Source organism: Diceros bicornis, chromosome 25 (genome assembly GCF_020826845.1).
Source record: "Diceros bicornis minor isolate mBicDic1 chromosome 25, mDicBic1.mat.cur, whole genome shotgun sequence".
NCBI lineage: Eukaryota > Metazoa > Chordata > Mammalia > Perissodactyla > Rhinocerotidae > Diceros > Diceros bicornis.
Window position 1 is genome coordinate 28,124,617 of NC_080764.1, and position 288,358 is coordinate 28,412,974.

Below are 288,358 nucleotides of genomic sequence, written 5' to 3' on the forward strand. Positions count from 1 at the left end.
GGATGTTTTCTTTATAGGACACCTGCATGTCATGTGATAACATGGTATTCTTTTTTGAGCCACTATGATTTACCAGTCTATTAAAAGGCAACCACGCAATTAAAACCTGCACAATTAAAATAATGCAATCGTTGAGGAATTAAAAACAATGAATTGTCAAGCCAATGTGGGAGATGAGTAATCTAGCCTTTCAAGTAACGTCAAGTGGAAATCCTATTTTCTCCTTTCATCAAAAGATCATTAAAAAGAAAAGACCATCCCCCCACCCCCACACCCAAGAAAAACTACCCTCCCTGGGTGAAAGGGAGGATTCGGCACATGTGACCTGGGGATGCTCTCCCCAGTGGGCTGATGGAGGCACCATCATTCCAGCATGTGCTGGAGCACTGAGGGGTCCACCTCCACGGCTTGGAGCGCCCTCTGCAAGCTCCACAAGGTGGCCTGCTTCCCGTAGCGCTGCCTCCAGCGGACGAAGGCCTCCACCATCTGGGACTGCACGTTGTGGGGGTGGTTGGCCTTACAGCGGTAGATGTCCGTCTGCGACAGTCCCAGAGACAGCACCACGGGCTCCCACTCGGGGCCCAGCCTCTGGGCCAGCCGGTTAATCTGCCGGTCCGATGGGGAGCTGTCGAGGATGTGCAGGGGGATTCCAGTCATCTGGTCGTCTGGGGAGGAGAAAGACACGAGGGTGAAAAGAGCATGCGAACATATCGGTCGGGGACAGAAAGGAGAAATGTGGGGAGAACGACACAACACTTCCAAATGGCAGGGGCCAACTTTTCCTAGTCTCCTTGGGGGTTGCTCAGTACAAAGCCATATATAGGGGCTTAAGAAATATCACTTAGCATCTATGAAAATGTTTATTACAGAAAATTTGAAAAGAAGAAAATAAAAATAACTAGAAATCCCATCAGAGAAACCCATTGATAATAATTTGATCAATTTCCTTCCAGTCTTTTACATATAAAACATACATTTAGGATTACAGTGTACATACTGCTTTGTAACATGCTTTTTTCACTCCTATCTCTTTTTCCAGAGAGGCCAAGCAGGCGGTTCTGGGGGAATTTAAGAACGCCTGCATGGGCCCCATGTCCCTCTGGCACTGGCCTGTGGGAGCAGGGTGACACTCTCTCCTGCAGGAATGGCTAGTGCTGGAGGGAAACAGGCCAAACAGAACAGCTACTCCCTCCTGATAAACTTGAACATTACCAAGAAAAGTTGCAGTTTCTCACAGAAGCACGAGCCAAGAGGGCCGCTGAGAAAAAATAAAATGTAGAGGCCATGAGGCAGCAGGAAGAGAGGAAAGCCCAAGTTCATCTCCCAGTACAGGCCACAGGAGGAGAGTTACGGTTCCTGGCAGAGCACAGAGGAGGAAGACAAAGCATGTGCTGAGGAGGGGTGATGAGAGAACCTGACCTTGCACTTCCTAAACTGGATTCCAGTCTTCTGAAGGCCAGTCTGCTGAGGAAGTCTGACATTGAGTGAGTGACTATAGACGTGCCAAGCATATCGAATGTGAAGTGCCACTGGTCACATAGAAGGCCTTCCAGAAGAAAGAGTAAGCTCTGAACATGAGAAGAAGGAGCCCAGTGAAAGGAAAGGAAAGGAAAGTGTGCCCTGCGTAGAAGGAACTGCATGTGCAAAGGTCCTGAGGCAGGACAACACAGCCCATTCAAGGAAATGAAAAAAGTTCACTGTAGCAAAGTGTAGAGATTGAGAAGGACTCCAAACACCCAAAATTACGGTGCTGGTTATTGGTTAGGCCGGGTCTAGAATAAGGTTTTCATATCCTGGTTCAGACATCTGTACGATAGCACATTGTACTACACTTTCTGTCACCAGCATCACAGGATTTCAGTTCAATCCCACTTCACACTCAGCAGCCCACTCTTTTGATTTATGAATTTAATAAGAAGGCAAAAGCCATCTTATTAAAATAGCTGATGTTTGCCACTGCATGTGCCTTTGGCCTCTAGGCAGTTGCCAATACCTTAGGCAGGAGTTGCAAAAATATTGTCAAGGACTCTTTCTGGTGTTTGTCAAGACAGCAGGTTTTTTTTTTTTTTTGAGGAAGATTGGCCCTGAGCTAACATCTGTTGCCAATCTTCCTCTTTTTCTTTTTTCTCCCCAAAGCCCCAGTACATAGTTGTATATCCTAGTTGTAGGTCCTTCTAGTTCTTCTATGTGGGACACCGCCTCAGATGGCTTGATGAGCAGTGAGTAGGTCTGTACCCAGGATCTGAACTGGCGAACCCCGGGCCGCCGAAGTGGAACGTGCAAACTTAACTGCTACGACACTGGGCCAGCCCTAAGACTGCAATTGTTTTTAAATGACTAAGAAGCAATTAGAATAATGATGATACTTCTGACCAATATTTTATATTAACAGTAATGATTTTATGGCTTTTATAAAAATATGGACCCATTAAAAAAATTCAAACAACACAAAATAGTACAAAGAAGAAAACAAATCATTCAGTATCCCACCACTGAATTTACAGTTGGCGAACATCATTCTGGATCTCTTTTTATGCACATATACTGTTAGAAGGATAACAGTTTTTTTCTAATAAGAATTATTTAATTTTGCTTGAATATAACAGAAGAAAAAGGAGTAGAAATGAAACTAAATGGCTTTCTGATCCGCAGTTAAATACTTTAAAAAACACCAAACACATATAGACGCAAAAGATTTAACGCTAAGAAAAAAATTTATGAAAATTTAAGAGGTAAACTACATGTTTTCACACTAGTGCTCTATAATTAACACTTTATATTTCCTCCCTCTTTCTTCACACTTCTCGATTTTCGTTGCTTATATCATTTTTATTTTGTTGGGTACATAACATTTATATGCTTCTGTAACAATAATGCCCCTTTCATCCAGTTGTTTAGTCTTAAAACTACGTTATAACTATTTGAATGTTCACCAGTGCTGTTTTATTGTTACTGTTTTTTAACGGTGGTTTTTCTACTTTTGAATCTGTTATTTTGACTTTAGTCATTTGGGTCAATTTCATGATAGGGTTTTTTTCAAAAAATGCTCATGGTTCCTATAAATATATATATATATATATATTTGTGTGTTGCGTGTATGTGTGTATGTGTGTGTGTGCGTGAGGAAGATTGTCCCTGAGCTAACATCTGTGGCAATCTTCCTCTATTTTGTATGTGAGTCGCCTGCCACAGCATGGTCACCGACGAGTGGTGTAGGTCGGCACCCGTGAACTGAACCTGGGCCGCCGAAGTGGAGTGCGCCAAACTTAAGCACTAGGCCACAGGGCTGGGCCTCATAGTTACTATATTCCTTGAGCTCTTTCAGATCAAGACTGTCTGCTTACTGCCTTCACTGTTGAATAATAACTTAATATTTATAAAAACAATTTCATATTATATTATTTTAATATCATACTTTAAATTATGAATATAATTATATGTTATTTAAATAATTTTATTCCTCTTACAAGTTTATAGATCTTGCTCATATTTTCTGGTGGAGAATGTTGGGATGGAGAATTCTGATAACAACTTGATCACCCTTCAGTTTGTATAACTTGATTTTTCTGTCCAGAGTTTACAGTATTGAAGCTTTAGACCAGGATACATCTTGGGCATTCTCTGTCTGCTATTCCAGGTATGTAGCATGACCTTCTGACCAAAGATTTAGTCCTTTCTTCCTTTTAGAAAAATATTCCTGTGTTATACCTTTGCATTCTTTTTCTGCTCCACATACTAGATGGCTTTGCCTATCCTCCACGGCTATCATTTTCTCCCTTATTGGTTTAATTCTCTTCCTCCGATTATCTCATAGCTTTTCCTGATGCCATTCATTTGATTTTCAGTTATGTATATTCTGTTTTGTTTTTTTCTGGTTCAAATCTTGTATCGTGTTTTTGTTTTCAATCTCTTTTCTTGGCTCTTTAATCCATCTTTTAAAAATCCCATTCTACTTCATACCCATTAGGATGGCCACTATCAAAAACACAGAAAATAACAAGTGTTGGTGAGGATGTGGAGGAACTGAAACCCCCACGCGCTGTTGGTGGGAATGTACAATGGTACAGCTGCTATGGAAAACAGTACGGAGGTTCCTCAAAAAATTAAAAATAGAATTACCGTATGATCCAGCAATTCTACTTCTGGGTTACATACCCAAAAGAATTGAAAGCAGGGACTTGAAGAGACATTTGTACATCCATGTTCATAGCAACATTGTTCACAATAGCCAAAGTGGAGAAGCAACCCAAGTGTCTATCAAGGGATGAATGAATAAACAAAATGTGGTATATTATATATTAGAATACTATTCAGCCTTAAAAAGGAAAAAAATTCTGGCCCATGCTACAACGTGGATGAACCTTAAGGACACTACGCTAAGTGAAATAAGCCAGTCACAAAAGGACAAATACTCTATGATTCCACTCATATGAGGTACCTACAATAGTCAAACTCATTGAGACAAAAAGAAGAATGATGGTTGCCAGGGGCTGTGGGAGGGGGGAATGGGAAGTAGTTCTTTAACAGGTACAGAGTTTCAGTTTTGCAAGACAAAAAGAGTTCTGGAAGTTCGTTGCACAACAATGTGAATGTACTTAACACTACTGAACTGTACACTTAAAAATGGAAAAGATAGCAAGTTTTATGTTGTATATTTTACTACAATTAAAAATAAAAATTAAAAAGAATCTCATTGTTGTTTTACCATAACTACCTTGAGTTTTTATTTCTACTGAATTGAATTGATACCGAACTCTTCTCTAGCATGAAATACTTGTGCGCTTTTCACGGATTGGGTTTGCTCTCAGACCAGGTTGGTTGTATGTTTATTTTTTCCAAGCGTGTTCCTTTCTTTCATTCCTCTGCTGCAGCATTTTCGCCTAGCTGTCAGGACACTTGTCTTCATCCTGCTCATACTTAACAGAGTATCTCTATCCAAAACTTCTGTTTGCTCTCTTACAGTAAGTTGATGTCTCCTTGACACTCCGCTCACTTTATAGGGGACCAGTTGTCTTCTCCCTCTGAGCTCTAATTTGAGGTTGGCTGCTGCTTTCTATGCAGTGTTCTGCCACGGAGGAGAGAGGTAGGACTCACTGGGCCTGCCCTTGCTGGGGGTCCTATGTGCTGCCCTCTCTTTTGGAAGCCAATTAAAAGTCTTATACCAGATCCCGCTCTGCCGAGCCAGGGTGCACTCACCCCTACGGTTTCTTTCCCGTAACTCAGTATAGACTGGGAGATGGCCTGCTCTGGGTTGCCTTCCTGCCTCTCCTGAAGGTGTTTCCTGACATTTACCAAGCCTATCCGCTCACCTCCTCAACCAGCTTCTTTCCATACTGATGGAAAGGAGGAATCCTCACGATTTTGTCCCCTCCCCTACCTTTCCCAGTATTGCTTCTGAGGGGTCAGAGTGGGGTGTTTCCCTCGCAGTCTCCCACTTTTCAAAGAGCATGGCAGAAAGTTGTGATCAGTTTGTTTGTTTGCTGCTGGGCAATGTTTTTGTTTTTAACTGCTTTTTGGTTCAGTGCATTGGGTGTTGGGGAGGAGCATCTGTGATTCTGCTGCACTCTCCCATCATTCTGACTCCCAGCCAACTATTAATGCAACATATTCTTTGAGCCAATTATTTGGAAGTGAGGATAGTATCTGCTCTCATTCCTCCACATTTCAGGGTCACATATCCCTCGCGAATACTGCCACATAACTGGGAGATGAGCAGCAGTCTAGGGGCACAGACTGGAGCAAAGATAACTGGCACATAAGTGCCACCCAGCCAAGAGCAAATCCAGCTCTTCCAAGAAGACCTTTACACACACAGAGAGACAATAACAGCTGTTTGTGCCGTCTGACCTCTATCTGGAAAAGTATCCTCACGAGGCCCTTCCAGCTCGTGAATTCTGCTGAATACGACGTTACTTAAAAATGAGAGTCCTCAGGCTTTAGTGTCAGTTCCCAAGGACATACTACACAAAATCAGGTCAGGCTACAAATTAATCCACTGTGAGCATCTGGCCACTGTTTCTCAAAGGTTGATCCACACCACTAGTGGTGTGCAAGATGATGGCAGGTGGGACACAGGTGAGCAGTCTGTATTAGAATAGTCAGGGATCTCTTTTAACAGAATTAGAAAAGTATAAATAGAATTTCAGACCCACGATTGCAAGGATTAAGATAAGTAAATAAAAAGCAGATATAAAATGACAAAAAGTAAACAAAAAAAGTAAATTTTAAAATAAAAAGCAAATTTAAATAAAAGCATTAAATTAGTGGCACAAAGATATGGCAAAAATTGTACAAGCAGAACCCAGATGACTGAAGTTTGGGAAGGCCAGCGTTGTTCAACAAGTGCACCACTGGCATTTCAGGCAGGACAATCCACTGTGCAGGGCTGTCCCCCGTGCATGGCAGGGTCTTTTGCACCTGCAAAGGGTTCCTGGACCCAATTCCAACGTGTGTGTGGAGGCCTCCCCACACCAACAAGCAGTTCTCAGGCACCAGCAGCGTGGCAGAGAATTCAACTCAATTCTGACACTCTCTACCCAGAGATAGAAGCAGATTCCATAGGTGAAGGGCTCTGTTCCCCAAGACTGCCCTTCACTTCAGATGCCAGTCGCAACGCCAGGCTGTTACCTATGCTTCTGACTGACCGGCTACAAACTGGAGGTTCCAATGACCCCCTCCAAGCCCAGATGCAATTGCAAGTCCAGGCTGTCATCTGTACTTCTGACGGACTGGCTATAAATCAGAGGTTGCCTTGACCCCCTTCTCAGGTTCAATTAATTTGCTAGAATGGTTCACAGAACTCAAGAAAACCCACTTGCTCAGATTACTGATTTATTACAAAGGATATTACAGGATATGAATCAACAGCTGGATGAAGAGACAGACAGGGTGAGGTCCGGAACAAAGGAGCTTCTGTCCTTGTGGGGCCTGGGGCCTGGCATGGTGGCACGTGGAAGCGTTCTGGTTCCCCAATGTGGAAACTCCTCAAAAAAGGAGTGATGAAGTGTCTTTTTGTTTTTTTATGGAGGCTTCATTACATAGTCATGATTGACTGACTGACTGGCCATCAGCAACTGATTCAGCCCGAAGACCCCCGCCCCTCCCCGGATATCAGGGGCTGGGACTGAAAGTTCCCATCCTCTGCTCACACGGCTGGTGCTCCTGGCCACCAGCCCTGCTTTGGACAGAGTCCAAAAGTCACCTAACAAAACGCTCGTTTCGCCTCTACGGCCCTGAAGCATTTTTAGTAACTGAGAACAAGAGACCAAATATTATAACCAAAGATGCTCCCTCTGCTCTTATAGCCCAGGAAATTCCAAGGGTTTGGGGAGCTGTGAGCCAGGAACTGTGGAAGAAGACCAAAAATATCTGAGAAATCTATTTTGGTCATCTGAATGACCAAATATATATATTTCTTATAAATCACAATATCACACATCCTTGGCCTGTACCTACTTAGTGCTAATACTGTCCCCTACCCTTGCCTGAGCACAAATGTCCACACACCCTGGGGTGAGGCAGTGCCACCCCTGGTTAAGATACAGCACATAAGAAAGTCCATCCTAGTTTTAAAAACCCTAAACAGGGATTGAACTCCCTTTTTTTTTTTTTTTGGTGAGGAAGGTCAGCCCTGAGCTAACATCCATGCTAATCCTCCTCTTTTTGCTGAGGAAGACCGGCTCTGAGCTAACATCTATTGCCAGTCCTCCTCCTTTTTTTTTTTCCCCCCCAAAGCCCCAGTAGATAGTTGTGTGTCATAGTTGCACATCCTTCTAGTTGCTGTATGTGGGACACGGCCTCAGCATGGCCGGAGAAGCGGTGCGTCGGTGCGCGCCCGGGATCCGAACCTGGGCCGCCAGTAGCGGAGCGAGTGCATTTAACCGTTAAGCCACGGGGCCGGCCCTGAACTCCTTTTATACTGACAAAATGTTCTTCCTGTGCAGATCCTAAATCTTTCATGCAGTCCTTTAATCTCATTCTCAGTGAAGGTAAAACTCACCTGTTTCAAAGGGAACAGCACTCTCTGACAAACTCATCTACCACGATAAAGCCAAGGATCCACTTAAAGGAATGAACGCCCCCCACCCCCCACACCCCCGATCTCCCTACTTACCCTCCCACCCTCCACCCCCCTGTCTTTGTGGTCATCACATGAACAAAAGCAGCAGTGTTCCCTCCTCCTTCTCCAACTATCTCTTCCTCCCTCCCTCACACCTATTAAGAGCTGCTCTGGCCTCAAACCGAAGTCTCCTTTCCAATTCCTACTGCATTTAGAGTCAGGTCTGAAAGAGTCACACACAACTTTTCTATGTTTCTTATACGATATTGCTGTCCCCCAAGATCATTATGGGTAGAGACCATGCCTTCTACTTCTGTGCCCTCCTTCTCCAACCTTTAGCTCCTTGCTGAGCACAAAATGAAACTCAATGTACACGTTTTCAGTACCTGATCGTATTCTTAAAACAAAAACTTCCTCCAAGTCAAGTGTCCGACTCACCATCTCCACTAGCTATGTGTTTGTGACTGTTTATTTGTTCTAGAAAAAAAGTCATCCCTTCCAACAAATCTCTGTGCAGGCAGCACTCCTTGGTCTGTCTTGGCTGGGTGTGGGTTCTCCGAGTGAAGGAGTGTCCACAGGCCCAGTGTCCCATCTGGTCAACCTCCCCTTTGTACCCTGCCTCCTATGATACGTGGCCACCTTAATGGTGACCTGAGAAGAGGAACTATACGGGTTCAAAAGCACAGTTCAGAGACTGAAGGCCATGGTAGAAAGGAGAGGCATGGCACACATGTAAACAGCCACTAGAGAGTCAGATAAAGCTGTGGTCAGGGGTCTAGAATAACAGAAAGGTTTTTAACTGTAACACTCCCTTTTAAGTTCAGTTATTTTGTGATATCACTGGAGATGTAAGCACATATGCATTCTTTATAACAGTGACTCAGTTGGGTATAGGGTAGCACTTTGAAAAACCATACACATTCCTTTGGAGAGTCTGGTAATATGCCACCCTCCCCAACTCACTGCTGCAGTGAGCCACTGTCACTGTCACTGAAGTGTCATGTGCTTTAGGTTTGCTGGGCCAGAAAAAAAGCTGAGTTAAGAGACTGTCCTCTTCTGGTGCAGCCACTTTTTAGGAGTAAAAGGCTAACCCCTGCTCGAGGACATTTAAGGCCCCTGCTCAGGTCAAGTCCACTAATGTTCCATTGACCAAAGCAAAACATGTGGCCAAGCCCCAGACCAATAAGACAGAGAATTAAATCTTCTCACAGGGTAGGAGGAGTTAAAATTTGCTGAGCAATACTCTATAAACACTCACAAGTATACTAATACATTTTTAAGATCTAGATGAAGTGATACACTACTGGGAATACATAAAATGCCAACATTGGTGCAGGAAAAAATAGAAAACTTGAACAGACCAAAGTATTAAGTCGTTGAAATAACAATCAAAGCCCTCCCCTGCTAAAGAGCCCTATGCCCAGATGGTCTTACCGAGGAGCTCTATCAAATATTCTTGGAACATTTAATTTTCTATCTTATATAAGTTGTTCCAGAAAACAGAAATAGAACAAAAGCTATGTAGCTCATTTTATTAGGCTACTATACTTTTTATTCCAAACAGAACAAGGAGAACACAAGAAAAGAAAAATCATAGGCTCATTTCAGTTATGATTTTTGATATTATGTTATGATATTAACATAATGATATTAATTATGTATGATATTAACTAATTGAGAAAAAATCTATTCAAAATAATATATTGTGATCAAGTAGAATTTATCCCAAGATTATAATAATTTCATCATAAAATCTATCAACTCAACATGTCAATAGTCTAAAGAGAAAATTCATTATTATCTTAATAGATGCAAAAAAAGCATTTGATAAAATTTGACACCTATTTATGATTTTTTTAAAAGATTTCTTTAAAAATTAGAAATATGGTGAACTATTTTAACTCGGTACAGATTATAAAAGCCTTCAATAAGCACCTGATTTAAGCGAGGACTTTAAAATGTGTTCCCTTCAAGAATGGGAAAAGACAAAGATGTCCACTATCTCCACTACTGTTGAATACAGTAGTGGAGGTCCTGACCAATGCTATAAAGAAAGAAAAAGAAATTAGGAATAAGCATTTGAAGGGAAGAGATAAAACTATCACTATTTTCAGACTATATGATCTAATATACAGAAAAAGGCCAGGAGCAATAGACAATCCAATAGAACAAATGAGAGAGTTGAGCAAAATTGCCAGATACAAGATCAACTTAAAAATCAACAAAGCAGCATTTCTACATCCTAGTAATAATCAAATAAAAAATAAAATAAAAAATAAAATAAGCAATGAAAACTATAAAGGATCTAGAAATTAAAGTAGCAAAGATCACGTAAGACCTCTAATGGGGAAATTTTAAGACTTTATTAAAAGACATAAAATAAGATCTGAATAAATGGAGAGTCATTCACATGCTTGGTGGGATGACATTATTATAGAATGAAGATGACAATTCTTGTAATGACAATTAAAATTTCATAATGAGGAAAGGAGAGTCTTTCTCCAAACTGGGGGAAACTAGATAATTACATACAGAAAAATGAAACTGGACTTTTACATAACATCATAAACAGTGACAGATTCCATGTGGATAAAGGCCCAAACATCAAAGGCAAAACTACAAAGTTAATGGAAAATAATGTAGGAGTATCTTTATGACCTGTGGTGGGAAGTGACTTTTTAAATGAATTACAAAAAGATGAATTTTTTTACACCAAGATTAAAGATTTCTGCTCAGTGAAGGAGACCATGATCTAAGCTGACAGAGCAGAATGGGAAAAAATACTTGTTAATGTCTAAAACCAAAGAGGGAGTGCTATCTGGACTGTATAAAGTACTCCTGAAACCAACAGGAAAAACATAAGACCTCCATAGGAGAAAGGACAAAGGTATGACCAGGTGATTCAAATCAGAGGAAATGCAAAAGCAAGTGTATGAAGAGACGCTCAAATGCACAAATTTAAGAAATAACAATGGAAACAGCAATGATAAATCACTTTACGTGCATAGAAATCTAGATAATAGCAAATTGGGGCTGGGATGCAGTGATGTAGGGAACTTTATTCATTGCTGGAGGGAATGAAGACTGGGCAGCAATTCTACGAACAAGCTGGCAGTGTGGGTAAAATTGAATATAGTATACAATCTTGTTCCTAGGTCTACGTACCCAAGAAAAATTCTGAAAGAGACCTATAAGGGACAGGTATAAGGTTGTTTGTGTAAAGTTGCATTATTTACACTAGCAAATATACATATACCTTATAACCTCGCAAACCTGTTTTGGAGTTTATATATCCCAGAAAAATCCTCATATAGATCCATGAGGGGTCATGTACGAGGTTGTTTATATCAAGTAACACCGTGGGAAGAAAGGAGCCGGAAGGAATTGAAGAGTTCATTACCAGGGGAACAGATAAATAAACATGAAGGAGCACAGCTAGGATGGACTAAAGCAAAAATGTATGAAAAAGAAAGGAATCTATAACAATGCAGATTTAAAAAACATGTTCAAAACAACACCATTTACAAACACACACACAAATAAAAGAATATCCATCAAGACACAATGTTAGGATGGGAGGCGGGGAATGGGGCGGGGAGGGGGGGTGCTCCCAGGCTGAGAAAGCTGACCTGACCGGCCACCTCCCAGGGCCCACATATTAACCTTGGTCCCTGACTGCAATGGCTCTGCAGAGAAATCCCTTTGGCCCAGGGACTGGCTGCCTGGAAATGAAAGAAAAGCACCTCGAAGAGAAAACTAATTAGAACCCCTTGTTCTGACAGATAATCACAGAGAACAATCTGGTCCTCAGAGAGGTAAACTGTTTGGTCTTACCGAAACCAATTTCCAGGATGATGAAGTGACAGCCTGCTCCAAATAACAAGGCCATGTTGCAAAATACGAGTAAATCATACTTATTGTAATGGAAAACTTGATTTGACTATCAAGTCCATGGAAGGTCAACAACAAACTGTTAGCAATAATTGGGTCCTCACTGAATTAAAAGGTGGGAGGTCGAGTGGACACAGCTCTGGGCTAAGAACTAGCAGGCCTGGGTACTATCTAAATTTGAATCTGTCCCCAACTGCCATAAAATTTGGGATAAGTCATTTAGCGTCTCTTAGATTGTTTTCTCATTTGTAAAAGGTTAAGGACTTTCAATGCCTTATTTAGATATAACATGTTATACTATCTTTTTTTAAAAGTAATTTTATTTTCTACAGATCTCATGGTTTTGACTCCTCATTAACCAACAATTATTCATTTATCGTTGCATCACGTCTCCCTACATGTCTTCTAAGATAGAACCAAGACTTTGGGGCTTTTAGTAATGTTTTTCTGCTTGTTTCTGCTTTTGAAAGATCACTCATGGAAACTTATCCTTCTATAGCAAAAAACAGTTAATTGAATACTGGTACAGTAAATTTTTTCAAAAAAAGTATTAAAAACTTTAAAGGTTCATTTTACAACTGGCTGGGCCGCTCATTTTTCTCACGTACTTGCACAGACCTGACGCAGCACCAACAATTTGTCATTCATCCTGCTCCTTGAACACACCAGCCAGCCTGAAACCTTAGGGCCTTGCACTAGCTGGTCCCTCTCCCTGAAATCTTCTTCCGCTGACTCGATCCACCAAATGTGATGTCTCAATGGAGCCCACCCTGACCGCCCTACTCTCAATCACAACTCCCATTCCACTCTGTGATCCCCCTTATCCACTCATCACCTCCTAACACGTTATATATTTTACGGTTGTGCTATATTTGTTGTTGCTGACTGCTCCCACCCCACACACCCATCCCATGGCTGCTAGAAGGTAATCTCCTCACAGGCAGGTGAGCTTTGTTGGTTTTGCTTTGTATCCCAGGCACCAAGAATAGCGCTGAGCACAGAGTAGACACTCACTACATAAATGGATGCTGTTAGATAAATGAACGAATTAAAAGGAATGATCCATTACAATTACAACGTATTCATTTAGCTCTGCTTTCCACGGTCACAATGTTACTAAGTGCTCCTACTTTTAGTTTACTCAGCACTTAAAAACCAAAGAAATTATATTGCATAATTTGGGAGGGAATAGAAAATTTAAAAAGGGGGTGACTCCATAACAGTAAAATATTGTCAAGGTTAAGGGTGGGCGGTTCCCTACTTTCTATACTAAACTGGACCACAATGAACTTGTCCCTCCCTCTAGAAAGACAAAGTCCAAGATGGCTTCTGGGTAAGTACGGCAGGGCAAGGCCTGATCCCAGAGTCTTCATCCCTCCTAATACCTAAGGAAACGAACAAAAGGTAAGAAAAAGAAGCCAACCAAAATAGATGGCAGACCCACGCTCCAATTCCTATGTCCCTTAAGCTATATCAATTACTCAACAAAACTCATCTCTAAGAGATTCACTCTAACATCCTCAAATCTGGAGAGGATGAATTAAGTGGGTTTTCTTATCATTTTTTCTCTCTGACTTCAGTTGAGTGGTGATAGTAACTGCTGCATGGAGGCATGGGGAGATCAGATATGTGAACAAGGACTGACTGTCCCTGGAAGGAGCAGTAAGACCTTTCACGCGGTCTCAGGAGAGACTGCAAGGCACAGGTGTTACAACGTTGCCCACACATCAACAACTCAGCCAAGCTCACTCCCCTGCCCCGACTCCTCTGCCAACACGTGTCCTTAACCTAAAGAAAGTGGACAGAAGAGGAACTACCCAATCCTCAAGGGGGAACAAATTGTGAGTCAGAAGTGTGTCAAGGATAAATCACCCCAGTGTATCAGAGCACCAAAGATTGAACACAGCTGCTCAATCATGAGCAAGATGGGATGAAATGGCAATTGAGTAACAGACTATAGTAATAAATGATTTAAAAAGGGAACATTATGCAGAAAAAAAACTGACAAAAAATCCACAATCCCTAATGAATAAGAAAAAGTATTTTGTCATAGAAAAATTTAATAAGAGCATAATGGAAACATGAATATGGCAAAACAAGAGCTTAACAATGAGATAATCAAATAACAAAATGAGATTTAAAAAGAAGCTTGTCATACTAAAATGATAAATTGAGGACCAAAACAGCATCATCATGAAACTAATAAATAAACTAGAAACACCAAGGAATAGAATTATCATGACTCAAAATAAAATTATGTATATTCAGGAAAGGCTTGAGATAATCAGAGATAAAAGGCAGAACTCAAAGCAATTAGAGAAAAATGATAGATATGGAAGGGAGAAAAATACAATCCATTAAAAGGTTAACGAGCATCCCTGAGGTAGAAAACCCAGGCCAAAGTATTCAAGACCTAATACCAGAAAATATCCCTAAAATGAATAAGCAACAGAATCTCTAAGTTGAAAGAGCATACTCTGTTTCAGGAAAAATTGATATAGAATAATCCACTATGAGACATATTCTAGCTAAATAATTAAATTTCCCATACCAAAAAATAATTCTTCAAGCAGAAAAAGCAAGTTGCCTATAAGGAAGAGAAAGTCAAATTGTCAACAGTACTTTAAACGCAAAAGACAATGAAGCAATTCCTCTAAAATTCTAAGTGGAATAAAGTGTAGTTACTGAAGATTATCCCTAGCCAAGATGATTTTCAAATGTAAAAGCAATCAGTAGATATTCCTGAACATAAAAACAACTCAAGAATTCACCATTCTGGGCCCTCCTTTTAAAGTCCTGACAATCTAGTCAGCACAAATAAAATAAAGATATCAGTGGTGGCATACCGAGGGTGGGTAGGTGGAAATGGTTTGCTGCAGATGCAGATGCATAGTTTATAGAGAATTTTCAAACAGTAATAAAACCACTAAAAATCAGTCTGCTTTTCATATCACCATGTGCCAACAATTCTAAACAATGCGAATGATAAAATATCCCTCCTCTCTGGGGTGGAACGCTCCCCCAACAGACAGTCTCCCCTAAGACCCCTGACCTGCCCCCTGATATCAGTAATAGGAAAGCCACAGTAAAAAATCAGTACTGGACATTGAATTGATTTAAATATAAAACTAATTTTAAACAATGGAACAGAACATGTTATCTATCTTGATTATATGAAAACAGTAATATAACTAATCAAAATCAAGGCTAGATTATAGAATAGAATGTAAATATTATATACCTTGACTGTGTGAAAATAACAATGTAACTAACCAAAATCTAGAAGAGAAGAGGGGAAAGAGAGTGAGAGTGCCTATGATGTCATTTACCTCGGCAGGGAAGAAATCCATACTGTCTGAAATAGAGATGGCAGCAGTCAGGGGATGCTAATGTATTTATGGGAGGAAACAAGCCCTAAATCTCAGCGACTTAACAGAGCAAGAGCTCATTCCTCACACACACAGCCTCCACTGCAGGCCCACGTGTTTCTTCAGGGCAGCACCCCCACGTGCTGGTTCGGCATTCTATGCCACTTGATGTTATGCCCCTCCACATTCACTTGAGCATCCATGTTCACCAAGATGGGGAAAGAGAGGGTGAGAGACTGGAGATCTGGCAATTAAATGCATCCATCCATAAGTGACACTGGTCACTTCTGCTCACATTTTGTGGTTAAAGCAAGTCACAAGGTCACACCTAACTCGAAGGGAGTGAGGAAGTACAATTCTCCTAAATCCCAGATGGGAAAAGAATTGGGTGAACAGCAATAACGTCTACAAAGAAACATAATTAGAGGAAAAGAAAAAACAAAAACATCAAGTTCTTCATCATCTCTTTTCATAACCTCATAAGGAAAAAAGAAATAACATTTCTTGCTGTGAGAAAAGTTTTTTCAAAATTCAGTAATTTCTCAATTTTTACTTAGTTTCTTTTTCTCCAGTTAAATTCAAATAAAATAAAATGTAATGGTTTTTAAATTAAAAAATTAGCATATATCATGATTCCACTTTTATGAAAGCATTTCTCTCTCTCTATTTATCTATCTATCATCCAGCCAGCCAACCATCCATCTTCCCATCTACAAACTTGCTTAGAGAGATGTCCAACAAGATGTTCACTTAGTGTTAATGAGGCTTATTTCTGAGTGATAGAATTTGTAATCTTTTTCTTTTTACTTTTCTGCATTCCTTGGATTCTTTATAACAAGCATGTGTCATTTTTACAAACACAGTAGAGTCATTATGAGAATACTGAATACTGAATGAATGAATAAATGAGAAATAACACTTCACCTTCTATTATTAAGACTTAAAAACACCAGATGGTGAAAAAGAGATGTTTTTACATTGCTATAGGAAAGGAAGGGGGATTAAAGGAGGACAAAATGTGATATTTCAAGATCATTATACAAAGTCTGAAATTACAAAACGGGAAAATACCAATCACTTCAGACCATGTAGCCAGCTTGAAACAGTTATGTAAAGGACATACATTTTTATTTTACCAAAAATTTAAAAGACTTTTATATCTTATTCAGAATGGTTGTTGATACAGGTCAGGGCTGATAAGGTCATTCCTACGAAATATACCAAATATGCAGTTGCTTATTGAGTTTAATAGAGGTGTTGTATGGAAAAGGAGTTGGTTTTTTCCATTAAAAAATGGACATGCAATACAAAAGTACAATTAATAATCTGGAGAGGAAAAAATAGTAACTTCTAACCAGAGCGATCTCCATTAGGCACAGTGGGAACAGTGCTGAGAACTCACAACACTTTTGGGGGCCCATGAAAATGTTTCAATTTCTTTAAAAATCACAAGAAAAAATAGACTTTGGGTCAAAGAAAAAGTCTGAATGTGTAATATTAATATATTCATCTTTATACCAACACAGTCATAAATGTAATTTGTAATATATTTTTTTAATAGAGGAAGGGGCCACAAAGGCAACAGTGCCTCCAGCCCATGAAAGTCATAACGTCGCCCTGTTTCTAACATTTCTAAGTCACAAATTCATTGGCAGATGGTAAAAATTACTTGGTTTATTGAAACGTCCTTAGAAACTACCGTTTGAAATTAAAAACAGAGAATAAAGAGACAAAATTCCAGAGTGCCTCGTCGGTTACCCAGGGTGTACAGATAACTACCGTAAATTCTCAACATGAATGACAACACTGCTTGATCACAGGCTGTTAGCAAACGACATTAAAGATTCCTTTATACAGAAGTTGCATTATATGGACATAAAATTTTGAGTTTTTCCCCTTTTATAAATAGGGAAAATGAACCCCTTAATCACATTATTCCCCATAGATGACTGTTCTCCAAAAATTTCAAAACTGTTTAAGAATATTTGTAACTTTATTTTAGTCTTCAAGATCAAATACATAAATATTTAAACTGACACCCAAAAGAAAGAAAACGAGCTGGCCCAGTGGTCCCTTGACACTATCTTTGCTGCTGCTTCCTGTGCAGTAGAGAGAGAGTTCGTTTAAGAAGCTTCAGTTGCACATTATAAATTATAAAATAACAACTCTGATAGATTTAAGTTTTCCTTATCAGTCCCAAACCTGGCTAGAAGAAGGATGGGATCATCATTAATAAGCAATTACAGGCAGCTGACTTCACGCATCAAAAGTACATTCCTTTGATGGAGTTCAGCTAGGTTGAGTGGCTTGGTCATAAGACCAAACAAGGACGAAGGTCACGTAAATTTGCCAAGCAAAATCTTTCAAAGCTATGACACAACAATAACCTTAAAAATGAAACTTCCCGTCCTCTTATCAGCAACCTAGGGAGAGAGAGAGAAGGCAGACGTTTTAATTTGCCACCTTCCCAAAACTAGAAGGGACGACGAATATGGTGATTGACATAATGAAGAATCAAAATAATTTCAATAGATTGATGGAATGACACTAATAAGATTTAATTTGTTTTGGGATAAATGTGACATCCTATCTAGCTTAAAAAAATCAATCATAAAGATTCAGAATGTTTTCAGCCTGCCTTAAATGCAGTTCGGGAGAGAAGGTTCAGATGTTTTAAATGACTACAAATGCAATATGATCCTACCAAAAAAAAACAAAAACAGAACACGAGTGCAATCTTGGTTCCAAACGCGTAAGTGTGGAATCAGGAAGAAGGCAGATGACAGTCTCACAGAATTACCATTAGTCAGACAGACCACTTCCAAATCAATGACCTGACTGCACATTATATGGACAGTGATGCAGGCAAAGCCTGAACGCATGGTCTGCCCAAAGACCTCAACCTGCAAGCACATAGGAACTCAGTGTGAAAGCATCTGGGATCTACCCCGGTGAACTGGGAGCTCTAGCAAGACAGGAACCAAGTCCGTCTTGTTCACAACGAGGACTAGCACAACGTCTGGTATGTAGCAGCTCCCAGGAAATATCTTTTAAGATTTTCATTTAAGAAAACATTTGGAGCGGTTGCATTTTATGCAGGGGATGCATTCTGAAGAGTGCACATAACGTAAAACTAACCTGGCAAAGCACAGGCGCACTGCCATGCAGCGAGAGTTCAGCACAGCAGAGAACCCCCTTTGGCTCTGGAATTTTGTGAATCTTGACAAAATTTTAATTTTCTAGGATTTGCATTATTTCAAATTTTGTGCCTAAAGTGAGACTTCAGTAATAATTTCCTGTAAAATGCCATGGCACTTTGAAGTTAGAAACATTAATTCAGCAAATATTGAGACCTACTATGTTGCTGGGCATTTTTCAGTGCTAATGATACAGCAGTGGGCAAATTTAGCTATTTACGTAAATTGTATGCAGTTTGTCTAAAGTACGTCTGTAGATCTTAGGGCTTGAAAACTATCTATCTAATAAATTCATTTATTTTACCAATGAAGGAAATAAAATCAAAGGAATTAAAGTCACTTGCCCACTCACAATTAATTGGCAATGGAGCTTGGAAGACAGCGATCTATAGATGCCTATCTAGCAGGTACTCAGCACGTGCTTGTTGGCACAAGTAAGTAGCTGAAGTTAGCAGTTTGGGGGTACATTTACAAAAGAATCTCAGAAATAACAGAGTCATCATTATTAATACATATTATTTTAACCTCATTTTTAACATTCTCAAAAATGAAAATTTTTCCAGACTATGTTTTCTGTTTTTTAACCAAAACTTTCTTTAAAAAATATACATGTATTGGGGCCGGCCTGGTGGCACAGCGGTTAAGTGCGCGCACTCTGCTGTGGTGGCCCAGGGTTCACAGGTTCGGATCCCGGGTGCGCACCAACGCACTGCTTGTTAAGCCATGCTGTGGCGGCGTCCCATATAAAGTGGAGGAAGATGGGCACGGATGTTAGCCCAGGGCCAATCTGCCTCAGCAAAAAGAGGAGGATTGGCATTGGATGTTAGCTCAGCGCCAGTCTTCCTCACACACACAAAAATAAATAAATAAATACGTGTATTAAAAGCACATTCATGTATGTGTGTGCGAAACAAAAAGTTTAACAAAACAAAAAAATACTTACCTTATATGCTATCCTATTTTATTTTATTTTAATCTTGATTAGCAACCACTAAAACCACTAAATTGGTTTTATGTTCCACTAACAGGTAGCAACCAGAAGTTTGATGAACACTGTTCTAGTGTACATTCGGCTGATTAATTTCTACTCTACATTCAATAATCAGCTCACATGTCATGTCCTTGGAGAAGCCTTCCAAGACTCCTCCAAGTATAAATAACCTTGCCCTTCTTTAAAACCGGAAATGAGTGACAGTGAGGATACAGGGAAGGGGCAGATTCAGGAAAGAATGGGAGGCAGCCCTGGGATGCCTCTCTGTGTCACACCTAAGCCCCTCATTGGAGCATGACCCCCTTGAGCAATGGGCAGAGAGGGTCCTTTCCACCCCCAATGGATCGATTTCCTGGCTATGGAGCACTTCCTGGCACATCATGAGTGCTCAATAAGCAATTGTTGAAATAAATCCTTGAGGGAGCTGATGAAAGAGCTGACCCTGAAAGCAAATAAAAGAGCCCATCCATCAGAGGCTGCACACTGGTAGCCAATGGACTGAATTTGGCCCACAGATGTGTTTCATTTGGCCTGTGCTGTTTGAAAAACTACAGAGACAGCATTTGAAAATTCAGAGGTTTCACAAAATTCCAGATTTGTGGCTTTGCTTGTCAGCTCACCAGAGTCATCCTCGTGCTGGTTGTCCCCCAGCATTCACTCTCTCCCACAGTGCATGTGAGAGCCCAGCTGCTGTGCTGCCTGCCTACGCCCAGGACCGCTCAGGCCCCACAGGTGTTGGCTTTGTGACTCCTGTACCACGCAACGGGAGAAAATCCTGTAGGGTGCCATAGCCTCATGCTTGGTGACTGAGCCTCCAGCCATCCGAGGGGAAGAGAGCACACAGCAAAACGACCCTTCTCGCTCAAGAAAGCACAGACCCTCCCAAGTATCTGAGATCTTTCCTAGGGTGAAAGCCTGCCTGTGATAACTGTCTTATTCTCTTTCTGTCTCTGGGAGGACATTAAAAAAAAAAAAAAGGGTGGATTCATAGGAAATAAGGACCAGAATTAGAACATTTTATTTTTCCTTGTATCTGTTGGCCCTGAATAACACCATTTTGCACAGGTGGGTTTTCAATAAACGTGGAAGTAAGGTTGTGGAAAATTTCTTAAATGCTGTATTGGTCTCAAAATTCCAGTTGTTCAGATATAAAAGTGATGTTTGAATACCTTCCTCCCATGGACACATCCCCATGAAAGCCCAATCGAGATCACTCTCAATCAAAATCCCAGCATATTTTAAAAAAGAAATTGACAAGCTGCTTCTAAAACTTGTAAGGAGATGTAAAGGAACTAGAATAGCCAAAATAATTTTGAAAAAGAACAAAAATGGAGAAATCACACTACTTGATTTCAAGACTTATTCTAAAGCTACAGAAATGAAGACAGTGTGATGCTAGTGAAAAAAATAGAGAAATAGATCAATGGAACAGACTAAAGTACAGAAATAGGTCTACATCTCTAAGGACAACTGATTTTTGACAAAGGTGCATACGCAATTCAGTGAAGAAAGGAAAGTCTTTTCAACAAGTGATGCTGAAACAACTGACCATCCATATGCATACATAAAAAAGAGAGAACTTCAATCCATACCTCATACCATATACAAAAATTAACTCAAAATGGATCACAGACCCAAATGAAAAACCAAAAACTATATAACTTCTAGAAGAAAACAGGCAAAAAACACTTACAACCTCGGCTTAGGCAAAGATTTCTTAGAAATGACACCAAAAGCATGATCCATAAAAGAACAAGATGTTATCAAAATGCAAAACTTCTCTTTGAAAGACACTGTTAAGAGAATGAGAAGACAAACTACAGATGGGAAGAAAATATTTGCAAATCATAAATCTTATGAAGGACTTATATACAGTATATATAATGAATTCTCTAAGCTTAATAGCTGTATATTTTAAAATATACAGATGGCGAATGAATACATGAAAAGATGCCCAACATCATTAGCCATTAGAGAAATGCAAATTAAAACCACAATGAGATACCACTATACACCTATTACAATGGTAAACATTAAGAAGACTGATATACAATGTTGGCGAGGATGTGGAGGAATTGGAACTCTCATACACTGCTGGTGGGACCATAAAATGGGACAAGCACTTTGGAAAACAGTTTGGTAGTCTCTTGAAGAGTTAAATATACCCTACCAAAGAATCCAGCCATTCTACTCCTAGGTGTATACCAAAAAGAAAAGAAAGCCTACGTCCATTCAAAGACTTGTACATGAATGTTCACAGCAGTTTTAACCAACACAAGTGTCCATCAACAGATGAATGGAGAATAAACTGTGGTGTATCTGTACAATGCAATACTGTTCTGTAATAAAAAGGAATGAAGTATTGATACACACGTCAACATCAATGAACCTAAAAATAATTACACAGAGTGCAAGAAGCCAGACAAAAAAGGGTAATGTATAACTCCATTTATATAAAATTCTAGGAAATGAAACTAACATATGATGACAGAAAGCAGATCAATGTTTGCCTCAGGGTAGGGGTGACGGGAAGAAGGAATTACAAAGGGTTATGAGGAAACTTTTGGGGGTGACAGATATGTTCATTATTTTGATTGCAGTGACGCTTTCATAGGTGTATATGTGTATCAAAACTTATCAAGTTGTACACTAAGAATATATGCAGTTATACCTCTATAAAGTAGTTTGTTTTAAAAAAACAAAATGAACAAAATAAAACAACACTCAGCTGTGCTGTCTCCTTGTCCACTGACCCCATATCACTGAGCTAGGTCCTCGTTTCTAGACTTTTCCATAGCACTGCATGCTGACCCCACTGCAATCTTTATCACTGTGTATAGTTTTCATCTAATTATTAAATTGAATGCAAAACTGCCAATGTTTTACCGTTTCTGATCTAAAAAATGGCGACTTCACATGGCTCAACTGAAATGCTTGCTTGGCAACCGTACCCGACCGTGAACTCGCTGAGGTCCCAGGAGTGTCTGGCCCAATGAAGTCTGCTGAGGGAATGTGCTGCCACTTTGAAAATCCTTTTCTCTCCAGCTCCTCCCTCTCCCTTGGGTCACCCCAAGCAGCTGAGAAGAAGGCTCCGGGGCCTGCCTTCACAGCCTCATTCCTTTTATCCCTTTAACATCACTAGAACACCCTTTCCTGTAAAACATCCTTTTTGCATAATTTTAAAACTTCCCATTTGAAAATGATCTTTCAAAGCAACAGAAACACACCCCTAGGCTGCTGGAAGCAGAGCATATAGCTTTGAAAATGTAAAAAGTGTTAAACATTTAAAGCAACCATAAATCAAAGTAAAACTCTGATTCCTGACATTTCTCCGAGGAAAAATTCCAGAGGCTGCAGCACTTTACAATAATATCATGTGCTTCGGGCCTGGCCTTGGCTGCTTCTCCCTTGGAACAACAAAGAGAGCTGTGCCAGCTATTAAAGGCGGTCTTGTTATATAATGCAGTTAATCTCACATGCTCTTCCCTATGGGATTTAACCCAAGTTTCACAGTGGTCTATTTTATTTAGCATTGATAGTTTTATTCATTTCTTATTAAAGAGATCTTTCCACAGAATTGGCTGCTCTCTCAGCCTTGGCTTGAGAAGGAAGAATATCTGAATTAAAAATCTGTGCAACAGATGGACCTCAGTTACAAAGAAAATCTCTGGCTTCAGAAGTTCCTCACAGAGGCAGGTGTCAAGCCTGTTAATAAGCTCCTGGCTTTCAGATTTCCCTGAAGACAGTGGAGCCCTCCCATTTATGTACTTTGTAGGCAGAACAGAAAATAAAAGCACAGAGCTCCATAAATACTTGTCAGATTCTGGGGATGTATTTCCCTCACCTTTTGTTCATTTAAAAGGAACTGTACTTTTATTAATGGGAAAAACAATACCATCAGTCAGATTTGAGGAGGAGGGAGAGACGGGCCACGTTGTATTGCGGACATGCCCATCCTCCTGTATAGGCGGGGTCCCAGAAGGGTCTGAGAGGTAGGGAGAGAGGATTTGGACATCTTGTTTACCCCTCCTTGGTATGGTGGCTCTTTCTTTTCTTTCTTTCTTTTTTTTTTTTTTGGTGAGGAAGATTAGCCCTGAGCTAACATCTGTTGCCAATCTTGCTTTTTTTTGCTGAGGAAGATTGGCCCTGGGCTAACATTTGTGCCCATCTTCCTCTACTTTGTATGTGGGACGCCTGCCACAGCATGGCTTGATAAGCGGTGCATAGGTCTGTGCCTGGGATCCGAACCTGCGAACCCCAGGCCGCCAAAGCAGAGCACGTGAACTTGACACTATGCCACTGGGCCAGCCCGGCGGTGGCTCTTTCTTTACCAGGAAGGGGTTGAGAAGGGGCTGCACAGAAGAGGTACTCTTGGCTCCTACTGTTGTTCCTCATCCTCATCTTAGGCAGCACCTCTACTTCCCCTCCTCGCTACTGGGTGGATAACAGAGAGGAGAAGCAAGATAAGTCACATCCTTCTCCTTCTCCACTCCATCCTTCTCCACTGTATGACTAATATGACGAATGTCCTGCTCCAAGCTTATAAACAGTTTCAAACACCATCCTGTCTGGTTTCAGAGAGTCCTCATATGAGTGCGTCCCCTCCTTGTATCATTCGAAAACAAGAAGGGAAAACAAAGGAAACACTTTGACTGTTCAAGCCATCACCATGAGACAGGTTTTCGCATCATATCTTTTTATAAAGAGGGCATTAATATTAGAAGAAGCTGAATGACTTGCCCCAAATCACTCAGCCTGAGAAGTGACAGCCTGGTTTCAGACCCAGGTCTGCCTGGCCCCAGAGTCTGTGCTCCTCCGATGAGTCTGTCTCTGCTCTGCTGGCTCTGAATGATTTGTTGAATGTTGGCAAACCCTTTGAGAGAGAAAAAGGATTACTGGCCAGTAAGTTCATGCTGGTTCAAATATAGTTCCCCGACTGCGCAGATACCCAGAGACACATACCGAATGGTTGAACCTGGAGCCAGTGTGGAAAGGAACGCCTGCAGAGAAGGATTTATTCACTTACAGCCTGAGGATCCTGGAGGGAACCAATTCTAGTCAAACAGTTTTGGGATTAGGTGCACTTTAATAAATAACGCCAACAACAAAAACAACAAAACCTTATTTTCATGATTGATTTAAAATAAGCCCGTTGTCAATCCGCACCTGTAATGTCTATCTGACTGAAAAGATAATGTGAGCATTTAATTGACATAAAAAGACAGATGGACCCAAAGGGGCACCTCCTGTAACGTGCCCCACCCCTACACTCCACTTTGTGTAGTGGCAGCTTTTATCTCCTGCGGTCACACTCTGTGACTAGAAGAGCCATTCTCCCCCAGTGCAGGAGATGCAGACACCACAATCAGCATCTAACATTTTGATAAACGAATACCGTGACTTCCCAGAGTGAGCGCCTTCAGGAACACCACTCAGCAGAAGGCTAGGTTTTAGCTTCAGCTGTAATACGTCATTCTAAACATATTCATATACGTCATTCTAACTGTTAACACAACAGTTCCGTGAGTAACCTGAGCTCTGACAAATACATTCAATGTAATTTTTTTGAATTTCCTTCTCCAGCAGCAAGGTACTTCTTTAAAAAAGAAAGAAGAAAAAAGCGCAAAACAACAGAAAACCGCATGTAATATTCTTTTAGCCTATTTACTGGCAGCATTTTGTGTGTGTGTGTTCCAAAGAGCACAGAAGCAGCTTTTATGGTTAGAAAATTGAAGTGCTATCAAACCTAGGAAATTATAGGGATGAAAAACAAAACAGCTTATCTACATATGTCCCATCTGCTTTTGGTTTGGTGTTTTGCACAATCAATTACTGGAAGCACTGGAAAGTATGCCGAGACACTGAAAATGAGAGCTGGAGTGTGTCACAACAGCAACCTGGAGGTGCGTGTCACGCCGCCATAGAGCCTGCACCAAACTCAGAGGCTAGCAGGAGAGTTTCCAGGAACCATCAATGCAGGGTATTACAAACAAAAACACAACACACACCAAACTGGGGCCAGTGTTTTAGAGCATGGTGAAAAGCAAATTTCCATTCACTGGGGAAACGCCGTCTATTTCATTATTTTGTCAGTGTGGGTCAGTGTGTTCTCCACAACTCAGCATTTTTACTGCAGAGAGCAGTTACTCGGAAGCTGCTTCGACTGTGGACAATCTGCTATTGATAATTTCCCAGACTTGTGCAGGGTTTTTATGATGGGACCCCTTTATAGCATGGTCTCTTTGGACCACTCCATTCCAACAGTCCTCCTTCTTCCTCCTCTGACAATTCCCCACTCCACGCCCCACCTCCATTACCTACTTCAACCCTCCCGGCACCCTCAACAGAATCACTATCTCCACTTTGGCATGAACCACAGGCAAGGAAAAAGATCTTATTTTTAAAAAGACAAAGCTAGACAAAAATGAGAAGAGCAATGGATTCACACTTCAATTGAATAAGATCAATGCCTGAACTGAAGAGGTATCATAACGAACAAACATTCTTTGGCTGAAAGAACTTGGTGGCAGAGAATTCTTAAAAGAAAAAGAAAAAATCTTTCTATTCCTGTTGATCCAACCAATTAATGGATATACATCATTAGTGCAAGTAATTTTAGTCATGATTTTGAAAATTACTTTTGTCTAAGGGAAGAGAGTGGAGGGGGATGGTGTTAGTTATTGACCCAATACTCACTCTTTTGGTGTATTTTTTAAGGAGGGGAAAACAGATAAAAGCCCCAGGGATTCTAGAAATGAAATCAACAATGTGAGCCTATTCTTAAATGAGTACATTTCATTTGCATAAATCATTATGTTCATTAGTCTGCCATCATAAGGGGATGAAAATCCGTGAAATCATAAATCTGATTTCCATTGTTGAACAAAGACTTGGAGAGTTGAAAGAGAGAATTTGATTTCTACATCTATGTCTAGAGCAAAACATTTCTCTTGCTGATATTCTAATTACACTGGTTTAATCATAAGAGAGTGTTAATACATGCTGAAGTTCTTAGATACACTTGAATACAGATTTTTTAAAGTACTATTAGGAATTATCAGACATTTTTGGACTCCAATGGGAAACAAAAAAGAGAATAATACAATAGAGACAAAGCCTAAAAGGTGAAAGCATGTAACACCGAGCTCCCTCCCATGGCTTGCCTTTGGGAATCTGTCCTGTCACTCCTTTTTCCTCCTCATAAACAGCCTGCCTTTCTACAACTTATGAAGAAGGAGCCCAGAGTTGCCATGAGGATGAGGTCTAGAGTTGCTCATGACTCAGAGCAGCCTTGTCTCTCAGCTTCACAGCAATGATTCACTGTGGTACAAAGAGGATGCAGTATCCAAGAGGTTCTGGTAGTTGTCAAGGCTAATTTCCCTATGGCATGATGTGGCCTCCTTCTCTAAAGAATACAGGAAGACTTTTTCCATCTCACTCAAGACTCTAGGGCTGTGATTTATTCCAGTCCCTCTTGACTTGTCAAAGCCATTGTTTGCCAAGATAAATCACATATTTCCCTTTTTGCAGTGATTGATCTGTCCACAGTAATTCTCAGGGTGTGACAGTGTAGTATGGGGCACTGAGCCCAAAGATTTGCTCTCTAGTCCTTTTCCTGCCACTAACTCATTGCTGTCTACATCTTGATTTCCACATCCCTGAAAAGGTGGCAACCCAGCTGGCTCCCTTCCTCTCTGTAGTGTACCTTTCTGTAACAGCACAAGGAAGAGGCTGTGCCCTTTGAAAGCTGTCCAGATTTTATTTCCACGGTCATTTTCAATCTTCTCTATTTCTCCACTTTTCTTGTTTGGGCTAGAGTCACAAATGCAACGTACGTGATATTCATAGAACACCATCTTGGTCCTCCAGACCACATGTTCTACTTTTCGTGTGGCCACAGACATAGCAAAACAACTAAAGGGCACATTGGTAGCAATCACAGCAGGAAGAATAAGTAACCAAGTTGCACAGTGCGCTTCCTTTCAGTCTTCAACTGAGAGACAGCTATGATTCAGTAGAGAAGGCAGAAGCCATGAGATGGTTTACAATCCAGTACAAGACTTGGAGACTGAAGTGCCACTCTTCTAGCCTCAGCTTCCTCACCTGTAAAATGAAGGGGTTGAACGACCTTATAGGGCCACAAATGCAAATGTCTACCTGGGCCTGGTGGGGAACCTACAGGGGTATAAAGTATGGAGCAGTAGGGGCTACGGAGAACTGGAGTGTGCATGCTCCAGCTAAGGGGCACAGCTGCCAGCCACCTGTTGCCTTGGGAGGAAGAGGTCCAACATCTCCACATCTTCTAATCTTTGAGGAGAAGCCAAGAATCGATATTTTAGGTGAAATCTTGATTTTAAGTAGTGTCAACTAATCTAAAATTTTTAAAAACACAAACACAATTTGTCTGCAGGCTGGCTATAACCCTAAGTGTTCCGTCTATGGCCTCTGTACTAGGCGAGTGTCTCTGAGCTCTCTTTAATATTCTGTGATATACCCCAGAGCTAGTTTTTACAGCAAAATCTCCTACCTGATTAATAGCTACTACTGGAATTAATATATTAATATAATGGATATTAATATATCACTGTGGACGACAGAATGGAGCTCAGATTTGATTCAGAGCTCAAGGAAAACAGGAAGTCGTGCAAGACTGGGTGTGGGGGTGATACTGGAGAGAAGTGTGACATGATCCAATTTACGTTTTAACAAAATCAGTCTGACTGCTGTTGGAAGAATGAACTGGAAAGAAGGGCCACCGCACATGGTTGAGCAGGTGCTGAAGCACAAGGGCACCAGCCAAGGAGGAAAGTGGGGGTGACATCTGGCCCCAGTCTGCTCACAAAGGCCTGGCCCAGGGCTGCAACTCCTTATACGAATGGTGTCCTTTTCCACACCAAGGGGCTCTGTGGGCTTTCTGGTCTTGATTTGGATTAGACTATACTTCGCTTTGCTCATTATTTTTCAAGGTCCCCTGTCGGGCAACTATAATATTATAAGAAGCTAATCTATATATTGAGGTAGATTTTCCATCACTGATTCTACTTTGCTTATCTGGTGCAACCCACTATCTGCCCCCTGTCTATGCACAGCTGCAAATACTTTTATCATGCTTACCACGGATTAACCTGCTCCCTCCTCACAACAGCCCTATGACAGAGCTATCATATTATCCTCACTCTCTTAAACGAGGAAACAGGCCCAGAGAGGTAAAACAACCTGCCCAAGGTCACCCAGGTCATAAGTGCCTTAACCAGAACTTGAACTCAGGCCATCTGGCTTTTAGCCACCACACACGAAGTTCCACTGCCTCCTCAAACATCTGGGATGGTGCCCACAGCTTCTTTTAGTCCCCCCTCTTCCACACTAAATACCCTTGGTTCCTCACTTGAACTGGCTTCTAGATCCCTCATTAGCTTTACTTCCCTCACCTGAACTGGTTTCTAGACCCTCCTCCCTCCATTAGCTTTATTTTCCTGCTCTTGAACCACCAGTTTGCTGGCTTGGACCACGTGTATGAATGAGTCTTCTCTTCTAGACGAAGGGCAGGAAACAGCCCTGTGTTTATTCCTTCTGAATCCTTTACAAAGCTGCCAAGAGTGCACACACAGAGCAAGCCCTCATATGCAGACGGGGCCAGACCAAGTCGGGACAACAGGTCTGCCCACATGGATAACAGGAGTCGGCTGGGAATATACTTTTATCTGTCACAGCCCTAATTAAGGGAAAAGGCCTTATCTTGTGGCTAGAAATGTCAGCATAATGAGTTGGCTAGGTGTTCCTTCTTGCTGCAGACCTTCTCCGGTGCTGTCTCCAGGTCACGGCTTTGAAGCCGGAAAGCACCTTATTTGGCTATACCACATGATATTACTGACCCCGTGTATGGCACAGCTGCTCTGGGCCCAGGCCATCTCTCACAATGTTTCTGGTCCTGCCTTGTCTCTTTGGGGTATTTTTCTGGGGCAGGGTTACTGCCCCCTTCAAGACAGTGGGGCATGGGGCCGGCCCAGTGGCTTGGTGGTTAAGTGCGCGCGCACCGATGCTGGTGGCCCGGGTTCGGATCCCGGGCGTGCACCGAGGCACCACTTCTCCGTCCATCCTGAGGCCGAGTCCCACATACAGCAACTAGAAGGATATGCAGCTATGACATACAACTATCTACTGGGGCTTTGGGGGGAAAAATAAATAAATAAAATCTTTAAAAAAAAAAAAAAAGACAGTGGGGCAGAGCACCCCTTCACTCTCACTCTGTGGTCTTCCTTCCTGCCCTGTTCCCCAGTGGCTGGGAGGGGTCAGAGAATACCCACCATCTGCTCCCTGCAGGGGCCTGAGAACACTCCTTTCTGCTGTCACTAGGTAACTGCTGGCTCACCACCATCCCTGAACACCCTCCCCTCTGCAGATCTTTCTAACTCAACAAACCCCTGCATGCCTCTCCTCCCAACTGGCCTCTATCTTTCCCACTGCTTATTTTTGTCTCCACCTCCCACACTCTAATGTGTCAGGAAAAAATTGGTCCAGGAAAGGAGCCTAACCAGAAGATATAAATCACCTGGCCTGTGTGGCAGATACATCCTTGTTCGGGAAAGGGAGGCCTCAGACAATCTAACTGGAGAAGAAATTGGGAATACGGGTTGTCTCTGGGGAAGAGGCTAAGGAACGAGGAGGGGGGGAAGGCCTAAAAGGGAGGCTGACCTTTTTCACTAGGTGCTGTTTTGTATCATGTCCTCTTCAACTATAAATACTTCATTTTTCAACAATAACCTAACTCCTCTAGTTTTGATTCCAGGTATGCTAACCTTCTGATAAAAGTCTGACTCCTCACACAAGGTTTTGGGGAGAAAAATATGCTGACTTGCAAACATAAATATCTGTGTCCTCTTAGAAGGAATTTTTCTTTCAACACATTAATGAACAGGTATTCTGACTTATACATCAGTCTCTCATGAGACTGGTTATCACAAGTCAGTTTCTCCCATCCCCTCTCCCAGCCTGCTCTGCTGTGGGTCCGAGAGTCTCTTGGTCTGCAAAGCTGAGGAACAGACTTGGAGAGGGAGCATCCTGGCAAGGCCCTGCCCATCTGCAAGGCCCTGCCTGAGCGGCCAGACAGCCCCCTTCTGGTCTTGGGAGGCAGTTTTTCCTCCTACGAAAGACTAAGGCCACAGCGGCAACAGCAGCGGCTCCCAGCTCTAGATCCCCAGAAGACAGGCAAACTGGATCCTGAGTGGCTTAATAATGACCCGACGACGGTTGAATGTCACACATTCCCAGCTTGAGCTTCCTAAAGAAGGAATCTGAGCCATCAAATGGAAAACCACTTCAGAAGTCTGAGAGCCACAGAGAGTGGATTAGAAGCCCCCACTTGTTTTATGATGAGGTGCTCCTCACCTGAAGCACATTTGTGGTGGAGGGCTGAGGAAGGAGGAAGAAGATGTCATGGAAAAGAAGGATATATAAGAAGCGGCAGGCAGGTTACACCAAGAAAGAAAATTCTGCCAGGCAACCGTAAAGAATGGAACGCTGATAGCTACTGGGACCTGGGGCACGTTACTTAACCTCTTCTGCCTCCATTTCCCTTTGTGGAAAATATGGATAACTAAAGCATCTACCTCAAACGGTTGTTCTACTGACTCAGTACGGCAATATATGTAAGGCAGTTTGCCCAGCCAGGCTCCACATTCTCTGCCCCCACCCACCCTCTACACACCACACACACACCACACACACACACACACACACACACACACACACACACACCCCTGAACATAGCTCTCAGGCATTTTGAAAACACATTTCAAATACCTCAGGACCACTGTGGGGGAGACCTGGCCAGAAGCTGCAGTTCCTTGAAGAACCAGGTCGGAGGCTCTGATGGAGCTCCTTCCAAATTAGGAGACATAACATGGACAGGGAAAGACCTTAGAACATCATCTGGTCTAATTCCCCTTGTAAGTGCATTCCATCAGTGAGCTAAATGAGAAGACGAAGAGAAAATGAGAAGAAAAAAGGAATTACTTAAACAATAGTAAATTTGTGAAATTCTACAATAAAGTTCTATGGTACTGAGCCCTTGAATTCCTGGCACTCAACCACTTCTCCAAATCCAGACCTCTCATTCCAGATCATTGGTCCTCCCTCTGGGGCAGGCGCCCTAGCACAGTAAACTGTGTGAGTAATACTTAGCCGGAATCCTCCTGTATTTTTGTTTTTTGGTGACGAAGATTAGCCCCGAGCTAACATCCGTTGCCAATCTTCCTCTTTTTGCTTGAGAAAGATTGTCCCTGAGCCAACATCTGTGCCCATCTTCCTTTATTTTGTATGTGGGACGCCGCCACAGCATGGCTTGATGAGCAGTGCACAGGTCCGCCCCTGGGATCTGAACCCGCAAAACCCAGGCCACCGAAGTGGAGTGCGTGGACCTAACCACTATGCCACTTGGCTGGCCCCCCTCTTGTATTTTTAAAGCCTTTGACTCTGATACAGGGAGTGGGTGGGTGATGGTAAATACCACTCACTGCAACCCTGCCCCGGCCCACTGTCATTCTCACAGGGATGGGGGCATCCTTTAGGCTGAGAATCACCACATGATGAGAGAAGTTATGGAGGGTAGTGCCTGGGTAGGTGAACCGGGTAGAGGCAGAAAAAGGGCTGAAAGGCATTTTGCTAGAGCTGCACTGTCCAATAAGGTAGCCACTAGCCACGTGTGAGATGAGCCTCGTATGAACTGAAGTGTGCTATAAGGGTGAATTACACATCAGCTTTTGAAGACCCAGTGTGAAAAAAAAGTGTAAAATCCCTCATTAATAATTGTTTGCTATTCCTTTCATGTTGAAATAATAATACCTTGGATGTATTATTGGGTTAAACAAAATACATTATTCACACTAATTTTACATGTCCTTTTTACTTTTTTAAATGTCGCTACTAGGAAATTTAAAATTACAGATGTGGTTCACACTGTGGCTTGCATGATATTTCTATTAGATGACACTGCTACAGAATCAGCTGTCTGTGCTCTTTTTTGTCTCACCATTGACATCCTCACGGTCAATTCCCACCCTTCACGTGAGTGAGCAGTGATGGGGTGGGGAGCTAACTAGCTACTCCTGGGCCTTTGTTACCCTGGAAAAGAAAGTAGAGAGTAAACTAAAATCATGTTCTGTTGGTTGCCGGTATATTCCCCACCCACCCAGTGATCACAGCCAGAAACACTTCCAGCCTTAGAAAGCCAGGCCCCTCCCTCATGCCCCTGGAGCACCAGGCACAGAAAGTGAACCGGTCCTCCGAGCAATGGCGATTCTAGATGCAGCTGAGCTACTAACCAGCTACGGGATTTTCTATGTTTCATTTCTTGACATATATCTCATCTTGGCTGCCAGGCTGAAGGCTTCTTAAAGAGAGGGATCTTATTTTTGTCCATAGCACCCAGCTATGTACCCAAACCCCTAGGAGACAGTCAATAAATATTTGTTGAATGCAACACATGAAAGACTTAATGGGCTTCAGTTTACTCACCCATAAAAATGAAGACACTAGACTAAATAATCTCATAGGCTAACAGAATTTTAAAGCTAAAGGGAACCAGGATCCTCTGGCCCAGTGGTTTTCAATCCAATCAGATACAATGTATTTTTTATATCATTTTATAGTACTATATTTACTAATTTGATATAAAATAATATAACCTACCGATACACATATTTTTAAAATTAATATGCACAAATTGCAATACAAAGGAGAAATGAAAAGAAAGTAATTTCTATAAAATAATATGTCTTTCAATATATAAACATTCTGCATGAACACTGTAAAAAGCAAGGAAGGGGCTGGCCCCGTGGCGTAGTGGTTAAGCTCAGCATGCTCCGCGTCAGTGGCCTGGGTTCACGGGTTCAGATCCCAGGCACGGACCTACAACACTCATCAGCCATGCTGAGGCGGTGACCCACATACAAAATAGAGGAAGACTGGCACAGATGTTAGCCCAGGGACTACCTTCCTCACCAACAGAATCACCATGAATGTGATGAACGTGACAGCTACAACACAGACGGTATAGGTGTGTGGTTTTGGTGACTCAAACATCATTAGTGTTTGTTATTGGTGATCTGATCTTTCTGAAATGATGAATAACTCTTGGTAAAGTTCTCAACAAAACAAAGTACAATCTTTCCTCCAGTTATACATATTCCTGGAATATTCAGTGTATCTTTTCAAACATGTGAAAAATACTATACATTTGCATGTAAATAAAGTTGGATTCTTTTAATATCCAGCAGGACATATGAAAGCCACGCAGGTTATGGGACAATTCTTTGCTTTGCAGGACTGTCCAGAGTAGTATTTAGTAGCCCTGCCCCTGCCCATCAAATATCACCAACACCCACCCCTAATCATTGTGACATCTGAAAAACACCCCCACAGGTTGCTAACAGCACCCAAGGGGGTGATTCCAACCTCTGTAGAGAACCCCTGATAGGCCAAACCTTTTAATCACTGGTGCAATTTGAATAAAATTAGGGGGGCACAGATATCAGATATAGTAATGGTAAGTTCTGATTTTCTATTTTGAAGAAACAGTTGTGTATATACGCTGTCACAGAATGAATGGAACCATGAACTCAGGATTCACAATTTATGTGGCTGATTTCATGCATCCCTGTTGGTTCTGTCTCATTTCAAGTTATAAAAATGACTTGTCCTCTGAGATGCTTTGCCGTGTCCTTACTCGACAAAGGAGGCCTGGAGGCTCAGGGCGCTGGTGGCAGGCTCAGCTGGAGAACCCAGGCCTCCTGGTGCCAGTTCCACGTTTTTAGGCTTGTTTCCTCTGGCGCACTCACAAGTCTCTAGGACGTCACAGCAGAAGTTGTACCAGTTGCAACACTTCTGACTCCAGCTGCAGTGTTTACTTTCAGAGCCTTGGTCATTACTGCTTACATATGATTCTAGGATTCATGATGAGGGTAGATTAAACATTTAGATCCCTCAAACAAGTTAAATTACAATTGGACTGGAGTTCTAGTGGGTAATCCCACTTGAACCTCGTTTACTTTTGGGGGGAATGTGGCCTCTACTCATTTCATTCAAAACCTGCATAAACAGAAGGTGAAGTCAGCTCCTCTCCATCTCCCCCAACCGCCAAACTGCTTATCTCAGAATAGGCAATCCATCCAGTTCCTCAGAGGATTCGTCTTGCCTTGCTCACAGCAGAGTGTGTGTACTCAGTGGGAACAATCTGCTCATGCCAGGAAAGTAGATCCCATTTGAATGACAGTAGTTATGGGAAAACAATATGTCCACAGCCAGCACCAGAGTATGGTTTGTACTTTGTGGCTGGCATTGCCCCAGCAGAGAATCAGCAGGCAGCTGAGAAACAATGCATGCCCACCAGGCTCTGACAACCAACTCGACTACTGCCCTTGCTTTCTCCCACCTGTCTACACCCCTTAATTTGAGCATTTGGTCTGCAGGTAATATTCTCTGGCTCCAAGTCAACTTCTTTTCTGTGACACCCTCAGCAGGTGGGGTAAAGGGTGGTTCTGGCTTACCCTGGGCTCTAATCTGCTCTCAGATTCCCCAGAAACACCTTCTTTTTCAAACATATTCTTCCTCTTTCCTGAGTAGCTCTAAGCTCATCCTGCCCCCTTCTCTGGCTCAGTTCCATACCCTTCCTCAGGCCCCTGGTTCCCCAATGTCCACAGAACCCAGGCCAAGCCCATGTCATGCCAGCAAGGGCCCCTTTGTTGCTGGCACTTGGACGATTGAGGTCCCCATGGCTTTGAGATAATCTGTCATACAGATCCCAGCATATGAGCCTGAGACCTCAACCTAAAATAGTTACAGAAGTTAGATAAAAGAAACCAACTAAACTGGTCATTAAGATTTCTCCAACATCCATGGATGATGTGAATGTGAGAGAAGGTATATAGGTACAGATACATGAAGGAAAAAGAAAAGAAAACAGAAAAGAAGAGAGTAAGGGTTCCATCCCAACTTCCCCTGATTGCTTGTAATTCAATGTTTCTGAAATGAGCCAGGAAAGGCTGTCAAGCAAGAGGTAGGAGGTAGGACATAAATGTAACATTTAGTCTTTAGCGCTTTGTGAAAGCCCAAAGACTATCTAGTGCATGTTCTCAACAACCCCGGTGTTGTTGTGCTGGACTCAAGTTCTGTGGGATTTGGCCACTTTGGGCATTTTCGCATGGCTAAATTCTTAGTGTCTAGTGAAAACAGGAACGGGACTCTGACACACTCAATTTACAGTTACAGAATAGGTGTTAGTTCTTATTTAGTTACACGATCCCTTCTACTCTATTGGACGTTGGCAAAGTTTTCTGTGCACCATTTCAGTGCTTTGTGATGAAATTCTTTTATGATTTAACATAAAATTTACGTCACTTAAATTTATATTTATGGCTTATTCTTCCCACACTAATTTCAACCATACAAAAAACTTGTACAAAAGAGGAGAAACTTCATGCAGGACAAACAAGGATATTGTATTGGGGCAATTCTTGATTAAAGTTAGCATTTTACATAACAATACGGGATATGGCAAAAATCAACTCAAGATGTCTTATATTGCAATGACCTTATAACTAACCAAATCCAGGCCCAAATTTTATACCAACAGTAAATCACGGACTGAAATGAAACTCATGCCTGAGCCAGAGTTTGCTTTCTTGGATTTGGCAACAAATTATTATTAACTTTCCATAAGATAGACAGCAGGGGAGCAAATATTACATTTCTTTAAACCAATTCATGGTTTAAAGAACAGCTAATTCTCATTTGGTAACCAGTTAGATTTTTAAATAATAATATCACTTTTAATTAAAATTGATAAATCTAACCCAAACAGAAACTATACCTAAATGACATTATTGGAACTTAGAGTAAGAATAAAATAATAATATCTATCATTTATTAGAGCCTAGTATGACTAGTTAGCAGGTTACTTAGTTTACATACATTGTCTTGTTTGATCTTTTTAGAAAACTTTACTTATGTGTTTATTGAAGTCCACAGTTTACATTAGGATTCACTCTTTGTATTGTACATTGTATAGGTTTTGATAACTGCATAAAGCCATGTGTCCACCATTACACTATCATACAAAATAGTTATACTACCCTAAAAATACCCTGTGCTTCACCTATCCATCCCTCAGCCCCTCACCCTAAACCCCTGGAAATCACTGATCTTTTTTACTGTCTCCATAGTTTTGCCTTTTCCAGTATGTCATATAGTTGGAATCAAACAGTATTTAGCCTTTTCCGACTGGCTTCCCTCACTTAGCAATATGCATTTAAGCTTCTTCCCTGTCTTTTCATGATTTGATAGCTCATTTCTTTTTACTGTTGAATAATATTCCATCATGGATGTACCACAGTTTGTTTAACCATTCAATTATCAAAGGGCATCGTGGTTGCTTCCAATTTTTGGCAATTATGAATAAAGTTGCTATAAACATTTGTGTGCAAGTTTCTGTGCAGACGTAAGTTTTCAACTCATTTGGTTAAATACCTAGAAGCAGAACTTTTGGAATATGTGGTAAGAATATGTTTAGCTTTTTAAGAAACTGCCAAACTGTCTCCCAAAGTGACTGTACTATTTTGCTTTCTCATAGTTTAATCTTTTAGCAGCCCTTCAATGTATGTACTTTACACCTGTTAGTCAGATGAGAAAACTAAGATTACAAGAGGTTAAATAACTTGCCCAAAGTCACAAAGCAGAGTAAGGGCTAATGCTGGGATTCAAATTTGGGTTGGTCTGGCTTTAAAGCTGTTGATCTTTCTACTACACTACACTGCATCTTGGAGCAAACCAACACTCTGTCGGGGCAGGGTCCTTCAATGGCATATGTGTATGCAGCCAATCTCTAGTGGATGTATTAATATCCATGTCCTGATTCTAATGCCAGACATCAGGGAAATGTCCTACTGCAAAAGCCTTATAACTTTCCTCCTTCCCCTGAACCAGTGTTACTCTCCCCTCCGCTGCCACAGCTCCAGGGAGGGGCTATGAGGCCCTGTGGATAAAGCAGGGGGCAGGTGCTAGATAGAGGAAGCCATGCTTCAACACAACTCTAGCTGTAGGCAAAGACAGTTTGCTATCATTAAACTTTGCATTTGCACTCCAAAAAAGCACTTTCAGTAATGCAAATACTAACCAAAAGCCCCAGCATCAGATTTCCGAATTCAGGGCTTTTTTCAAAGAACTAGAACACCAGCAGCTGGCTGCTCTAGAATGGGAGGCTGGAGAAAAATGTCACCGGCTGCCACTTAGTTGTTTTACCAGAAACAACTTAAGAAGACTGTCATAGACTCATACGTGGAAGCTAAGAGATTTAGTCACCTAAAAATGTTTCTAGATTTTTAGTATAAGATAGGAGAGTTTTGCATTGCACTCCTGAGGTGTGATCTGCAACAGTCCATATTCTCAACCAGGGCAGAAATTCAAATGCTGCACTTGTGCTTGATCATCACAACACACAGCGTAGGTGTTGGGGAGGGGTGACAGGCAGTGATGGTTGGGGGGAGCAGGGGCCCCGGCCAGCCTAGGTTCACTCTTAGGAGTGAGTTTGAGGCCCAGCCCTGTCCCTACTCAGTATGACCTTGAGGCATGATATGGAGACGATTCCACCATCTGGAACATGGGAAATAATATTCGCCACATAATAATACACATATCAGCTATACTGTATGCTGCAAAGGGCCTAGTAAAATCCCCTATACTTATAGTATATCAGTTTTTTCTCTTTCTCTCTTCCCCTTTCAGCAATTCCAGCTACATTAGTCACATCAGCTTTCAAACAAGGCATAGAATGTCCTACTTCAAGAGGAAGCACAATTTGGTACAGCCTGGAGAGACAGCTTAAGAAACTTCAGAAGAAGAGTGATGCTTGTTCTCATGGATAATGTGATCTGGTTAATTTAGGGAGTGTGCTTTACACATCAATTTGGACGAGCCTAGAAGCACCACCCTTTGCTGACAGTAATTTCTTTAAAAAGTTTATGTAACTTTTCAGCTGTTGGTTCAGGTTTATAAGAAAATATTTCTTTGGCTGCCACCTGTAGAAGTGGCTAAATTTCTCAAGGAGGACATAAATTGAGGGGAAGGGATGAGAATATGTTGAATATGAAAACATAGAAATTTATTTCTATAAATTTCTAAATCTATAGAAATCTTATGCCCATGTCTTTATCTGCCAAGGGAGGGCCATAGATTTAATTCATATTAAATCTATATTTCTATCTAGGTAGGAAAGGGAAAGAGAAACGTGTAAACCAGCTATGCCAAGATGCCTGAACATTCTTTATTCATTCAATAATTAAAATCGTTACTGTAATTATGAGGTAGTAAAGAGGGTAAGGGCAGCAACCTGTACAAACTGGACCTTATGGTCTATAAAGTGTAATCACTTGGGCCCTATGGAGTCACAGGTCTGGCATTCAAGATTCTATGTCATTATAGAAGGACAGGAGGATTTGACTTTGTGATTATCTAGTGTGACTGCTCACCTCCCCCCAATTAATATAAAGGAAAATGGAGTACAATAGGTTTAAATGATTTTCCCAAGGTCACACATTTATGGCAAAGATCGGGCTAGAATCTAAATATCTCCATCCTCAATCCAGTATTCTTTCTAGTACATCCATGTTCCTCAAACTGAGGCAGAACCACTCCCTGGGGCACAAGCAGTGTGTAAAGCAACAGGATAAATATGGTGCATTTTCCTGGAGGGTTGATCTTATTAAATGATAAATATTTTTATATTAAAACAAACATGAATATATTATGGAATACATGTCAAAATTCACAAAAATGTTTAAGATAAAAAGAAGGTTTCACAAAGATTTTGTGCTTGAGATGAGCTACGTTTACCTTTCCAGATCCTCCTGGGAACATGGTCAGTCCGAGGTAGGGGTTCTTCAGAGAAAATCTGGAGAAGTACCAGAGTGCTCATGGTGTTCAGCTACTCAAGGGCATTGGTTCACTCAGAGGTCATCATGGACCGGAAACTTATTAACTAAAGTCACAAAGAGCTGGACTGATAAGATACAATGCAGAGCAGTCCAAAATACTGTCACTCACGAACACCTTCTAGTCTCACTGGCCTCCTTGAGAAACTGGGTAGGAACAGTGTTGCAGTAAAGGGGAGCTGGATAATTCCAAGAGATAAAATCAAACAAATCTACTACAAGGGCATGATGTTACTTCCCCAAGGAACTGAATACTTATATTGGCCAATCAGGATACCCTCTCCTTTCCCTTTACGATAAAACTTCAATAATTTATCTACATTGGCTAAATTGGCTATTTCCAATTTTTTCCTCCTCTCCCTCATGAACCTATCGCAGAAATGAATGAATGATAAAATGGCAAAATTAATTTCTAAATTTATAAATCAAATAACTTTAATTATATTAGATATATTTCTAATCCCCTTCTGAGTTTTGTGAACCAACCTAGTTCCATGATGAAATTTGGAAAATAGCCAAGTGTCATGGGTAACACTGAGCTTTTAAAACTTTGTTTCCAAATTATGGGGCTATAGTCTGCCTAGATTCTAGATACTGAAGAGATGACACCTCAACCCTAAAGACTACACACCGCATTGTATCAAATTCATAAAACATTTTAAGATAGTAAATATGTACTTCCTTATTTCATCTTCATACTTGAAAAACAACAGACTACAAAAGTTTCTGGGTCCTATACTGTTAATAAAACTGAAACCATCTAGGGAGTGTTCTATTTATACAGAACAGGAATAAACAGCTCACATATATATGTCTTAACTCCCATTTTTTACATAGCACATTTGTACTATTAAGCTAGGATGACCAACTCACACAGCCATGCTTGAAGGTCACTTAAGGCAAGAATAGGTCTGGTTTTCAGAGCACCCCCAGCCCTCTCTTTCCTTGGCTCTAGATCTGCCTATTCCATTCCAGTTTTCACCAGGTCCAGATCTTGTTCTTCTGCTCTTGGTGCTTTTGAATGATTTTGGTTTCCCCATCTTGACCCCCTGTGCCCTCTACAAGATTATGGCTTGTGTTCAATCCTGTAGCTCTTCAGGCTCCGAGCTGCTTTGGATGGATTATCTAAGACCCAACCAACTTGTACTCCAGCTTCTTCTAAGGAAGAATGCAGGTCTCAGCTCGGACCCTTATTAAGCACTCAACATATGTTAGCTGCTATTATTATTATTATCAACATTATCATCATTATCATCCATGCCCCTGGCTTCAAATATCACTCACTCATTTGCTAATGATTTTCAGATATAAATCCCCAGCCAAGATCTCTTACCTCTTACTCATGTCTGAGTTTCAGACATGTATTTAACTACGTATTTGACATTCCCAGTGGGAAGTCATTCCCAACGGGATGTCATACAGGAATCTTAAATTTAACATGACCAAATCAGACTTATTTCTCTCTCCATACTCTCCACTCCAAATCCACTTCTTAACACAAACTCCCCTGCCCATCCTTCTGCATGTCAATAAATGGTACTACCCTCCACCCATTTTCTCATGCTGACTTGATTTTTAATTTCTCATCTTTTTTTAATTGAAGTATAATTGACATACAATATTATATTAATTTCAGGTGTACAACATAGTGATTTAATATTTTTATATACTACAAAATAATCACCATGTTATGTCTAGTTACCATCTATCACCATTATAATATTATTGACTATATTCCCTATGCTGTACATTACATCCCTATGACTTTTTTATGACTGAAAGTTTATACCTCTTAGTTTCCTTCATCTATTTTGCCCATCCTTCATCCGCCTCCCCTCTGGCAACCACCAGTTTGTTCTCTGTATCTATGAGTCTGTTTCTGTTCTGTTGTTTGTTCGTTTGTTTTGGTTTTTAGCTGCCACATATCTGTCACTACCACATAGTGAAATCATATGGTATTTTTCTTTCTCTGTCTGACTTATTTTACTCAGCATAATACCCTCTAGGCTCATCCACATTGTCGCAAATGGCAAGATTTCATTCTTTTTTATGGCTCAGTAATATTCCGTTTGTGTGTGTGTGTGTGTGTGTGTGTGTGTGTGTGTGTGTGTATATATATATATATATATATGCTACATCTTCTTTATCCATTCATCTATCATTGGACATTTAGGTTGTTTCCATATCTTGGCTATCGTAAATAATGCTGTAATGAACAAAGGGGTGCATATATTTTTTCAAATTAGTATTTTTGTTTCTTCAGATATATACTCAGAAGTGGAATTACTGGATCATATGATAGTTCTACTTTTAATTTTTTGAGGAACCATCATACTGTTTTCCATAGTGGCTGTACCAATTTACATTCCCATCAACAGTGCACAAGGGTTCCCTTTTCTCCACATCTTCTCCAATACTTGTTATTTCTTATCTTTTTGATAATAGCCGTTCTGACAGGCATGAGGTGATATCTCATTGTGGTTTGATTTTCCTGATGATTAGCGATGTTGAGCATCTTTTCATGTGCCTGTTGGCCACCTGTATGTCTTCTTTGGAAAAATGTCTATTCAAGCCCTCTGCCCATTTTTAATTGGGTTGTTCATTTTATTGTTGAGTTGTATGAATTTGTTATATATTTTGGATATTAACTCTTTATCAGATAAATCATTGGCCAGTATCTTCTCCCATTCAGTAGATTGCCTTTCATTTTGTTGATGGTTTCCTTCACTGTGCAAAAGCTTTTTAGTTTGATGTAGTGCCGTTTGTTTATTTTTGCTTTTGTTGCCCTTGCCTAAGGAGACAGATCCAAAAAAATATTGCTACGACCAATGTCAAATAGTTTACTGCCTATGTTTTCTTCTAGGAGTTTTATGGTTCCAGGTCTTACATTCAAGTCTTTAATCAATTTTGAGTTTATTTTTGTACGTGGTGTAAGAAAGTGGTCCAGTTTCATTCTTTTGCATGTAGCTGTCCAGTTTTCTCCTCATTTCTAATCAATCAGAAAGACCTGCTCAATCTACTCCCAAATTGATCCAACTATATCTCACGATCTAGGCTACCACTACTCTAAATCGGATTGTAAATTCTTCAGGAGGTTGTTGTATTAAAACTTATGTTAAAGATATTAACTCTTGGTCATTTGTGTTACAAATATTTCTTTTTTACTTGTGTTTTTTACTTTGCTTATAGCTGTTTTGCTGAACGGAAGTTTTAAATATCTATATAATTAAATTTATTATTTTTTTCCTTTATGGCTTCTTGGTTTTGTGCCATGCTTATAAAGGCCTTTCCCTTACCAAAACTATAAATATATTTCTTTACATTTTCTTCTTAGTACTTTTACGGTTTCATTTTTATCTTGGATCCTTCAAGAATTTTTTAATGATATAATATTAAAGAGCTAGTCTATTCAAATTTCCTTCCTCTTCTCTAGTCAACTTTAGCAACTGATATTTTTCTGGAAATATCCATTTCATCTAGGTTTCAAATTCTTTGCATAAAGCTATACTTAAAAGGATATTAAAATGTAAAATAAATATCTCTCTCTCATTACATTTCATTTTTCATTTCTAAAATGCCTTACTTTTGTTTTTGCTCCTTTTACATGATAAAGCTTGCAAAGGTTGGCCTATTTTGTCTCTTTGAAGAACTAGCTTTTGGTTTTATTGACCAAGGTTACTGATTTTTGTACCCATTCTATTACTCTATTTTGCTTATAGCTGTTTTTAATTTTCTCCCTTCTACCATTTTAGGATTTATTTTCTTGGGCCTTTTGTTTTGGCTTCTCCTAGCCTCCTGACTTGAACGCTCAATTCACTTATGTTCCATTTGTCTTGTTTTCTAATTAAACGTATTTAAGGTTGTTAAGTGTTTCTCTCTGTGCTAACTTGAGTGGGCAAATCCTCTCCAGGTTTAATATTTTCCATTCTTATTGTTGTACTGTAATTTCAGGTTTTATTTTCTCTTTACCTTAAAATTATTTAAAATGTTGTTTTAAAACATTTTAGCTCTCCTTTGGTAATTTATAAATTTTATTTCATGTAATTCATAAATTTTTTATATTGTAATTAGACACGTGGCCTGTATGATTTCTGTTTTTGAAATTGGTTGTGGTTTTCTTTGCCACCTTGTAAAATTAAGCTTTCAGTTCTCAAAGGGGTTTACTGGCAAAGTGGAAATCTAACAATTTCTCCTTGTATTTGTATGCTTTTATATCTTTTTATATTTTGATGCAATATTATTAGATCCACAAAGTAGCTCTTAGTACTTCTTTCTATACTGTACATTTTATCACATGAAACATCACTCTTTGTTATATTTGATACTTTCACCTTGAACTCTATTTCTAATATTGTTATACTCACTACCACCTTTGTTTTGTTTGCCTGGTATATTTCTTCCAATTCTTTATTATTTTTATTAATTTTTACTTAAATTTTTTAGAGCAGTTTTAGGTTTACAACAAAACTGAGAGTAGGCACAGAGATTTCTCATATACCTCCTACCCCTACAAATGCATAGCCTCCCCTATCATCAACGTCACTCACCAAAATTGTGCATTTTTTAATCAAGGATGAATCTACATTAACACACGATAGTCACGTGAAGTTCAGTTTACCTTAGGGTTGACTCTTGGCATGTTACATGCTATGAGTTTGGACAAAACTATAATGACATATATTCATCATTATAATAACATGCAGAGTATTTTCACTGCCCTAAAAATCCTCTGTGCTCTGTTTATTTGTCTCTTCCCACTTCTTCATCCTTGGCAACCAATGGTCTTTTTATTGTCTCCATAATTTTGCCTTTTCAAGAATGTCCTATGGTTGGAATCATAGTGTGTAGCCTTTTCATATTGGCTTCTTTCACTTAGTAATACGCAACTAAGGTTCCTCTGTGTCTTTTCATGCTTGATAGCTCATTTCTTTTTAGCATTGAATAATATTCCATTGTCTGGATGTACCATAGTTTACTTATCCATTCGCCTACTGAAGAACATCTTGGTTGCTTCCAAGATTAGGCAATTATGAATAAAGCTACTATAAACATTCGTCTGCAGGTTTTTGTGTGGAGCAACACTTTATTTTTAACCTTTCTTTGTAATTTTGTTTTAGGCAGGTCTCTTGTAAACCACTGCAATTTTATTGGGGGTGGAAAGTGGGGAGACTCTCCAATCAGAGAGCCTCTATCTGGTAAAAGGGGGATTTATTCCATTCATTATCTATATGTTCCTGCTCATTCCTCAAAATTTTTTACATACCATATTTTCTTGTCATTTCTTTCTTTTCCTTCCTGATTTTTTGTGAAATAATTAAGTTTGTGTCATTTTTTTACTCCATTTCTTGAAAGTCATGTATTCTGTTTTTATTCTACTGATAAATTTTAAACACACATATTTAAATTAGAGCTTTTAATACATAATTAGAGTATATTTATATACTCCCCTGAGCAAAACAATATCTGTGAAATGCCTGCTTTTCCTCTATCTCCTTTGCCTCTCTCTACCCCATTTCTGCCACTTCCCCATTTTGAAAATTATGTACAATTTAAGCTCCAGGTGTTTTAACTGCATAAAATTCAGTACCATTTTTTAAAGTACAAATGAAAGAATAAAAAATTTTCCTTCTGCCTAGAATGCTCTCCCCCAATCTTTAATCCAAAACCTGCTCCCCTACAGTCTTCCCATCTCAACTGATGCAATTCCATCTTTCAGTTTCTCAGGTCAAAACTTTGGAATTATAGTTGTCTGTTCTCTTCCTCCCACATCCCATTCCAATCTGACAGGAGATCATGCTGTTTCTACCTTCAAAATACATTCAGAATACAATCACTTCTCACAATCTCCACTCTAACATACCTGGTCCAAACCATCTTCATCTCACACTTGGATTACTCAGCCTCCGAAAGGGCTCCCTATTCACTCTCACTCCCAGACATCTGCTCTTCAAACAGCAGCCAGAGGGATCCTGTTAAAATCTAAGTTGGCTCAAAACCCTGCAATTGTTCTCCATTTTGCTCAGAGTGAAAACAGAATCCTCCCAATGGCCTACAAGGCCTAGATGGCCTGGCCTCTGGTGATGTCTCTGATCTCCTGTCCTAACTAACACTAACCCCCTCACTTACTCTGCTATGGCGATATTCTTCCCGTTCTTCACACATGTGTCAGCCATGTTTTCAACTGAGGACCTTTGCTGTGGCTCTCCTCTTTATAGTCACCTCATTCAAGTCTTCACTTACAGGTCACCGGCTCAGTGATGCCTACCCCAACCACCCTAATTAAACTTACATCCTGTTCCCATGCTACCTCTTTTCCTTAGACTGTTCTACACCTTTTTTCTTTGCATAACACTCACTACCTTCTAACATACCGTATAATTTACTTATTTATAATACTTATTGTTTATTGTCTGTTTCCCTCCCACCTAGTTGGAATGTAAGATCCCCAGGCAAGGATCTTTGCCTGTTTTCCAATTTAAACCAAGTACCTAAACAGTGCCTGGCAGATAGCAGGCACCCAATAAATATTTTCTGATTTTGGACGTACTGATTGGTTTTTACGTGGATGACTTTAGGTCTCAACTTAGATGCCACTTCCTCTGAGAAATCATTTCTGACGTCTTAGCCAAGCTAAGTCATATCACTCAGGTGATTTTCATTATAGCTTTATCTCTATCTCACGTGTTCTCATAGATTTATTTTCTCTGTCTCTCCATCTCCCTGCCCCCAACTTCACAAATGTATAACCTTATCTGTCTTGATTACCAGAGTATCTCTGGTACCTGGTACCTAGGACAATACCTAGCACATAGTAGATACTCAATAAATGCCCTAGATCATAAGCTAGAGGGCTGTTTCTTCATCTATCAGCCTGAAGGAAATGAGGCCATGAGTAATCTGAGCCTGAGACTTTGGGAGAAGCTCCTCCATCACCTTCTGTTGGAGGTAACTGCCTGCACCCAGAAAGAGCCTCAGTGCACCCTCAAATGGACCTGACCCACAGGATCTAAACTGATCTAAACGGAGCCTCCTGATGCCTTCCCTCAGTCTGTCTCATCCGCGCCTTCCATATTCCTCCTACTAGAAGGTCCTCATCGGGTCCATGATCTCTTCCAGAAGTCTCTATTTCTGGAAAGTCTTCAATGGTCTTTCCAAAGGCATAGTTTTACGAAAAAGAGTTCCTACATCCTCAACTTCCAACTACTCTTTTCTACAACTGCCTGACAGCTTTTCGGCATTAACAATATTTTTTCTCCCACTCTACAAAAGAAAGTCATATTATTCATATATCTCAAATCTCACCATGGTGCGCTGCCCTGAATGATTCAAAACATTGGTTTGGGGAAACCTCAGGCTTTTCTATCGCTCCCTGTCCTATTACCAGGTCTGTAGAGGTGAGGCTGTTCAGTGTTGGGAAGTTCCAAACTGAGAACAAAGTAACACATTAGTGATGCAGGTTATTTTAAAAGTAACTGCAATGTTAAAACAATCTGGAACCATCAGACTTTTCAAGATATGTTAGATAAGGTCTACATATAAGTTTTTTTATCAATTTCTTTCAGATTTAATATGTTATTTAGTAAGGTTATTAAAACCTATTTTATCAAATCACACCATGACATAATTTATTCCACACATGATGACTCTTCACTTCCTTTCAACTTACAAAATGTGTAATGTTTTCTACCACCTATTTAACAAATGATGAAAACATGTAGATGTCAAGTTAAAAACATGAGAAAATACATCATTTAAAAAAATTCTTTTAGAGGGTATCTAGCAAAAAAGTTTGAAGACCACTGATCTACAGTTAATTCTCTGAAGGCAATGCTTCTGTTTGGTGAAGATAAGTTGAAAATGAATTCTCTGGAACCTGTTGTACTACATCTAGTAGAAACACCTTCAAGTTTCTGACACGTGGATAGCACCCTTCTCTGACTTCTAGCACTTAAGCAACATATTTCTTATTTTACATTTCATTTAGGATGGGAGAGAGGGTCAGATGACTATCCCCAGGTACTAGCCAGTATTTAAAAAATAATCTGGCCTGCATGGTGAAACCGTCAGCAATCCAAAAGTCTCACCTTGATCTCTTATAAACATTACACGTCATACCCTGGCATAAAGCAACTACTAAGCTTTGCATTCACAGCATTTCTCAGCAAGAGGCAAAGGGTTGGGGGGAAGACACTTCGTTAGTTTCCAAACCACCAGAGGAACAAAGAATGACAGTGTGTCAGTCCACCTCTTTCGTTTTTCAAAAAGGCCAGCTACACCTGTCTATGGTAACTGATATTTTCAGCTGCTGAAAGAAAACAGAGGAGAACCTGGAAAATTTCCTGAGGCAAGAAAATACACTGAAATACCTAATCAGCTCATTACCAGCGTGCTGCCATTGCCAATGGCTAAGGACACAGTAACTCTCACAGCGTTCCTGCCTTCATCAGGCCTGAGAAGCCACATCCTCCGTTAGGGGCTTACTGTACTTGCCCAGCCAAGCATCTCTGAGTAGTTTCTGGAGGAAATGAGTCCTATGCAGCATTATGATGACCCACGTTCTCCTCTTTCCCTCTGACAGATATATTCTAATAAAGGCACTTGCCTCACACTGTTACATGGCCAAGAAGCAGGTTGCTGCCCAGGGTACAAAGTATAGGCCGTAGGCAGTAGGCTACGATTTTCATGTCCTAATTTCACATAACAAATGAATGTGGATTTCTAACAGTCTGGCTAATATATATTTTTTCAGGGAATTTGTGTGTCGGGGGTTCCTACATTAGTTAGCTGCGTTTTGTTTTTTGTTTTTTTATACACAAACACTGCGTTCCTTTTCACTGAATGACTCAATGTACTGGGTAGGAACAAAGGACAAACCGGCTCCGAAGACTAGCTCAAAAAGAAAAAAAAGAAAATTGACTATAAAGTACAATGTAAAATCTTTTTAATATATATAAATGAATTTATTAAAATAATTCATTAAAATTTTTTAATAAAAACAAATGCATTAGACTTTATATATCCCTTCAAAGTAATTTCTATACTTTAATGATTTCCCATTTGTTACTTTAGTTATATATGTGAAGAAGAAAAGACATAAGAAATATCTTTTGGGCCACAACTGACTTCAGTGTAAGGCTGATATCTATATTATAGGATTCCGCATATGGTGAGAGAGAGAAACCTCAAATGCTGTGCCCAAAGACAACGGGACTTGATCTTCAGAACTGCATAACAGCTACAGCAAGGAAATTACTGTAGCTTTAAGAATATTTAGCTCACAAAGATAACTAAGTGGTGCCCAACTCAGAAATGACTCACTGAACTCATCACAGTCCTTAAAACAAAAGCAAGTCAAATCTATTCTGAGAAGTCTTAAAAGCGCAGCTCTTACACGTGGCTTACTCATCATCCTTAACTACCATTTATTAGTTCTCAGCATCTTTGAGTGGCAGGTATTATTAATCACCTTTAGTTCTGGGACGTTAAGAACCAGGGAGGTTAAGGCAAGGTCAAACACTGAGTCCACGGCCCAAATGAGATGAAATCTGAATCTACGACTCTTTCATTCAGCTTTTGTTCCTAGTTATGTGTTTACTCCCTCTCCTCCTCCCATTCCCCCCTCCCCTCTGCCGGGTCATGAGGTTTTATTTTCCAACTGTTTTGCTTGGTGTGAATTAGAAGGGTGACACCCTAACTGAAAGATGAAGCAGCTAGCCACATTTCAACAGTAGAGGAGGGGCGGTGATTTAGAAGGAAACAAAATCTCAACTGTGTTGCTGGCCCAAGGGCCTGACCACAGCATTCAGCGGCTCATCCTGATGAACGCACCATGATTCCAGCAGACATCCAGGACCACATTTCATTGTTCTCCTGAGACAGAGGGACTTCTTTAGCTTCCAGCTGGATCTCACATAGTCTGGATAGGTCAACACTTGCCAGACATCCAGATGAAAACTGCAAAGTTCCCCTCAGACATAGCTGGTCTACACCTAGCTATATAATTCCAACATTCAGATATTTGGAATCATACGTATGACTGACTAAATGTTCACATTTTCCCTTGAAGGTCTGACATCATTTCAACAGCTTGGATATATTTCAGCTGAGGAACATCCTCATTGACATCACTCTTGTCAAAATGCATTAATTAAGTGCCCAAGTTTCCAGAGATAAATACTAGGCATCAAGGACTTTTAAATGTGCCTACTGTACAGATATATATATATACATACACATATATATATTTAAATTTAAGTGCTTTTTGTGGGATGGTATATTAGTTTTCTACTGCTGCTAAAGCAAATGATCACAAACAATGCTTTTGAATAAGACACTTATTTATCTTACGGTTTATTATCTTACAGTTATATAGGTCAAAAGTTCAACATGGGTCTCACTGAGCTAAAACCAAGGCATCAGCAAGGCTGTGTTCCTTTTTGGGAGCTCTAGGAGGGATTCTGTTCCCTTGCCTTTCCCAGCTCCTACAGACTGCCTGCATTCCTTGGCTCATGGCCCCTTCCTCCATCTTTCAAGACAGCGACAGTGGGTCAAGTCCTCAAGTCACATCTCTCTGACCCACTGTTCTGCCTCCCTTTTCCACTCTTTTCATGTGATTAGATTGGGTCATCTAGATAATCCAGGATAATCCCTTCACTTCAAAATTAGTACCCTTGATCTTTTGCCATATAAAGTAACATATTTCCAGGTCCTGGATATTAAGGCATGTACAACTTTGGGGTAGGGGGGCGTTATTCTGCCTACCACAGATGAGTTTCTGTTTTGTCTTGTTTATTTTCCATTTCAGCTGGTAGTAATTTGAGACTTCTGCTTCTCAGAAAACCAGGAGAGACAGACCTCCTGAGTTAAGACTTGCTAACAGCTTATTGGCAAGGCACTTACAGTTCTTTTGGATGGTTTTAGATGCTTAGTGCCAAAAGGTGGATATGGAATGGCTTTAAGAGAGCAACTGTATCTGTTAAGGTAGGCTCAAATACAGTAGACATTTCTTTTCTTGCTCACAAACAGTACTGGGCACATGAACAGGTTAAAGAGGTGAATTCCTCTTCCATGCATTACAAATGGGACTGCCACGCTTTATGCACCTCCTGATGGGACACACTTGAGAGCATACAGCACCACTTACGAAGTATGCTTACCGGAAATATTTAGCCTAAATTTAATCAAGCCTCTAGATCCAACTACTAGCTTATAGGAAATATAGTGGACAGAAAAACATATGAAACACCACTACAAGAATAAAATCACCCAAATCCAGAATGTGGGAAACTGTACGAGATAAATGATCCATCCACCTTAATAACGTATCCCAAAATATATGAAATAAAAAATTAAAATTTAATGAAAAAAGAATCGGCTACTTGTTACTGCATTTTCTACTAATGAATGGTCGGAAGCTGGTGTATTCAAAGATGGGATCCACGAACCACATCTGCTCACCAAGTAAACAAACATGGCACTGGGTGCTGTGGCACAGGTTGTGTGGATGCAACTGCTTATCGACCTGCTGCAAGACCTCTGTTCCCCCAGCAAAGAGACTCTGATTTGGCCTTTTCTTGGTGTGTGATTCTGATGCACAGACTTAAACAGATTAAACCACCTGTGTATTTTTCTCAGTAATCCAGAACAACACAGTCATTATTTCATACCTTTATTTTGTTCTCATGATCTCAAGTCAAAGACACAATTTACTAAGTAACTTAAGAAGCTGAAGATTTTTTCTATAAAATGTCTTTTAATGGAAATTTCTGCTGCAAAAGAAAATAGCAACCTAGACATGTTCACCATTAAATGCTACCTTATCATTGTTCTACCTGAAGGCTGCGGGTCATGACAAGCTGGGGAGGGGAGGGGAACAACAGCGTACTTCCTATGCGGCAAGTAGAGGCCACATTTCCCCCAAAAGTAAACAAGGTTCAAGTGGGCTTACCCAGTAGGACTCCAGTCCAATTGCAATTTAACTTGTTTGAGGGATCTAAATGTCTACCCTTTAGATGTCTAAATGACACCTAAATGTCTACCCTTATCATGAATCCTAGAATCACACGTAAGCAGTAATGACCGAGGCTCTGAAAGTAAACACTGCAGCTGGAACCAGAAGAGTTGCGTTTATATTCACACGGATGTGTGTGCTGGGTTATAACGTAAAATGTTATTTCAGAAACTCTGAACACGGCTGCTTTAGGTGACTGATACTCGCTCCCACTGCAGTCACAATCACAGACACAACGTCAGAAACTGAAATTAAGAGGCAGGAGTCATGGCCGGCCTGGTGGCGTAGTAGTTAAGTTCATGCATTTTGCTTCGGTGGCCCGGGGTTCAGATCCTGGCTACAGACCTACTCACTGCTCATCAAGCCATGCTGAGGCGGCATCCCACATAGAAGAACTAGAAGAATCTACCAGTAGGATATACAACTATGTACTGGGGCTTTGGGGAGAAAAAAGAGAAAAAGAGGAAGATTGGCAACAGATGGTAGCTCAGGGCCCATCTTCCTCAAAAAAAAAAGAGGCAGGAGTCCATCAGAAGATGATCCCAAATGAGGTTATGTTAATTTTTTACTTAGTGTTTAAATAAAAATACCCGGTTCTCAGAGAACTTTTGGATCCCCTGGGTCCTCAGACCCCAGTTTGAGAAAGAATAATAAAGTCCCTCTTTTAAGATAAGGAAACCAAAACGCAGACAGATAAGAATACGTGCCCCTTCTCCATCTCTCGCCCTGTCCCTCACCTATTCTCTCGGGACTCTGTTCCTGGAGTCCCTCTCTCTTCCACAGGCTGTACGAGGGCAGGGGTCCTATGGCTAGACAGCCAGGTTACAAGACCTGGGGGGCTGGTGGCTGCTATGCCAGGTTTCCCCAGGGCCGCAGAGAGAAATTCCTCAGCACCGCTTGCCTGCTTTTCCGTCACCTGGCCTCGCCATCCGAGAGTTAACTAGGGGCACGTCCTCACAAAAGGAGTCAGCCACGTGGTTCAGCTTAGCTCTTTAGAAATAGTACAGCAATAGTAACAGCTGCGACCCGGCAGACATCACATGCTCAGGACCTGCGCTCTCGCAGTTTCTTCCAACCTTAGAGAGGAATGAGAATGGTTAAGAACCCAGCCTGTGGAGTTCAGACCCCGTCTGACTACCTACTAGACTTTGAGCAAGTCACTTGACCTCTCTGTGTCTGTTTCTTCCCCTACAAAATGGGGAGGAATGATAATACTAATTGGTATCTCATAGGGTTGTTATAAGGCTTGAATGAGTTAATATATGTAAAATGCCTGAACAGCGACTAACATAGCTGCTGTTTTACTCCAGCAATCTTATTTCTCACTATGCCTCTTCACTTATGCTTCATTCCAGGAAAAAAAAAACAAAAAATAAAAACACTTCTGCTTCTAGTATCCCTTTACTCATGTCCCCAACAACATTCACTCAGCAAATACTTGTGGGGAGCCGCAAAACACAGACAAGATACAGTTTCCACTTTCAAGAAAGGTATAATATTCTGGGAAACAAAGAAAAATACATACAACCAATTACAAAGAACGTGTCAGGTGTAAAAATGGAGAAATGTGCAAAGTGCTATAGGACCGGGGAGGAGAAAGCAACTGAGGGGTCTCAGGAGGGGTCTCAGGCGAAGCTTTAGGAGAGAGGTGAGGGCGGTGAGGCTTCGAAAGAGATTGTTTCTGGCCTTGAGTAAAACCCTACCAGTTCCCTTAATAAATTACCCAAAGTCTGAAAGATGCTACTAGGATGGAAAAACAAAATTAGCTGATTCACGGGGTGCTGGATTGTGGACTCAGCCCTGAAAGCTGCTTAGAGACAGGAACAGCCTCCTATTGGACCTTCTATTCATTCACTCAGCTCCGCCCCGACCACCTGTCTGCCAGTCATTGGAGACTTGTTTGGCTGAATGTGTTCCTTTGTCTTCGTTTTTAATATTGCTCTTGGCACACAGTTATGTACTGTTATAATGTTCTTTGGGCAAGAAAGACATTTTTAACAGAATTAAAGACACATAAGCACACTAAGCACACATAAAGTACAATATGAGCAGCAGAGCTACCTATTGCAGGGGTGTTAAAATTCTTTGGACAAAATTACACCAGGTCCTACCCAGATGTAGCCCAGATGTCAGGGGGGCTCTCACTGACCTTCAAGAAGTAGGAAAGATTGGCTCAACCACCCACCAACTCTCTAGCCTCTGGAGACCCAAAGCCCTTCTCACCATTTGGCGAGATTATGTTCTCAGGGCCTTCTTTCTTCCCAGGCTCCTAACGGCATGAGTGTCTTCTCCACACTGTGCTGCATCAACCGTGATGTGAATCTCGGTGTCTCCAAGTTCACCCCTGAAATCCACTCCATGCTCGGCACGCACCAGCAGAGCAGACTTCACAGAAAAGTCGCAGGACCACAAGGGACAGCGGCACCATGGTCCTCCCCACCGTCATCTGTACTCGGCTGGTACCCGCCCCGCCTCCACCATGCCCTCTCTTTTGTCTCGCACGTATCTCCCTCGCTCTCTCAACAACCAATAAACGCTTCCCCTTGACTCACAGAATCGCTCTGCCAACACACAGGCCTTTGGGGCCTCATATTCTTCCTCAAGCACTCATCAAGGTGTTCTTCCCAAGATTATTTCCTTCATAAAGCAAATTCTGTTGCCACATGTTCCGATAATAGCATTTCCATTTTCCCCAGCTCCTAACATCTATATTTTAGGGGAGGGGCTGATCCCAGTGGAAGCAGGAGCTGTGGCAAGCAAATGCAGCAGTGGCCAATGTAAGGGGCAGAGGGGTACCAAGACATGTCATGTGACCTCTGACCTACACTCAAGACGGGAGAGAGATCTGCAAAGGGCTGGACCTCTAAAAGAGCAGAGGCAGATAAGAACCAGAAAAATGAAAATTATTAATGTCAGAGACCCATTAACCCTAGGGCCTTAGGAAACAGTGGCTTCAAGTAAAAACTCTTAAGAAAAATTATAATCTTGACAAGGAAAGGTGTAGCCCCATAGAAATGTTTTCATTGATCTAAAAGTAAACACTGCTTAAAAGGAAGAAGTGTTATTCAAATGACTTGTACATCGTAGTTCATAAAGAATGATCTTGACAAAACAACAGACTTCTACTTATACCATGCAAAAGAATGTCAATAACAAAATTGTTAGCTGTGGCAGGAAAAAATCCCAATGGCTTAGCTTTATATAAAGTTTTTCCTTAAGATATAATTCTTTGAGAAAGAGCCCAAAAGTCCTTGGGGAAAAAAAAAAAAAAGAAAATGCATCCTCCAACCACTCTATCAAGCAGATACAGATAGGTACTATTACACCCATCAGACAAATAGATAAAATTTGGTGATTCCAACTTATCCCCAGTCTAGAAGATTCTTGAAGTATTGATCTACTCTGGGATGTGACAAAGGATTTCACTTTGGTCAGGAATTTCCTTATGCCCTCTTCAGAGAAGACTAGAATTTGTTCAAATCCCTGGGTCAGTCCTGGCTTGTCTCGGTCTAACAAATGGATAACCTTGCACTAACAAATGGATAACAAATAGATAACCGCAATTTTACAGAAGGCTGCACAATTATCACATTAAAATTAGGATTTGAGCATAGTTTTTAGTTATATAAGTCAGCCTGGGAAAGGGCCTTTCTAGCAGTTGATCTCACTAAACTAGAAATTTATGAATTATTTGCTACATGAAAAGAAAAACAGAAAGGGGAAAGGAAGAAGCAAATTGACAATTAAAAATAGGCAGAGACAGATACGAAGACACAGGTGTGTTTTAGATCAAAGAGCGAATGGAACTGCTGGATCTCGGCTACTCTCTGCTCAAACTGGGAAGGGTCCTAGCTCTGTAGACGAATGATGTGAAGTTCAATACTGCTGGAGAAAAGGAGATGCAAGCAACCGTGAAATATTATTGTCTTTCTGAGAAATTGAGAAACTGGACAAAACCCCTCTGGATGGTGCCCCAGATAGAATCTGACTACTGGAAATGACAAAGAACCCACAGCACAATATTTCTTTATCTATTTAAGAATGTTGAACAAGCTTTTACACGGTACATAAGCACAGAGTCCAAGGCAGGGGATGGAGGATGGGGGAAGACTGTATAGATCAGCCCTTGGGAGCAAAGTTCTTTGATTTTGAATCAAAAACAAAAGTTGTTTGCTTGTTCATTCATGCATTAAGTATTAACCTCCTACATGTTCCAGATATTGTTGTAGGTACCAGGGATACAGCACTACACAAGACGAACAAGGAATACGCTCTACTGGAGTTTATAGGCTAGGAGCAAGAAATAAGACACAAACACATGTGCTTTTACATAAATTCAAATAAAACAGGCTATGGGCTCCGGTGTAAACTGGGGTGATATGGGTACTTCAGATAGGATGGTCAGGGAAAATCTCTGCAGGGAGGTGACTTGAGCTGAGACCTAAATAGTGAAAGGAAGCCAGACTTACATAGGGATCTACAGTATACGAGGGCAAGAGAAGAGAACTCCAAAGACCTTGAGGTAAGACACCACTTGGTATATCTGAAAAACAGAGAAGGGACCCGTGTGACTGCAGTAGTGAGCCAAAGGAGAGTGGCAGGAGATAAGGGACAGGTGTAGGCAGGAGCCACATCATGAAGGAGTTTGGATTTTCTTCTAAGTGCACTGGGAAGCCAACGGAGGATTTCAGTAGGGGAGTGACATTCAAAAATGTTTGAAAAGACTGCTCTGGCTGCTATCTCCGGTAAAGTGCAGAAGGCAAGCATAGAAGCAGAGAGACAGGTTAGGAAGTAATATGGAAATCCAGTGAGAGACGTCAGAAATTTGGACTAGGGTGGTGGCAGAGGAAATGAGAGAAGTAGATGGATTTACGTAAATTTGGAGGCATTTCAATAGGTCAGACTGATGAACTAGATGTGGGAGATAAGAGAAAAAGAGCAATCAAGGGTGATGCTTAGGTCTGGTGCTCAAGCAGTTGGGTGTATAATGGGGTTACTTACTGAGATGGGGATAATGGGAAGGCGCAGGTCTGTTGGAGAAAGCAGGAGTGAGATTAGAGTTCTGATCTGGACACATTAAATTTGAGATGCCTCTCAGACTTCAAGTCTGGAAGTCAAGGGTAAAGATGTAGGTTAGCAAACAGAAAGTATGTAAAGCAATAGGACCCACTGAGATTACCTAGAGAAAGAGTATAGAGCAGTCCAAGGAGGCTTTCCAATAGCCAGATGTCAAGAGGAGGAGGAGGAACCACCAGTAAGGTGCAGAAAAAACAAGAAAGTGTGAGTTCACATCAGCCGAGAAAAGAAAATTCTCTCTCTTCCAAGAGAGACAAAGTGATCTATTACATGAAATGTTGCTGAAAGTCAAGTAACATGAGAAAAAAGAACTAACCACCATATATGGCAAGATGGAGGTCAGCGGTGCCCTTCACAGAGATACTTTCAGTGGACTGGTGGGAATGAAAGCCAAATGAAGTGGGTTGAACAGAGAGTGGAGAATGAGGAAGTAGAAACAAGGTATACAGAGGTTCTTTCTAGAAGCTCTGCTATGAAGAAGACCAGAGAAATGAAGTAGGTAGGATAGGAGTCAAGGAAGGTTTTTTTGTTATTGTTGTTGTTAACTTTTATTTTCTAAAAGATATAGAAGAGTAGAGAGAACAGTTTAATGAATCCCCTGGGTCACCCAGCTTTGATAATCATCAACTCCTCATCACATTTCTTTCATCTCTTCCCCCACTCATTCCCAACTCCCCTCCCACAGGAGTATTTTGAAGCAAATCACAGACATTATTTCCAGGAAAGATTGTTTGTTCATTTGTTTGTTTGTTTTTTGTGGTGAGGAAGATTAGCACTGAGCTAACATCTGATGCCAATCCTCCTCTTTTTGCTGAGGAAGACTGGCCCTGGGCCAACATCCATGCTGATCTTCCTCTACTTTGTATGTGAGACGCTGCCACAGCATGGCTTGATAAGTGGTATATAGGTCTGCATCTGGGATCTGAACCTGCAAACCGTGGGCCACTGCAGCAGAGCACGAGAACTTAACCACTAAGCCACCAGGCTGGCCCCAGGAAAGATTGTTTTTATTTTGCTTTGTTTTGTTTGAGAAATATTATTTGTTATGAAAAAGAAAAACAGAAAACCCTGTTAAACAATGCTCTTGCTGAAAAAATTCCAGCTCCACTGCTTTAACAGACTGACTTCAACAAAAGGCATAAAATTTATTTTTCTTTTGAAGCAGGGAGTCTCAAACTATGGCCTACAGTCCACTGATGGGCCATGAGGGATTTCCAAGTGAGCAACAAACTGATGGCAAAACCCAAACCCTTCTATTGGTTATAACCGATGGCGGAAGAGGAAGTCCAAGTTCACGGTCTTTTGTTTGGTGTTTTTTTTTTGTTTTGTTTTGTTTTGGTTTTGTTTTTGTGCAAGAGTAAGTAGCATAACTTAAGTAAGTTGTTTAGGATTACTAAAATGAGTACATTCCTAGAGTTTGCAGATGACACTCATTCAAAATTATGCTAAGAATTCTGACTGCCATACAGTGCCTGGCACTGTTGCAAAACACATACCCAGATGGTTGGAATTTCTGTAAATTGGAGGAAGGATGCCTAATCACCCGTGAATGTCTTGAGTTACTTGCAGTTTGCAATTCTCTATTCTTGCTTGTTGACTACAAATTAGCTTCATCGGCAACAATGTAGTTTATTGTGGGTTGTTTGGCTAAACCCACAGTACACAGTGATGCATACTTGTATCATTAACGTTAATTTGCCACTTGTTCATTCATTGGTTATCTGTGGTCCTGGGTACGAGGAGTTGAGACAGAAAAACTTAAAACCTAGAAAATTCTATATATTGTTAACTTTTTCTGTGGATTGAGGGGGACTTGATAATTTTATTTTAGGTGTGGAAACCCTCAATCCTGTTGAGACAGTGTGTAACAGTTATGAGCATAAACTGGGTCTAGCGAGTCTGGGTTCAAATCAAGGTTTTGCTACTTAGTAGCTGTGTGACCTTGGGAAGTTAAGTTACTTTTCTATTCCTGTTTCATCAACTATAAAATAAGGATAATAATAGTACTTGCCTCGTATCTTTAAATGAGTGAATATCTGTAACTGGAACAGTACCTGGCACATATTAAGTTCTATATTTTTCCATAGAAAATATTACTACTACACCTACTACAACAACAATTGCTACTACTATTACAGTTTGTGATACCAGGGTTCTAAGAGAAGACACTTTGAAAATCACTAAAGTATAACTTGAAATCAACTTAAGTGGTAGATATAATAGCATAAGTGGTGGCTAGCTTTAAACCCAAACCTATTTAACCCATAATATAACCAAACTATTCACCAACAGTACTAGCCTGAATTCTGGATCTTGGAACTCTTTGGAGCAGAAAGCAGTGAGAAGATATGAATCCTTTTGTGAATACTGGGCCAGCCGTAGAAAACGTTATAAAATAGGTGGAGGAGGGTCTTCAGCATCTTCTCACCACCCTCCAGCGAGCCTGTCCTACTTTCTAACTCCATGCTTTCTAAGCCCTCAAGTACCTTTATTTTATGCTGAGTCCTTTACTGTAATACTTATCAGGCCAATTCTCCCCTAAAGTATTCTTGTCTTCAAAAATGAATTCTTTCTCTAGGATCTTCTACCCCCAGTTATGTGTGAGGAGAAAAATGCTTTAAAAAATTTACAATTATTTGAATACATGGCTATTAACATCTTAAGAGTCTCGGAAGTATATTTATCCTTAAAAGAAAGTTCTTATCACAGTATCTAATCACTGGAAATTTAAGCAGAGTAACAAAGCTAAGAGAAAAAATTCAAGCAGTCTGGGAAACCATACAGCCTATTCTGGAAGCTAGCCTTGAGATAAAGAAATCCATTAGCACTATTTTCATGGTTTCTTTTCTCTTTCTATTTTGAAACAATGTAGTATTTTGTTTAATCTAATGTTTTTTCTACAACAGCTCCTGTGGTAGCAGAGACCCCAATGTTTGAAGGAAGAAAGTGGGGAGAAGGGGGGTGAAATTTGCCATTTGTATAACAAGAGAGTGTGTGTGTGTGTTTAACATTTTACTTCTTAGAGGAGATGCTGATACTCAATAATCACTGTTAATTGAGTGATTTCTTTCTTATCTTTTGGGGGGTTTAAATATGATTATTTTTCATAAGAAATTCACATTTAGTCAAAATTTGGGACTTAGAGAGTCAATTCCCGAGGTCAGGAGCAAACTTGAGGACTGATCATGCTTAAACCTAAAAAACCATATTGGTTTTTCAAATTTACCATAATCTTTGATTTTTCTAGCACAAGTATCCCTTGCCCAAAGAAAAGTCAGTGGATTAAATCACATATTTTATTCTCTGACTCACTACAAAAAAGATTTTAGGGGATTTCCATCAAGAACATACAAAACCATCAATATTCAAAAAAGATAGAGTCTAAGCCAGAAAAATATAAATAAAATAGAAATTCAAGACCAGAGAAAATGTAAACACAAGTATGCAGACCATGGCTGTTACAGTGAAGCTTCCAGTTTACCTCTGAGTTTCTTGGGGGCTAAAAAGAAGAAAGGAACAACACTCCTTACAGTTATGAGAAAAGCAAGCTCTTTCTGCAGCTGGGTTCCACAAGATAGTTTTCAAATGGGCTATAACTTTGTGGCCTTGAGTAACAGAGTCAACAATATTCTCAACTGGGCCAGAGCCCACACTGTTTAAGGATTCCCACAAAATTCCATTAAGTGACAAGCTCCCCTGAGGGTTGGGGGTGCAAGGACTTGTGTTCAATTTACAGAAACAACATATGCATACAATTTTCTGAAACCACATCTACTACCTAGATTATAACTTTAAAAGAACTTCTAAAGAGGTCAGACTACTTTTACGTATTGTGAGATCTCCAATTAGAAGGCCCTAAACAGAGAATTTGTGAAGGAAGGTAAAAAACCACAGAATAACTTGGACTGTGTTTGGTTTTTCTTTCTAGAATGCTAATCTCTGCAGCAAACATTTCTTTTCCAAAATTTCCCTCCTTCCAGAATAATGAAGCTATACAACTTTTAACAACTTTATTGAGCTATACTTGACATATAATAAACTGCACATTATTTTTTTTTTTTTTGGTGAGGAAGATCAGCCCTGAGCTAACATCTGAAACCAATCCTCCTCTTTTTTGCTGAGGAAGATTGGCCCTGGGCTAACATCTGTGCCCATCTTCCTCTACTTTCTATGAGACGCTGCCACAGCATGGCTTGACAAGTGGTGCGTCGGTGCGCGCCCAGGATCCGAGCCTGTGAACCCAGGGCCACTGAAGCGGAGCGCGCACACTTAACCACTGCGCCACCAGGCGGGCTCCTAAACTGCACATATTTTAATATGCAACTTGATACAATTTGATATACATATACATCCGTGAAACAATCACCACAACCAAGATAATATACATATCTGTCATCCCCCAAAATCTCTGCCTGCTCCTTTGTCATCCTTCCCTCCCACCATGCCCCACCCCCTCATCCCAGGCAACCACTGATCTGCTTTCAATTTTTAAACTATATGATTAAAAAAAGTTTTTTTTTAATCAAAAACTAAAATCTGTACTTAGTCATTCCCTGTATCTTCTAAACCAGCCAATCACCCTATGGTCTATCTCTAAAATTATCAACCATTGGAAGTCAAATACCTTGTCTTCTGGTTCCTTCACGCTTTCGCAGCACCTGCTATATCAGGGCAGCATGCACAGGCTGCTGAGGAAAGAGGGAGCAGCCCTGACAGTCTCTGACCTTGCAAAGCTTGACTACTGTATAGTTAAGATATACAAATAACCCACTGGAGGAAGAAGAGGTAAGAGCTAAGATCTGTGAAACAAAGTGCTACAGCACTCCAAGGGAAAGACAGCTCCTTCTATATCTGTGCAGCCAAGCTCATTAATAGAAGGACAATAAAGGCAACAAGGACTATATCCACAGTTCCCAAAATGCTTTCACATACCCTGTCTCCTGCATCCCCCACAACAATGCTGTGAGTAAACCACTTTATTGGTCTCCCTCAGAAGGTGCAAAAATTGAGGCTTAGATAGCTCAAGTGACCACTAAGGAGAGCAGAGCTGGGACTAGAGAGTGCATCTTCTGATTCCAGTGCCATTGCTGTTTCTCCTTCCCCAGATAGCATCCTCAAGAGGTGATGATAAAGGTGACAACAACCTCAGAGCCTCCCTCTAGAATCAAGGACATCATTCAAACAAAGGCTTAGTGACACATTTGGTAAAGAGGTGCTCTGAGATCGATCCTCGGACCTTGGGACCACACACACGGTGCCCAGGTACCTCAAGAGTGTCTACACATTCCAATGTTCCTAAGATGAACCGTATTTCAAATGCACTAGAGAGGCTTGACACTTCCTGGAACTCCAAATTATCCTTTAAGGAAAGGGTAGGATAACTGACAATACTACTATTAATTACACTCAAGTCACTTGTTGAGTAAATTTGTATTCTGTCATATCAGGCTTCCTTGAGGTGAAGCATGTTTGTATCATCACCATCATCACTGCAAGTGCTTGATAATGCCTGTCATACAGCAGGCCTCAAAAGGTATTTGTGGAATGAATAAATGAGGTCAATAGGCCATGCCACAGAACTCTTAAATTTTAATACCAAACACTCAGATGAGAAATTTATTTGTCCTCAAATCATGGTAGAACAATCATAGCGAACAATGAGGCAATCCTTTCCAGTTTTGACAGTTTTAAAGAACTCGGTATAGACATGTATTTCTTTCTGTTAAAGTCATCTGAGAGTGAACCTAATTTGTTTCATTTTCTTGGAGGAAATCTATCCCTGAGCTTGATGGAATGCCATAACATTTAAAAGGAAAAAGCAAATAACTGGGTTTACTAAGAGGTAAGTACAAGGCTCTTTAAGAGGACATACTATAACATACAGATGAACACCATCCCTTTCAAAGCAACCCTGTTGGGAAGCTACAAATATATTCCAGTGATACTGGTTTTGAACAAAAAACTTGCAGAATGGCTCTATTGCAACTGCCTTTATCTCTGCAATCGATAAAACCCGTCATATTACTTTATGGTCCTGGCTCATTTTTAACCAAAAATTACTCTAGTCAGTTTGATCACCACTTATGTGGCAGACTTAGCGGTGAGCAGTTCTCAGCCAGTCCCCTAAATCAAATCTACCTTTTAAAAATGAATACCATCAGTGTAAAAAATCTTCAGCAAAGTGCACCAAGGGCTCTAAAGGCAAATTCCAAAGAGAGATTTCAAAGATTTCCTGAGCAACCGCAACATTATTGGAAGAGGTGTGAAGCCTCTCAAGGTGAACTCATACACAATTCTGCATGAACTGTATTCTAAATCTCTAAAGAGCCAAGACAGTCTTATAGGGAACAATTCCATTATGTCTTAGTCATCTTTATGTTGTTCCCCTAGCATAGTGCCCTGCACGTAGTAGGGCATGTAGCAAATGCTTTTCTAAATAGCTTTCCCTTGGGAATAATCAAACTACGGAATTACCATCAGCCACAGCAGGGCCTTTATCCACTAGACTTTCTTTCTAAGGAGGAAATGTGGTCCCATGTTTTTTCATTGTCAAAGTCAGTTTTTGCTGCTTTAAGGCTCTACCTCAAGAGAGTAACTGACAGATCTATTTGGTTTTAGTGCCTCCTGTATCCACTGGCAAATAGAAAACTTATCCCTCCAAATGGTGTCTCTTAAAGATGAAATCTTCATTTTTAACACAACTGAAATGTAAGTTGAAGAGATTTCAGAATCTATGAAAAAGCACTGGCATCTACCATTCTTTTCTAAATTTTGAGCAACTGGCCCTTCTTGTAGAAGAGCCACCACCACAGCCAACGTAATGGAATTAACATTTAGAATGTACCTACTATGTATTAAGTACCTTGTTACACGTAATCTTTAGGAAATCCAATGAAAGAGGTACTACCATTCTTATTTCTACAGATAAAGAAACTTGAAACTTTGAGAAGTTAAATACAGACGTACAAGAATACATATTTTTTTTTGATGTTTTAATGGTTTTTAACATTGTGAAATTTTGGGTTGTACATTTTTGTTTGTCCATCACCATATATATGACTCCCTTCACCCCTTGTGCCCACCCCCCACCCCCACTGCCCCTGGTAACCACAGTACAGTTTTCTCTGTCCATGTGTTGGTTTATATTCCACATATGAGTGAGATCATACAGTGTTTGTCTTTCTTTTTCTGGCTTATTTCACTTAACATAATACGCTCCAGGCCCATCCATGTTGTTGCAAATGGGACGATTTTGTCTTTTTTTATGGCTGAGTAGTATTCCATTTTCTTAATCCAATCATCAGTTGAGGGACACTTAGGTTGCTTCCACTTCTTGGCTATGGTGAATAATGCTGCAATGAATATAGGGGTGCATAAGCCTCTTTGGATTGTTGATTTCTGGTTCGTTGGATAGATTTCCAGTAGTGGGATGGCTGGGTCATAGGGCATCTCTATTTTTAATTCTTTGAGGAATCTCCATACCGTTTTCCACAGAGGCTGCACCAGTTTGCATTCCCACGAGCTGTGTATGAGGGTTCCTGTTTCTCCACATCCTCTCCGACACTTGTTGTTTTTTGTCTTGGTGATTATAGCCAAAGAATACAAATTTATTAGAGGGGAGAGCTAAAGTTCAAACTCAGGTTTGTCAGAATCCAAAACCTTGTCCCTTACCTCTAAAATGTAGAGTGTACACCAGTAGTCTAAAGCAGAAGGCCCAATGGCCAGCTATATGTGCCCTACAACAACGATCTGATAAAAATGAAATGACTTGCCAGTGTTCAAAAATATGGGTTTTACATAAAATACAGATTTGTAACTCCCCTACACCAAACTCACTTTACTCATTTGCCTACACAAGCCAGGCAAATAACGCATTTGAGTCTGTGACCCCTGCTATTCCCTGCTGCCTCCCCAACACTTTCTTTTAAGGCAAAAAAACAAAACTAATGGTCTACCTGTCCCATCTTACCTGGATATCCCACAGGAACTTAGATCACACCATTTGATGAAGTAGAACATAATCACTGAGATCAAACATAAGCCCTGCATATAGACTCTAAGGTCAAAGAGTTACGTGACTGGGTCAAGGTCACAAGCTACAGGATTAGATCTCGAATGTTCTTATTCTTCTCTGCTCCAATACTCAGCTTCTCACTGGCAGCCAAACATACGTCTGAATTAATGAGCAGTGAAGTGGGGTATCACTATTCCTCCAAAATTTCCTTTGAAATTATTATCATGAGGTTGCATTTCTAATAAACACTACTAGTACTGCCAAGACTTCAAATCTGTTTTCTTTAATTCACCAAAGATCTCCCATGAACAAATCACTCTGCTTTTAGAGATCCACTCCTTGGCCTCTCTTTCCTATTCTGCCAGGAGCTGCTAGCAGCAGTCGCAGCTGAATACTGAAGGGTAAAAGAAGCTATGAAGGAAGCATCCTTGACTTCTAACCCACAGGTCAGAGATTAGGAAGAGGAGGGGGATGATACCAGTGGGTGACTCATACGTCACACATACCAGTGGGTGACTCACACCTACCACCCCCTGGAGGAGACACGATTTTTATTTTTCCTTCTGATGTTAGCCACAGAAAACCAGTTTGAGTTATTCTCATTTATTACGTAAATACTAAAGCATATTTCAATCATATAAGCTGGCAAAGTTTCTCCCCCTTCCTCCCAAAGGTACTAAGTTTATCAAATTTAAATTTTAAAACTTCCTCTCCTAGACCAGGAAAAGGTACCAAAGAAACAGCTTGCCAAGTGCAAATCATTTTTAGAGGTGTTTGTAGCATATGCATTATCAAATATAGTTCCTAAAAAGAAAAAAAAAGCAAAATACCATGTTGTACTCACTCCAATATTTCTGTATGTGACTGAAGCTAGAAATAGCATTTGTGAAAATATCATTCTTTTGAGGAAAGTACACCACATTAATAATGAGCTGTGCCTGCAGAGGTTTTAGTATTTCAAAATAAGCAGGCTCCGTACTTTGCTAAGAAATTGATAAGGAATAGACACCTCCCTTTATTAAGCAAGACAGATTTTTTTACTTATACCAAAATGATATTTCTTTGCCATTTGTTTTCATTTCATTTCTGGCCTCATTTCTTTCTGATCGTCTTGAACGCATATCCATTCTTATGTCCTTTAACTGTCTTGCAAGGTAGCCAGGCCAAGGGGCTTTCCCAAGTAAATCACTCAGGGACTTTGTTTTCTAATATCAAATCTGTGTATCTAATATTAAATACCAAAGATTTGCCATGTGTGCTTTATCAGTCTCTGCATCTCTTTCTGCTTGGCTCCAGACATCTGTAAAACTGTAAAATGGAGGTCTGGCACATAACAAAGGTTTTTAAGGTGCTCTGAAAATCCGCAGAGGGACATGTCACGGCAGTGTGGATTACTGGGTGTTCACATTTTTCTGCTAGTGTTCTGAGATTGCACAGTGGTTAGAGAGCAAAAGCTCTGGACTCAGAATGCCTGGGTTTAAAGCACAGCTCTGCCATTTACTAACTGTACAACCTTGGGCAAATCACTTAACCTCTCTGTGCCCAACCACTATAAAATGGGATTGCTGAGATGGTTAAACACGATTAGGTATTTAAAGGGCTTAGCACAACTCCTGGCATACAGTAAGACAATAAATATTAACAATATTTATTATTTGTCCATGTTTGATGCTCTCACTGGCATGCCCTGGGTATGAGTAAAATTTTGTCATTCAGCTTGAACATATTTAGTGCCTTGATTCTTGAAGGAAACAACAATGTCAGACCCATTAGTATAATTTTCTAAGACTCTGGTCAGACATCTCTAGGGCATAAATCCTTCTGTGGGAGCAGCCATGAAGTACCGCACTGCAGATGTTGTGGAAAATCACACTACATCTTGTAAAGCAGAGGGTGTGATTCATGCACGCCCTGCAGCAGAAATTCAGTGATGTGGCTTGCTATCATTCCCTGACTGATGGCTGCCATTTCTTTCATCTAGAGCATCACACATGACAGATGACAGTGACATGGCTGCACATGCCCACAGGCACACCTGGGTTTTATAAATGCCAAAATAATTTTGCAAGAAAGTAAAGCAAATAGTGGCTTGGGGGAAGTTCAGGATTTTATTTGTTTGTTTTGCTAGGTTTAGAAGATTTCTTTATTTGTGATAGTCTTACAAGTATTTTACAAACACATGAGAAGTGAAATCGGCCATTTTTCTCTGGCCTCCATTTCTAGTAAAAAGATGATCAAATATATGCTGTTGAAGCACAAGCATAAATAAACCTTATTTTGTGGCTTAAATTTATAGAGTTTTACTTTTTTATGAATATGAAGAGAGTTGCTACACATTTCACTCTCACCACCATTTTGCCTTTGATTAGGTCTTTGTAATTATCACAATAAGAAAGATACCTTGCATCTTTCTCATACCCCAGGAATAGACAGATGCTACTCCACTTGATTTATCCTTATTTACTTATTGTTTAACATTTATCCATAAACAAAATTAAAAATTAAAATTAAAAAACTATAAAATGAAAGGACTATTTCTGGGAAGCAGCACAAAATAATGCATAAGAGCTCAGATTTTGGGGACAGGCAAACTTGGGTTTGTGGGCAAGACACTTCATCGCACGAAGCTTCAGTTTCCTCATCTGTAAAGTGAAAATAATAATAGTATCTACATCTTATAAGGCTGGTAGCACCAAAATAGTGCCTGGTGCAAAATGTGGCTCAGTAAACAATTTTTGAAGAAATAGAAGGAATGTAAAAAGGAAGAGAGAGAGGAGAAAAAGGAGTGAGTAGTCACGACTCTCCCTGAGTTATACAAGTAGTGGCTATGGTCCAGGCCTTTCGCCAGCATTCTGCCTCTAAAATAGCACAACTGGATCTTTTTTAGAATGTAAATTTTCCACATACAACACAGTAGAGAGAAAAGTGTAGACAACCCCCATGAGCATATCACCAGGCCTCAACAATGATGACATTCTACCATTCTGATTTCATCTATTTCTCTAAATACACTTTTTTTCTTGTGATGAAATATTTTTAAAGGAAATCTCAGGCATCATATCAATTCAATAGTAAGTGCTTCTAATAAATAAGGACTTTCACAAAAATAATCATAATACCACTATCAGAATCAAATTATCAATAATTACTTAATAACATGTAATAAACAGAGTATGTTTCATTTTCTCCTGTTGTTTAAAAAAAGAAAGGTATTTTTATAGTTCATTTGTTCAAATCAAGTTCCAAACAAGATTCACACACTGCATTTGGTTTATCAGTCTCTTAAATGTTTTAACTTATAATAGTTCCCTCTCCCTACTTTTTTCCCATAACATTTATTTGCTGAAGAAATTGAGTCGTTTGTTTTGTAGAACTTCCCACATTCAGAACTTGGCTGATTCATACTCTGGTGGTGGTATTTAACATGTTCCTCTGTCTCCTATATTTCCTGTAAACTTGGAGTTAGATATAGAAGCTTGATGAGATTCTGGTTTAAATTTGTGGGAAGGGGGTATGAGCAAGAATACTTCACAGGTGGTGCTATTTCTTTTCTATCAGATCACATCAGGAGGAGTATAATGTTCCATTGTCTGGACTTCCAGTGATGTTGAGATTGATAGTAGTTTCAAGTACTGTCAGGCTGATTCTCCATTATAAAGCTCCAATTTCACCTAATGATTTTAGCATCCATTAATGATTATTGCCTAATTCCATGATTTTATTAGATGTTGCAAAATAGTGTTTTTCTATTTCTAGCAGCCTTCTGTAGTTATTAGCTGTACTTACCCTGAAGTACATACACATACATAAACATATTTGTATTTTCCCTTCTCTTATACTAAAAGCAGCATACTATATAAATACTTTTTTCTGCTTTATCACTTAACAACAGATCCTGAAGATCACTTCATGGCAAAATGTAGAGATTTTCCTCATTCTTATAACTTTCTTAAAATTTTCCTTATTCTTAGAACTATATATTATTCTTCTTTATGAATATACCATTTCATTATTCAACAGTTTCTCTATTGATGGATATTTGAGAGGTTTCCAGTCTTCAGCTGTTACAACTAATGTTGTAATAAATAAACCTGTGCCTGTATCACTTTGGATTTTTGGCACAACATTCAGATGAACTTTTCAGTCCTCTCTTAAACATGCCATCTTAAAAATGATCTTTTCAATACAATATACTTAATTAAAAAGAAGCTGACATCCAAGGTAGGATATGGTGCAGAGTGGGTTTTTTTAAACATGATTCAATACACACTTGTATCACAATCAGTCTCCTGGGGTGTGTGACAAAACAGTGAATTTCTAAGCCCAACCCCAGTACTTCGAATAGTCAAGTGTGCAAGTCCCCGATCTAGCGGGGAAAACACTGTTCTTAGAATCGGAAGGCTGATGGCCGGGGTTAGTCACGAGATCTGAGCCAACCTGATCAGCCTTGATTTCTTTAGGAATGATTCCTTGGAGGTTGGAGATAATAAATAACTTCGGTACCAACTTCACAGGATTTCTGTGAAGTTGAAATTCAACTATTTATAAGAGAACAGTTTGGAAACTAAAGTAAAATTAAAATGTTAACATCTAGCAATAGAAAGGGCAGTCTCCCCACCTTCTTTATTAACAAATATCCTACTCCCACATTCAATCTCAAAGACAAAAATAAGGGCCTTTTTTCCTTCATTGATTCATTTTTGAAGCTTCATGTAAAAGAACCTTGCCAGTTGGCATCTAAAAAACATTCTTTATAGAATACACACTTGCTCTTCAGGAATACCCACCTCTGCCTAGGACACCACGAGGCAGTCATGACAAGGATTCGGTCCAACATAGAGAGGAAAAATAGCTCAAGGCTACTAAGAGTCTGCCTTTGACTAATTTTATATAAAAGTGAAAAATGCTTGATGCTTCAGAAATCATTGCCAGTAATGAGACACAGAAAGAAAGAAAGAAAAGCCCAACCCACCATAAATGTCCTAAAGAAGAATTTGTTCTGCCATAATTTGGTGCATGGTGTACTTTCAATCTAGTTCTATAAAGCCAATAAATCCAGACAGGTTCAGAGTCTGTTTATCTTTTAAATGACAAGCAAAACCACTATAATTTTTGTCATCCTGCCAAAGTAGAAGACTATGCACTATTCAGTGGCAGTTTTTTCTTAAGGATCCAGAACAGTTCCTACCCTCTGATTGTGAAAGTCATTCCTCCAATACAGGGCTTGAATTACAAGGTATGACCAAACAATACGTAGGGGAAAATATGAAAGCTTTCAGAAGGAAAGGGGGATGGCTGAATGGGTAGGAAGAAGCATGGATGTTTTCTATGTCTACTCTGGGGAAAATATCTTTAGTCAACATTCATTGAGGATGCAAGGTAAGAAAGCTTTAGATGACCTTTCAACTGCTGGATGTGAGTAAAGCATTAAACATCCATTTTCAGGATGCATGTTAGGGGTAGGTTTTTGGTGGATAATTAAATTTAAAGAGTCTCTTCTCTGAATCAAGAATTTACTATTCACAGATGGCCGGTGCCACTAGGATAGGCGCCGGTGAAGTCAGAGCCTCTATTCTCCGTGAGCTGTGGGTTCAGAACAGGCACCAACAGCAAAGAGTACCCTTTTCTAAATGAATGTTGATCTTCTAAACACACATTCAGGTATAGAGCAAATAGTGAAGTCAAATGATTTCACATTCATTCCTCAACACCACTGTGTTTTGAAGTTGTATGTTCAAAAAAGGTACAAGCAGGGGAGTTAGATCTCTCCTTCTTGATAAGAACAGTTTCATGAAGGAAAACGGATTTTTGAAGGCTCTTAAAGCTCTGTAAGGGAGGCCAGGTGACAGATGTGGACAGGGAGGATCAGCCCAGCCCAGGGAGTAGGATGGACGCGGAAGATGAGGTCCAGGCTTGAAGGTGGACAGTGGATTTGCTGACAAGACTGGAGGAACAGGCAGAAGATGGGAGACCAGAGGGCAAGAAGCAATACATGGGAAGCAGAAGATCAGGAAAACCCGAGCAGTTCGTGGATGAGTCTTAAACTATGAGTGAGGCTCTTGGCCATTATTCAAAATAATACTTAACATCTATTGAGGGTTTTACTATGGGCTTTTTACTTTAAGGGCTTTTATGTGGATTAAATCAACAATCCTGTGATGGTGGTACTATCCTCACCTTCATTTTTCAGGTGAGGACACTGAGGCACAGAGGTAACTTATCCAAGGTCACACAGCTAGGAAGCAGCCAAAGTCAGGACTTGAACCCTGGCGTTCTGACTCCAGAGCCCATGATCTCAACCGGCCCTCACTGCGGCCTCTCTGGAAGAAAAGAGGGAGAGTCACTGCAGGATGTGTTGGAGGAGCACGGCACAGTTGGCGTGGCCGAAAGATGAATTCTTCCATAGTGTTCAGGCCCGTTCTGGGAAGAAACAGGAAAGATGAAGACTAAGTTACGATAAGTAAAGTGGGAAATGGTCTAGTTTTGACCCAAAGGTTAAGTAGGGCTGAACACTGGGGATATTATAAAAGATGAGCACAATTTCAGTATCCTTTGAAAAGCGGTACGCCAAGGATCCACCCCAATCTGTGTTTTGGGTGAGGGAACAACAGGTGAGGGTGGACAGGGATGATAGAGAGAAATAAAAGAACAAAGATGAGACACAGTCCAGGGAGGCTGCATGGTGTCATGGAAGGAACGTGAGATTTGGAACCAAAGACACTTGGGTTGAACCCCGGCACTTTCAGTTTATTTCTGTGTGACCGTGTGCAAGGCAGCTCTGTGTCTTTGTTTCCACACCAGTAAAATAAAAAAATTTTTTGAAGTGAAAGCATTAAATATGATTAAATACATAATATATGCAAAAGCACTAGCAAGTGCTTGGCATATGTGAGGTATTCCAAAAATATTGAGACTTAAAAAAAAAGAAAAGAAGGAAAACCACATGCCAGCTGCTGCTTCTTAGAACGGGGAGACTGGCAGGAAGGGCTTCAAAAACAGCAGGAAACGGAGGCGTGACTGCAGCAATATCACAAGTACCATGACATAGTGCCTGCACACCACATTTGCCACATACATGGTAGGATACCAATGTGTGTATTGGCCAGGCCTGTTTCCAGAAAAGTCTGCCAGTACATAGCAAAAATAATTTGCCTGTTCATTTATTCCTCCCTTTGTTCATTTAACAAACATTTGTTCCGGCCACAGAGCTTGGCTAGGAAGACTGTACAATTGAGGAGATGGGGGGAAGAAGACCATCATGATGTAATGGCCCCCTGGAGCTTTGTGGTCACCAGCCTAGTAGCCACATGCAGCAGCCAGGATCTAAGTACAGTACAATGACGACTAAGACACATTCCATAGTTGCCCTCAATGAGCTCACAATCTACTAGGAAAGAGACACATGAACACATTTTTACAACACAGTATGATCACTGCTATGAAGTGCTTTGGAACACGGGGGCAAAAGCAACAAAATCCTGTAAAAGATTTCATAACTGTCTGTACCATCATAATCAATGTCCCACAATTCTGAGAGTCAGGCAAGACCATATATGGTTACTCCAACATTACTCTTCATGCAATTTATTCAACAACAGTCATGATTGATCAGTCCCTTGTTCATTTTGTATTGTTAAACACCAAATGTGCCCTGAACATCATAAACCTATTCCCTGTTATATTCTTCAAGTGCTGATGTTGCCATGGAATTCACCCAAAGTCTGGCCCTGAATACCAGCTATAACTCCTGGCAATGTTTTGTTTCAAGAATAAAATACAATCCTGTTAATCCCATTACTTTAGATAATTTATTCATTATGTGGGGAAATGAGCTATTTTCAAAGAACCACCATTTGTTTTGAAAAAGTGAATACTGACTGCAGCTCTTTGTCCCGGCAAAAATCTCACAAGCATTGCTTCCAACCTACCCACAGGGCAAGATTAATTCCACTTTATTTCAAAATTCTGCAAAGTTTTAATCTCAACACAGTCATGTTATACGCAAACAGGTTCCTAACCAATATTTTATTTCTCTTCTTTGAAGATCAATAAAAAGAAAACCACTTAGAACAGGGCTATTGGAAAGGCAGGCAGTGTGATAACCAATCATTTCCCTGTCATAACCTGAAGGGTCCCTAAAAAATGCCCAACCACCCATCCCCTTGAACAACCAAGGCAGCAATTACTCTTCAGAACTTGCACATGCCTTTCTTGGATAAAAATGGCACCATAAGAAAATAGTCTTTGATTTCCAAGATTTTGACAGTACCCAAGGGCTATCCTATTTTTGACTATGTATGAAACAGAAATGTCTGTAATGATAGAATCTTAGAGTCAGAAGGTCATCTTGTCTAATATCCCATCCAATGTATGAAACACCTCTTTATATCTCTAACAGATATAATATAATCTCTGCTTGAACCTTCCAAATTATTAGAAAGCACTTAATTATATTGATGTGAAATCTATTTGTAACTTCAAATTACTGCTCCTATCTTAAGCTATCAAATACTTCACATACTATGTCTAATTCCTCCTCAAGCCTCAAAAGGTAAAGCATAAATAGGGATTAAAGCCCAAAACAAGTATGAATATGCGTAACTCCCTTAAAGGAGTCCAAGTCACCAAGCCAAGGTGAATTCTATTCTAGGATGCCGAACGAACTGACAGATATGTCTAAAGATGTGGAATATTCTGAGGAATAAAAGAGAAGGAAAATGACCCAGTCCAGATTTTGAAAAGGATAGAAGAGTTCAATTCTCTAAATCATAGATCAATGAACTTGATGTCTATCGCTGGCAGTTTGAGAACAAATTATTACACAGATCAGCATTTCCCAAATTGTGCTCTCATGAGATGACACCTATTAACTTTTTCAGCATCTTTAGAGTTCTTCAGAAAACAGCTTGAGGAATGCTGCCATAGATAATTCATAAGCACTTAGAAGGCAATAAATACCAGGAATCACCAGGGGTTTACCAAGTATAATTCAGGCTAAAAAACTTTATTTCCTTTTTCGATAGAGTTGCTATATGGATATAGAGGGGGAATGCCATAAACATGGTATTTTGATTTCAATAAAGCCTGTCTGTCTAAAGTCAATAATATATATAAAGTAGGAGGTTCACCCAAATATGAATGTACCCCACTGAGCCTAGCTTAATTCAACTTATTTATAAGCCATATGGTATCACCTCTGTCAAATGATAGGGTTACCAGTTAAATAACTAGGAAGGAAGGGAGCAGGGAAGGAAGAGTCTAATTTGGGATGCTTTGTGAACCTATGCTGCCTCCTAAGGATGCTTACTTTCATTTACAATTGTTCACTTGCAAAACACAATCTCAAACATGCCAAGGTTCAACAGCAAGCTCTTTGCTCTGGATAGTCCAAGAAGAACCCTGAAAAAAGAAATCAAGACTGTTTTTGTCTGTTTTTTATCCTTTTGATATTCCATCTTCCTTGTTTCTCCTGCAGTTACACACTGTGGCTCTTCAATAACATCCACTGGGTTTTTACTTGTTTGTTTATGTGTTTTACAACATAATTTAAGATGAAAGACACAATCCTGTTTAAAACAGTGCTGACAGGCATGGGAGTCAGGATGTCTAGACAAAAGAGCCAGACTCAGCTAGTCAGATCTGGATCTGAATCCTAGCCCATCACTTATTAGCTATGTAACTTCAAGCTTGTTGTTAAATATTCCTGAACCTCAGAGTTCCCACCTGTAAAATGGGGTTGATAATAATAACACATACCATACACAGATGCTGTAAGCACTAGAAAAAAATGTAACTAAATTCTCTTTCCTAGTACTCAGTCCTATCTAAAAACTCAACAATTGTAGTTACAACTATTATTATCATCACCAATCTTGTGTGTTTCAATTTATTCTTAACCATGTTTATGTTACACATTCCAGTTTGAAGATCACTTTCTTTGATAGAGAAGGAGAGAAGCCAAATAGTTGAGTAGGTCTGCTTTTCGTCATGTTAACATTATTCCATCTGCCCCAAGCAATGGGCTTAGCCTTTACTTGTTCTTCTTGGTTTGAACACAGCTTTAAAGAGCCCTTTTCTTTTGTCTTGAGCATTCTCTCCAGCCTCAACTCAGTCTGAACCTGAGCTTTGCAGATATTTTCTTCCTGGTTTTATGCCATTCTTCTCAATTTGTCCTTGAGAGTGTGTGTGTCTTTCAAGCTTCTGGACATGTTCTCTTAATCCAAGCCCATCTAAAACTTCCTTATGCTTTGAGTGGTTCCCTCCCTTTTTCTTCCTCATCCAAAAAAATTGTAATTTTGAGTTCAAAATTTTCTTTTCTTTTTCTTTCTTTCTCTCTTTTGTTCTCCATTCCTCTCTTTTTGTCCCATCTTTTTTCAAGTCTAGGGACATTGAAAAACACCTATCTTTTCTCTAAAATATATTTTCCTAAAGTCATCATTACCAGTTGCTTATGCCCAACTTTCCTTTCTTTTGCAGTTTATAACACAATTCTATCAGGGTTACTCCTTCCCAAAGTTTTAGTCAGTTCTACTCCAATAAACAGTTTTTCTGGTTGGTTAGAACTGAATTCAGAGTAGAATTTCCATCTCATTGCTTCCTCAATCTGTGGTTTAAACAAAGAAAACAACAGAAAGGTTTTTGCTTTCCATGGGTTGAAACATCTATCAGACATTGAGAAAGTTAAAGTCCTCATCAATGACAAGACTATCTTGGGCTTGCGGCAATTCTGACGTTTAGCTGAATCTAAGTATATGCAATACCATCAACCAGCAAAGTGAGACTCCCCCTCACTTTACACTAACCTCTCATAGTTGTTCAGGCGTAATTAAAATGTTTTGGCTCCGCTGCCAAGAGAACAAGCTGTACTTTGAAGTTGTCATGACAGTTCACAGTCACAATTTCTAAGGGGGTTGGCAAAGGATGAAAGTTTATACCCTCAACTCAGTAAGTGGTGGAAACACCTTGCTCTCACATTCTTTTTTGTTTTGCTTTATTTATTTTGTTTTTTTCTTTGTTTTTTGAATTAAAAGATAATTGAAACATAATCTCCTACATTCTTGCGTCTTCCTGTGAATTCATTGCTACTTCCAGAATCCTAACATGACAACACAAGAAGGAATTCTAATACAGGCCATAACTGATTACCTTTAAAATGTATTTAAGAGAAACAAACCAAAAAGTAAAACAAACCAAAACCAAACAAAACCCTGTGTGGCTATGTGTAGTGGTTAAGATTTAGCTAATAGCCAAAAACAAAGAGCAACTTTAATTATCTTGCAGTTTATTCTGTTAAAATTGTATTCTTCATTTATTGAATGAGAGGGAATTCCAGGCGAGAGAGTTTGCATTTCAACAATCAGCTAAACACACTGAGTTTTCCCAAAAGCCTAGATATCGACATACTCAAAGTAAAATCTCTAAGTCTGATAAGTATCACTGAGCATGGTTACTCCCTAGATAACTACAGGCCTTAGACTAAGAATAGCAATAAATATAAAAATATCCACCAGTTGTTATTCAACTGGTGCGCATGTGCCAGAATCACTCCCTTCCTTTCTCTCACGCTCTGAATCATCGACCAAATTTTCTCTCAGTGCTAAAGGTTCTTTAGCAAGTCAAAATAAAATTAGAGGAAAAGTTATTTCTTGGAAAGGTTTAAAAGTGGGTGAGATTCCCATTTACATCCTAATCAAGCACAAGGACTAATACTTTAATATCCATGAGTATATTCTTAGATGAAGTTTCTGGAGAATAAAGCATATCCAGGGTAGTGAATCGAATATAGTGACAAAGAAAAAGACTTCTGCCTGCTACACAATAATTTAGGTCAATACTGACTAACACATGTGCTGATCTGGGCTTCTAAAGCAAACTGTTGGTAAAACAGCGGTAGCCACCTAAAAACAATCAACCTTCAAAATGGAACCATGGAGACCTACCTCAGCTCTTTCTAAAGCGAAAACCTCGGACCTGAAAGTAATTAAGAAGGTTTTGGATGTTACAGTCTGATCTAATCTGTGCTGCAGAGCCACGATGATGGGGAATGAGGAAGGGTAAAGAGCGTGTTCAAAAAGCCACCATCACAAGGAAAACTGGGCTTCGGCAGAAAGGTGTGTTGCTTTTCCTTTCAGTGTTCACTGCAAGAATAACCCTCTTTCCTTTGAGCTAAATTTTATCAATCAGCACAACTCAGAGGCCACTTAAAATCATAACTCCCTTTTAAATATTCGTATCATGATATTTACTAGCAAACACATTCCAAGAGAAGAGTCACTTCCACTATGTAGAAAAAGCTTAATTGCTGAATTTAAAACTGACCACTGCTCTCACAGACGAGAGCCTCATTGTCCTTTGTGACCCTAGGTCTCCCTCCCCTTCTCCCTGACTCAGCAGCTGAGCTCAGCTTCCTCTCCCTGACCTTCCTTTTCCAAAAGCTGGAGCACAGCAGGCATTTCTAGGTCAGCAAGGGAAACTATTACTGCCTTCCAGGAGAACAGTATCTTCTGTGTATTCGAAGGACTGGACAAGGACAAGGAGTCAGTAATTCAGTGTACTAACCCCTAGTCTCACCCTGACGAGGGCACAGCATTAACTGCCTCTTGTCTCCACTCTGCCAGGGGGGAAAAACCCACAAACCACCACTGTAGCTGGCTACCATCAGCCACCTGAATACTCAGCTCAGTGTCACCCAGAGGAAGGCCTTCCCCATCCAAATTCCCTGCCACATTGCTATAACATTGTCTTCTTGCCTGTCCCACAAGCCCATGATAACGGACACATCCTCATCCTTTCCATCCCATTCCATGCATTCCGCCACCACTCATTTTTTCCAACAGCTTTATCGACATGTAAGTCACATATCATAAAATTCACCCATTCAAAGTGTGCAATTCAATGGTTTTTAGTATACGCACAGTTGTGCAACCATCACCACAATCTAATTTTAGAACATTTTCATCACCCCAAAAAGAAACTCTGAACCTATTAGCAGTCACTTCCCAAATCCTACCTCCCTCTTCACCTCCCCAGCCCTAAGCAATCACTAATATACTTGCTGTCTTTATGGATTTGCCTATTCTGAACACTTCATATAAATATGTGTGGTGTTTGTGACTGGCTTCTTTCACTTAGCATAATGCTTTCGAGGTACATCCACGTTATAGCATACATCATTACTTCATTCCTTTTATTGCTGAATAATATTCCATTGTATGGATATATCACATTTTGTTTATTCATTCAACAGCTGAGGAACATTTGGGTTGTTTTCACCTTTGGCTGTTATGAATAATGCTGCTACGTACAAAATTTTTGTGTGAACATATGTTTTCATTTCTCTTAGCCACCACTTATTTTTAGCAGGCTCTTTCCTCTTTGCCTCTTCTTCTCTGGCTCTAAGTCTAGGATCCTCCTTAAAAAGAAAAATACTTGGGAAAAAGGAATTCACATACACTGTGGATAGAATAAAAATAAGTACAGCCTTTCTGGAGGACAACTCACCAATATCTATCGAACTTTTAAATACATGTACTCTTTGACCTGGGAACTCCATTGCAAGCACCCTACAAAAAACCCCTCCACAAGTTTGCAGATAGCTACAAGGATGTTCTCTGCTGCAGAGTGTGTAATAAATAGCAAAGGATTCAGAAAATAAACTTATAGATTGTTCAATAAAGAATCACGTAGAAGCAGTACAGGACAAGTATTCTGTTGATTAAAAAAAATAAGGTAGAACTATGTAGTAGTATGGAAAGCTATCCTTTTCATATTATCTTTTAATATTAAAGAAAGCAAGCTACAGAAAAATGCATATATTAAATGAATCCATTTATACAAAAAAGGATTTATCTGTGTGTGCTTGTATGAGCATATAAAATGTCTAGAAAGATACTTTTTTTAAAATGAGGATTAAAGGTTTGGGGGAGGAGGGACAATAACATTGCATTTTACATCCTTTTGGTACAACTTGAATTGTTACTATAAGAATGCTTTTAGAATATAAAATGTATATTTTTAAAAAATACAAGTTCTCCTGACACTTTACTATGTATATGTTACAGGAGCCTGTGAGAAAATGAACCCAAAGGAGGGAAGAGACACACCAAAGAGGAGCTGGGATGCTGAAAACAAACACCTCGCTTCCTAACTGATGCTGGGCAGCCCTGATTCTAACCTCCACAGTGGAAAGTATCACAGGATTCTGACTCTTATCTGCGTTCTGAGAGAGGCAGCACAGGGCTAGGGGAGAAGAACAGATATCAGACAAGCCTGAGTTCTAAGCCAGCCTCTGCCACTGACTGTGAAATTTTCCTTTGCCCTCTCCTCCCCCAGAATCCCCTTTGCCAGGCTACAGAATAGCCCGTGCTGTTTCACCATTACTGAACAGCTATACTTGAGATGCTTTGCCAGAAAGGCAACCTTGTAACAACCTTACAAATCTAGGCTCTAAATAGTACCTCTCAGAGGCAGCTTTCTGAAAATCAAGCCCCTAATCCAAACCTGTATACGTGTTCGCACATCCTCTGCAGTGTGGGTGTGCCCCCCTCTTCATACTGATTCACGGTTTTCTGATACTTCATGCATCTTACTCCTGCCTCTACAAATTCTTCTAAGGGTCTGTATCTCAGCAAAATTTACACAGAGCCCATTGGGCCTAGAAGGATGGTGTCAAGAACTTGCTGGCTCACAATAAAATATCTGTTGACGATTACTAACCTGTATCCAAAAGCTTATTTTATGTAATTATTTACTTGTAAAAACCCAACAAAATGATAGATGAATGGTAAATGTGAGTGCTAAATGCTAATTTAACACCGGAGACTTGATCATAGTTTTGGGATTTTGTCTGTTTTCTTCCCCCATTTTTCTCAATGCCCAATATTATCTACACTGATTACACAAATACATACACAAGTGTGTATGTTTCAGAGCAGATCAAATTCCTAGTAAACTCTAACCCATTCTTTAAGATCCAGTTCAAAGACCTGCTTCCTCTACGAAGCTTTCCTTTACTCCCTCTCCCTCCACACCCCAGCAGCTGGTCACTTCCACCTTATTCCTTCCACTGCACTCTCATTTTACGTAGTAATTATTGTTTAAATGTTTGACACTTTCCTTAGGTTGTGAATGTTTCTGTCTTAATCACTGCTGTATCCATATCGCCTTGTATAATTCGTTAGACATAGACGGGGGCTAAAGAAAGGCTGCTTAAACACACGAGTGGGTGAGTGAAGATTAATCCTCACTCTCAGTACAAAATCACGAGAGGCTGTGGGGCCTCCAGCCCTAGAGTCTCTCTCCCATTACCCTAAAATACCAAATCCTTCCTTCCTTCCAAAGAAAACTGAAATCTACCTATAATGACGGGAAGAACACGTTTTAAAACTCTTCATCTTCACATGCCAAAAGGCAAGGGTGACCCTATGGCAGAAAACAAAGAATGATGTTTCAAATAATTGACATAATAAATAGCAGCATTTGGGAGAAGCAGATTCAGGTCCTCTAGTCCTACTAGTAGCTGGCAGATCTTGTATAGGTCACTAAATTCCCCAGACCTTCAGGCTCCTCATCTATAAAAAGAGAGGGTAAAACCTGACCACTTCTAAAGCCCGCATCAGCTCTAACGCTCTACAAGTCCATGGGAAGGAAAAGAGAGAATCCATTCATTTTTTTCTTTCTTTCATTTACACAACAAATATTACTGGATGCTTGTAGTGGAGGACTATGTGTTCACCAAACAAACTCATTTTGTTTTCCTCCTCAGACACACATTTCCCAGGCTCACGTGAGATTAGGTGCGTCTCGGGAACTGAGGTCTGGCCAGTGGGATATGCGTGGAAGCGATGCGCACCATCTCCAGCCTGGCCCACAAGCCTCCTGTGCAACCCACCTGCTCACGCTCTTCCATCATCTGCCCTCGAGAGACAGACGACCAGTGAAGGGTTCCAAGGCCTTAGGGAATGGCAGGGCCTCTGGATGAGAGAAGTCTGGATCACTGAATGGCTGCATGGAGCAGAGCTCTCCTTCCCCTCAGCAGGAAATAACCTAAATTAAACCACTGGGACTTGCCGGTTCTTTGTTATAGCAGAGAGCTTACTCTGACTATTAGTACTGTAAATACATTATCACCTTTAACCCTGCCAACAATCTGAGTGGTAGATATTACTATCTATATTTTACTGATGAGGAAATTGAGTCTCAGAAAGAGGAAATAATTTGCTTAAGGTCACACAGCTTCAAAGTGTCACAGGTAAGATATGAACCTATGAATCTCTAACTCCAAAGTTCATCTTCTTTATTCTTTACCACACAGTCACTAGCGAAGCCCCTCTATACCTCTCTCCTTGCTCTTGGGTACCTTTACTTGTTGCTAACAGTTCCTGCAAGTACTGCTTCTGCATAAACTTGTTACTGAGAAACAGTGCAAGGTATGGCAAGCAGTCCTACCTAGAAACCCTGGGCAAGGGAAGGTCAGAACCCGGCTTTGCTGCAGCCAAGTTTGGTCGTGGATCTTACTCAACTAGCCTGTGAACAGGAGAAGATTAAAGCTCCCGCTAAGACCAGACCATCAGAAATACCAATAACACACTCTAGCAAATAATCAGGAGATAACTATACCATTTTAATTTTCCCTTAAAGGAGTCAATCTGATATCACTAAGAGTGACATTTAAATGCTAATTGAAAAAGCAGTGTTCCCATGTCTCTATAGACAAGTATTTGCATGTTAATTAATTCTGAAGATAAGAAGACCAGCTTCCAGTATGAAGTGCCAAAGGAGATAAGAGTTCCTTTGCAGAGGAAGATGATAGGCTGTGGCAGAGACATAATTAAATTACCTGGTTTCAAGAGTTTTAAAAAGAAATAAGCTCTCCTTTGCAATGCAAATTCATATTGCCTCTTTTGTGAAGAGTGCATTTTAATGAAATGACCAAAATACAGATTTCCAACATCAATGCCCTTTTAATGCAGTGCCCTCATCACAGATCAAAACTGCTTTTACCAGAATGGTGGCTAATGAGCTCACAAAGGCTGTCAATAGTGGAGACAGAAGCCGAGTGGCCTAAAAGCCCATATTCCACAAACACACCCTGAATTGTCACAAAGAACATCAGCTTGAATTTTTTAACAGCAAATCATTTCTTTTTAAAGGAGCCATGCAAATTAGTACAAACCCACAAACCACAGGCTCAGAAAGATGTTAGGCTAAATATTTTATAAATTAGGTTACCTCAAAAAATAACAATTTTAATAAAGTATACATTCAAATTGCTGCACTTATACCATACTTATTAGCATTATAATTTGTACTGCGTAACATTTACAATTTGCAATACTTGTTTTTATATATGATCTCATCTTAGCCTTGTGAGATATATCATATAAATGTGCCTACTATACAGACGAGGAAATTAAGGCTCAGAGAGAGTAAGTGGATTAACCAAGATCATAGAGGTAAAGAGTAGTGGGGCCAGGTCTAGAACCCAGGCTTCTGGCTCTAATTTCATTGATCTTCCCACTCATATTATCTTTCTTCTGTTTTATCTAGTAGCTGATAGTCCCTGCTACCAAGCACATTATTGCTATGATGTTACTAAGCATGTGAAGGACATAAATATTTGGGGAAAAATCACAACCTGAATAGGCTAAACAGAGTTTTCTTTTTTTGCTCCTCTGCAAAGGCCTGCTCTAGTAACAAAAGTATACTGGTTAATGCATTTATTGCACAAATTTATATTTTGTAAATATATGTGACAAAGCGTTTTTATTTGTGATATATAAAGAGCACTTAGTAACTAATAAGAAAAGGATTAAAACACTGTTAGAAAATAAGCAAAAGCCATGAACAGGTTATTCACAAAAGAACTACAAGGGCCAAATGAAACCTTGTTCAATCTCACTAGTAATAAAAATGCAAATTGAAAGAACAATGAGTTATTATTTTTTCCTATCAAATAGAAAAATACTAAAAAAAACTCACCAACTCTCTAGGTTGGCAAGAGTGGAAAGTATTATAACTGTGGGTGAGAGTTTAAAATGATACAATTGGCAGGGAAAGATAAAAGTGCATGCTATATGACCCAGAAATTCTAGCTTCAGGAGTTAATTCTAAGGAGAGAGAAAGGTACTAAAAAAGGTATATATGTGAATGTTCATGGTCATACTGTTTAAAACAATGGAAAAAAAAATAGAAAGAACCTAAGCTTACAACATAAGGGTATTGATTAAATAAATTCTGATATGTTACCCACAAAATTCCATAGCCATTAAAAAGAATTATGTTAAAACCAAATAACTTAAATGTAAAACAGTGAACGAATTAAAGAAGACCCAAATGGGAAGATATTCCATGCACATGAACTGAAATGCTTAATACTGCAAAGACGTCAATTCTTCTATAGATTTGATTATCAAAGGAACTGACCTATAGATCCAAAGCAATCTTAATGAAAATCCCACGCAAGTCTGAGTGTGTCTTTGCATGCGTTTGTGGAAACTGACAAGCTGGTTCTAAGCTTTTCTTGGAAATGCAAAGGGCCAAAGAATATCATCAGGAATCAGTACAAAGAAAACTTAGTCTTTCATTTATTAAGTTACAGTAATGAAAGCATATATTAGCACAAGGGAAATACACCAACGGAAAAGAACAGAGAGTCCAGAACTGGACTTGTGCATATACAGATACTTGCTTTACGACAAAGGTGGCACTGCAGAGCCACGGAGAATGGATGGTCTTTTTGATAAACGCTGCTTGATCAATACCAATGTGGAATAAAATGAAACTTAATCCTAACTTCTCACCATGCACATAAATTAACTCCATGTGAACTGTATGTCTAACTGTGAAAGGTAAAATAATAAAGCTGATGGAAGATAACACACAACGATATCTTCATGACCTTGGGGTTGGAAGTAAGCAAAGATTTCTTAGAACTCAAAAAGCACTAATAATAAAGGGAAAAACTGGTAAAGCGGATTACATTTAAATTAGGAATTTCCATTAACTTCTATTAAGAAAGTAACAAAAGCAAGCCACAGAGTGGGAGAAGGTATTTTTAACACATATAACTAACAAAGGAACTTACATCTAGAATATATGAAGTACAAATAAATAAGAAAAAGTCTCACAATTCTATAGAAAAATGGGTAAGAGACTTAAGTACTTCAACCCCTCCCATACCACCAAAGATACGCCAATGGCCAATAAATATATGAAAAATTGTTTAACCTCATTAGTCATCAGGAAAATGCAAATTAAAATCACACCTACCAGATTGGATAAAACCAATAAAACTGACAATACTAGCACTGTCAAAGATGTGGAGCAACAGAAACTCTCATACCTTGGTAACAGAGTGTAAACTGGTGCAACCACTTTAGCAGTATCCCCTAAAGTTGAACACAAACATATCCTATGACCCACCAATTCCATGCCTAGGCATATAAACAAACAAAAAGAATTAAAACCTGCTCATGTATACCAAAAGCCATGTACAAGAACGTTCATAGCAACATTTTCATGATAGCCCCAAACTGGAAATAATTCCAATGGCTATCAACAACAGAATGAGTAAATATTTTGGCATATTCTTTGAATGAAAAAACATTCAGCAGTGACAATAAATGAACAAAAAATACAGGTTAAAAACATGGATGAATCTCACAAACAAATGTTGAGTAAAGAAGTCAAAAACAAAAAACCACATACGTGTCTTTTACATAAAGCTTAAAAACAGACCATACAGTGCTAGAAGTCAAAGTAGGAGTTATCTCTGGTGGGGAAGAAGAAGCCATTGGGGGCCTCTGGGGTACAGGAAATGTTTCTTGACCTGGGGGTGTATTACATGGACGTGTTTGCTTTGTGGTCATTCACTGATCTGTACACTTAGGATTTGTTGCTTTTCTGAACATATGTTATATTGCCAAACATTTTAACCTGTATTTATTGGCTTGGAAATATGTCCATGATGTATTAAGCAAAAAAAGTAGCTTAGTAAATTATATTTTTCTCCTTTCGAGATATAAAGAGTAGAAGCATTCTTATTAACGCATCTAGGACCAGAAGTTAATTGCTTAATGTTGAAAGCTAGTAAAAGTGAGGATTCATAAAAAATAACAACTGCTGCCTAAAACGTTTTATTTTTTACTTAATACTAAGGACTTGAGTATTTGCTTACTAGAATTCCACATCATCTTTCCTGCATAATTGACGTCCATAATCCATCTTCTCTATTTTCAGTTTTAGTTCTGTTAATATGGATCAAAAATTTAAATATACTTGTGAAGAAATACCAGGGTGGAATCCTTCATGACTTGTAACATTTCTTTTCAAATCTTTCACAGTTATTCCACCCACTCTGAATTCCAGAGCAATTGTTTTAGAGATTTGTCTTGATCGCATTTTGCTAAAGCATTCAAACTAATTTTAGTGAAGAAACAGCTCTATTTTTATACACATATTTCATTGGTTTATGTAATATTTAATTAGATTACATAATTGCAATAATAAGTTCAACTGGCATAAATAGGGCTAAGAAAAAAACACAAATGGCTTTTAGTAAGCACACAATTTTGGGTATACTAAACAGAAATTTGTTAGCAGAATGCCTTAAGACCACTTCTAATATATATGTTTAATTCTTTGCATAAGAAATATGGAACGATATACTCCAAAATGTTAATACTGGTTTATCTTGATTGGAGGGGTTTCTGGTAATGCTTAATCCAACTTGCTTGTGTGTATTTCTTCATAGGATTTGTATGCATATTTTTCAAGTCATAAGAAGCTTGTTATAAGACCACTTTATGACACACTCTTGAAGAACGGTGGCAGTAGGGGGAAGTAAATGACATGAACCCTGTCCTCCTCTAAGAGAGTATGCAATGTGATTAAGGCTTATCAATCAAACAGATCAAGATAGAAACTCCAGGTCTGTCATTATCTAGCTGTACATCCTTGGGTATGCCTCTTCTCTAAAATTCAGGTTTCTTTTCTGTAAAATGGGGATAATACTGTCCACTGCAAACAGCTGCTATGAGAATTAATGTGATAATGTAGGATCTAAAGCCTAAGCACAGTGCCTCACACAGACAAAGCCTCAATAAATGCTACCTTAAAAAGTGAAAACAGGAGCACTCATGTTTGGGTCTCTGAGTTTCAAACTTCATAAAGAAATTTCTATAGCTTCAAGTATTCTTCAAATTGCATCAAATGAGATTGCATTTACCCTCTAATTGTACCCCTTCCTTTGATATTCCATGGCTGTTGACTCTTTTCTAAGCCAAGTGTGTTATCTTTCTTCTTCCAAGAATTCACATGAATTGAACCATAATTGTTCCCTGAAATACTAGTCCTATGAAAAATGGCAATCAACTATCATGTATGTCTTAACACAATGTGCTTTTAATGTCATCTGAGAACCAACCACATTTGGTAGCGCAATGATGATATTTAATTTTTAAAAGAGTCACAAACTGAAGCCAAAGGAATTTCTCCAGCATCATGTCTCATACAGAGTAAGCCTACTTGGTAGATATCATTGTAGACTGTAATTCCAGAAACAAACAATTCATAAATTTTAAATTGCACACCATTCTGTAGCATGATGAAATCTCACACCATCCCACCCTGGACGTGAAGCATCCCTTTTGTCCAGCATATCCACACTGCACACACTACCCACCCAGTAGTCACTTAGTAGCTTTCTCAGTTATCAGATCGACTGTTGCAGTATTGCAGTGCTTGTGTTCAGGTAACCATTATTTTACTTAATAATGGCCCCAAAGTGCAAGAGTAATGATCTAGTAATTCAGATATATCCATGTAATCAGGAAGGAACTTTCAACTCCCAGCTTCTCCCTGAGGAGCGAAGGGTTTGGATGAGACATCTAGCACCCCAACTTTTAAGACTCCCCCGCAAGGAATGGGCCTCCAAAACACCTAACTCTGAAAGCCAATGGGGCTTGTGTCCATGAGAACCACAAGACTAGGCAAACAAAGCAGCAGTTCTTAATGGACACGTGAGCACTCGTCAAGGTTATCCCCCAAGGGCTCAGTGCAGAGGGAGCAGACAAAAATGCCCATCTCCCAGTCTTTCCCTGGAAGGAGTTTGACTGCATATTTTACAAGCTGCTGCCTGAGAGTCTGGCTTCAAATCCGCCTGCATCTAGGTGCTAACTATGATCCTCCCCTTTGGAACACCTACTGGTCTTGACACACACTTAACTATCAGGAGCCACTAAGAACAAAGATGGCAGCTTGGAAAATCACAAAAGTTTGACAATCAGAAGCTCAGGCTAGGCTGATTGACAAGGTTCATCTCCTACATGAGACCAGTCTGTCAAGAATGGGAGAGGTGGCTGTTTTACCTAATCATGGAAACCAATACAGAGAGTCAAGGATAATGAAGAAACAATATGTTCCAAACAAAAGGATAAAATAAATCTCCAGAAACCAATCTTAATGAAATGGAGATAAGTGATTTACCCAATAGACTTCAAAATAACACTCATAAAGATGCTCACTGAGGTCATAAGAGAAATGTATGAACAAACTGAGAATTTCAATAGAGATAGAAAATATTAAAAAGTACCAAACAGAAATCATAGAGCTGAAGAATACAATAACTGAACTGAAAAATTCAGTAGAGGGGTTCCACAGCAGACTAGATCAAGCAGAAGAAAGGATCAGCAAACTCAAAGACAGGGCAGTGGAATTCATCCAATCAGAGAGAGGACAAAAAGAAAAAAGTGAAAAAGAACAAAGATAGCTTAAGGGAGTGTTGGGACACCATCAAGCAGACCAACATTCACATTATGTGGGTCCCAGAAGAAGAGAGAGAAAAAGGGGTAGAAAGCTTAACTGAGGAAATAATGGCTGAAAATTTCCCTAATCTGGGGAAAAAACAGACATCCAGGTGTAGGAAACCCAACAAGTACCAAATAAGATGATCTAAAGAGACCCACAAAAGAAACACATAATTAAATTGTCAAAAATTAAAGACAGAGAATCTTAGAAGCAGCAAGAGAAGCACAATACAGGAGAACCCCTATAAGACTATCAGCAGAGTTTTCAGCAGAAACTTTGCAGGCCAGAAGGGAATGGAATGGTATATTCAGAGTGCTGAAAGAAAAAAAACTGCCAACCAAGAATACTCCACTCAGCAAAGTTGTCCTTCGGAATTGAAGGAGAGATAAAGAGTTTTTCAGACAAAAGCTGAAGGAGTTCATCACTACTAGATTGGCCTTACAAGAAATGTTAAAGGGAGGTCTTCAAGCTAAAATGAAAGGAGCTAATTAGTAACAGGAAAATGTATCAAAGTATAAAACTTACTGGTCAAGGTAAATATGTAGGTAAATTCAGAATACTCTAATGTTGTAATGGTGGTGGGTAAATCACTTATAACTCTAGTATAAAGTTTAAAGACAAAAGTAACTATAACTACAATAATTTGTTAATGGCTACACAATATAAAAAGACGTAAATTATGGCATCAAAGACATAAAATGTGGGAGGAGAGATAGCATAAAAATGTAGAGCTTTTGTATGCATTCGAAGTTATCAGCTTAAAATAGACTGTTATGGGGCTGGCGCCATAGCGTAGCGATTAAGTGCGCGTGCTCCGCTGCTGGCGGCCTGGGTTCGGATCCCGGGCACGCACCAACGTACCACTTGTCAGGCCATGCTGTGGCGGCATCCCACATAAAGTGGAGGAAGATCAGCATGGATGTTAGCTCAGGGCCAGTCTTCCTCAGCAAAAAGAGGAGGATTGGCATGGATGTTAGCTCAGGGCTGATCTTCCTCACAAAAAAACAAAATAATTAAAATAATAGACTGTTATAAATCTAAGATGTTTTATGTAAGCCTCTTGGTAACCACAAAGCAAAACCTATAGTAGATGCACAAATGATAAAGAGAAAGGAATCTAAGCATACCATACAGAAAATCATCAAATCACAAAGGAAGAAAGCAAGAGAGGAAGAAAGGAACTAAAATATAGCCAGAAAACAATTACCAAAATGGCAACAGTGAGTCCATACCTAACAATAATTAGGTAAATGGACTAAATTATCCAATCAAAAGATATAAAGTGGCTGAATGGACAAAAAAACAACACTCAACCAGATGCTCCCTAAAAGAGATTCACATCAGCTTTAAGGACACACGTAGAGTGAAAGTGAAGAGATAGGAAAAGATATTCCATGCAAATGGAATACAAAAGAAAGTAGGGGTAGCTATACTTATATCACACAAAATAGACTTTAAGCCAAAACTGTAACAAGGACAAAGAAGGTCAACATATAATGATAGAGGGGTCAATTCAATCAGAGGATATAACAACTGTAAATATTTATGCACCCAACATTGCAGCACCTAAATATATTAAAGCAAATATTAACATATCTGAAGGGAGAAATAGACAGCAATATAGTAATAGTAGGCGACTTCAATAACCCATTTTTAACAATGGATAGAACATTCAGACAGAAAATCAACAAGGAAACGTTGGACTTAAACTACATGCTAGACCAGATGGACCTAACAGACATATAGAGAAGATTTCACCCAACAGAGCAGAATACACATTCTTCTCAAGCACACATGGAACATTCTCTAGGATAGATCACATGTTAGGCTACAAAACAAGTCTTAACAAATTTAAGAAGATTAAAATCATATCAAGCATCTTTTCTGATGACAATGGTATGAAACTAGAAGTCAATTACAAGAAGAAAACTGGAAATTCACAAATATGTGGAGATTAAACAGCATGCTCCTGAACAACCAATGAATCAAAGAAGAAATCAAAAGAGAATTAAAAAAATAACAAAGATCAGAACAGAAATAAATGAAATAGAGACTAAAGAGACAATAGGAAAAAAATCAATGAAACTAAGAGCTGATTTTTTTTATAAAGACAAACAAAATTGACAAACCTAGATTTTTTAAAAGATAAACAAAATTGACAAGCTTACCTAAGAAAAAAAAGAGAAGACTCAAATGAAAAAAATTAGAAATTAAAGGGGAGACATTACAACTGATAACATAAAAATACTAAGGATCATAAGAAACTACTATAAACAATTATACACCAATAAATTAGATTACCTAGAAGAAAAGGATAAATTCCTAAAAACATACAACCTACCAAGCTGAACCATGGAGAAATAGAAAAACTGAACAGAACAATTACTAGTAAGGGAATTGAATCAGTAATCAAAAACCTCCCAAAAAAGAAAAGTGCAGGACCAGATGGTTTCACTGGTGGTTCTACCAAACATTTAAAGAAGAATTCACGCTAATCCTTCTCAAACTCTTCCAAAAAATGGAGGAGAGGGAACACTTCCAACCTCATTTAATGAGGCAAGCATTACCCTGATACCAAAACTAGACAAGGACACCACAAAAAAAAGAAAATTACAAACCAATATCCTTAATGTACAAACGCAAAAATACTCAGCAAAATATTAGCAAACTGAATTCAACAGTACATTAAAAGGATCATACACCATTATCAAGTGAGATTTATTCCTAGGATGCAAGAATGGTTCAATATATGCAAATCAATAAATGTGATACAGGAAAAGCATCTGACAAAACTCAACATCCTTTCATGATAAAAACTCTCAACAGGGACCGGCCCCATGGTGCAGCGGTTAAGTGCGCGCGCTCCGCTGCTGGAGGCCTGGGTTGGGATCCCGGGCGGGCACTGATGCACCACTTGTCAGCCCATGCTGTGGCAGCATCCCACATAAAGTGGAGGAAGAGGGGCACAGATGTTAGCTCAGGGCCAGTCTTCCTCAGCAAAAAAAAAAAAAAAAAAAAAAAGAGGAAGATTGGCATGGATGTTAGCTCAGGGCTGATCTTCCTCACAAAGAAACACTCTCAACAAACTGGGTATAGAAGGAATGTTACTGAACATAATAAAGCCCATTTATGACAAAGCTACAGCTAATATCATACTCAATGGTGAAAAGCTGAAAGCTTTCTCTCTAGGATCAGGAAAAAGCAAGGATGCCCACTCTCACCACCTTTATTCAGCATAGTACTAGAAGTCCTAGCCAGAGAAATTAGGAAAGAAAAAGAAATAACAGACATACAAATCAGAAAATAGAAGTAAAATTGTCTGTTTGCAGGTGACACGACATATATAGAAAACTTGAAAGCCTCAATCAAAAAAAGTTATAGCTAATACATGAATACAGTAAAGTTGCAAGATACAACTTTCAATATACAAAAATTTCAAATTTCAATGTACAAAAATCAGTTGCATTTCTGTACACTAACAACGAACTACTGGAAAGAGAAATTAAGAAAACAATCCCCTTTACAATTGCATCAAAAGAATAAAATACATAGGAATAAACTTAACCAAGGAGGTGAAAGATCTATACACTGAAAACTATAAGACTTTGATGAGAGAAATTGATGAAGACACAAACAAATGAAAAGATATTATGTCATGGATTGGAAGAATTAATATTGTTGAAATGTCCATACTACTCAAAGCGATCTACAGATTCAACGCAATCCCTATCGAAATTCCAAAGGCATTTTTCACATAAATAGAAAAAACAATCCTAAAATTTGTATGGAATCACAAAAGACCCCTATTAGCCAAAGCAATCTTGAGAAAGAACACAGCTGGAGGCATCACACTTCCTGATTTCAAACTATGTTACAAAGCTTCAGTAATCGAAACAGTATGGAATTGGCATAAAAACAGACACAGAGATCAATGGAACAGAATAGAGAGCCCAGAAATAAACCCATGCATCTATGGTCAATTAATTATTGACAAAGGAGCCAAGAATATACAACGGGGAAAGGATAGCCTCTTCAGTAAATGATGTTGGGAAAACTGGACAGCCACATGCAAAAGAATGAAACTGGACCCCTATCTTACACCATACACAAAAGTCAACTCAAAGCGGATTAGAAACTTGAACATAAGACCCAAAACTCCTAGAAGAACATAGGCAGTAAGCTCCTTGACATTGGTCTTGGCAATAAGTTTTTGGATTTGACACCAAAAGCAAAGACAACAAAAGCAAAAATAAACAAGTGGGACTACATTAAACTAAAAAGCTTCTGCACAGCAGAGGAAACCATTAACAAATGAAAAGGCAACCTTTGGAAAATATTTGCAAACCCAATAAGGAGTTAATATCCCAATATACAAGGAATTCAACAACCAAAAAAAAACCAAATAACCCAATGAAAAAATGGGCAAGGGACCTGAATAGACATTTTTCCAAAGAAGGCATGCAAATGGATAACAAGTACATGAAAAGGTACTCAGGATCACTAATCATCAGGGAAATGCAAATCAAAACCACAATAAGATATCACCTTAGACCTGTTAGGATGTCTATTATCAAAAAGACAAGAGATAAATGCTGGCAAGAAAAGGGAACCCTTGTGTACTGCTGGTAGCAATGTAAACTGGTATAGCCACTACAGAAAACAGTATGGAGGTTCCTCAAAAAATTAAAGATAGCAATACCCTATGATCCAGTAATCCTACTTCTGGATATATATTCAAAGGAAATGAAATCACTATCTTGAAGAGACATCTGCACTCCCAAGTGTATTGCAGCACTACTCACAATAGTGAAGGTATAAGAAAAATCCACATGTCTGTTGATGGATGAATGGATAAATAAAATGCAGTATATATATATATATATATATATATACACACACACACACACACACACACACACACACACACATACACACACATATACAATGGGATATTATTCAGCCTTAAAAAAGAAGGATATCTTGCCATGTGCAAAAACATAGATGAACCTAGAGGGCATTATGCTAAGTGAAATAAGCCAGACAGAGAAAGACAAATACTGCATGGCATCACTTATATATGGCATCTAAAAAAAAAAGGTCGAACTCATAGAAACCAAGAGTAGAATGGTGATTGCCAGGGGCTAGGGGGTGGAAGAAAAGGGGAGAGGTTAGTAAAAGGGTAGACTTTCAGTTATAAGATGAATAAGGTCTGAGGATCTAATGTATATATATCATGATGACTACAGTTGATAATACTGTATTACATAACTGAAATTTGCTAGGAGAGTATAACTTGTGTTCTCACCAAAAAAAAAAAAAACACAACAGAATTGAAAAATATTAACAATATTAAATTGTTCTCAGTAATCATTTTGTTGGTGGTAGTGTTAGTACCGTTACATTGAGACTATTGTGTATATGCTGTGGAATAAAGCAAATGAATTATAAAAAAATGAAAACAGGGGAAAGAGAACAAATGTATACACGATATAACAAAATAAATGCAAGGCAACACAGCACAACCTACTGGCAATATGCTGAGGAAGCACCAAGTGAGGCACGAGGGATCTATGGTAGATGAGGCTAATCAGGGAAAGCTTCTTATATAAGAAGGGGCTCCAGTTAAGGCTTAAGGAAAATGAAGAACAGAAACCAACAGTTTACATTTCACCCAGTCTCTGGAAGAAAAAGGATATGAAGAAATATAAATAAATTTGCTGAGACTATTTGCATATGGCCGGAGCTTGGAACATATAGATAAATCCAAAGAAACCAGATTCTTTGTGAATGTGAGATTTAAATTTTGGAGAGCACAGGCAATCGGCTTTCTGCCCAGCACTAGACAGAAAGGACAAGGCCCTTGTCTCTGGCTGGGTACAAGTGAGGGAGGGAGAATCATGGAAATGTGCCCAAGCCCAGTCTATATCTGTCACTTGCCACCATGAGTCCTGATGCCCAGATCTTTACATTGAGCCAGCTGTCTCCAGAGAGTCTCCAGAGGAAGTGTCATTCCTTTAATCAACAAATCTTCCTCTACAATGTTCCAGGCACTGTTCTGGGCACTAGGAAGAGAGGGATGAATAGAACAAGTTCACTGCCCTTGTGGAGCTTGTATTCCAGAAGGTTTGACTCTCTACCACCCAGCAAAGGACAGTTGACGCCATCAACACTTAAAATAGCCGTCTTCTGAGAAGGGGGACTACTCGAGAACGAGGGAGACACAAGTGTCTTCACCAGGACCAGCTGCACCTTGGAGTTAGTTTTAACCTTAACCAAACATATAATGACAACTAGAAAGAAGCATCAGGAGTTTTGCCAATTCAATAAAGGAACTGCAGGACAGCAGCCAGAAAAAAGTCCCTGAGTGGCCAGAGGCATTCAAATCAGATGATACAGCCCAATGGGCAACTCCAAAAAAAGTATATTGTTATAGGTGACAGTTGGGAGTCTTTTAGCTTTCGTTTTAATCAGAAAAAGCAATATGTTTAATTACATTGACTATTCCCTTATTAAATCCATCCCCATCACTAAAAGACTGCACATTTTTGGCTAATCATGTGTAGCAAAAGACATTGTAATGGGGTGGGGCGGGGGGAGACAGAGTATGGCACAGTCTATCTGCTAAGCTTGGCCCCAGACTCTTAAGATTCACTAAGAAAGACCTGGGGTAAAAGAGTCCCAAAAGTAACCAGAGACTTATAATAACCTGGCTAGTTTAAGCTGTCAGAAGACGAAGGATGACAAGTGGAACGGGTAGGCATCTGGAGTTTTCCATAAATAACCCTTCCGAAAATAAGGTTTCCTGTATGTATAATGCTATTCTTTCAAATGAAAGAATATCTAATTCATTTGAAAGAATGAATATGAATATGAATAATCTAAAATCTATACAAATGTTCCTCACAAGGCAGTAAACTACCTTTTTAAGGAATGTCCATTTCAATCACTTTCAAAATGTCTGTTAGTGGTTCTCAAATTATGCCTCCGAGGGTTACTGGTTGGAGTTCCTCAATCTGGACCAAGATATTCTGCTAAGATCATACACAGTTTGACTAATTCACAGAAAAGAAGTCAATAAATACAACATTCTCAATGTATTTTTCACATTTATTTTTCTTAAACCTGTGGCACGAATTAATGTTTTCTTAAAGAATGCTAGAGGAAGATAAGGACACATAGAAATTTTACTGGAAAAAAATGAGAAATGACCAATCATGCTTAGTCCAACATCTTTTTTGTTTCCATTCACATGTGTGATTGGAGCTATGCTTTTTACATTGCAAACCTCCAACGTAATCCTAGGAGAGAGCACTCAGGGGACCGTTCACTCTCTCACCCTCCCTAAAGAGGCTCCCTTTCTCCACCACACAGCTGCACTGTGGATATCAGCGTAAGGTGCAGGGGATATTCGTGTTTACTGGAAAAGTACTGCTGTAGGAATCAGATGACCTGAAGTCAACTTCTTGGATCTCAGTTTCCTCATCTCTAAAATGGAGATATAATATTTGCCCTGCCTACTTCACAGGGGGCTAAATGGATCATGCATTTTAAAGAGCAGTGTAAACTAGAAAGTGCTATGCAAATATAAGGCATTGTTATTATTACTAGGATTATTAATTAAAACCTTCATTAAAAACAAAAAAGAAAACCAGTAATTCCCTCTTGACCTCTCTCTGAATAACTGTTCAAAAAAGCCCTTTACTCCCTTAGCAGTAGGCAGATTATGCTAAAACGAGGTTTATCTTCAAGCATAACAAGCTCACAATCTAATAATTTCAAAAATATTGAGCCTTTTTTTGCTCTCTGGATTGGACCTGGACTACATCTTACATTTCCAGTTTATAATCATGCTCCAGATTTAAAATATCCATTCAGCCATATCTCAATTTCTGAACTGGAGAAATTTATTGATCCCTTATGTTCATTTCTCCATAGAGATTTCTTTCCCAAATAACTCAAAATTGGATGGATGCCTTTCATTTATATGAGGTATTTATCCTCTTGACCACATTCACAGAAGTTGAATTCCATAAAGATAATTTCCTCATACATAAAATTGCATCAAAAAAATTATTAGGAGAGATAAAATGAATTTTTACCTACTATAAAGTTTTACATTCCATAAAGTTTACATACATACTCCATTCCACTCCCTGTAGACAAAAAAAATGGTAATAGTAATTACTAAATACTATAAAGAATTCTATAATTACGAAGATAATTGTTCTGTGATACCACAGACTCCTTCCTAACAGGAAGGTGAATGTCCTGAGCCACTGAGACCCTTAAACCTTTTTCCCATGAAAAATGAAAAAGAAAGAAAAAAAAAGGGAAAAAAAACATGGAAAGAGATAAAGAAATGTGATATTTGAAACTCCGAGATGACTTTATTTTATTAAAATCCGTCAATGAAAGACTAAGAAATGCCTCCTCTGTATGCCCTTTGTCAGCTAAGAACGCCACCACCATCCAACCAGTTACACAAACCAGAAATCCCCCAAGTCAAGCCCTGTTCTCTTCTATCCCTAAACATTTCTAGAATTCTCTCGCTTCCCTCCATCCCCATTGCCAGGGTCACCACTCACTGGGTTACTGTAATAGCCTTCAAACAGGTCTCCCTGCTTCCAGTCTTGTCACTTCCAATTCATTGAGCAGCCAGAGTGATCTTTCTTAAGCCAAAAACCCAATCATATCCTATCTCCTAATTAAAATAACTCACCAGGAAAAAAGTCCTAAATCCATAATAGAGTTTACAAGACCCTTCAAAATCTGAGCCATGCAGATGGCTCCAGTGTCATGTCTCAACCCTAGCTGACCCCTCACAGTCTGCCCACCAACCATACTGAACTCCTTAAAACCCCCTGAACAGGTCATACTTTCTCTCTGCTTCCGGGCTGTAGGAAAGACAGAGCACCCTAAAGGAACAGTTTCTTTCTCTCATTTAACAAGAAGGCCACAAGTAAGCAGCAGGAGACCCTGGTAAACATCTCAGTGGTTTCAGAGCCAGTGAATCTGCTATTCATTTGGCCTCACCCTCAAGGTCCCAGATGGAAGCCACAAATGGTTGCATTCATACGCTAGGCATGAAGAAAGTAGGAAGAGAAACTAGAAAATGGGGTGGGACTAAGAAAAAGAATAACAATAGCCAAGAGTGTGTTTCCTTTGGGTTAAACATTGTTCTAAGTGCTTTATACTCATTGAATTCATTTAAAGCTTTGGGGTAGACAAGTGCTTTATACTCATTGAATTCACTTAAAGCTTTGAGGTAGACATTCTGTTCTATTCCTCATTTTGTGGGTACAACTTGCCCAAGGTGCCATGACCAGTAAGTGGAAGATCTAGGATTCAAACCCAGAGCCCATGTTCTTTAACTAGACCTACTCAGCCCCCTAAAAACAAACAAAAACGGCCCATTGCATATCTGTTAAATGGGAGCTCTCACCATCATGATACCATACTGACCCATGTGTCACCACTGAGATGCTGCAGGGAGGGCCTGAAGTCCCCTTCTGCCACAGGATCCGGGCATTGTGAGTGCAGCCTGGGGCCACAGTCATTCACATGCACACTAATAAAAACGTTGCCTGTGCAAAACAACAATATCCTCCCAATTTCATTTTTTTTGCATTTAAAAGTAGGCAACAATCTTCATTCAAAGGAGATGCTGGACAAAAAGAAAAAAGATGAAAAGTATTTCTAAACTTGAATCCAAATGCTAATTAGAACTAGAAGAAGTATATATTTGTTATTCATGAGACTCTCATCACTTCAGGTTCAAAAACTCAAAATGAGAAAGGCAGTTTACCCACATTAAGAAAAAAATACACTGCCTTGACTTACAGCCCCTGTAACTGAGCTGTGAATTTGCCCTTTTCCTGTCAGCAGCACTTTTTTTTTTTAATAGAGAGGAAGAAAGCTTCTGCTCATTTTTTTCTCTTGGGTCACCACAAGTTCACATCAATGTCTCAGAACTTAAAGCCACAAGAGAAAATAAGAATGACAGCGGTGATTCCAGAAATACAGTACCAAGAGCTTCCAATTCAGGGAGGCAGCGTGACAGCAGAGAAGTCAACTCAAACCCTGACCACACCTTCTATTTGCTGTGCAGCCCAGCACAAGATTACTCAGCCTGAGGCTCAGCTTCATCATCCGTAAAAGGAGGAAAAGGCCCACCTTGCGCAGCCGTTATGGAGACTAGAGAAATTCATGGTGAAGTTCTAGCACAGCATTACCCCCATCCTCTAAGCAGGAGGGGTCACAGTTGTTTACTTTCTCACTATCCATATTCCAACTGGTGTGAAAGCAAATATCTCTGGGCAAGCAAAGCTCATTCGTGTGTTGCTCACCACCAATAAATCAGACCTGCACAGCTGTGGCCTCCCAACAGGAAAGCGAAGTATTGGGCTTTTTTTTTTTTCCCAGTTTACATGTATTTTAGCACTTAGGAGGGATAAATTCAAAAAAATGAAAATATTTCATCAATTAAAATAAGAAAAGCTATATATGGGGGAAAGTATTACATTATGTCTGGAAGGAACTGTAAGAAACGAGTCAGCACTGCCTCTGGAAAGGGGACCGAGGGACTGGGGACAGGAGTGGAAAGCAGACCTTCACCATCTGTAATTTGGCGTATGTCAGCAGTTCAAAATAAGTAAAATTTTAATATTAACATATAACATTAAATAAAGGTCTACATATCATTCAAGGTCTGGCTCAACTTCCACCTTGACTCAACCAAACATTTGAGAGCCAAGCCCTACAGCCCAAAGGCCCTTACTGACCTCATGGCTCTTCCTGGCTGACCTCCCCTTTCTCTGAATGTCCACTGCTCTCATCTCCAAAATTTAGTCCCCAGTTACGTCTCATGTAAGTGTTAACTAGTTCAAGACAGTCAAGCATCTCTCTCCAATAGACTGCAAATCCCTTAAAGGCAAGGGACAGCCTTCTGATCCGTTATTGCCCTCAGCCTCACCCCAGAAATGGAGGCAATAAACACTTATTGATTATGCCTGCCATAACCCAGGGGAGGAGTTACGATTGATCACACCATCCGCAGGTTATCTTTATTCGGAATATATCATGATGGAACCCAGGAGAGGCAGACTAACACTTGAAAGACAATGAATCCTTTCTCGAGCTTAAAAAAAGGTTGCAAGTTATTAACCTTTTCAAATTTATTTTAAGCTCATGGGGCTTGTCCTTTCTGCTGAGTTGGAGCTTTGTGTAGGTTTTATTGCAGTAGGGTCGTGTTTCCTCTAATGCTGGGAAGAAGCAGAGCACAGAAGATGGCAGGGAGCAAAGCTTGTCCTCCAAAAGGACATCGCAACTTCCTGAATTCACAGTATTCATCTGCCGTCCTTCATATTAAAGCATGCGCAGAATTTTTCTGAAAACCAGCAAGAAATCAGTCAGGACCTTAAAGCATACTGAGCAAGAGAGAATTAAAATTGGAAAAGTTTCTTAGAATTTTCGCTCCATTCCTACTTGTCACAAAATGAAACTAGTGCATAAGACCAATTTGGTCATATAGTGAATTGTGCTGACAATGCGAGAGTCCATACTAGGCAATGCAACCTACCAGTGCTCTAAGAGAGGTATGAGCTTAAAGAGTGTAGAAGGTCACGGTGTGGCATATGAGCTGTGTCTTAGAGGAGCAGTTTGAGTTTGCCAGGGGACAATGGGAAGGGGATGACAATTCAGGCCGACTGATCCCCCTCCCCTCTCCCTGCACCCCCAAACCTGCCTTTCCTTCAGTTGTCCCTAATTCAATTAATGGCCACTCCACCAACCCAACTGTTCAGGCCCCAAAACCAGGAGTCATCCTTGCTTTCTCTCTTAGCCTCACTCTCTACTTCCTGAAAGTTGCCCCCATGGCCACCTTAGTTTAAGCCACCCATCATCTCTTGACCAGATCCCTACTACAACCTCCTAACTGGTCTTGCTGATGACACCCTTTACCTTTCTCCTCCCGTTTACCCTTCACACTACACACAGCCTCAAAGTGATCTTTTAAAGAATGACAATCTGATTATATCACTCCCTTCCAAAAGCTTCCCAGGACAATCAGAATACAGTCATGCATCGATTAATGATGGGGATACGTTCTGAGAAATGCCTCATTAGGCGATTTCTTCCTTGTGCGAACATCACAGAGTGTGCTTACACAAACCTAGATGGTATAGCGTACGGCACACCTACACTACCTGGTACTAATCTTATAGGACCACCATCATATATGCGGTCTGTGGTTGACCAAAATGTCATTATGTAGCACATGACTATAAATCCAAACCGACGTTAGAGAAACCTGGGGAGCTTTTTAAATATGTTGATGCCTGGATCCCACAAGAGAGTCCTATTTTAACTGGTCTAGGGTGCAGCCTGAACCAGCTAGAGGACTGCAATGTGCAGCCAGGGCTGAGAACCCTGCCAACCTGTCCAGTCTCAGCTCCCACCACTTCTCACCTCGTTCACTGAACCCCAACCACAGTGGCCTTCTCTCCCTTTCTCACACACCCCAAGCTCATGCCTACCTTACAGCCCTTTGCAAGCCCATCTGTTTGAATCAATCTTCCCCTTGATCATGACTTAGGTTTCAGCTCAGATGTCACTTCCGCGGGGAGGCCATCCCAACCTTGCTGAAAGCTGCCTACAACTGTGCATGAGTATCCCTAAATCATCACTAAAGAAACTGGTAGAAAACAGTGAGGCACATGGAGAGTAGGGAGCCCCTCACACTCATCCAGGATAAACTGTACCTACAACGGTGCTGGTGCTCAGTGGATGTTTGTCAAATGAATGAACAAACGAACCGACGAAGACATGAACCCTTAAATACAAGCTCCTAGTGAGGAACCACCATTATATATCCAGACTCTGGTTTGGTACATTGTGAACAGTGAGATAGTAAATGCCAGTGACTATGGGGTGGGGCGAATTATATGAAGAGTCTAACATCTCAGACATCTTATTTTCTAAAAACAGACAACGGGAACTGCTAATCTAGCTAACTTTTCTACAAAACAAAAGCAAGAACTAGGATGATTTCTCATAGCAAATAAAACATTTTCAAAAGCAAACAAAAGCAAGAACTAGGAAGATTTCTCATAGCAAGTAAAACATGCCTAAATAAAATGATTAACCTTCTATATACATTGGCCAAACTCCTAAAAATGTGGCCTGGCATTCAAGACCTTATATTATCAGGCAGAAAAATATATTTTCCTCCCCTTCCATACACTCTCCCCTCCAGTCATACTAAATAGGTTGGTCCTTTTCCAAACTTGCCTCATGCCTCTCACCCTCCATATGACAGGTCAGAGATCATCCAGAGATCATCTTGCCTCTTGCTCTAGCAAGTCCCTTCTCTCCAAATCTCTGCTTGTCAAAGTCCCAACGATTCTTAAAAGCCCAGATAAAATGTCACCATTTTCAGAACATACTCCCTAATCCTACAACTTCCTAATACTCCATTTTTTCCCCCATATTATAGAGATTTTATTGTGACTTCCATGCTTCCACTCTGGTATTCTCCATTCATCAAACAGACTGGACTTTTAGAAATAAAATCCCAGCAAGACACTCCCTTTCAACGGTTTTCCACTACACCTAGAACACAATCCCAACTCCTTATGGTTCCAGGCCCACCTCCTTCTTGGATCTCGTCTTGGACATTCTGGCCTTGCTTGCTCCAGCCATCCTGACCTTCTCCAGCTCTGCAGAGTGGCCCACTCTCCCCCTCAGGGCCGTGCCCTTACTGTTCCCTCTGATCAGGACATCATCTCTTGGCTCTCCCCAAGACTGGCTTCCTCTCATCCTTCAGATGTCTCCTGAAATAGCCCTCCTCAAGGAGCCCTCCCAGCCTACACTAGCAAGGCAGTTTCCCCCTTCACTCTCTGCCACTGCAAAGAGTAACTGTTTCCTTCACAGCCCTTTTTAACACTTGTAACTATTTACTATTTATATGCTTGTTTCCTGTCTCTCCATTAGCATATAATAAGCTCCTCCCAGGCGGTGACCATACCTGCTTGTCAACATTGTTAAATTGTCTCCTCAGTTCCTGGCACAAAGCCTGGCATATTGGGGGGGGGGGGCGGGGGGGGTGTCTAGGAATGAATGAATGAATGAACAAATGAACGCAGAAAGTCTTGTCTAATTCTTAGTCTCCACAAGTAGATGAAGTCATTTTTCTCAGACCCTCCAGGGAACTTTGTTTTCTGCCTATCTAGTAGTCTTCTCATGGAGTGCCTCGTATTGAAACCTGTGACCAGATAGCCATTAATGATTATTCTTAGAAGTCATGTTGATAAGCAGTATATTCTCAGACTCCCACTAGATTCCTTACAGATAACATCTGTGACATTTCGGTCACCATGGTACTGGGTATTTAAGTTGTTTTTCAGGAACTGAGAGTCGACCCTTTGTCCAGTTCAGGCTGGTTGAGACCACCAACCCATCAAGTGGGCCTGTGTGAATGCCTGATAAGTGACTCTTTGATGTCAGGGGGCCGAAAACTCCTGCTCAGATCATGCTAACGCCACCATTTTGTGAACATGCGTCCTATGAAGAGCCATGAAGCTTGACCATGCTTGCGCAGATCATCTCTTACCTCACTAATCCTTACCTCCAATCATCTATTCCCACACTTAAGACCCTGCCCCTCTATCCCACAGATATCCCTAATCCCCATTTTCAGAGAGGCGGATTTGAGACTTGTTCTTCCGTCTTGCTTGGCTGCCTTGTAAATAAACCCTTTCTCTGCTGCAAACTCATCATCTTGGTGATTGGCACACAGTGCAGTAAGCAAAATGAGCCTGGTTTGGTACCACCTTGTATTACAGTTATTTGTGCGTGGATCCGTCATCACCCAAGCGAGATTTGTTCTTAATCACCTTTGCTTACACCTCAGCACCATACTAAGCTCAAGAAAGAACAACAAAAGAAAGGAGGATCAGGAGAAAGGAAGGAAGAGAGAAATCAAGGGAGAGGGGGAAAAGGGAAGGAAATCATAAAAAGATAAGAAAGGAAGGAGTGAGTCTATTGGGAACATGAACATTAGAGAAAACTCCTTTATAACTGATTAATAACACACAGTTTAGTAAGGTAATGGTTTTCTCCTAACTGTAGTTTTTGGGCCAACGTTTCAGTATTTTTCCCTATCCTCTTTTCCATCTTCTTTCCATTTCAACTGAATATCCTTCCTTGCCCTTCTGCTGTTTTTACCTTGGGGACCAGATTGACAAGTGACTAGTATTCTCCACTTCTCTTGGTGCTAAGTTAGTCCATTATTTCTACAACCAGCAGACTGACCTTGAAAACCCAACAAGGGTAGCTGCCATTCCTCAGCCTCAGAAGGGAGTAACTAACAAGGCAGTCAGCTCCAGATCAAAGTTTATTTTGAAAAGAGTAGACTACCAATAATTTCCATTCCTGGAAATCAAATGAACAGTCTGCTGTTCTCACATTTTCCTTTGGCCACTTCTGTCTATCTGTGTGGAGCTGAGCTGCGTGTTTTCCTGTATTTCCTGTTGCTTGTTTCTCTGGGATCAGACTGAGGTAGGATGTCTGTGAATGTATCCGACCAAAGGGATTTTTCAGTCGGCTCATAAAAGAGAAAGTTGTTAACAAGTTCCTTCCTTGGAAAGGAAAAGAGGTGGGAGTGAAGAGAGCAGTGGAGCAAAGGAAGAATGAGATGGGGAAGGCTCTCGGGGGCAAAGCACAAGCTAAGCTGACAACAGAAATGATTTCAAAATAGCCAAATAGTATCCTCTGGTGACGAAAATGAAAGACGAAGACCTTCAGAGAGCAAAATAATGGAATTAGTTTTTCATCCAAAGAACCAGAGGAATATTTTTCTTTTATCAAGTAGCTAAGCAAAGAAAGATTGAAGAAGTTTGTAAATTTTCAGGAAAACTAGTTGAAGGTTTTATTATTATTCATTCATCTATGCATCTCTTTTTAACTGTAATAATTTTACTGTAATTGCTAACAGATTTTTTTTCTCTTCTTGTGCCGTAATCCCCATTCCCTATGCCCCCCCCAACCCCCTCTGAGGCAAATTATATCAACATTTATTATTTCTGTGTTTTTTTCCATTCTGGTTACATCATGTGCAATAAAAGTAAACATATTTATAACATGGCATGTTGTGTAACACAATACACGTCTCCATTTTGCTGGCCCTTGAAACTTAAAAAGTAATAAACACTCTACGCTCCCACAAAATTAAATGCCTTGGTATTTCAAATTCGTAGTAGAGTGTTTCTTAGCCCTTGAATTCCTGGAAACCTGTAAGGATAGCTCGGAAGAAACAAGGTACCACAAAAGCACAACAAACAAGGGCTGAAAATGATTATGAGAACTGATTTAATTTCATAAGACTTAGCTGTGAACAGTCCCAGCCTCAAGGTTACATATTTTTCTTTCTTATAATAAAAAAATATAATAAGATTGGACAGCTGAGGTTAAACTGTGTACCCCCAGGATCTTAATGAAGCCTTCGAATATAAATCAATATAAAGTGGTATCAGATTAAAATCTATCAAGTCTAAATTAATGATAAAATTTTCACGTAAATCAAACTAATAACAAATCAAACAATTTGAATAATGCCAAACATAAAACCTTCTACTGCATCTAAAACTCTGAAACACTGAGATGATCTTATTTTATTCAAAGCTGCCATGAACGATAAAGAACCACCAAAATTTTAACTGAAAGAAATGAATCAAATAAGTTATATTTCTTAGTATCCTATGAGAAAAAATTAGTTATTGATTTGGAGATTTGTGTTTATTTCCTTAAAAACTGTGGAACAATTTTTACTAAACAAGCCCCCAAATTACCTTTGTTTGATAAATTATCTAATAAGAATTGCAAGGGGGGAAAATCTCATGTTCATTGCTAAACATACATTCTGATAAATCTTCAGAATTAGATTTTAGATTCTAATTGCAAACATTTGGATCACTTGCCCACAGGGTGGGGACTGGTCTTCATTCTATATTTTGTAATGTACGTTTTGGAGCAAACCCAACCATGGTAAAAATAAGAGCAATGAAGATTAACTGATGTACTTAATTCGTTAGCAACAACAAATGGAGGGTGTTAATACAAATTACTAAACTTTAATAACAGGAGCAATGTACCATATTATCTGCTCAGGCCCAACACCTGGCCCCGTGGGCTCCACTTCCATTGCGTATGCTGAGTCAAGCCACCCTTTACTATCTGTACCATTTCCACCCTCATCCAAGCCACCGTCACCCCTCACTTGAACAACCGCCATCGCTTCTTGACTGGCCTCCCCGCTTCCTCCTTGATGCTCTACAATCCACTTTCCACTCCAAAGCCAGAGGAATCTTTCAAAACTATCTACCAGAACATGATATGTCCCTGCACATTTTTCCCTTCCCTTCTTCCTCCTTCTTACCCTTCTTTTCCTGCAGAAACAGAGAGGCTGAATGAACAACATCCTATTGCTGTTTTCTCCTTCTCAAGCTCTGATGAGAATGGGGATAAGGAAAGTGGTCCCCCAAATTAACACATTTTTAGTAGTGATATCCTACTACTTTCAAAATTTGGAACAGAAAAATTATAAGTCATAACACCTCACTTATCCAGAAGCCACACGTCTGATGAGCCCAACCTTCTAGAACATTGCTGAGAAGAACCAAAGATGGGAGAAACGGGAAAAGGGACTCATAAATATCACAAAGTCCATACATTTCAGTTCACTCATATTTTAGACAAACCTAATAGACTCGGTCATCTATTTTTCTACATATAACCAGAGAGACACATCGTTGAGCACTGGGAGCTCTTGAGGCAGACATCTAGACAGCATCAGAAAGTGAACACTAATAGCCTACCAGAGAGGAGGAGACAGCAAAACTATGAAAAAGAAGCATGAGAATTCAAAAAGTATAATATATGATCTTCAGTGTAACAGAAAAACTCCACCTAGAGTAGACCCTAACTGTATCACTGTTTTACAGCATGATATTTCTAAAATGATCCTGAAATAATAGGAAAATATTAGATGATATTCCAAATACTTTATTAAGGAGCTGGGGAAATAAATGTACAATATGTTTTAGTAAATTTTCCAACAAAATGGTTGAAATAGTTTTAAGGGATGGTGCTTAAAAGTTTACAATTCACTCATCCCTGAGATGAAAAATGCATTCCTCCATGACAACGGTAATAAAGTGAGCAAATACACTGATGCAAAGAAATTAACCTTCTGTTTTAAGTTGAATTATTTCTGTCAGTGGCATGTTCAGCCTCAAGTGGGTGCTCTAAGCTTCCCACCTGCAGGTGTGTCCGGAGGAGGGAGACATACCAGTATGGATGAAGGCAAGGAGGCTATGTGTCCTCACTGCTTGGAAGTTCCCTGGATACCTGAGAAGCTAAGAGGTTAAGGTTTTATGCCTGTATGGCATGTTCTCATCAGCTTTTTCCCAGCGGACCCATTTCCTTTTTGGATTGCTCCTCCCTCTTCTACTCCTGTACACAACAGCTACCTACTACTTGGGAAGACTTTGCCCTTAGTCATTAAAAAAAATATTTACTGATCATCTACTATATATCAGGCCCTGTTCTAGATGCTGAGGATACAGCAGTGAACAAGAAAGGCCCTGGAATTAGTAGCTTACGCAGCTCTGCCCCAGGCCTTCATTGTTGTGTAGGGTACGGGATGACACTAGGACACAGAGGAAGGACCTTCCAAACCAGGAGATAAAAGCCTGTACAGAGGAGATGCAGGACTCCTCTGACGTGTGGCCTCATAAGCCCACCACTCCTTTGTGAGGGATAAGGCAACACTCAGGAGCTGTATCCATTTTACCATCAGATACAGCCTTCATCCTAACTGGTTGGAGGATATCTTTTACCCAAGATAAGTAAGAGCCACAGCCCTTAGTTCAGTATGTGTCCAAGTGCCTCAAATGACCCACTAATCCACAGGGGTCTCGGGCTCTCACAGCCTAAACACACCCTGTTAATTTGACTGGTCTATTTCTCCTGAATACTTAACAGGGGCTGTGGTCTCAGTAGCCAGAAAAGCAAGATATCAAAATTCCTCAATGATCACTATCAAAACCTAAAATCCCTGCCTTTAATATTAACATGGCCGACACCCTTAGCAGGCCTAGGTAGAAAGGCCTTATCAGTGGACCCAAAGAGCCTCCACACTATGAGTTAGCTGGATGGTCACCATCCCAGTCCTTAATGCTAGCTGTACTTTGGAACGCTGCCCTGCTTTACCCTCCACTAGAGTTCAGTGGGAATGAGGACCCAGGAAAACAGTCCTGGCCCACACCAGGCAAGTCAGGATGCTTTCAAGCGTTCCTCAAGTACACTGCAGGCAGTCACCCGCCTGCCCCTCTACCTCAACCTTGGAGGCAGAGCTACCCCATGTTCTGTTTCCCCACCACCTTCTTCAGAGACAGGTGCCCATGGGCACTCCGTTTATAGTTGTCAGATACTCAGAAGCTGCTGCTTTGCCACCACACACTTTTAGGTAGAACTTCTGAGTTCAGTCTGTGCCAGAAGATTAATAGTAACTGTAGTTGTTATGCAAATACAAAAATATTCTGTGATCAGTGGAAACTGAGAAAAGCAACTAGATATGAGTATACTTAAAAAAAATTACTGTTAATTTGTGGGTAAAAGAATCTAAGTTTTAGGTTTGAAATGTTAAGCCTTAAAAAATTGTTTGTTTTAAAACATTAGTCCTTTTGGGATATCAGCCTGCTAAATGACCCAATGATTCTTGCCTCCTAGTATTCACAACCCTGTGTAGCCCTCCCACCCAGGGTGACCTATGTAACCAATAGGATACTACTGAAATGATGGAGAAGTGTGACTTCCAAGACTAAGTCATAAAAGACATTGTGGCTTCCACGTTGCTCTCTAGGATTGTCAGCTCTGGGGGAAGCTGGCCTCCATGCTACAAGGACACTCAAGCAGCTCATGGAGGGCCCCAAATGAGAGAGAAGGGAGACATGCCAACAACCAGCACTGTGTGAGTTGCTGCATCAGTCTCAGCCTATTCATAGTGATGCTATCTGCTACAAATGCCCCAGGCACTCACTTGGGCCCATACTACTTGTGACAAGCCCCCAAGGACATTTTCCCCACCAAAGCCACTGTTGTGGCTGGACCAGTCCTTGTGGTTCTTATTATGATTTCGGGACACACTTCAGCAAAAGCCATCAGGGAACTCGGAAGAACAAGATTTATTACTCACAAGTCCTGGAGGGTACACAGCATGCCAAGGGCCACACAGCAAGGTCTCAGGTAGAGAGAGAGGGAGGGAGGACGGACCTGGGACTCCGCCTTTATTAGAGTCTGAGGGTGGGGTACCTAGAGCCTGTAGGTTCACTCTTTATTGGCTAATTTAAAGCACAAGGGTGGGGATTAGGGTGTGGGAAGGGAGAAGCAGGGTCACTCAAGGGGTCAGCTATCTAGGTTACCCACCGCTTTCCAAAAGCGGAAATTCAGGGATGGGGCGGCCCGGTTCCTTATCTAGTTATTTTGCTAGTAGCTTTGTTATACAGCTGGCACTATGTTTATTCAAGATGGATGTCTTTGAAGTGGATGCCCGGGCAATCAAAAGCTTAATGCTAGGCACTTAGACTATGTGAGTGCACCATCTTGGAAGCAGATCCTCCAGCTCCAAGCTAGCATTCAGTTGACTCCAGTCCCAGCTGACATCCCAAGATGTCATGAGAGACCCCGAGCAGAGCTATTCAGCTAAGGCACTTTCGAATCCCTGACCAAGAGAAACTGTGTGAGATAGTAAATGCTTATTGTTTTAAGCTTCTCGATTTGGGGGTAATTTGTTATACAGCAATAGATAAATAATATAAAACTTTATACTGTTAAGTTGCTAGCAGACAAATGAATCATTAGATGTTAACTATCAATTCATGTTAACTAGGTCCAGCTGCTACACACATTTGAATAAACAATACATACAAACTGGCAGTCAACAGCCTGGACTCTACAGTCAGACTGACAAGAGTCAAGGGTATGCTCCATACAGTGTGACCCAAGACAAGTTATTCATCATCCAGGCTTGTAAAGTGGGGATAATAATAGTCCCTATCTCATAAGATTGTCGTGAGAACTGAGTTAATCCCAGCAAAAAGCAGTGTCAGGAGCACAGTCAGTGCTCAATACATGCTAGCTATTGTGATCATGAATAAATAAATGAGGCTATTCTTTATAAAAGGGAAAAATGATAGTAGAATTGATTGAGAAAACACACTCATTTGGCTGTTGACTCTATCTTTTTTTTGGCTTCTGCCACATGTAAGGAAGGAAAAAGGGGGGCAGGCAGACCAAAGAAGACAGACAAAATTTGAGTTAATAAGCCTAAACCACACCTGGCCAGGGTAAAGTAGGGTGACCACATAATTTATCATAAAAACAAGGATACTTCTGAGAGTGAAAAAGAGCCCTATTAAGAATAGTGTTGAGAAATAGGCATAAAACAGGACCGTCCCTAGCATACCAGGTATATATGCACCCTTAAGAGACTATACTATGAAAAAAAACTTGAAGTTGAGAATAAATCTCTGGAAAGGAGATTCAAATTCCAGAGCGTTCCTGAGAGAATCAGTCAAAGATAAGGATTTAGAGTCAAGTATTTAAAGCATTATACTAAGACCTTAATTGAGGTCAGTACTAGGATTCCTTTAAGCAGTGATCAAGAAGTTAACAATTTACCAAAATGTATTAAATGAATGTTTTATTTCCTTAGTTTTTCTCTTACTATGTCATCTGTTCAAATAACAGTAGTAATCTTCCTTTTCGTAACACTTATTAATGGGGCAGAAGACATAATAACACAGGTTTCAGTTAATACAGTAGTGACTTTAAGGGGACTTTCAGTGTAGACCAAGAGGCTGTACCCAAAGCATCAGCTGGTGACAGCAGGCCCTCACTGGAGGTAATGGATCTTTGAGGAAATACACACCATCCGGTGCTAAACTTTCAAATGTGATGGATGAGATTTTTATGATCTGTACTTAGTGACTTCCTATGCTATTGGTCTAGTAATTCTTTATAGTAAAAAATTTAGAATTGACTTTTTCCTATAATTATGTTCTTACTTTTTTTTAAAGCAAAAGAATCAAGATTTGTATTTGCGGAACGTCTCTCAAGCTTACTTACTTATTTTTTTTTTCCCAGCATACAAGAAAGAGTATGGTAAACACAGGCACGTTCCCAGGTCAGTTCAATGAGAGCTTTCCCTGAGACTGGCCTAAAATTCACTAAGATTGTTTATATTGAACTTGGACAGGGACAGACGCCCTCAGAAAACCTCTTAAAGTACAGGTTTTCTGTAAGTGAAATTTTTACCTCTGTATCATACTATAATTCCCCTTATTGTGATATTTATGATCTTTCCATTCAGACGTTACATGGTAGTATATAATTAGGTAATTATAGTGACATGCAGATTCATGTCTAAGGACTTTACTGAACATGAATGTCAAAATATAATTTTTAAAAGATTAAAAATATAATTCACATACAATTATATAGAGAGCACAAGTCAAAGACTTATGTAACTCATTAATGAGGAAAACAGCAAGGTGGCAAAGAAATTGATACCTATAGTGAGTTTAAAAAAAGAACACGGAACAAGATTGCTAAATTACATACAACACCAGTTAATATTCTATAGGGAAATAAAACATAACCTTTGGGGTCATCTTTTCTACCTGCCAGAAATCATTTGCATCATAACTTTCTATAAGTTAACTTCTAACTTTCACAAGTTTAAGTACTAATCAATAGCAAATAGTAGTAAAATGAAGTTACATTTTCTAGAGAATCACATGACTCAGGTCTTGTTAGACAATGTTCTACTATGACTTTGAAAGGTTATATCTTCATCATATCTTATAACCAAGTTTCAGATCATTTTTCTTAATGGGAATAAAGTCCTGATTCAGCTGTCCATAATGATAACAACTACACTTCTCTCTCCCTGAAAAATCTACTTGATTAAAAAGAAAAAACAGAAGCTAGATCTGAGGTTCAGATGCCAAACTTATATTCGGAAAGTTTCTTTCCACGTTGTAGTCACCTCCCTTTATTAGGGTCCTATGCTAGACACTGACTTGCGGTTCTGAAGTGGTCCTAGCTAGACAACAGTCTGCTCAGAGGAATAAACCTGACGTACTCATCTTCATGTTCACCATGAAAGCCCAGCAGATCTCGCTGTTTATTCATTCATGTAATAAAACTTTACTGAGTACCTACTATGTACAAGGAGCTGTTAGGTTTGCTACATTGAACCGAATTCTATAAAGGAAATCAGCACAGCCAAGAGAGGATGCCCCAAAGGTCATGGAAGAAATGGACAAAAAAAAAAAAAGTCTATCACAATTGCAAAACAGAGGGAAGAAAAGAGAAAGGATTAAAAGAAAAAGCATGTCAATGCTGGCAGCAAAGGATGGGTGTGTTGGAAAATAAACAGACAAAATACATAGTAGGAAGCAAAAAACAGGTAATAGGAGAATTGCTCAATATTACAGAGGTGACTGCTCATGCATTCTTTCACCAAAAAGCTCAATTAGTGATGACAGTTAATTGGATTTGAAGAGAAAATCTAAAAAATAAAAAGGGACAAGTGACTTCAAATTATTTACATTTGAGTTAAAAACAAGGGAAACATTGGAATATTACCAAAGGAGCCTAGCACCCTGCCAGTTTTTAATATTGCATGATATCCACTTGAGAGGCAAAGCACTCTTATGCAAACCATGTCCCTCTCCTGCTTAAAACCCTTCAGGGGCTTCTTGCCCTTTGAATGAAATCCATTCTCCTGTCCAGGGCTTACAAAGCTCAGCAAGGTCTGGCCCCAGCCTACCCTTCCCTCCAGCCCTGATCCTCTCCCCTTTGCTCATGAAATTCCAACCACAAAGCTTCAGACAGTCCCTAGGTCACACCAACCTCCTCGCTATCTTAGGTCCTTTAGACTTGCTGGTCCTCTATCTAGAATGCTCCTGGCTGGCTAACTCCTACCTATCCTTCAGGTCTCAGCTTCAATGGCACCTCCCCAGACAGACTTTCCCTGACCACCCCACCTCAAGGAGTCCTCACCCACCCACCCACCCACATCTTATTATTTTCTAACATAGTACCCTCATTTGTTTCCATGACAGCAGGGATCTTGTCTATGTCATTAACCATTACATCCCCAGAACAGTGCCCGGCATACACTAAGCACTTAATTTTATTGAAAGAATGCATATTATCAATATGAAGAGTTAGAGTACCAACAAACAGGGCCCATGGCAAAGCCCTAGAATAGTTGTGCAACTTCTAGTGGCTTCTTATAAGTTCTACTGCTATTCCTGTTAGGCCCTGGCCCAGGGAGCAATATCAGCCCTCATGGCTGCAAAGAGCTTCAGGTAAGCCCCAAAGATATCTGGCTCCAGCCTAACTCCCAGAAGAGCCTGCAGATTATTCTTTCTTCCAGAAACTTCCAAGTCCGAGATCAGGCCCTAAAGAGAGATTGGATGCCTTGGTCAGGCCGGATACAAATGCCCACACCTCGGGGCCTTCATGCCTTTGCTGACCGCTGATCCATCACAGCTGCCATACTCATCACCTGAGAAGCTCCTCCCCTTCTGCTTACAGATACACTGCATCTCCACCGGGTCCTGGCTCCCTGCTTCTCAGCCAATGTTCAGGGGGAGAAGGAAAGAATCGCTGGCAGGTATGAAAGGGGACAACAATGCTGAAGGACACTACCATTTACTGAATACCCATTCCATGTGAGCACTTTCACATAACACCACATGGACTTCAGAACCTCAAGTCTTCTCAACCACCCTAGGAAGCAGATCGGATTTTTTTTTCAATTGTACAAGCTGACCAAACCACCTAAGGTCACACAGCTAGCAGAGAGTAGCAGAGGTAAGATCTAGACCTAGATTTAACTACCTTTAAAAGCCAGATTATTTCTGGCACCATCTGATGTCTTTACGGGCAGGTTTTGGGGAAAGGGTGGGAGTAGAGGGGAGAGAAAGTGCCACTCTGACATCACTGCCATGCTCCCTGCCCTAACATTAGAAGGAAAGAAAAAGTTAAGAGAAAGGGGGGAAAAAGCAGAGAAATGAATAACAGGAGAAGGGAAAGAAAGCCCTGCTCTCCCGCCTGCCCCCATGCTTCTTACCAATCCCCTGCCCTGGCCTCCGGGCACCTTCACAAGCACCTGCCCCACCGGAGCCCTCTCCTGGGTTACAGGGGAGGCAGTTCTGCTCTGACTCCAGCCTGGTGGAAACACTTCACTCTTGCTGAAGGGCCGCAACAGAGTGATGGCTTACTGGCTTCCCTAATTGGAATTCAACACATTTTTCCATAAAACACCATTACATTGTGGTTAGGGTTTATAATACCAGTGGCTTTTTTATTTAAAAAAAAAAAAAAAGTATAATAGAGATCCACTAATCTGAAATCCAAAACACTCTGAAAACCACAAGTTTTTTCATAACTCATTTGGCAGCAAAACCTGACCTGACCTGAACTCATTTGGCCTGAATTCATTTGGCGACAAAACTCGACCTGAACTGACATGAGGCTATTTATAGTTTTTATTTATCCCACTGAGTGTGAATATCCATCAGTTTCACTTCAGAAGTATTAATGTGTTTGATTATAGGATACTGCTCCAGACCACACTGCAGCACTATGTAATAACTGGTATATGCACAATATTATCCTTCCTCAAAACAAAAAATCAAAAATCAGCAAAATCTGGCCTCAAAGTTTGTGAATACAGAATTGTAGACCTGTATTTATTCAGATTTAACCTCTCTGAACCTTGGGTTAATCACAAGTCTGAAATTAGGTCATAGACAACACCATTTTGGAAGGAAAATATATTCTTTCAATATAGTCAAGCGACTTGTTTGAAAATGAACTTTTGGGACACCACTAATTCATGGGTTGGAAACTATATAAAAGTATACAATAAAGAAAAATTCTTCATGATAAAAGGTTTCATTCTGCAAAAAAATGATCAGTTTCTGCTTCCCATTCCCACAGAATCTTCAGGTAAGTCTTCAGCTTCTGAAAAGGGCCAATCTTCTTGGACCTCTCCATGAGCTGAGGAGAGTGCTAGAATATCAGAACATGGACCAAGGGAAAGAGAGGTAATACTAGATATCCTGTTAACTGCTTCCATTCTGTCATTCCGTTCATTTATATTTCTGCCAAAAGTACGTTTTTATGACTTTTATTGCAATTCAAACTTAACCTTTGAAGCAGAAGGAAAGTATCAAATACCCCTTTCAACACTAGTTGAGTTCAAAGGAAAATCCCAATCTTCTTATAATCATATTATGAATGTGATGAATCCTGTAGCTGATTATTTTCCTCCCATTTGGTTTTAGCTGCTAGAAAAACCAGAGCCAAATTTATAGCCTAGCTCTAGCCCCTGTATAGAATTTTATACTGTACTTTCTTTGCACTAACCCTACCCACCCATACCAGCCTTGTTATTTTTCTCCTAATCTTATTTTCCTTTGGCCCAATTTCTTCTTCTACTTATTTTATGTGGTGGTGGTGGTGGTGGTGGTGGAGGTGGTGGTGGTGGTGGGATTGGGTGTCCGCGTATGTGTAAATTTCCACAAATCTTTTTGTAATAAGGTGGAGTATGGATAAATAAACAAATAAGTAATTGTATACTTAATAACGTACTGGCATGGATCCATTTACTTCCAGCTGTAAAGACTTCAGTAATAACAAAACTCTAAATCATTCTACTTGATTAACTGCATGGATATTGAGCCATAATTAAAAGCTTCTATACCAAAATGCCCACCACTGTCATTTATTACATGAAAATAATAATAAATTAGGGAAAGCAAAAGAAGCACCTTAGCTATGTTGCACGTTCCAAATATACACAGTCACTAGAGATGTGTGGTTAAGATTTGATCATCACATTACCCTGAGGGCTGCAGAGGCACGCGTTTCAGTCCATGCTAGACCCATGCTGCCTGTCCCTCCAGCCCATATCTCCAGACCATCAGTTTCTTCCCCACAGCACTACATCTGAGCTGAGATTGTGCGATCCCAGCTTCCTGCACCAGGCCCCCTACTTGTTGGAGTTACTGGAAGAAGATGGGGAACTCCTAAACAGTATTCCTAAAACTCCCCTAAGAGCCAAACACTTTCTGTTCTACTGCTGCATCTGGTGATCATCCTTTTATTTTATTTTCAGTAGTTCCAAAGCACTAGAATTTTCCCATATATAATCCATACTTCTGAATAGGTGTCTAGTTAAAATTTCTGAAGGAAAAAATTAGAATTTAAGTAACAAATGGTAATCAAGATTTGTAAAATAGTAAATTAGGATATGTAATGCAAGCCTGCCCTCCCCCTGCCCCAAGCTAGTAAGAACCTTGCAGCTCTACAAGTGAAGAGGGGGTTTACACATGCACTGCAACTAGGAAGTTGCATATTCAAGTACATTTTAAGTATGAGTAAGTGGCAGCTAGGTCAGGAGACCCGGTGTCTTATCCAAAATTGGATCTTAGTAGAATTCTATTTGAATATAGCAAAAACTCTCCAAGGCTGAAACCAGACTGCAGAGGAAAACTATTCTTTTAAAATGCAATTATTGGTAGTATATATAGTATTGGTACTATAAACTGACTTCTATCTGATGCTATTCTGTTATGATGCCAAAAACAAAACAAAACAGGAAGATTGGGAAAGATTTTGCAAGCCAGAAGTTTGAGTTTTAAAAAAAAAAAACTTGTAGGTGAATGTTTATTGTTTTATTAAACTTCCAAAAATTCTTAAAAGTAATATTTGATGTTACCTGGTCTTTTTAATTTTAATTTTACCTTGCAGGATGTTGAGAATTAAGATACTTAAAATCTCTTTAAAATGATGGATTATGACTATTACCATCACAGGAAAGCTGTACCTAGAAGGGTATGGTAAGCAGAATTCTAAAGATGTCCCCCCAGATTCCCATCCTGATCATTCTGTCAAGCACAAAACTATGTACTGCTGTGAAGGGACTTTGCCATGTAATGAAGGTGACTAATCAGCTGACTTGAGAGAGTTTAGCCTGGATTATCCAGGTGGGCCCAATGTAATCACATGAGTCCTTTAAAAGCAGAAGCAGAAAACTGAAGGGGAAGGCAGGGATATTCGAAGCACGATGTTTCTATACAGCATTGCTGGCTTTAAAGATGGAGGGAGGCCATGAGTTAAGGAAGGGGGAGCTGAGACAGACCCTGGCTAACAGCTAGCACGGAAACGGGATCTCAGTGCCACAACCACACGGAACTGAAGGACCTCCAGGTAGGAGTCCAGGCCTGCTGATACATTGTGAGGCCTTGAGCAGAGAACCTGGAAGAACTACACTGTGCCACAACTTCTGAACCACAGGAATGGTGAGGTAATAAATGGATGCTATTGTAAGCCACTAACTGTGTGGTAATTTGTTATAGCAGCAATAGAAAACTAAAACAGGGGTAAAGCACAAAAGAACCAAAAGATAACCACCTCTGAGTCTGTGAAACTCATTTATCTTTATTTAACGATTTCAGCTAAAGCACAGAACATTACATAGAAACCAAAAAACTCCCATAACAGAAAATTAGGTATCAGTGTGAAATCATCAGAGGAATTTTTTAAGTAAAAAAATAGGTTGCCAATGTAACATTTTATTGCTTAATCTCAAGTACTACCTTGAAATGGGAAATTCTGCCATTGTTTCTAAACAGTTCAAAAGAAGATTCACAAGGCATAAAGCAAGGATTTGAGCCCAAAATGTGGTTATCAATACTATGAATCTAATCCCTTATCATGGTCTTCACGTATACACCACACTCACTAAAATATATAAATAATTTTAGGCTTTTATTATTTAAGGGAGAACAAAAACCAAGGGTGACAATTATACAGAGAAAATTCAATTTAACATAATGAATAACATTCTAATAATTAGAACTCTCCAGCAACGGAATGGACTGCCTCAAAAAGCAGTCAGAAATGTTATAAAAGAGATTCTTGCAATTCCGTAGAAAAATTGGCCTAAATGACCTCTACACTCGATTCCAACTCCAAACTTCTGTGATTCCATCAACTTAGTAACAGAGTTATATTGGCTGCTACAAGAATACTGGCATTATCTGAGTACTAGATAAGTTACTATTATTCTATAGGCCACTTGAACTCTTTAAACTGTAATATTAGGTACACAGAGCAATTCTCACAGCAACATAAATTATGAGCATTCTAAGTTTCTAAACAGGAATAACAGACGCGAATGTACAAAAACGAAACTGTTTTAAAGGGCAGCCTTTTATTTTTGATTCTGCAGAATTCCTTTTCAAAAGTGAAGTCTGGATGTATCCTCTGGTTCTGAGGCGGAAGAGGAGAACGGGAGAGAGACCTGACTAACCTGAGAAGGAACCCAGAACACAACGTGTTAATGTTCTTGAGTCGCACAGGCACCTGACTCTATTAGCACAGCCTGCCCCTTCAAAACGAAATCTGCCAACCTGCTCATAACACAAGAAATTTCCCGGCAGCCTGTGATTGCTAATTGACTGAAGATGGGCAGCAGGCTATCGTAAGGAATGCCGATTTCCCCCGTTTTCTCAACACAAATGCAAGTGTTTATGCAAGATTCACATTTCACTCAGGTTCGTGTTTGGTTTGGTTTGTTTCCTTGAGATTGGCTGAGTTTCCCTGGTTTTGGTGGAGTGAGGACGAGCCATTCATTTCATATTTACCTTTCACTAGGGCCAAATTGCACAAATGCAAATAAACACGTCTTTCAAGTATACCTCTGTCACTCGGGCGCCGCCTTTGCATAATACGCAGGGAACGAAGGGAAACTGCCCCGTCACCCGCAGATCACACCCAGGGGCGCTCTTGGGGCGGCGGGGTGACTTGCCGCCTCCCAGATGAGGCTGCACAGGACCGCCGAGCGCCCCGAGCCAAGCTCTCTGCTTATCTGCTGTTCGCACAGCGCCACCGCACTCACCAGTTCCTAGAGAAGGGATTCTGAGAAAAAAGAGAGAGGCTGGTTCCCTAGAAACATTAAATTAACACAAGGGATCTGGAAACGAAACAGCAGATGCCTGAAAGCCTTCCCCTTGACTGTTTCCTGCCTTCTTGGAAAATCTTTGCATTAAAATAGATTGGATTACCCGGCACAGCCACATGCTGCTGGAGAACTTCATTTTGGGCTAACATGAAAGCAAAGTTTACCATCTTTTTAAAAGATTTTTCTTTCCGAGGTGGTTTGAATAGCGCCTTTCGGTAGTTGATATCAGCTAGGACCTGAAGCTAAGGCTTTTTGCATTACAATAGAGAACTTTCCATAACATTGACTTGCAAATCAGATAACAAAAGCATGGCATGCAGAGGAGAAAGGTGGAGCGTGGAATGAGTAATGAGAGTTCCGAATCGGAGATTCATGCCCCTGAAAACAGCCTGGAAAGAGCAGGGTCCAGCCCCCTTATTTTACAAAGGAGAAAATACTATACGTTTTATTTCTAAACCTATTTACTTTGATCACAGCTATAAAACCACAAAAGAGTAAATCTATCTAACAGCATTTCCAGAGTCAAAAACAGAAGCAGAAAGGCTTATAAGTAATATTTTATCAGCCTCCTCGTTCTAAACCCCATGCGCTAACCTCTGTCGACCCTATGTGCAAACTAATCTCACAATATAAAATTGTAAATTCAAACCAAGATTAATAACCACACACCTTGAGAACAGTGGGCCTTAAGTACAGAAGGTATTACCCTTTCATGTCATCTTTACTTTCATATTGAAACATTTTTGATAGCTGAGAATAACATCCAAGGCTTCCTATGAAATCTTAGGGTTTTACAGAGGAAATAAAGTTTTTACTGTAGTAGCACCTTCCTTGATATTTTAACTTTTTTCTTGATAACTTTTAAGACAGGACTCTATAATCCTTAGCCACTATTTTACATGTCATGCTTTCTAATAAATCAGACAGTACCTGCAGTCCTCAAAGATTCTATACTTATCCCAAACTTGGGAGTACGAGATGGGAGAGAAGTATATTACAAGATATTCTCAACAAAAATAAAATTAAGTATCTTTGCCTAAGCATGAAAACAACAAAACTCATTTTAAAGCAAGGCAGTCAGACAAAATCATTTCATCTGTAATAAGGCAAGTATACAGCTCCATGAGAATAGGAGTCCTCTAAGTATTTCTGTTTCAATAGCTCACAGGGGATACACAAAATCTATCTTGCCTCCCTGATGTATGAAAAAATAAAGAGCAATTTCATAGTAGCTTCGGTGCTTTCTAACTTAATGGTTGGACTTATGGAAAAGCAAGCATAATTTTTAAGTGTTTATAAGAAAGCAAAGAAAAATGCTGCAAAAATTATTTGGCAAGCAGGCCACAGAGAAAGCCGGAATCTTTGCAGGACTCACCAAATTACAGAGCTGTTTTAAAACCGAAAGTCAAACAGCTTTTAACAGGTATTAAGCACTTTATGCAACAAAATTATCAAATGAATATACTTTTATTGATATCACAAATACACTTATTTCTAACTACTGGGAAAAAACTATAGTTACACAAAAATAACTAAACTGCTGTGCAAGAGTAAATAACTAGCAACATAATATTATTAGTCAATGCTGGCTTTAAAAAAAAATGACCAGAGAATTTCAAAATGATTATGAACGATCGCATGTGACTCCTATATTTTCTAGGTAGGTACTCATGTTAAGAATATGGCTTTCACGGAAATATATTCCATTCTAACTTATTTTCATATGTTAATCACAGTAACAAACAAAAAACTACAAACAAAAATGAACTGACTCAGAAAGCTTCTTAAAAAAGGTTTTTTTTAACTAAAAATAAAACTTTTGGTAAACCACACATTAGGGAAAATTAACAAATTTAAAAATGCCCCTCCAAATTATTTTTTGAAAATAAGAGTCTTCGTGCCATAGAAAAAGGCAGATAGCTTATAATCCTCAGAATTTCTTTCTCGTAGCTAATGGGTATCTCATTTCTGGGATTTCTTCAAACTTAACTGAAAAGTTAAAGAAAAGAAGAAATATTTAAATGTTGATAAAGTTATTCTAATTATCCTGTTTCACTATCTAATTTCAGCTCATCAAAGTCAAATATCTAGTAAGTGCCTGGTCTGCTTCGATAGATTTGTTTTGCCTATTTTAAAAATATCGTTATTAAACAGATGAAGTACTACTAGTTAAAACTCTGAATCCAAATGTCATACACTCTGTTGTAAAAATGTGCACAGTATTAGTTAAATATACTTTTCCTTGTACATATTTTTGTATCTTTGGCCAAACTTCCCTAGTAAAGTTTTAGTTTATGATTTGTATCCTAAAATAAAAACGCTTGTATTTTATGCCATAAAAATCAGTAAACTTCTTCTAAAGTTAGATGCTTCAAAATAAATGATTCAAATGTTTTAACGAAAGCCTTCTTAAAATAAGAGAAAGTGATTGGTAATGAGAAAGAAAATTGAAGGCATATTTACAATAAATCAAAAGCAGAGTTGTAATTAGTAGCCTCCACAATAATTATTAGTGTTTATATTGGTCTTTGCATTAATTCAAAAGTATAAGCTGGGTTTTTTTCCTTAATAAATGAAAAATCATTTTCTAGTTTTTTCAATTTTAAGATCTGAATGACTATTTTAAAAAGAGAAGACAACTTCTAGGATCTTTCCCTTTTCCCATTTGAAAACGAGTTTTATTTTTATTTGTCCTTGTGAATTCTTGAAACTCAATGACATTGTCATAGCTCTGAGAACTAAGATAATAGAAACCACCAACTGTAGGAGATAGCCTTGATGCTTTCGATTATATTTTCCTAGAAAGATTTATATGATATTGATATTTAATCTTAACAGCTTTTTTTTTTAAAGAAATCCTCCAATGCCAATAAAAGTTAAATAACCTATATCTCAGTAGTTCAGGCAAATTTGGCCCATCAGCATACCCTAGAAACAGGATAATTTAATAAAACCTAAATAACACATTATATTCGATTTTAAATAATAATATAAATGTCCTGTTAAGATTAGTGGTACCAACCTCAAATCTGTATTGGAAATGAGCAGGGTACGCATTTTTTACAAGAAGAGCCTACATTAACCACTGCTCAAAGTCTCCACATTCGGGTGTAGGAGAGAAATGGAAAGAAAGTACAGCCGGCATGGTTCTTTATGGGGGCAGCTGCCCATCCAGTGGGCACTTCCTATTATGTCAAAAGTCAATTAGAATAGCTCAGTTCAAGTGTCAATAGTCAGATACCTGTGTATTTTGCTGTGAAAATAAGAGGAAAAAACAAAAAATATAAAACTCTTTATTCCCAAACTCGCAGTATCCTTTCAAAATCACACTTTACTAACATAAGGTAGTACGACGAAGAAAGAAACCACCACTAACCTAAATGATTTCCCCTTAAGACACATTTTTAAGGCCAACGAGAGAACACATTCTCTTTTTCTTTTTTCGTTTTTTAAGCCCGACTCTCTGACTTACTAATGATTTTTATTCCATTTGAATCTGGTCCCTGTTATCTTTTGTGATCTTCTGGAAAGAAATAAGATTTCCGTTGTTTACGAAGATAAAACAGGTTGACACTTTATGCACAAAAAAGAATAACCAAAGGTTACAGTGACGTCAATTTTAGTTTTTGCTGAAGGCTGGTGTTTTTTTTTTTGTGGGGGAGTCGGGGGTGGGTGGGAGTAGAGGTGGGGTGAGGCAGGTGTGAGGAATTGAGCGTGTTTTCTTAAAGAAGGAGAGGATTTTCACCTCATGTCAGTGCTATCCTGGTTCTAAGGAGAGGGCCTGCTTTGCCAGTTCTTCCCGGTAGACTTCATAACAGAGTCGGCAGGCTCTATTCTCTAGGAAGACTGAAGTTGGCAACTGCATCTCATGGAAGATTCCACAAAAGGCTAAATTAGGATGAGACTGTCAACAGGCTTCAAAAAGGCAGAGTTCCAGGCCCCATCCCTGAAGCCAAACGGGCCTCCTTCAGGTCCTTGTCCCCAAAGTCTGACACTTCTGGCCTCTCCTCTCTCCTCCAGCTTCCCACCCCATTCTTCTGCCAGCCCTTCCTTTTTCCTCTAACCCTGCAAAAAATGAGCAGCGCTGTTGTTTTGCTCCAACTGACAAAACAGCTAAGAAACAGCAGAAGAACATGACTGCCCTTTTCAAAATGGGCCACGTGATCATCCTATTTAAATCCAGCTCTTACAGTAAAAATGAATAGAGAGGGAGCTGTTTATGAAATGCTCCTGCTTGCCTTCATAATACTCTCATCCCCTCCCCTCTCGGCCTCCTAAATACCCAAATGAAATTACATAATGAGCTTTATTTTCTCACTCCGAAATTCTCCCTTAGTCCAAATTGCTAATACGGCAGGTTCCAGCTGCCTAAATTCCCTAAACAACATTCTCTGTTCCATAAAAAGCATGCAGCTGGAAGCACGGCAGTCCTGCTCCAGTCCTGACGACTATGAACTGACTACCCAGCTCCTTGGCCTGGGAAGGCCGTGGAACAGGCAGCATGGACGATTTAAAGCTATAAAATATTCCAGGTGCCATTTCACTCCTAGGCAGCCAAGAGTGGACAAAGAGAAGCCAGTCTCCATTTTTTTTCTGACTATTACATTGATTCCCTGGGACCTAACTTTGCTCCAGAAGTCCCCCCTCCAATGGAGAAAGGGTGACACTGAATTTGTACTGTTTTTTATGAATGCATTTGTTTCACTGAGAGGGAGCAGAGTTCTATACAATAGACTGCCTTAATTAGGTGACTTGAAAACTATATATACAGGAATAGCACATACAGTAAAGTCTGAAGTTTGAGTCCTTTTTTTTAATTAATTAATATGGTTTCAATGTTATAACAGTCATTGACTTTTACCTGATACATAAAGTATATGCCTCTACCTCTGGCAAAAACACGACCCAGACAATTCTCAGCAGATGTGAATGCTTTGATATTTAAGACTCCAAAGAAAGAGATTCCATAACCTATCTTGGCATCGCCAGCTTCACGACAGCCTTCATACTAAACAATCTAGCAATATCTAATTACTTGGGGTTCCCTGTACACACCATGCTAGTCCATGTCTCCCTGTCTCTCCACGTGCTGTTTCCTCTACTTAGAATACCCTTCCCAACCTTGTCCACATAGCAAACTCCAATTTATTCTTCAATAGGTGGCCTATGCCACCTTCCCTCAGCTGTCCCAGACCCAAGTCATCACTGCCTCCTTTGTCACTTTTACGTGTACCTATACTGCCCCTATCAGAGAGTACCATGTTTGTTCATATGTCTGTCTCTCCCGCTGGACTCAAATTCCTTGAGGAATTAATGGTATTTGTATCTCCAGGGCTTTGTATATTTTGCACCAAAAAGTAGGTGTTATAAAAGAGAACTAAATTGATGTGGCTGTAAAATGACTTCAAGCTTTTAACCATAATGAGCCTAGAGCAAGGCTCATATAGATCCTGATGGCTGATCCTAAGTCTGTCATGCTATAGTCTGAAACCATTTGCTCTTGCTCTACCCTCGGAGGAAAAAGAAAAACTGGTCACAATTCTCTGTTCTCTGTATCATAATTAGATCAGGGTGGGATATGGGGGACTAGAGAGTTATTGGCCTACCCAGTCACATCCTAAAAGAAACCAGTGTGGAACTCAGGGAAATCAGTGGATCTATCAAAATTTAACACACCCTCCATTCACCCATCGTAATTACTGGAATTTGGCATTGATGGAAATAGAAGAGAGAATTTACTGTGGAGAACAGAATAAAACTAGTAGAAGAAATAATTTGAGGAAGGGCTAGGGTTAGGTGATATTTGTCAGTAAAGATGGGAAAAGTATAAATGATGGAGGTCAAAACAGAAAGTTTTGAACCTAAGGACTTTAGAAATCAGTTTGGTCTCTCTTTTCTAGTAAGAGGCTGACTGTAGACAAGAATAATAGGAACATTATTCCCCAGTTCCTACACAATGTCCTGCACTGCTGTGCAACCATCCCAGCGTCATGCCTGCTTTGATATATACAAGTGCCGTGTACTGATTCCTGTCATAGCTCCATTGCCATGATTCTGCTTTGAGGTTCTCTTTTTCTATTTTAACAATTTACATACTGTAGGGGAGCAGAATTTGCTACCCCAAAATGTGACTCTTTGGCTTGATTATTTTTAAGAGCAAAAGACTCAGGAAGAAACTTTGATCTTCCCCCTAACTGCCTAAAAGAATTTAAGATGGAAGGTCTGTTCCAGGAAGGAGCTGTCGCCATAGATAACTATAGTATAATATGAACTAGGTGTGGTAGGCAGGGAGGAACCTAGCCAGGCCCATTTGATCAAAGTCCTCTCCATGTCCCATTGTCTCTGCATGGCCCAGCAAACATTTATTTACCAAACATTTGCTTGTCCATCTCCATGTGAATTGCCTTCCTCCCCTTTGAAGTCCCAAACCACATCCTCTTTCGTCTCTAGCTGAAGATGGTATTTAAGTGGCTTTGGTCATTTTGGAGAGTTACTCAGTTTTCCTGGGTTTCTCTAATGTATACCTGTTATTAAGCTTTGTTTGATCTTCTCCTACTATTCTGTCTCATGTCAATTTAATTTAGACCAGCTAGAAGCATCTAGAAGGGTAGAGGAAAATTTCTTCCTCCCCTACAGTACCACATTCCTCAAAAGTCTTTCTGGGACTAGATCAAAGGGAGAGAGGCAGAAAAGAGGAGCTAAAATCTCTTAAGGACTTATTACATGTGACTGGCGCTTGCTAAGCACTTTATATATGCCATCTATATACCACCCTCCCAACAAGCCCACTTGGGAGGCAAAATTATTCTCATTTTCAATGCAGTTTTAAACATAAGTCTCTCTGGTTCTAAATCCAGTATTCTTTCCATAGTCATACAATTTCTATTTCTAATATCAGCATTAAGAACACAAGAAGTCAGGGCTGGCCCTGTGGCTTAGCAGTTAAGAGCGCGCGCTCCGCCGCTGGCAGCCTGGGTTCGGATCCCGGGCGCGCACCGACGCACTGCTTGTCCAGTCATGCTGAGGCCGCGTCTCACATGCAGCAACTAGACAGATGTGCACCTATGACATACAACTATCTACCGGGGCTTTGGGGGAAAAATAAATAAATAAATAAATAAAAGAACACAAGAAGTCAGATTCAAAGGTAGAGGTATATCATTCACTCATTCATTCATTCAACATTTATTCAACAGCTACTAGGAGCTGGGCACTGCACTCTCTTTGAAAATACTAACACAAATAAGTTCTGGTACTTGACTTCAAATTGATCACAGTTTAGTGGGAAAAAGACATAAAAACAAATAACGGTTTATTCTTTTTTCCCTCAGGCTCTATATTGGGTTTTGTTTTTCCCCTTCGTCACTTTTTGCTGCCACTTTACTAAGTTTCCAAGTCTTAGCAGTTGCCTTCACATTCCTTATTTAAACATTAGTAAAACAGGAGAAACCTACACCATTTCATAAACCGCCTTCAATACTAGAATGGCATTCCGGAGGGAAGTGAAATTGAACAAGCCGTAAGCATTTAAATTTGTTCATGCCGCTCTCAGTTTCGTGCTGCTCACATATTTTTGGAGCATCTAACATAAGACCCAGTACTAGCTGGGGCAACAGTAGTGGGACAAGATAACCAGAGTCCCTGCCCTCATGGAGCTGATCTTCTGAACATTCCAAGAGAGGAGGATGGCAGTAAGAAAATCCATGGATGGTGGTAGGTGTGTATGAAGGAAAACCACAGGGTCCTGTGAGAAAGCAGGGACTGGACCTTGGCTGTGGGATGAGGAAGGCCTCCTCTCAGAAGCGGCACTGAAGTGAGATCTATGAGTTGAGTGAAACTTGATGAAGGTGGGGTGAAGGGGCAGAAAGGAGAACAGGGAGAAGCATTCCAAGCAGAGGGAACAGCATATGCAAAGGCCTGAAGCTAGAAAGAGCACGATGCTTCTGAGGTGAGGAAAGAAGGCCAATGTGTCTAGAAGACAAGAAATAAGATGGAGAGTGTCCAGGAGAGAGCTGGGAAGGTAGCACAGCCAGATGGTGCAGGGCATTGTAGACTACATTTTTGATTTCAAATCTCACCTAAGAGCAATGGGAACACACTGAAAGGTTAAAGCAGGTCCAGTGAACTCATTTAATGTTCTTTCAAATTCCCTGTGATTGGTGTATGAAGAAAAAAAACAGTGTGAAAAAGTATTTTGATGATGGGAAACATATTTAGAATAGAAAGCAGGGTGTCACAGAAGAAAGGGTGCTAAACCAAGAATGAAAAATAATGAGTTCTATTCGTAGCACTATTACCCTGGGTAGGTCATAAACTCAAAATATCCCCATTTCCTCGCCTATCAAATAAAAACACTGAAAACTTCAAAATTCACATACTTGTAAAAAAACAAATGAGATAATACAATTGAAAATGCTTTGAATCTCTAAAATATAAGCTCCTTGAGGCAAAGATTTTATCTGTTTTGTTCACTGCTATACCTAGCACCTAGAAGATGGATGGAAGGGAGAAAAGGAGGGAGGGAAGACAAATGGACAAATGGATCACATTAAGCACCATACTGTGCGAATACAAAGCAAGATGTACAGCATGTGCATGAAGCCCACCTAGGAGGGCAGCCTCCACAGGGGACCTCAATAGCACAACATCACAAATGCTTGCCAGCCAGCGGGGCCTTCCCTTAGTGCCGGTGCACCGGGCACCTCCAGCCGCTATTCTAGAGGACCAGCCAGTTGGCCAGCCAGCCCAGGATCAGAGGCCCGTGACAAACAGTTCTTAGGGAGAGGGGTGATTGTGAGAAATGAAACCACTGGCCCTCACACTTCTTCTTCCTGAGAGACTGGTCCCTGACAAGCACCCCAAAGCCAGGCCCTATGCACACATCCTTCTCTACTAATAGAATGCATCATGACAAATTATTCTTTGTGGTGACCAAACGTAGTATTATGACAAATGTTTATATAACTTCTTAAACTTTTCTTATATTGCATAGTCTTGGCTGTACCCAATTTCTTAAAGAATTACAACAAAAGGTAAACAACAAGGGTAAGAGGGAAAACATAAAAAGCCTTAAGATATTCTTTGATATTTATTAGCTCTATAGCAATGATAAAAGCAACCACTTGTTGAATACCTACTTTGCTCCAAAACAGAGTTTGACACTTGGCCTTATAGCTCTAATCCTCACAACATCCGACAAGGTAAGCAGCACTGACCCAACTTCATGGAGAACATTAAGGCTCAGAGCATAAGTGACTTGCCCAAGATTATGGGGCTATTAAGGGGCATAGCCAGGGTTCAATCTGGGTCTGACAATATAGTACACATTCTTTCCATCATACCACATATTATTATAAAAATATTCTAAAAGAGATGGAACTACATACGATAAGAAGAGCAACCCAAGCATTTACTATGTGTCAGATGCTATTAAGCTCTTTACAAAAATTATCTCATTTAATCCTCTCAACAATCCTGTAGGGTTGGTACTTTTCAGATGAAAAGACTGAAGCTTAGAGACACTGGGTAACTTGCCAAAGGCCAAAAACTACTACGCAGTAGAGCCTGGATTTTAACCTAGGTCTGCCTGACTCCAAAATGTACCCTCTTAACTGCTACATAAGAGTTCCACTATTCAAATACTATCAGTGCAACTTGTGCGCCTTTGCAAGAGAATGTCAAAACAGAAGAACAGGGTCAATAAACCATTTTAAAGATAATTCAAAATAACTACTGCACTAAAACACTGTCTCTAAGAGCCCATTACTAAGCATTTTCTCAGCAATTGTCACCTTGTTCTGTTGCCCCAAATGGCCTTTAGAACTATCTACAACCAGCATTTTCACTACAAGTGTTTTCATTTTTCATTTGATAAGCAATTTAAAAATCTATTTCTTAAACTACCAGTTCAATCAAATGGAACTCATGTCTCTGCATCCAAATCTTCAAAGACACCACCAAAATGTACACTAGTTATTTAGTCCACAATTCTCATCATTAAACAACATGGAGTGGTTAGGAAGACGTTCCAAGTCACTGTGCAAATTGCTCACGTGCCATACAAAATACTAGTTTTCACAGTTAAGATAATCCCAGCATGACTGTCTCCCTATCAGAAATATTTTTCTAAACCAAGAGATCCCTTGGGCAGGACTCCTCAGCTATATTTGTTAAGACCACTTTTAAAAATTCCATTTGTTATTAAGAAGGTGTTAGCCCAATAAGGGAACCTGACCTTGTTGATCTACTGATGGGGCACATATGAACAGGACTTCCTTGTATCTATTGAGAAGTTGACTCACGTCAATATCACACTGACTAGATTTGTAAACCAAATAGCTGGCAAACTATACTTTAAACACAACCGGTGAAAAAATAAGCCTAGCAATTCTTGGAAAAATATGTGGGAAATCATGTGCATGTGTGAACTCATGCCTATGTCAACTCTCCAAGAGTAAAATGTAAGTACAGGAAGTACCTAAATACTCCCTAACAAAAGCAAAGTAAATATACAGGCCTGGATGAAATCGCCAAACTTTGTGCTTAACCTTCAAGATGGGATGTTCCATCAGTATGGGAAAATTATAATACGTATTTTTAAATACTTTTTAAAAACCAGAGTATATGTGTACAGCAAAACTAAATAAATCAATAAATACTGCAGAAAAATATAAAGAAGAAAATAAATCACTTATAATTAAACCACTGTCAACACCATGTCCCAGACTTTTCTTGGCATATATGGGTATATAAACACTTGGAGTTTCTCAAACATAGGGTTGCGCCACATGTACTATTTTGCAACTCGCTTTGTGTTGTTTTATTTTTCCATCCAATAGTGAATCAGGGACAATATTCAAAAATTAACAAATAAAGCTCTACGTTTTCAATTCTCCCATAACTGATTTAACCAATCTTTCACTGATGGACAGGTATCTTTTAACCTTATGCTTTTTATTTATAAACAATACTGAATTGAACATCCTTGTACATATGAGTACTTGTCAAATTAATCCTTTCAGACAAATTCCTAGAAGTAGAAATACTATGTTAAAGGATGTGACTTTTGATACATATTACCAAATTGCCTTCTAGAAAGATCGTGCCAATTGACCCTCCCACCAGCAATAGAAGGGGGTGCAGGCTTCTCCACATCGTGACCTTCCCTGACAAAGAGTATTCTTTTTAAATCACTGCCCATTTGATAGACAAAACAAATGGTAACTTCAGGTTGCTTTCATTTGCATTTTCTTTTCATAAGTATATTGATATATAGAGGCAGTAAGTCAGTGTCTACTGAAGAGCAAGAGCTTTGGAGGCAAATGATCCCGAGTTACAAAAGCCCTGCTAAATGTGTGGCCTAGGACAAGCTGCCATAACTCCCTAAAGGACTCTCCTCATTGCAAAACGTAAATATTTGCACCTGTTTCAGTATTTCCTTAAGCATTAACTACAAAGCCCTTAGCCCAGTACCTGGCACACGATAAACACTCAGTAAATGGCAGCTGCTGGGTGTAGTAGTCATAATTGTCATCGTAGCAGTAGTAGAGTATTGGCAGCCATTTGCATTTCTTCTCTTGCAAACTGCCTTTTCATATCCATGGTCCATGTCTGTGCTGCAGAATTCATCTTTTGTTTATTAATCTGTAAGAGCTTGTTATAAATTATGGGTAATAACTCTTTGGCTGCTATATATGTTGCCAACATTTTTCCCACATTAGCATTAGTTTTTAACTTTATCTATGGTGTTCTTTGTTACAGAGAAGTTAAATTTTACATAGTTAAATCTAATCTCTCTTATTTTTCTTTCTTTTTTAATTCTTTAGTTTCTGCCGTTGGTGTAATGCTTACAAAGATCTTCACTACTATAAGATTATGAAGATGGAGTATATCTTTTATTCTATTACTTTTATAGATTCTTTAATTATTTAACAGTAAAATCTTTAATCATAGTTAATTTTGCTATAAAGTGGGGATTTATCTTTTTTTCTCTTAAGTGACTAGTATGTAGTCCCAACACATTTCATCACTGATTTGAAATGCCACCTTCATATAAAAAAGTTGATAATTTCTTACCTGAGATTCTGAAATCATAAAGTTCTGAAAACTAAGAATTCTGTGTTTGTTTTTTATAAGTTTGGTGCCAAAATTCATTTGGTGGCAAAGCCTGACCTGAGCTAATGTTGAGACTATTCTAGTCTTTATTTGTTCCATTTAGTGTCACTATTAATCTGTTTTGCTGTAGAAATAAACATGAATTTGACTATGAGATGTTGCTAAACACTGTGAATTCTGAAACATGGCTGGCCCCAAATGTTTCAAATAAGGGATTGTGCACCTGTACTGGGTTTCCATATATACTCAAGCCTGTTTTTAGACTTCCTATTGTAGCTATGCCATTCTAATTTCTCTTTAATTCTGTTAATATGATAAATTACATTGACTTTTGAATGCTAAACCCATCCTGAATTTCTGGAATAAACTCCATTTGGTAATGCTGTATTATCCTTTCTACTTTTTTGCTAGACTCAACTTGTTAATATTTTGTTAAGGATTTTTGCATCTATGTAATGAAGTCTATAATTTTTTTCTTATAATGTCTTTGTCAAGTTTTGGTATCCAGGTTATAGTGGCCTCTATTTTCTGAGTTTATATACTACCTGGTTTTTATTTAATATATTTTATAATGTTTTAATATTTGATGAGATAAAATCTCACATTTTTATTCTTCACTATTTTCAAACGATATTTTTCTGAACTTCAGAATTATTTTATCAATTCCACAGAATAATAATCCCATTGCAATTTTGTTGGAATTGCATCAAACTTTAGATTAATGTGGACAAAAGTGATATTGATATATTTACTATATTGACACTTCTCACCTACAAATATATTTTTCTCTATTTATTCTATTGTTCTTTTACGTACCTCAGTTAAGTTTAGAAGTATTCTTCATATATCTCCTGCCCAATTGCTATGTATTTTATAATCGCCTTTATTTTTTAACTCTATTCATGACTACGCTACTATGTTTCATTGGTTCTGATTACCAATTGTGAATAACTAGTATAATTTTTGGTAAAATGTTTTCCTTGGAAGGGATGGAGTACCACGTGGAAAAAAGGAGCCAAACATCACTTTTTCATTTATTTGAACATTTATTGAGCACATAATATGTACTAGCAACTGAGTATTCGGTGATAAGACACTATCCCATCCTCAAGGGCTCCCAGTCTAGAGGGAGAGATAAACAAGGAAACAGACAAGCATCATACAGCAACATAAGTTCTGTGTTAGAGGAGAGCCAAGTAGAACAGCACCAAGTCCTCCTCCAGGAGTAGTGAGTATTATCAGGAAAAACTTCCTACAGAGCTGACCCCTGACCCCTAAGGTGGGTCCCAGTTTCTCCTTTGAACATGCCTGGCAATGAGTAGGCACACCCAGGAACTGCATTAAGTCCTCCAGACCTAATGAATGCCATTACTACAGAGCTGAGGGTGCCCTGTCTTCCACATCTGAACATGGCAGCAAATCCCTTTACTTTGCTGGCTTCTCCCTCTGGCTCAGCTATCCTGGCTGCCAGTCACTGAGCTGGGGACTGGACACTGTGGGTCAAGGAGTAACACTTCCCCTATCCCCCTCTCCTCAATAACCTCAGGAAAAGTCAAGTCATCACAGCTTCAGTTACTAACGGGACTGGCTCTGGACTCCTTAAAGCCCATAAAGTGCCATCACTGACTTCTACACAGGGACGTTATGTTCTGGGAGAAAATGGTTCCACTTCATGCCTAAAACGGTAACAAAAGAAATAAAAGTAAAACTGCTGTATGTGTCCTGGACAGTGACAGGTTCTGGTACCCAAATAACTGATCAAAGCTCTGAGAGTCACTGCTTATATGAACTATTGACCCCTCCTCCTCGGTTCAGTGTTCACAGAGGAATCATCTCACAACTACAGAGCCCTCTGCAGAGTGACCACAGGAAGAAGTGGAAGGGGGCAAGAAAACAGTCACTTTTGTTGTTCCCGAAGAGACCCCAGGGACCTGTCCAGTTATTCAAAAGCACATCTGGAAAGAATTCACCTGTCTTGAACCCTGCTTGCTTAACAGCAAAACAAGTGAAAGCACCACAAAATGCTCAGTATCGTGATCTTTTCAACTGCCGAGGCTGAAAGTTTTCCCACCTGAGCATCATAAACGAGACACACTGCATTATAGGAGAATAAGAGTTGTTGCCGAAAGATGCAATCACAAAATAAAAGGACCTTTCAAAATCTGAGTCGAGTTGATGATTCTCCAGGAATGGACTATAAAGAAGAGCAAATCCAAGGTTCCTGCTTTTTCATTTTATCGTGAGACTGAGACGGCTCAATGTCCAGGATTCCCCTCTCAGTTACAACGGCCTTCCGATGTCTTCAGTGACAGCTCTGTTCCTTCCTGTTAAGTCAGGTGCTGCACTATGCCATCTTGTTTCTCAGTCTCATCTCAAACGCCACCGTTCACAAAGCTGCTACTTGTTCTTTCCTGCTATGAAAACACAACTTCTACCTGGTAAGAGTCACAGCAGACAAAGGAAAAAATAATAACTTGTGGTTCTTCATGCTGCAGTTGTCATGGCATGTATTTATCTGAACAAGATTTTTGCCTGAGACGTACGTACCCCTCCAAAGAGTCCCAGTAAAACTTGGTTCTCTAATACAAAAGCAAGACCTGAGAAAAATCAAATATGTAGTTAAATGTCAAAATACATTTATTGTCCCAAATAAATAGCACATAGTTGAGAGAGAGTCATTAAATAGCTAAACTATTTACTTGCTGCCAGTTCAAGAACATTAACCACAAAAACAATTAGAGCTGCAGACTTTGCAAACATTCAGGTTAACTCAGTAGGAGAATCATGGGTCTTGGAGTCAGCCCTGGGTTTGAATAACGCCACCATGATGTATTAGCTTTGAGACCTTGGAAAAATTCATCTCTCTGAGCTTCCTTCTCTGTAAAATGAGGAAAATACCTACCTCATAGGGAGAGGTTTTTGAGCTAGGAGAGATCAGTACATACAAAGCCTAACAAGGGGTAGGACAGAGGAAGCACTCATGCCCACCCAGTTTCCTATTCAAATTCTCTGCTCACTAAATGATAAAAATAAATGTCCCGAGCTTCTCAACCCACAATGGACCCTTACAGTTTAATAGATCAAATTCTTTCCATTCCAACACACCATTTTGCATTATAATACTCCACAAGTCAATTCTCCTCTTCAGCAAAATTTGAATTTCTTACATATTTCCAGCCTTTCATTTTCACGCTCTGAGGAATACTATCACATCACTGCTACCATCATCATTTCCCAGGGATTCACAGGGATTTGGGTGGGAGGAGTGGGGTGTGGTATGGTGCGATGGGGGCCTTGAGTCTTCAAAGGCAGTAGTGGCATCTGGTTCAATTTCTTCTTTTTTTTTAATCAATCAATAATGTTTTTTTCTTCAAAAGAGAACAGCTTGAGAACATGCAACTGCATATCTAAGGAGTATATGCAGCAGCTGATGACAATCAGAAACTGGGCTGAACATTGCCCGTAATCATGGTGGTTTAAAACTGTTTTATTCTTAGACATAAATTTGTTCCACTGATACTCATAGAGAAATACAAGTTGATAGAGAGATGAACACAAAAATAAGTTTGTTCCTTACCAGATACATATTACATCCATCTACTCAAAATTCCCTTGTAGTAAAACAAATGTCCAAATCCATGTTAAAAAGATGCAAGAGAGTAACAATTATATCCATTGTGCCTTATCAATTTGGGGGACTATGCTCTCTTTGCTAATGAAATAAGAGAGGTGGAAGGTGGCAGAATGAGAAGTCTTACCCCTACCCTACAAGAAATTTATTTAAGAATCAAAGACATGAACTTCTCTGGTCCTCAGTTTTCTCATCTCTAAAAGAAGGCATTGTTTAACAAAACTCAACGCAGGCAATAATCATCAGTAGCAGCTAAAATCACTTGGTGAAAGAAATTTTTAAAATAAAAAGAGGGGATTGGATGATGTTCTTCTTGACTCTGAGGCACTTGAATCTGATTTGGGAGTAGTGCCCTCAGTCACACCTACGACTACCTGTGGCGGACCCTGTTCTTTGGGCTAACACAACTACCATTCCCAGCCTCCTTCTCCTGTACTGTCTCATTCTGGAGGCCAGAAGAGCACTCACTTTGCAGCTTCCCTCGACAAGGAGTGGCCATGTGACAGTTTTGGCCAATGAAACGAAAGAGGAGGTGTGCTGGGGATGTCTGGGAAGACTGTTGCTTTCCCTGATAAAAGTGATGGCCTCTTCCCCCGTATCTTCCAGCCTTTTACAGATGCGCTGTGGGTAGCTGCAGCCATCCTGCTACTACAAGGAAAAGAAAAGCCAAGAGCATAGCAGAGACACTGGCCCTGATGCCTTTGAGCCAACGAACCAACGCCAGACGCAGCTGACCTCCAGACTTCTTGTTATATGATTACAATAAATCTCTACTTATTTTGCCATTGTCAGCTTGGTTTTTTTGTGTTTTTGTTTGTTTGTTTGTTTGTTCCACTTGTTGGCAAGCACACTCCTAACTGATACGGTGTTCGCCAGATTCACTAGGCTTAGAAAACCAGACATCTTTCTGTAATCAAGAATGCAAAGCTCCTCAACGAAACAATATTAATAGGAAAGTTTAAAGGAAAAAGACACAAAGAGTAAAGTAAACTTTGTTTTCTTCTCCTGCCAGCAGAATCCATTTACCTCATGTTTCTATAAAATTAGCCCTCTGCTTGTTTTCATCTCAGGATCTGAATCTCAGGATTGGAAGGGGAATTAACCTTAAACACCTGAACCTTCTCTAAACCCTAGTAAGCAGCCAACTAGCCTCTGCTTGAATTACGTATAGCGATGAGGAACTCTCTACCTATGGAAGGGACCCATACCGTCTTTGGACAACCGTTTCAGAAGGGTCTTTCTTATATTAACCTGTCATTTCTACCCATTTGTCTTCCTTCTACCTTCTGAGAAATACAGAACAATTTCTTTTATGAATGAGAGCCATCCAAACGGTTGAAGGCAGCTGTCGTATTACCTCTTCTGCACAGCGATGCTCACCAATTCCTTCAACCTTTCCTCCCGAGAGGCAACAGGCTGTAACACAGCACCATCCAATAATGCAAGCCACATATGTAATTTGAAACTTTCTAGTGGCCTAGCAGCCATATTTTTTTAAAAGTGAAATTAATTTTAATAATATATTTTATGTAACCTAATATATAAAAAATATCATTTCAAAAGATACTCAAAATAAATAATGATATTTTATAATATTTTTTTGTACTACATCTTTGAAGTCCACTATGCACTTCCCACTTCAGGATATATCAATTTGGAGTAGTCACATTTTCACTGTTCAACAGCACCACGTGGTAGAGACTACCATACTGGCTAGCACAGGTCTAATGAAAGAACATACGCTGTCTTCTGGAGATGGACAACAGGGAGTGTTTGGTTAATCAGATAAATTGGCAACATATCCTAGTGCTAAGTTTCTGACCCTAGAGTACTACACAGACCTCTTTTACAGGGGCACAAGGGGGAATTATCTCGTGGACCTCAGCCTATATTCCTGAACTTCTAGGGGTCAATGTTCCCCGATTGAGAAACTGCCTTCAAAAGCAGCTTTTTTTTTTTTTTAGCTTATCTTTAAAATAAAAACATACAAAAAAGAGTCCTAAAAAAAGATTCTATTTCGTGTAGCATTTGAGGAGCTCTAAGACCCCAGTTTGAAAACACTGTTGGAGCAGAATCAGATCTTTATTCTCTCACCAAACTAAGCAGTGACCTGAAAAAAAAAAACAATTTATTTTTTCAGGCCTCTTTTCTTTAAGGGTGCCCCACTTTCCCACTAAACAACACCTTTCTAAGCTTTCACAAACCATCCTTTTAATAATTCATTCTAGAACTCTGCCCACAAGTAGCATAAAGCTCCCTCCCAGTATATGGTTTTTGAACCCATATTCCTCACTATTGAAAATCAAGATTTCATTTACCTACCTTCATAATTCTGACATTTTTCCACTCTTCAAAATTCCATAAAAATAGAATTTAACAATAAATTATCCCCAAGTTCTTTCCATGTCCTGGAATAGAATTCTTCTGGATCAAAAATCTTAAACTCATTTTGAGCAAGTAAATAATCTCATACAATCCATTCAACTCTCTCAAGCTTTAATTCCATGTGACCAATGATTTTTCTGGACTATTCAGGATGACCATTCCTGCCTTTCATTTATTCATTTTACAAGTACTTGTTGAGGATGTACTGCATATGCCAACACAATGGGAACACAGATGAGACAGGAACAAGACCAGCAAAGGCAGTCCCTACTTGCTATTGATGGATGAAAAACAAAAGACAAGCAAATAAACAAGCAGGACAATTTCAGGTAGTAAACAGTGATATCATAATACAGCTAACACTGGAGAGCACATCATACGCCAGATACCCTTCCAAATATTAATGATAATTCATATATTTAATATAATTTATAATTAAATTATAATTTAATCCTCATAACTCTATGAAGTATGTACCGTTACTATCAACCCCGTTTTATATGTGAGAAAATTGAGAAGCAGAGGGGTTCAGTGCTAGAAAGAACGGAACAGAGAACCTGTGAGAGAGAGTGCCTGGTGCACTACTATAGTCTGGGAGGTCAGGAAAGGTCTCTCTGAGGTCATCTGGGCTGGGCCTTGAATGAAAAGCCAGCCATACAGAGATCTAGGGGCAGAGTCTTCCAGAGAGAGGGAACAGCACGTGTAAAGGTCCTAAGACATGATGAACATGGCAGGATGAACCTGGGGGGCTCCAGGAACAGAAAGAAAGAAAATGTGGCTGACAGAAAGAGGGAGGGGACAGTGGGAGGAGGTGAAGTTGGGGAGATGAGAGCAGGAGCCAGTTTATGATAAGGAGTCTAGATTTTCTTACAAGTACAATGGAAACCCAGTGGGGTATTTTAAGCTGGGGTACGACACAATCTGATTTATATTTTTAAAAGATCTCTTTGGTTGCTATGTGGGAAATGGATTGTAGGAGGCAAGAATAGAATCAGAGAAACCAGTCAGGACAGAGAAGATGGAAGCTAAACAGCAGTTGAGTAGTTCTAGCTTCCCTTTGCCACCTGTTAACATTATATTAGCCCAGAGCAAGAGGCTTGTTCCTTTTGCTTCTTGGCCTGTGTTTACCTGCCCTGCTGATGGAGTCACCCGCTCTAGGTTACACTGAGAACCAGAGAAGAGTCCAGAACCACCCTTCAGATCCTTTGGCTTCTGATTCCAACCTCCACTCAAACCAGGGGAACGTGTAAAACAATATAAACGGCAAGTAAAGCAGAGAACAAGGGCAACACAGTCAACGATAAGCTTCAGCTGCTGCTCAATGAAGCCCAAAATGTTCACAGTACTTCTCTCTATAAACAACTCACAATTCAAAATCAAACAGTTCAAATAATATTCAAGGGCCTTGGACTTTATTAATAATGTTCTACTTCTCACTAAAAAGATAATACTAATGAATATCTAAGCACACTGAGGTGGATTGTCTGCAAACATTGCCACTAATAATTCCTCCCATCCCTTTATGGACCTGCCACCTATCCCATCAAGAAATGGAGTTTATGGGGCCAGCCCGGTGGCACAAGTGGTTAAGTGCACGTGCTCCGCTGCAGCAGCCCGGGGTTTGCCGGTTCAGATCCCAGGCACACACCGATGCACTGCTTGGCAAGCCATGCTGTGGCAGTGTCCCATAGAAAGTGGAGGAAGATGGGCACAGATGTTAGCCCAGGGCCAGTGTTTCTCAGCAAAAAAAAGAGGAGGGATTGGCAGATGTTAGCACAGGGCTGATCTCCTCACAACAACAACAACAAAAAAGAAATGGAGTTTACTTTCCCTCTCTCTAAATTTGGCCTGGCCTTGTGACTCCCTCTGACCAACAGAATGTGGGAGAAGTTATGCTGTGCTAGTTCCAGATCTAGGCCTCAAGAGAAGTGGCAGCTTCCATATTCACACACTTGGAACCAAGCCACCATGCTATTCAGAGGCTGGTCTAGATACTGGAGGAAATGAGGCCTTATGGAGGAGAACAAAGGTGGTCCAGCCAATAGCCAATGTGAGACATGTGAGTGACGCTTTCTTGGACATTCCAGTCCCAGCCAAGCTCTGAAACTGAGAGCATTTGCTTTCAGTGACGCTAGCCGACACCACATGGAACAGAAGAACCACTCAGCAGATCCTAGCCAACCCAAGAAATTGTGAGAAATAGTAAATTGCTATTATTTTAAGCCACTAAGTTTTGGGGTAGTGTGTTATGCAGCAATAGGTAACAAAAATGTGTGAGTTATTAATTCTACAGGCCCTTTGTAAATCATGAATGCAATCTGAGGAAGCTAAACAGATCAAACCAAAAAAACCCATTGATGAAGATACTTTATTGTTTAGTTTCTTTGGGAATTTAGCATCGCCTCTTCTGATTTCTAGGCATATGTATTCGTTTTACACTAGAAACTGAAGTACTCTGATTTCTCATATTCAATGAAATTTAACACATTTTTAGAAAGAATCTCTTATATACTGCATGGGTATATAAAAGACAAACTAGACCCAGGCTCTGCCCTGTAAGAGTTTATATTCAAGTAAAAGAAATACATGTACACAAATACTTCCAGTTGAAGCGGAATGTGCTTATGTGATAATCAAATCATGCAAATATTAAATACAATAGAGGAAAGAGATCATTCATGTGGAATTTCAGTAGGTCGAGACAAAAAGCAGGATTCCAGATAGAAATATGAACAGGAGCAATGACAAAGAAGTAGTATAGTACAGAGCATTGTTCAGGAATGACAAGTTCTCTGACAATTGAGACCAGGCATGACCCAGCTATTCTGGTCCAAATGAATTACCCCCTGTGCAAGCCCTATTATAGTGCTTATCACATGGAGCTACAAAGAGGATGGTTTGAAGGACCCAAGGTTGTAAAATGAGGACCCTTGACATTAGAGTGTTCAAACACGATCTATGAATGTATCATGTACACTTTTGCTTCTCTTTCACTCTACCTTGCAGGCAGCCAGCAACATCATCCATTCTAAATGTCTGCTAAATCCTTCCCGTTTCAAGGTTCTACATTCACTTACTCATTTATTCATTCAACCTTCTTTTACTGGGCACCAGCTATTTGCCAGGCACTGTTCTAGGTGCTGAGGACACAATAACGAACAAGGCAGACAATGGCCCTGCCTTCATGGAGATAAACAGTGAGGAGGGGTAGGAAGTAGAAGGATGGGTGGGCAGAGAAGGCTTGAGGATGGCACATTTGACCAGAGATCTGATTGAAGTGAGAAAGCAAGCCATGGGAATGAATATGTGAGGAAAGAGCATTCCAGGCAGAGGAATGAGCAAGTGCAAAGGTCCAGAAATGCCTGCATATTCAAGGAAGGAGGCCAGTAAGTGAGGAAAAGAGAGGCAGAAAAGGAGATCAGAGAGGAAACAAGAATCCAGGTCACATAGGACCTGTAGATAATGGCCAACACTGTGGATTTTATGTTTTCAATGTGACGGGAAGCCTGTCTCCTAACACCCTTTCCCAGCACCCAACCCAGCCACAACAGCCCCTACTGATCACTTCTCCTTGTGCACACATCACCTGTACTTTTATTTGCCATTTAGTCTACATTCCATGGATTTCTGTTCATCTCTTATTCATCAGCCCTATTTTCTCAACTATGTCTCAAGGGCAAGAATTCTGTCATATTCTCCTCCCAGGCCTGGCACCTAAGTGGTACTGAATAAATCTTTTTGGAAGGTGATAATGATGATGTAATCCCTTAGAGTCCTTTCCAGCTGTAAGATCTATGATTCCTTTGAACTCTTCCAACAAACTAGTTTGTACAATGACTCAGAGGACTGACATCTTTTTAGATATTGTGAAATTACAGTCATGCCACTTTCAGGCTTTCTATCCATCCAATGACGAGGATGAATTACATCAGAGTTTTTGTTTAAATAAAGGCTGTACCACTTGGAATGGGGTCTCCTTACAGGGAACTACTTATTAGTATTTGTACTTTAAGACACTTGAGCCTCAGGAGGGGCATAAATTGCTATTAAATAAATGCTATCCTGATGTGATCCCCTCACCAGCCATTAAAGATGGCCTGAAATTCTTTGCTGCTTCTCCCAATGAAAGGTAAAGAACAATTCCCCTCCCCTTGAGACTGGGTTACTCTTAGTGACTTACTTGAGAGGTATTGTTCTGGGACTTATGGGGCTATGTCATAAGAAGCCCTTGAACCTTAAAGTTTCTATCTATATCTTTTGGGAATGCTTTCTCTGGAAACCCAGCTGCCATGCTGTGAGTACCCAAATCACATGGAGAGACCACATGTTGGTGCTCAGACCAACAGCCCCAGCTGAGCACTCTGCCAAGAGCCAGCATCAACTGCCAGCCACCCCAGCCCAGGAACCAGACATATGAGTGAAGAAGCCATCTTAGAAGCAGACCCTCCAGCTCCAAGTGCCTCAGCTGACACCATGTGGATCAGAGACAAACCACCCAGCAGAGCCCTTCTGAATTCCTAACCCACAAAATCATGAGCAAAATAAAACAGTTGTTTTAGTCTGCCAAGTTTAGGGGTAGTTTGTTATACAGGAATAGATTGTTTTTGAATTAAAAAAAAAATTATCATGCAACATCACAACTCACAAAACTGCCTCTCCTCCAATCACTTATAAAAAGGACAGACACACACAGTCCAGTGACTGCTCTGCCCAGAGATTTGATTCATAGACATGAGGAAGACAGAGAGATGACTTTGAATGAGTACCCTGAATCAATCTTACTAATAAAACTGCAGGCCAACAAAAGTCACCTGAAATTTATCCAATGCAAAAGCCATAGCATCCATTTGGATTATACAGGTTACAGAATTTTGCTCTTGGGCAAATTATACATATTTTCACTCAGTCACCCTAGAGGCAACAGAACAATTTATTACACTACTTTAAAAACATGGGTGGGACTTAGAAATGAAATGTACAATTTTATCATAAAGATAAAAATATCCAACTGCTATGCAATGACTGCATGCGATACTAGGAATTTCTGTAATTATTCACAGTCAGATGCTACCACTGAATTGCAAATAGTCCTCTCCTTTTGAATATCCTTTTGTACAAAGAAGTCCTCTTATGAAAACAAAAGCTCCCCAAAATGGGCAGACACTGTTACCCCAGTCAGTATGAAAATTACTTGTCCCATCAACAGTCATTTCAGACCCTGCAAGTGAGAGGCTTCTGGGAAAGCAGCTGCTCAGTTTGTACCCCTCCTACTCCTCCCTCTCCCCCACCACCTTCTTCAAGTCATGTTTGGCTCTCCAAAAAACATAGAACCATTTAGTGAACCCGAGGAGACGGGGAGGGGTAATACAAAAAGAACAAATTTTGGTAGTAAATGCTCTAAATCATCAATTTTTCACAAAAACTATTACCTTGAAGTATGTCTAATCATATTCCATCACTCACAGTTTTCATAATATGAATTCACACCACTGTACACCATTTTAAAAGATCAACAAAAGAAAATAACTTCTCAAGAAAACAATTTAAAAGCTAGGGTCATAACAATGTGAAGATGGCAAAATGCTTTTAAGAGAAAATATCATCTTCCAGATTTATGAGTACTTATTTGCTTGGAAATTAATTCATTAGCAATAACAACAATAAAATTATAACAAAAGGAACCAAATGTCAACATTTTCATCACTGGAAGCTATATAAGTACACGTATTTTTCAAAAGAGAACTTGAGAACTTAATTAGAGAAGAGAAAATGTATTAACCTCTGATGAGAACATTTAATGAAGGACTAACCATTTCCTTCACACAGCAACCATTCCTTAGGTAGCAGTAAATCATTAACTCAGCATAACTCATGTCTACAAACATATGTATTTATATTCCTGCACTGCATCACATTTCTAAAACTGCTTAAAGGGCACAAGTAGCTGGTAACACCATTAAAAGTAAATATAGTGACATTTGGGTTATGTGGCTCTGACAATCAATAAAATGAAAGTTAACGGGAATTTAAGAAATGAAGCAGAGGATATAAATCGTGTTCTTTTCATACAAGTGAGAACATTAGCAGCTCCATGTCTTCCAGCTCTGGGAGCCATTACTTACATGTTAAATTCAAAAGAAAAGGAATGTGTTTAGGATACTAATGGAAGCTAGTTTGGCTAAATGTCAAACCACATGATAACTAAGTTTCTTGCACCTTCTGTATGACCAGGAAAGTCAAACTTCGCTCAATGGTTTTCTCTAAGGCAAAAGCACAGTTAATGGGGGACATGAATGTATTTCAAATTTACCTCTTCAAATCACTAAGGTGGTCTGTCTGACATGTTCAGGCAGACAGGAGGCTATCACCAGGGTACGGAGGACTTACCTTTCCCATTTGAACTGGTCCTGCCTCAGAAAAAGACCTTTGAGGCTACAGAAAAGGAAACCTAGGAATTTAATTCTCATGTTCTCCTCCAAGACCCAAATACGGAAAGAATTTAATAATCTTAAATATCAAATTATTTCATTTAATCAAATAATTTTTTCAGTTTCAAGAGTGATTATCTGGTCCACTAATGCATCTACTCAATAAACAATTATTGATGCCTTCTATGCGGCAGACACTGTCGGAGGCTCCGAGGATGCGGGGTGAAACAGGCAGGTAAGGCAGCCCCACTTCTCTAGTCTAAGGAGGGTAACTCCCTGGTCAAGGAACAAACAAGTCCAATCAAGCGCAGAGGATGGTTTCAGATAGTGTGAAATGCTGTGGAGGAAATAAACCAGCATAGTATGATAGAAAGTGACTAGGGAGCTGTCTAACTTGGACTGACCGGGTAGGCCTCACTCAGAGGCCTGACACTTACATTACCAGAAAAGGCCAATTACAGAGCAAAACTGGAGCAGGGCACACCAGAGAGGGAACAGCTAGAACAAAGGCCACAAGGCAGGAAGCAACTTGGGCCACTGCAGAGACAGAGGAGGCCTGTGCGGCTGCAGCGGCGAAGAGGGAGGATGGGAAACATGACTGGAGCGGTAGGAGGAGCCTTCAGATCACAAGGGCCTCGTGGGCTCTGGTGAGGAGCTCCGATTTTATTCTCAGGGCAATGAGAAGCCATCGGAGCAGGCTTTAAGCAGAGGAATAACATAACCTGGTTTGTATTTTTAAACAATGGCTCTGGCTGCTGTGTAGAAAATGGATTGTAGAGGAGCACATGAGGAGGCTATTCCAGGAATTCTGGCAAGGGATGGAGACAAGTAGACAGATTTGGGGAATATTTCAGAAGGCTTGCTAATGGATTAGACATTGGGGAGGAGGGCTGGTGCGCCAAAAGATGAGAGCAAGGATTCCTAGGTTATGGGCTGGAACAACAGGAAATCAAGGTTTCTGTTTGGTTTAGCTCCCTCATTTCTTCTCCACTTGAAGAGCTGGAATTAGAACCTGACCTACTTCCTAATCCAGAAGTCTTTTAATTACAAGTATTAAACTCAGATTTCCAGAATAAATAATTTGCAGTTTTGCTCTTTTGCTATTCTAATTATTCACACAAAGGCTCAAAATAATTTCAAGATAAGTGTGCACTAAAAATCAAAAGCATACACGAATTCACAGATGTGATAAAATTTCATAGAACTACACACATATACACAGAGTACATGTAAAAAATATCCCAGTAAGGTCTGTATTTGAGTCAATAGTATTGTAACAACGACAGTTTCTTGGTTTTGACAAGATGCTATGGTTATATAACATATTATCTTTGAGGGGAGCTGAGTGAAGGTACATGGGAACTCGCTGTACTGTTTTTTTAACTTCTTGTCTTTATTTCAAAGTAAAAAGTTATTTAAGGGGCCAGCCCCATGGCGTAGCGGTAAAGTGCGTGCGCTCCGCTGCTGGCAGCCCGGGTTCGGATCCCAGGTGCGCACCAACGCACCGCTTGTCAGGCCATGCTGTGGCGGCGTCCCATATAAAGTAGAGGAGGATGGGCACGGATGTTAGCCCAGGGCCAGTCTTCCTCAGCAAAAAGAGGAGGATTGGCATGGATGTTAGGTCAGAGCTGATCTTCCTCACACGCACACAAAATAAATTAATTTAAAAAAAAAAGTTATTTAAAAACAAAACAAAACAATCGGCCTGAGGACATAGAACCAGTGGGAAACAGCCAATACATGAGCGTAGGTCAACCGATTTCTAATTCTTTTGACTACACCACAATTTTTATTCAAATGTTCTTTAAATTAAAAGGACCTTAAAAACAAAAACTACCACCTAATTTGCACCTGTTTTCCTTAGTGAACAAAGAGAACCTGCGTTTTTGTCCCTTTTGAAGGTAGTAAGAATCTTTGTCTGGGTTCACTTTTCCTGCCCTCAAGAACACAATCCGCACACAGTCAGCAACTTCTGAGCCACAATCTGCATTTGGCCAGCTCTGGGAGTCTATAGTAGGTGCAGCACTGTTCTAAAACAATTAAAATGTCTATGCTTTCATTTCCTGACTGGACTGAACAAAACAACGTAAATGATTTAAGCCATCTGTGAAATGAATCAGAATGGAGCTTACCAAATCTGAGTGGCCCAAAGTACAGAAAAACAGTGGCCTTAGTGATTTTATCCCATTTATCCAGGGCCCCTGCTCTCAGGGCCCTGCAAAAAACTATCACCAATGCCAAAATGAAGAGAGTTGTGGGGTTTTGGTTTGCTTGTTTGTTTCGTAGGGTGTAGAGGAAGGGTGGAGGAACAGAGACACAGATTCGGGGTGCGGGACAGCGTGAACAATAAGGTTCTAAGAAGCCTATAGGCAAGGAGACCCTGAAAAGGAGTAAAGAATAGGCTATTTCCCTCTCACCAGGGAAACTGCTGAGTTGAGCATCATGTCATGCAGAGCCACAGTCAGATCCCAGCTGAGATGTGGGATTCTCAGCTCCCCCTAAAGCCTATCACCATAGGGCCTAGTAGCAGCAGCACCAACCTGAAGACAATTCAGGATAGATTTGCTTAGTTAAGATGAGAAATTGAATGCAAGTCTCTATCCCAACTAAAATCTGGAAGATACAGGGCAGTTAATGAAGTCAGCCCTGGAAGATGGGAGTTGGAGTGATATTCTTCTCCCTCCCTAGGCCAGTCTCCTCACACTCAAAGCTCACTCCCCCACCCTATGAAGCCCAAATCCAACGCCTAGACATCAAGATCTTCCATCAACTCTCTCCTCTCTCTTACCTGTCTCTCTCTCTCTTTTTTAAACACATCAATTTTTCATTTGAGCCAAACAATCTATTTGCTGTCCTTCCCCTCACAGAACCCACCATTCAAGAAGCTACTTTGGAAAAGGTAGGCGCATAACTCAGAAAACAAAATGACACTGATGAGAATACTGAAGGCAGGAGGCGGAGCTGGATCTAGCAGGAAAAACTCGTTCCATTCTCCACGATGGGTTTCAGGTTCCAGCAAGGCATCCTGAGAAGATGTCTAGGAGGAGGTACTCAGCATCTACTCTGTCTGGACTGCCTCTTCCCCAGTAATCAATGGCTACTTTCCTCAAAAACCCAGTCGCCCTAGAAGCACTCCCCACTTAACCCCATTCCCAGTGAGATCTCTCCTTCACGCTGCATGCTCTGGTGGAACTCCATTCACTGGTGTTTCTTTGTAGGCTGCTGTTAAATGTTCAGAAATTCACATGCATGTCACCCCTCTCTTGCCCTGTGGACTACCAACTCCTTGAAGGACAAGGGCTCTACCTTCTATTTCTGATGTAATCTTTCTGTTGCCTTTTAGAGGCCACAGCACTCTGAGAGCACTCAAAACGCACTGTTAACAAATGCCTTAAGGGATTGAGAAACCTAAGACAGCTACACTTCTGAACAGACAGAAACAGCACAACGGCTACCTCAGGGAATGGGAAGAAATCCTTACCCCTGCTTAGCATTACTTGTCAGAAGGTTTAAGTTTCAATGATAAGTGATTTCCTTCAAAGGAGGGGAAAACAAAGACAAGATGGGGGAAGGGTGTAAAAAATACACAAAATACCTAATGGATGGGAACAAAACACAAATACTCATGACTGCAAACCTTGCTTAAATTTTTTTGTGGTTAGTACTCAAATGCTAACATTATCTCATCGCCCCAATACTTAAAAATCTCGAGACTAAAGCATGAGTAAGTATACAGGAGAAGCTGAAATTAAATCCTCCTGTGAATGCCCGGAGTACAAAGGAGTTTTATCTGTTTGGTTTACCTAATTCTTTCTCTCTTATGTACACTTTTAGAAGTGAAAGAAAAGGTTCAATGGCCCTGGTATGACAAATCTCTTCTGGCAAAATTTAATTCAAAAGAAACGGCAAAGATAATGACATACTTTCACAGAAAAAGTTTGCCCTGAAGAAAAGCCTCTCCCGTTTTGACTCTCACAACAATTTTAGAACTAAGCATTAGCTTTAATCCAGCACTCTGGGAAACACCAAGAAAAGAAAGGTAACCAAAGCTGATTCCTGTCATGCAAAGCTATTTTCCGGCCTTTTTCACTCTTTATATGAAAAGTGGGCAGACTTTCTCTGTAAATGGCCAGATAGTCAATATTTTTTAGGCTTTGCAGGCCATAGGTCTCTATTGCAACTACTCAACTCTGCCGGTATAGTGTGAAAGCAGCCAGAGACAACATGTCAACAAACAAGCACAGCTGGGTTCCAATAAAACTTCATTTGTAGACATGGAAATTTGAATTTCATATAATTTTCACGTCATGAAATACTACGTTTCTTTTGTTTTTGTTTCAACCTTTTAAAAATGTAAAAGCCATTCTTAGCTCACAGGCCATACAGAACAGGTAGAAGCCTGGATTTGGCCCACAAGGATTTGGCCATAGTTTGCCAACCCCCTGCTTTATACCAAAGGCAAGGTGGCAACGAAAAGTCAAAATTGGCTTACAAACTCTTAGGCTTGTTTCTAAAAGGAGAAGGCTGACGGGGAAGGAAAGCAGACAGGAACAGACGGTGAATAAAAGGGGAAGAAGAGATGCCCATGAGAAATTAGAAAACTACAGCCTGGGGGAAAGAAACCCCAGCAAAAGAGGTGAAAGCTTGGGGGGTAAGGGGTTAAAGAAAAAGACAGAGGCGGCCAAGTCCCAAGGGCATTTGTGGGAAATGAAGGGAAGTCAGCTAATGACCAGCCCAGGGGATAGGCTGTAGATTAAACTGTAGGAAAGGTGAACATCATAAAAATGCAGATTCGTGGAGAAGCCAGAATTTAAGAACCAAGGCCACTATGCGCACGAAATTATTCTCTTAGCAGGCAAGGACAGTGCGGTGTTAGAAGTCTATTGGGGTATGTGTTGGAGGGGTGATTTTCATTCTGCTTTTGTTTTGTGCAGTGTTAACGGAAATATCAGTTCAGAGGGGCCAATCCTGAAAGCCTCAAATCTTCAGTCTTAGAATTTCCCTCATCTTTAAAATGATATGGTCCTAGGCAGAGCCGGGCTTCAAGGGCCTGCTGTACCATACCCTATACCTAATCTGTACCTCCATGACAGGAATTTTCAGCAAGAAGGAAGGTAAGGAACACCCTCCCATGTGAGATTTCATTATTACAACAGTTACTAATAATACTGATAAAATGGATTAATAACCAGATAGGTTAGAAACTGCCTTGCAAAGCGACCAGAAAAACGGTTTCAAGTTTGGTAAACTGAATGACTAATGGCTGGCATTCAGCAAACATGAAATAGCAACCACTAAGAAATGCCCAAGAATTACTTCCATGGAGGTTCTAGAACTAAAGAGTTATTAACTGCTGGTTATGCAGGAGAAGCTGAAAAATAAGATAAAGTTAAAAAACGTAGCAATAATGGTGTTATGGGCTGAATCATGTCTCCCCAAAATTCACATGTTGAAGCCCTAACCCCCAATACCTCGGAATGTGACTGCATTTGGAGTCTTTAAAGAAGTAATTAAGTTCAAATGATGACATTAGGGTGGCCCTAATCCAATCTAACGGGTGTCCTTATAAGAAGAAGAGATTAGGACACAAGGAGAGGCACCAGGGATGTGCACACACAGAGAGACCACCATGTGAAGAGGCGGCAGGAGGGTGGCCATCTGCAAGCCCAGGAGGCCTCAGAAGAAACCAAACCTGCTGACACCTTGATCTTAGACTTCCGGCCTCCAAAACTACGAGAAAATAAATTTCTGTTGTTTAAGCCACCTAGTCTGTGGCATTTTATTATAGCATCCCTAGCAAAGTAATATAGTTAAGGTGCTTGGAGAGGAAGGTGAGGGGAAATAAGGCCACCACAGATTCATTCATTCAACCAACATTTATTGGTCCCTCTAGGTATCCGGCATCATGCTAGGTTCTGAGTATATAAGGATGAAAAACTAAGTTCTTCTCCTCAACGAACTCATAGTCTCCTTAAGGACAAAATTCTAACATAGTATAAATGTGCCATAACAGAAATACGCCCCTGGTGCTCTGGAAACACAGAAGAGGCGGTTCTCAGCCAGCCATGAAAGGGTTGCGCAAAGCTTCGAGAAAGACACGATGTCTCGGCTAAGTGCTTTAAAAAAAAGACCACTTTCTTCTGATTATTTGAGTAGAAGAATGTATAGAAATATATTATTTGAGCTAGAGAAAATAAATATCATTGAGGAGGAGGAGGTCTGATGTAAGAGATGAGGGGTTTTATTTTGGCCATGTTGAGTTAAGGTACAGAGGACCACAGTGCCGTTATCTATCTGAACTGGAGATGGGGTTTAGAAGGGGTGAGCATTGAGGTGGTCATCAAGGCAGGGGGCAGAGGGGCTTTGCCCAGGGAGAATGGTGCTAGTGAGAGGATAAGAAGGACTTAACAGAACTCGGGAGGAGACAAGCATTTAAGAGATGAGCAGAGTAAGAAGAAGCTGAGAAATAGCAGATGGAAAAACATGACCAAGGAAACAGGCAACATCAAGAATAAAAGAGAGAGGACCCAATGCCAGATGCTGCCATGACAGCAAGTGGTGACCTGAGAAATGTCCATGGACTTAATCAAAGGTCACTGATGACCTCTGTAAAAACAGCTGCAAGGGGCAGAAGTCAAATGACCACAGCTTGAGAAGTGAATCATTGTGTTTAGATGGGAGGACGTTCACGAAAACCCAAGGAAACAAAAGCTGCTGAGTCATCTTCTGGGATTGAAGAGAGGCGAAGAGTCAGACAACATGGAGGCAGTTGCGACAAAAATGGCTAGGGGGGTGGGGGATAGGGGGGTGAGAGCTGCTCGAACACAGAGGGGGAAGGCAAGAGGTGAGCAAGGGAAAAAAATGGCATTTATTGACTACCTACGGGGGTACCAGCTAATGTTAAAAATACTGTTTACAGGGGCCAGCCCCATGGTATAGTGGTTAAGTTCACGCGCTCCGCTTCGTCGGCCCAGGGTTCGGATCCCGGGGTGAACACGCACACTGCTAATCAAGCCATGCGATGGAGGCGTCCCATATACAAAATGGAGGAAGATGGGCACGGATGTTAGCTCAGAGCTAATCTTCCTCAGCAAAAAGAGGAGGATTGGCAATGGATGTCAGCTCAAAGCCAGTCTTCCTCACACACACAGAAAAACTACTACTTACATTTACACAGCACTTTATGTTTTGAAAGATTCATTTGTGGGGCTGGCCTGGTGGTGTAGTGGTTAAGGTCTTGTGCTCTGCTTCGGCAGCCCAGAGTTCACATGTTCAGATCTCGGGTGCAGACCTAGGCACTGCTCATCAAGCCATGCTGTGGCAGCATCCCATATAAAGTAGAGGAAGATAGGCACAGATGTTAGCCCAGGGCCAATCTTCCTCAGCAAAAAAAAGAGGAGGATTGGCAACAGATGTTAGCTCAGGGCTAATCTTCCTCACCAAAAAAAAAAAAAAAGATTCATTTGTATATCCTCTCATTTAACCTTAATAACTACTCTTGGGGATGAGTAAGAGGCAGCTCTGTTTTACACATGAAAAAATTAAAATATAAAGGGAAAAAACCAAAATAATCCACCTGAGGTCACACAGCAGATAAAGGTAGAAGCAGGACTTCATCCTGAGCCTAGACCCATACCTCCAAATGCTTACCAAGCATTTTCACAGAAGGAAATGCTGGATGGCTCTGGGCTGGGTATCAGCTCCCTCATCCGAAAAAATGGGCACAATAGTATCTACCTCACACTATTGATACACGTAAAGCACTTCAAGGGGCCAGCTCACAATAAGTGCTCAATAAATGTGAGTCACTATTAGATTAAATTCAAGGAACATAACCCCTACACCAACCATACACTCTGTGTATTCTGTCTTGGTGAATTTGAATAGTTGTCCAAACCAGATATCCAGGTGCTATCCTAGAATCTTCCTTCTCCCTCAGTCCAAGCAATGATTTCTTCTAATGCAGGGCTCCTCAACCTTATTTTCAATATTGTCTTCCTCAGAAGACTTTTTAGACATTTTTTCCCTAATTGCACCTCCTCCCATAAAATTTTATACCACGGATATTTGCATTTCTGTTTATGTACTGTGGCCCTTTGGAAGGCCACAAACCATTGTATATCGAAGACTTCATTACACCACTCCCACTCACCAGAATCAATTTTTGCCCCCTTGGGGCCATATCCCCACATTGAGAACGCATGTAATAATCCTTCCTTCTAAATCTCTCTCCAGCCCACTCCCCTTTTCTCTACCCTCAACACCAGTGCCTTCTCCTCACAATCTTTCACCTGGATTATTCCAACAGCTTCCTAACTGGGCTCCTTGCCCCCATTTCGGCCAGCTTTCCATCCATATGTCACCAGAGTGAGCTTTCCAAATACAATTCTGTTCATGTCCATCCCTTTCTCAAAGTTTGTCAGTTGTGCTCCATCATCTGTTGGAACTTTACATGGCACTCGAGGCCCCTGCTGAGCAGTCCTGGGTCTGAACCCCCAGCCTTAGCTGCCCCCACCCCACCTCACCCCACCAGGCGTGATGGCCTCCATGCCTCGGCACTTTCTGTTCCCTCTGCCCTTCCCCTTTGCCGTCCTAGTTAACTCCTACTCACCTTTCAACACTCAACATGAGGTATACACGTGCTCTTTAAAGCCCTCCCCAATTCTGTCCTACCACAGGCTAAGTGGAGCCATCACTGTCCCTTTCACATATCTGTGTCACAGCTCTTCAGTTACCTAATGATAGTAATCATAACTAACGTTCACTGAATGTGTAACATACACCAGGCTCTGCTCTAAGCACTTTACACGTATCATCTCATTTATTTGGAGCACCTTGAGGGCAGGGATTATACCTTATTAATTTCTGTACCTGTTTAACTCCTGTCCCATAGTAGACATTTAATAAATGCTTGCTGAAATAATGCAGGAAGCAAAGTTTTGGAGTTTCTCAAAGTTGCTCTTTTCTCTGACTTATACGGCCCCTCCTACAATGGTTTACGGTGTTTACCCTGGTAATAAGGAGTGAGGGGGATGGGATATGATTATTCTGCAAAGGCTTTAACAATTACTTTGAAATACACTCTATGATTTAGTGAAAAAAGTCATTAGGAATGCCTTTCCCAGTACAAGAAGGAAAAAAATCTAATCTACTATCCAGAACACTCATATATTTACAAATCTAGTCAATTTGAAGGATATAAATATACTTAAAATGCCACACGCAAAGGCTTAATCACCTATACTCGAATAGTTTGGGAAAAACAATGAAGACAAAAGATTTAGAAACATAATATTTAAAAGCATACAAACAGGAGGCTTTGAAAAAAATCAGCTTATATAATAATCTAGTGAAACACTTTGAAATACAATACTCATAGAAAGATAAACATAAAAATAAACAGCTGAGTGAAAAATATTCCTCTCAGTTCCTTAAGAGTCACTGGGGAAGGTCATTTAAGTCCAATGCTCCCCACCCCCACCTTCTGCTAACTAAAATAGCAACTAGCCTTAATAATAATTTGAAAAGACTACTTTAAGTTGATTCAGAAGGTTTTACTCTCTGAAGAAAAAAATATATATATATTTACACACACACATATAATCTTCTGAATTTTATTCTTTGTTTGGCATCACACAAGAAATTCTGGATTTAAGTGTTAGTATCAAGTAAATAACTTTCTGGAAATGACTGGAGTTCAGAAAAGAGAGAGCTTCCAAAACAGAATTTTCTATGGTAAAAATCCAAATATTGCATTTCACTACTCATTTATTATGAACCATGGTTATCTCTGGGCAATAAGACTATGGCTGATTTCCATTTTCTTGACACCTTTCTAGAGCCTTTTTTTTAAAACAACAAATACGTGCAGCTTCTATATTCAGGAAAAAAAGAGCTATTTTCACTTTAAAAATGCATTTTTTGTTAAACTAATAACAAACATTTGTTATTAATTTACAAGTCACTTTCATGTATGACAGCTAATTTCCCATTGTAACAAATATATATATTTTTAACTACTCAGTCTGATAAGTATTATAAGGCCCCAAAATGATTTGACACATCTCCCAAGGAAATGTGAGGTCTCCATCTCCTCTCTTTGAATCTGGGCTTTGGGACAGCTTAACCAAAAGAATACAGTGAGAGTTAAACTATGCCAGTGTCCCGGCCCAGGCCTTAAGAAACTGGCAGCTTCCACTTCCTGCCTCTTGACACTCAACCATCATACTGTGAGGAAATCCCAGCCACGTGTAGAAAGGCCAATATGGAGAGGAACCAACAAGCAGCACCAGCTTACCAGAAATGTGAGTGACTCATCTGGGAAATGGACGCTCCAGCCCCGGTTCAGCCATCCCAACTGACAGCACGTGGAGCAGAAATGAGGTGTCCCTTCTGAGCCCAGCCCAAACTGCACATTCATGAGTAAAATAAATGACTGTTATTTTAAGCCACTAAGTTTTGGAATAGCTTGTTACACAACAAAAGAGAACCAGAATACCATATTATATTTTATTTATTTGCCTCTACCTTTCCCCAATTACAATTTAAACTCCCTGAAGGAATGACTCTGTCTTTACATTCATCTTTACAGTCATTCCTTCAGTCATTCAATAAACAGGTGAGGACAAACATGTATCTAGCACTATGCTAGATAGGTTCTGCAGGTACAGAGATAAAAACATCCTCTGCCTTAGAGAAGATTACAGTCTATTTGCAGAGACAAACAAAAAGATGGACAATGACAACCATAATCTCAGAGCCTTAGCAGAATAGCCAGCAATGGTAGATAATAAATGTGGCTAAGTGAATGAAAGAATAAATCAGGTTCTCAGAACTACTTTGAGAATTATGTACAATCATCATTTTACAGATGAGGTGCACCAATTAGCAATATATTACTTCTTAGCTCTAAATGCACCCTCTTTGCCCTGCTTTGTGATACTGGGGCTGGACCCTGTGAACGTTTTTCCTTTGCCTGATGGTGCAGTGTTAGTTTTCATCAACAGAGGGCATTAGAAGGACACTGCAAGGCCAGAGTTGAGGAAGGGGCTTTTCATTCTGGTTTGGGATGCTTTACCCCCTCTAAAATGTACTGCCAGTGGCCTTTGGGAAACCCAATGATGCTCACTCCCCAGGGAATTTCTCTGCCACTCAGCAAACTGCTTTCTGAGGATTAACTCTGGTCCACTCACATTCTCTACCAAGTTTATCAACCCAGTGGGCTGCTCTTATAGACCAGCTCTAGCCTGTACCCTCTGAGAAGTTCACTGCCCACCAGCAGCTGCATATTCATGTGGCAGTCACTTCGTCTCCAGTGAGGTCTGAATTTCAGCCCTGGGGGTGGGGAGGGGGCCTCTTGCAAGCTCCCATACTCTCCTTCAGCCCTAGATAAAGGAGCTTCTTCCCTCTGCTATTCCTGTATTCCTTAGAGACCTCTTTTACTCATTTAGTAGTTAACCATAGTTACCTTTTTACTTGTTAATAATTCTTTATATTAAATTTTCCTTGTTCAAATTACTGTGCAGTTTTTGTCTCCCCAGTGGATCCTGACAGGCATGTGAAGGAATAAAAGGGCTCAAGCGAATACCAGACGTCTGAAAAAGCACATTTGCCTAGAGCACCATCAAATGACTGATTCAGAATAAAAAGAAATTAAAAGGGAAGAGATAAGTTTAAAGACTCAACGAACAAAAATTGCCAAGTTAATCTAATTCAAAATCTTTATTTTGTCTCATCGCATTTTTTAGAAAACATTTTTTATCTCCTTTGGTATTTTTTTTAATCTTCTATTTGGTAGACTGTTAAAAAACACAATGAAAATGTTGGCTACATGTGAGACCCAAGGCAAGAAAGAGTCAGAAAATAAAGAAGCCGTAGCTAGCCCAGATCAGATAATCTAAGACATGTGACTCCAATCAGAACCAAGAACTGGTATTACAGACAGGACAGCCTAGTGATTTAATAGCATGGACTGGAGGACCAGTGTCCTCGGTGTTCAAATCTCAGCTTGGCTACCACTGGGTTGTGTGACCTTGGGCACTTTATCTAATACCTGCATTTATAAAATGTAAATAATAATAGCACCTACCACAAAGGTCTACGAGGATAAAGTGAGTTTATATATACAAAGCCCTTAGGCCAGAACCCAATCCAAATTCTCTTTCTTTTTGCAACCTCCTCTCTACTTCAACATTCTCAATCCATTTTTTTCCCTAATATCTTCTGATTTTTAAAAGGTTTGAGAAGACCTATCTTGCTCCAAAAACTGCTCTCCTCTACTTTTCCTACCACCTCTGGCCTTCAACTCGGGCCTTGCTATATGAAGATGTGGAATATTCTTCCTTAAAGGGCTATCATTGCTTTCCAGGCCCACAAGTGTGGAACCTGTTCAATATAAAAAGAATGGGAGTGGTACAGTATCGTGGACATCCCTTAATCAGCTTTCACCTCTTCCTTTTGGAACTGTCCCTTCCCCACTCTCAGTGACTCTGGTCTCCTACAGGAAGGGCTCATGACTCAACCTAGGCCAATGAGACTCTGAATCTTGAGAGAAGGCAAAGTGGAGGAACTCAGCTGGAGATGATCATCAATGGCCAGAGATTCCCCAGGGTTGCTACATTCATGCCCTTACTGAGCCCTGGAATTTTAGCAATTCCTTCAAAGTTGTGTACTACTCAGTATACGTTAGAGAAATGCCTATTTTTGCTTATGTTAGCAAGAAGTCTACTGCTTGAACCAAAGAGCTCACATACATGCTGTTAGACTGTCTTGCATCCCTTAGTTTCCGCATCTGTAAAGTGGGAGTCTCTGAGGTCTCTTCCAGCTCTAACATTCTACAGTTCTAAAAACAGGACAAGTCCTAGCAGATGTGCTCTGCTTGCTCTGTAATTGCCCATAACAACTTCACCGTTACCACTCAGCACCCATATACCTGACGTAAAAATGGTAGAACTGAGAGATGCTTTAAAAGTCTTATATTTAGGTTATAAAACCACAAGCCTCTCGTTTGCCACTTACATCTCAGCAGTATTATTTTGGTAACAGCGTCACCACTCTCTCTGCTATGGTGCTGAGCATAAATAGAACATGAACATTTCCAGGAATTGTCAACTTGGCACTTCTTACAAGGAGTTAAGATTTCTTTTATAACAAAAATAAAGCCTGGGACTAAAACCTGCCCCAAACTTCTTCTAGAGGTTACATTTCCTTCTCAATTAAAATTTACTGTTTGGAAAAGCACATGTACTCTTTTTTTTTTCTCTGGGGAAAAGTCCTCCAAAGAACCATAGACATATACTCCCTACTGCTCAAACTAAGGAACAAGTATAAACACAGCTGCCTATTAAAATTAAGTAAAGGCAAACATTCCTGCAGCTAGCTACAACAGCAGCCTACAAGTTTGAACTATACCCATAAAAAGAGAAAGCTACCTTGCTAAGCTTATGGTTAAACTCTGAGGCCGCGCCACCAGAAAAGCTGGTTATTGGAACTGATGGCTTTAGATAGCATGATTTAAGAACTGCAAAAGTGGAACCTGATGCTACTATCAGGAGAGCCAACACACCGACCACCTCCTGATCACAGCCAAGAAGATGCAGCCCTTTTTTTTACTCTCAAGGTAACAAGTTGTGATGGGAGCCACCCAGGAGCTCTGTTCCTTGACCCCACATGACCTGACATTAGACCTTACCCTCCAAAACAAGGATAAAATGGGAGATGGGAGAGAGAGAGACACCAACCAGGAATTAGTCTTCTGACAAGAAGCAGCAGAGAGAAAGACAGAAAAGCCCCTTGGGCTGCATGTCTGCGAGACAGTGGAGTAGGAGGAGGAAAGAAGAATGGGGCTGGTAAATGATGGGCTCTGGAGCAGCCACAGGTTATCGGAATTAGGAAGGAGAGAAAAGCAAATTTTGAGAAAATGTTTTCATAGGACATGAATGAGCAGCCTTTGAAGTCAGAGTGCCTGGATTCCGAATTTGGCTCTACTACATTGTATGATCTTCAGCAAGTGACTTAACGTCTCTGTGCCGCCATTTTCTCATCTGTGCAGTAAGGGTAATAACACCACCTGCCTTATCAAGTTACTGTCAGGATTAAATGAATTAATAAATGCAAAGGACCAGGGACAATACCTGGCACATATAAGCCTCCAATTACTATTATGATTATTATTTCACTGATATTATTTGAGGCTCTTTGTGAGACATAGAAAAGACTAAAATTCATTTTTAATTACAAAAACTATAGGCAAACAGATTGTCTGACCAACCCACAGATGGACAAACTAAGCCAGTTCTAGTCTTCCCAACTGGCCACCTGTCTCTCTCCCACTCTTGTCCATCCTAAAGCCATCTTCAGCTCACTCTGTATCTGGGAGCAGCATCCAACTCATTCTCCAATGGCAGGTTCTGTCTCCATTTGGACATAGCTTGATCTACAGAGCACAAAGTATTGTGGATGGTTTGTAATGACCAAACAATGTGAATAGGCAATAATTCCCCCAAATCCAAATTCATCAGCTACTTCAAAACCCTTCACACGATTTTGTTCTGTGCACATCAGCCTATGTGTCCCCATAGAGCTCTAATGGATTTTAATGTTGGTAGTAGAGTCATACCTGTACGGGGTCTGAGATTCTGGAACATTCTTAAGCAACAATGTTCAAGAAATTCAAAGAATTAAAAACATTTCTGATTACATATTTAATACAAAACTATAGACCCTTCTACATCTCCATTCCTACCACCTTTCCACCTCCTTCCCCCCAAAAACAACAACAACTCTTCAAGCAAGTGTACAGCTTTGAGAGGCCCATACTTGGGGAGCAAAAAGTGAGAAAGGTGCCAGGTGCCTGATCAGCTGGTCAGATCTCAAGGTTCTCAACCCTGGTTGCACTTAAAATAACCTAGTAAGGAGTCTGAGCATGTGCATGGGTGTGCGTGCATGTGCACGTGTGTGTATTTGTGTTTTTAATACCATTGCTCAGACCCCACATCCACAGAGTTTGGCATGAATTGGCCTTGGGCAAAGCCTGAGGATCAGTATTTTTTTTAAAAGCCAGAGTTGAGAAACACCGAGTTAAATCAACTCTGACGGCCAGTAGGGTGATTGATATAGCCTAGTGACCCACACATTCACAGGAGGGAGAAAAAAATGTCACAGTGAGAATTTCTAAGAGAAAAGAACATTAAATCCATTTTTTAAAGTGAAATGGAAGCATCCCTGTGGGGAGAGACCTGTCACATGGTTTGTTATTCCTAGAAAGAGCTACAATTAGCTGCCAACAGATGCATTATTTCATCAGTCCCATAAATACTCAATAAACGTCTTCCACTCTTTCTTTACGTCAGCCTTGTACAAGTCAGGGGGTGGGAGAGTGGGGGGGGGAGTGGAATCTTCTGATAAAATGCAGTACTGAACTATTAAAATCTCCTTTTAAATGATTAAAATTAGCATTAACAAAAATAAAATACTTCAGTAAAATCTCATCCTAGTATACCCCTAAAAGCCCTTGAAAGTTTTCCTCTTAAAATGAAAAAAAAGGACAGTAGTACAAATTTTTTAAATGTCCATTTCACTTATTAACACTACAGCATAATACAATTCCATTTCAAACCCAGTGGGGAGCCAAGATTGTGCAGCAGAAAAAGTCCTCAATCAAGGGTTGGGAGGCCTGGATTCCAGTCCCAGCAATAAATTACATTAATTAGCTGTGTGATCATGGGCAAGTTGACTTAATCTCCCTAGGACTCAGTTTTCTCAGAGAAAAATTAGAGGATCTGTAAGTCCCTCCCAATCTAAAAGTCTGGAATACCAGGATTTGTCTCCATCATGTTGACTTTGTTACATTAGCAAACGAACGTGCTCACAATTTAGACAACTTAAAATTAAGTCATTCTGGCAACTCTACTAATAAATTTAACCAGTTCCCAGCCACTATTCGTAAACTGAATGAGCAAAACAGTAAAGAACCTTGAATATGGCACTATTTTCTATCTGAACCACAACTGGAGCCTTCCTTCCCCAACTCTGCCAGCCAAGCGATGCTTCCTGCCCCAAACTCCTGTCACTCTTTTTAAATGAGAAACACACGAAAAGCATCTTCACACTTTTTGCCATATCCTCATACCATTATTATTTTCTTAGCATTTTTCTTTATGTTGACTCATTTTTACTTAAATAAAAGCACCGTTTTTTAAAGGAACTTCATAAATAGAAAACAGTTTTACTTGCCATAAATGGAAGGAAACTGTTAAACCGACACAAGGGGAAAAAAAACAAAACAACTAAACTCTAGCTAAATACTGTTGTCCACAGCAGGCTTTAAGCATGAGCATCTTTCTGTCTACTGAAAAGAAAAACTGGTAAGTGTCAAAAGAGATGTTACAGAAATACTTGCACTGAACAGAGGCTTTCACCTGGATGTTATCAGGATTGAAACAGAAAGAAAAGGAAATAATTCTCACCGTGTACTGCAATTCCACGTCTGCATATCATCTAAAATCATTTGAAAAACAACCCACGATCACGGCCGTGCACACATCTCACAGTTTCAGAAGCAACCAGAAATGGTCACAACTGCACTTGTGCTGATGGGCACTGAGACTCATCTCTCCGTGAGGAAGGTTCTTGTCCCAGATGGGCCTGGGCTCTGGCCACACTGTCGCTGGGGGCCCCCTCTTGAGTTCCTTTGCACTGTGGTCCCCTCTACCCAAAATGCTCTTCCTCCATGATCCACTCTGTTGCAGAATTCAGCTCTCTGCTCAACGTCCCCTCATCCGAAAGCCCTTCTCCGACCACCCCGCATAATATGCTAAGCCCTTCCTCAACACCTAATGTACTATTTATTCATTTGCTAGGTGCCTGTCCCCACCAGACTATAGAATAGTCAGTGAGCTCATAAGAGCAGGGGCTTTGTTTACTATAATATCCCAGTACCTAATGTCTGGCACAATGTCAATACTCAATATTCGTTGAATGAACGAATGAACCTCCTCAGTTGATCTGGAGGTCCTTCATATGTCTTTATTTCCTAGTGCTTGGCATCTGGTTGGTCTTCAGGACGTGTATGATAATCATGCTGGGGATTCACAGAAATCTGGGCTCTCTGTAGACTCTGCCCTTACTATAAGGAAGGGTCTGGCTGTGGACGCTGACCCACCATTCCCTCTCTAGTACACAGGATGCCACAAAGTGAACTCTGCTCAGTCACAGTGGAAGTGCCTGGATAGACCACAAGTTAGATAAACTGAGATCAACACTGAACTTACCATATGTAGAGTAGGGTCAATTACAAGGTATGACTGGGAAATCCCAGGCTAAAAATCTTTCTAATAAACCTATTACAATACCTAAAATTTTTGCCATTATTGCTCAGGAGGCCAGCCCTGGTGGTCTAATGGTTAAGATTCGGCGCTCTCACCACCTGGCCCGGGGTTCATTTCCCGGTCAGGGAACCACACCACCCGTCTGTCGGCTGTCATACTGTAGCGGCTGCATGTTGCTGTGATGACAGCTATGCCACTGGTATTTCAAATACCAACAGGGTCACCCACGGTGGACAGGGTGTCTTAGTCACCCAGGTCACAGAGACTAGGAAGAAGGACCTGGCCATCCACTTCCAAAAAAATTGGCCATAAAAACCCTATGAATAGCAAGGGATCATTGTTTGATATAGCACCATAAGGTGAGAGGATGGCGCAAAAAGACCGGGCAGTGTTCTGCTCTGCTGTGCACAGGGGCGCTAGGAGTCGGGATTGACTTGAGGGCATCACCAACAAATTGCTCACTTACTTCAGATGCATCCAAGTATACATCTGAGAGTCAGAGTGTATCTTGAGACAGTGACTGATGTGGCTCTGTATGGTCAGGGAAGTCCAGCTCCAAAAGGGACAAGCTGAGCCTTGGAGCCCATGGGTAGAGGGAAAACAGGCCAGCCTGAGTCCTGCTCCAGCGAGGGCAGCCATGGAGTCCAGGGCATAGAGTCCATGGTGAAGACCAGCTCAAGCTCAGGGAAGGCTGAAGCAAATATCAGCCCTAGGACAGCCACTCCAGCAGGCTAATGAGTTGAGGCATCTGCTGCTAACGCAGGAGGCGATGAGCTGTGTTCCAAGATATCTGTCCTTCATCCCTGCCAGTGGCGAAGAGAATATAAAGCAGGAATCTAGCTTAGAGAGGAGGAGAAACAGAAAACAAAAACCAACTTCCAAGCCTAAAGGAAGAGCGGGGTTAAAGGCAGCGTTGCCAGGCTGTTAAGTGAGAGTCATGGCAGAGACCCAGTCCACAGCCAGGGCCAACACAGTGGAACAGGCAGTCCCGGGGCCCAGGAGTCCCTCCCAGCATGACTTAGGCTAAATCCCACCAGCTGTGAGTGAGCCTGTCAGTGCTGACAGGGCCCAGCAGAAGCGGGAAGCCAGGCAGGCAGGCACATGCTGCCTTCACCCAGATTCAGCACTATCCTCATCTCCTAAATGAGCTGCCAGGAGCCCAGAGAGGCTCTCCAGCCCATCTAGGGTCTACTATGTGACCTCGGCCAGTAAGGAACACACCGAGAAGTGTTCCTTCCATGGTGCCAAGCAGGATTAAGTCATTTTATTGCCAGAATTCTTCTTTTAAAATATAAGAGTCCTTATAGGATGAGAAAAACACAAAATCAATTATCCATTAATATCTTAGACCTTTTTTTTTTTTTTTTTTTTAAAGAGAGAGGGAGACCAGTCATCTAGGCAGATTCTGAGAGAATCAAAGGTTTAAAGTGTTTATGCTTTGGAATTTGCTGGGGGTGGGGTTTAGAAGAGTAGAGAGCATCAAGATATAACTCAATTCTTCTCTAAAAATTACATCCAGATTATAAATAAAAAGCAACTAACTAGGATCAATCACCAAATAAGGCTTTTAAGGCAGCTCAAAATTTACAAATGAAACATAAAAATTAAACAAACAAACAAAAGAGAAACCAAGAACCTCTGAGAAGACCAAAACAAGAAAATTTGGTAATAAAATCAGTTCATTCTTGGAGAAGGACTGACCTCTTGGCCAAAGAGAAAGCCCTTCCTCTCCATTTGTTCTCAAGGCATCCCAAGAGCAGACCACCAAATCTATACAAATTAATTAATAATTACAACCAAAATGAGTAAAAGGTCAGAAGAGGTTAATGTATACATAGACATATATAAGCACCACATCTTCCCACGGTCTAGTTCCTCAAAATTCAAAAACGCCTTGACAAAAATTTAAGTGAACTATTTAAGAGCTTATTAAAGTTACTCTTTTACAACACTGGAGAAGCACTGGGGTCCTGGGAAATAGGCCTCTGGGTCCGTTTGCAGTTTTTACAGGGACAGTAAATTGAAGGCATTTCAATTCTAATACTCTTTCCAGGATTTCCCCAAAAAAATTAGGTTTCCAATTAATTAAGTCCCAATTTAATTTTAGAATTAAGATACTGCCATCAACTTAATTAATTTAAACACTTGAATAAAGTTTAAGGTCTCAAATAAGAGAAGGCTGTTAACTAACAACTCCTTTAAAATATATCATTTCCTGCATTGCTTACCCTCCCTCCCCGCCATATATATATATCGCTAAAACTTAACGGTATAGCGGATTTTCGACAAAAGATGTGAATTTTAAAAGTGATTTTTATGAGATGGAAAACCACAAAGTGAAGAAAGGAATGACAGACTCCAAATTCAGAGTTTATCAGTGAGTGGGGGCTGGGGATGAGCTAGAATTGGGGAGGAGCACCCAAGGGCCCTCAAAAGCAATGGTAATATTTTTTTTTTTTTAACTGAGTGATGGAGAGTCAGGTGTTCACTGTACCATTATTCTCCACACCTTACTTACATTTTGTAATCTTACTTAAAATATTCAATAATTAACAAAAACTATTTAAAAAGTGAGTTTATGTAACTGTCATTGTGGAATGTATATATAAAGACATATATAAATCAAACTCTCTCTTCAGAACATTCTTTTCAGTAGCAGGTTACTCAACAAAAAGGAAAACAATAAAAGCACTTAATTTGTACAGTAGCCAACCTATCGCTCCATTTGAGCACTTCCACAGAATTAACAAATTAACGCTATTTTTCTAAACTTCAACACAGATACGCTCAATTTTTTCCCACTCTATACTGTTTCATTCTGCTTACTTTGAAAAAAACTATCTTTCCCTCAACTTCTCTGTAACTTTCACCACTTGGTAAAAAAATCTTAATTTTTTTCTTGTTCTCTGAATGAAGCTGAACAAACGAAAATGGGGTCACGCCTCTATGAACAACATACAACAGTACTATTTACATCACTCAAAACGATTATAAAATGACATTAAATATTTTGGTAGAAACAGCCTTTTAGTTTGCCTGTTCTGTTGTTTCCAACTGTGTGTTGCCAAGAGGAACCTCTAAGTCAAATACCAGCAAAAGACACTGGGCACCCTAACATTTCTCTTAACATCTCCCCAATTCAATGTTATTTATTCTGCTTTCAATAAACTGGTAGAAGTGTCTTAGATACTTTAGTTTGGCTTTATTCACACACCTGGAGTATTTAATTTTGTAAAGACAATCCAACCCAAGAATTCCTGTGGTCCTCAAAGGCCAGCTATTTTCAGTATTTCAAAAAAGCCTAAAACCTACATTTACCTATAATTTGGCCACAAGGGGAAATGAAAATATTTTTTCTTTTTCCACTGGGACTTTACTAGGCCTTCCTAAGTTAACTGGTTATCTTATGCTGATCAGATATTCAGACATATGTCATTAATAAAAATAGAAGAATTAATCAGGATTACTTAACACAGGTGGTCTGGAAAATCAATCAGAATATGAGGTCCATGCGGCAAAAATAATAAAGGTGGTCTTTTATTACTGGTATTTGTTTTTTAACCAGTTATATTGGTATTTAAAAAACAGCAACAGCAAAGTCGGGAGACCACTGACTTGGAGTAGTTTATCAAACTACTAGTTTGATAGTAGTGATAGTAGTTTGCTATCAAAAACTCCAGAGAATGTTGATTTCCTAAATCTGTTAAACACGCAAGTCAACTTTCAATTTTTTTTTCACCAATTCAGTTCTCTGCTCCTTAATCTTTGTAAAAAGGAAAAGTCATGGGAGGAGTTAAGAGGGAACAAGTGTTTCATATCATACCTTCTTCCTGTTACAAGCCAGGCTAACAGCACCAGAACTCTCTTTTCCATAGCTTCCAATTTTCCTTAAAATCAAAATGAGCCCCTCCTCAAACTACTGTCCTTACAAAACTAAATACTCCGGGTGTCTGAAGAAAGCCAAACTAACAAGGATGACTTGAAACCAATAACCTTTAAAAGCAAACTAAGTCAGCCTTCCAAATTATCCCCTCTAGCCATGGAGGGCAGCCCAGGGAACAGGTGTAAGGTGTGCCTTCCTAAAGGCTGTCTCCTCCTCTATGAACCTGACCTCTTCTTGCCGGCAGCTCTGGCACCCCATGAACCAGTTATCAGTAGGCCTAATGCCTGCTTTCCCATCTGCACTTTCCAATGGTCCTGATGCCAACGACCTGGCTCTTGGATGAGAACATGCCTCCCAAGTGACTTGCCAAGTTTCCCTGGAAGCATTTCTAAATGTATTCTCTGAGCTCCCTCCTGAACCTCTCAATCATGCTTCATCCTTCCTTCCTTCCCTGCACTTCCTAATTCCACCTCCTCATCCCGTCCCTCCAATGCCACGTGCCTTCAGTCCAAACTCCTTATTCACTTTCAGGAACCGCCATCCCCCTCCCAGCCTAAAACCCCAACTTCAAATCCAAAGGACACAGTTCCATCAATTCTGGAGCTCGTCTGAAGGCCTACCTGCAGGCAGCTCAGTTAGGGCTTCTTCTCTTGCCTTCTCCAGCTTCTCCCTCACCCAGGGAAATTCCTGCAGGGAATCTAGGAACGCATCAAATGCTTTAGGACCTCTGGAAGGTAGGATATCCAGCAGCAGCATTGTTTTCCGGAGGCCTGTGGCTTGAGCTTTGATTTCTTGAACGTGGTTTTCCGTCAAGACCCCTTCCTGGTAAAGATACTGAAGAACCAGGCCCTCCACCAGTACCTCTGCACCCAGCTCCAGGCGATGGGAGCGCAGCACTTGCTTGTCTCTAGCCTCCATTTCCTCCTGGGAAAAGACAAAATCCACAGCTCAGATTACAGGAATGCTGTTGAGCCCCTACAGATGGGGTCCTGCAATGTATGCTCCTTAAGGTCATGGATATCTTTGAATCTTACCAGAGTGCCAGGCCACGGTGTTTCATACACGGCTCTTGAGCCAAGCCAAATTAATTTCAAATGTTTCTAAACATAATGAACAACACTGAACATGAATTATCTTTTCTGTTTTTGCTTTCCACATAATGGGTCCTAGCTCAATTCCTTGTTCAATAAAGAGATCTGGAAAAACGTGAGGTCAGAGACCCTGCTTATAAAACAACTTGTATCTGAGGATTACAGAGCAGCATTTCATCTTAACACACTTGAGAAGAAACAGTGCTTTTATTTTAACATTGCCTTCATCAGAGATACCCCACCACCACAGAAACTGCCAGTACGCATACAGGTGCCCTTTGGACCACGGGCATTTTTAGAACCTGATCAGCAATGGGAGTGGGGCCAGAAACCTGCAGGTACCAAGAAGTTTAAGGATCATCTCCCCCATGAGAAAAGGCCTATACACCATCACGAAAAACATTTACTAGTGTTTGTGCCCAGTCTACAATAAACCTTATACATAGTCACAGACTCCATCCCTTCCCTCTAAGAATTCAGAATCTCCATCACAACACTGCCGTGGCCACACACATATGGGTCACTGAATGGGATTTTTTTTCTTAAAAAAAAAAAAAAAGTCCACAGGCCAGTCCCGGTCAGTGGCCAGCAGGACTGCCCGGCATATTTCCAAGACCACTGCACCAGGGAGCTGAGGGGCGGGGGTGTGGTGGCTATGAGGGTAAATAAGGGGAGGCGCGCCCCCCGCCCCTGTCCCTCCTAGCACCCTCTGCGAAGTCCGGGAGGTGGCAGGGGAGGAGGAGGATGCGCACTTCGGACTGCTAGCGCCCATGTGGAATTTCTCTTTATTCCCTGCCTCGCCAGCTGAAGCCCTCTTGTATTACGAAGAGAAAGAACTAGGAGAGATTTTCCGGGCAACCTGACTCGCTAAAAAGGGGGTGCTGGGAATGATCTTCAGAGCGGACCGAGGGCAGAGTGGATCCCCGGCACCCCCACCGCCACCCCACCCCGGGCCGGCTCTAGAACGCCGCCAGCAAGTTAGGGGGGGCGGGGGAGCCAAGCAGGGCCCAGGCTGCAGACGCCACGGCGCGGGACCTTGAAGAAAAGATGGATACGGGGTTTCTGGATTCCTGTTACTTACGTCTGCAAACACGTATCTTAGGGGAAAAAAAAAAAAAACTGCAACCGGAATCCAGACTGTTAGGGAACCTGTACCATAAGCGCCATCTTTGTTGAAGGCGAAAGCCCTGAACAGGAAGTATCGTCGCCATCTTTGTTGAGGGCAAACACAGGAAGTGCTGTAGCCATCTTTATTGGGGGCCCAAGTGTCAGACTGAAGCCCTTTCCGCCATGTTTGCTGTGGGTAAGCGATATAGCTGCCTGGAGATGGAAAATAGTTGCATCACTTAGGGGGTTATCTAAGCAAAGGAGTGATTGGATGATTGCTTTTTAACACAGTAACTCTACCAGTACCTTGCACACAATTGGCATAATAGATAGTCAGGTTTCAAAAGTCACCTTAATCAGCGAAGCCTTCCATGACCCCTCTATTTAAAATTGCAACACACTCGCATTCATTTCCTGCAGTCTCCTTCCCCTTTTCCAGCTTTATTTTTGTCTGTAGTATGTATCGCCATCTTACTAAAACTTTTGCTTAATCATTTATTTATCATCTGTTTCCCTTCACTAAAATGCAAGGTCATTTCTTTATATCACAGTGTGCCTGCCGGTAAATAGTTTACAAGTCAATCAGTCAGGATTCAGTTGCAGCCATCAGCTAGCTGCTCTAGACAGAAAGGGATTTGCCATAGGAAATTGGGGACATTCACAGTCATTGGAAAGGCTGGAAAAGGTCTGGGCATCCAAGGATGACTCCCTAAACAGCACTGCCAAACTGGCTCCTGGCCATAATCAGGAAGTTGGAGTCAGGAAGCCACCACTCCACAGTCCCAACCTTTTCTCGACACTGACAGAGCAAGTGACTGGACATTGGAATGCTCCTGCAGAAAAAACAAGGTCTCCACAGCTGTATTTGCCAGCAGCATCAAAACAGCATCTGCAGGGCCGGCCCTGTGGCTTAGCGGTTAAGTGTGTGCGCGCTGCTACTGGCAGCCCGGGGTTCTGATCCCCGGCGCGCACCGACACACCGCTTCTCCCCCCCGTGCTGAGGCCTCGTCCCACATACAGCAACTAGAAGGATGTGCAACTATGACATACCGCTGTCTACTGGGGCTTTGGGGAAAAAATAAAAGGAGGAGGTTTGGCAATAGATGTTAGCTCAGAGCCGGTCTTCCTCAGCGAAAAGAGGAGGATTAGCACGGATGTTAGCTCAGGGCTGATCTTCCTCACAAAAAAAAAAAAAACAAAAAAACAAAAAAAACCAGCATCTGCAAATCTTACTCTGATGCATGCAATTGGTGAAACCTAATTCACATGCAGAACATCAGCAGCGAGGGTGTGTGAGGCATGTAGTTTGGAGTTTTCCAGCTTCTGAAGCACAGAAAGACATGCTAAAAAGAGAGAGGGTCTAATACTGGGGGCCGATCTGCTGAGTTCACCACATTTTTAATTTGGAAGGCAAGACAAGTGCAAGATCCAAATATAGAGAGATAAAATAATGTCAAATTGAGGGTCCTTCCTCACATTTCTTTATGAAATGAGGCAATCAACAAATATTCATTGATTCACTTTTAAATCAATTGGGTGATATATACAGAAAGTCATTCACCTGCTAAAAGTTAGTTGACAGTAATAGACAAAACCCTCAAATATCGTTATTTCTATAGAGGTTTTCACAACCAACACCTCTAGTGGTGTTGATGTTTCATCATCAACAGTGATGAAACTAGTGAAGATGAAAATATCTTTGTAAGCAAATCAATGGAGAGCAATTCTAGACCTCCCTCCTCAAAACCTTCGAATTTTTGTAAACAGTTTAAAGTGTTACTATGCCAATATACCATTTTACTATACCAGCAGTGACAATATTTTTATATGGATGGCAAGTATTATTATTATGATTAGCATTTTACATATGTGAAGACTGAATCAAAGTGGGCAAGTGTCTTAGCCAAAATCTGACAGCTAATACATAGCAAAACCTGAATTCTAACCAGTTTCCTCTGATTTCATGCGCTTTCGAGTACACAGTACACCACACAGCCCTGTACGGTAAGAGTCTCTTGTTCTTATGACAGCCAAAATATCTGCAAATCATTCTGGTGCCACCTCTTACTCTTGGTACTTTTGAATTCCAGGTACTCTCTTCACTCTCTCCCTCTTCTTTTGTTTTGGAATTGCTGTCCTCTCCTGGGCGAGATTGCCCTCCTGTATGTAAACAAGTGTTAGCAACATTCTCTGTCTTCCTCCAGATAAAATGCAGACCTCTTGTGATACTACCCATAGCTGAGGTTACAGACTTTTAGGGGAGGAAAAACAAGTGTATTTTTTCCAACTGTAAACTTTGATAATTCTTAAACATATAGTAAAGTTGAAACAAGTAGCACAGAAAATAGCCAGCCATGTAAAACTACCTAATTTAAAACATCAACATTCTTGATGACTCGCTGTATTTAGAAAGGCTTGAGATCTCCTGGAAAATAGAAGAAGACATTGATGATGTCCAGGAGGAGGTAGAGAGCCAACAGTGTGTTCCATGACAGTTCACAGAAGAGAAGACAAGAGAGTGAGAGACAGCATGAGAAGAGTTAGTGCAGGAGCTGAGAGGCATGGAGTTCTAATGGTGAACAACCTGAGAGGTTGGCTATTAAGGATCTGACTTAAATCTACGGGTGAAGTTCTTGACCATGAAATTCTTCTTCCTATGGCAAATTTAGATGCACATCCATGCTGCCTCCTAAGCAACCATGCTGGGTTTCTGATTGACTAGCCAGCTGCCATCAGTCAGCTTGCTGGAGGACCACCACCCCGGGCTAGCATACAATGACACATCTGAGCAGCACACCAAAGATTCAGCCTCACTTATATAAATATCTAAGGCCAGCAAGCCCCGAGAGAATCAAAGACAGATCAGAATCACTATCACAGATGGTCACGCCTCCACTCTGTCCAGTCCCTCTCTGTGGGCTGGAATTGTGCCCCCACGGAGGATTAAGCACCTGTTACCCAGTGGTAACAAATCCATTTTTAGGAAGGACAGATATTTTCCTTTTTCTCTCTCCCCACCATATTTACTTGTGTCAAGATATACCCATTGTGAGTCTGCAAAAGAAAGAGTCAAAAAGAACAAGCATAGGGGCCAGCCCAGTGGTATAGTGGTTAAGTTAGCATGCTCTGCTTTGGACCCCCAGGGTTTGCAGGTTTGGATCCTGGGCGCAGGCCTATGCACTGCTTATCAAGCCATGCTGTGGCAGGCCTCCCACATATAAAGTAGAGGAAGATGGGCACGGGTGTTAGCCCAGGGCCAATCTTCCTCAGTAAAAAAAAAGAGGAGAATTGGCCACAGATGTTAGCTCGGGGCTAATCTTCCTCACCAAAAAAAAAAAAGAGAGAGAGAGAACAAATGTAGTGTTTTTCTGTCTTTCAGTTTGGTCTTTGGTTTTACAACCTTCAAAACAAAAATCAAAGGAGTTGGATATTTTTGGTTCTTCCTGTTTTACAGATGTGGAAATTAAGCCATGGAGAAAAACAGATTCTTTTCAAGCACACTTGAAACTGTTACAGAAATAGGTCATGAATCGAGTCTCAAAGAAACTTCAATAAATTCCAAAAAATCAATAGCACACAAACTATGTATCCTACCATTTTACAATAAAGTTAGAAATTTTAACAAAAGGATAGCTTCCATAAATCCCATACGTTTGGAAACTAGGTGCAACAAATCTTAAACTCTTGAGTTAAAAAAAAAGTCACATATTTCTATTGGCACAGCCACATGGAAAACAGTATGGAGATTCCTCAAGAACTTAAAAAAAGAACTATCATAAGATCCAGCAATCGCACTTCTGGGTATATATCCAACGGAAATGAAATCAGTACCTCGAAGACATATCTGTACTCCCATGTTCCTTGCAGCATTATACACAACAACCAAGTTATGGAATCAACCAAAGTGTACATCGACAGATGAATGGATAAAGAAAATGTGATATATATAAAATTCAGCCTTAGAAAAGAAGGAAATCACACCTATTAGAAGGGCTAAAATCCAGAACTCCGACAACACCAAATGCTGAACAGGATGTTGAGCAAAAGGAACCCTCATTCATTGCTGGTAGGAATGCAAAATGGTACATCCACTTTTGGAAGACAGTTTGGCAATTTCTTACAAAAATAAATATACTCTTATATGATCCAGCAATTGTGATTCTTGGTATTTACCCAAAAGAGTTGAAAATGTATGTCCACACAAAAACCTGTACATGGATGTTTATAGCAGCTTTATTCATAATTGCCAAATCTTGGAAGCAACCAAGATGTCCTTCAGTAGGCGAATATTATAAATATCTACCACAGAATATAAATATGTACCACAGAAAATAAATATACTGTGGTACATTCAGACAATGGAATATTATTCAGCCCTAAAAAGAAATAAGCTATCAAGCATGAAAAGATATGGAGGAAGCCTAAATGCACATTAGTAAGTGAAAGAAGCCAATCTGAAATGGCTATGTACTATTTGATCCCAACTATATGACGTTCTAGAAAAGACAAAATTATGGAGACAGTAAAAAGACCAGTGGTTGCCAGGGGGTTGGGTGGGGGGGGGGGATGAATAGGGAGGGCACAGAGGATTTTTAATGCAGTTAAAATACTCTGTACAATGCCATAATGAAGGATACATGTCACTATACATTTGTCCAAACCCGTAGAACATACAACACCAAGAGTGAACCCTAAGGTAAACTATGGACTTTGGATGATTATGACGTGTCAATGTAGGTTCATCAGTTGTAACAAATGTACCACTCTGGTGGATGATGTTGATAATGGGGGAGGCTATGCATGTGTTGGGCAGGGAGTACATGGGAAATCTCTGTACCTTCCCCTCAATTTTGCTGTGAACCTTTTGCTTGAACCTTAAACTGCTCTAAAAAAGTCTTAACAACAACAACAAAACAGAAAAAAAAAGAAGGAAATTCTGTCACACACTGCAACGTGGATGAACTTGGAGGACATTGTGCTAAGTGAAATAAGCCGGACACAGAAAGACAAATACTGCATGATCTCACCTATATGTGAACTCTAAAAAAGTCAAACTCATAGAACCAGAGAGTATAATGGTGGTTGCCAGGGGTTGGAGGGTGGCGGAAGTGGGGAGATGTTGGTCAAAGGGTATAAAGTTTGAGTTATGCAACATGAATAAGTTCTGGAGAGCTAATGTATAGCATGGTGACTATAGTTAATAATGCTATATTGTATACTTGAAATTTTGCTAAGAGAGTAGATCTTAAATGTTCTCACCACACACACACACACACACACACACACACACACACACACAAATGATATGTATGTGAGGTGATGGATATGTTGATAAGCTTGATTGTGGTAATCACTTCACAATGTGTTTGTATATCAAAATATCACCTTGTACACCATAAATATGTACAATTTTTATTATCAATTATATCTCAATAAGCCTGGGGACAAAAAGTCACACACTTAGAGTATAGAAAGAAAAAAAACTTTATAGCAGAGAAACTTGGCAGACACTGTCTGAACCAAGTGATCGAGATTAACATCACCAGAAATAATTCATGTTGATATCACGTGCCTCAATATGTTGTGACAAGAAGAGCACATCACCTCTGTGGTATTATTCCCCAAAATTCATAATCTCGGTCTTTTTATGAGAAAACCTCAGACAAATCCAAATTGAGAGATCTTCCACAAAATATCTGAAAATTACTATTCAAAAGTGTCAAGGTCATGAAAGACCAGGAAAGACTAAGAAACTGTCACAGACTGGAGGAGACAAAGGAGACATGACAACAAAGGAAGTAAAGGAGTGAGGGAGGGAAGAGAGGAGGAAAAAAGTATAAAAGGAAGATGATGCAGGACTTGCCCATTGTCAGGAAGATACGAAGACTTCTGGACCTAAATTCTTATTCCCCATTTCATCTTTGCTATTTTCTTGACATGCAACAGAACTCTCATGTAGCCTCCCTTTCCTATACCCCCCACAAACCCCCAAAAAAGATAAAAACAGAATTTGTCAAAGGAAATATAGGCATCTATCCCTGTAACTGTAAGTCCTAAAATACACTTAAAATATGCAGCCATGCTGTCCCCTCTTTCTGTGTAACTCTTCCCCCCCCCCCAAAGCCCCAGCAGACAGTTGTATGTCATAGCTGCACATCCTTCTAGTTGCTGTACGTGGGACGTGGCCCCATGGCTGGAGAAACGGTGCGTTGGTGTGCGCTGGGGATCCGAACCCGGGCCACCAGCAGCGGAGCGCGTGCACTTAACTGCTAAGCCACGGGACCGGCCCTCTGTGTAACTCTTGATAAAGGTATTATGCTGTAGATAATACTACCTGAACCATGTGCACTAATCAATTATTCTTTTACTAAGTTATGAATTCTAATGATTCCTTCAGTTCTATGATATCTCATTTTGATCTTAGGCTAATTATTGCTTATTATAAAAATCCTAGGACAGTTCACAGAAACCTAAATTGCAAAACTTTTAAAAGAACCAAATGTATTATTATGCAAATTATTGTGTACTAATTTAATACCCCAACAACATTTCTAGATGTTTGAAGGATTATACTATAAGACTTTAGCAATTGATAATACTAGGATTATTACAATGTACACATAATGTGACGGCAATAAGTTTTTATTGAGCATTTATTGTGTGCTGGGTCAGCGAGGGCTAACATCCTGAAAGAGAGATATGGTCTCTGTCTTCATGGGGCTTAGAGTCTAGAAAAGGAGACAAACGTAAACAATGAAACAAATAAAATTAATAATTACAAATTATTGTAGGTGCAATGATGGAAGAGTGCTTTGATAAGAAAAATGATTCAGGGGCTGGAAGAGGGGAGCTGATTTCAACTGAGTCTTCAGAGAAAGCCTCCTTGAGAAGGTGACCTCTCCTATTTTTCTTCAAAAAAGCTTGCAATCACCAAGACAAAAAACAACAAACGTTGGAGAGGATGTGGAGAAAAGGGAACACTCATTCACTGCTGGGGGGAATGCAAACAGTGCAGCCTCTGTGGAAAACAGTATGGAGAGTCCTCAAAAATTAAAAATAGAAATACCTTATGATCCAGCTATCCCAAATCTGGGTATTTATCCAAAGAACTTGAAATCAACAATCCAAAGAGGCTTATGCACCCCTGTGTCCATTGCAGCACTATTCACTATAGCCAAGAAGTGGAAGCAACCCAAGTGTCCCTCAACAGATGATTGGATCAAGAAGATGTGGTGTATATATATACAATGGAATACTACTCAGCCATAAAAAAGATAAAATCGTCCCATTTGCGACAACATGGATGGACCTGGAGGGTATTATGTTAAGTGAAATAAGCCAGACAGAGAAAGACCAACACTGTATGACCTCTCTCACATGTGGAATATAAACTAACACATGGACAGAAAGAACAGTTTGGTGGTTACCAGGGGAAGGGAGTTGGGGTGTGGGCACAAGGGGTGAAGGGGGGCATTTATGTGGTGACTGACAAATAATAATGTACAACTGGAATCTCACAATGTTATAAACTATTATGACATCAATTTAAAAACTTGCACTCTTTATAAAATTGTACTACATACACTTAAAAGATGAATAAGAAATCAATTAAGAATTTACGATATCTGGACACCTAAAGATATTAGGACATGCTAAAATAAGTTCTTAGTTTCCTGGCATTCACAATAAAAAGAGAAAACCATTTATGCTGTATAATTTCCATCTCTCAAAGAAAGAAAACAATCATCTAACGAGACTAATATTTCTTTGATGCTGGTTTCAAGTAGGTGTTTATCATATGATTCCTTATATAACGAACATCAGACAAATTAATAAACTAAAATTTTCCTGTGTTATTTTGTATAAAATACCAAAATGTTCTTCAAATGTACATTCCTGCTATTAACCAAATATAAATTACAAGATAATAAAATCTAGGTGCTGACTTTCTGGTGATATAACTAAATGCAGTGACTGAAAGAAACTGGTAAATGGACGTCATTTAGACTTTATCAAGTACTAGCTAACAACTGAACGTTGGTATTCTGAATGGCAAAATTTAATAGCTAAATTTTCTGCTGAATATCTACTGGGCTGACATCATGTACCATTGATTGGAACGAAATCCATACACTTTGGATAGCAGGCATAAAGGGATTGACTTAACATTTTGTGATGAACAATTTACTAGCTAACCTTCCATTCTTGTTCAAGCAGAATAACATAGAAGCAAGCTCCACTTGGTATCAAAAAAAAGGACCAAGACGTTTTTCCATGAAGAATAACAAAAAAAGTTTGAACCTGTTTAGGCTTATGGCCAAGTATTTGGCTGAGACCACAGAATTTGACATCATAAAGCACAAAGAAATTATTTTGACCCCCTCTCCAAAATAAACCCTAAGTATTTCCATTACCAATTGGCCACATAAACCATAAAAAAGCTTCACATGGACCTTACTGAGAGTTTCTTTCCAAGCAGAACTACATCATCATAGGTCTGCCAGGATGATTTATCAGTAAATGTACCAAGTGGTTGAATGAATTAAGCTTTTATCTGGGTTTATTTAATAAAATCCATTTAAAAATTAGACAATGACTACTAAATATAATGATTTTTGTTTCAGCATAATTGATGCTAGGCTGTTCTTTCTGACAACAATCCACTGAAAGGCTCAGCTGCATCTTAATAAAGCAAATACGGCCATTAGCCCAGAAGAGGGTGCTTCCCTTCCTTCCCACTTGCACAGATAAGTGGGCATGCATCCAATCCATCTACTAGCTATACAGGAAGTATAGAATTTTGAACAAATAGTAGATATTAATATTGAAGCATTAGAACTGTTCTTCAGAGAGACTGTGTTTGATTTAATAGGGAAAAGAAATTAGCCATTAAAAGTGCTAATGGATTCTTTATGTCTCTTCTCCCCAGATAATGAGAATATGAGAGCTAGGATGCTTGGAATACCAGTCAACTGGAAGTATGAGATCAGCTGAAATAAGCTTCTCTCCACGCAGAGAAGCCCTTCCATTGACCAGAAGTAGAAGGGAGGGGAAAAGACAAAATGAGTTATATGACTATGGCCTACCTCACCAAATTCCTTTGGCCCATATAGATTTCTCCTAATGGCCTAAGAATATCAGATATGCAGAAGGAAAAGGAAACACACTATCCTTGTGACTTTTGAGTGGTTTGTTCTCCTTCTGAGTGGCAGTTTTAGACTGTCTTCTCTTGGGGACAGAGAATTGATTTTCCATTTTTGTGGTCTCTACTCAAATCACCTAGTACTATGCACATAGCTTGTGCTCAGTAAATATATTTGACCAACAACATGACTGTTCTATTTACTTCATTTTACACATAGTGCCCAATATGGTGACTTGCAATAGGCACTCAAAAATATGGGTCAATGAGTGCATATAAGACCAGTGTATTACAACCAGAATTCTTTTTGGTCCCCATTTATGTATACTAAAGAATGTGAGAAAGTCAAAAATTCCTATCAATTCATTTTTATGTGGCTAATTCTACAAGAGTTATATGTTATTATTATAAGATTTTGTTATGAGTCATAAGTACCTGAAATTTTAAGAATACTCCTAGAACCTCTTCTCTTTTCTAACTGTACTCTTTTCCTTAAGTGCTCTCATTCAGCCCACTCCATTAAATATTATCTAAAGGCAAAAAATCTCCCAAATGTTTAGCTCTGGCTTCACATATCTGGTTGTCTACTTGACATCTCTACTTGGAGTTCAATGGGCAACTCAAATTTAATCTTTCCACATTTAGACTTCTGATTCTTCTCACCCCCAACCTACTCCTCCCCAACCTGCTCCACTTCTGTAAATGGTACCACCATCTCATCAAGCCAAAGACTGTAGGAGTCAGCCTTGATTCCTCTCTTTCCCTCACTCCTTCCATCCAATCCATCAATAAGTCCTGTTGATACTACCGCTACAACGTCTCCTAAGCCAATCGCGTCTCTCCATTCTAATCACCACGACCCTCATCTAAATCACTATCATATCTTGCCCAGACTCCAGAACTTTGCTCCATCTTGTTATTCAGGTGATATCTTAAATGTCACCTCCCTAGAGAGGCCTTCCCTGAACACCTGATCTAAAATTGCTTCCCAGACTCTATCACATCATCTTCTTTCATTTTTTTCTTATCATTTATCACTACTAGTTAATTTTCTTATTTATTTGTTTGTTTGCTTGCTTATTGGAAATGGGAGTATTTTCTGTCTCTCCCGTTAAAATGCATGTCCATCAGAGCAGGGACCTTTGCTGTCTTGTTTGCTGCTATGTTTCCAATGTCTACAAGAGAGTCTTTCACATAATAGGTGCTCAGTAAATAGTTCTTGAATTAAGAGGTCAATGAATCAATTAACAAATAAGCCTAAGACACATTTGAACACAAAGAATAAGCAGAATACAGAACAACACAGGGTTTTATATAAAGTAACGTATTCATTGAGACCCAATTCAAATCATTCAATTTCCCTCAACAGCACTAATCTTAATTTTTTAAGCTAACAATTATTGAACATTTACTACATCCCAAGTACTGTGGACATTCTTTACACATACCATCTCGTTGAGTTTTTGTTTGTTTTGTTTTGCTTAGGAAGATTTGCCCTGAGGTAACATCTGTTGCCAGTCTTCCTCTATTTTGTATGTGAGCCACCATCACAGCGTGGCCACTGACAGATGAGTGGTGTAGGTCCACATGTGGGAATCAAACCTGGGCCGCCGAAGCAGAGCACGCCAAACTTAACCACTAGGCCACCAGGGCTGGCCCTCATCTCATTTAGTTTTATTCAATCCTTGTGCAACCTTATGAAGGAGGTACAACTAGCTAAGTGTCAGAGCCAGGGTTCAAATACAAGTTAGTCTTATCCCAAAGTCGTTAAGTCCTGATTACTGCCATATTGATATTATGCTCCCTTCAGATTGGCCAGGTTCCCTGCGAACGTTCACCCAGGAGAGTGAGGTCAGGGCAGCTTAGCCTCAACTGAGAGCTCACGGGTCTCTCCTAGAAGGTGGCAGTGATAATGTTCCCTTTGAGAGCATGTGGAGATCAAGGCTTGGCTATACAAGAACATTCTTCTTATGATACACACCCTGCAAGCACAGCAAGACATTCTTCAAAACAGCATTTCCCAAGTTAGTTAATTATTAAATATCCGAACCTTCTGTCAAACCTATACAATGATTATTACATGCTTTCTAAGACTCGGGTCTCCCAAGTTAAACATTTCGTTTACTGCACAGAAGGATTAGGTTCTTGTAAAGGTCAAGAGAGCTATTGCATATGATATCTCTTTGAAAAAAACATGAGATATTTTCCAGAATGTGCAGTATCATACAATCACAGAATTCTGGAAATAGAAAGGAACTAAGATATGGCCCCCTATTTCACAAAAGTAAAAATGGAGGCACAGATAGGTAAAGTGACTTGTGGCTGCAGGGCTAGTAGCTGATAGAATGAAATTATATCACTTACCAAATTTACTTCTCAATGTGTAACTAGGCAATGTCCTTCTCAGTCATTTTGCTGAGTTAATACATGATTTGAAACTTTCAAAATGATGCCAAGTATATGATTGATGTGGACATATTTTTTCCTAGACTTTACGTTTTATTTTATTTAAAACTTTTCAGGTTACCAATCTCCCATGTAATAAGCAACGGACATCATTTCACATTGATGTCTCTGGAGGAAAAAAAAGAACAAAGAAATTACTATATATTCTTGATAAATGATCTCTTCAAAAATTGACTGTCACAAACGCAACTGGAGGAAGGTGATTATACATGGCTTCAATTCCAGCAGGAAGTAAGTGAAGGCTACCTTGAAGAATCTTCTTCATTACACGTGCTTTTTTCTCTATGGTTACTTTCTGAATTACCACTATCAATTTCTTCCCTAGTTCAAAATGGTTGAACAGTTCAATAGTGGTTCAAGATGATCCACTGGTACCAAACCGAACTTAACTCTTCACTGTCTACTTTTATGTGTCTCACACAGTGACCCTGATCCTTTAAGTCAGTGGTTCTCAAACTTTAAAGAACATCAGAATCCCCAGGAGGGCTTGCAAAAGCACAGCATTGGGCCCCGCCCCCAGAGTTTCTAATTCAGTAGGCCTGGGATGGGGCTCAGGAATTTGCATTTCTAACAGGTTCCCAGGTGACACTGTCTGGGGACCATTGTTTTAAATTATGCTGACAAACACATTTCCATCGAGATTAACCGGTATTGAAATTACTTGAGATGGATTTTTATAATCCTAGATTAAACCTGGAACGCAAGGATTGGTGACACTTAATCCAGATGTCAAATCCATGCCTTCCATAAAAACAAATGTCTGAAACCTTCTTGTTGAACTCTTTCATTCAGAGAACAGAACTGGGAGCTATTGTCAGACTCCCATGAAAATTCGTTATCAACTGCTGATTAGTGCTTTGAAAAATAATGAGTGTTATTGTTGCAGGTAAGATTCTATTAAGCATTTTCCATTTAATAATTCTTCCTCATACTGAACAAAGAAAAATTTTTACTCCTGTGCAGTCCAGACCTGGTTCTGTTGCTTAGCAATGGGCTCCACGTACCATTACAGTATTGTACTTTCCTCTTCAAAAAGGGACAGTGTGCCCAGGTACTTTTTAACTTTATCAGAGTGCTCCCAGGAAAAAGAATTAATAATCATTTTGTGTTTAATCTAGCAGACTAAAGAGTCTCAAGGTGAGAAGCTTTCTTTTAGGATGTTTTTAAATGCACTGTGCTCTTTCTTCAAAGTGAAGCTCTATCATTCATCATCATTGAACCATTCTGGAGGGATTCATCTTTCTGACAAAGGTCCATCAATCAGTTAATACGCATTGTAGAGTGCCTTGTCCGTGTCCAGCTGTGAACTGCGCAAGTGGGGCATTCAAAAGATGTGTAAAAGAATATCTGTGGACACATTTTGTACACTATAAAGGAGCAGGGTTAGATATTATTGAGACAGGCTTTTCTTCATAAGATCTATGATGCATAACAAAGATACAATTAACTTAGAAGAAACAGTAGCAAACTATATAAGACAGTATGTAATTAGCTACTAAATTATGAGACACTCCACCAAAAGCCTTTTAAAAATTCAGAGAGGGTAGAAACTAATAATAAGAAGAGCTGGCATTTATCAAGTGCTTCCTATAATCTAGGCACTTCAAATGCATTCTCTCTTTTAATTGTCACAATAGTCCTGTGAAGTTAGAATTATTATTATCCTCATTTTCAGATGAAGACACTAAGGCTTAAAGGTTAATTAGCTTACGAGTAAACAAACCCAGGTCTGGGCTAAGGACAGGAGAGCTTCCTGGAGTGCAGCTAGATAGAGAGCCACCCATCATGCTGCCCTTTTCCCTGGTGTCACTCTGCATTATTCATAAATGCAGCGCCTAATTCCAGGCCTGGTGTCCCGCAGGGGAGAGACCTCAGCTTTAATTCATGCCTTTAAAGATTTGTGAATACCTATCCTTTCAGCCCTTTCAGCCCACAGGTAGTCCTCTGGGGCAAAAATAAAGGAAGGAGAATTATAGTATCTTAGAACAATGAATTCTGTAGAATGATCCATGATTTGCATAGAAACAAATATATTGACCTATAAAAGCACACCCTGTGTTTTCGTAACAGCAGAATCACATCAACCTTCCAGATTTGAATTGTTCAGCATCTCTGTCCAAACAACCTTCCCCCTTGATTACACTAACACCCTGGGCCTGTTTTGATGAACCATTTTTGATTCAACTATTCCTTGAATTTTATCTCTACCCTGTCTTAAAGTTCCCCAGACTCTCCAAATAATGGTGTATAGTTTCACCCCAACACTCTGCCCCCATACCCCATGCTCACTTAGAAAAACACAACAAGATAAGAAGTCATGTTTTCCAGGCTTTTGAAATGAAAGATAAGACTGCTGCAGCACCTCCCTACTAGACTGGGGGTGAGGGAGATTGTCAGGGCAAAACCCAACTCCAGGCCCACGACTTTGTCAATTATCTTAAAATATTTCTGAAAATTCTGTAGAAAGTAGAGGTAAAAGGACATAAATGGTTAATATTTAAACCAACTACTAAGCCCTGGGTTAGGAATGAGGAGTCCTGGGTCCTAGAACTGTTTTTGCCCAAGTCCTAAGGTTTTCAGATACTATAAAATGTGAGGGACAGGAATGAAAAAATCTGCCACTATCCAGCACTGTCTAGGATACAATGACACAAGAACTCTCACATGCACCCAATGGGTTTTTTCTACACAGAAAGGAAACAAGCAACAGAGCGAAAAGGCAACCTATGGAAGGGGAGAAAATATTTACAAATCATCTATCTGATAAGGAGTTAATATCCAAACTATATAAAGAACTCCTAAAACTCAACAACGAAATAAACAAATAGCCCAATTAAAAAATGAGCAAAGGACTTGAACAGACATTTCTCCAAAGAAGATATAGAAATGGCCAACAAGCATATGAAAAAATGCTCAAGGTCACTAATCATGAGGACAATGCAAATCAAAACCAAAATTGGATCTCACCTCACACCTATTAGGATGGCAATTAGCCAAAAAACAGAAAATAACAAGCATTGGCAAGGATGTGCAGAAATTGGAACCATTGTGCACTGTTGGTGAGAATGTAAAATGGTTCAGCTGCTATACAAAACAGTATGGAGATTCCTCAAAAAATTAAAAATAGAATTACCGTATGATCCAGCAATCCCACTTCTGGGCATTTATCCAAAAGAACAGAAAACAGGATCTCGAAGAGATATGTGCACCCCCATGTTCATTGCAGCACCATTCACAATAGCCTAGAGGTGGAAGCAACCCAAATGTCCAATGATGGAGGAATGGATAAACAAAATGTGGTATTTACATACAATGTCACATTATTCAGCCTTAAAAAAAGAAGGAAATCCTGTCATACACTACAAGGTGGATGAAATTTGAGGACATTACACTAAGTGAAATAAGCCAGTCAAATACTGTATGATTCCACTTATATGAGTATCTACAGGTGTCAAATGCATAGAAACACAAAGTAGAATGTTGTTACTAGGGGCTGCTGGGGAAGGGGAAGTAGGGAGTTATTGTTCAATGGGTATGGAGTCTCAGTTTTAGAAGATGAAAAAATTCTAGAGATCTGTTGCACAACAATGTATATATAGTTAACACCACTGCACTGTACACTTAAAAATGGTTAAGATAGTAAATTTCATGTTATGTGTTTTTTACCACAATAATAATTTAAAAAGCACAATCCATGAAAGAAAAATTCATAAGTTGGACTTCATTAAAATTAAAAATCCTTTAACTGAGGACAAGGCTTTTTGTTATACAAATAAAATTGAAATGAAAAAACAAAGAACAGGTGAAACTCTCTATAGTGAAAGAAGTAACTCACATAAACCACGTGTAACAGCGCCTGGCACATAGGAAGCCCCAATAAATGATTGGGTTATTTTATTTTGTTACTGGCAAGGTTCATATTGTAGTTTGTGTTCAAGTGATGAAGCAATTTCCTAGGTTGGAACAACACTTTCTTGAAATGATTAAAATGTAGTCCAAGAGTTTCTTTAAAATGTATTTGAAAGCTCCATTTCTAGGCATCTAAACTAGAGAATACTCTTTCAAGTGCACACGAGGTATATATAAGAAAGTTTATTACATTACTGATTCATAGCCTCTCCAGAGAAAGTGGGAGAACAACCTATCTACATGTAAATAAATCTCAAAAACATATGTTTATATGAAGATGGCAAGTCTTAAAAGAATACTATGCTGTATATTTAAAAAATATATATATAACAATTCTATAGATACATACTTACTTACCTATGCAACAAGCATTCCAAACTATGTATGGTCATACTCATCAATTTCAGGATAGATATTACTTCTGGATAAGGAAAAAGTAAAGGGATGAAGGATGGAACTTAAGCTGTAACTATTACATTTTATTTCCAAAAATTAAAAAAAAAAAAGAGGAAGGGGCGATATCTAAAACAAAGCTTACTTATATTACATTTGGGTAGTGGATATACAGAAGTCTGTTACAGTATTTTCTGTTTTGTGCATGTTTAATATGCTTCAAAATTTACAATCTGTAACAGTAGAGTGTTAATATTAATTTTCACATGCATTTTTATTACTTAGTAAAACTCAAAAGTCACCCCTCTTGGCAACCTTCCTGGAATCCTCTGGAAATCTCACTCCCTGGGTTCCCATAGTGCCTAGTTCAGTCCCCTATGGTCAGTTACTTATTTACATCTCAGGTGTAAACTGTTAGATTCCCAATTGCTGTGACTGGCAGTTAGTCATCTTTGTATCCTATTCAAAGCTTAAGGCCACAGTGGCTATGTTAGTATATGCTTAATAAACGCTTATTCAAGAAAGTAATGAAGCCAAATTGCATATTCCATAATTGCTGATGAAGTGTGATATGGTTGCTAATAGAAATGAGGAAACAAATTAATATGAAGAAAGATATCGTCATGAGACAATACATCTGAGAAATCCAATTTGCTTAGCAAATCCTCAGGAGCGTAGATCTCAGTCTGTCTTAGGCAGCTTAGGCTGCAATAACAAAACGGCACTAACTGGGTGCCTTAAACAACAGACATTTATTTATCACAGTTCTGGTGGTTGGGAAGTCCAAGATTAAGGTGCTGGTCAATTTGGTTGTTGGTGAGAGCTCTCTTACCCAGCCGCCTTCTCACTGTATCTTCACACGGCAGAGACAGAGCTCTGGTGTCTCTTCCTCTTCTTATAAAGGCACTAATTCCATTATGAGGGCCCTACCTTCATGACCTAATTGAATCCTAATTCCCTCCCAAAGGCCTCACCTCCAAATACCATCACATTGGGGGTTAGGGCTTCAACATATGAATTTTGGGGGTACAGAAACATTCAATCCATAAAATCAGTCCAAACTTAATACTCCACCTCTGAACATTATTACAAAGTGGGAAGGCAGGGCTAGGGCACTGGGGACTACTAGCCATGCTCAGAGACTCATGTCTGGGTAAGGCAGGTAGAGGACAATGGTCTCAGAAATGTATGGTGTTTTTCTTACTAGCACATTTCTATAGTCTCTTCACACATCTGAGTTCCAGGGGAAATAAATGAGTTTTAACACTTTGTAATTCTAATCAGTCTGTCATTGATTGCTCTCATGTCTAGATGATGGAGGATTACAGAATTTTCAATCAATTATAGAATTTCATAATCAATTGCAGAACCCTTGAACGGTCCTCATCTCCTTCATGCAAAAGTCATTCCAATGTTTAATTATTGAAAAATCCCAGTAAAGCAAAGAAAGAAAGAGTGATCTGATGCATTCCATTCCCTATGGTAAAAAAAAAATGCCGACCCCAAGCATAAACTGTTAGAGTTAGATAAATTGTTGTAAAAATCAATTTAATAGCACTATCAGTAGTTACAAATCAAAATAACTGTTTCCACATGAAGGTTGGTTATGTTAACATGAACAGGTAGTTGGTTACTGATGGACCAATGGGTGCATAATTATTCATTATCTTGGAGATGATGCTGATTCATCACTGTGCTGATGGACATCATTAACCACATAAAAAAGAGATCTGGTTCATTTATTTAAGGCTCTGTAGAAGACGGTTCTTATTTTTTTGTCCCTACACAAAAAAGATTCCTTTTTTATTTTTAATCATGAAATAAAAAATTGTGCACTTTCCTCATTTAGAACTTCAAGCTCCTAGGTTTGTAAGACAAACTTCCAAACTTCCCATTGACTAAAGAAACTTTCAGGAGTGCCCCCATCCCACCTTATTCAGTTTTCAGAAACCTCAGGATTCAAACCGATGACTCAACACATTAGTTCTTTAGCAATATATTGATATTTCTTGCCATTGCTCTCTAGATTTCTATACTTTTAGCCTTAAGAGACCATGACAATTTCTCCTACCTGCAAATTCACTCTCATAAAACCCGGTGATAATTACACAAGGACTCATTAACATAAGGCTCACTGTCAAGGTGAACAATTCTGTAATTAATATCTGGGTTGCTTTTTTTCTCCAGGTGACAAATTTTTTCTCCATAGCCCATTAAATCTCTTTCAGCTTAAATAAGAATGGCATTGTAAAAGTCCTCATAAAACTGATTCAAAAGCTAGCCAATGGAAAATACACTGAACTAATAGAAAGGAGAGCTGAGTTTTGGACATGACAGCCTGATTTCTCCTGGAAAAATCTCTTATTCTGTTCCCAGCCTGCCTTAAGTCTATACCTCACAACTTTCCAGTCTCTAGATGTCAATTTTACTGTGAACCACTTTCCCATCTATGCCTACTATTACTACAAAACACACACTAAACCGTGGGTAGGCACATATATAGGCATTCAATCATCTGACAAGCCTTTATTTGGGGCCAGCTACTATATATGGCAGACACTGTCGTGGGCTCTGTAGGATTCAGAAAATAAAACACAGTCACTTTTGAAAGGATGTGCATATTTCTATAGTATATGAAATAACAATGCATCAAATCACAAAAGAAATACAATGACTAATAAATATTTGAAAGAATGTTCATACTCATTAGTAATCAAAGAAATATAAGTAAAGATGACAATGAGGAACTATTTGTGACCTACAAGCCAAGCACTACTTTTCTGGAAATTACCCCTTCTCCTTATCCTCACAGATATCACACATTGACTTGTTCAGGGATCAGCACCCAATACCAGCTGGACTTAACCCAGTTCTCTCAAAGGAATTTGAAATATGAAATGAGTGTTTTCAGTTGCAATCAAGTTGTTCTCTTGAATGGAGGAGAGGTCGACTTTGTTGCTGTTGCTGGTGGCCATTTTCTACCCTGATGAATAAGAAGGCAGAGAAAGCTGGTGTGCAGCAAGAGAGATAAATGATGCAGGGGGCAGGGAGAGGCTGACTCAAGATATGGTGTATTAGGGTAGACTAACTACTATAAGAAACAATCCCAAATCTCAGTGGCTTAACGCAATATAAGTTTATTTCTTGTTCACACGAAGTCCAACGCTATGTTCTTGGTTGGGTGGCTCTCCCACGCAGCTCTCTCCAAGTGGTGACTCAGGGACTCAGGTTCCTCTTATCTCGTCTCATGCCCCCACAATCTTGTGATTTCAAGATGCCCCTGCCATCATCCCATTCCACCCCAGTATTGAAGAGAGACAGCAGGAAAAACTACATGGCACATTTTGTAATCAGGCCTAGAAGCGGTATGTATCACTTCTTTCCACAATCCATTGGCCAGAACTCGGTCGCATAGTTCCTCCTAGATGCAAGAAGGGTTAGGAAATATTACCTCACTTTGTGTCTATGAAGGAGAGTAGAACCAGATAGTGGTGAACACTAGAAGGATCTGCTTTATATGGAGAGAGAGAACCTCTTGGTTCCCCTCAGCCCCTCAGTCTTGCCTTATATGAGACTTGGTTGGTCAAATCCAATATCCTTACTCAAGCTAGCTCAAGTAGGTTTCTACTGTTTACAACCCTAGGAAAAAACTAACAAATAATCAAAGCACTTTTCAGATTATAAAGCATTTTGACCTCTCACACTCTCATTTAATTTTAATTTAATTTTTACATTAAGCTTGTGGGATAGATATTATTATCATTCTCATTTTGTTGACGAAGAAACAGAGTCTCAGAGAAATTACGTCAATTGCCCAAGTCCCACAGCAACAACTACAGCCAGGGCTGGAATTAAGTCCTTCAGACCCCAAAGCTGAGCTCTCTTCCCACTTCATTGTGTGTAAGAACCTCTGGAAGGGAGAAAGTTACACTCCTAACCCCTTACAGTGAGTGTTACCATCAGATTACTTGCACTCTGGAGGAAGAGCAAATGACATGCTCTTGGCACGAAGCCACCAGCTCTCAGGAGGACGGGTAGATGGAAATGAAACGAAGAGTGTGGAGAGGAAAGTCCAGGCACACTAGACACTTCATCTTCTTCCCAATTTTGCAGAGGCTGCGCTGGGAATTCAGAAAGAAAATCTGATCAAAGTCAAAAGGGTAGGAATCCTTGTTCTGTGGAGGCCTACATTTTGTGTTTGACATTGGAACATACTCCAGACTACGACAGAAAAATCTTATAGAAAGCCTGAAGGAAAGAAGACAAATGGCAAAGACCTTGAGTCATGGCACCAAGATGAAAGGCATTGAGTTCTCCTAGCCCGGGTGAGAAGAACAAGGATGGAGGAGAACTGTGAGGCCACCTTTGTGCACAATAAATGATGAGATACCTCTGGAATGACAGCGAACAGCTGCTCGGTTTCCTCAGAGCCAACAGCTGCTGGCTCTGCTGGGCTTTCTCTACCACTAGCTCCTTTGACATCCAGCCTAACAGAATTGATGATCAAGGCTCTCCAGTGTGGCAGTGAAGCCTTTGCAGGAGGGAAAGATCTTCGCATGCAGCTGGAGAGAGGGGCAAGTGCCAGGTAGGAACAACATTGACAACGCGAAGATAACGGAAAGCGCTCAAAGCAAACTGGTAAGAGGGTGTGGAGAGCGCCCCTAAGGCAGCAGTTCTTACACGTCTTTGTAGAGAGATTTTCACGGATCGCAGGCAAAAAGAGAAAAAGGACAACGTAGAAACTTTTTCTTTTTAAATGCATTCCACTTAAAGGACCTTCTTTTATTGCAAGATTACTTCCTTGCTTGCTTTGATGTTAAAATGTCCTTTTATGAAATGATAATTATAGAAAATGGTACTCTTTTTTTCTTTTTAATATATACTCCTGGCAAAATAAAGTGTTGGCAACACGGTTTCAAGCCTCGACTTTCTTGTTTTCTTTTTTATTGGTCCATGAAATTGAAAAGTCTGGTACTCATTCAAAAGTCCGAAACTCTTTAACAATCATTCACAAAGAAATAAAAAAAGCAGGAAACACCCACGCATATCGGAATGATAAATCACACAAATTTCAAGGACAAACCAATGCTTAGAAGTGGAATAAATAATAGCATCTTTGAGGAAAGTCATAAAACCAAACAAAAAAGAATTAAATAGTTGGTTTCTATCAGCCTTGGGAATCTGAATTTCATGCCTCATAAAGACATGTGAAAAAAGGAGTGGATGGCCCAACCAAGCCTCGACCATTACTCACAATTATCTCTAAGATGGGAAACACAATTGACGTGAAAAACCAGGGGCAATTAAATTTTTCAGAATGGATTACAAAATACCAGCCAGGAGCTGACTGCAAAGATTTTGACAACAGAATGGTTCCCAGTGTTCACGAGGGTACTGAGAAAAGCTAACAATAGCAGCTGTTTTGCAAAAGTGCAAAAGAAGGATGAAAGAACGAGAGGAACAAATAGTGAAAATTCACCATGTAACTCTTGGAATAGAAGGTTTAAATGTTTCCTACAAAGGGGACTACCTCTACCCACCACCTGCTTACACTCCAGGAGCAGGGCATGGGACAAATGAGACAGCTTGGGAAAAGAAAAGGCTTAGGCTGAAGTCTTAGGCAGAGCAACAGGAGTGAAAGAGTGAGGCATATTTTCCTTGAGTGGTTTTCCTTGAATTTCAGATACCCATGCACCAATTTAATTGCAAATTGTGTTCCTGACTTGCAATAACTTAAAGAAACATCACTGTGATATAAGCAGAAAAAGAATTGTAAATAAAATGTCGAGACATTTACATTCCCTAAAAATTATAGTGTTCATTCTCTTCCCCCATATTTTTAACTTTCCAATGGAAATGGAAATGATTGAGGAGTGTTTGGGGGAAGGAGCTAACATTTGTAAAACACCTGTATTAACCAGGCATAGTACTTGAAACTGTCTCTCTATATATTATCTCATTAACTTCTAACAGCAACATTCTGAGGTTGGTATTATGGTATTTCATAATATTCCCATTTTCCAGATGAGAAAACTGAGACTCAACGACAATAAGATGCTTACCCAGAGGTCGATAGCTGAGTGTCAGGGTAGTTTCATCACTACTTTCAACACCTGGTTACCCTCCTTGCCTGGAGACAGAATGAATGGCTATAGAAACTGAGATAAAGACCACCCCTTCTTCAGAATCTCTCCTCCCACTGTTGCCCACTTCATCACCAGATGTGTTGATTCTGTATGCCTGGGTCTGCCCTACCTCGTGCTGAACACTCTTATTAGCTCATATTAAAATTCAATTCCTTGTCCTTTCTGGTAAGCCCAGAAAGTCACTTCTGTGTGCCGAGCTAGAAGATAATTTATCTGATCTAATAATACATACTTATCTGCTGACAGAAGAGGACAATTACCCTGCCAGATAGAGATAATGATCCTGTCTTTATTAACAACCTATTACTAATTCTACTGGTTTGAAATTTCAAGTCCACTAACAGGAGAGCTAAGCAGAAATCTTGTGGGGTCTTCCACTTCTCCTACCCCAAAGCATTCCTTTCATAGTAATTATCAGTTCAAAATATGATGGTTAAGAAAAATATGTATATATCCCTTTTCCAACACCCACAAAGATGTGAAAAGAGACAGACTTAACTGTACTGGATTGAATAGTGGCCCCCTTCACCCAAAATTAATGTCCACCCGAAACCTGTGAATGTAACTTTTTTGGAAATAGGGTCTTTGCTAAAATGAAATCATACTGGATTAGGTGGGCCCTGATCCAATGACTGGTGTCCTTATAAGAAGAAACACGCAGAGGGAAGATGGCCATGGGATGTGGAGGCAGAGACTAGAGTGAGGCAGCTACAAGCCAAGGAATACTAAGGATTATGGGCAACCACCAGAAGCTAGAAAGAAGGAAGGATTCTTTCCTAGAGTCTTCAGAGAGAGCATGGCCCAGCCAACAACTTGATTTCAGACTTCCAGCCTCCAGAACTGTGAGAATAACTTTCTGTTGTTTTAAGCACCCCGTCTGTGGTACTTCGTTATGGCAGCCCTAGGAAACTAATACACTTAGCACATTCCTTCAACGAGAGACTCTTGACTGATATTGTAAAACGGCTAAATCTGCCCAAATTCATGTTTAATGCAACTCCAATCAAATACCTAAGACCCCCCCCCAATCCTAATCAAATTCTCAATGGGGTTGGCAGAGGGGGCAACTTAACAAAATGACTACATGTTTTCTGGAGAGTATTGGGCCCTGGCGGGACAGTGAACTACCAGGCCTGTGTTCAAGGGGCCTGCTCCGAGAAGGCCTCACAGAGCAGAGACTTGAAGGAGGCAACAAAGGGAGCCTGGCAGGTGAGAGAGTCCTCCAGGCAGAGGAGCAAAGGGAAAAGCACAAAGACTCTGGGAGGGCGAGTGTCTGATGCCTTGAGGAACAGCAAGGAGTGGGGGCCTGGGGCCGTGAACAGCAGGGGATGAACTCAGAGCAGTCGGGGGCCAGAACAAGAGGGGCGAGTGCAGCTCTGTGAAACCCACGGGACCACTGTGAGAAATTCCTGGGGGACGAGGCCAGTTGCGGGAAGAGAGGACAATCCAGGAGGCCTGGCCTCCTGGCCAGGGATTGTTTGGGAGTTGTGTTCTTTCTCTCTTACAATTCCTTGGGTGGATTTTTGCCTGCCTGACACCTCTAGAGAAACAGAAAAACAGCAGCACCAGCCCCGCAGTGCCAGGGCTGGCAGGGTAACAAGTTACCAGGTGGTCCTGGAGCAGACCAGGTAAGGAGGAGAAAACAGAAGGTACTCCTTCCCACTCCCCTGCCCACGCCAGGAGAGCAAAACTCTTGGAGAAGGCTGGAGTGTAAGGCAGAAGAGATGGAGGGTCTTTAAGAGACAGGTGACCTGCTCTGTGCATGATGGGCAGGAGACAGCGAAGGTTGCTCAAGCCCACACTGTGGGACTGGGGGTGGTTGGGGGGAACTCTCCACCCGGGGAGAGGAACCCCACCTCCTCCCAGGACCTGACCCCACCACAACCCCAGTACATATTGCCATGTACTGAAGATGTTGCTCCAGGGAAATGGAAATCCAGAGAGAATAGCTTCACTGTAAAAGAAAGACAATAGAAAGAGAAGAAACAGAATTAATGTAGTAGGTAAATAACTAATACCAAATAAGCATAAAGATCTTCAAACAAATAAAAGACCATACTGGTAACATGACATCAGAACTAATAGAATAAAGAACCAAGTGGAAAACCTGGCTACAAAAAAATGTGATAGTTGAAACAAAATAACACTCAATAAGTGAGATTAATAACTCAAGAAATACACCTAAAGAACAAATTACTGAGCTGGGAGATCAAGTTTGAGGAATTCTGCCATGTCAATACCCAGAAGGGATAAAGTGATGGAAAATATTTTAGAAAAATTAAGAGATAAGGAGGGTAGACATTGAAATGTCAACATGCATTACAATAGGAATCCCAGAAGGAAAACAAGGAACAAACAGAGAGAAGGAAATATTTGAAGGGATGACAGAATTTACCAGATTAAGGAAATTTTTCTCAGTTTGAAAGTCCTTAGAGAAGGCCAAGAAAGACTAAGGGAAAAATAACACCTAGATGCATTATGTTTAAATTGATAACTAGCTGAAGTATCTCTTCCACGTGAGTGTAAAAGAAAAAAGAAAAAAGACTCAGAAAGTTTATCACACAAAGACCCTTTTAGAAAAAAGAGAAACAAATATAGAAGGATGCTACAAGACAAAGGAAAGTAAATTAGAAATATTTGTTGTTAGAAAAAACGAAATTCAAGACGATGAAGCCCAAAGGATAAAGAGGGACATTATGCATTAGAAAAAGGGACCAAGTTCAGTGAAACATAATGACTGTGAACATCTCTCCTTTAAATAAAACAACAGCTGGCAGAACTATGGGGAGAAACAGAAGGTACGATTGTTGTTGGATATTTCACATATCCTCGTCGGAAACTGTTAGGTCAAGCAGGCCTTAAAAACCCAAAAAACAAAACACAGACACACACACACACACACGCACACACACAAATGTATGGATTGTTTGAAAAAACAATTAATAAACATGGAACAAGTAGAGAATACGTATTCTTTCCAAGCAAACATAGAACACCCACAAAATTAATCACAAAAGCAACCTTAATAAAGTACCGTTAACATCTTACCAATCATGTTCTAGTAACACTAGAAATCAATAACAAAAGAATATTAAAAATTATTCTTTTTGTCTGAAAACTAAAATATATTCTACTAAAGTAATTCTTGGGCTAAAGCAGAAATTACAAGGAGCACTATAAAATGCTTAGAATTGAATAACATTGGAAATGCTACATTAAAAAATTTGTGAAACACAATTGAAGTAGTACCAACAAGAGGGTTAATAGCTGGGCCGCCCCGTAGCTTGGCGGTTGAGTGCGCGCGCTCCGCTGCCGGAGGCCCGGTTCGGATCCCCGGGCGCGCACCGACGCACCGCTCCTCCCACCTCATGGCCGCGTCCCACATGCAGCAGCTGGAGGGATGTGCAGCTGTGACAGACAACTATCTACTGGGGCTTTGGGGGACAAATAAATAAATAAAATCTTTTAAAAAAAAGGGTTAATAGCTTTAAATACATTTATTAGAAAACAAGAAATCAAGAGAAAATGAGCTAGACTCTCAATTTGAGAAATTGGAAAAATAAAAATTGCATCAGCCCGATGAAATATAAGAGAAAGAAATAAAAATGTAGGAACAGAAATAAAATAGAGAAAACTAATAAACCAACAATGGATTATTTGAAAAGATGAACAAAATAGTCACAGCTGTAGCAAGAACAATCAAATAAAAAGCAGAATGATCTGTGGGATTTTACATTGAATGTACGTTTTAAGCACACGCAACAGACGACACATATTATATAAGGATGCCTATATCGTTCAAGGATCTATATCAAACATATTAAGTTGAGTGTCTGTGGAGCATAAAAAAATGGGAGTGGAATCAGTGATGAAAGTAAAAAATATAAATAAAGAGAAGGGTCTCCCATTGGTGAGTGGGGAGACAGAGTCTCGAGGCGTCAGATACAATGGGCAACAGAAGAGTCACTCAGTAATTTGTGTGAAGACAATTTTGGGGGAAAAAATAATAAAGTTAAATCCTTCTTCACTCCCTACAGTAATTGTTGTCAGGTGGATCAAAAAATTTGATGTTGGGGCCGACGCAGTTAAGTGTGCGCTCTCTGCTACGGCTGCCCTGGCTTCGCCAGTTTGGATCCCGGGCGTGCACTGATGCACCACTTGGCAGGCCATGCTGTGGCGGCGTCCCATATAGAGTGGAGGAAGATGGGCACAGATGTTGGCCAGGGGCCAGTCTTCCTCAGCAAAAAAAAGAGGAGGATTGGCAGATGTTAGCATAGGGCTGATTTTCCTCACAAAAAAAAAAAAATTGATGTTAAAAATGAAACCAATAACTAGACAAATATACGATTATTTATCTTATCTTGGTTTTGGGAAGGACTTTATAAGCATAAACACTGTAAAAGAAACAACAAACGAGAAAAAAATGGATGCTTTGACTTCATTAAAATAAAATCTTTGAAGAATAAAATCTTTTTGTCCATCAAAGAGACATTTAATAAATTAGATACAAAAAGCAAATAGGAAAGAATATTTGCAACAAAAACTACCAAAGAAAAAAGAAAAATATCCACAGTATATTAAATGTTCATGCAAATAAATAAGAAAACACAAAAATAAACCTTATTAAAAGTTGAGCAATAATATTTTTTAACAATTGACAAAGAACATACAACTGGCTAATAAACATGAAAAAATATTTGATCTCAGTAGTAATATAAAAAATGCAAATAAAAACTGGAATTTTCCGTCTACCAAATTTGCAAGCTATCACTCTCTTATATGCCTCTTGGGAATAGAAAGCAATTTTACATTACATGTCAAGAGACTTTTAAATTTTCATATCTTTTGACTCAGTAATTCCTCTTCTAAGCATCTGTCTTTGGAAAAAACTTACACATTCATCAACATGAGAATCCTGAATTTGGCACCTCCATACTGTGACAGTGAAGCTCCATGAGGGCATAGTTTCTGAATCTCCAGGGCCAGCCACACTGTAGGGACTCAACACACATTTGTTAAATGACTCCAGAATTCTATGTGGCAGTCCTTAAAAAAGGAATGAGTTCAAATTATGACATGAAAGATCCCCTAGATATGTTGTTAAGTGAAGAAAACAAGGTGAAAAACAGGACATACAAGATAATCCCATGATGTAAAATTAAAACAGGACCAAAATAAACAAACAAAAAACGTATTTCTCTCTCTCTCTCCCTCTCCCTCCCTGTGTGTGTAAATGCATAGACAAATATATGAAAAAGTATACACACCAAGCCAATAAGAGTGCTCACTCTTGAGAAGGGCATGGGGATGGTCTATGAAGGCGGACTTTGTATTTTCTGAAAGATTTGTAGATATAAATATATTCTCAGATTAATTGCATACATTAAAAAAGATGTATATGCAAAGATGTTTATGATAGCATCCTTTTAACAATGATAAGTTGAAAATAACCTCTTAGGAGAATAGTTAGATACATGTTGACTATGGATATCATGTAGGTATAAGTTAGGTTTTTGAAGAAGAGTTGACAGGAAAATGACACAGTACATTATTAAGTGAAAACAACAGCAGCAACAACAAAGATTCAATTCAAAAATATGGGCTCACCTTACAAGAAACACTACAGAAAGTTGTTCAAGCCGAAAGCAAGTGACCCTAGAGAATAATTTGATTCCACACAAAAAAAACAAAGAGCACCAGGAAAGGTAATTATGTAGGTAATTATAAGAGAGAGGATAAATGCATATTTCTTTTCTTAATTTATTTAAAAAGTAATTGTATAAAACAATATGTATATAATTGTATTTTGGGGCCTAGAACATATGGAAACATAATATATTTGACAATAACAGCACAAAGGAGGTGGATGGGAGCAAAGCCGTATTGGAGTAAGGAAATAACATGGATGGTAACACATCCACAGGAACAAATGAACAGATCTGAAAAAGGTAAATAAGAAGGTTACTATAACAAACTCCATACATATACACTTGCTGTCCTTGCTTCTCTCAACTTCTTTAAAAGACATAAAATTATATGAAATATACATGTGTACAGATATATTATATACGCAGATATAAAGCACAAAAAGGAGGAAGAGGGAATAGAGTTATGTAGGACTAAAGTTTCTATATCTCACTGTAATTAAGTTCGTATAAATCTGAAGTCTTTTCTGATAACCTAAAGTGTAAATGGTAAGACCCAGAGCAACAACTAAGAAAATAACCCAAAAAAATGCAGTGAAAAAAATAATTAAAGGAATTAAAATGTTACACTAGAAAATAATTGCTTAATGCAAAAGAAAGCAGGAAAGGAGACTAGAGGAACAAAGAAGACATGAGACAGGAAAAAAAGTAAAATGGCAGACATAAATCCAACTATTTCAACAGTAACAGTAAATGCAAATGTATTAAACAATCCAGTCAAAAGGAAGAGATTGAGGGCCAGCCCCATGGCCTAGTGGTTAAGTTCAGCATGCTCCATTACAGCGGCCTGGGTTTGGTTCCCTGGCACGGACGCACACCACTCATCTACCAGTGGCCATGCTGTGGAAGCAACCCACATACAAAATAGAGGAGGACTGGCAACAGATGTTAGCTCAGGGCAAATCTTCTTCAGCAAAACAAAAAAGGAAGAGATTTTCAGGATTAAAAAAAAAAGCAAAATCCAAATATATGCTGTCTACAAGAGACACACTTTAGATTCAAAGATACAAATAGACCAAAAGTAGAACGATAGAAAAAGACATACTATGGAAATGTCAACCATAAGAAAGCTGAAGTGACTATACTAATATCAGACAAAAAAACCAAAAAATGTCACTAGAGATAAACAAGGACATTTTATAACAATAACAGGGTCAATTTATCAGCAAGATATAATAATTATGAACATATCTCTGCAGTTAACAAGAGAGCCCCAAAATCTATGAAGCAAAAACTGACAGAACTGAAGGAAGAAATAGACAATTCAACAAGAATAGCTGGAGACTTCATAACCCTACTTTCAATAATTGATAGAATTAGGCAGATCAACAAGGAAATGGAAAACTTGAACTACACAATAAACCAACCAGACCTAACAAACATCTGTACACCACTTCGTTCACCAACAGCAGAATATACATTCTTCTCAAGTGCACATGGGACATTCTCCAAGAGACATGATATATATTAGTCTTAATAAATTTAAAAAGGATTGAAATGATACAAAGTATGTTCTCTGATCATAATGGAATGAAATTAGAAACCCATAACAGAAAGACTTTCAGAAAATTCACAAATATGTGGAAATTAAACAGCACATTTCTAAGTAACAAATGAGTCAGAGAAGAAATTACAAAGTAAATTAGAAAATACTTTGAGATGAATGAGAATGAAAGCCCAATATATCAACATTTAGGGGAAGCAGCTAAAGCAGTGCTTAGACGGGGAATTTATCAAAAAGGGGAAAAAATCTCAAATCTGTAACTCGACTTTATACTCTAAGACACTGGAAAAAGAAAAGCAAACTAAACCCAAACCAAGTGGAAGGAGGGAAATAATAAAGATTAGAGTGAAAATTAATAAAATAGAGAATAGAAAAACAATGAAGAAAATCAATAAAACCAGAAGTTGATTCTTTGAAAAGATCAACAACATTGACCAGCATTTAGCTAGATTGACCAAGAAAAAAAGAGAGAAGGCTCAAATTACTTAAATTAGTAGTGAAAAGAGGGACATTACAGCCAACATTACAGAAACAAAAAAGGATTATAAGAAAATACTATGAACACTTGTATGCCAACAAATTAGATAATTTAGATGAAATGGACAAATTCCTACAGACATAAATTACTGAAAGTGACTCAAGAAGAAATAGAAAATCTGAATAACACTATAACAAGTAAAGAAATTGAATTTGTGTACTAATCACACCTTTTTATTTTCTGTATTTCTGATCCTTTGACATCTGGGGCCTTGTGGACCCTGTAAAGACTGCCCCTTCCAGGGCTAGCCAATTCCTAGGGATAATAAACTACTCCCCTGTGAGTGTACCTTTCACACGCAAACTAACGAATCCAGAGCTCACACCCCTATCACCTCTGCTTTTGGGCTCTTATACTCTGGGCCACTATTCCCCCGCCCTAATCACCCCAGGTCCAGGTACCAGGCAACTAGGGGCAACCTCTATGCCCCAGAGCCAATCTTAAACCTGCTTACACTGCTTGTTCCTTCCCACAAAAGCACAAAAATGCTGTAGCCCACGTCTTCCCCTTGATCCCTTTGCCTCCTGACTGACCCTGCTGTTCCTCCATGTGGCCTCTGTGTGGTGTGCGATCTTGGGAACTGAGTGTAACAAACCATCTTTTCAGGGGCAATCACCTCCTAATGTATTGGCCTTACCATACCTGATAACAATAAAACCTACGTTTTAAAACAATTAGTAATTTTAAAACTACCCACAAAAAAAGTCCAGGCCCAGACGGCTTCACTGGTGAATTCTACAGATATTTAAAGAAGAATTAATACCAATTCTTCACAGACTCTTCCAAAAAATAGAAAAGGAGGGAACAATTCCCAACTCACTCCAGGAGGCCAATGTGACCCTGAAACTAAAATCAGATAAAGACATTACAACAACAGCAAAAAACTACAGACCAATATCCCTAATGAGTATAGAGGCAAAAATCCTCAACAAAATATTAGTAAACCAAATCCAGCAACATATAAAAAGGATTATACACCATGACCAGGTGAGATTTATCTCAGGAATGCAAAGTTGGTTTAACATCTGAAAAATCAATTAATGTAATATACAATGACAATAGAATAAAGGACAAAACCCACATGATTATCTCAATATTCACAGAAAAGCATTTAACAAAATCCAACACTCCTTCATTAATTAAAAAAACACTCCACAAACCAGGTATAGAGCAACTTTCTCAATCTGATAAAGGGCATCTATGAAAAACCCACAGCTAACATTAAGACATTATACTTAACGGTGAAAGACTTGATGCTTTCTCCCTGAGATCAGGAACAAGACAAGGATGGCCACTCTCACCACTTGTATTCAACACCATACTGCAGTGAATTGGGCAATTAGGCAAGCAAAGAAATAAAAGGCATTCAGATGGGAAAGGAAGAAGTAAAACCATCTCTATTTGGTGGCATGATCTTGTATATAGAAAACCCAAAGAATCCACTAAAAAACTATTCAAACTAAATGAGTTCTACAAGGTTGTAGGATACAAGATCAATACATAAAAGTCAGTTGTATTTGTATACACTTGCAACAAGCAATCTGAAAATGAAGTTAAGAAAACTATTTCATTTACAGCAGCATCAAAAGGAATAAATTACTCAGGAATAAATTTAACAAGAGAAGTGCAAAGTGTATACACTAAAAATTACAAAATATTGTTGAAATTAAAGAATACATAAATAAATGGAAAGACATCCCATATTCGTTGATCAAAAGACTTAATATTGTTAGGATGGCAATACTCCTCCAAGTGATCCACAGATTCAATGCAGTCTCTTTCAAAATCCCAGTTGGCCTCTTTGTATAAACTGACAAGCTGGTGATAAAATTCGTATGAAAATTCAAGGGGTCCAGAATAGCCAAAACAATCTTGAAACAGAAGAAAGCAGTTGAAAGAATCACATTTCCCAATTACAAAATTTAGTACAAAGCTACAGTAAGCAAGACACTGTGGTACTGGTACAAGGACAGACATATAGATCAATGGAATAGAATTGAGAGTCAGAAATAAATTACATATAGTCAATTGACTTTCAACCAGGGTGCCCAAACAATTGAATGGAGGAAGAATAATTTCTTCAACAAATGGTACTGGGACAACTGGACATCCACATGAATAATGTAGGACGTCTATCTCATATCCTTTACAAAAGTTAAATGAAAATGGGGGAAAAAAACCCTCTTAAATATAGGAGCTAAAATTATAAAACCTTTAGAAGAAAATATAGGTGGAAATCTTCATGATCTTGGATCAAGCAATTGTTTCTCAGAGATGGCACCAACAGTGCAGCAACAAAAGGAAAAAATAGATAAACTGGACTTCATCAAAATTAAAAACTTTCATGCTTCAAAGAACACCATCAAGAAAATAGAAAGACAACCCACAGAATGGGAGAAAATATTTGCAATTCATATACCTGATAAAGGAATTGTATCTAAAATATATAAAGAACTCTTACAACTCAATAAGAAAAAGGACAAATAAAATGATTACAAATAGGCCAAGGATCTTAATAGGCATTTCTCTACAGAAGATATATAAATGGTCAATAAGCACGTAAAAAGATGCTCAACTTCATTAGCCAACAAGGAAATGCAAATCAAAACCACAATGAGATACCACTTCAAACCTACCATGACAGCTATAATCAAAATAGCAGATAATAATAAGTGTGCATTAAGGATGTAGAGAATTTGGAACCCTGATACATTGCTGGTGGGAATGTAATATGGTGCAGCCACTTTGGAAAAAAACTCTAGAACTTCCTAAAAAGGTTAAACATAGAGTTACCATATGACCTAGCAATTCTACTTCTAGGGATATACTCAAGAGAATTGAAAATGTATATGTCTACACAAAAACATGCATGCAAATGTTCATAGCAGCATTATTCATAATAGCCAAAAAATGGAAACAACCCAAATGTCCATCAACTAATGAAAAGACAAATAAAATATGATATATTCATGTAATGGAATATTATTCAGCCATCAAAAGGAGTGAAGTACTGATATATCCCAAATCATGGCTGAACTTTGAAAATATTATTCTAAGTGAAAGAAGCCAGACACAAAGGACTGCAGAGCTGCGTATAGTATAATTCCATTTATATGAAATGTCCAGAACAGGCAGATGTCTAGAGACATAAAGTAGATAAGTGGTTGCCTAGGGATGGCTCACGATATACGGGAGACTGATGTTCAGGTCAAGAGTGTGAGTGCTGCAACGGAGGTGTGCACAAGATACAGTGGCGGATCAAAAGCTCTGGAGCTATTTGGAGAGGTGGGAAGTTCACAGAAGTTAAAAAATGTTTGAATTGGGTGTTGAAGGATAAGTAGGAGTTTTCCAGGTAGACAAGGTAGAGAAGGGCCTTCCGGGAAGGGAACAGCATGTTCAGAAGCTCTGATGTGTAAAGCAGTGGGCCTGCTTGGTAATTGTGTGATTAGTTAGGTATGCCTGGATTGTAGGGTGTGTGGGGAGATTTCAGTGGGGGCGGAGGAAGGCAACAAGATAAAGCTGGGAGGCGTGCCATGCTAAGGAGTCAGGACTTAGCATAACCTACAAAAGTATGCTTGCATTCATCAGCAATATTACCTTAATAAGCCTTTAAGGAGTACATTGTTAAGGCAAAATGGCAGCTATGGGATAAACAAAAAGAGGCTCATTTTACTTTAAATCCTCCCTAGGAAGACCGAAGCAATGATCTCAAGCTGTAAAGAGCCAAGACTTTGGCAGACCAGTCTAACAGCTGGGCTAAGTACTCGCTGTGGTGCCAGCCCTGAGTCCCTCTCATTTCTATTGTCACTTTCGTCAAGGCTTCTTCTCTTAGTTACTGAGCACCCTATATTTTCAGTGCTTTTTAAAAACAATAAAATAGGCTCGCGCCACTGGCTCTGTTAGTCTCATTACCGAATGATTTCAGACACAGGGTTTTGATGCCAGAGCAGTAGAAGATAGCAAAGCAACTGATGCGATGGGCAAAATAGGAAGGATACGGCATTCTTTTTCATCAAAGAAGTCTTACACTTTGTAGGGCTGAATCCTGAATTTGACACTCGTGGCTAAACCTGGGACTTGGTTAAAGATTAAGTAATCAGACTTTTATTTCAATTGTATGATCTGGAAAACTAAAATACAAGCAAAGACACACACTGAGAAAGCAGAGATTTGGTTTTATATCACTGAATAAACAGAAACTCTTTTTGAGCATCCTATTTTGCACGTGTGACATCAACAAAAAAATAAATAAAAGAACTGGTAAGGATCCATGAGTCACTGAGAATGTTTAAAACTATTTGGCTCCCCCAGGAGATGGCCAGAGAGTCAGTGAATGATTCAGCACGAGAAATAACCAGTAAGAGTGAATGTAAATGGTGAAGGGACCTGAAAGAGACCTCAGAGGTGGAGAACAAGGAGGACCTTCACTTGCTGCTGAGCGTTAAAGGGATTATCTCAGGGGATTAGGGAAGGACTGGGCTCCAACCTCATAAGATATAGATGAAAAGAACAGTAAGAAGCATCAGCCACTATAATTGCTAAGCCAAGAAAATTCTTGCCACCAAGAAACCTCTTGCTGGGTCTTGTTTTGGGGTTCTATCTTTAGTATAGAATCAGAAGCAACTTGAGCTACACAGCTTCTACTTACTACAGCCTTTCCCCCCTTGGTTTATGGAATGGCATGCAAGCCCTATTAAGAAGTTCCAGCAATTTCTGATGCTGCAGCATCCACATGCCCACTCTGTTCTTCTCTTATAAGACAATGCACTCCAGAGTTGTTTGAGTAACGAGCACCTAGAAGGTCGTGCCCACAACCCTGTATAGCATCTTAAATGGCATCTTCCATGTGCACCTGGAGACACCACAAATATTACTTGGTGCTGTCGATTCTCCAGGCAGGAGTAGACATCCCAATTGAATTTCAAACTCTAAACAGTGAAGTCATCTTGACACTTTGAGCTATGTAGGGCTCCTTTCTAAAGAACTCAAAGCGATTAAAAAAAAATCTGCCTAAATTATTCATGCCTCAAACCTCCCACAAGAAAGAATTAGTAGCTATCATTTGTTGAGTGTTTACTATGTGGCAGGCATTCTTCTAAGCATTTATTAGTTGTGCCACTTTGGGTAAATTATGTATTCTCTATGAGCTTCAATTTATCTGTAAAATGGGGAAAACACTGTCTTCCTCAGGAATCACAAATTCGGTTGCCCACAGGTGGTTAACCAGGTAGAAGGAGCTGGGTGTAAGGACTTGTGCAGTTATCCGGGGAGACGTACCCGGCATTCTTGGTGGCCCACTCACTAACCTGACCTCTTTCTCCCTGTGGTCAGGTCCTGCCTTCTCACTTAGAGCAGCAGGAAGTTCCAGACATGCTCCCCCAGGCCACTTGCAGCTAGGGTATTGGCATATGAGCCAGTCTTGGCCACTTGTGAGCTGAGGAGGAAGTCAGTTAGAGCTTTTTCTATATGAGATTTTCCTATATAAGAAAGAGACCAATGAGAGGACATGCCCTCTCTTCTGGACATGTATGAGTCTGCAGGTGACATGTGAGCATTTTGGAGGTTTTGGTAGAAATGAGAGGAACGTTGTAGTTGACATCCTGAAGATGTCAGAGAGGAAAGGCAGGAAACATCAGTGTGGGGGGAGCAGCAGTCCTTGAAAACATTTTTGTGCCACCATATTAACCCTGGAACTATCCTACCTTGGGCTTCTTAATTGGGATAATAAATCCTTACTTGAAGCAACTCTTGGATGCGTGTTGTATCACTCACCACTGAAGTCATCCCCACTGTAACAAAGCGCACACCTCCTCTAAAGTCGGCAGCACTCAGCTCCCACTGGTTGCTGCCAGGTTTTTTCAAGAAGGGCCAGGATTCCAGACTTTTACGTGAAACTCCAGATTTTAAAATGTCGACTCAAATCAAAGAAATATGTACAGGCCAAACAGAACACATCTGGAGGCCAAGTCCAGCCCGTAGGCTGAAGATTTTCAACTTGTGATCTACCTCAGACAGTTGATGTAAGAACTAAATTAAATGAGTTTAAAATAAGATCAGTAATAATAACAGCAAACACACCTATAGCACTTAATGTGTGCCAGGACCATTCTGCTTGCTTTACTAATCTAGTCCTCATAAGTAACCACGTCTTACCACAACCTTATGAGGAGATGTAATTATTACTTCCACTTTACAGACAAAGAAAAGAGAAGTTAAGTAATTTGCTCTAGTTACACAGTCATCATGAATGGAGCAGGGTTTTGAGCCCTGACCAGGTAATCTGGCTCCAGATTTCACTTCTCTTAATTGATGCATTATACTTGCAGAACATACACCACAAATTTCTGACGCATAATAGATACTCAGTCTATGTAAGTTCCCTTCCTACATCCCCTTCTATGCTTTGAGGTAATTTCAGGGATAGAATTGGAGATTTTCTGATGCTAAAGAAGACACCTTGGTATTTTAGATACTAATGAAAGTTGTGATTCCAGTTGGGTGCCTCAAAAGCTGCTGTAATATCCAGACAGGTGATCAATATCATAATAAATGGATTCCATATGGTCTTGGCTGGGAGGTGGAACAGCCATGACCACATCTGTCCTCAGCTTCTTGGCCACCAAATAACAGGGCTGCACCGAAGACGGTGAAACGTTACATCATCGGAGAAGGCCATCAACTTCCCATGGTGACTGCCGCACTCGCCACCAGGGCTCCTGGGTAGTGTGGACTGGATGAGTGGATGGATGGATGCTGGGTGATCGATTGGCTTCCCAAAGGTTTTGATACATCTGCATATAGCAGGAGACAGTGTTATTTTGACTTTTCCTTTAGAGTCAATCCCAAAATCGATTACAAAATAAATTAGAGTCTCAAAGCTAAATCCGTTTGGTATAATTATCAAGTGTAGTGTTTAATCAGTTTTAACTAAGCGTTCCCTAAAAATGGGTTCTTACGGAAATGATTCCATTGCGAGAAATGAATTTCCAAAAATGTTCCTAACAATATTGATATGGGGGGAGGAGAAGAGGAGAAAGCCATATAACCAAATGGCCAGCAATAGAAAAGTAAATTTTGGTATATCCATAGGATTGACAATTAGATCACCATTAAAAACATTGCTTACAAAGTATGTGTAATAGAAAAATACTTATGATCCAATATTAAATGAGAAAAGGAGACAAGTTGTTTATACAGTGTATGTAAAAATGCATCATTTAAGTGAATTTTTCTTAAACAACAAACACCGACAATGACTCATAATACAGATAAATGGACAAACCAACAAATATTTATTGATTACCTACTATGTACTATAGATGGTAAGTAATGAAAATAAATGAACAAACAAAATTTCCTGCTTCCAAGAGCTTTCAAAATAGTTAAAGAGATGAGATGCTCTCAAACAATTACATAATAGAGACATTAGGTGGTAATTGGAATATAAATGACATACACAGTTGCTACAATATTCAGAGGAGAAAAAGATGACTTCTGACTGTGGAGATCCAGGGCAGGCTGTAAAGAGGAGGCGTGGAGCTGAACCAGAGGTTGACTGGTCATGCCAGGCAGGGTGCAGAGTCTGGGTGCAGAGTCTGGGCAGATGCAGGTGTGGAAACATGCAGGGTATGTTTAATGTCATATACTGGAAAAAACTTAGGACCTGAATTGGAATCCTGGCTCCATGATTTCTCCTGGATGAGATATGTTAACCTCTGAGGTCTCAGGTTCTTCAACTGTATGTGGGGACAATAATGCATCTCATAGGATTTCTGTGTGGATTAAACAAGATCATTTATATAAGATGCCTGGCATATAGTGGGAACTTGTGAAATGTTAATTCTTTTGATATCCTTTTCTCTTTCTCTTCAGCTTTGTTTATTCATTCATTCATTCATTTGTTCATGCATTCAGTCATCCATTCATTCATGCAATCAGCATGTGTTGAGTACCTACCATGTACCAGGCACTGGGCTGCTTATTGTCTATTTGTTCCCATCCAGTTCCATTCCACACTCTTCCCTGCCCTGTTTCGGTGCCCAGGAGGCTGACTCCCATGGACTGCATCGCTCAGGCTCCCTTGCCCTCTGGCTTCCAGTTGGACTTGGCCAGGAAACATTGGCAGGAAATCTGAGGGTGGGAGGAGAAAGACGTTGGGCAGTTTACCCCTCTCTCCTTCCTCACCGCCTTGTCGTGGGTGTGGTGGGCAGCCCCTCTTCCATAGCACAGCTCTCACCACCTGTGGGACACAGCTCCCTCTTCTTGCCCCTTCAGGCCTAGGGATGGGGATGGCTTTCCCCAGGGGCCTCCCAACTATGCCATGTGGGTTCTCTTCACCCTGCCCACATTTCTGTACATGGTCTGTCTGTCAAATTCCCTTCAGTTAAACCCTTTTAAGTGTGCTACCTGCTGCTCGCTGGGACACTGACTGATACAAAGGATGAAGAAGGCAAACAAGTCCTTGTCCTCACGGCTTCTGATAAACAACTACATTAACAAAACACCCATGGGTGCTATGAAGAAAATAAAGTAAGATAATGTGATAAAGAATGGCTGGGAGAGGCTACTTGAGGGGATGACATTTGAATTGAGACCTAAAGCCTGAGGGGGAGCCAGCAATCCAAAGACCTGGGAGACCCCTGTTTCGGGCAGAAGTGTATATGTAAACGCTTAAGATGAGGACAAGCTTGCGGTGTTGGAAGAATGTAGAGAGGCCAGTAGGGCTGGAAATTGGTGAGCTGGAGAGAGAGTGGTGGGAGGATGGTCAGGGAGGCAGGAGGGACCAGTCAATGCTGAATGTAGTGGGCTGTCAAAAGGGATCTGGACTTGAAGACTAAGAGTATTAAGAAGTCTTTGAAGGGGTTCAGGGTGGGGGGTAATTGGAGCCGTGTTTTGAATCTATAGTCTTCTACTGTGCGGGCAATGGATTACACATCAGGCAAGAGTGGGAGGTTATTGCCATGGCCCAGGCTGGAGTTGCTGGTGGCTTGAAGTAGAGTGTTGGCAATGGAAGTGGAGAGACGTGAATGGATTTCAGATCCATTTATGCTAAGATTCTGAGGTATCATAATACTTCAGTTTTTCCCAACCGGTATCCTAGACCTCTGGAGGTTGGTGAGCACTCTACTATATATATTTTTTAATGTATATCTTCATTTTGATGACTATATATCTCAAAATTAATATGAACATATTCTGGATCATCTGTATGTCCACCTTGTAACAGAATAGTCTTATCACATAATTTCAGTGGCACCCATTTCATTTTGTTTCTAAGACCTCCACAGTGCCAAATAATTGCCTACAATGACAGGATTTAACATAATTGATGTTTTTATTGAAATATAACACACATACAGAAATATACACCCCTCATAAGTACATAGTTCAGTACATTTTCATTTCAGCACACAGTTTCAGAACCCAACACTCTAGGTATGCCTTTCATGCCCTCTCCAAGTCACTCCCCACCCACCCCCACATGTAACCATCATCCTGATTTCTAACACCATAATGTAGTTTTGCTTGTATTTGAACTTTATATGAATGCAGAGATGAAAGTTACGTAAGTGGGATGAATTCAACCTCTAAAAATCCCATCCTGGTCTGTGGGCAGTATGGGATTCCCACCAGGAACAGTCCCTCAGTTTCAGTTCATGCTTCCTGGTATTGTGAGGAAGATCTGATCTCAGAGACTAGAAACCAAATTTTCCCCAAAGCATGAAGCAAGGTCATTAGCATATCACCATGATATCATTGTTTGCCTGGATCCGCATCGGTGGACATGGCCCAGCACAGTTACATCAGTAGTGCTGGGTATGTGGAATGTTTATTTATTGCGGCTGCGGCTGTTGTGCAGCGTATCTTCCCACACCTTAGGTGAGTCATGAGATGTTAAGAGTAAAATGGTGACATCTTGACTTTTGTCCTTGCTTTTCAGTCTGCCCTCCAGCAGCTTTTTCGGGTCCAGACCAAAAAGTGTGTTCATTAATTTAGAAGAAAAGTCCAGCGGAATCTGCTTCTAGTCACATGTAGGACCCCACCAGTCCTTATTCATTGGACTGCCAGGGTCAAGACAGGGAAGAAGGCAAAATTTGGTTTTGATGTACTCTCTTGTTCACTCCAATTCTAACCGCTCCCATTACCCCAGTGACCTCGTGCCTCCCACTGGTCCCTAGAGTCCCTCGCTGAAAGCACACTCCTCCCTACCCATCAAAACGTAGCCTTCTTGTGCTCGCTTCGGCAGCACATATACTAAAGTTGGAACAATACAGAGAAGATTAGCATGGCCCCTGCACAACGATGACACGCAAATTCGTGAAGCGTTCCATATTTTTATGATGTACACCTGAAATTTATACAATATTATAAACCAATGTTACTGCAATAAACAAAAAATTAAAAAAAAAAAAAAGTAGCCTTCTTGTCTCCCGTTCTCTCCCAGTTCTGCTTTGTGTTATGCGATGATGGGCGGCATGGGGTTTATCAGAGGAATGCCCAGTGTGGGTTAGTGGAAAGAGCACTGCACTGGGGAGTTAAGAGACCTGGGTCTAGTTCTAACATTATATCAGTTAGGTTAATTAGTTGAAAGTGACATGATTCAACTTAAGCAAAAAAAAACGGAAAAAAAAAAATCCAGTAATTAATGAGTTCCTACAGGGGTCAGGGATCAGACACAGCTATGTCAGGGTCTGCAACAATGTCATTAGGACAGACGCACTTTCTCCATCTCTTGGCACTGCTTTCCTTGGCTCTCGGCCCATGGTGACAAGATGGCTGCCAACAGTCCTATCCTCTCGGCAACCCCAATGGAGCATATGAACTTCTCTCTTCCAACAACCTAAAAATCAAGTCTTGTTAGCTTTGACTGGCCTCCTGGGAACACATATCCTGATGCTCTGATTGGCCAGGGCTAGTTCACATGCTTATCTTGGATTTGGGAGTGAAGTCAGCATCATCCAAATGTTAGGACTGAGAGTAGGCAGGGCTGGTTCCCCAAGGGACTGAAGCAGGCAAAAGCAACAGATGTCCTCTGCATCCATTAATTAATCATGAGAGCTTGACAGATCTTCCCACCTCTAGGCCTGGTTTCTATCTGCAAAACAAGAGGGATGGACCCTATAACCTGTAAGATCCCTTCTACTTTAACACTTACAATTCCACCTAATTTCTCATGAGAATGCTATGCAGTGTTTTCACTTCTCAGAGGATAATACCTTAATCCAATTACAATGGGGAACAGTAGCCATAACTGCCTATCTGATAAGCCATTTAGAAGGGGCAAGTCCCACCATAGATGCAGGCCTTCTCCATCCCCTCTGCAGGACCCGTGCCCAGTGACCCCATGAGAAACAAGCCAGAGAGGCTGGTGCCACTGGAGAAGGAGGGATGGAATCTGAACCAGCCAAGCATTGATTAATTTGACCAACAATATGCACATCCTGTATCCCAAGCACTGTAGTAGGCGCAGCCCCTATTCTCTAGGACAACAGTCTTGAGGTGGGTGCAGACAAGTAAACCGCTGACGAACAATTCAGAATGCCAAGGGCTGTGGCAGGGTGATAAGGCAGCTCAGATGAGGGGCACCTAACCCAGTGGGAAATATGGTTTAGGGCATAAGAAGACGACAGGATGGTAAGGGAAGTTGTCCCTAAGGAGTTCCCGAACAGGGCCTGGAAAGAGAAAGAGAAGAACCCAGCCTGTCGAGAGAAGCAGAGAAAGAGCATTCACAGTACATTTAGTCGGGGCATGCTCAGGGCATTGCAATTTGTTCTGAGTGGCTGCCTTGTGGAGTTTAAATGGGACAATGGCAAGAGGGGAGGCCAGGCCGGACTGTGAGGGACCTGGGCCAAGCCCAGAATACTGGATTTTATCATGGAGGCACTGGGGAGCCATTGAAGGATTTTAAGCAGGAAAGTAACACAATATTGTAATTACAAAGGATCTGCCAGTATTATGTGAGATATAAGAAGACCAGATTGCTGTCTTCAGGTAGTCTATAGTCCTACCCTCTCAATGGTAGAAGGACTTCAAGCAGAATCTGTCTGCTTGCTTCTGTAATTTTTGTGTTGCCTATGTCTCTTTAGTCACACTTCACCTTGTTCCACGCAGAATCTAAAGTTCACTCTTCAGAAAAATGCCTGCAGCTGGAACAAAGAGTTTTTAAAATCCCATCCCTCTTCCAAAAATGCTTACAGGTGGTCTGTAAGTCTCTGCTGAACATTTGACCACACCTCACGCCTGATTACAAAACAACTCGAGACCTCTGCAGCCCCCGACTATTATTACACTGATTTAACAATCCCTAGGCATTAAGGGGGCAGAGCTGGGACCCTCTGCTGGCTGCTCGAGGAGCCTCATTGGTGTCTTCTGTAGAAGGGAGAAAGTCCTATATTCTGCAGAAAATTGCTCTACACAAAGGAAATCATGGATCCCTACACACCCAAGCTTGAGAGTGGGAGATCATTCCTAAGGACAGAAATCCTCAGAGCACCACGTGTCTAGAGGAAAAGCAGAGATGCATCAGAACACCAGGGCTGCCTTAGACAGAAGAGAAACAAAGAAAAGTACGAATTGAGCTGTGAAAACAACACCAACCCAATCGACCTAAAAACCTGGTCAGGAGAACAGGTGGCTTCCCAACTCTGTCACGAATTAACGAATAAAGGAAAAAATGGCTGGTTTACAGGGAAGTGGCGCATGCTCTGTCCACTGCAAGGACAGTCGATTCTTAGTCATGTGGGCTCACAGGTATCTTTGCCAAACATCATGCTAAATGAAGAATACTTTTTTTTTTAACTTTTATATTTGGCTTTGAAGTGCACTCTTGTTTTTTCTTTTGCACTAGCTTCAACTTTTAAACTGTTTCACTAAAGATTAAGTGACAATGACAGTGACAATTTCTCCTTAGAGTCTGTCACAATTTTCAAAACTTGTTGATATCCATTGTCTCATTTGAGCTTCTCAGTGACCCAGCTCTGAGGTGTTCACCTTACAGACCAACTGAGGCTCAGAGACTCCCCAGCTACTAAAGCAGCAGAGCTAGGTCTCAAACCCCGTCTTCTAACTCGAATCTGGTATTTTTTCTAGGAGGGGTGAAAGGAGCCAAAACCAAACCAAAACAAAACAAAAAACTGGGTTGCAGAAAATAAAGCATTGACTGCCTAGGCTTTACATGAGAATGAGAAATTAATAACAAAGAGGCCATTTTTCATGTGGACTCAAAATGTGAGTTCTCATTATTTTTCTATTTATACAAGAGCTTTGTTGTTTTAGAAGGCCCTTTCTTCTCATTCAAAATGAGAAAATACCTTCTGACAGCCATGCAATTAGCAGAGCCTCCAGATACTGATTTCCTCTGTTTCTTGGCATGGCCCTTTCTCACAGGGCTCCGCTCAGGCTCCTGATAGAAAGGGAAGCTGGAGAGGCTGAATTGGCCTCTCAACTAATTTAGCTATTTCCCATCGCCATCTCTCAGCTGCTTTCCCAAGGCTTTCTCCTCCCTCCTCAGTTACATCTAAGAGGGAGGGATTTGAGAAAGGGGGAAGGTTGGAGAAAAAGAGACTGGGAAAGTGAAAGGAAAGGGCGATTAGAAGGAAGAAAATTATCTCTGAATGGAAACCCAAGGAATTCCTGTGCCAAAGGTACATTCCCTTTGAAGAAAGGAGAGGGGGTGGAGCATAAAACAGGAAGAACCATGATACTACCACCATTGATTCATTGACTCATTTGCTCATTCCACAAACATTTGCTGAGATCCTACTGGTACCAAGGACTATACTAGGCTCTGAGAACACACACAATTGGCAAAATCAATATCATCCCTACCTTTATTGAGGGTACAGTGGTGCAGGTTGGGTTCCCCAGGAAGCTGGCTCTGAGACAGAGAGTAGAATGCATAAACTGTACTAGGGGGTGCTCTTAGGATTAACATCATGGAAGGAAGGGAAGTAAGCAGGATCAAGCAGAGGATGCAGTCAAAATAGGAAACAGTCTCAAGGGAAGCATGGGCCAGCCCTACAAGGGGTTCTAAAGATGGGATGAGTTTTCACAGCTGTCCCTAGGTAGGTGAGAGGGCCAGCCTTCATACCCCCATGTAGATCCATCATTGGAAGGGACATGGCCTTGGGCAGGGCAGCTTTCTTCAGCTGAGGCAAGGCCAAGTGGGCTGGCAGCTAAGGGCCACACTTCCAGCAGCTGGGGCTATAACAGCCTTCAATACTGAAGGTGGATCTGAGCAGCTCATCAGAGCCTACAGCACATGTAGTCTGGTAGAGAGGGCAGCCAGCCCTAACATAATCACAGAAAAAATATATAATGGCACTGTGCTACAAAGGAGAGGTATATGGTACCCTGAAAAAGTGCAACCTAGATTGGGGGGAGGATTTCAGGCAAGGGAAGCACGCCTGCAAAGCCCTGGACTGGGAGGGAGTGAGAAGGAAATAGACAGATTGGAGAGCTTCTCTGAACATAGCATGGACAGATCACGGTCGAATGCTCACCGCATGCTAGGTACCGTGTTCGGCATTTTAGGTACATCCTCTAGTTTGACTGCACAACCCCAGGAGGAGGGATTGCTCCCACGGTCCTTCTACCATCTCCTGAGATCAAAGAACAACATTCCCTGGAGCCATGGGGTGCCAGAAACGACAGGCCTGACTGAGCACTGAGTCAAAATAACCAGTGGTTGGGGCCGAGCTCAAACTAACTGAGCAGAGAGAGGAGTTGGAAGAAAAACAGAGAAGCTGAACTAGGACTCCTTTGTGGAAAACGAAAAAAGAAAGCAATCAATGTAAACTGAATACCAAAGTAAGTTTTACCAAATTTACACATAATAGCGTTGATCGTTATAACAAAGCTCAATAAAAGATTAGATTTGGTTTATTCCTGCATTCATTTAGCAATGCTGTATTTTGGGGACTGCAGAAATCAAGTAAACTGTACTGAAACATAAAATCAGAATAAAATATGACTCTCAAGGCAGCCATAATACATTGTAATGAAAGAGGATTTTTAAAAATATTTTTTGGTAAGCAATTATGTGGCTCTGGTTTCTATATCTGATGGTGCAAAATTTGTTGAAATAATGCAATCTGCAAAACAAAATCACATCTTGACAATTTCTTTAGTTCTTAATTAGAAAAAGTATATATAAGTAAGCAAAATTTGCATAGCAGGGGGCCCCACTTGAGTCTCTGCTGTGTCCGCTGCGGACCTATGGTAATGACTGGCCAGAAGCCCACTTCTCTGGGGCATTAGGGCACCCCCCTGGGGAGAATTCATCCCAAAGTGAGGGAGCTGAGCCCAGAAGTCTGCGGTTTAAGGAGGAAGGATTGAGAAAACTGTTTTGGTGTCAGACCTGGGTTTGAGTCACTTCTTAGCTAAGTGACTTCAAGCAAATTACTGACCCCTCCTAGGCCTCAGTTTTCTTGTCTATTAAATGGGGATATTAACACCAACCTCATAGGGCTGTGAGAACCCCTGTGAAGTCCTCAAGTTTTAGAAATGGAATACCGAGTACGGGCGTCAGTATGATAGAGTCCTCTAAGACTGTGCTCCTCTAAGTGTGGTCCTCAGATTGGCAGCAGCACCTGGGAGCTTTGTTAGAAATGCAGATTCTCAGGCTCCATCCAACACCAGACCTGCTGAATCAGAATCTCTGGCGGTGGGAGCCCAGGAATCTGTTTGAACAGTTCTCCAGGCAGAGCGACTAACCGTCCAGGTTTGCCTGGGACTAAGGAGCATCCTAGGATGAGACACTCTCAGGGCTAAATCTGGAAAGTCCAGGGCAATCTGAGATGAGCTGGTTACTCTAACTCCGCGTGATTCTTATGTGTGCTAAACTTTGAGAACCACTGCTCTAACATATGTATGGGTATGTATTTTTAAAAAACGTATGTATTTTTAAATTAATATAATATAGTGGGCAACATATTTGAAGATTCCACTGGCACTTTCCACAAATCCCTTGGGGACAGTTATGAATTACTGCTTTAAGATAAACCAATATTTATTGAGCATCCTTTACAGGCCAAAAGTTTGGATAGATGCTCTCTATTTTACCTCTTTGATCTTACTGCATCTTCTGGGAGGTATTTGTATCCTTCTCTAGAAATTTGAGATTTAAAAAAGTTAGTGACCTGCCTGTAGGATCACCAATTAAGCCAAAGGCCCTGGGATTCAGGGATGGCACTTTCCAGAGGCTGTGCTGGTTCCACTAAACCCACGTTTCCCCAAGAGTGGGATGCATCTCACTGGGGAATGAGAGATGATTTAACGTAGTATAGAAGATGATTTTAGGAGGCAGAGGGAACAGCGTTAAACAAGACATCACATTGTGAGAAATAGTACTAAAAATTGCTAATGCTTATATAGCCCTTACTATGTGCCAGGAACTATTCTAAGAGTTTCATGTATATAAAGTAGGTAACATTATTATCCTCAGCTCTACAGATGAGGAAACTGAGGCACCAAGGTCACACAGCAAGTAAGTGATGTGGCCCTGGAATTAGAACCCAGGCATCTGAGCTATTGGCCTCTTCCTTTATAGTTCTCTTTCAATCTGTCTGATTCTATGAAGGAAGTTCAAGTTTAGAGCTGGCTTGTCTTTTTCACCTTTCCAATATTTGCTAGTCTCTCTTTGTAACTGAGAGAGCAAACATCAAGTTCAGAACTCTCCATTTTGCTGACATTGTAATTGTTCTCACTGATACCTTCTATCTATGGCAAATGATACTGGATTTCCACTAAGGCAGAGACATCAAGTTCCTTTTATTTAAGGGAAAAGGGAGTTATTGAAAGGAAAAACTTAATAGTAATATAGAGAGAATCGTGAAGATGGTAGGTGGTGTGGTACTAGGAAGGGGGAAGCAGATGAGAAGGAGGTGAGCGGGTGACTGAACTTGGGGAGGTAATGCATTTCGGCATGATGCTTCCACTGGTCTCAATTCTCAAGCTGTTTTGATTCCCTAGATTCCCTTGTTAAATTGAGGAACCCTGAACCACTGACAGAAAAGTACTCGGAATTCTTAAGAAAATATTTTCCCTTTTCACTACTGGCTCTCCTTATTTCCGTCTGCTCAGACTTTTAAACTTCCTTCAAATTTTTCTCACAAGGAGCCCTGACCCAACAACCAGGATCTCTGCATTTGAAAAGGAAAATACTGCAGCCGAGACTTCCCCTGTTCACTCATATTCCATTCTCTCTCTTTTCTGGGTACAGGGGAGGACTATGCTCCCCAGCCTCCTTATAATTAGGTGGTCTGTGAGACCTGGTTCTGGCCAATGACTCGTGAATGCAAGTGATGTGTAGCATTTAAGAGGGAGTATGCATTCTCCATGCTCTCTTCCTCTGCTGCACTGGCCTGGGAGCTCCCTGGTGGAGTCACCAGATGCAAGCAGATTCGGTCCCCGAGCTTCCACTTGCAGAAAAGCTACCCTAGAGATCCACCAGACCTGCAGAGCACCAAGAGGCGTTGGGCGGGAAATAACCTTTGTGTGTTAATGCCAGTGAGATTTCATGGGTTAGTTTGTTACCACACTTATCCTAGCCTATCCTGACCACTACAAGTACATCTTATCAAGATATTATTCATTACATTAGAAAGCACTTTCCACTACTGGGAGAGTAATTTTCTCCAGAGTATAAAGGAAATTTCTAAAATGCTCAAGAGGGGGCCGGCCGGTGGTGTAGCAGTTAAGTGCGCGTGCTCCACTGCAGCGGCCTGGAGTTCGGATCCCAGGCACGCACCTATGCAATGCTTGTCAAGCCATGCTGTGGCAGGCGTCCCATATAAAAGTAGAAGAAGATGGGCACAGATGTTAGCACAGGGCCAGTCTTCCTCAGCAAAAAAAGGAGGATTGGCGACAGATGTTAGCTCAGGGCTAATCTTCCTCAAAAAAAATTTAAAAAATAAAATAAAATAAAATAAAATGTTCAAGAGGATTTTGCAAACAAAGATCGCTCGAAACTATAGGCCCAGAACCTTCAACAATTGCCACGTACGTAATCCTGGTGGGACTGGGCGCTGAGGAATGTGGAGGATACAAAGGGAAGTTGAAAGAATGCTTTAAATTCTATTTTTGAGAAAACATCCCTTTCCCAGAGCCAGCGCACCTCCAGCTTTGTGGCTGATAGAAGCGCTCAGCATGATTCTGGTAGATAAATGTGGAAATGTTAATCCTCCTCTGGAACCAGGAGTGATAATCATTTGCTGCCCTGGGAAGGTTTCTACTTGTTTCTGTTGTCAAAATTACCCCTGCAGCCTTTCACATAACCAAAGACACTTCTCCTGTTTGTGTGGGTATATTTTCTTGTTGTTTTAAAAATCACATGGAAAACTCTCACCCGAAGTTCTCTCCAATGGAGCCTTCTGCAGAATTCAGAGTCAGCATAATTATGAGAAACTATGCATGCAAATGTCTTTGTTTTATAAAAATAAGGCTTCCTATTAGCTCAACAATTTTGTGTGTTCTCAAACACGTGCACATTACATAATACTGGATTCTAACAATAGCCACCGTCTACTGAGCACACTCTGTACTAAGCACTGTGCCTGCCCTTCATGGACACCTCCCAACAGCTCTACAAGGTAGATCTTGACAGAGTTCTCAATTTAGACAGGAAAGAGAGTCCGGCACCTTGTATAAGTCACACAGCTAATGACTGGCAGAGGCAGGATTTGAACCCAGGTCTATCTGACTCCAAAGCCCGTGCTGTTCATGGAATTACAGGCACTGCCGTGCTCTCTGTCAGAGGAGGAAAGGACATGGGGAGGTCAGGTTGTTTGCTGAGCATCCCCTGTGAGATCAGTGCAAGAGCCTTGCAATATCAGTAGTTCATGCAGCACTTTTATGTTGGGAAAATGTTTCTTTTTAAAACTGCTTAATATGCTACTTCTGGGATGGAGAGAGATAAGTGATAATGTCATTTATCACTCAGAGCCCTAGGTGATTTGAATGGCTGATACCACACCAATCCCAGTGTCCAGTGAAACCAAACTGCAGCCCACTGCAGTGCCTGGCAAGTCCCCAGACATCCTGGGAGGGAGTGACTAGCTCTAGGGCAGGAGGCCCAACTGGAAGTATCTGAGGATGGAATCATCATAATAGCTAATCTACCCAATTAATTCATTTAATCCTCATAACCCATAGCCCTGCAAAGGGACTCTCTGAGGCTCAGAGAGGTTAAGGAACTTGCCTAAGGTCACACAGTAAGAGAGGCTGAGCTCCAAAGCCAGATAGGCCAGCTTCAGTGCCAGCACTCTTAATCACCATATGGTATACAAAAGGTAAAGTAGATTGGGAGCCTGGGGGATTGAGTCTAGGCCTCACTGTGCCACTAATTGGCTATATGTCCTTGAACAAGTCCTGTAACCTTTATGTGTCTTATTTCTCGGTCTGTGACTAAGGGACTTCATAGGAGTCTATTACGATGATTGTTCCAAGGTCAAGAGAATAACAAAGAAGAGAGTGTGCTTCTGTCTGAGAGATATAATGACCCCATATGTGGAGCCCGGGTATCCAGAGATGCTAAGATGCTACTTTTTCCCATCATCAGCATCATCACCATCATCATTTCACAACTGGGACTTTGTATACATTATCTCTAATCCTCACAAACAACCCTGAAAGGTAAATATGTGTGGTGGACACCAATTGTTTAGTCTGCCTGGTATCTCTCCATTTTCTGGAAGAAGCAACCTCTCGTCTTCTGAGGAATAACCCCCCACCAACTCCAACATGTGCTTCTACTGAGAGCTGTCAATCACAGTAAAGCACCCACCCCTGCCAAAGCTGATTGGTCCATGGTCAGCATGTGATCCAAGTCGGGCCAATCAGACCTTTCCCAGGATTTTTCAAATTAGATCACAGAGAAGAGAAGCAATCTCTCTCTGATGGAGAAGCTGTGATATAGGAGGTCATGCTTCCCACCACTGGAAGAAGCCCTCCTTAGGAACTAAAATCTTTGTGCATAGAAACAAGAAGAGAACAGAGACAGAAAGAAGTGCCCTAACAATGTTGCAGACCCTGGTTCCAATTGTCACGGAAATCCAGCTAGACCCCACCCTTCCTGGGCTTATAGGAGATAAACCAGATAAGCCCCTCTGGTTAATTCCCATTTATGCCATTTAAGTTATTTACATCCATTTAAGTTAATTTGACTTAGATGTCTGTCGTGTGTAACCAAGAGTTCTGACTGATAGAGTATTAATATTATTCTCTTTCCACTTTCTCAGTTTCAAGCTAAGACTGGAGCCAAATTTATCTGACTCCAAAGTTAGGGCTCTTTTCCCTCACCATTCTGCCTCTCCTAACCCGATAAGACAGACCTAGAAGCAGACTACTTGCCTGATCTGGTGCCTTATTGCAAAAGCATGACTTGAGTTGGCCAAATATTTTGAATCACTGGCCTCCTCAAGGAAGGTAGCTCCCAGATTCTCCTGATACTATCCAGAAGCTCCGAAGAGAAGGCGCTCAGAGAAGACATTGAACTTGGACATAGAGGCTTCACTGGCTGCCAAATGGCATAGTGGAGGGGAGTGGGCTCTGGTGTGAGGAGGCCTCTGCTATAGGGGTTCATGGACAGATTTAGCTGGTGGGTAGGGCAGACCTAAAGAAAACAAGGAGACTTTGGACCTCAGGGACTTGAGCATGGCCAAGGACCTACAAGAGAATGAGAATGAGAGCTACTCGATTGTTCAAGGGAAACCCAGCCCATCTTATGAAAAGCATCCTGTTCTCTGTTAGAGTTACGCTTTGCATCCAGGCCTCCCGACTTCCAGTCCAACACTCTTTCCACTAAGTCAAACTGCCTTTGCCTTACTACCCTTCCAGATATTGCAAAACATTGCTGAAAATGTAAAAGTAGTTGTCAGGTAGGAGAGATATTGCTTAATCAATATCTAGCTCAGAAAAGAAAAAATTCATTGACATTTGAAGGCATTTTTATTTTTTTTTAATCGTGTAGCATCATTACCAATAACATTTATTAAGCACCTGAAGCTTTACTTAGAATTGGACAATGCAGAGACGCCATTTGTAAGTTCATTTACTATGAAAAAGCCTGTATGAACTCCCTACAATATGCCAACACTGTGCTAGGTGCTGGGGGCAGAGTGATGAGCCAGCCAGACATGCTTCCTGCCTTCATGGAGCCTGTAGTCTAGCAGGGGAGACAGATGTGAAATAAACACACACATGCAAAGTTATAAATGGGAATGAGGATTAAAAAGGGAGAGAAAAAAGAGGGACCTAATTTATGAAGAGAAGGGTTGGGGAGATGGGGGTCAGGGGATTTCCAGCCTAGGTTAGACGGTATTGATGCATCTCTAGACAGACCAACCAAGCAAAAACTCCCATCTGGTGTGAATGAAAAAGACTAAGTGCAATTGTGGCATGGTGACTAAAGGGCAAGCAGTCATGTGTTCAGCCAAATGGTCTCTGAGAAGGAGCCATCACTCTGAGGTCTCTCCCGTAGCGATGGCTCATCTAGCATGAAGGGCAGTCTCCCCAGAGGTCCTGAACGGTGCCCTCGGGAGCCATATTGGAGCCTAAGATAAAGGAAAAATGTACACTCCTATTTATGCTCATCAAAATATCCTCCAAAATATTTTGAACCAAGTGAGAAAAATTAACAAAAGCTCTATAATCAGAAGACATGACAATCCATGAAGCCCCACATTGCCCAATCTGTTGGCACACATTGTCAGCCCTCATAAACCTGCTCAGCAGGGGATCTGGGGACTTCAGAGCCAGAAACCTGGGGCTGATTGGAAATTCCCATCACACAACAATGCGATGTGGTAACACAAACAACAACAGCCTGTCTTTATTTAAATTTGGGTATTTGCTCATCATGAATTTATTTTGCATTTATTTTTAACTTTTGCATTCAAATATTAATTATCTTGATTACTAAGTTTTTTGACACCCCTGTGAATTTTGCTGCCAGAAGTGAGTACCCATTTGCTTCATCCTAATCCTGACCCTTGTCCTGAACCAGGCAGACTTCAACTTTTAACATTTCCAAAGGCAGAAATCTACAACAGCAATGAGGGTGTGCCTTTTCCTAGGGTGTATTCTTTTGATTTCACATGAGCTTGCATAATGTCAGATGTGAACTTTCAGGAACCAGATTTCCTTCTGAAATTTTGTTTTCAGCACTTGCCATCTCTTGGAAATTATAATCTGGGTGGAAGAAAGGGGTCACTCTCCTGCCAAAATTTGTTGCATGGAAGATGCTGGTGGTTGGATGATGTCGTAGAAAAGCAACATCTGGTTTCAATGCTACTTTTTTCTCCTTAAAATAAAATCATTTCTAGAAAATTTGCTACTGTTTATCTAATGTTTAGGAGATAGTCCATAGTCTTAATATTGGGCTCAGAAAAAAGATGTTAGAATATATGTTTTATTAAAGTATTTCCTTCTTAGTTAAAAGATTTTGGAGGCACATTTTCTAGCCTAACCAGAAGCCTAGTAGAATCTGAATCAAACTTAAGAATGACATTTCCCTGGTCTAGGTTCCCAGTTCTGAGTGGGCAACATGAAAATGTGCTACTCATTGCTCAATATATGTCAGAGAATTCCTTGAACAAAATTAATGTGTGCTTGCTTTCAACTCTCAAGCACAGGGCACACAGTGCCTTCCAGGATGATTGTTTCAAATGGTGTGATGAAATCAAGCAAACACTGATGAGGTGTGGCAGTCCCAAGGAGGCTAAGTACTGCTAGCCCAGATCCTAGTGTTAGCACTTCTCAGAAAACCAGATGCAAATGCAAAAAGGGACAAAAATAAAGCTATGCCCAGCTCCACGAGTACTAGCTATGTGACCTTCAGCAAGCAACTTCATCTCTCTTTTTCTCAAATGTGAAAATGGGCCAATTTGGGCTTGACTCTTAGTGTGGTTGTGAGGGCAAACAGAAACTATCCACTTGCGGCACAGACTTCTTATGACCCGCATGTCCATCTCCTCTTATTCTACAGGAATAGAAACCCCACTTTTTACAGCTACCATACATGGCCGTGCATAATAAAGACTACATTTCCCAGCTTGCTTTGCAGCCAGATGTGTTTGTGTGGTTCAGTTCTGGCCAAGGAAATATGAGCAATAACTAGTGATGGAGAGCCAAGAACCACCCTGGACCATGAGTAGCAGGGCAATACCCCAGCAATGGCAGAGCAACAAGATAGGAGGGGCTTGGATTCTTGACGCCCATGGAGCCATCACAGCAGCCATGGGCTGCATATGTCCAGACTGTTACGTGACAAACAAAATTCTTTCTTGTTTAAGCCACTGTTATTTTGGGTCTCTGTTACAGTGGATGTATCTGTCTCCTAACTAATACTCCATGTAAAGTGTTTGGCAAGTGCCTGACACATTATATAGCAAACAATACATGTCAGCTCTGATGATGATGGTGATGGTTATAAATTCCACCTCTGCTACCCCTTAGAGGAGCATCAGACAGAATAAAATTAGGAACTACACAATTGGAAGTACATTTCCTTTTCCTCAAGTGACATTCACACAATAGATATGCATGCAAAGGACATCTACTCACGATCATTTCATGTAATTCCTTTTTACTAATTTCAAATATTCCTGAGGGAGGCTGGGGAAACATTTCTAAGGGACCAGTTCTACTTGAAAAGTCAAATGGTCTCACCATATGCTTTATACTAAAAACGTCCAGGAACCAACAGTTGTTAACATTCTCCATATTTGCTTCAGATGATTTTTAAAAATAAAGCATCACAGATGTGGTCGAAGCCCCTGACCTCACCCATCCAATTTTCAGCAGGTAATGACCCTTCAGAAGCGGATGAGTATCCTCCCCATTGTGTATTTATGTCTTAATAAGTATATATACTTATTCTGTAAGAAACATACAGTATAGCTTTGGATAATTATTAATCTTACATATATTGGTTACACACTGCAGGTAACACTTGGCAACTTGCTTATTTAGGAGACTATTAAAAATGATGCCACGATGATCATCCTTGTTAAACGTGGCAGTGGGGGTGGCATTGGTGTCCTATTATTCTCTGTGCTTTTTGTGTATCTGAAATACATTTTACATAATTTTAAATAAAATTTAAGAGAGTTGTTCTACTCAGAAGCTGTATCGACATATAACACCATCAAGACCGCCCAGGTTGGGAGCAGGAGGGACGGAGGGCATGGCTCATGGTCTCCTTAACATTTTACCCTATCTGTGTGAGCAACCAACTTAAAAAAATACCCAACACACAAAAATTCTGAACTTACACAGCAGAACTGTTAATAGGTGACTAATCACTTTACAAATCTAAGTTTAACTTCCTAAAATACCCACCACAGTTGTTTCTTAAAACACTCAATTCAGGTATATTTGATAGGCATAACTGTACCTATAAAATAATGTCTGACAAAATGACTTCTTTACTATAGTTATTATAGTTAATTTTGATAGGTGATCAATAAAACTCTTTCAAATAAAAATATTAGATTAGGACAACATGAATCAGTTCTTGGTATGAGGAATAAAAATGCAGAATATTGGCGTATCAGTTTTTTAAAATAGGTGTTCCCCATATTTCATTGATAGATGTCCTAATTGATGCAAGGATAGCATCCACTTCTCATATTTTTCCCCACAATTAGATGAGTAACAGTGATAAAAATTCAACTTTTTTTGAGAATACGTGTGTTCAGAAGAATAGAAAGAAAAGAATCTTCTTGGAAACTGACCCTTCTCACACAGGCATTGCCCGGTGAGGCCATATGTGAGCCCAATTGCCCCACCTCCCCACCCAGACTGACAGCTGGGCTTGCTGACCTGAGCTGGGCTGGGTCAGTTACATTCTCTGATCCAGAACTGGACTTGAGGTACAGAGTCAGCATCTTTTGGTTGCATAAGCTGAGGATGGATTTCATTGGGAGTTGTGAAGCAGCTGTGCACAGAGAGGCAGACAGAGCTGGTCCACAGAGGACAAGAAGAGAAAACAGAAGGATGGAGAAGCAGAGACGAGGAGCCACGGGTCCCAGAGAGGAGGTGCCTGCGAGGACAGCTGCCCTGGACAGCTGCATTCTGGTCTCTCCCGAAGCCCCCAACACTTGTCACCCGTGGATTCCGTGAGATAACCTTGTATCCTTAGAGCAAAACCCCTGTCCTATTTATATTATCTCATGTATGCATGTATGTATATATGAAAATATTACTATTATTCCTTTACTTTTGCTTAAGCTAGTTTGAAGTAGGTTTCTGTTACTTGCAAGCAAAAGAGCCTTGCCTCTTACACCTCCCAGGGCAGGCATTCTGTGAGGCTGCCACCGGCCACCCCACCTCGACACATAATTACTGGAGATTTTACACACTCATGTACCCAATGAGGACTCACCAAGAAACGGCTGGCACCGTGATGTTTTCCCTCTGAGAGCTGTCAAACTAGAAACAAGTATATTGTCTCCCTGTGGGTGTTCCCTGGGCTTTTATTTGGCAACCAAAACGTTACTTACTGTTTTCCACTTGCCATTTACATGAGATCAACAGATTTAAGTCAGACATTTTCCAGGTACGGCTACTCTGATAATGCATGCCAATCATCTCAGTAAACACAAAATCCTGAACTTGATTTTTCTGCTAAAGCAATCAACAAAGAACAGGCAGCCACATTTCTGGTTCCGCCCCTGGAGCTTGCTCATACTCGGATGGTTTTATTGGCCATTTTAAGACTACGTTCTACACAACTTCTGGGCGCCTTTTAAATGGTCAAGCAATTACCCCAAATAACACTGTGTTGGAAAAATAGTTCCAGTTTCTCTGCAAAAAGAGAACATGACGAGAAGAACAAGGTAACTTGTCAATCCAAAGCCTTTAAAAAATAATAAAACAATAAGAAAAATGATATTTAATATCTCCCATATAGATGGACATAATCTCTTGTTTATTTAACCTGCATCCAATTATGAACTAAAGTTCTTTGAGGTACGTGGACCAGATCCCACGTAATAAACAGCCCACCACAGACACCACTATGCAATGTGGGAAAACAGGAATGAGATGTGGTCAGAAATATGGACTGTGGCATACGGCTGGACTGACTGGGGTTCAGGACCAGGTTCTACATCTGAAGGGCTGTGTGACTTGGGGCAGGTGGCCTAACCTTTCTGAGTTGTGGTTTTCCCATCTGAAAAACAGGGATAATAATAATGACTACCCGGTGTGAGAATGAAACGAGATAATGCATACAGAGCACTTAGCACGACACCTGCACCAAGTAACCCAGGGTAAATGTTAGTGGTGACTGTTGAGGTGGTGGTTACCACAGGATGGCCTGTTAAGCTGAAGGCTGCCAAGACGCAAAGGTCTGGATTTCGAGCTATTTTTGCAAGCAATGGACTACTAAAAATAGGAGGCAGTGTTTACTCTCATAGCTTCGCGGAACAGCTATGACTTGGTCTCTGACCAAGTAGATTTGGTGGTAAATGGCCTGGTAACTGCCTCTCACTTCAGACCACATCCTGACTGGACCTCACTCCAGAGAGGTTTGACAACCTAGAAAAGCAGTCCCAGCAAATTTCTATAGGCCAGGCCCTTAGGAAGGCTTTCCAAGAGGAGTGGGCCCGTTGCCTTTCCTGTTTCACATAGGAAACTGCAAAGATGGCAGAAGACCTAGGTGACAACCTGGTTGTCAGTTGTATGAATTCACTGACCGCTTGTGTTCCTCATCTTACCGCCCCCACCCAACATAGTGCTAGGGCCAATGTCTTAGTGAAGTGTAGAATGCAGGGCTCTGAGGCAGAAAGGAGCCCCCTTCTTTCCTAGAAGCTAAGCAGTGAAGGAGAGTTTTGCTACAACCCACCCTGCGGACTATCCTGACCACAATCCTAGGAGGTGAGAACCACCCAAGCTTGAACCACTCATGGTTCAAGGGACCCGTCAAAGAGGAGGGACTCATCTCCAGAAATAATACCTCCTTCAAGTCTCTTAGAGACCTGTCATACACTTTTGAATCTTAATTGGAAACTAGATCCATTTCCTGGATTTGATGTTTCCCATTATAGAAAATATGTTCTCATGTCAATGTGTTACATAGCTCACATGACACTTATTATGTCAATCCTCAGTATGTGTAGAACACACACACACAGACACACGCATACCATACTTCATTCATCTTGGCCTACATTTTGCAATCTGTTATATGTGCAGCATATATCTGAGGCTACAGTGGTGTCACAGTCACCAGCAAGTGACGAATGATGTCTAATCTCTAGATAAAATTTTGATGAAAATTTCCTAGTAAACTGAATAGACAAGGGAATAGGAGGCAAGAGTAAAGAAAGATTGTTGTACAGTGTATCAAGGTATTATATAATGTATCAGGAATGAGTACCCATACTTAACTTTTACCCACCCTTAGATACAAAAGCACTAAATAGAATCACAGATCCTAGAGCTTGGAAGGGACTTGAGGAGACTCACAGATCCTAGAGATTGGAAGGGACTTGAGTAGACTATCTATCTAAATGCTGATTAATTGAAAAAACTAATAAAATAATTATTTGCAGATAATATAACTGCCTACATAAAAAAATCCAAAAGACTCTGCAGACAAACTACTAGCATTAGAAAGGTTGTTAGATACAAATGAATATTCAAAAATCAATAGTGATTCCATACCCCAACAGAAAACAAAAAGCAGGTATAATTAAAATACAAAAACAAGATTCCATTAACAGCAACAAAAATGTGGAGAACTCATAAACAAATCTAACAAAGGAAATACAAGATTATTGTGGAGTAAAGCTTGATTAAGGCACATAAAATATGTAAATAAATGAAAAAATATACCATGTTCATGTATGGGATAGTAAGACTCAAGGATGGCAATTCTCTCCTAAGTAATCTGTAAAATCATTGCAATTACAATTAGAATCCATAAGTTTTTTTTCCCATGGCATTTGATTCATAGGTTAATATCAGAGTAAAGAACCAAAAATGCCCAAAATAACTTAGAAGAAGAAAAACAATTCACCACATTAGACAGCAAGGCTTATTATAAAGCTACAGTAATTTCAAAAGAATGGCATTGGTGTACAGACAGACAAATAGAACAGCAGAAGGGAATAGAAAGCCCACAAACAGACCCATGCTCATGGGAAAACTTGATATACGACAGAGATAACATTACAGATCAGCAGGGAAAGGATAAGACTATTCAATTAATGGTGCTGGATCACTTAGTTTTCCATTTGGAAAAAGTGTTTAAAAAATCCATACTTCCTCTCATTCACAAAATTAATTTCCATGTTAATTCAATAATTACAGTGGAAACTAAACTTTAATATTTTTATGACGTCAGCATTGGAAAACATAAAACATAAAGAACAAGATTGGTAAATCTGACTGTAATAAAATTTTAAATGTAAACCATCATTTAAAAAAGTAAAAAGACAAGCTAAAAAAGGGAAGAAAATATTTTAATGCTTAAAACCCAAGAAGGGTGTCTTCAATGCATATTTCAATGCATAAAATCTAACAATGGATTGTTATCTAGAATGTATAAAGAAGTCCTACAAATCAATAAGAAAAAAACAAACAACCCAACAGAAAAATGGGCATAGGATAGGAACAAGGAATTCTCAGAAGAGAACTCTAAAGGGCCAAAAAAAATAGTAGCCAGTAATCAGTAAATGCAAATGATAACAATGACCTTCCATTCCATATCCATCAGATTGGCTAAGGCTGAAAGTACAATACCCAATGTTGAGGATGTGGGAAATGGAAATTCTCATACACAGCTGTGACTATAAATGGCTACAACCTCTTTGGAGAGCAATTTGAACTATCTGACAAAGTTGGCAATGAACATACCTAAAGAGCCCAGGAATTCTATTGCTAGATGTGTATCCCAGAGGAACTCACATATCCTATCCACAAGAATCCACACATAAGGATGCTTTGGGCAGAAGTGTGTATAGGAGAAACATATATCTTTTAAGTCTATTGAGGATATTATGCTAAGTGAAATAAGTCAGACTGAGAAAGACAATTACTATGTGACTTCACTCTATGTGGAAGATAAACAAACAAACAAACACATAGATACAGAGAACAGATTTGTGGTTACCAACAGGGGAAGGGCCTGGGGGGAGGGTGAAAGGGGTAAAGGGGCACATGTGTTGGGTGATGGATGGCAACTAGACTTTCGGTGGTGAACACGATGCAGTCTATGCAGAAGTTGAAATATAAAGATGTACACCTGAAATTTATATAATGTTATAAACCAATGTAACCTCAATAAAAGAAATAAATAAATTTTAAAAAATAAAGTCTATTAATAAGAGAATGAATAAAGAAAATTTGGTATACTCATGGAATGGGATTTACATAGTAATTAAAATGAATTAACTTTATCTAAAAGTAGCAACATAAGTAAATCTTGAAACACAATGTTGAATCCTAAAGGCAAATTGCAGAAGGATAAGGTGATACCAAGACTTTGCATCTTATTAGAAGGCATCACCAACCCCGGGCTGATCTCTTCCCCGGAAAACTGCAACAGCCTAATTGCTCCCCATTTTTGTCCCTTCTTGTGCCATCTTCCACATGGTAACATCCCGGCTTATACCTTTCAATGGCTTCCCACAGCAGCCTTCATAAAATCCAAACTCCTTCCTGAGGTCTCCTTGGCCTTTCCTAATCTCCCCCGATGCCCCTCCCACATCCCACCCTCCACCCATCCCACCTCAGCTCCCTCCACGCTCCCTGGTGTTCACACTGCTCCAGCCTCCGTGCGCGTCTTGCTCTTCCGTGTACACGTCCAACTCACTCCTATGTGAGGGCATCAGCACTTGCTTGCTGTTCCTTTTGTTTGCCTTGTTCCTTCTTATCATTTAGGGTTCAACTTTAAATGCAATATCCTCAGCAAGGCCTTTCCACAGTGCCCTGCCAACCCCTTCTTGCTCCCATCTCTCTGCCAATCTGAACCACAATATCATTTTCACACAGTTACAGACACCTACAATGATCTCATTTATTCATACGTTTATGTATTCAGGACACCAGTTTTGCCTTATTCACCACTGTATTCCAGGGTCTGGAGCAGTGCCTAGCACATAGTAGGCACTCAATAAATATTCGTTGACTTAATTATGTAAGTTTTAAAAACATACACAACTATGCTATATAGTGTTTATGGCACCTAGGTATATGGTGAAAGATAAAAACATGGACGGGAAGGACACACAATAACTTCAGGGTAGAGTTTATCTCCAGGGAGCGTAGGTGATCAGTAGGATCAAAGAGTGGGACAAAGAGGTCTAAACTCAATCTGCGATTTTTTTTTAAATTGTGAAGGAAATACAATAACATTTATTAAATCTGCTTATTTGTTAAATCTGAATGGTGGTTATATAAGTACTGTTACAGTATTCTCTGTTACTTTTCTGATTGAGATATTTCATAATCAAATCACAATTATTTTTTTAAAAGAGAGAGATTTGAAATGACAAAATTATAGAGATGGAGAACAAATTAGTAGTTGCCAGGGATTAGGAATGTGGGGTGTGACTATATATGGGTAGCATGAGGGAGATGTTCGTGGTGATCAAAAAGTTCTGTATGCTGACTTTGGTGGTGCTTACACTCATCTGCAGGTGATGCGAGCATAAAATTATACACACACCTTATACTAATGTCAGTTTTGTGGCTCTGCTTGTGCCACAGTTACATAAGATGTCACCACTGGGGGAAACAGGGTGAAGGGTACACAAGTCCTCTCTGTTTCTTTCTGGACTATCTTCCCAACTTCCTGTGAATCTATAATTATTTCAAAATAAAAAGGTTTTTTTTATAAAAAGAGAAATATGTAGTACACCTAAAGTAATATGACTTCTATCTGACAGATGAGACAACTGAGGTCCCCAAGAAGAAATGCAGTTTGTAGTAGGTGGTGTCTGGGGTGGGGCGGGGAGACCAGTAGAACCTGCAGTTTTCGTTGAACAATCAAGTCCACAAACATCTGGGTCTAGATCCTTTGGTGGCCCTTTCTTAGGACTCTGACATAACAGTGAGTAACTCAGGCTGCATAGCATAGCTCAAGATTCATGTTAAATCAGGTATTAAAATTGGATAACATGGCTTCAAATCCCAGCTCTGCCACATAGTAAAGGGATGGCCTTCTACTTGAACCTCTTTGAGCTTCAGTTTCCTCATTTGCAAAATGGGAACAATGTGATCATATGCCATACATGGTGTTTGAATCAAATAATACACGTAAAGTGCTTGGCATCAAACTTGGCCCATAGTAAGAGTGCAATTCAAAGTCAAGAAACACAGCCTATTACCTGCAAAATAGATCCAAATGCATCTACTATTTGTCCCAAGGACCCTCCTATGCATATAACCGGGTTTTTGTGCTGGGTGAAGTGTGAAGGTGCTTGCTGAGAACCATCGAATTGTGGGTAAGTGGGGGTAGGGGTGAGGACAGGGGTGAGGCAAACTCAATAAAATTACCACCATTGCCTATGCCTTCTATTTACTAGTAGAAAGCAGCTGAGAGAACCATACCCCCTTCAGAAAAAGAAAAGAATATAAAATAAAATGGCTCATTTTGTTCACATAACGCCATAGCCTACAGTAAGGTATAATCACAAATTCAATGCCAAAAGAATATAGACTCTATTAGATTAACCAGACACAAAGCCAAAAAACATAGATTGTGGTTGCTTAAAATTAAAAAGAAAAATGAGGGCACTTCATTTCTTTTGGTCACGAACCAACTAAATTTAAAACTACTGAAACTAGATTTACTCTGCGAGAGAAGAAGGAGCAGGCTCCACTGTCTGTTGGCTGAAGGAAAGCATTCCAGCTCCAGGAGCGCACACACAGGCAAGAAATTGGAGACTCAATATATTCTCGAAAGGTACATTAAAGCTGACAACAGCCCCACTTGAAATTCTGAAATCAGAACAACAAAGAATGGTAAAAATAATTGGTCTTTCAACTGAATTTATAGTGACAGAGTCTGCAACATGTCTTCAGAAATCCATAAATCAGATATCTAAAAGGAGGGATAATCTAAACTGCAACTCATTTTTAAAACTAAATCACAAAAATTAGGTAAAATATGTGATGTGTTGCTAAAGTTTAAGTCTAAGTATCAGCTTGGAATCAGTAAAATACATGTCTATTTTCAGTAATGAGTGAGATTCTAAAAGCATAACCATCTCTCCCCACAAATGCTTTTAAATCAGTAATATTTATGACAAAATGTGCTTGTTTCATTTTGACAAGATTTTTAAGTACACTAGTAAATCTCAGTTAAATACCCATCACACATTTTGCAAAAGTAATGAAGTCAAGGTAATAAAAGAACTCTCAATAAATCTCTACTTTTAAAATATTGCTGACAAGAAGAATCGGTACCCTGTGTTTCTGGATGGATTATTCAGTGTGACATAGTAACAGAAGGTACTAATATTTGCTTAAAGTACTGGTTATAATCGGGAAATTCTTTTTTTATTTTTATTTAAAACACAAAGATCAGTGACCTACAATTTCAAATTTGTCCCTTAACTCCCAGTGTCCAAGAGCTGATATTCCCTAACTCCCTTATATAACATTCTTTTTAGCAATGTGGGTAAATATGTATTCGTATTATCGGCTGTCAGAATAACAGAATTCTCTACAATGAATTAATTTCATATTAACTACAAAAGAATAAAAAGAATTACATCTAAAGAAATAAGAATAATAAAAGGAATCAGAAAATTTCTTCTTATGGAAAAGAAAAATGGAAAAATCATATCAATTCCATTAGCAAATTGTTAATTAAAGATAGATTTGGGACAGAATATCTTCTAAAGTCTTAATGGACTTAAAAAGTTAGAAGAATTGGGCAGTAGAAATTATAATAGTTGAGAAGCATCTTTGTTTCACTTTTAAGCTTTTTTTACAGAATATGTAAAGAGCTGTAAAAATGAAAGTACTGTAATATTGAAGGTTAATTTTAGTCAAAGTAAGAAAAGGAGATTCAGAATTAAGCTAAAATTTCCTATCTCAATTTCCTATCTTGATGTTATCTGCATTCTTCCCTAAATTTAAATATATTTTTAACTTGAATTCATTATCATCAGAATTCAGATTATAAAAATGTATGTGTATGAAGATGTTAAAGGCACCTGAACTCAGAACCTAGTTTATTTTTCCCTTTTTATTTCAAAAACAATTTATTTCCAAATTCCTAAAGCAAATAATCCCCCAGGTGCTTCCTGCCAGTTGTGAAGAACATCCTATTTGGGGACAACATGGAACAATCCATTTCACCTCCTCTCTCTTCCTGCTGGCTTCTGATGTGTTACTGGGAAATTAAGAGTTTGAAACGAAGAGTTTTGATTAGACAGGCTTTCTATGCCTGTTGGTTTATTTCTTTTATTTTAAGGCATAAGTCTCTGCATGATAGTGGAGTAACTAACAAAGCCACAGAGACTCAGACCTTACGTGGGAATTTTATTTTATTTTATTTTATTTTAGTTAGTTGTTTTTTTTGTTTCCTTTTTGCTGACACGTAGATCCTGTTCTGATGTGACTGTATCCTTAAGAGGAGTTTTGAGGGTGAGAGAGGGCTTTGAAAGGGCCATTTTCCAGACAAGCAGGTAATTTGTGAAATAAAATATGTGTCAACATTCTGTAATTCTCAAAGAGTTGGCTATAACATAAAAGGAATTTTGGGATGCTACTATGGTCATTTATAAAGCAATTTAATAGCAACTTGAATCGCAAGTGTTTTGAAATTTGACTTATATCTTGGTATCTAGTCTCATCTGTAATAGGTGTTAACTATTAAAAAAACAAATTAAAAATAAGAAACAATAGGTAGAATGTATAGGTAGAATGCTCTAAGCATTTGCAGTCATAAGAAGATCAAATATCCCATGGGGAGGCAGAACCTAGATCTAGAGTCTGGTGACCGTAGTAATAACCACAGGCAAAGTTAATTCCTCTCCAGAACCACCGTTCAGTAGCAAGAAATCAATTTTGTTGTCCCTAGAACTGGCCACCCCTCTGGCATCACGAGTGGGTGCAGAGGATAGTGGTTGGTATGAAAAGAAACACAAAAAGAGAGAGAAGAGAGAAAACTAGGATGAGGAGATAGAGAGTAGGGAGGACAGGGAATTGTAAAAGGAGGAACTTTTTACCATAGTTGTGCTTAATCAATGTCTTTTGAACAGAATTAATTGAAGGTGATATTATTAAACACACAAAAAAAATGTTTTTCCAATTCTGCCCTAGAGTTTCTAAAGACAGTCAGTTGTTTCAACTGGAGCCATGGTCAACGAATGAAGCCAGAGCTCTGGCGTCTCTGGTCAAGCCGAGTGCGAGGTTCTCTGGCTGCTGGGCCAGGCCTCTCGCAGGTTCTAAAGGACCAGGGCAGAACCCCTGACACTCCAGAGACATCCTTTCTGGAATGGAGATTTAACTTCCAGGTCATTTAATTAGCAAATGAACAAGCTTATTTGGTCTCAACACTAAATATTCTGTTTAAAAATTAACAGTATTTTAAGGAAAACCCTCAACTATACTTAAAAGATAGTAACTTATTTAAGCCTGAAATATTAATTGGTGCAACACTTTTGGAATACGATTTAGAAATATCTTTTAGAATGTTAATGCACATATCCTTTGATCCTAAAATTCCACTGCTAGAAATTTACTCAACATATATATATTCCCATAACCACACAGCCACATTAGCACAGAGATTTTTACTACATCATTGTTTGTAATAGCAGAAGGCTGGAAACACTGGTAGGGAATTGATTTAATCAATGATGATGCATTCATATGGCAGAATATTGTACAGATGTCAAAAAGAATGAGGTAGAGCTTTTTGTTACCATAAAGATATATAAAACAGTATAGATATAGAGTGATCCCAAATATTAAATTAAAAAAGCAAGTTGCAGAGTGAAATGTATAGTATAATACTATTGGTGTGTGCTTTTTAAAAACGATTTAAATATATACTTACCTTGCATTTAAAAATTCCAGAAGAGCAAAAAAGAAACTTATAACAATAGCTACCTCCTGAGAGTAGGACCATGGGGGGTTGGCAATTTTATTTTTCACTTTGTACCCTTCTGAACTAATTAGATTTGTAACCATGGTAATAACCATGTTATTACTTTTAAAATAATTGAAAAGCTAGCTAATAAAAGCTTGTATTAAACCTACATTAACAAAAACAGAACAGATGCTCTTTTAGGAGACAGCCTGTCACTTCGCCTAGCCACCTCCTCATCTGTACCAGGATAACTAAAGGCTATGTGAACAGATGTTAACCCGTTAGATACACAGCAAAATGTTAAAACACAGCCGTTTACTGTCAATGCCACACTCCTCTGATGTGTTTCCACTATTAAGCACGTTGACATCGGTCAGTTTCTAAACGTCTCCTTTCTTCCGACGCTGCATGACAGGGGTCCAGGAGCCCCGAGCGGCGCCGGGTCGCGTCTGGGAGGAGCTGCCCGGGACACAGCCGCGACTAGGCTCCGCGCTCACGCACGACTACACACAAAGGACTTTTTCTGCATCACCCCGTGGCGCCGGGATCACTTCCCTGTCGACAGCAGTGTGCACGTCGTAGGCATGAGAGCCAGCCCCGGGAGGAGCTGCGTTTGCAATTCTCAAGAAGAAAGGACGGAAACTGTTATAAATGAGATTCCTCCTCTCTCAGACAGACAGACACGCATACTGTCTTCTCTCTCCTTTTTCATTTTCCTTTAACTAATTCCTAGAAATAGCTAGCGGGCTATTGCATTTCTGGTCTTGTATACGTAAATCAAAGTCAACTCGCTTCCCGTCTCTCTACTGAGTCCTGGGTTTTACTTCCTTTATCAACCACAAAAGTTGTCTCTTCCGGTGCTTCCCTAACATGCCCATTAAAAGCCTTTTGAAAAAGTTGGGTTTGAAGGTCTGTAGCTTAAATATTTCTTCCAAATCTGAAATTTTCCTCCACTAAAAATTATATTTTAATAAAGCATTTTTTAAAAATAGTCATTTTGCTCCAAGAGTATTCTGAGGCTTAAGTGCAGCGCCAACAAGCACAAACTTGTTATCCAGCCAGTCAGTGTTAAGGGGGAAGCCAGTAAGTTTAAAGAAAAGTTAACTCATCGTATTACCAGGTAATAGCTCTCATTTCTTCACTAACAATCTCTAACTTGTTCTTCAAATATTTATTTATAACACAAATGAAGAAAAGGACTGTGATTTTCATGTGTAAAATTGGGAAGCTAACTTTTCCACAGTGTTTCTCCCAAACTCTGCTCTCCGTCCCTCCAAAACACAGCAAGAACATTAAAACAGCAATCAAATCTCCAGGTTAACCCCAGAACAGTCCCTCTAGTTACTAGATTGAGAAATGTTATTAGAAAATAAGGGGAAAAGGTGCCTTTTTCTAAAAGTTTGGAGGCTAGTGTAGTGTCAGTAGCTAAAACTGTATTTTACTGTATCAGTAACTCTTAAAAGTCCAGATACTTGCTTACTTTTGTCATAAATCCATAATAACAATCCAGTTCTTTGTCAACCTTCTCAGCTTTGGCACTAACGGAAGGTGCTGTTAACAGCCCTCAAAACTGAAGTTCCTTTATTTCTTCTGCCACTTGAGAAAAAGTCCTGCCACAAAATTCTAATAACACTAAGTTCCTACAAATCAACTTGGAAACGTCTAAATGTGTTTTTCCTAGAAAAAGTGCCAGACGTCAATTTTATCTGGCAACCATCAAAATACATCAGACCACAAAACTATACATTCCTGGACCTCACAAGAAGCATGGCAAGGAATTTCAGCCAGCCAACCCAAGTGCTCGACGGCAACTCCATCTGCAGTCTCCAACCTCGGCAACAGCACTGAAGTTAACCACCAAGGCTACCAAGACATGTTACACCCCCTACACCTCCCCCCACAAAAGGTAATAGTTGGGAATTTCAAACCCACCTTCTCAATTTCTGGTTTAAGATTACATAGGATTTTTCAACCCACCATCACACTAGACTCATTTTCACAAAAACAACCAGAAAGTGCAAGTAAATGGAATTTTTATTTGCACATTCTGTGTAATTTATGTGAAGACAAATGACAGAAAACATGGGAATTTAGGTAAAAGAACAATTTCCTAGAATGTCACAGTTGGTATAACTTCTGTAACTAGAGTGTGGTATAATTGATGTACATAGTGACCTCGAAAGAGAAAGTGCGTTTGGAATCTATCAGTCAATTATTCATCACCTAAAATGAAAAACATAGTGGGGATTACAAGGCACTTCCTGCACAGAATTTGCAGTCTAGCTTGAGAAGATAAAAGCTGTAAGGGTTCAAAAAAGTGTAGGATTGGCAGGTGGAGAGGAGAGGAGCAAGGGATGGTTATTTTACATTGTGTTTTTCCATACTACTTGATTTTTTTAAACCATGCTACATGTGTGACTTCGGTAAAAGTTTAAGAGTTAAACAGCAATGGGAAGGAGGGGACAGCTGTGACGAGCAATAGGAATAGTTCTGCTCTGGCCGGAAACGTGATGGGGGAAGTAGGGTGCATGCGGACCCCTCCCTCTGCTGTACGTCCCGGATCCATCAACAAGCTCACTCTGTCTTCAGAATCTCCCACAAGGTCTTCCTCCTCACCCTCCTCTTCACCACTGCTTTAGGCTGCAAGGACCCCTCACAATCACCTTCATCTGGTACATGAGTGCCGACCTTTTTTGATCCCTTTGGCAGCCCACCGAAGACTATGGACCTCTTCTCAGAATCGTGTGTTTAAATCGTAAAATTAAAGATACAGATTACAGAAGATGAATTCTATTAAAATACACATATCAAATTCTGAGCTGTGAAATAATAATATACGTGCTTCTTTATTAATTCATTAAATGACATGAAGTAGCTGTGGGTCTAATGACTACAGTAATTTTGGTTTAGTGAAAAGTGTAAAGGACACAGGAGTGTCCCCTTATCCACGGGGGATACGTTCCAGATCCCCAGTGGATGCCTGAAACTGTGGCTAGTACCGAACCCCAGATATACTATGTTTTTTCCTGTACATACGTATTTGAGGTGTGACAGCAAAACTAGCATGAATTTCTTTTTCCTTCTTCACAATTGCACGAATAGAAGATTCATTCTTACCGTAGATCTTAGCAACCTCGGCATACAATGTTTTTCTTTCCTTATTAAGTCGAGAACTTGCACCATTTCTCTTAAAGGAAGCACTTTATGGCTTCTCTTCGGCATCTCTGTATTGCCAGCATCACTACTCTCTCGATTTGGAGCCATTATGAAGTAAAATATGTGTTACTTGAACGCAAGCACTGTGATACCAGGACAGTCCATCTAATAACCGAGACGGCTCTTGAGTGACTAATGGGCGGGTAGGTATACAGTGTGGATATGCTGGACAAAGGAATGATTCACGTCCCGGGCAGGATGGAGTGGAATGGCCAGAGATTTCACCACGCTACTCAGAATGGAGCGCAATTTAAAACTTATGAATTGTTTATTTCTGGAATTTTCCATTTAATATTTTCAGACTGTGGTTGACTGGGTAACTGAAACCACAAAAAGCAAAACCATGGATAAGGGGGGACTACTGTATTTTGAGATATCTGCAACAACTATAATATACCAAAATACCTGATTTCTATTGGTGATAATAAGCTCACATCTTCTGCTAATTCTACTGTGATCTGTTGCCTAGATTCGTATTTGAAGGAAATGCTAAATTTCAGTGAGCAGTTAGTGACAATAACAATGTAATTTTTTTCCTGTCCAAGTTCATAGTTCTCAAGCATTCTATCCATGGATCTCTTGCAAGTCCAGGGACTGGGTTAAGAAGTCCTGAAGTAGGGTCATGCCCTTCCAGACCAGCCTTCACATTGCTACCAAATCTGACGCTGTCATTCTCCTGCTCAAAAGTCTTCAATGGCTCCCTCACTTCCCAGGTAAAATACAGACTCTTCTAAAACGCAGGCAAAGCCCTTGGTGCTCTGTTCTCTGCTCACCAACTCCGACTGGTCCCCCCACCAACCGTTGGTTTCCTCTTTTACATTTGAAACTCCACCCACAGTGGTAGAGCTTTGTTCTCTCACACTTCCATGACGTCCTGTCCCCTTGGAACTCCCTCACCCTGCTTGTCGGTCAGGTCAACTCATTTCAAGTGCCAGGTCAAAAGCCGCCTCCTCGCTGATGCCTTCCTTCCCTGATGCCGTCAAGCTGACCCAGGTGTTTCTCCTCTCTTCCACTGCTCTTTATACATACCTCATTACGGCACTTATCTTAACTATAGTATAATTGCTGGCATGTGTGTCTCCCCACCACCCAGAATCTCCTTGAGGATGGAGACTGTGTTTTTTAACTTTCTCCGGGACCTTGACTGATGCCTGGAACAAGTAGATGCTCAGTAAATATTTACTGAATGAGCGAGTGAGTGAATGAATGACTAAATAAATGAAAGAGATAAATATGAAGATGGAGAAGTCAAAGATAATGCTACAGTTTCTAATCTGGGTTAATGTAGAAAAAGTGAAATGGAGAATGAAGGAAAAAATTGTATTCATAAAGTTTTAAATTAAGTACATTTTACGTATTCTAATTTTTTCAGAGTTAATAACTCATGCATGCAGTAAAGCATAATTGCCCATTAAAACACAGCATTTATTCTAAATTCAGATTATACATAAATATGCTGTAGTAAAAGACCCCTACGCAGAAATAGGTTGCATTCTAAAAGAAGATTTGCAAACCAGTTGTCTGGAATTTACAATACAATTTCCCTCAGAAGCCAATTAAAATTGGTGATAAGGCATCCACACAAAAAGTCCATCTGATTTGTAATGTGCCTGAATGGCTCCATGTTTAATTGAAAATTGGTAGAAACTACTATTCAATACTATTGCAATATAGCCAATTAAGCAAAACAGTAAGCAGAAGTGAATGTGAACATTATTTATTTTGAATATTGACATTGGAGGAAAGACAGGTTTAATTTTAGCAGGGTGAGGAAGCCCAGAGAGATATTTGTGAAGATCAGAAGGAACTTCTGGTTATTTCAGAGGCAAAAGGTTAATAGCCTTAGTTCTTTAATATGTACGATTTCACTTCAAGACTTAATGCCTTTCCTTTCAGCTCACACAAAGAAAGAAGTTATTTTGCAGTACTTGAAAAAGTTTTGGAAGACAAAGAGGAAGGAGGAATGGAATTAAAGAGGCTATGGGTGTCCTGTAAAGCTTACCTGACATCGAATTAGCCAAGCTAGGGAGAAAAAAACAGGAGACATAGTTTATGCGGTGGTTATTACTGCTGCTCACCAAGTATTTCTGTTTTTCTCCTCCCCACAGGGGCTGGCGGGAATGCCCGGCCCCCTTGTGGTTGGGTGGCACCATTTTACAGAGCTCTGGCCAATGAGTTGGGAGCAGAAGTGACAGGGCATTTAAATGCCAACAAGAGATCCTCGGATTTCTCCTTTCCCACTGGCTCAGCATCCCAGCCATGTTCAAGGAGGTGGCTGCTTTGTCAGCCTGTGTTCTGGAATGACTAAGAGAAGAGCCCCCCTGGTGACACATGACAGACACATATGGGTAGAGAAATCTTTGTTTGAAGATATAAATCTTTGTTTTTAAGCCACTGAGAGTTTGGGTTTGTTTTTTTTGCAGCATATCCTAGCTTATTACGACTGACATATACATTTATATACAGTCACGCATCGCTTAACGACAGGGATATGTTCTGAGAAATGCGTCATCAGGCTATTTCATCATTGTGTGAACATCCTAGAGTGTGCTTACACAAACTAGATGGTATAGCCCACTACATACCTAGGCTACATGGTACTAATCTGATGGGACCATGGTGGTATATGTGGTCCGTTGTTGACGGAAGGGTCGTTATGTGGTACATAACTGGAGTTTACGTCCAGAGAAAGGAAAGGGTAGATTGGGAAGAGAGTGAGTTATGCTTACACTGGATAGAGCCCTAAAAGAGATTAAAGGAAGGGAGGAAAGGTATAAATTCAGATGGAAAGGATCCTTCCAAGCTGGATGCGCAGGGTTTGGGGAGATACTTCTCATATCAAAGTCCCAATAATACCATAATTACAAATTGGGCAGACAGGGTCCTAGTCATGTACCATGACTAAAAGGTACACGGCTGAGCATACATCATTGAGGTACATGCTGGCTGAAGGCCTCCGAGCTGAAAAGTATTCATAAGCTCATTGAGTAAAAGGATAGAAGAGTGAATAAAAGCATGGATTTTGGAGTCAGACTGGACTGATTTAAAATCTCAGCTCTCCGTCTTAAATCACTAAATCTCTCTAAGTGTCAATCTCCTTATCTCTAAAGTGAAGATAAAAGCAGAAAGTACCTCAAAGGTATGTTGGGAGCACTAAATGAGGTCATATTTGTAAAGTGTCAAGTGCAATGGCTGGCATTACCGAATGTTCAAGATTTTTCCAGTCCCCTGGAAGCCCAAGCAGTGATTTGTTATAGAATGGCTGCCTCACTGTCATGCCTTGAACATAACGAATCCCATGGCCTACCCAATGTGGCTGCAAACTGGACCTTGTGGGAGCTCTCAGCCATTACCAGGCTCAGTGATGTACCTCTGCCTAAGGTGTCTGTACACTCCTGCCCTCCTAGGCTATCAAGATCAGAGGTATGCCCCACTTTAAGACAGATCCAGGAAAATCTAAATATGCAAGATGGGTAGATTGGGGCAGGATCTATCATGCTCCAAGAATCTTTTCATTTTACCAAAGAATCCAAGAATTCCCTTAGTACTTTGCAGAGTTTTTTACTTTTCTTCTCTCTCTCTCTCTCTATCTCTCTTTCATGAATTGCTTGACAGAGAAAATTAAAACTAAAGCTCAAAGGCTTCCCTGTCCCTTGAGGATCAATCAGAAATGAGAGTAATCTATAAGTGGGAAAAATGACTTGCAAAAGCATATGCTTGGCCCACAATTTTCTGGGAGCACTTCTATCATATTGGCCAGGGAGCAGAGCAAAGACAGGCCTCCAGGTCCCTTGATAACAGAAATTCAACCACGGGGTTATTGTGACCATGGATGACACACATCAGATTCCTGTTTCTCCATCACAACCAAGATCTCAAGACCCAAGTTGAAACTCTCTGATTATCGGCTAGTGCTCAAAGATCCACAGCCAGGAGAAAACACAAAATTCTTCTAACCAGGATAAAAATGAAGTCAACTGACTCCAGCTGTGAAAAAGTCCAGAGTGAGGAAGAAGTAATTTTCAAAATAAATGGGACTATATTATGGCATAAAGGCAAAGTCTATACTACAACTTAAGTTGAAACTGAGACTCCACAGAAATGTGGAGCTTGCCTCTCCTCTGGCCACTCCCACCCCATTGCTCTAGCATCTCTCAGTGGAAGTTCCTCAGTGGAAGGGACCAAAAAGCATGAAGGTACCAAGCTCTTCATTTTACAGAGGGGATTGCTGAGGCCCTAAGAGACTCAGTGTTTGGCCCAAGGTCAAACAACCAGAAGTGAACCCCAAGTTTTCCAATTCCTAGTTTCAGGTTCTGCCTACTACACCACCACTTCCTCCTTTCCTGAGAATGGAATCTGCCAGTTACCCCAACTTGCCCACTGTGGGAACAGGCCTTTGGGGAAGCATGTATCCATGGGACCCAAAGCCCCAAACTCCAGGGCAAATGTGAGCCTGCAGACAAGGAAGGGGAATTATTGTCTGCCCACCACCCTTATCTCCCAAGCCACTGCCTCCCTCCCACCCCCTCACACCTAGCAGCTCACACCCAACCAGTCTCCTCAATTCCACTCTTGCTTTGTTCCAAGCCATTTTCCAAAGGGCCCCCAGAGGGATGAGATAAAACACAAACCTAGCTCAGTTACTCCCCCATTTAAAAGGCTTTTATCCTCTGCCCTCTGGATAAATTCCAGGCTCTTCTGCAAGGCCTACAAGATCTGCCCCAATTTACCTCTACCCTCCTGTTTAACCTTCAGCAGAAAGACCTTCCTTACCCAGGGGTCTAAAGGCACAAGGCACCTTCACTAACCCCTTGAGGCATGTTGACGGCACCTTGTCCACAGGCAACAATTATGGCCTTTATCACTGCGTTTTACAATCAATTGTTCATAGAGTTAAAGCTCCTATACAATGTGGTATCCTGAGATGCAGAACTGGCTTCAGAGCCCAACAAAAACCTGGGTTTGCACCATGACTTCACCACCTACTGGGCAGGATATTTATCCCTCCAAGCCTCATTTTCATTTTCAGTAAATGGGGAAATACATACCTTACCAGTTTGTTGCAAGCATTAAACAGAATGACTATGCAAAGCATACAATGTATTAGATTGTTTAATAAATGTTAGTTTCTCTCCTCTCTATTCCTTCCCATGGGCTATAAGAGCTCCCTTACTGCAAGAACATTTTTTTTTCTTTTGTATTCCTGGAGAATAATACAGTAGGCACTCAATAAATGTTGGCAGAAAAAGGGGGAGAGGGAGGGAGGGAAGGAGAAGGAAGGATATTAAATAATGAAATGAATGAATGCAGCTAGAAGCAAAAAAGAGACCCTGAGCTGTTAGAGCTAAAAGAATTGTTATAAATACTATTAGCTCGATGTGTTTATGGGTTTCAATTGTCCCCAATTTCTCTGCCCCTTATTACTGCAGATAATTGAAAGCAGATGCCCTAATCAAATGTGCAAAATACAAACATGCTTTCTAACCAAATATAGAATTGATGGCCACAACCTGGAAATAGAAATGAGGAGAAAATCTATGCTGGAAACCTAAGAAGGGTCAAGTTCATGAAGATGGCAGAGAGGATGTTAAAATGGGAAATCAAACAGCTTCTCTGGGTAGAAAGAAGATGGAAAATATTCTTCTGAATGTTAAAGATCACAGCAGCTTTCTGGACCAAAATCTAAACAGGAAAAAGCATATTAAACGAACAGAAGGGAAACCATTTAACAAAATATAAATTTTTATCTTAACACTGTGGGAAACCGGGGAGATGTAGGAAAATTCTGTGAAGTTATGTGATGGTTTAACTAGCAAAAAAAGTCTCACTCTCTCTGCCCTGGGAAAGGGGCTCTTTGGGTGTTATTTATGCTTAGATAGAAGAGGAAGGGAGCTGGCAATACTTCCTTCCCTCTCACTAGGACTCTGGCTTGCCTTCCCGTTCCCTGTGTTTCTGAGAGAGACAGCACCACATGAGTCACCAAATGTGCTCCTGATCTCTAGGGCAAGTAAGAGTTCCTGTAAGCTAAGGGTGTAGTTCAGAGTGCGAGTTGTCTATAAAGCAGTTTTATTTTTATGGCTCAGTAAACGTTTACTGAAGTGAACCCCATTCCCTGATAACACTCATCTGATCCAGCCTCTCTTGTTGACAAAGCTCCCGAAGGGCTTGGAATCCCCAGCTTTGCTCCGTGAGTTCAGTTTACTTACTCTCTAGGCATTTGGGACTCCAGGGCTGTGAAAGGCTACTGTAGCACCAGCTGGTACTATACTTTAGTAACAAAGTTAAGTAACCTGAACTCAAGCCACATAGAGGAAAAATTAGAAAAATCAAAAATATGCGAAGATGAGAATACAAGAGAAATATGCCTACGTAGGAGGGGTGAAACAAACTATGAAAGAATCATTCTTACATATAGACCAGCAGAAGGCAAGGAATGGAGGGCGTTTCCACTCCATTCAAATGAAGTGCAACTTAGGGAGGGAGGAGCCCCCGCTACTTTAAATAAAAAAAATAAAAACATGCACGTAACAAAAGTGTGGCCTTTGGGGCTGGCTACTTGTTTTAAAACCTGCAATGAATCAAACAGAGAGACAGAAACATTTAATCTTAAGGTGTTCTAAATCACTCAAGTACCCAGCTCAAGGAGAATATAATGACCCTCCTTCACCGCAGTATAATATGGCCGGCAGGGCTGTGTCAGATGAGCTAAAAGGGCAACTTTATGATACAAAAGGGAGAAAGTAAGGCAGGAATTAACTGTGCCATTATGCCCATGAGCGGGCAAAAGACAGAATGGGCTCCACTGGTGAGGACAGGAGGGTGGCAGTCACCCGGCATTGATGGCCGTGTGAGTCACATCTGGCAGAGGCAGAAATGAGATCATCAAACAGCACGGAGGACAGGTTTTAGATTTTAAAACAGCAAATGCATTAGAAACGTTGAGGAGTTATAATTAAGGCAAAACTCTATTGTGGATCAAGACATGAAACCCAGCACAAGCTGATTCTTAGTGTGGGGTGGAAGGAGCCAAGAACAGGAATTATCCCACGTGGTATTCCAAAGGCCTGCTGTCTACATTTCAGAGGAAGCAAAATGTGATGTTCAAAGAACTCTGTGGCCTACAGGGTAGCCAAGAAGATTACTGACAATTGAAACAAATACTAAACCTGAGATTAAAAGATCCGTGTTCAAATATGGACTCTGGCATTGAATTAGTGGGTTAATTGTGTGTGTTTGTGGGCACGCATACCCGCGAATCTCTTGACCTCCCTGGGTCTGAAAGTCTTCTATAGTAAAATGTCAGAATTGAAATACGTGATCTGAAAAGTGGTTTCAAGCTTTAAAATTCTAGGAAGTTAAAAACTGGGAGAGGTTACAGGCCTCTTAGTAAACAAAAGGCCTAGAATGAATGACAACATTTTTTTGCTCCAAAGGCTAGAAATGACCACTCAGAGACCAGGGAGGCCTCAGCCCAGCTGTTAGAGGTAGTCATAGCCACTCAACCCCCACTATCCTTGGCCTAAACCCACAACCGAGAAGGGCACGGCCGGCCTGGTCTTGGGACATTCCATCCCGTGGATTATTTGATGACGTCTCTGTCTTCCACCCTCCTACCAGGGTACAATTTTCTAAAAGCAGAGAAAATCCTTCCCAAGAAAATAAACACTCCCAAACAACTGTCCCATTCTGTTACCTATTTGGATTACATAATTACTATGAAGTCAAGACTTTCTTACTGACACGCCAAAAAAGAACTCTCAGCTCATAAGCCAAACTGCCCTTTCTCTGCTGTCCAAAAACCCCCAAGTCCCTAAAAAGCAGTCTCCAGTGCCCACTGTGATGGAATGAAAAATGTCACTGCCTCAACTCTGCTCAGAATGGAAACAGATCAAAATATTTTAAGTCCATGGGGGATATATAAGTCCTGTATACTATCTTCTCCAACAATAACAACAATAATACATACCCTCACTAATGCCCCAAACAGCCATTCAGAGGGAGAGAACACTGGATATTTTTTCTGGCTCTGTCGAGGATAATTTAAACAAGTGTCCATCTTAAGTTTTTTGTTGGATCGTCTGTAAAAGGAGGGCACCGATAGTTGTAACTGGCATCATTTACCAGCCATCAAGGAAAACAGCTAACTCCCTCCCTAATCACCCCCACACCAGGAAAAAACCACTGGGCCAAGCTGACTAGACTCCACACAGCACAAGACTCATTAAGGCACCTCGACTCTTCTGGTTGAGGCAGCGGTAAAAACGCTGAGGGTTCCTTTTACAGCCTGCTCTAACTTGTTCGTCTGGATCAATGTAGAAACAGCAGCAATTTTCTCTTTGTAATTCCTCTCCAGGAATTAAACAGGGCTGCGATATTCCTGGAAGGGCTCCTCACTCCCAAATCAGAAGGCCCTCACTGTACCTTGCTCCTTTGGTTGGTGTGAAGATGAAATGAGATGATGCATGTAAAGTGCTGAGCTGAGATCCTGGCACATGATAAATTCGATAAAGAAATGATGTTAGTAATTATAAAAAAAAATAATAACCAAGAAAACAAAACCAAAATAAAAGACTGTCTCCTGATGCTTATCGACCTACTTGGAACAGGGAAGACTGAAACGTAAGGCAACAGTTTCACAGCACACTCCGGAGATGTCTTTGCTGTCCTCTGGATTTCTCATAATTAGTCACTTGCTAGCAATAATGCAGAACTTTCCACAATTCCACGGATACTCATACCCTGCTAGTGCATCCAACTCTCAATAACTGGGAAGTATCAGAGTGTTTGAAACAATGAGAACAGAAATGCAAAAGACCTAAAAGAAATTCCACAAAGCCCCTTAGCACTGATCATGTGGAAGTTTTGCCAGAAAAGTCAAACACCCCACACTAGACAACTGCTGTCGGTGGGCAAAAAGGGTAAATAAAGCACAGACTCTGAACATCCTAATGAAAAGGTTATCTCCCCATCACAGACCAGACCCTAAAAGTATAGCTCTTCTTTATATTTTAGGCTACAAATAACTTCTTCCTAAAGCCCACCTGGCAATCTCCTGTGTTGGGCTCTGCTGTTTGGACACGCCTTGTTATGTTTTCCTTCCAGGCACAAAACTCTTTCTCAGGAGCTTCATGAAAATATGAATATTTTCATGATATGTGATAAGCAGGTTTTACTATAATTTATAACTGAATTTTCTAATTCACTTGGGGCACACACATGATATTACAGGTTCCCCTCCCCCAAATATTTTTTAAAAGGTGGCAAAATGAATGTCTGGACTCCAGAAAAGATGGTGCATTTGCAACAGTCATGAGACTGTGTGGCAAAAAGTAAATGGCCATAAAACTGTTAATTTTTATTTTCTTTTATGCCTACTCAACCTTTAAAAGACTAGGATATGTCACAATTTTTGTAGTTTCTAAACCATGTTTTTGCAAAGATAAAGGGCATTCATGTTATGCGCATTCAACTTGTAAAAGACTTGGCAATTCTTGCAGTTTCTAAACCATGCTTTCCAAAATGCAAAGGGCAAATGTGGCCCCTAACTTTAAGAAGGGCGAGTAATGTTTCCCCTCTTGCTGAATACTTGGCTTCTTTCGTTTGACATAAGTTTTTATGGCAACCCTCTATCACCATGAAAGTGCACGTTCTCTATGATTCAAAGTCATAAGAGCAACTTGTAAAAGTCAAGTTTTTTTATTTAATACATTCTAATCAAATAGTAACAGCAGTAAATAAACACTTTGAAAAACAGGCAGGTATCCCCCTATATCTGGAAGAAAATTAAGTCAAAGTATTCTACGTGGTAGAAGGGAGACAACTGCTGATGTCCATGGTTAGACAATCCCAGGACAACTGGGGAATTTCTGAAGCCACTTCCAAAAAATCAATGGCCACAGGTTGGGACAGAGCTACTTCAAAGGGTAAAATGTCTCTATCTACATGGTTTTATTGACAGGGATTGAGTGGCACCTATAGAGCGTGACATTCTTGTCTTTAGCCTTAAAGGAAAAGACCAAGTCTTTTCCGTTTGCACCAGTTTGAAATATTTCTGAAATAAGGCTCCCTTAAAATGGATTACTACAGTACTCGTTCACAGGAGCGAGTTCATACATGTAGTAAAAAGACGAATACAGGATTTCATGGTCACCTTTTTTTGGTTGATTTGGTTAATTGCATAAAACGAAGGATAAATACTCAGAAGCATATCTGTTTAACAAATCTCCTAGGTACATCAGAATGCAAACTATAAAATGTCCTAAAATAGACTCTGATCACCAGGCAGATGAAATTGAAGGTAAGCCTGTGTCAGTTTGGCTCTACCCGCTTCCTCAGGACTCCCAGGTGGAGTTCCTTCCCTACTACCAGCGCTCGGACCTTCCACCCAAAAGAAAGGAACCTCAGAAAGACAAGGCATTCTGATCAAATGTTCCTCCAGCCTTTCCTTGGGACATTTTATTTTTAACTCAAAGGGATCAACTGTTCTTGGTCAGCCTTAGGAAGGGAAGCCTCACTCAGGTGAAAATATTCCGGGGAACTTGAAATACCTAGCTACCTCATCACACGGTTAAATTAGATTGACTTCAGCTGTTCTTAGGATTCCGCGTAGTTATCCAGAGCAGTCACTCAAGTTTTGGTTCTCTTTTACAATAGCTGCATTCGGAGATACTCTATATGAGGCATGTTTAGAAAAAGAGAAACACTTATACCTGGAATTTATATTCTTCCAAGTAATCTTTTAGTCTTGTTGGTAAAGGCAGTCCCCAGATGGTACCGGTACATTTGTTAATGGTGAGTCTACAGAGATGCTGCAGAGGTGGTGCTGACGTGTAGAGCGGTTTGGTCAGATAAAGGTGAACAGTGCCGTTCCGGGGGGCTTCTGGGCCCGTCCGCTTATCCTTGCACATCTGAACATAGTAGTCGATCAGATGAACCACACTGTCAAATTGTTTAAGCTTGGATTTGACACATATGATAGAGTCCAATCTGAATTTCCCATCTTGGTATTCGATTCGCAGGTTAGTTGGTCCAGCTGATGTTTTAACAGAGATTGTTAGTAGGTAGTCTGAATGCGAACTATCTCTAAGCAAGAAAGTTCCTTCTGGTGCCTCTTTTAATTTCTCTTTGGCTTCATTAACAGTCATACTTCCCCAGTACCAACCTGGGGTTTTCATTCAAAAAGAAAAAGAAAAGAGGATAAAATAGTTATTATGAAGAATTTTCAAAATAGGGCAAGTACTTGACAACAATCTTTCTAGCTCTAAGAAGAAGCATGTGAATGCAAGTTTACCAGAGGCTACCATAAATACTTTCAGGAGAAATTTAATGAGACTGTGGTCCACTGGATTTTATGAACACAAACTGTGAGCCAGTTTTCTTTTCGAAAAAGTAACTTTCTGTAGCTGTTCTTTCAACTGTCTTAAGATTTTCTCTGAACCAAACAAAAGAAGATTTGCAATATGACACACTGGCTGACAAAGCATGACACTTCTAGCACCATTCAAGTGAAATCAAAGATTTAAAGTAAATTAGAAATAAATCAGAAGTTGGAAATAAAAGCCATGCCCTTAAAAAAGTGGGAAACCCAACTCCAGTAATTCCAATAGAGTAAAACTAGAAGCAACTTTCCGGGTGGTTGGAGTCCCACCTTCCCTCTCCCCAAATCTGTTCACGGCTGCGTCTCGCTGTTCAAAACCCCCGACAGCGCTGCTATTCGCCTGTTTCAAAAGTGCAGTTCAAGTACAGCAACTTCTGTTTGCAGCTTGGATTAGAGCTACCTTATCACTCACCGAGAAACGAGGGAAACCCCAATTGCTAATTAGTGCTTCAAGTTTACAATCTCCCCTCAACTCTGTTGGACTTTGCTCTCATCCAAACCCAATCACAACCGTCGGTCTCCCCCGCATTCCCCGATTTGATCTGCCTGCACCATTTCCCGGGCCCACCCCGTTTTCAAGAATGACTTAGAGACATTCTGCATTTAAGAACGTTGAATAATGTGCCCACTCCCCCCTCCAAAAAACTCGCTCGGATACCTGCAATCTGCCGGTTCCTCCCGCTGAGGGAAAGCCCGTGGCCCGCACGGAAAGACCGGAACCGCAAGTGAGGGGCTTTTCCCTCTTCCTGGTGCTACTAAAGCTTCAACTTTTTGCCCCAAACGAAAGCTTTTAGGATTCAGATTTTGAAAGTTTGCATGGTTTGCCAGAATTTTGTTTTTTTCAATCTTTTCTTCTTTCAGATGCCGGGAGACGACAGCGAGCCGCGCAAAGCGCAGGGCTGCACTTGAAACAAGCAACACCCTCCCGGGCGCGCCGCCCCCGAAGGCCGCGCTCGGCGGGGGCTCGGCCGGCCGCGCTGCTCCCGGCTGCCGCAGCCGCCCGCGCGGCAATCTGTCGGTCCCTGGACTGGGCCGCCAAGATCCCGGGCTGCAGCGGCTGCTCCGCCCGGGAGCCGGATGCAGCTGAAGCTGCGAGCAGCGCAGCGCCCACTAGCCGCCCTCGCACCCCGCGGAATGAGAGGCTCCAGGCACTTTCTCCCGCAAGGGTTCGAGCCCGAGTGCCGACCCCCGAGCAGCCGCGGAAAACAGTCAGGTTCCAGCGCCCTAAGTGGTTATTTCCATGGAGCCTTTCTCGGCTTTGCCCTCCCCTAGGCCTCTGAGTCCCTCGAGAACCACTTTCCTTTAGCATTCCAAGGATCCAGGGCCGCGCGGGCATCCTCTCCGCGGTCCCCCGCCCTGAGGCGGGGACGGAAAGCGAGGGGACGTATTTCCATCCCATTCTTTGCGCTCTCTCCTCGGCCCCGCTTCCCAGCTGCGCGACCCACCAGCACAGCCCCAGCCGCGTCTTTGGGGAGGCGCCCCCTCCCGCACGCGCCGCGGCCGGTCCGCTCCCTACCTGTTTGACTGAGCTCCCGCAGGGCCTTCGCCAGACGCGCCGCCTCCGGGGACGGCTCCTCCGCCGGCCCTGCGGTCCCCCACTGGCTCCGCGTCCCTTCCGCGCCATTCCCGGAGGGCTCGAGGCACCGCAGGGTCATGGGAGAAGGGTCACCACGGCAAAGACAGGTGGCCGCCCGAGGAGTCAAAGAGGGGCACGCGTCCTTCCTGGAAGTCAGTGGGAACCCAAAAACGCGTCCCTGGGGGGTATCCGAAATGGTGGGGGAGGGGATGGGGAGCTGCTGGCTCTTCCTCCCCAGGTCCCGGTTGACGGATGGCAAAGTCGCCCGCAGGCGCGGTCACCCACAGTTTGCCTGCAAAGAGAAAGTGTGGGGTTGGGTCAGTTCGAACTGGACCCCTGCGGTTGGGGTGTGGGTGGGAAGACACAGACGTGGAAAATCCCGGGGACTCCTCCGCGTCTATGCTCTTGCACCGTTTAACCCCAAGCATCCAGTTACCGCCCTGGCCCAGCGCTAGAGAAAGGAGGATAAAGAGAGAGCAAGGATCCAAGACGCAAGAGTTGGCGCGGGGGGAGCGGGGGAGGGAGGGGACAGGATGAGGGTGGGGAACGGGGTGTCTTCCCGCCCAGGGCTGCTTGCTGAAATCGCAGACTAGAAGGGCAGAGAGTCACCTGCGGGTACGGTGGTAAATAGGCCCTAGTCAAGGAAGAGTAGAAAAAAAATTTTTAAAGGATCGCCAAATGGGCGATCCTATCTCACATTCCGCACAGCCCGGGGGGCCAGGGAGGAACCACCCTGCACAACCCGGTTCCCCGCCCTATAGCGCCGCAGGGCTCCCGGGGCCAGAGCCGCCAGCCCGCGGCGCCGAGGTGCGCGAGTAGCCGCATCCCCGGCCCGGAGGCTGCCTCGCTCCCCTCCCCCCGCTTCCCGGTGCCCGCTTGGGGCGGGGTGGGGGGCGCCGCTCCCGGGGCCGGGCGGCTGCTGCTGCTGTGGCCGGCGCGAGCGCTGTCGAGGAATCGGCCCGAGCGCGCAGTCCTCGCGGGGGCTCGGACACAGAGCCCGGCCGAGCAGGGGGCAGCGAGCGCCTCGGAACGTGCGAGACAACGAACACCGAGCCCTTACCTCGGCCTCGGCCGCCGCCTCCGCACCAGGCAGCCTCCCCAGTGGACATGGGGCGGAGGAGCCGGGAGGGGCCCAGGAGAGGCCCAAGTCTAGCCGAGTTTCCCCTGCTGACTTTTAATTTGGGAACGAAATGCCTGAGGATGCGACGAGCCCTGCGCTCTGCAGCGGCGACCGGAGTTCTCTGAGCAGAGGGCAAACAAAAGCCCCGGGGATCATCGCCTAGACCCCCCCGGGCTCGGACAACCCCCACCTCGGGCAGCTGCTAGGTTTCCCTCCGGCTGCGACCAAGGAGGTGGGAAGGAAAGAGGGAGGAGGAAGAAGCTAGGGCGGGAGGCAGGCGGGTGGGGAGGAGCGGGAGATCAGGTTATTAGCAGGATTATTAATTTGGATGGCAGTTTAGGGGGGGAAAAAAAAACCCGCTCTGGAGACTCCCCGACGCCGAGAAGGAACCGGAAAAAGTAGGCAGTAGCGCCCGGCCGCCGGGCAGAGCCGCGGCTCGGACTCTCCCCCGGCGGCTCTGAACTGCGGAAGCCCAGGCTGCCGGGCGCTCGCGGCCGCGCCCCGGTGCCCTCCCCAACGACCCTCCTCGGGGCGGAGCCTTCCGGCTCCCCAGACCGGTACCTGCCGCCAGCCTCGGCCTGAGCTCCTCCGGCGCCCGGAGTGTGGGCGCAGGGGATCCTGAGGCCGTGCGCCCGGGGCCCCGGCGCGCACTGTCCGCGGCCCGCGCAGCGCCAGGGGCGGCGGGCGAGGAGGCTCATGCTTCAAGGGAAGTCCAAGGCCCGCGAGCCGCGGCGGCGGCGGCGAGACTTGGCAAGAGTTAAACGTCTGTCCCCGGAGCGGTGTGTGCGCGCGACTACCCAGCCCGACGCGCCTCCCTCGCTCCCCTCCTCCCTCCCCCGTCTGCGCTCCCCTAGCGCCCCGCCCGACTGCTGCGGAGGCCGCTTTCCAGGAACTTTCCAGGAATCCACCTCACGTGACCGCGGCCCCCGCTACTGCTTTAAAGAGGCTCGGGCGCTAATGCGCAGGCTTCGGGGGAGGCGGGCTCCGAGCGCTCCGGTGCGGGTTAGGGCCGTGTGGATGCCTTGGGAATCCGCCCTCCGACCCCACAGCCCGGAGTGCTGGGAGACGCGCAGAAGCCCCCGGCCACCACCGTCCCCATTTCGGCGGCCGGAGCCTGACCCCCCCATCCATGCCGGCTGTGCGCCGGGGTCGAGCGAACAACAAACATCCTCGTCCCTCGGCCCGCCCCGGAGATTTGTCTTTCCCATCCCCTCCGCGCCTTCTCGGCGACCTTCCAGGCCGCACATTTTGTGAGCGGGCTACAGGAGAGGCCGGAGGGCCTCCTCCGGTGCTAAGATACATTAATGGGGTGGGAAGTGGGGGCCTTTCCCGCCCCCGTGCCCATGCCCGAGAGCCGCAGAGAGCAGGCCAGAGGCTGTCTCCTCGGGCCAGGTCCTAGAAGGCAGCCGGCGGGCGGAGAGGAGCGCCTCCTTAAGCGGCGCTGACCGCTCTCAGTCCCCTCCCCGGGGCTGTCCTGCTGGCTGGCTCCCGCACCGGCGCTACCGGGCTCCTCCCCTCCTCCTCCTCCTCCTCCTCTCCGCTGCACCGTCTCTTTCCGGCCGCCCGGAGGCCCGCCCGGTTCACCTGCGCGGACTGCGGAGGGGGCGCACTTACCTGCGCGCCCCGGTGGTGCTGGGCGGCGGGCTCGGTGCCTGCAGTTGGGAGAGCGCTTGTCTCTGCGATTTCCCGCAGGGCTGGCGCCCAGGGACTGGGAATTCGGAAAGATCCCCTCACTTCTCTGCCCTGGGACCCTCACCTCCTCCCACCCGGTTGGAGGCCACCTGGCCGCAATTGGAACTCATCTCCTTGCCTGCACGCCCGCCCCCCGAAATGTGACCTACTTGAAATGTGACCTACTTTTTAAAAACCATCAACACTCGTGGGAAAACCGGATCCAAAATTTCGATAACCATTTTTCTTTGAAATACTATTCTATTGCATCACTGCTCAAAAGCTTGAAAGGTCAATGGCCACTTTTAGTTGAAGCGGTGGCTATGGGGAAGTCGGGCGAAGAAGGCGGCGGCGGCGGCGGCACCGGGGAGGCGCGGCTCACAAACCTTGCCGGATGCTCCCCCTGCTGGCTCTAGGAGGAAGCGTAAACCAGCTCCCAGCCTTCCTGGTCCGGAGTGAGGGAGTCAGGGATGAATGGTTTTCTCAATTTGCATGCTTTTGAGTAAGGAACTATGCAATTAATAGGCAGGTGAGTCGGGGATGGGGGGGTGGGGGCTGGCGACACGCATTTCCCAGCTGTTAAAGGCCTTTGTCAACGATGAAGTCGTGTGCACAGAATCATGTTTTATTTTTTAGACAGTCTTTGTTGTGGAGGGCAGAGCTAATTGAACCCTAGTTAAAACCCCTTATAAAGTAGCTGAATAGTTTTGCACAAGTCATTTACCGTCTTTGGACCCTTGGCCTTTTTCTATAACATTAAGTGACTGGACTCGGTTCTGGGTGAGGGGCTGAGATGAACGAACACGTCAAATTCAATGTAGAGCTTGTGTGTAGTCTGAGGCCCCAAACCTTTAAGAACTACTACATCTCCTAGGGTTCACTGTGCCCTGTTATTCCATATGGCTTCTTCACTGGTAGAGAAGCCCAGAGGAAAGGTTTACCCACTTTTCTGTAAGTTTAAATAAAAGATATTTTAAAAATTTTACAAAGATAAAATAAATTTAATTTCTATTTAATTGTCAGTGGAAATGAATCTGCCAGCAACCCTTCTAAATGTGCTTTCCTGTTGCCTCCCAAGGGCCTTTGCACATGCTGTTCCCTCTTCCTGGAGTGCCCTTCCCCAGATCTGGTGCGTGGCCAGCTCTCATCATTCAGGTCCCAGCTCAAAGTCACCTCCACAGAGAGCCACTGGCCACAAAGCTTACAATAAGCACAGTGCCAGCTGTAGGGGCCCCAAGCTTTGTACCAAAGTAGGATTTTCAACTTTTGTCTCTGAATTGTTTCTCAGCAATGCCCAGCATTTTGTTGGCCTTTTAATCCCCAAGAAACACGTATTGGAACTTATTATGGAAATGTTTATGGGATCATGTTAAATGAAAAAAAGTACAATATTAAATTGTATCATCTGTACTATGATTACATTATAAAATTATGCATGCATGTAGGCAAAAACAAGGGAATGTGGAGAAATGAAAGCTGCTATTTTTAGTGTGGCAGGATATGGGTGAATTTTTTAATTTGACTTTCCTTAATACTGTTCCAGTATTTTGGGTATAGTCATCATTTTCCCAAAATCACGTGTGGGTCAGTGTCTTCAATTACTCTAAGTGAGTAGAGGGTAGTGTGTAGAGCTTGTAACTCCAGTCCTGATGGATGTCTCCCCTGAACTGCAGACCTGCCACTCAGCATCACCTTTCAGATGTCTAATAGGCATCTGCAGTTTAATGTCCCAAACTGAGACCTGATAACCCCTTAAAAGTATCCCCCTTTAAAACTAAAACAAAAACAAAAGTCATTCCTCCCTCATTCTTCTCCATCTCTGAAAATGTCAATTCCAGTCTTCAGTTGCTCAAGCCGAAAGCCTTGGAGTCATCCTTTCCCATACACTCCACGTCCCACCTGTCATCCCTCCCGAGTCAGTCCTTGGACTCTGATTCACAATAAACCCAGGATTGAAGCACTTGCCACGTCTCCACCACACACCAGTCCAAGCTACCGCAGCTCTGCCTGGCTTCTGCTGCAGCCTCCTTCCTGGCATCTTTGCCCCCCTTCCAGACTCCTCCTGATAGAGCAGTGAGAGTGCTCCTCTTGAAACTAAGTCATTTCATGTCCCTCCCTCTGCTCCAACCCAAACGGCTGCATCACACCAGAGGAAAAAGACAAAATCCTAATAGCCACCCACAAGACCCTACAAGATCCGGTCCCATTTACCTCTCTGATCTCATTTCCTCCCGCTCTGTTCCTTGATCAATCCGCTCAAGTCATGTTGGACTCCTTGCTATTTCTAAAACATGCTGCCCTTGGTCCTTCCCCAGGGCCTTTTTCTATGCTGCTTCCTCCACCCACCATACTCTTCCTTCAGATACCTGCATGGTTTGCTCCCTCACTTCCTTAGATCTTTATTTAGTGTCACCTTCTTAGTGAGAGCTTGCCTAATCACCCTATTCAGAATTGAACCTCCCTCCCCCACACACACTTCTGTCTCTTCCCTGCTCTAGCTTTTTCCTTAACACTGACCACTCTCTAACCTAGTTTATGTTTTATTTATCCATCTGGCTTCCTGTCTTTCTCCCCCACTAGAATGTAAGCTTCATGAGGATGTGTATTTGTATTTGCATTGTTCACAGCTGTATCTTAGCACCTGGAATAGTGCCCAGCATGTAGTAGGCATTCCACACAATTGTTGGATGGATGGATGGATGGATGGATGCTTCAGCAGCATGGAGTTCAAGTTATATTGCCCAGGCATGAATCCTCACTCAGCCATGGCTTATAGCATATGCGATTTTTGGCAAATTATTTAGCCTCTTATGGATATAATGATGGAACTTACCTTATAGGGCAGTTGTGAGAATTAAATGAAATAACCTATGAAAAGTGCTTTGGCACTTAGCAAATAATTGACATTAGCTGTTATTTCTGCTATCATCCTTTCACTCTGAGTGAGTTTGGATTTTTCTCACTCTGGGTAAGATTACCTTATATTTGCCTATATGAAACTCAGCGGTCACCCTGCTGGGACTGCCTGAGAACTCCTTGTACTTGATTCTCTGGAGCTCCCCTTCAGCTTTAAATTTATAGGGTAAAAAATTGATTCCCTTGTCCCTAGATTTTCAGGAATATATCTGTTCTGTCCAGTGGGGCAGGTGCATGGCTGCAGTGATGAACTGTTGCTCTACTTGACGAGGGAAAGGAGAGTGATTTTCACAAAGCGAGAGCTTCTTCTGTGGCCTGCATTGAGGAATTGCCAAGCCTTGAAAATCCTCTCTGTGTGCCAAACCAAATGGACATTCTTGATTTTGCAATGTGGATGTTCTAATACTGGAATTGATGAGTACTCCACACTGAGCTTCTGCTGAGTTGCAAAGAGAGATTTTTAGTTTTTGTTTTGGGGATGGGGTGCTGTAGGATGATCCTGGGCTGTTGTCTCTGAAGCGCCTGTGGGCAGAAGGTACTCTTGTAAGTGGCCATCATCCCTTCCTTTTAGAATTTGCCATCTCACCACCACCACCACCACCACCAGCATCACACACACGCACACACACACACACATGCACACCACCCTCACGACTCCCTGTGATTCTGAGACCCACTCTTCTGGAGAGCGTGTGACCCAGGTAACTAATAGGAGTACCCCATGCCACTGGACAACCCAAGCAGATTCTTCTTTTAGGATTTGATATAAATGCTGCAAGAGAAATGATCCTCCCTTTTTGAGATGATGAGCAGTAATGACCATGTAAGCCAACGTTTCCATCACTTGGAGAGAGACTGCATGGTCAAAGAACAAAGGCAACAGAGAAGAAGGCAGAGCTCAGGTTGGAGTGTGAGGGAGAGATTCTTGAGCACTTGAATCCAACCTGCCTGAAGCTGTACTACCCTTGGGCTTCTCAGATACAGGAGTGAATGCGTTAATTTTTTCCCAACTGGTTTGATTTGGGTTTCTGTAACTTGCAATCAAAGACACTCATGGGGTGTAGCGGGTTGGGTATGGAGGGCTCTATGGGAGGGAGTGGAATGGAGAATTGAGAAGATGAGGAATAAAGTTACCTTCTACTTTAATGAGCATCCCTTACTTTTCCTCTGGTGCTTCAGTACCAATTCCCTTTTGCAATTTCCTCCTTGCTCCATCCTCATAATGGAGGACACTCACTGGTGGACAGAGGAAGAGGAGCAGATACTGCTGGCTTCAGTGCTCTGGTTCAGGGGTGGTGGGAGGGAGAAGCCAGGCAGATGGCTGTCCCCTAGACTTCTGGGACCCAAGAACATGGTAGATGGCATGCCCTTGGTCTTTCCGCCCGCAGAAATTAAGGGGAATCATGTTCTAGGGCAGTGGTTGTCAATGTGAAGTCACAGATCTCTCAGAAATTCGGGTAAAATCTACAGACCAGAGTTCACAAACCACATGCCTATGGGTCATATTTGATACCCAGAGCGTTATGGTTGATGTGCCAGGATTCTAAAAAAAAAAGTGAGCCAAATTTAAAATCTAGAGATTTCACACCCAAAGAGATCCAGAGTTCTGCTTCCTCTTAACCAACCACAAGATCTGTCCACACTGGATCCCACTCCCTCAAGGCAGTGATCAGCCGAAGCAGAGTAGTGGCTGCCCCCTTTGGAAGGCACATGCCCTCCCATTCACTCTGGTCCTCACCGTCCCCTATGGTCTCCCCAACACTGAACATTACTTGCCATTTGTCATCACCCTTGCATTGTTGATTTTCTTATGGTGGAGAAGTATTTCTCTGGCCCCAAGTCTCTACCAGAAGCAGGGAAATAAAAGATAGACTCAAGACACTGAATATTTCAAGACAAATGGGAAAGAGCTCATTTCTCTGTGGAAGGGAAGCATATTCCTCTGTGTTTAATAAGCAAACAAAATGTGGCTGGGTTCTCACACCTGACCTACTTCATTCTTCTACATTCCTACCTGGCCCAGCAGGCATTTGTGTGCAGGCTCCATTTAAGACTTGCTCCTCAGAAGAACGTACTGGAGGCACCGGATTAATTGACAACCTGAAGCCTAACTGTGAATCTCCAGGAGTCTGTTGACCTCAGGTGAGAACCCTTGTCCTAGGGGGTGGATGGTCTCCATTTAAGTACTCTGAGACAGGAAGGTCTGCCCTCAGCATTGTAGGGGGCTCTCTTTATTGGAATTGGTCTATCTAGTCAGAGGATCATCAATCATAAGACTTTAGTGCTGGAAAGGACAGCATTTCACTCATGCAGAATAATTTTCTTTATCTCCTTTTTCCTCCCTCGCAAGGCTCTAACCCTCTGGCCTCCTTGTTTCTCAAACATACCAACCTGCCCCAGGGCCTTTGAACTTGTTGATCTCTCTGAAATTCTCTTTCACCAATATTCTCAAGGCATTGCTCCCTCACTTTGTTCACGTCTTTCCTCAGAGAGGTCTTCCCTTTCTTATCAGTGACTATTTCTTTCCTCTGCTTTATTTTTCATCCCAGCACTTACCACTACCTGACAGTATAATGGTTTTTCATTTGTCATTTGTTTAATGTCTCTCCTACTGGAATATAAGCAGGGACTTCATCATATTCACTACCATATCCCCAGCACCTCAAACAGCTCCTGGCCCATAGTAGATACCCACTATAAAGTTATTGAATGAATCAATCAATCAATCAATCAATCAATCAACTGCATGTACAAGTGAGTGAACTGAAACACTTTTACTACCTTCTTTCTGGCCTGAGTCCCTTAATCTCTTTCTTCTTCCCTTGCTTAGATGTGCTTCTCAGCTTAATCTATGGCTTAGCCTTCAGGCTCTGGTCTGCTACTAAGAGGAGCTTGGCTCTCTTAGAGTTTCTCCTTAATCTCCATGAACCTGACCTCACAACTATAGTACCAGTAGATAGCATGTGACAACTCACTCACTCACCAAAGGTTCATGAGTACTTAAAATGTTCCAGGCCTTGGGGACAAATATAACCCAGCCCACTCTTAAGGAAGTCTCAGTCTAGTGAGAGAGACCCCATCAGCAAATTATTCTAACAAAGGCTGAAAAGTCATGGAGGAATGCACAAAGTGGTTTTGCCAACAGCTGGGAAGGACCACTACCACCACCTTGGGAAGTCCAGAAGGGCTTCACAGAAGTGGGGACCTTGATCAAGCCCCTTAACTTCTCTGGATTCTTGTTTTCTCATGGAAAATTTGGATTCAATGAGCTGCTATATTTTCTTCTCATTCAAATCACCTTCCAAGCTCTGTTCCACAACCTCCCAAAGAGCAGCTGATGGTGTTATTAGATCTAAGCCTGGGCAGCTTCTAGGTGTGTTTGATTTTCCAGAGAAGTTCACAGAGGTCAAGGCCTGGTGTGATGATGTGGTAAGCGGAACAGGCAGAAGAAATTCCTATTAGTAAATAACAAACACCACTCCTGGCTTAGTCATGGAATTCTGAGAAGCAGCTGCACCCAGTGAACCAACCTGGAGATTGGCAAGCATGGGTGGGACTAACTTTAACCAAAGGCATGTGGCAGTGCTACCAAAGGCAAGCTGTAAACAGTACAAACAGTAGCCACCTCCTCAAGCCAAAGGACAGCCTCCATATATATCCACCTGGAAATCAGCTGATCACACACACAGGCCTTTTCTGCTATCCTAGCACATTAAAATTATAATGGTCATGTCCTACCATAAAGGAGAGCGATATGATATCAGTTTGCCTTTATACGATGGTTTTAATCTCTCTTTACCAATATATTAAAGCACATATCTGATTTTATTCTTATAACAACCCTTTGATGATAGCAGGAAAAAATACCTACTTTACATGTAAGTAAATTAAGCCAAAGTAGATTAGGTTATTCTATACTTGTAACAAATCGTCCTTAGGAAAACAGTATAGAGTTTAGATGGAACAAAGAAAACATTTTAAGTGGAAAAGTAGGTTTGAGGGTAAGTTGCTTTTAAAATAGGTCATTCAAATCACTGAAAGTTCTATTCCAACAAATGTGGCTGTAACATTTTCAAAGGTTATTTACAATATTTAAACATACGCCAGGGCTAAAGAATTGAGGGGGATAGTTGGGTTCTTGCTGTTTTGTTTTAAAATACGCCCAATCAAGAAATTGTTATATTTCATTATGTGCCAACAATTCTAAAATAAACACTAAAGTCAAGTCTTGTTTCTTATAAAATACAAAAAAAAATCTGTTTAGAAATAACTCTGTGAACATCAGCCTAGTAAGTCCCGCCATTTTCCCTTCAGATTATCCAACGCTTGTTGAGAAGGAGATTTTTATTGCAAATTCCTTGTTTTTTCTGCCCATTTTTAAAACCAATACTTAAAAGAGGCAAATTTTTCTGACAAAGCCATCACGCAAATCCTTGTCTCTCATGACATAATATTTTTAGCCCAAGGTCTATAATGCCTTCCACTCTACCACAACCACCAAGTTTCCCCTGCCACATGTCCATTGTCAACCAGATTAATTGTATTGTAATCTGTTGACTCCAGTCATTAAATGGATAAAAATAAAGATGGCATAATAAAAATGGCACAATAAATAAGGATGGTATGAATAAATAAATATCACTGATAGCAACTGGGAAATCAGAAGACTGTTATAATATGCCAACATCTCACACAAAGAATCAAACACCAGCTACCAAAGCCCACTCCCTATAGATCAATATCGCTCATGAGCACAGTCACAAAATATCCAGGAAGGCAAGCTTGGTTCAACATTCAAAATCAATCAGTAAAATTCACAATCTCAACATACTAAAATAGTAAAATCATATAATTATCTCAATACATGTAAAAAAAAAGCATTTGTAAAATTCAACATCCATCCATCATTAAAAAATTTCAGCAAACTAGGAATAGAAGGAAACTTCCTCCATCTGACAAATCTTATCTACAAAAACCAACAGCTAACATCATTTTTGATAGTAAAAGATTGAATGCTTTCCCCCTAAGACTGGGAACAAAGCAAGAATGTCCATTTTTACAACTTCTTTACACCATTGTACTGGAGGTCCTAGCCAGTGCAATAAGACAAGAACATAAGTAAAAGTATATAGATTGTAAAGAAAGAAGTAAAAATGTCTTTAATTGCAAATAGTATAATCATACATAGAAAATTCTAAGGAATCAAAAATACAAATAGTTACTACAACAAATATGTGAGTTTAGCTAGGTTTCAGGATACAAGTCAATATAAAAAATAAGTTGTTTTTCTATTTACTAGCAGAAAACTATTGGAAATTGAAAATGTTAAAAATGCCATTTACAGGGGCTGGCCTGGTGGCCTAGTAGTTGAGTGCGCATGCTCTGCTGTAGCAGCCCAAGGGTTCGCAGGTTTGGATCCCAGCCACGCACTGGCTTGTCAAGTCATGCTGTGGCGGCATCCCATATAAAGTAGAGGAAAATGGGCACAGATGTTAGCACAGGGCCAATCTTCCTCAGCAAAAAGAGGAGGATTGGCATTGGATGTTAGCTCAGGGCTGATCTTCCTCACCTAAAAAAAAAAAAGCCATTTACAACAGATTAAAAAACATAAAATATTTAGAGATCAATTTAATCAAATATGTGCAAGACCTGTACCTTGAAAAAATTTTTTAATGATGAAAGAAATTAAAGAAGAACTAAACAAATGAAGAAACAGACCATGCTCATGGATGGGAAGAGTCAATATTGTTAAGGTGTCAATTCTCCCCAAATTGATCTATAGATTCAACACAATTCTAAACAAAATCTCAACAGCCTATTTTGTTGTTGTGAAAGTGACTGATTCTAAAATTTATTTGGAAATGCAAAAGACTTAGCAATTACTTTCAGAAAAAGCAGAATACTTTCAGATTCACTCTATCTGATTTCAAGATTTATTCTAAAGCTACAGTAATCACAACAGTGCAGTACTAGTCTAAAAATAGGCATATAGGTCAAAAGAACAGACTAGAAAGTCCAGAAATAGGTCCACCAAAATATAGTCAACTGATTTTCAACAAAAGATCCCAAGTAATTCAATGGAGAAAGGATGGTTTTTCAACAAATAGTCCTGGAACAACTGGACATCCATACACCAAAAAAAATGAACCTTGACCCTTACTTCATACCATATACAAAAATTAACTTGAAATGGATCATAGACCTAATATAAGAGACAAAACTACAAACTTATGAGAAAACATAGGAGAAAATCTTGTTATCTTGGGTTAGGTAAAGGTTTCTTAGAACACAAAAGGTTTCTTAGAACACAAACATCACAAACTATAAAAGAAAAAAATGATACATTGGATTTCATCAAAATTAAAACCTTCTGCTCTTCAAAAGATAATGTTATGTGAATATATCTCATTAAAGCTATTATAAAAAAAGATAATGTTAAGAAAATGAAAAAAAGAGCAAAAGACTTGGAAAATTATTAGAAAATTCTGTATCTGATAAGGGACTTGTATTCAGAATACTTATAAAGAACTTTTACAGCTCAATAAGAATATAAAAAATCCAACTAAAAAATGGTCAAAATATTTAAACAGACATTTTTACCAAAGAATATATATAAATGGCAAATTATTTCATAAAAAGTAATTTGAATTTAGGGAAATGTAAATTAAAACACAATAAGATACTATTGCACACCTAGTAGAGTGTCTAAAATTTAAAAGACTGACGTTACCAAACATTGGCAAGCATATGAAGCCACTGAAACTCGCAGATTGCTGATGAGAATGGAAAGTGGTAAAATCTCTTTAAACAGCTTGGTGGCTTCTCATAAAGTTAAACATACACTTATTATATGAGCCACCAATACCACCCCAGTTATTTACATGAGAGACATGAACTCATACGTCCACACAAAGACCTGTACATGAATGTTTATAACAATTTTATTCATAATACCTAGACTGGAAACAGCCCAAATGTTCACCAACAAGTGAACAGATAAACCAATTGTGCTACATTCAGACTACAGAATAATACTCAGTAACAAAAAAAGAACAAACTACTGACACATGCAATTATATGAATTAGTCTCAAAAGCAATATGCTAAATTTGAGAAGCCAGACACAAAAGGCTACATGTTAGAGGATTCTATTTACATGACATTCTGAAAAGCAGATCAGATGTTGTCAGGAAATGGGGGTGGGTGAGGAGATTGACTGCATGAGGGAACTTCTGGAGTCAACAGAAATGTCGTATATCTTGATTAAGGCGCAGTTACGTGACTGTACACAAGTGACAAAACTCACTGAACAATACACTTTAAAGCGGTAAATTTTATTTTATGTAAATTATTCCTCAACAAACTTGACTCTTAAAAAGGTAAAACTAGAAAAGAATTACCTTGGAGAAGGATAAAGAAGGAGGGAAAGCTGAAATCTTACATTATTCAGGCTAAGAAGTCAGTGTAAATGGAAGACTGCATCACTGAAGAACCGCCCTTCCTTCTAACCCACATTGTGGCATTTCTGCGGTGCTCACCCCGGGAAGACAAGGGAAGCAAGGGTGATTTTTTTTTTTTTTTTAATCCCTACAACTAAAAGGTCTAGGCACATCTCCCCACTTTAATTCAGGTTATTCTAGAAAGAGAATAGTTCAGGTTCAGTGAAATTACATAGGAAAGGATACTGACATCTTTACTACTAAAAACAGGTTTAAAAACAGCAGTCTTACTAGATCTTAAATGTTCTCACCACAAAAAAGAAAGGATAATTATGTGACGGGATGATAATCATGTTGCAATATATAAATAGATCAAATCAACATGTTGGACACCTTAAACTTGCACAATGTTATATGTCAATTAAATCTCAATTTGAAAAATTAAAAAAAGTAATAAACAAAAATAGCACTCAAATAGCACTCTTACATTTCCCAGGGGGCTAAAAGTATTTGACACACATTCATTCCTAGCTCATGATAGCTCTGTGGGTGGGTAGAAATGCAGGTAGAGCAAGATGCTGTGGAAACTGAGTAGTTTCGCCCCAGGGAGAGACATGGTTCGGTTTACATGTTGCAGAGATCACCCTGGCAGTCCTGGTGTGAAAACTGAATTTGATCAGGGCAAAGTAAGATAGATAGACATGGTTGTTGAAATTATTCCTTGACAGATGATAAAGCCCTCACTTAGGGTAATTAGAAGTAACAGAATTAGAGGCGGAAATTCAGTGAGACTTAGCCAGGGGTTGAATGTAAGGGGTGAGAGAGAAGGTGGCACTGGGGATCACACTGTTTCTGACTTGGTGAGGGATGTTGTCACACAGAAGGAACCTGGGAAGAAAGAGGAGGAGGGCATGCTTGGGAAGAGGAAGTGTTCCTGTGTGACCTTGTCCATGCTGATTTGGGCATTTCTTCTTGGCTTTTTCCGTAAGCCCTTCCTTCTCTGCCCCTCCTCTCTATTCTCACGTTATATTAAATAATTAATAAAAATAATAAAGTATCTATTTTACGTCCATCTCTCCATCTTAAGTGGGAACTACTCAAGAGCAGGACCTGCGTCTTCTCCATTTTTAATCAAGTCCAGGCTCCTTATGATGGCTTACCAGGCCTGCATGACCTAGCTCCTGGTCCCCTCTTCTCCACTGAGCCCTTCCTCTCTCACCTGCTGACTGCACATTGCTAGTCCCTGTGCCTGGAACATCCCTCTGCCTCTCCCTCCCCACAAGCCCTCCCATACCTGGATATCTCTTAACCATTCTTCAAGTCTCAGCTAAGCCCTTGTGTCCTTTAGGAAACCTTCAGAAACCCCCCAAAGCCTGTAGGGGCTTCTCCTGGATATTCCCACAGCACCTCTACTTCTGGGTATATTAACACCCACCACTCTATTACAATTGCTGGTTTTCCCCACTAGCCTGTAAATTCCATAGGACCAAAGACTATATCTGTCTTATCCACTATGGTAGCTGTAGTAGTAGTAGCAATAATAATAATAATAAATATTGGCTAATGTTTATTAGGTACTTAATATGTGCCAACCATTCTTCTAAGTGTTTTGATGTATTAATTCATTTAGACTCCACAACAACCCTTCAAGGTAGGCCCTATTATTATCAGATTTTACAGGTTAAGAACTAAAATATCCATCGAGAGGCAAGTCACTTGCTCAAGGTCAACATCCTAAAAAGGGTATTAACAACAACAAGAGCTATTTATTGTGTGCTCCCTAGTTCCTAGCGTGGTGCCCATCAGAGAAAAGATGTTCCACAAATGTTTGCAGAATTGATCTGAGCTGAGGAGGTTGTAGTTGAGCTGGCAGCTAATGTCTGGCAGAGAAGAGAGGGCAGACCAGGCAAAACTCTCGTAAACATCGGGCACCTGCACCAGGCTTCGGGGCCAGGACACGACACTCTCCTGGGGGACCTCCTCTCATCACTTTAGGGCCACGAAGAAGGGGCTCCTACCTCTCAGAACAGCTCCAGGCAGGTTTTATTCATCATTCATTTTATTTCCAGGAGACGTACTCTAGATATAAGCCTAGAATCCCTCTTACTGATTTCTTTATCTCACCCTATGCTGACTTGTGACCTGGTAACCCTCCCAGTTCCCCCTAAAATTATTCTGCACCCTATCCTCACCTTGCCTTATAGTACCTCCCTCTTGTGTGCATGTTGTGTGTCCTGATGACTTTCCTGGATAGCTACTAAGGTGAGGGCACAGCACTGTGAATAACAGAGGAGCCCCCAATGGTGTTCTTCATTCTGCATGGAAGGGTCCTCAAAGAGCCACCGAGACCTGAATGAGCTGTACAGCAATGGTTCTCAGCCTCACTGCACAGTAGTAACCTAGAATGCACCCCAATTAATAAATCAGAATCCCTGGGTGGGGGGAACCCAGGCACTGGTGTTTTTTAATCTCCCAGGGAGATTCCAAGGTTGAGACCCACTGCAGGGGAACTCAGGCTCTCTCTCTCTCTCAGCCCTAATCTCCCTGCACTAGAGTTTGAAAACAGTGGATTCATTCTACGTGGGGCAGGATGGGTGAGCCCTTGAGAAGAAGCAAGGCCCCATAAGCCTGACTTTAATAAAGCCTTGTGGAAATGAGCCAGACCTTTGTGGCTGGCCATGCTAGAATCTCGTGCTTCTGGACATCATAACCTGGTCTAGATGTTGAAGGGAAAGTGGCACCTCTCCACCCAGTCCTACAGGGAAAGGAGGGGGTGGCAGCGAGGATTGGAGCTCCATCCCCAGGACTGTATCTGTTCTTCTCTGATCAACACCTGGAGCTTTCTACTCCCTAGAGATATTCATATGTCCTCTACAGACTAGAAGCTCAAATCCCAGGGGAATACAGGGTGCAATGGTCTATCCACCCCCTTCTCACACTCAGGTTCTCCCTCCAGTGCCAATTTCAGAGGATCCGAGTTTCACATTCGTTAAGGCAAATACATGGCAGTGTCCTTACATATCTCCTCTGGATTTGGCTTTTGGCAGTAGCTGGCTTTGACCTGAGTATCCCTCCCCACCCCTGCCCTTCCCCTACACTTCTCTGGTTCCTTCTCTAAACTGAGGTGACAGACAGCAGAGGGCAAACAGGCAGGAAACAATAGACAAAGGCATTGGACACCACAGCCCGTACAAAAGTAGAGGCAGTGATAACAATGACAATACTTACCAGTACCATTGGCATTGTTGCTAACATTTATGAGTGTGGTCCATGTTCTTAGCACCGCGCTGAGCACTCGACAGGCATTCTCCCATTTGTTCTCTCTCCCATTCCCATGAGGCAGGAAAGATCACCATTTTACAGAGAAGGGAAGGACAGTCACATGGTGGAGCAATGCTTTGCCTCTCTTTAAAAGATAGGAAAGATTACCTGGTTCTCGGAATCAGCTAGCAACTTACTAGAAATGCAGATATTCTCCAGCCAGAGATGAATTCATGGGCATGCAACCAGCGTAGTCACACAGAGCCGCAACCCCGCAGTTGAAGTTTGATTTTATCTTTGAATTATGTTTCCTAAGTGAAGTCTGATTGGACAATGGAGCAAGTTCAGGGCACTTGGAGCCTGGGCTCACACACAGTCCTGCCTCCCATTGTTTCCTCAGGATGGGTTCTAAGTCATCTGCTCCCCACCCTCCCTGCCCCACGACCCATGCCACCCTCCACCTGAGGCAGCAGCCAGGTTGCGTTGATGAGGGAAGGCTTGCATTTGCCATTGCCCTACACCCCTGGAGGGGGCCTGGGCACAAACACAGGGAGGGTAGGGGTCGGATGCACACCCCTTGGTGCTCAGGCTAGGGCAAAGTGGTCACTGTCCCCACCCTAGGCTGGCAGTGCCACAGTGCAATCAGTGGGTGACTTTTCAGGGGCCTGATCCAGTACTGAGGTGTTCTGGTGTAGAGGCTGCATTTCCTCCAGGGGGGTTGCCTGTTAGTGGTGATCTGGGGCCGTGGGCCTGTGGGAAGGGGACATTGACTTCATCTCATGATGGGGCCCTGCCTTTTCCTTTTCCACTGGACCCAGTGACAGCGAATTATGTAGCCAGCTCTATCTCTGGTGCTCAGACCAACTGCGTCAAAACTCTCACGGCTGGGCCCAGCAATCTGTCTGAAGAAGCACTCTAGGGGATTCTGCTGCACACTAAAGTTTGAGAACCACCAAGGTATAGGGAAGCTAAGGAGACAGCTTGAAGGAAGAGGCGATATAGCATGGCGGTGGAGAGCAGCAGCCTGGGAGTCAGACAGATAGGGGTCACATCCCACTCCTTTGCTGAGTGACCACAAGCAAGTTACTTAACTCTCTGAATCTCAGTTTCCTCATTTCTAAAAAAGGGATGATTCTCCCTTGCAAGGGTGTTGCAGGAGGTAAATAAGATTGTATATGTGAAGGTGCTTTCTTTATAAATGTCAAGTTTGTGCCAAGGAGCCACAGCCCCTGACAAATAGTAAGTGCTCAACACATGGTTATGTTTTTGTTTTTGTCTTACTTTTCCGAAAAGCAGCAGGATGGCAGCGTCTTCCCCTGCAAAACCAGGACTTCATTTTAAACTTCTGTTTTGGCTTCGTTTTTAATTCTAGGCGCCCTCCAGATGTTCTTCCTCAGATAGTTCTTAGGTGTGATGTTTAAATACTCCAACACTCTGATTCTGCCCTAAACACATTTCCATTGCATCACTGTCATGGTTAATTTTATGTGTCAACTTGCCTGGGCTAAGGGATGCCCAGATAGCTGGTAAAACACTATTTCTGGGTGTGTCTGTGAAGGTGTTTCTGGAAGAGATTAGTATAGATAAACTAAGTAAAGATCACCCACACCAATGTGGGTGGGCATGGTCCAATCCTCTGAGGGTCCAAATAGAACAGAAAAGCAGAGGAAGGGAGAATTTGTTCTCTGCCTGAGCTGGGACATCCATCTTCTCCTACCCTCCGACAATGGTGTTCCTGGTTCCAGGACCTTCAGACTGAGACTGGGACTTATACCATTGCACACCCCACCCCCCACTTCCTCAGGACTTTGGACTTGGACTGAAGTGCACCACTGGTTTTCCTGGTACTACAGCTTACAGACAGGAGATAGTGGGACTTCTCAGCCTCCATAAATATATGAGCCAATTCTTATTATATATATATAATATTATAAATATATTATCTAATATACATATCTTATTATAAATATATTATCTAATATATATATAATATCTTATCATAAATATATTATCTAATATATATATACCTCCTATTGGTACTGTTTCTCTGGAGAACCCTGGCTAATACAATCACCTTACGTCTTAATGGAATCTTCAGGCAGGAGCTTCCTGGGTGACTGTTCGAAAGGATATCATTTACTTTTTTCGGAAGAACTACCATTTGAATGACCCCTCATCCTCCTGCTGATTTCGATGGATCAGCTCACATCTCAGGGGAGCTTCCACCAACACTTCCCTACCCTCCTCTGAATGCTGCCTTGTAATGCATGCTGTTGTGTCCTGCCCAGATGCCCTTTACCAGGCAGGTGTGGCCACCCCCCGGCTGCTGTGAGTGTTGGCTGCTACAGGCTTACAGCTGCGCCCTTCTCTGGAGAGCTGCCCTTGGTCCAGGGGAGCCACCTTGCCCAGAAATGTTTCAGAGGTTATTCTGTTTCCAGGGGCAGCCTGCAGCCAATGGCTAGCTGGAATGGGGTACAAAAGCCCTTCCCCCCGCCTCAAGTTGGAATGACTTTGTGGTACTGTGTGGTGTTTTCTGACACCAGTCCTGACAACAAATGTGTGGTTTCTCCTGACACCAACCAATTCTACAGCTAGATGTCCAACAATTCAATTCAATTCTAACACTATCTACCTGGAGTGAGTTAATGTCAGATCCCCCAAGTTAAAGGGCTCAGTCCCATAAGACTGGCCCTGCTTTGGATACCAGCCACAAGTGGGGTCTCCAGGTGACTCACATTTCTGCCTGACTGACTATAAACTCAGGGGTTCCCAGAATGCACCCTCTCAGGTTCAATAATTCACTGGAATGACCTACAGAACTCCAGAAGGTGCTCCACTTACTATTACAGTTTATTATAAAAGATACAAATGAACAGCCAAATGAGGAGGTACATAGGGCGAGATCTGGAGGGCTCCCAAGCACAGGAGCTTCTGTCCCAGTAGAACCGCGGTGCACCACCCTCCTATCACGTAGATGTGTTCACCAACCCAGAAGCCCCCAGAACCCCGTCCGTTAGGGGTTTTATGGAGGTTTCATTACATAGGCACGATTGAATGAATCATGGGCCATTGGTGATTGACTTCAATCTCCAGTCCCTCTGCCCTCCCCAGAGGTTGGGGAGTGGGGCTGAAAGATCTAACCCTCTCATCATGTACTTGGTTTTTTGGTGAACAGCTCATACCCCGAAGCTATCTAGGGCCCCACAGGACTCATCGAATTAGCATATAAAAGATAATCATTTCTAAGGGTTTTAGGAGTTCCGTGCAGGGAACCAGGCACAGAGATCAGATATGTATACATTTTTTTTGCTTAAGGAAGATGGGCCCTGAGCTAACATTCTGTGCCAGTCTTCCTCTATTTTTCTGTATGTGGGACACGGTCACAGCATGGCTGGTGAGTGGAGTAGACCCGCGCCCAGGATCCTATAACAGCTAGATCTTAAGTTAGCATGAGGGAAGCCACCTTAGGGAAAGGAATCAATATTGTAACTATATATGACCGTGACTCACTAGTCTCTGTGAATGTGTTCTAGCCTGCACGTAGCCCAGATGATTAAGCACCTCTCACTTTTGCAAAATACATGATCTACTAGTTCTATGACTCTTGCTTACATATATCTCCCAGCTGTGATAAGACGATAACTTTGTTCTCTGAGTTCCCGAGGAACATGATGACCTCCAGAAAGAAAAATTCTACGTTGGTGTCCGTCATGAATGACAGAAGAAAGAGGTAATGTAGCACCTTGAAGGTCGTCACACTGGATTGTTGCCATCCCTAAACCCCCTACTTCCCTGCCCATTTCCCCTATATAACTGCCTCAAGATTCTGTATGATTTTAAGATGGTTCTTTAGGACACTAGTCTGCCATCTTCTGATTATGCTAGATAATCGTATAAACTTTCCTTTCTCAACCGCTGGCTTGTTTGCAATTTATTGGCACCAGATTGCAGCGAGCAGAATGAGCCCCTTTTTGCTCGGTTACAATCCGAACCCACAAACCCAGGCCACCAAAGCAGAATGCGTGGAACTTGAACCACTAGGCCACGGGGCAAGCCCCCTGATATATATCTTTTGTTACACCACAGGCACCAATCATCCTTCAGAGCTCCTCGCAGGATCAGGCTGAGCTGCACCCACCTCTTTGCCTAGCTTCTCCCCTGCTCTGTCCTGCTTCCCTCACATCCTCAAAGGTTTCACCCTGGAGCCCTCTTTCAATAATGCCCTTGTACACAAGCCCTGCGCTAGCGCTTCTTCCAGGAATTCCAACCCAAAACACACTGTAGCTTTCTATTCCCCACTGGTATTCGTGTGCCTTTTACGTGACTTCTTTGACTGGGAGTTCCTCAAGATTTAATCCATATCTAATTGGTCTTTGCCTTCCTGTAACACCTACACAATGACTTGCACATATAAAATTGTCGTAAATTTTGTGGAATGAGTATTTCATGTTTCGAAATCCTTTACACGGTGGGGCAGGATTGCTAAATGACTGACTTATTTTCTCTAATTCCCATTCTGCACCCCTCGCCCCCAAAACTTGGCAAATGAACAGTTTTAATTCTCCCCTGGAAGATGCGGGCAAAGGATTTCAAGCAACTGCTCAAGAACAGACCCCGTGGAAATACCTCCAGGCCGTTTCTGCCTGGTGCCAGAGATAGAGAAGCCTGTGGAATGCTCTGAGTATTTTTGTTCTTTCCAACTTCTCTGCCTGATCAAGTTAAACAGTCCCTAAAAGCAAATAAATGTGGCAAAGATAAAATAAATATTTTTTCCTATTGGATTGGTTCATTCCTTGTGTGGGTTCAGATGAGGGAGAACCAGAATGTTTTGATTAAATCAGACGTTGCCATGAAATGATTTGTTTGTTTACTAATGGGCTGTCGTATTTCTTGTCATTATCTACCAAAGTGGGAATTCTTGGTACTGTTGAGAGGACTGCCCTGAATAGGAAAATGGCAAAGTTCCTTAACCTCATGTTCGTAATTACCGCGTCAAAAGCCACAGGCAAGTACAAAGGTGCATAATCGCGGTGTAAAGAAAAAGGAGAAGCAGATGGGCTCTCTCTGTCTCCCTTTTAGGAGTCTTTCCTTACAGTGTGTTTCTGATAACTAATTTTTCCACTTTCCTTTCTTTTCACATATTATATATTCATCTCACTCAGGTGCTACCGTGATTTGATTTCCCGAGAAGAGGAAAGATGGTGTTGCTCCCTGGGACTCCCACAGTCTGGGAACCGAGGTTCTTCCTAACCTAAAGAGTCCTCATGATTACAAAGATGCCCCTGAACTCACGGTGGTGGCTGTTTGGTGATTTATCATCCTGAGTGACGGGGACCTCACACTACTACTAATGATGATGGTGACAGATTACGCATATTGGACGTGTCAGGCATTGTTCTAGGATTTTACCTGTATTAATTGACTAATCCCCCATCACAACTCTGTGAAGTAGGTACCTTTAATATCCCCATTTTACGCATGAAAAAACTGGGCCTCATAGATGTTGAATAACTTGCCCAAGCACAGAAGTTCTAAGTGACAGAGCCGGCTTGGACCCCAAATAGTCTGGCTCCAGCCCAGAGTTACCAACCACTACACATACTGCCTAGTAGCATTAGTCATAAGAGCAACCATTGACATTTATTGAGCCTCAACCATATGCCAGCAATGATTCTTAGGTATATGTATTAATGTCATTAATCCTCATAGAAGCTCCATCCAATAGATATTTAGCATCCTCTTCTTACTGAGGGACAGAAAAGTTAAGTAACTTGCCTGGGGTTACCCAGCTGGTGAGTGAAGGAACCAGGTTTCAAGTCTGCGTGGAGTGCCTTCAGAGGCAACACTCAGGCTTTTCTGCTCTTGCTCGCAAGTGCTCTGAGCTTTGGCTTTGTGGAACAGGTGCACACTACTATCAACGACACTTTGTAAAGTATATTCTGTCTCCCCTGGGAAAATATCCAGGGAGCCACAGAACCAGAGATCCAACCTTTAGTACACATCTGTGCTGCTCTACTTGTTTGCCTGCCCAGCATTTGGTAAGAGCACCCTAGTTTCCTGTTGGGGACTGTATTGGTTTCCATCGTTGCTGTTACAGATTACCATAAACTGAGTGGCTTAAAACAACACACATTTATTATCTTTCAGTTCTGGAGGTCAGAAGTCCAAAATAGGTCTCACTGAGTAATATCAAGGTGTTGGCAGGGCTGTGTGCCTCCTGGAGGCCCTCAGAGAGAATCTGTTTCTTTGCCTTTTCCAGTCTCTAGACACTGCCCATTCCTTCGCTCATAGCCTCATTCCTTCATCTTCAAAGCTGGGAACATCAGGCCATGTCTTTCTTATGCTATCGTCTCTCTGGTTGCCCCTCTTCTGCCTCCTTCTTCCACTTAAAGACTCTGGTGATTATACTGGGTTTACCTGGATAATCTTCTAGTTTAAGGTCAGCTGATTGGCAACCTTAATTCCTCTTTGCCATGTAACCCATTCATAGTTTCTCAGGATTAGGATATAGACCCCTTTGCAGGGGGCCGGGAGCATTATTCTGCCTGCCACTGCGAACTTCCCTTCTTCACTCTTGGATCATATATTCTGGGTTAGTCCAACTCAACAACCCTGGCTCAATGGATAGGCTTGGGATTTTTACTGGAATTCTTGGAAGAGAGGTGCCTCCCCCTCCCTGAAGGGCTGATCACAGCTCATCTGCTCCGAAGATGGGGAGTGGTCAGAGCCTTTCCGTACTGGCTGTTAAATATTGTGACGATCCACCTGCTGCCAGCTTTGATGAGCCAGTACTGCTGTGTCCACCTTTGCCAACACATGGGATGAGCATTCCCATAAATGAGGCCTCTTCCTCGTGCTGCTTCTTCTGGGAGATACTATGCGGTACTTGCAATCTCTAAAAAACAAAGACAACTAGAATAAGACCTCATTCATGATATCCAGCTTAGCAGTGGTTAGTACTTTGTTTAGTACCTGCTGAGTTTACTACTTGCTGGCTTGATTTGAGCATCAGAATTGCACGCCAGTGCTCAACATTAATTTTGATCCCTTCTCTAGCCTCTCCTTTGTCATTCTTAGCATCCCCCAAATTTAAAGAAATACCTGTTTGCTAGGATCCACCTGAAGGATACCTTATTTGTCGATTTTCTGCTATGTGAATGCTGTGTAACAAATGACTCCAAAATCTCAGTGGCTTACCAAAAGCATTTCTTTTTCTTCCTCACAGGAAGATTGGGTTCAGGTCTACTCCACATTTTTCTCATTTTCCTTGGACCAGCAGCTACCCAGGACAGTTTTTCTTGTAGTAGAGGAGAGAAGCACAAGATGCCAACCCAAACCACAGGAGCACGTCTATAGTCTCTGCTCATGTCATGTCCACTGACATTCCATTGGCCAAAATGAGTCATATGCCAAGTCCAACATCAGCGGATGGGGAAATATACTCTGATGTCTCCAGTGGGAGGCACTGTAGAGAAACATGGCAAAGACTGGATGCATTCCAAGGTGGCAGAGAAGAATTGGGATAATACAATCTTATCACAGATACTTTTCCTTTTGATATTGCCCTTCTCTTTCATGAAAAGAAGAAAATAATTATATATAAAGGTCATTTCAAAGATTTCTGTACAAAATTTTTAAAAGCTGTTTCCAGAAGTTACCAGGATTAGTAAGATTTCATCCCATCTCTTCCCTGTAGGTCCAACTTCACGGACTTGTGCAGGAGCATGGGGCCCCACCCTCAGAAGGGCCCTGCACTTGGTTTAATGCTCTGCTGTCACTGTCTTGAAGTTCTTAATAATTTTTGAACAAGGGCCCTGCATTTTCAGTTTGAACTGGCCCCCACAAATTACGTAGCCAGTCCTGCCTACATATGCTATATTTGTGGTCCCAGATGGTGAGAATTAATGCTCAGAATGGCGACCCTGAGACCTATACAGTCCAGAATGATCCAGAATTCAATGACAATTCCATGTTCTTTCATTCATTCAACATATTTATTGGGTGCTGTTATAATTCTAGGTTTTAGAGAAAAACTGTGAACTAACCAGCCCAGCCCTCATGGAGTTTACATTGTGCCATACTTCCTGTGGCCTGCCCCCTGGACATATGACTTTCATGTACAGCTATTAAGGAGTAATCAGACACAGACACACATAACAGAGTGTGCCATGGGTGATGTACGTTGGGGGTCACATGCAAATCCCAGGAGTCAGCAGGAACTCTGTCCATCTCAATCTCTTCTTCTCAAGGAAGTAAATCAGAATGCAAGAAAGAGTGATACTATTAGAGAGCTCATCTTAAACCCACTCTGCTTTGTAAAGATTATTATTATTATTTTACAACTCTGTTACTTTGGATATTATTCTAGTCTCTAAAGTGGCAGAAAGATCCATTTTAGAAAGGTTTTAAACCATACAGACTGAAGTCAAAGAGCAAACCAGGCTTCTGGTTAACATCTCCCAGGGGCTCTGCAAATTGTGAGAAATGCCACCTTGTGACACCTTCAGCCGAACACCAGCCCCGTCCTTCAAGAGAGCCGCTTACTCTGGTGTTGCTCAGAGGAGTGGAAAGATGCCAAATTGCTGATCTGCTTGAAAGCTCAAAACAGGAGTATTTCATACACGAGAAGCAGGGATCTTGCCCTCGGAAGGAACCAGTCCTTTTTCTCGTTTGCTTGCTTTACAGAAATTCATACCCTTGGGCCCAATACCCCCATCCCCACCCAAAACCAGACTCCCTGCTTCCAACAAGGCCAGCTGCAGTAAGCATGTTCACAAAACGCACCCACGCCTCCCGCAGATAGATGGCACCACCGGCTCTGTCAAAGCTTGTCCATCCAGTCTCCCAGAGCTGTAGCTCTCAGACTTTAGTCTGTAACAGAATCACTTGGCACTTGGAGGGCCAGTTAAACACAAATTTTAGGGCTCCACCCTCGAGTTCGTGATTCAGTATATCTTGGATGGGTTCCCCAAATTTGCTTTTCTAGTAAGTTCCCAGGTGTCTGATGCTGCTGGTCTGGGTACCAGCCTTTGAGAACTACTGCTTTAGGCCGTTGCCTTGGGCCCTGAAAGGCTGCATGAGCAACACTGTCCTCAGTGCAGAGAGTGTGCCCAAACAGACCCTCATTCTCTTTGGCTTCTGACCACCCCCATCTCAGCTTTCCTCAGCTGCCATTCATTCTTCAACTCCCTTCAACAGTCCTCCTGCCCCACACTCCACTGAGCATTCCTGCTGAAGTTAAAAGTGAAGTTAAACTTGCCGCCAAACTTAATGGACAGGGGCTATCACCACCGGGGTATCTCACTGGCTACGTCATAACTGAGCATGTCTCACTGAACCCGCATCCTTCCCCCTGCGCTCTTCATCCGGTGCCTGGGCTGCCCCACTATGTGTGTTCCCTCCTCCTGGTAACAGCATTGCTCTTACTGCAGCAACCGCCCCTCCCTACTCAGTGGAGTTCAGACGTGATTTCCAACCCCACCTTCCTGATGTCTTGATTTTGGACTTCTGGCCTCCAGAACTGTGAGGGAATGAATTTCTATTGTTTTAAGCCTCCCAGCTTGTGGTAATTTGTTACAGCAGCCACAGAAAACTAATACATCCCGCTTCCATTCTAATGGGGGGAGGACGTAAACCCTGCTTAGGAGATCTGATCTAACATACAGAAAATAGGAAATTTCAAAGCTTCCTCAGGGCAAGTTTCGTTGCTTAAAAAACAGTCCAGCCACCAGCCTAGTCAGGATGGAGATAGTTACCATCTTGGCACAGATACTTAGCCTGCCAAAGTAGGACTATCTATCTCTTACACCATCCCTGTTTATTTGGTACCTTGAAGTTGTAGGGCATTCTCTCCCTGGCAGATAGAGGACAGACTTTCTTTGTATAATAAATTAAGAAAATTTTTTAGTTTCACTGAACAGCTCCTTTCCCAGAAAACTCAATTTCCTTTGTAATTTCTGATAATAAGTGCTGATAGCAAATTTCCTTGCCAGCTTTTGTAATCCCAATGACATCACAGGACCTCCATCACTGTAGAAAATTGTTCTTCTAGGTGGCTGTGATGACATCAACCACCATGAAGGGGAAGAAAAAGAAACAGGAAATTCTGCATTCAGCTATTAACTGATAAATGAAGGAGGAACTGGTTTTTACAGTAAATTCTCTAAGAGCATTCTCAATTACTTGGCTTTACTTATTCAATCTATTTATTTGCACAATCTCACTTGTAGTACAAGTCCCTAGTCAGAAAATCAGCCAGAGCCCCTCACTTTGGGGGTCCCCAGGTCACACTGCCTCACGTCAGGCATGAGCAGAGGGGCTAAAGACCCAGGCACAGGGCAAGGGGATAATTTTCAGAAAGAAAGAAAGAAAAAAGAGAAGAGAAGAAAAGAAAAGAAATACAAATGGCCAATAAACATTTGAGCTGGGCAACCTCATGAAGTGTATTAGTCAGGGTTCTCCCAAGAAACAAAATGAGTAAGATGTGTGTATAGAGAGAAACTGAGCTTAACTGTAAGGAACTGGCTCATGCCATTGTGGGGGCAGGCAAGCCCACAACATGCAGGACAGGCCAGCAGGCTGGACACACAGGGAAAAGCTGATCTCAGTCTTTTCTCTTAAGGCCTTCAACTGATTGGATGAGGCCCACGCACATTATGGAAAGTAATTTGCTTTCCTCAAAACCTACTGATTTTAAATGTTAATCTCATCTAAAAAATACCTTCATAGCAGCATCTAGACTGGTGCTTGACCAAAAACGGGGGAACCATAGCATAGCCAAGTTGATACTTAAAATTAACCATTACACTAAAAACGAAAAAGCAAATATAATCAACAAGAAGCTATTTTTCAGCCAGCCAGTTTGCAGAGATGGAAAAGAATTACACCCAGTTTTATCGAGAGATAACAGAATACTTATATACCATTGGTGGCGGCACAGACACCAAAACCTTTTCTGTAGGGCAGTTTGGCAGTATGAAAATGTCAAATGCGCACACCCTTTGACCCCACAATTCCACTTCTAGGAGCTTACCCTAAAGGGACATTAAAACAAGTACAAAACGGTGAGTACATGTGGATGCTCCAGCAATGTTAAATATATAATGAAAAGTTGGAAGCAGCTTCACTGTCTATCGGTTGGGAGCAGGTTAAGTAAATTATAGTACATCTATACAATGGAATACAGCCTAGACTTCAGAAAGAGTGAGGATGGTCTATATTCCTAGCCATGAAATGATTTTTACAGTATGATGTTGTGAGAAAAAAGCAGATATCAGAACGTCACGTAGAGTTTGATCTCATTTATGTACAACTGAATAAGTAAATTGATATATTTCCTAGAAAAGACATTTACCAAAATCTTAATTGTGGTTATCTCTGGGTGGTGGAATTTCAGGTTATTTTTGTACCCTTATTGAGGGCTTACTATGTGTCACACATTCTTTCTAGGTACCTTACATGGATTAAATTCATTTATTAATCTGTATTTGCATTTTTTTAAAAAAAACAAAAGCGTGTATCATTCTTTCCCCCAAAACTACGATGCAGTTTTTAAAAATATCCCTTCCGTTCTCATACGTGGACAGCGCTTGTTTCCTAAAGCCCCACAACCTTGGGACCACTGAGAGTCTGAAACTGCTCTATGCAGATCCCACCCAACGTTACTACTGGGAATCTCGCCATTTCACAAAAAATTGACGTTCTCCCATTGCTGTTCGAGGGTTTTGTTTGATTGTTTTTGTGGCCCCTCTCTTGCTCACTCACTGAGTGAGTGAGTAATGTGTTCTCTTTGAATCGTCATTCTTACTCCTAACCCTCTCCCCTAGGCAGCTCTCCTAATATATTTAATTTGATCCTTTTGTTTCCACGTGTTCTTATAAAATATGCATTGATAAGCTTGATTCCTGGGGTTGCAAGCATGTCCTCCACCATCCCTTCATCAACCACTCACTCCCAATCCCGCAGTTCCCCCCAGGACTTAAGGTTCATGAAGTCAACCTTGTTTTTTTGTTTCATATGTGTAGCCCTCTCCACTGAGAAACTTGGTACGAGTTCCCCTTTGCCAGCCTGGACGGAACTGCAAAGCTGGCAACAGGTGCCCAGTCAAGAACATTTCTTGCAGATCCCAACTAAGGTACCTGGACAAGGCACTGTCTTCCGGCTCTCTCACCTCCAAGTAACTCCTCTGCTCTCCTAAGTCACTTTCTCCTCTCCACTAGGTTGAACCAGCCTTGCTTCCCAATTTGTGCTAATGCTTATATCTGGAGGCCTGATCTTCAGCTCCAAGACTCCCTTATGTATCTTCCAGAAGACCTAAAATGTTCTTCGTCATCTCCCAGCCTGAGAGCTCAATATTCACAAGATGAATAGGAATGTTTGTGATGAGTCTCACTGTGACCTTTCTATAATTTCTGCCTTCTATCACCCCATTGGCTGCCTTTAACTTTAGTCTGATTTAATCTGCAGAAAACCGCTAGGGGTGGGCCATGGTCAGAGGGGGATTTATCTCAAAGATAATGAAGCTTGAGTTTCAAGGCCCCTAACTTGTAAAGGTGCTAGGAGGAGTCCTAACAATGTGTACAAGAGCACACGTTTTTGTGCTTAATTTTGCAAATTAAGACATTTTAACCACAATCAGTTAAGACCTCTGTCTTTGCTCTCTGACTTTCCTTCCATCACAATCTCCCTCATGTCAGAGAGCTTTGGACATCATGGGATCTGGCTAAAGGGAAGCTGGGTTAGGGATACACGTAGTGGGGTTTAGTGGATGTATTTACATGTTTCTTAAGCACTATTGTGTCTTCTTGTTTTAGTATTTGTATCCTAAAATTGTATTCTTTTCTTAAAAAGTGTTTCCAAAATTATAACACATCCCTCCACCTCCCAAAGTTGGGTCTTCCCACACAGTGGAGCACAGTGTAATTTGCTCCAGAACCCATGTATCCCTAGGAGTGACCTTGGACCTTGATGGATCTGTCCTGATCTTAGTTTTAAAACATTCCTATTGTAGGTGGACCCTAATTTCCACTTAACAAGTGCAGCCCTTGGCTCAGAGTATGGCTTCCAACCCATATATCTTTGTTGGTTTCCTTCTGTGCCTTTCCCCGCTGTCCCCCTACCCACACACTCTCTCTCTCTCCTATATCTGGTTCAGTTGAATCTCCTATTTAAATATCAGAAGCTAGAGAACAGATTGGCAATGATCCAGTTTTTAAAAATGGGCTCAAATGTATAAGGCAAACATTTTCAAGAATGCCCACAGCTGCCAGTCTTAACTCTAGAGGGCAAGAGGAGGAAGAGGCTTACATGGCAGGCGCTCCAGCTGGGTTTCTGGAATTGAAGTTGCTTAATGAGGTAGAAATGTTTCCAACTCTTCACCTAACAAAAACAGTGAAAGGACAAAACTCTTTTAAATTAGAAGAGAAAAGTCCCTCAAACCAACATCTCAGCAAAATTGTTAGCACACACAAACAGTGCCCAAGAACTATTAAATTAATAGACTCTCATTTTAGAGGAAAGCACTAAATTTGCACGTGAACTCTGTTTCCATCTAAAGTATCCTGGAAGAGAGGTCTTTCCATTGGCCTAAAGGCAAGATCAACTTTTTTGTTGGTTTTTGGGGAGTAGGGGAGAATTGCTTTCATTTTCTTTCTCCCTAAAATATGCCTTTCCAGAAGAGTTAACCCTACCTATGTTAGTTGTTTAAAATGTTAACCCTAATTTTTCTGGCAGATTTTAAATCATTTTTTTCTGGTTATAAAATTAACCCATTCATGTATTGATTGAACAAATATTTACTGAATGTCTACAATATTTCAGGCCCTATTTTAGGTACTTCTTTCACTAGGAGAATTTTCCTAAGTTATTAAATAGTCTTTGAGACATTATTTAATATCATAATATTTCATGATAAGCAGGTCTCAGAATTTATTTAGCCATTCTCTTTTTGTTAAACACTTAGATCGTTTCCAGTTTCTCCCTGTTATCAATAATGCAGCAATGCCCTTCTTTGTATATAGACTCTTTTCTATATCTATGATTAATTCTTCAGGACAGATATTTACGAGCAGAATTACTAGATAAAAGGGTATGAACACTTTTAAGTTTCTTGATAAATATTCTGGCATACTTTCTAATGCATATTATCACCTTTGACTGCCTCAAATCCTCTTCAAGTGAAGAATCACCCATCCTTATTTAAAGGAGAGCATATTCTATTCCTTGTGTAGAGGTTTGCTGATTCCTAAAATGATTTCATTTCCTGGTGGCAATAAAAGTATTCTGGTGGTGATAAAATTAATGCTGTTTTCTTGAACACCTATAGTTCTTTCCATACTACACTCATCTTCTCAGGATCACATTTTGCATTCTTTTTGCAAAAGCAAAAGACTTAAAGAGGAAAGAGTATCCACACACTCTTCTGCTCATTGTTATCACTCCAGGCAGACAAGAAGTCAACCTAAGAAGGAAATCCTTATGAGTAATATGGAATCATGGAGAGGTATGTAAGATTACATTAAGCATCTTCATTACTGTACATATTGGGCTTCTTAGGGGGGAGGGAAGATGTGTAACTAAGCACATCCCTGAATAGCCTTGCTCACAATAACAGCACACTGAGTAAATGAGCCTCCCTAGCCCATTAGCACCTCAGTTCTGGCCAGTCAAACGGTAAACATGCCTCACGGAGGTGCTTTTCAATATGGAAGCAATTTCATTGCATAGCACTTTATCCTCTAATTTCTGGAACAACTCCATTCCCTGCCTCTTTACTAAGAAAAAATTCTGCTTTTGAAGAAAATCAGTGCCATCTTGAGAATGTCCCCAATACATGGTGCTCAAGAAGAAAAACTAAGGGAAACCAAGAAATCCAGGAGCAGGTCCCCTTTGGTCTAGTTCAAGGTGGAATATTTGCTCACTGCCTTGTTTGCTGTCTTATTTGGATCAGAAGCTCCTTTAGCAGGAACTTTGTTTATATAAGGGTCTGCTTAGGACAAAAGCTATTAAGATTGAAATTCAAGCTTTTCTCTTTCTTGGAAGCGAGGTAGCCTAAACATAACTAATTGCTTGGTCTTGTTCCCTGCAGTGGAGTCCAGGCCATGGAGAAATCCATGATGAGGGCAGAGGGTTTCTTCTCTGGATGACCAAAGGAGGTTTACCAAAGTGGAGAACAGAATCCGTGGTGGGTATCATTCATTCACCCGACAATGATGTATTGAAGGCTTCGTATGTGCCAGAAACTAGGCTAGGCACTGTGTGAGTAAAACAGAGAGATAACCCACCCTCACAGAGTTTGCTGCTGACTGAGAAGCAAACATTAAACAAATAATCATGCCCATAAATGTAAAACCGCAGTCTCAGTAAGAGACGCGGCATCAAGAACACAGAGCTGTGACCACCTATGATAAGGGATTTACTTTAATGGGGAAGGTAGGCAGCTGTTGCTGGAGTCTGGATTTAAAGGATACGCTGGATGAGAGGGAAGGAAGTGTATTTCCAGCAGAGGGAAGAGCATAAACAGAGGGGCTGCAGTCAGAGAGTGAGGAGGAGGGGGGAGTATGCAGGACGACTCCAGAGAAGTGATCAGGCCATGCAGGATTTGAGTCTTCATCCTAAATGGGTCTTTAGATTGTTAAAGCCTCTATTACTCGACAATTCCACTCTTACGTATTTACCCAAGAGAAGTGAAAACTTATGTTCCCCAAAGACTTAACACGAATATTCACTGCAGCCTTAAAATAGCCTAAATCTGGAAACAATCCAAATGTCCATGAACAAGAGAATGGATAAATAAATTGCAGTATATTCATACTCAGTTGAAAGCAATGAACACACAACAACACAGAACACTCTCAAAAAGATTATGTTGAGTAAAAACAGCCAGATTCAAAAACGTCTATACCGTGTGATTATATTTGTATGAAATCCAAAAACAGGCAAAACTAATCTATGGTGATAAAAATCAGAAAGTGGCTGCCTCTGGGTGTGGGGGGCCAGGGAGGGGGTGTCATGACTGGAAAAGAGGAGCAAGGGAGCTTTCTGAGGTGATAGCGATGTTTTCTTTGGGGTGGTGGTTTCAGAGGCACATCCAATTATCAAAACTCCTCAAAGCATACTGAATATCCGTGCACTGTATTCTTTTATAATATATATCAAAGTTTTTTTTAAATGTACAATACACACATTAAAGTGTTTTAAGCACAGAATGACATCGGATTTGCAATGGGTAGACCGGTTCCTCTGCTTTATGTGAATTACCTAGAAGCCAGAATACCCCTCAGCATCAACATGTATCAGCCCCTCATCTGCCTTTAACGTAGGAGAATTCAGACCTCCCCCTGCTGACCTCCTCTAGCAATTGTGCAAAACAGTTGTCAATGGACTGCGAAGGGAATTTAGCTGGAGAAAAAAGCTGGGACACTGGGGCAAGAGACTAAAGAAACCGCAAACAAAGGAGAGAAATTGAACCAAACTTCTATTATGTAGAGTCTTTCAAGGCAGGATTAAAGTAATCATGTTTGTTTTTAATATTTCAAATCTGTCAAATGCTTTCTTAGGTTCTCGTCCCTCAGAGTTTTCCTCTGAAATAAGAAATCTAGCAGGCTGGAACAATCAGAAGGCAAAAATGCAATCAGAAGGCAAAAATTACCTTTTACCCATAGTCGGAATGAACAGAATTTAAATGGATAACATAGAGTCAGATTCTGTCTCAAAAAAACACATGGGCAATATTACGTAATGAAAGAGGGTTTGAGGACAGGAGCACTGGGTTGTAGAATCATGTGTAGGCCCCTAAAGGATTTATCCTAGACCCCAATACAAAGTCAGAAAGGCACTTACTGAAGGTTGAAAAGAAACACAGAATCAAAGCATTTTAGAGCTAGAAAGGGTTCTTAGAGGGCATTTCAGCCTACATATTTCACAGATGAAATGCAGAGGTAAAAGGACCAAATTACCCAGGAATACTCATAACCAGCATTTGATTAGCCCTTTACCAAGTACTTCCACATTTATTGCCTAACTAAATCCTCATAAAGTGCTGGCAAATAGCAATTATTAATTCTTCTTTTCAGAAGAAAAAATTGGGGCTCAGAGAGTAAAGAAGAAGAAGCGAATTCTCACCAACATCTGAGTTTCTCCTCTACTTCCAGGGCATGCCACAGTTCCCAGCTATCTTGCAGTTGGAGGAGTGGGCCAATAGAGTTCCCACCAATGGAATGTGGCAGAAACCCGCTCAGGGCTGGCCACTAAAATCTAGCATACAATCCTTTGTTTTTCACGTTCCCTCTTTTCCTTTACCTGCTATTTAGATGCACAGGATCCAGTAGAGCAGTCCGAGGCCCTAAGGGATGATGAAGTCACCACTTGGCAGGAGCCTGGGTCCCTGAATGACTCTGTGGAGTAGAGATGTTTTTCCCCATTCACTGACCTGAGTTAGACTGCAACAGGAGTGAGAAATAAACCTTTATTGTGTCCAGGCACTGAGGTTTTGGTGGTTGGTGAACCAGTTAGCTGAATTAACATAGAAAGGTTATAGGACTCATGCAAAATCCATAAATTAATTTATTTAACAAAAATCTATTGAGCACCTATTATATGTCTCAGACACTGTGCTTGGCACTGGGTGTACATTAGTGAATTAAGACAGATCTGGGCCGTGCCCTCTTGCGGCTTACATCTGGTAAGCTCACACAGTATGGACAGGGCTAGGATCCAAATGAAAATCTGCTAACTCTAAATGTCTTCCATTTTTCTACTTCACGTGCTTCCTCCCAAATAATTTGAATCAAAATGTATGACATTCCTCAAAGATCACTTTGAAAAATAGAAGATTTGTCCCACTATATGAGTTATGGGATGGAGAAAAAAAGATAGGGGTTGTTTGTCAATATTCTATGTTCCTCAAGACCTAAGAAGGTCCAGCCATGGTAAAATTCCCTGTATTGTAGAGCCTTAGTTAGTAGAAGGGATTGGAAAACCACTGTTTCATATATTTAAATTTTCAGTTATTTAAGGATTAACCTAAAACATGAATTTCGATTTACATTGTTTAAAATGGCACGAGTCCATTTCCCTGCATTACTAAGTAGTAGGTGATCTTAACTCCTCCAAATCAAAAAGTCTATGAGCCCATGAATCTTTCCCTCTGAAAACTATGTTTTCTGGTGTCTCATATTCACTACACAGAATAACTGTTCTCATTGTAATGCATTGTTAAGGGACTGCTTAAACCTCTCAGACTTGGGATATCCCAAGCAATTGATTGAATTTTTTAGAATACTCAGAGCCTAGTTCCTTATGCTCTGCTCTCTTTTCTAGACAATTAATTTTGGCAAGCATATAGGACAAGCTGACATGGCCAATAGATTCTGAGTTTTCATTTGTTTGCAGATCTTGCTCTAAAAAAACTCATATATATATATATATATATTTATCCAATTTTTCCTCTTATTCAAGTGAATTTTACGTGATCATTATTACATCAATTAAGACTCTCTTAGTTGTAAATAATGAAAGCTCCATTAAGCAAAAAGTTAATATTTGGTTCAAGTAATTAAGACCTCGTTTCTCTTTCTCCATCTCTCAGCTCCATGTCTTTTGGGTTGGCTCCATTCTCAGACAGACAATTCCTCATGGTCATAAGATGGCTGCAGGAATGCCATCCTCACAGCCCCTTAAGTTCATATCCAGTGGAGAGGGAAAACATATCTGCTAGTGGCATTCATAAAAGTCTTGAAATGTCATCAGATTGCTCTGGTTTAGGTCATGTACCCACCTCAGCAACACATGTGTAGGTTGTCTTGGGCCTGGGTCTTGGATCCATTCTTGACGTAGGGATCAGAATGCCATTGAGATGTCATAGACTGGGGGTGAGGAAAGGGTAAATCCCCAGAAAAAATTTGAGGCTGATTCTGTAAAGAGGGGTAGGCAAAGAAAAACTATCAAATGCAATGATTAATACTGCATTGAATGATTATACTCATTGAACCAAACCCAGATTCTTTTCAAAGAACAAAGCCATTAGCCAGCTTGGATAGCTGTCCTTGAACTTAGCAAATGTCTGGGTAAACACAAGGATTAGGGTTTCTACCCAGCCTTAAGGACTAGAAAAGCTAAACGAGTTAATCGAGACAGTAAAGCCTGTTAAAATAACTCTTGGTTAGAGAAAGTATAAGCCTGAGTAGGCACTTGGGAAGTTGTAACTAAAGGGAAAAAAGATAAGAACGTATACATACTTTCTCTTGCAAATGATTTCTTGTTGCTTTAGGAAAGGAACTATTTAATAAAGTGACAAAATAATATACACTCAGTGCAACAGTGTGACAGGAGAGGTGAGGGATAGAAGTACAATTTAAACTAAGGTTGTTAATAAGAAAGAGCTCCTTGGGAGACTGCCTGGATGGATGGTCTAATAGGCATAAACAGAAAAAAAAAATCACTTTGAACAATTGGCTTTTGTTAGGAAAAATGCAACAACTATTTATGGTCACTTTATTTCTTACTATTTTGGGTGGGATGTTTGAGATGCTTATCAAAATGAAGTTAACTTTTGACAAGATAAATGAAGTCAGCTTTTGACAATGTAAATTAAAACTAGACTTATTTGAAGTCATAGTATGAGTGAGGTCTCTCTCTTTTGGTGAAAGTGACTGAAAACCAAGTCGAACTAGCTTAGGCAAAAAGGGATCTGTGTTGGAAGGCTCATATAGTTCTGAGATGGCAACGGCACACCTGGGCCTCACCGACAAGGAATCAGAGATTCAAACACCGCCTGGAGTCTTTTCCTTTCATCTCTTATTTCTGTTTCTTTTGCCCTGGTTTTTTTCCCTAGGAATTATGCCACAAATGAATCAAATGTTCCACCTCTCCATTTGTCCTAGAGAGGGAGTAAGCCTCTTTGCCCAGCTCCAGTTTTTCAAACCCTGAGGAAGGCCTTTCATTGGCCTCGTTTAGCTCATCTGCTCACTCAGGAACAAAACACTGTATTTCCATCAGCCCTACTTGATGTGATTACTCACCTCCAGTCCAATTAACTATAGCCAGGAGTTGGGACTCCCTACAAGATGTTTGTGGTAGGAAAATGGGCATTTTCCAGAAGAAAGAGGGTTGGAATGCTGGGTCAACAAAACCAGAGATGTTCACACCAAATATCCAATTCTTTTCTTGATAATAAAGAATATTAAAGTCAATAAACATAATTATTACTTTAATAAGTAGAGGGTTACAATTGCAACACTTAAAGCCCACCCACCAGGATAAAATGCTTGGCACAGGTAGATAACCCAGACATTTCACAGGTGGTTTCAGGCTTTGCTTGGCACATGGCCTCTCTCTCCTGCTGAGACCACTTAATGCCTATTGCAAGGCAGAGCTCCACCCAGATTCCTAAAATGAATGCTAACCTTAGGGAGACCTTTGGAGTTCTATGTGCCACTCAGGGACTCAAGGTCAAACCATCTTTATCCTGCTTCTGACCTTAAGCTTCAGGTCTGATCACCGGACTTCTGCTTTCTTCATCTTTACCTAAGCCAAGTTTCCCCTCTCCATCCTTCCATTCACCTGTATGACCACCACATAGCCAGAGCCCTTCACAGACAAGCCTCTTAAAAGGAGTAGTACACCAGACCTTGGTTTCTAAATACCATTTTCCACTCAAAGGAAACAAGAGTCCTTAGAGAAATGGCTGATTCCAGGGCTCGAGCAGGGAAGTATAAGAGGAGCCTGAAACATCTCATTGTGCCAGAGAGTAAAGAGGTACTCAAAAAATGATGGGGATATGTCAAACAGTGTGGAGGCCTCTTTATCTTACTTGACTTCTTAGCAGCATATAAAACTGCTAATCTCATCCTCCTTGAAATTCTCTCCTTCTCTAACTTCTGGTCTTTTTCTACTTCTGATTCTCTTCTTTCCTCAAAGACAGCTCCTTCTGAGACTCTTTTCTGAGTTTCTCATTTTCTGCTCACCTCATAAATATAGGTGTTCCTGGGGGTTCTGTCCCCATCCCTTGTCTATTCTCATTCTATTTCCTCTCAGGTGATCTTAGCTATCCCACAGCTTCAATTATTATATAAAAAATGGCTCTCAGATATATATTTCTGAGTATATTTATGTGTGGGTAGAGACGAAAGATAGATTTAGCACAGACATCTCTTTTAAGCTCCAGAACCATATATCCATCCAATTGCCTCCTGGATAGCTCTACTTAGTTTAACCTACTCATATCTCAAAGATAACCTGTTAAAAATTGAAGACATTTCCTTCCTTTCACCTAGTATTCTTTATTTCTATTACTGGTACTACCAACACCTGACTGTCCAAGCAAGAAACCCTGGGATCATTCTCAATGTCAAGACCCTTCAGCCAGAGACAACTAGGAATACACCTCTAGTTGAACAAGTTTATTACTCATTGCAGTAAAAGAGAATGCACAGCATAGGGAACCATGGGACTCAGGAAGAGACTGACAGAAAGAAGCTGTATAGGATTTGAGATTTGGTTGAGTCATTTGAGAGAGGGTCTAAGGAAGCAGGGCTCTTGCTCTAGATTGGATGCTGTCAGGAAGAAGAGGCATTTTATGATTGGGATCTCAATATATCTATCTACAGGAAGGACCGTCCAGAGCAAGGATAACGCTATAATTGGTAAAGAAGTAGCTGTCACTCATTTTAGTTGAGAGCAGGGGGTGTGTGGTATTTTGTGGATGGCATAGTGACCCTGTTTACGTCTGTGCTTAGACAAAATTATGAAGCAGACTTGTTTTGTCTCATGTTCTTATGGTCTCAGAATAATCGATCTGATGTTGGTATTCTGTGAGGCTCTTCTGCCCAACAGGAAATAACATGGCACATCTGTGGATACCAGGTCAGCTTCTGGATGTCAAGAGCTGCTTTTTCCCCCCTCTCTCATTCATTACTCTCTGTTATTCCCATAGAAATTAGTTACCACGTCCTATTAATTTTACTTCCTACATATCTGTGGAATCTGTCCCCTTCTCTCCATCCTCTTTTCTGCTTTTCAAATCCAGGCCATTATCATTTGTCATCTGAATTACATCAATCACTTAGCAGTTCACCCAACATTTCAGCTTGCTCCTGTTCCAGTCCATCCTCTACCCTCACCCGTTAGCCAGAATGAAGTTTCTAATTATATCATCCCTGCTTAAAATCTTCTTTGGCTACATTACCAGCCATGTTGCTAACATCTAAATGATAAAATTAAAAACCAGTGAGGTTAGCAATGAAAATAAACTTTTTTGTTTCTCCCTACAAGGAATCAAGAAGGGTGGAAGAGTGTATTTACACTAGGAATCAGCTAAATTTGGCGACTATTTTGATATTCTGATTCCCTCTTAAGAAATTATGACTCAATACGAATCAACAGAGTGACACAACTACTAAAAAACAATGCATTATTGGCACCATTAGCAGAAGTATATGGTCCAGAACAAGATAATTATGTTCAATTCAGTTCTGGGTAATATATTTTAAGAAGGACATCATTAAAAGAATATGCCCACAAGAGGGCAACCAGGACAGGGAGGTTCTGGAAATCATGTCATATGGATAATAAGAAAAGTGGAACTTAAAGAAAAATAAGAAGGGATAGGACAAATGTTTTCAAATATCCAAAGAGCTGTCATATGTAAGATGGAGTACATTTATTTTGTATAGTTCCAGGGGCAGCATCAAATTTGAGGATTACAAATCATAGGAAGACTGACTTCTACTCAATGTAAGGAAACACTTTCTAATAATCAGAACTGTCCAATAATGGAGTTAGCTTCCTGGAAAGGTAATGAACTCCTAGTTACTAGACGGTTTCAAGCTAAAGCTGAATAATTGTCTGGAAAGTATACGAACTACGAAACAGGAGTGTCAAACCATCTATGATGAAGGGACAGTTCTTGAAGCCATTGTGGTCCAACACTTTATAAATTACAATAAAACTAAATTAGTAGAAATGAAAAGAGAAAAAAACATAAAAAGTACAAGCTCAAATTTTTTATTATCTGATTCAATGAATTTCAATAAATAGAGTTAGAACAAACATAAAAGGGAAAGAGAAAAGAATGATTTAAAAAACTGTCGTTTGTTGAAAATGTACATTTAAGATTAATATAGAGAATTTCTATAACCCTTAACGTGTTATTGTTCTTCCATTGTCACTGAAGAAAATTATGAGTGAATTAGTAATTCTCTTGATTAGACCATTATATGCATACTTTGAATAAACACTATGCATATTAATATTTTAAAGTTTTTAATGTGGCAAATGAGCTTGTTTCTTTCTTGTTAAAATATCTAATCCAGGTTGGATTGACAACAATGCTACTTTCAGGGAATGATGTATATCCAAACCGCTTCTATGTGTTGCTTAAATATCATTCATAAGAAAGAACCAGGTTTACACAGGGATGATGATGGAAATGGAAAAAGAGGTTTTAAAATAATTTCAGCATGCCCAGAATATTCATTTTTAACTTTTGTCCAGAATGAAGCAAGTGATGCTGTAATTTCAAAATTTGTTTTTAATTCTTCCATAGTTGCCAGTTAGAACAATGTATCCTGTAAGTTTATAATTAAATTTAAGTCATCTTTTGATGAAATAAATGGATTCTAGATCTATGAATGTGCTGTATCTAGACATTCTTTTAATGGAACTAAAATTCAAAGCATTCTATTAAATTCATAATGATTTGATGATAACTTTTTGTAGATGTGCAACATCAAGATAATCACCTACTGCACTGACAACTGTTATATTATAAAACATGTAATAACAACCTGTAGAAACCTTTTTCTTCCAAGCTTCTACCTTTTGCTTTTGCCCTTCAATTTTATCTGCCGTTGAAAAACATGGTGCATTCCTGCCTTGCATGGAAGAATTCTGAAGATATCAAACAAATGAACAACTCTAGCTGGCCAATTTATATCTTTAAAAAGTAAGGGCCAAACTGGTTTCTTGCAGCAATGTTAAATGTTCAAATACGCTCGGTAGAACTTTCCCCCTAGATAACTACCACATCTCAGCACGTAATCACAGTTGTCTATGATCGTCTTCCATATTATCACATAATAAAAAGAATAATCTCGAATTTTCTGCATTAGCCTTTACATAATTTATAATCTTCACTAAGTCACTAAGCGCACTGTTTAGTTCAGTTGATCCGCTTTCTATACAAAGACTTTCTCAAAGAAAGAAGTGGTATGTGACTTACACTCTGGGTCAAGGTCTGTAATTTAAGTAACTATTACAAATGTTTTCCTGTCATTGCAGCTATGCATCCAATTGTATTTCTACACAAAACTTCAAACCACATTCACTGACGATGTAATTTTTCATAGCTTTCTGTTGCTTAGAGTTAGTCATGTTTGTCAGCAATGAAGCTGAAGAAAAGAGAATTCTTCTGTCATGTTACTATCATATTCAAATAGCACATAAACTAAATGAATTGCCATATTACCAATATCTAGATATTCAGGTCTATCAATCAGGTTGCAGAGAAAAACAGTTTATTAGCCATATTTGTTCTACGAGTTAATCTACTTGAATATTTCAACTCATGTTGTTGGTAAATGATAACTGAGCTACCTTCTTTGCCACAGATTCTCCCAAGATTTCTAAGACAGAAATTTTTGATGCAGTTTTTCACTAATGTTCTCACAATTGTGTATATATATATACACACACACACACACACACATATACGTGTGTGTATATATATATACGTAGATGTACATATATTTTAGTTTTAGCAACCTAAAGTTGCTCACTTTATAAGAAGCCTAGAAATAGTTAATGTTTATTTGTGAAATGCTGAACATTTGCTTTTTTCAGCTTTTTAAATTCATTCATCTTTCTTTCAAAGAGGCCTTTTGGTTTTGGACTTATCTCTATGATTGTATAAGCCTGAGTGTTGAGGAGGATGGACAGCCATAGGGGCACGGGATCATTTTGGGAGGTGATAAAAATGTTCTATGTCTTGATTGTGGTGGCGGTTACATGAGAGTGTACATTTGTCAAAGGTCATCAAACCATACATTTAAAATGTGTGCATTTTATTGTACGTAAATTAAACCTCAATAAGGTGGATTTAAAAGATAGTTCTCCATGAAGCAAACTTCTCCAACTAACCTAATCCCGAGTGACTGCTTCTTTTCCTGAATTTGGATGATGTTACACAATTTATCACTTGATTACTTAATGTCTTATTTTGGTCTCCAGTTGTTAAGCAGGCCATACTGCCTCTTGTTCCCTCACCCCCACACCACCCTTAGCTAACTTGTGTGTGTGGAAAAGAGACAGTGTTAAAATATATGGTTTAAATTGATAAGGAAATTATCAGCTATTGAGCATATTAATGAGTGATCATTCAAGTAGAGATGGGTTATAAGTAAAAGTTATGAATTTCTTTTGGATATTGGGAAAGAAAACTCCAATCAATTTCTGACTGACAGCCAATCA

At 40.7% G+C, this 288,358-nt stretch overlaps 2 protein-coding genes, 1 long non-coding RNA gene and 1 other non-coding gene across 7 annotated transcripts; 1 reads left to right on the top strand and 3 right to left on the bottom strand.

The window, feature by feature from the left end:
- Window positions 1–279: 279 nt before the first annotated feature.
- Window positions 280–165,525, bottom strand: CRADD (CASP2 and RIPK1 domain containing adaptor with death domain). The gene is made up of 3 exons (XM_058568659.1): window positions 165,435–165,525; window positions 163,883–164,186; window positions 280–665 (listed from the first exon to the last, which is right to left on the bottom strand). Exons 2-3 carry the CDS (start codon window positions 164,178–164,180, stop codon window positions 364–366), a joined length of 600 nt encoding a protein of 199 aa, XP_058424642.1. The 5' UTR covers window positions 164,181–164,186; window positions 165,435–165,525; the 3' UTR covers window positions 280–363.
- Window positions 165,526–205,493: 39,968 nt separating this feature from the next.
- Window positions 205,494–205,600, top strand: LOC131421970 (U6 spliceosomal RNA). Its single transcript, XR_009224009.1, has one exon. It is a non-coding gene; the product is annotated as a U6 spliceosomal RNA (small nuclear RNA).
- Window positions 205,601–242,102: 36,502 nt separating this feature from the next.
- SOCS2 (suppressor of cytokine signaling 2) lies at window positions 242,103–248,253 on the bottom strand. Of its 3 annotated transcripts, none has more exons than XM_058568661.1 (3): window positions 248,170–248,253; window positions 246,429–246,780; window positions 242,103–244,696 (listed from the first exon to the last, which is right to left on the bottom strand). In XM_058568661.1, the coding sequence occupies exons 2-3, from the start codon at window positions 246,565–246,567 to the stop codon at window positions 244,239–244,241; spliced, it is 597 nt and encodes a 198-aa protein (XP_058424644.1). In that variant the 5' UTR covers window positions 246,568–246,780; window positions 248,170–248,253; the 3' UTR covers window positions 242,103–244,238. The 3 variants fall into 3 exon arrangements, with proteins under 3 accessions (XP_058424644.1, XP_058424643.1, XP_058424645.1); XM_058568660.1 differs by lacking the exon at window positions 248,170–248,253 and adding an exon at window positions 247,549–248,056; XM_058568662.1 differs by lacking the exon at window positions 248,170–248,253 and adding an exon at window positions 247,098–247,246.
- Window positions 248,254–269,003: 20,750 nt separating this feature from the next.
- Window positions 269,004–283,033, bottom strand: LOC131421809 (uncharacterized). Of its 2 annotated transcripts, none has more exons than XR_009223950.1 (5): window positions 281,670–283,033; window positions 280,193–280,287; window positions 276,200–276,271; window positions 270,092–270,359; window positions 269,004–269,789 (listed from the first exon to the last, which is right to left on the bottom strand). It is a non-coding gene; the product is annotated as an uncharacterized LOC131421809 (long non-coding RNA). The 2 variants fall into 2 exon arrangements; XR_009223951.1 differs by having other exon boundaries at window positions 280,193–280,332.
- Between the last annotated feature and the right edge of the window lie 5,325 nt (window positions 283,034–288,358).

Excerpts from the sequence above, each read along its gene's own strand:
- SOCS2 (XM_058568661.1), bottom strand. The coding sequence starts at position 246,567 with ATGACCCTGCGGTGCCTCGAGCCCTCCGGGAATGGCGCGGAAGGGACG. Across the intron at positions 244,697-246,428 it reads GCGGGAGCTCAGTCAAACAG|GTTGGTACTGGGGAAGTATG; the intron begins GTAGGGAGCGGA and ends TGAAAACCCCAG.
- CRADD (XM_058568659.1), bottom strand. The coding sequence starts at position 164,180 with ATGGAGGCTAGAGACAAGCAAGTGCTGCGCTCCCATCGCCTGGAGCTG. Across the intron at positions 666-163,882 it reads CCTAACTGAGCTGCCTGCAG|ACGACCAGATGACTGGAATC; the intron begins GTAGGCCTTCAG and ends TCTCCTCCCCAG.